The 288,358-nt window shown below is 37.7% G+C and overlaps 2 protein-coding genes, 1 long non-coding RNA gene and 1 pseudogene across 3 annotated transcripts in view; 2 read left to right on the plus strand and 2 right to left on the minus strand.

The window, feature by feature from the left end:
- Window positions 1–26,755: 26,755 nt before the first annotated feature.
- Window positions 26,756–149,101, minus strand: LOC149153876 (beta-fructofuranosidase, insoluble isoenzyme CWINV1-like). Its single transcript, XM_089443955.1, has 7 exons — window positions 149,095–149,101; window positions 32,839–33,704; window positions 32,680–32,755; window positions 27,609–27,679; window positions 27,234–27,472; window positions 27,056–27,146; window positions 26,756–26,947 (listed from the first exon to the last, which is right to left on the minus strand). The coding sequence occupies exons 1-7, from the start codon at window positions 149,099–149,101 to the stop codon at window positions 26,756–26,758; spliced, it is 1,542 nt and encodes a 513-aa protein (XP_089300081.1).
- Window positions 149,102–149,205: 104 nt separating this feature from the next.
- Window positions 149,206–157,920, plus strand: LOC149153877 (beta-fructofuranosidase, cell wall isozyme-like; annotated as a pseudogene).
- Window positions 157,921–212,476: 54,556 nt separating this feature from the next.
- On the plus strand, window positions 212,477–215,076 carry LOC149153878 (beta-fructofuranosidase, cell wall isozyme-like). The gene is made up of 7 exons (XM_089443956.1): window positions 212,477–212,705; window positions 212,841–212,849; window positions 213,070–213,935; window positions 214,019–214,186; window positions 214,329–214,567; window positions 214,695–214,785; window positions 214,885–215,076. The coding sequence occupies exons 1-7, from the start codon at window positions 212,477–212,479 to the stop codon at window positions 215,074–215,076; spliced, it is 1,794 nt and encodes a 597-aa protein (XP_089300082.1).
- Window positions 215,077–280,297: 65,221 nt separating this feature from the next.
- The window catches only part of LOC149153879 (uncharacterized), a 9,331-nt gene continuing 1,270 nt past the window's right edge, over window positions 280,298–288,358 (minus strand). The window contains exon 2 of the long non-coding RNA XR_016263506.1: window positions 280,298–280,575. This is a non-coding gene — a long non-coding RNA (uncharacterized LOC149153879). The remainder of the gene's footprint in view (window positions 280,576–288,358) is intronic.

Here is a 288,358-nt window from a genome sequence, read left to right on the forward strand (position 1 = left end):
TTGTAAAATATAAGACTAGCATGGCACCACTATATCATTATTGCACAATAACATTAAAATTGTGATTCATAAGTCATAATTTCATCATTGAAACATCAAATCTAAATAAAGAAACACCCACACCCACATCCACATCAAAATCTAAATAGAGTAACAAAACAATAGTTTTCATGCAAATGTAGAATTATTTTTTCTTTGAGTGAAAAGAAAAGGGTTTGAATATGAAGACAATGCATTTTTATATATACAAATAATGCATATATGTTGTAACAAATATGTAATATGCTTGACAACAAAACTCACAACCTTGATGGTCATGAACTCCTCCTCATATAGAAATGTCACTCATAGTATATAGTCCCTAAATAAACCCTTTGAGGCTCAAGCACAATGAAGCATGCTTGGAACTAGGACACATGGACTCTCTAAAATTCTCCAACTCAAAGGTCATCAACATGATCTCAAATCACAACATGGGAAAATAAACATTGTTAAGTGGTATTCTTCAACTTGAAAACGATGAGTCAGGTCTCAAAACCTTAGATTTGTGAAAGTGATTGCAACTTGATGTTTGTATTGCCTATTAAGTTGCTAATGTGGTAGACAACAACATGCCCATCCTTTTTTGTTTTTTTATGGTGTAGCTAGTGTCAATTATCCACCACCTTAAGTAACCTTTGAACCAATTGGAAAATATTCGTAGTTGGATTTTCCTTATTGGATTCTCTCCCATTATTGACATGCACCATTGTACTCTAGTCCCAACATCTTTATGGTCCAGACCAAGTATTATGAGCTTCAACTCTTCCCTGTGTAGAGTAGTTGTCATGCATGTGTTAACACCATCATGCTCTTTGATAAGAATTTCCCAACGCTGACTAATTTTTGTCTTTGACATTAGTTAAGGGATGAAATTAAGGCCCTAAGGCCTTAAAAAATGATCCTTCGATTGTAGGTCCATAGATGAGGCATCAAACTACAACACATGGATATTGTAGGGAATCTTTAGCCTCCCATTAGGAGGTAGTGTGCACCACATACATTTATCAAGGCCATGACAATGGTAGAGGGATGAAATCAATGGCCTTAGGCCTTGATTGAGGCTTCACGACGTTGACATCAAGGGAAACAACGTAGAACCACCACACATGACCAACATATGGCGTCTTTGGGCTTCGACCAGAAGTAAGTAAGAACGAGTGGGAGGTATTGCATAGCATAGATAGGTAATAAGACCTTCATAATAATGGGGGATGAAATAAATGGACATGGGACTTAAAATATACCTTTGAATGATGAAGGATGCAATCAAGGGCATTAAGACTTGAATGATGATTCATGGTCTTGATGTTCATGGAAAATGCCTCAAACCATTAGGGGATTTATAAGGTCTAAAATGGGCCTCCTAAGGAAATTATAAAATAATAGTAGAAATAATAAAATAAGATTAGATTACATCATCAAATTTTAGAGGGAAAATAGACAACTATTTTTTCAACTCGCATTTTCAACTTATCCCCGTGTGGGTTTACTCAAATTTTGAGCAAAAACACTCATTGGAGTTATTTACCATTTTTCGTGTAATGGGGTCCATCGAAAGTATTCAACATGGGTACTCCTTGGACGAGGAATTAAATTTTGCATCCAACAAGTACTCTCGCTCGAAATTTGAGTAAAAAATTACGGAGATAAGTTGAAAATACGAGTTGAAAAAGTAGTTTTATTATTTTTTAATCTTTGTACTTTTTTACTCCAAAAATGGTGAATCATCCCCATGGTTGAAATCATCATCTTGAATCCTATTGGTCCTTATAAAGTTTATTTTTGTTGTACATTTTTCTTAGGAGGCCCATTTGAGACCTAAAAAATCCCCTAATGCCACCACCCATGACCAATGTATGAGATCTTTAGGCATCGACTAAAAATAAATAAGAAATAATGGGGGGTATTTCACACCATAAATAGTAACAAGGCCTTCATACTAGTGCAGGGATGAAATAAAGGGTCTTGGATCGTAAAATATACCTCTCAATATTAAAACCACCAGACATGAAATATTTAGGGAAAATTCAATCTCTAACTACGAATGTGATCATTGTTAGGAGCAACTCCCACCATAAACTAATCTTAGGGACATGAAATTTATGAGGGAATGACATCAAGGAAATAAGGACTTGACTAATGCTTTTTGGGCTTAAGGGCTAGTTCCCAAATTGCAACACATAGCCCTTATGTACCACCTAGTTTATATAGGTAATCTACCTAGATACAAGTTTAAAAGGAATTTCGCTCGATTGACAATTTTGTATAGATGGGTTAAAGTTTCTTTGTAATTATCGATAACGTATATGCATTACAAAATGCATATTTATGCCAATGTGCCTAATTTTGATAATATTTTTTTTGTATGCATAACAAAATAATTTTTTTACTAAAAATAAAACATAAAATTGGTAAAATAAATCCTACTTATTCTAAACACACACAATTATAATTTTGCACCTAATTTCATACTTACACATTACAATTTGGAAATTCAATGATGCATTGTAAGTTATAAAATTAACCATTTCCAACAAAAAATTATATTCCAAATATTCCACACACACAATTTTGCACCTAATTTCCTATGTACACATTACAATTTGGAAATTCAATGATGCACGCACACACACAATTTTACACCTAATTTCCTACTTACACATTACAATTTGGAAATTCAATGATACATTGTAAGTTATGGGATTAGCCATTTCCAACGAAAAAAAATTATATTCCAAAGTGACCTTAATAAAATAAAAATTTTGTGAATTGTCTCTTAATTATTGTTTATGCACACTATCAGTGTAAAATAACAACATTCAATAGGGTATAACCTTTAAGTATAATATGCACACATAATTTTATCAAATTTGTAAAGCATAATTACTTGTGAGGCACTATTTTATTTCTCCAAAGTTTTATGTTTTTCCACATTAAAATGTTATTAACATGTTATAAAATGTATTAATGATTGTATATCAATCTAATTTATAAACAAAATTAAAAAATATTCATATTATTAAACATATTCATATTATTAGTCATTAATATTAGTAAATTTGTATGGAAAAAAACTTATTTATTATATTTCAAAGTTCTATCTTTATCTACAAATTTTAAAAACAAAAAAATATATTTGGAGGCATCTGATTTGCTGGACAAGTTACTCAAGAGTACCCATCATTATAAATAAATTAATGCACTTGCATATATCACATATATTTTTTTTTTTATAGATAATACAACATAGTAATATCTATAAGTATGTATATTGACTTAATAAATAAAAATAAATGTGTATATGAAAAACCACTTTATATTGTTGGTAGATATAAGTTATGGTATTGATATTTTTATTTTTATTAAAGTAGTTTTCAAATATATTAATAATTTTTAATTTTAATAAAATTGATAAATATTTTGATTTTATTATTATATAATATATAAAAGAAGAAGAAGATTAAGGGTTTTAGGGAAAAAAATGTGTCACATAGTCTAAATGAGGAGAATGACGTTATTACTGCAAATTATAAGAGTAGCATGACCACACTATATCATTATTTCAGAGTCACATTAAAATTGTGATTCATAAGCTATAATTTCAACATGGAAACACCAAATATAAATAAAGAAACATCGACATCCCTATCCAAATATAAATAGAGTAACAAAATGACATTTTTGCATGCAAATGTAGAGTTATTTTGTCTTGGAGTGAAAATAAAGGGGTTTGAATGGGTCAAGTCAACGCATTTTTATATACAAATAATGCGTATATGCTTTGAAAAATATGCATTATGCTTGACAACAAAACTCACAACCTTGATGGTCATGAAATCCTCCTCATACACAAATGACACTCATCGTATACAATCCCTAAGTCGACCATTTGAGGCTTAAGCACAATGAAACATGCTTGGAACTAAGATACATGAACTCTCTAGGATTATCCAACTCAAAGGCCATCAACAAAATCTCAAATCACCACATCAGAAAATGAACATTGTCAAGTGGTATTACACACCATGAATTATAAAAATGGTCGAGGGACACTAAAATTGAGGAATGCGTGCCTTGAAAGGTTCTACTCAAGTTTGAGGGTCATAAATGAGGCTTCAAACCACGAAACATGAACATTTTTTGGGATATTACACCTCTCACTACGAGTAATATTATTGTTAGGAGGTATTGCATACCATATACATGCTTGATTGGGTTGATGACAAAATATAAGACGAGCACAACCACTATGTCATTATTGTAAAATATAAGACTAGCATGACACCACTATATCATTATTGCACAATAACATTAAAATTGTGATTCATATGTCATAATTTCAACATTGAAACATCAAATCTAAATAGAGAAACACCCACACCCACATCCACATCCACATCAAAATCTAAATAGAGTAACAAAACAATATTTTTCATGCAAATGTAGAATTGTTTATTCTTTGAGTGAAAAGAAAAGGGTTTGCATGTGAAGACAATGCATTTTTTTATATACAAATAATGCATATACGTTGCAACAAATATGTAATATGATTGACAAAAAAACTCACAACCTTGATGGTCATGAACTCCTCCTCATATAGAAATGTCACTGATAGTATATAGTCCCTAAATAAACCCTTTGATGCTCAAGCACAATGAAGCATGCTTGGAACTAGGACACATGGACTCTTTGAAATTCTCCAACTCAAAGGCCATAAACATGATCTCAAATCACAACATGGGAAAATGAACATTGTTAAGTGGTATTCTTCAACTTGAAAATGATGAGTCAGGCCTCAAAACCATGGAAAAGTTTAGGGGCTAATATTCGCAAGTGGGCTAATTTTCCATGGTTTAAAAAAAAAGATCCTTCGGTTGTAGGTCCATAGGTGGGGCATCAAACTACAACACGTGGCTATTGTAGGGAATCTTTAGCCCCCCATTAGGAATAACATGCCATTAGGAGGTAGTGAGAACCACATACATTTATCAAGGCCATGACAATGGTAGAGGGATGAAATCAATGGCCTTGGGCCTTGATTGAGGTTTCATGGTGTTGACATCCAGGGAAATGACGTAGAACCACCACACATGGCCAACGTATGGCGTCTTTGGGCTTCGACTAGAAGTAAGTAATAACGAGTGAGAGGTATTTCACAGCATAGATAGGTAAGAAGACCTTCATAATAGTGGGCTGGAAATGAAATAAATGGACATGAGACCTAAAAGATACCTCTCAATATTAATGGCCATGGAAGAGTTATGAAACCACCACACATGAGAATGTTGGGAAGGAGAAATATGGATGAAACTAGTCCCCTACCACAAACTAATCTGAGGGCCATGACATTTATGAGGGGATGAAATCAAGGGAATAACGATTAGACTAATGCTTTTTAGACTTGAAGGCCATAGATGATCTGAAATGGGGCACTAAAGGCTTCTTGTCAGCTTACAAGAACCTCTCCCACTCCAAAGCTTATATATTCCCAAGATCTAGCTTATGATTGATAATTTGCGGAATTAAAAGTGCTTGAAATAGGTGTATGCTTGTGTTTGTATTTAACTTCTAAGTGCTTATGTTCATTTCCTTAAACTGATATGAAATGCATATAACAGTAAATAAAGCAGCAAATAAGCAAATCACAGGAGACAACAATATAATATGGAGTTCACCCTGATATCTTGGGCTACGTCTCCTTGAGCTCTAATCAACTCGACTAGGCTCTTTGGGATTATGGCTTAAATTCTTTTACAAGTTCCACACTCAAATCCATAGGTTTACAACTGAACCCATGGGCTTAGAATGCCATCTTATCCCGCTGGCTGTCCATACTCTGTAGACAGATCTAGGCTTCTCTGGACTAGATTCCTTCAATTAGCGCTACAAGCTATCTTGAGCTCCTAGCTTGCACCAACTCCCTCATAATTATTTTACTGTCTTTGGAATTCCTTCTTCTGTCTTCAACACACATCATACACTAGCAACAACTTAATCATTTGATCTCCTTGTTGTTCTAAACTTCATTACAGATTCATGGCTTGTAGAAGTCGATTGAGCCCTCTAGCTCTACAGCTCTGCCTCCAACCTCTGGTGGCTATGCCTCTGTCAACGCTCTGGCTCTGCCTTCCAACCTCTGGTGGCTATGTCAAGCTTCTCCAAGCCTCTTCTTCACTCGGCAGTCTGACCGCTCTGGCATACACTGAGCTTTCCCTTTGGATTCCTCAACGTTCCAACAGCTCTGGGCTTCTCCGAGTTGTCTCTGCACACACACTCAGCAACCGAGCCTTCTTTGTGCCCTCTAAGCTTCTTCGAGCTCTCTCTCTCTCGGCACCTGCACATTCACTATGCCTTGGAAATGGATTTCCTAGCATCGCACGAGTGTCCACTATGCATTACTCTGCCTGGGCTTTCTCTCTCTGTGTCTTCATGGCAATACTCTCGACCTCTGTGCGAATCCCTGTTGATTGCGTTCTCCGTGCCTTTGTAACACTTCAGTTATCGTCGCCTAACACATGGAAGCCCGACTGTTTCCTTACAAGAAGTAGTTTACAATTGGAAAGGAACCGATGGGCACGGGAACCCGATCGTTTGCCCTTCCTCCTGCCATAATCCCAAAAATAGCAATATAACAGAATACACAGGCAAAACGCATCATGAGCCAGTTAACCAGAACTCAAAATGCATTCAATCGCATTGATAAACCTATCAGGTTTGTCCTGTCATCACAAATCACAATCACACAGGTGGAATGCTTAAAACCCAAGAAATGGCCAAAAACATCAATACATGTGAATACACTGAAAATCTGAAAATTCGGACTTCAAATAATATGCAATCGCGTTCATAAAACTCATCGGGTCTGTGCCTTGATCGCTAATCGCAATTGCACATCGCATGGGTCTGGTGCTTCCCAGTCCTTTGCATTCTCCGATTGCTCCAATCACCGATATCGCACATCGCATATCACATCGGCCCAATGGACTGTGTCTCTGCTTCTCCGATCACCCGATCAGCACTTATCGCATATCACTCATCGGCATATTGCATTTGTAACGACCCTTTGTATTGGTTGTGAAATCGATCGCTGATCCATCGCAATTGCAAGTCGCTCTGTCCGGGGCTCCGATATCGCGTGAAGGCCTACCTCCGATGCGATATGTCGAAGGTTGCAATCGGGGAGTCCTTCCATCTCTGCTTAAGTCCTCCCTTTAACCTCTTCCGATGCGATTTCCCTCAAAGAGCCTTTAAGTCCATTTTTATAAGGATTTGCCTCCTTTTCTAAGGATAATGGGCAATCTTCTTTTTGCAATAATTTCTTCATCTGAAGTTCGTTTTAGCCCATTCAAATTGCGTTAGATTCAGAATGAATAGATCTATGCAATGAGACTATTTTCAGAAACATCCTTTGACTTTCATTTTCCTCTGTGAGGAATATTTTTAGACTTAAAAGTCTATGTCAAATCCATTTTGGATCAATAGATGAGTTCTCAAACTAACAAATTTAACCCTTATACATTACTAATTTATATAAGACTAAATGTGGAAAAATATATCATTGTTGCAAAATGAAACAACCACTATATCATTATTATCGCTAGATCATCATTATGACCCATAAGCCATAAATCATAATTATAATCCACATGAAAACACTAAATCCAAATCATAATTATAATCCACATAAAAACACCAAATCCACATCATAAATCATGATTATAATCCACATGAAAACACCATAATCATAATTATAGTCCACATGAACACACCATATCGAGCTGGAAACATCCACATCACGATTCAGTATGCTATGCCATGCAGACGATGATACCATTAATTGCCCTAAAACATTATTTATTTTCCTATTCTGATCATGTAACATAGGTCGGTAATAGAAGAAAATTGTGATCACACAAACACAAGCCAAGGCCAGGCGGTTGCACTAAGGTGAATTTGGCCCAACTCTTGACAGAGAAACAACCACATTACAATTCACTTCACTTGGATTGGTATACTTGGGTGGCAGTTTTCATATGCCAGGCAGAGAGTTGATGGAGGAGGAGGGGGGATTTGTTATAATTAAAGACGAAGAGATGAGCTTTCTCATTAACCGCCACTATGGGATAACTCCTCGACGTAATGCATGTTCTCCCTCCCTCTGCAAAGCTCTCCACGATTGAGTGATCAACCTGCATACACATATGTACATGAATTTGGAGGCATCTGATTTGTTGGACAAGTTACTCAAGAGTACCCATCATTATAAATAAATTAACACACTTGCATATATCACATATATAATTTTTTTACAAATAATACAACATAGTAATATCTATAAGTATGTATATTGACTTAATAAATAAAAATAAATGTGTATATGAAAAACCACTTTATATTGTTGTTAGATATAACTTATGGTATTGATATCTATATTTTTATTAAATTAGTTTTCAAATATGTCAATAATTTTAATTTTAATAAAATTTATAAATATTTTGATTTCATTATTATATAATATTATAAAAGAAGAAGAAGATTAAGGGTTTTAGGGAAAAAAATGTGTCATATAGTCTAAATGAGGAGAATGACGTCATTACTGCAAAATATAAGAGTAGCATGACCACACTATATCATTATTTAAGAGTCACATTAAAATTGTGATTCATAAGCCATAATTTCAACATGGAAACACCAAATATAAATAAAGAAACATTGACATCCCTATCCAAATATAAATAGAGTAACAAAATGATATTTTGCATGCAAATGTAGAGTTATTTTGTCTTGGAGTGAAAATAAAGGGGTTTGAATGGGTCAAGTCAACGAATTTTGTTAGGATATTCCGACACATAGGAAATAGTTAAGTTCAGCTTGGTCTAGTATAGAGTTAGGTATAGAGTTAGGTAAAGTGTGTTTCTTTACCGTTGTACATTTTGTAACTTACAATCCGACGATCACGATATGTAGTGATCCGACGGTTCACTCTCTCCTTGGTATTACCGACACTTGATCCGTGGCTTGACACCCGATTGGTCCATGAGTTCTATTTAAAGCGCATGGAGGGTCATTGTTCGGGGAATCCGCCTATGAGAGAAAGCTTATGTAAATTTTCATTCTTTGATTAATAAATTGCCTGAAGTGGCCACGTTGGCTCAGGCCGTGGACTATTTCCCTCTTTGAGGGTTTTAACCATGTCAAAAATACTGGTGTATTGATTTGAGATATGGTTGTGAGCGGTGTCCTTTTGGTGTTCTTTCTGAGGAACTTACCCTGTAAATTCCTACATGGTATCAGAGCAAGGTTTAAGAGTTTTTCTTGTTCTCTTATTAAAGAATCACAAAAAGAGTCAAAGGAAGGGGCCTTGTAGTCTTTTCCTTGACAAATGAAAGCTTCCCTTGTAGAATGGAAGGTGGAAACAAATACAGAGTAGGCTGGTCCCAACTTAGTAAGGATGGAATAAATAAGGTTACTATCTTCTTTCTTAACCTTAACACCTTCCAAGAGATATCTAAGGGTCTTGAATTTGGACAAGAAATCTTCAATGCAAGAAAAAATATTAGGATCCAATGTAAGCAACTCATTTTCAAGTTGATGGGCTCTACTTTCATTTTTAATCCCAAAAACTTTAGTGATTTGTTCCAATGCTTCATGAGGAGTATCAAGTTCTGCAATATGGAATCTAAGATAAGGAGAAATAGACATCCCTATCAAACCACGTGCTTGATCTTGTCTATTTTCCCATTTTGCAGCCTTGTCTTCATATTTTGGTTTCTTCTCTTGGCCTGTGGCTATTCTGTAGAGACCTTTACTTCTAAGTAAATCTTCCATGTAGGTTATCCATTGGAAGTAGTTAGTGCTGTCAAGAATGACTTGGCATGAACTTTCCATTTTTAAAAAAAACTGAAGCTGAATATGTTGAAAGTAAGTGTTCCAATGGATAGATCTCGAAAAATTAGGCTGTTTTAAAAAAAACAGCTCTAAAAAAGGCTTCCGGATGAAGAAGTTATGGCTTTTTGAAAAAAATTGTTGAAGTTGCCGGCAAAGTGTGCGAATGTGCGGGAATGAAAAAAACGCCCCCACAAAATGGAGATTTGAATCCAAGACCTCTACTCTCTTAAAATAGCTTTGAACCAATTTAGCTATACAAAAAAATTGAGAGAGAGAGAGAGAGAGAGAGAGGGGGGGGGGCCTTGGGTTGCGTGCTTGCCTTGAGAAAGCTCTTTTTTCCTACAAAACAAAAACAAAAAACCCAACACGAATATGCAAAGAAAAACGAACCTTACGGCTCAAAGTTAGCTTTAGCCGGAAACTAAATATTTTTCTCAATGTTTCTGATTTTCCAAGATCACACTAAGGTGCAGGGAAAAGAGCATACGCATGAGAAAAAAAACTTCCTTTCTCTTTCTGATTTGCCCAGATCGCACAGTGTCGCAGGGCAAAGAGCATACGCAGAAATGAAAGGTATAGATCCGGTAATAAAAAAAGCTAAATAAACAGAAACTGAAATAACCAGAGAGAAAATAACAGTAAACTGCAGATAAACACTGTATACCTCCAGATCTTAAAAATGACGCAGATAGGGCTACTGGAAACCTTTTCGCGTGAAACGAAAGGGGTTCCTCACTGGAACAGATGCTCCGAACACAATAGATCAGTCCTCTCAGCCCGAAAGCAGTCAGAAATAGTAGATCTAGGAAACGACAGCCGCATGCAGTTCTACCGGCTTCAGATTTGGATCACCAACGGACGCGGCCCTCAAATAGCTCTGATACCATGTAGGAATTTACAGGGTAAGTTCCTCAGAAAGAACACCAAAAGGACACCGCTCACAATTAGATCTCAAATCAATACACCAGTATTTTTGACGTGGTTAAAACCCTCAAAGAGGGAAACAGTCCACGGCTTGAGCCAACGTGGCCACTTTAGGCAATTTATTAATCAAAGAATGAAAATTTACATAAGCTTTCTCTCATAGACGGATTACCCGAACAATGACCCTCCATGCGCTTTAAATAGAACTCTTGGACCAATCGGGTGTCAAGTCACGGATCAAGTGTCGGTAATACCGAGGAGAGAGTGAACCGTCGGATCGCTACATATCGTGACCGTCGGATTGTAAGTTACAAAATGTACAACGGTAAAGAAACACACTTTACCTAACTCTATACTAGACCAAGTTGAACTTAACTATTTCCTATGTGTTGGAATATCCTAACATCCCCCCTTAAGAAAAACTTGGGATAGGATTGAAGGATTTACAAATATGACAAATACTTCGTTATGTTCGAGGTACAGTACAGTTTGGGATTCATTACAGTGCCAAAGCAGCTCCTCTATTAGTTGGTTTCACTAATTCTGATTGGGCTGGTGACCCTGATGATCGGAAGTCTGCTGCCGGTTATGTCTTCACTCTTGGTTCAGGACCTATTACATGGGCTTGTAAGAAACAGGCTGCCATTTCTCTTTCGTCAGCAGAAGCAGAATATCGTGGTGCCGTGGAAGCTAGTAAGGAAGCCTTGTGGCTTCGTCAGATCCTATTAGAGTTTGGCTTTGAGCAGCAGCATCCAACCACACTTTGGTGTGATAATCAAAGTGCCATTCAGCTATGCAAAGATCCAGTCCAGCATCAGCGCAACAAACACATTGAACTACACATGCACTTCATCAGAAAGCTCATTCATGACCATGTTCTTGAAGTGCAATATTGTTCAACATATTATCAGGTTGCAGACATCTTCACAAAGGCTCTCACAGAGGCGAAGTTCACTAAACTTCGATATATGCTTGGAGTTCAGGAAGTTGTCACTAGGGGGGTAGGCTCTAGTGCCTCCTTCCTTTTCCTATTGTGTCATATTTGTAAATCCTTCAATCCTATCCCAAGTTGTTCTTAAGGGGGGATGTTAGGATATTCCGACACATAGGAAATAGTTAAGTTCAACTTGGTCTAGTATAGAGTTAGGTAAAGTGTGTTTCTTTACCGTTGTACATTTTGTAACTTACAATCCGACGGTCACGATATGTAGTGATCCGACGGTTCACTCTCTCCTCAGTATTACCGACACTTGATCCGTGGCTTGACACCCGATTGGTCCATGAGTTCTATTTAAAGCGCATGGAGGGTCATTGTTCGGGTAATCCGTCTATGAGAGAAAGCTTATGTAAATTTTCATTCTTTGATTAATAAATTGCCTGAAGTGGCCACGTTGGCTCAGGCCGTGGACTGTTTCCCTCTTTGAGGGTTTTAACCACGTCAAAAATACTGGTGTATTGATTTGAGATCTGGTTGTGAGCGGTGTCCTTTTGGTGTTCTTTCTGAGGAACTTACCCTGTAAATTCCTACAAATTTTTATATACAAATAATGGGTATATGCTTTGAAAATTATGCATTATGCTTGAAAACAAAACTCACAACCTTGATGGTCATGAAATCCTCCTCATACACAAATGACACTCATAGTATATAGTGCCTAAGTCGACTCTTTGAGGCTCAAGCACAATGAAACATGCTTGGAACTAAGATACATGAACTCTCTAGGATTATCCAGCTCAAAGGCCATCAACAAAATCTCAAATCACCACATCAGAAAATGAACATTGTTAAGCGGTATTACACACCATGGATTATAAAAATGGTCGAGGGACACGAAAATTGAGGACCTCGTGCCTTGAAAGGTTTTGCTGAAGTTTGAGGGTCATAAATGAGGCTTCAAACAACGAAACATGAACATTTTTGGGGATCTTACACCTCTCACTACGAGTAATATTATCATTAGGAGGTATTGAACACCATATAGATGCTTGATTGGGTTGATGAAAAAATATAAGATGATCACAACCACTATGTCATTATTGTAAAATATAAGACTAGCATGAGACCACTATATCATTATCGCACAATCACATTAAAATTGTGATTCATAAGTCATAATTTCAACATTGAAACATCAAATCTAAATATAGAAACACCCACATCCACATCCACATCAAAATCTAAATAGAGTAACAAAACAATACTTTTCATGCAAATGTAGAATTTTTTTTTCTTTGAGTAAAAAGAAAAGGGTTTGAATTTGAAGACAATGCATTTTTTTATATACAAATAATGCATATACGTTGTAACAAATATGTAATATGCTTGACAACAAAACTCACAACCTTGATGGTCATGAACTCCTCCTCATATAGAAATGTCACTCATAGTATATAGTCCCTAAATAAACCCTTTGATGTTCAAGCACAATGAAGCATGCTTGGAACTAGGACACATGGACTCTCTGAAATTCTCCAACTCAAAGGCCATCAACATGATCTCAAATCACAACATGTGAAATGAACATTGTTAAGTGGTATTCTTCAACTTGAAAATGATGAGTGAGGCCTCAAAACCATGGAAAATTTTAGGGGCTAATATTCGCAAGTGGGCTAATTTTCCATGGTTTAAAAAAAAAAGATCCTTCGGTTGTAGGTCCATAAATGAGGCATCAAACTACAACATGTGGCTATTGTAGGGAATATTTAGCCCCCCATTATGAATATCATGCCATTAGGAGGTAGTGTGCACCACATACATTTATCAAGGCCATGACAATGGTAGGGGGATGAAATCAATGGCCTTAGGCCTTGATTGAGGCTTCATGGCGTTGACATCAAGGGAAATGGAGTAGAACCACCACACATGGCCAATGTATGGCGGGAAATGGCGTAGAACCACCACACATGGCCAATGTATGGCGTCTTTGGGCTTCGACCAGAAGTAAGTAAGAACGAGTGGGAGGTATTTCACAACATAGATAGGTAAGAAGACCTTAATAATAGGGGGGGGATGAAATGAATGGACATGGGCCCTAAAAGATACCTCTCAATATTAATGGCCATGGAAGAGTTATCAAACCACCACACGAGAATGTTGGGAAGAAGAAATGTGGATGAAACTAATCTCCTACCACAAGCTAATCTTAGGGCCATGACATTTATGAGGGGATGAAATCAAGGGCATAAGACTAATGCTTTTTGGGCTTGAGGGTCATGGATGAGTTCACAAATTAGGGCACTTAACCTTTATGCATCACCTAATTTATAAGACTAAATGTGGAAAAAGATGTCATTATTGCAAAATATAAAAGTGAAAAAACCACTAAATCATTATGCAATCACATTAAAATTGTGACCCATAAGCCATAATACATAATTGTGATCTATAAATCATAATTATAATCCACATGAAAACACCAAATCTATATAAAACCATCCACATCATACATCATAATTACGCCGTAAGGCGTTCCCTCTGGGAAGAACTCCCCTCCCATGTGACTTGGCAAAATATGCACCATAGGATCAATGGTTAGACAATTCAAACATTTTCCGCCGTTGGATCCACTGATTAGATTTCAAATTGATTCCTTGGTTTAAGCAGGTTAACCGTGTGTTCAACCGTTCATCCGTAACGGTTTTTGTTAATCTATAACGACCTGCATCTCATGCTATCAATTTTTCATCTGAACGAATTGCCTCGTATTTACTCGTCCATCATACCTGCAGCGCTTGCTCTGGACTCTCTCTGCCTGCGCTCGACACACTCCAGTGGAAAGATGTAATTTTTTACGGGGAAGCTCATTACTGGTTTCTGCTGCAAAATAGATCTGCATGAGTTTGACTTAACCTGTCTTTTCACCCCATGATCTTCTGCGCTTGTAAATTTATGCCAGTCTTTGATATCCGATGAAACTGAATCCGAATGGTTCAGTGACGTCGAATTTATGCTCTTTCTTACATCCGAACATCCATGGAGACCAGGGTAGGGTTGGCTGAGAAAGAAATATTTAGAATGTTGTGGCCAGTCTCCACTTCTGGCTCAAATTCTTGAGCAAGTACAGGTAATTCGCAAAGGTGTGACACTTCATCGAAGTTATCATTATTCAAACATTTATTGTTTTCTTCTTCTATGAGAGTAATAAATTTGGATGCCTAAATCGAATACTTGTTAGAGGAAAAGACAAACTACCTTATTATTATTTTTCAAGAATTAAAATCTTGATCAGCACGAGAATACAGAGTGTTTTTTTCTTTCTGAAATTTAAGGTGCTGTGTAGATCTTCTGTGGATCCCCATCCTCTTGTGTCAATGGTTGTGTCAAGGCTTCTATCTAAATGATATTTACTTGTCGCTCATTTTGTCGATGTTATTAAAGGTTTCATTTAGATTTTCAAAGTTTATCTGATATTTTTGTTTTAAAACTTGTGGTTTATTATCAAAACTGCCTTCATTTAATTCGATTATGAATTTTCTAAAATAATGTTGAAAATACAGTTTAAGTTGAAAAACGAGATAACATGGTTTGGATTCTTGAAAAGTGATGGCATATTTTGGTTCTAGAACCTATGTATAAAACTTGAAAGCCTGTAGGTTTTCGTCCTTGTATTTTAAATCCTTTGAAATTTTTATTTATGCAAGGACTTTTCAAGTGAAAAAAAAATACGTTGTAGGTTTTCCTTCCCTTTAATTTGAATTCTAAGTCTATGTTGAGTTTTAACCAGCTTTACCAAACATTAATCATTTAAAACTTACATTTGGGCTCAAACAACTCTATTAACGAACTCTATTGGATCTGTTATATAACATATACAAAGTAAAATTATAGATATAACGTTATAGAAATAATCATTGCCCAACTTAGAAGATACAACTTTACGGAAATAATGAATGCCCAATTTCGAAGAATATGATGTTTAATTTCCAAATGTAGTATTAAAATAAGAATGTTTACGGTCATTTTTCATGTAAATATGTTTCCAATTTGTTCTGTAACTTGCTATTTTCTATGTTGAAATAAAACCTTTCTATTATATAAATTTTAAATACCAACTTTAGTTCATAAATTCTCAAAATATAGGTTGTGCTCCCCTTGTAAATATAAAAAGTAAACTGCATTCTAATACTTGCACGTCGTTAAGGTTGTCTTGAGTAAGAAAAGAAAGAAGCATAGTGCATTCTAATACTTAATTTGCATGTCCTTAAGGTCGTCTAGGATAAGAAAATCGGTTTTGAGGCCTATATTGGACAAACTCCTCATTAGAGTTTCCATGAATCCTTAATCATCGAGTTTCAATGCAATTTGACTTTAAGTGTTGAAAAGCTACACAAGCAAATTTCCTCGTATTCGCAATTTAAATTCTCAAATCCAATAAGTAAAGAGCAGCATTAATCGAATTTGTCACTGGATCTATTTTAACGTAATTGGTTACACCTGTGAAATGTAGGAAAAGGCTTAAGTTTGGCATGTTGATTAATTTTTTTTAGTATCTATGAATCATTTCACATGTCATATAATTTATTTTTTTATCTCATAAAAATATTCTTATATGGAAATTTTAGATGTGAATTTCAAAGACATAAATATTGAATCTAACGATAGTGAATTTAAGTTGTCCCATAACATTTAAAAGAATCTGAAGTATTTTAATAAAATTAAATAAAATCATAGATACATACATTAAGAACAATTACATTGAAGAATAATTATATTGAATAATGTTTTATTTTGGGAAAATAATTAATGATTTAGGAAAAATATTGAAGAGAAATAATTGATCTCAAATTTTAATGTTGTGATCATTTGGACTGGAAAAATATTTTTCAAGTAATAAAACAAATTTGAACCTACTTTTATTTTTAAGTAAAGATATGGGAGGATTTTAATATTTCAAGCAATAATAATATAAAAGATACATGAATTGAATAAATTCATGATTGTTGAATAATATATTTAGATTCAATTAAGAATTTACGGAATTCATGAGAGCCATGGTAATTGTCCATTTCAGATTTTCATTTCCTACCACTATATAGATCCTTTTTTAGAAAAATTGGGATCTATCACCAAGTACAAGAAAGCTCTCAAAATTAAACAAAAAGAAGTTATGTCACTTTTATTATTTTTATTAAAAAAACTAAAAAGCTCTTTAATCTAATTACTCTCTCTCTCCATAGATTTTTTATATAGCATATAAATGACCTATGGGTGAGTATGTGAGTTTCATCCTTTTGGTTCATGGTGCATTGTTTGGGATTGAATGGTGTGAATTAGGATAGACATAAGTTTTTTTGTAGCATGTCAAATGATCCCATATTTGAAGTAGTAAGTGCCCAACTTATCTTTATCTTAGAGTATAAACACCATGCAATATGTGCTTATATTGTAAATATATGTGTAATAGATATACACAAGAAATTATATAAGCACACATTATCATTGATCAAACAACGTTACATACGTGAAATGTTGTTCCAATATAGACTATGTTGGACACACAATCACTTGGTTGAGAAAATTCCTCAAACACATGCTAATCTAGGAAGCATCTATATTTAAACAACTCTTATTATTTACTTAAAAAGATAAGTAAGAAGACAAGTAGGAATTATATTTTCAAAGTGACATATTTCATTATATACACGTATATATGACTTTATTTCACATAGACATTAATGACAACATACATATTTTAAAATCACCTATTAATTTTATTACTAAAAAGATAAAATAAAAATAAATACCCATTAAGCCACTTTTATTGTCTTGATTTTTTATTTTCAAAAGCAAAACAACATATTTGTTTTCAACAATTTTGTGGGCCACCATCTTTGCTTGAGCTGGGAATCCTTATTTAGATTGAGAATGTTCCATTTGATATTGGGAATCCTTATTTAGATTGAGAATTTTCCATTTGATATGGGTGATCAGTTGGGTTAGTGGTGTTTTCGCAAACTTTCCCCAATAGTCCTTGTTTTTGCAAACTTTCCCCAATAGTCCTTATCTTCACTCACAATTTTGCATTCCATTCTAGGGATATGCTACCTTGCAGGTGATTTCGCAAGTTTCATCACTTTCAGTTTCATCACCTTTAGCCGCATGTCGAAGATTTTAGCGCTTAAATTTATGCCCTTTTCACCAAACATTTCAATGGTTACCAGGTTGTTAGGTATGAGTATTTTTGAGATAATAAACTTTAAGATATTTTTAAAACTGGAAAGATAACTATAATAGGTTAATGATATTGTAAAAAAAACTAAACTAAAATGAAATATTTATATTGATTTTATAAAAGCATACCATTTTATTTAAAAAAATTAATTATTTTGAAATTTTATAAGTTTATTACAAGTTTTTGAAATTTTGTAAATTTATTATCTAAAGTAAAATTAAAAAGGATAAGAGAGATAAAAAAGGGTTTAATTTCTTAAGTTTAAGATGGAATGATTTAGAGCATCGCGAAGAACCTTTCGGTCTCTATAGCTATTTATCTTACAACTTGGTTTTCATGCTAAGAGTACATAGGTAAATGTGATATTAAGCCATGCACAAGGGAGAATAAGATATTAAGTTTGATTAAAAAACCCCATGCAAAAAGTACAGAGGTAAATGTGATATTAAGCCATGCATAAGGGAGAATAAGATACTATGTTTGATTAAAAATAATCTTCACTCACAATTTTGCATTCCATGCCAGGGATATGCTACCTTGCAGGTGATTTTTCAAGTTTCATCACTTTCAGTTCCATCACCTTCAGCCGTATGCCGAGGACTTAACTTTCTGCCATTTTCACCAAGCATTTCAATGGTTACAAGGTTGTTAGGTATGAATATTTTTGAGGTAATAAATTTTAAGATATTTTTAAATCTAGAAAGATAACTATAATATGTTATTGATAGTGTAAAAAAAAATAAACTAAACTAAAATATTTATATTAATTTTATAAAAACATACAATTTATATAAAAAGTTTGACTATTTTGAAATTTTATGAGTTTATTATAAGTTTTTGAAATTTTGTAAATTTATTATTTAAAATAAAATTAAAAAGGATAAGAGAGATAAAAGAGGGTTTAATTTCTTAGATTTAAGATGGAATGACTCAGAGCATCGCGAATAACCTTTCGGTCTCTACAGTTATTTATCTTACAACTTGGTTTTCATGCCAAGAGTACATAGGTAAATGTGATATTAAGCGATGCACAAGGGAGAATAAGATATTAAGTTTCATTAAAAACCCGATGCAAAGAGTACATAGGTAAATGTGATATTAATCCATGCACAAGGGAGAATAAGATACTAATTTTGATTGAAAACCCCAAAATTAGAAATTTTCAGGAATATTTTACATTGTTGTTATTCTCAAATCAATATATACGTTGTCAATATATTGTTAGAAATACCAGCCATAAATTATTTTGAAACTTGTAAGGCTATAAAATGTTTATAAACCTATATAATGCCACACAATCTATAGAAATCTAGATAATTATTTTGTTGAGTAAGCCACAACTTCTTTAGTCTTTATAGAGTATCATGTTCAACAAGGTTCAAAATGAATGGCCACAAAAAACCACCAAACTAATCATATAACCATGTTGAATTTAGGCATCCTCAACCCTATAGGGTTGGTTGGAACAAAAAAAGTCGGTGAGAATCATAATAGTTGGAACAAAACAATATTCTCGCATACAAAAAGGCACAAACATCCACATCTATATATAGATAGTAAGTAGGCATAAGCATCCATTTGTCAACTCAATTTTTTCAAATTTAAGACAACAAACAATCGAATCAAAGTTCGCCTAAGACTTATAAATGTGGGATGAACCAAGAACCGAGATGTAGAAATGAAGTAGCATATAAAACATAACAATGTATCATTCAAACCAGAGGTCACTAACTCAACCGAAAGTTACCATAATGATGTTGCAACTTATTTAAATGCATTCCAATTACAATGGAGAAGTGTTCTATTCAATCAGGTAGGTGTTTGTTATATACATGAGGGAGAGATTGTTCAGTTCATCTCCCGATGACTGTTCATATTTCTAATTTATTTATTTACATAATTTCACCCAATCATAAGGATTAGGTGTCAACATTCCTCCCCTTAATCTAAAGGGATGTTGGTGAGTCCAAGCATCATTCTGAATCGTTCAAGCTTTTCTCTTCTAAGCACTTTGGTGAATATGTCTGCAATTTGTTCATTTTTGGAACAATGACGGAGATGGATTGTTTTGGCCTCAACATGATGTCGAATTAGATGATATTTAGTATTGATGTGTTTCGTTCGATCATGAAATTTTGGGTTCTTGGCCAACTTTATTGCAGAGGTATTGTCAATCATGAGTGGAGTTGATTGTACTTGTTTTACCTGCAAATCTTCAGGAATTTTCCTGAGCCACAGATTTTCTTTGGTTGCTTCAGCTGCTGCCACGTATTCTGCTTCTGTTGTGGAATCTGCTGGAACTAATTGTTTGCGTGATCTCCAGGAGATAGCTCCTGATACAAGACTCATAGCATATCTTGAAGTTGATACCCCTGTTTCTTTGTCTCCATCAAAGTCTGAATCAGAGTATCCAATCAAGCTGAAGTCGTCCACCTGTGTATATTTGATTCCAAAGTCTTGAGTTCCCTTCAAGTACCTTAGAACTCTTTTTGCAGTAGACCAATGTCCCTCACAAGGCTTTTGCATAAACCTAGAGAGGATTCCAACAACAAACGAAATGTCTGGTTTGGTAGTAGTTATGTAGTTGAGACTTCTACAAGCTGTCTATACTTTGTTGCATCCTCAAATTCTTTTCCTTCAATAGATGTGAGCTTTAAGTTTTGTTCCATTGGAGTAGTAAGAGGATTGCACTTTGTCATGTCAAACCTGTTCAACATATCTCCAATGTATTTCTTTTGAGAAAGAAATGTGGACTTTGGATGTTGGGTTACTTCAATGCCAAGATAGTAATGAACATAGCCCAAATCAGTCATTCCAAAACTTTTCCCCAATTCCTTCTTTATGGATGCAATGTAGCTTTCATTGTTCCTTGTCATCAAAAGATCATCTACATATACCACAAGATATACAATTGTTTTTCCAACTTTCTTGACAAATAAAGTTGCATCATCAAGATCATAATGTTTGAAATTGAGTTTCAGAAGATGCTTAGTTAGTTTTTCATACCAGGCTCGCGGTGCTTGTTTGAGGTCATACAAGGACTTCACAAGTTTGCATACTTTATGTTCATGTCCTTTCATAGCAAATCCTTCAGGCTGAGACATAAAAACATTCACTTTTAAATCTCCATTTAAGAAAGCAGTTTTTACGTCCATTTGGCGGACTTTCCAACCGTTCTGAGCTGCTAATGCAAAAAGTGTCTGGATGGTAGCCCATTTTGCTATGGGGGCAAAAGTCTCCTCATAATCGACCCCTTCCTTCTGTGCAAAACCTTTTTCCACAAGCCTATCTTTGTGCTTGTCAAGTGAGCCATCAACTTTATACTTGTTCTTGTAAACCCACTTGCAGCCAATTGGTTTGGTTCCTAATAGATGATCAACCAGCTTCCAAGTACCGTTCTTTATGAGGGCATCATACTCCTTTTGCATCGATTCTTTCCATTCATCATGAGAAGCAACTTCTTTGAAGGAAGTTGGTTCAAAATCTGTAGACAAGTTCAATTGACAATCATAAGAAACTTCCATATCAGTAGGTGAATTAGAGTCATTTACATCACCTCCATTTTGTCAGTTTGAATTTCTGGTTCCTGTCTTTCGAGCTTCATAAGGATGAACACTTTCAAGTGTCTTTGTCAGCCACTTTGGGGGACCTTTCTCAGATGGTCCAGGATGCTTCGTTGATTGAGTTGGGACTGAATCAAGATTGAGTCTCCCAATTCTATCAATTACATCACTTAAAACATCATCTGTTGTTGGAGTTTCATGGGGGGGAGAGTGTTCTTTAGAAGAAGATTCCACATGTTGATCTAGTATAGGAATCCCCCCTTCAAGATGTGGAATCTGATTATCAAATTATTGAAATGATTTTTCTTTTGCGAAGCTATCCAAGTGATCAAGTTGTCACTCAACAACATTGTCAGTTTTGGATGATTCATGGAAAATTACATCTCTAGATACAACAAATTTCTTATTTACTTCATCATAGAGACAATATGCTTTGGAGGTGTTTGAATATCCCAGGAAGATACTCTTACGACTTCTAGCACCAAGTTTGTTTCTATGTACCTTTGGTATCAAAGCATAACAGGTGGAACCAAAGACCCTAAGATGCTTTACCGAAGGAACATGTCCATACCACATTTCATATGGAGTCTTGTTTCTTATAGCATTAGATGGACATCTATTCTTTATATATGCAACACATAGAACAACATCAACCCAAAACATTATCTTTACATTTTTGAAGAAGAGCATGGATCGTACCATATTTAAGATTGTCCTATTCATTCTTTCAGCTACACCATTCTGTTGGGGATTATAAGGCACAATTGTTTGATGTTTGATCCCATGTTGGTGAAGATAGTTTTCAAATTCATTTGATGTGTATTCTTTTCCATTATCAGTGTGAATAGACCCAATATGAGATTGTGCATCATTTTCAATCCATTTATGAAAATTCTTGAATGTTTGAAAGTAATCAGATTTTTTCTTCAATAAATAAACCCAACACATTCTGGTGTAGTCATCAATAAATGTCATGATATATTTATTTCCATTTGTAGAAGGAACAAGCATTGGACCACATAAATATGAATGAATGAGTTCAATTTTTCTATGCGCTCTTGAATGTGAATCATGAAAGGACTGTTTGCTATGCTTTCCTAGAATGCAAGCATCACATTGCTTAAGTTTCCTAGGAATTGTAGGCAAACTTGATGGAAGTGTAACTTCTTCATAATGAGAATTGTATGAGAAATGTTGTGCATGAGTAGAGGTTCCTTGCAATTTGAGAAGCCTTTCTTCTTCTATTCCCCTCATGACAAGTGAGTGGTCAAATGGTTTTCTTACCTCAAGCTTGCCATCAAACATATGAATGGAGTGACCTTTGTCTGTATCATCAGTTTTACCTTTCTGTTGGTTTCTTTTTTGCTCAATTTTGTCCCATGGTAGCTTGCATGTAGAGGCATCATGTGATCCATTTCTTTTGTAGCGAATGCAATGCAAATCTACGTTTTCTCCTTGAGAATGTCTGCCCCCCCGCCTATGAAATATCTTCCTCTTCCTCTTTGACCACCTCTTCCTCTTGTAGAATCTTGAGCAGGATGCTTTTCTTTATGAGCAAGGAACACATCCTCTTCAGAAGATTCAAGGGCTGTCTTCTTTACAAAAGCTTTTTCTCTTTCAGCAAACTTTTTCACAAGAGAGTCAAAGGTTATATCTTTGAGATTTCCATTTGCTTGCAGTGACTCAAGATAATTGGAGTAAGTAGGATAAAGTCCCTTGAGAAAAGCGATAAGAGGAATATCCAATTCAACCTTAGTGGATTTGATATCATGCATTATAGACTTTACTTCAGATGCAAGAGCAAGAGGATCATTATTTTGCAGTTCAAGAGTGAAGAGTTTAATCATGAGTTGAACAACTTCAAGTGCAGAATGTGAGTCATAGAGTTATTTCAGCTTTTGTAAGGCTTCAAAGTCAGTTGAATATGATGAAATATGGCAACTCACCTCTTCATTTACATATGCTGCGATTAATGCATAAGATTTGATGTTCTTGTTTTCCCAAGTGACGAGCTCTTTGTTTGAGGTAGGCTGTACTGGCTCATTGTCTTCGTCTCTGACACACACTCCTTTCAACAACTCATTGAAAATGAGGGTGTGTTTTATCATCCGGGACCATTCGGGATAGTTCTCCTTGCCAGTGAGAACTATTCCCACCATGGATATGATTGAATGCATTCTGTAAAAAAATTACTTTTGCTGATAGAAAAATACTTCTGCCAATATACAGTAAAATTGTACTCAAAAGTTCATTCTCAAAAGATTTCAAATCCACCATGTGACCCATATAAATCCATAATTATATAAATCCACCTCATATAAACCTCATGTAAATCTCATATAAATTTCATATAAATCCACCATATAAATCTCATATAAATCCCATATAAACCTCATATAAATCCACCATTATATATGTATATGGCATACGTCCCCTTTATATAAAAAAAACTAAATTACCATGTGACAGCGTTCAAATGTATCTACGTCCAGCGTTCAACTATATGTGACTGCGTCCAGCGTTCAACTATATGTGACAACATTCAAATATATCGGTGTTGCAGAACTGAGACTCGGCAAACCAGTGTTGGTGTGGCATCGGCAACCGGCAACGGAACCAACAACGAATACCACAGTGTAAATGTATGTAATGTATGGGCAGCGTTAAACAATAATAACTGTCAGAGCAGTGTAAATCCGAGAGCTCTTATCATTGCCCACAAGCAATAATCAATGTAATACACCAAGATTGTGTATTAAACATAAAACATAACAGTAGCTGGAGTGTGGTTCTGCTGCGCAATGGGAGACCTGGGACCTGTGAAACCTCATCTCCATGAAACCACTAGAATCAACGTTCGCTTGCTTCTGCCTGCCTCCCATGCCTACAACTGTCAAATCCCCCAATGCCTCTGACAACGTCCAGAAGGTATTTCAGAAGGTGAGCAGCGCAGCATATGGTGAATATGAATAAAAATGGTCAGAGAATAGGGCGCAGAAAAAATGGTTATGACAGAGAGAAGGTGCACAGGCACTCAGTCATTGAATTATATGGAGAGCAGAGGAGCAGACTAGGGAGTTACAAAAACATAAAGGCTAAAAAAAGGAGCTGGCTCTGATACCATGTCAGGCCAGGCAGTGAATCCATAAGGCAAAAATGATTCGACTGTTCTATTCCATTAGGTAGGTGTTTGTTATATACATGAGGGAGAGACTGTTCAGTTCATCTCCCGATTACTGTTCATATTTCTAATTTATTTATTTACATAATTTCACCCAATCACAAGGATTAGGTGTCAACAAGAAGCAAAGAAAGAAAAGGTTCAAACCATTATAAAATAGATTATATTTCTGTCAAACACTATGGTAATCGTTATAAAAATGAACATTTGTGTGTCAAGCACCATGATAATCATTATAAATTATTGCACCACATTCCAACTATTTTCCCTTACTATGATCATTCAACACCTTAGATTGTTACACGGTAAGGCATTCCTCTTTGAAAATGGCTCCTCCAACTGCCACTGTCCACTATTCTATACCATTGGATGGAATGTTAGATGATTGAATATTTTTAGGCTGTCAGATTAATAGTTAATAGTTAAGAAAAAATTAATAGTTAGAGTTTCTTGTTGCTAAACAATTTCTTGATGGCTTAAGGGTTTCTCAATGGTTTCTCCAAAAGAGCATTTATCTTATAGGGATTTTGAGTGTTGAACGTGAAATATCATTTCTGGTAGATGGACCCTTCAAGGAAACCAACAATATTTACTACAGGGCAAGTTCTTGCGTGTTCTTTCAGAAGACTCATGTTCATTTCTATGCGGGAGAGACCACTAGTGGATTTTGACATTCTGGCTGCCCTCAGCTGTGAATTTTTTATATGGTAGGATTCTTTTGGAATTTATGCCTTATGGCGTTTCCTTTGCAACATTTGGTGCAATTGCTAGTTATAACCCACATGAAAACACCAAATCTATATAGAAGCATCCACATCATAAATCATAATTATAATCCACATGAAAACACCAAATCCAATGGAAACATTCACATCATAAATCATAACTATAATCCACATAAAAACACCAAATCTAGATAGAAACATCCCCATCATGATTCAGTGGGACTAAGATGGAAATTTTGATATGCAATGCAAACGATGTTATCATTGACTACCCTAAAACATTATTTTTTTCCTATTCTCATGTAACATAGCTCAGTAATATAAGAAAATTGTGGTAGCAAGCTAAGTGGGCTTGATTGTGGGGAAAAACTCCACAGTTAAGCGCGCTTGAGCCAGAGGAGTTCTGGGATGGGTGACCTCCTGGGAAGTCCTGGTTACCGGGTGCAAGCCCCGGAAGTGATGATTGATGATGCTATGTGATTCGTTCTCCACATTTCACTAGTTTCAATCCCACTTCTTCACCCCTGTGAGCATCACCCGATGCAATGAGTGCTAAGTGAACTATTCAAAAATCATGAGAAATTAGTCACTTTACGACCACCTCTCATGAAAATGGTCATACTTTGAATGACTTACTTAACGCAGTTGAATCCCAAAAATGATATCTAATATAATGCACTGCGAAAATCCCCCATACTTAAATTCAAAAAGAATCAAGGGATCTCTACTTGAATGGTTCATGAGGCAAAATACTTGCTAAGGTTTTGCAAATGGGGTAGCAAGCTAAGTGGGCTTGATTGTGGGGAAAAACTCCACAGTTAAGCGCGCTTGAGCCAGAGGAGTTCTGGGATGGGTGACCTCCTGGGAAGTCCTGGTTACCGGGTGCAAGCCCCGGAAGTGATGATTGATGCTATGTGATTCGTTCTCCACATTTCACTAGTTTCAATCCCACTTCTTCACCCCTGTGAGCATCACCCGATGCAATGAATGCTAAGTGAACTATTCAAAAATCATGAGAAATTAGTCACTTTACGGCTACCTCTCATGAAAATGGGAACTATTCAAAAATCATGAGAAATTAGTCACTTTACGGCTACCTCTCATGAAAATGGTCATACTTTGAATGACTTACTTAACGCAGTTGAATCCCCAAAATGATATCTAAGAAAATTGTGATCACGCAATCACAAGCCAAGGCCAAGCGATTGCACTAAGGTGAATTTGGCCCAACTCTTGATAGAGAAACAACCACATCACAATTCACATGGATTGGTATACTTGGGTGGCAGTTTTCATATCCCAGGTGGAGAGTCGACGGAGGAGGAGGGGCGATTTGTTATAATTAAAGACAAAGAGATGAGCTTTCTCATTAATCGCCAGCGTGGGATAACTCCTCGATGTAATGCATGTTCTCCCTCCCTCTGCAAAGCTCTCCACGATTGAGTGATCAACCTGCGCACGCATACATACAACATGAATATTAATAGCTTCAATCCGTCGAGTCCAATTCCATTCATGTTAACATTAACTTTGATTAATGATTGGCTACACAATTCTTACCAATACTCTAAGCGACAACGACCGTTGGTGGGGCGTCGTGCTCACAAATCCTCCATAGCTCGTCTTATCCACATCTAGTTGCAGTGTGGACCTGACCTCACACATATTTTCATTCAAATTACAATTAAGTGAAATTTCTGGATTGATATTTGTAAATTAGTATTAAGGATAGCTCTACCTGCTCTGATCCATGCACAAGGCCACCTTTCTGTGGACATTGCCATTAAGTCTGCCCTTGAAAATCTTGAAGAATATAGAGCTCCTCTCTTTGAGATCCTCAGATGCCAACACCATCAACACGAATCCCCTCGTATTGTTGTTCCCGCGACTGCACAAGCTTTGAGATGTCGCTTTCATTCCCTCCAACTCCTCCGTTTCATAATCGCCTCCCAACTCAAACTCTACCTCCACGTCCACCTGCAATGCAATGCAATCAATCATATATATATATATATATATATATATATATATATATATATATATATATGCTTATATTCCTCTCATTCTTATAATCTTAATTAATAATATCTAATTTTCCTTATATCTTTATTACCTGCGTAGCTCCTAAGCTGAATCCCTCCACCTTCCTTACCGATTCTCTTTCCAAAACCATGTTGGGAATTTCTGATAATTCCAGAACAAAAATGACTGAACAGAACAGAAGATAATGCTCTGTTTTTAACACAGGAAACAGAGTTTTTTTACACCCCCCAAAAAAAAACTTTGCATTCATTAATATGACTGCCTAATACAAAAAAAAAGGTCTTCCTCTTCCAGAGGGATTACAACAGGAACGCTTCAGTTCCACACAAAAAAATTACTGTGTCTCTGTTTTGAAATTTTACACTGCCGTGTGTAAAAATTTCTTACATTTATGTTGCTGCATATTCCATTACAAAAAAAAACTTACATTCGCCCTTCTACGCTGCTGCGTATTCTTTGCATTCAACTCGCTGAAAAAAATTCCTCTTACATTCGTTGCTGTGAGTTTTTCCCATTCCAATACATTCACAAAAACTGGACATTCACGCTCTGCTGCATTTTGCCTTTTTTTCTCATTCACGCTCAGCTGCGCTTCACTTACATTTCTCAACGGACAACAACAAACATTATATTCACGCTGTTGTGTGCTCCCTTTCGTTTTCTTCAACAAACAGAAACATTACATTTCAATCTCTGGACTGTTGTGCATAAAAGCTTCATTCATATGAGCTCGCGCTGCTACGCATAACATTTCAACAACACAACAGAAAACTACATACAAATACAACAACATAAAACAGGGCATATATGTTTTTACATCCCATACTCCCGTGAAAAATAAAAATGAAATAAATTCTTCATCTATTTTCAACAACCGGAGTAAAAATTTCATTAATTACTGTACTGATAAACTGGCGGTCAACGAGAATTTCACTTCACGTCACGCAATATGCTGCAGGCCTGTATGCGACCGTTGATCTAATCTGACGGTTGTCTACAATTCCTCGGAGGTCAAAATCGCACGAAAATTATGCGCCGGGGAAGGATGTTTTGGAACAGTTGCCGTGGCCACGTGTCAGACGGTGTACCTGCTCGCTGCCTCCCCGGGAAATACCAGCATTCAGCAAAGGTGGTGCGGGGAACTCCCATGGCGGTTTTCTGCTGCACGGCAGTTGAAATTAATATTTCAACACTCCCCTTTAATTTCCAATGCTGGGTTATCAGTCATACCCAGACATTTCCTAAAAAATTCAAAACTTTTCTGCCCCAATGGTTTGGTCAGAATGCCTGCAACTTGCTCCTGAGTTCTGCAGTGTTGTAAAATAATTTTTCCATTGTTTACTAATTCCCTGATGTAATGAAACTTTGTGTCAATGTGTTTCGTTCTCTTATGAAATATAGAATTCTTGGATAATGCAATAGCTGAGCTATTGTCACAAAAAATTACAGTTCCTTTTGCTTGCCCTTGGCATAAACTCCTTAACATCCTTCTCATCCAAATTGCTTGACATGCTGCTGCTGTAGCTGCCACATATTCTGCCTCTGCTGTAGACAATGCTACAATAGGTTGTTTTTAGAAGCCCATGAAATGGCTCCTGAAACACGATCTTCATCAAAGAATGACTGTTAATATAGTTCAGCAAGGATTTCATAAGGACCCATTCGCTAATAGCTTCAGCGATAATGATTAAGAATTACAGGCTCCCCCTAATTGTATGCATCGTCTCCTTTTGGCAGAGTCTTCTCAAAAAAGGCTTAGATTGGCTGGAAAGCTCAAGGAACTTTCAGACTATATTTCCTTCCTTCTCCATACTTATGTAACTTTCTTCTTTTGCATGGTTCTAGCTTGAGCCCATGTTAAGTTACAATCACATGCCATATGACCAATGTTATGACACTTGAAGCATTCTACATTGTTCATGAATAATATTTCATGATTTCTTCCTGTAAAATTGTTTCTTGGAGGTTGTCGGAGACTATAACATCTATCTCTATGATATGCTTTACAACCTTTTGCCATATGACCAAAGTTTGAACAAGAATAACAATAACCAAAAAATGAACTTTGGTACCTGGGAGATGGAGGTTTCCTTGATGTACTTCTGAAGCCTTTCTGCCTTGAGATCCTTTGATGATAACCATTACCTCTTGCCTCTTTGACATCATCTACATTTCTTTTTGGATCTGGTTTTCTACTTGGAGCAAGATTTCTTCTTGGAATAGGATTTCTTCTATTGTAGCCTTGATTTTTCTCCTTGCCTTTGCTGGAACCAGGAGCATCACAATTTCTTTCTGGCTTATTCACATCTCTTTTGCTTAATGCATTTTCATTCTTGTTTGAGGGTTCACCTGCATACCCGAGTCCTGATTTATCAGATGGACATCTGTGATAGCTGAGCATGTCATCCAAGGCTTGAGAGCTCTTCATGATTTTGTTCATCCCTTCAACCTTTTTTCTGAAGAGGACAATCTCTTCTTCCAATCTTTCACACTCATTATTCTTCTTTGCAAGTTGTTCCTTAGTTTCTTCCTTGCTACGAGTAGCTTCAGCTGCTAATATTTTAAGGGAGATGATATCTGACTTCATTTTGAAGATTTCTTCATTCTTTGCTTGACTACTCTCCATTTTCTTCTCAGCTCCTTGTGTCTGTTTCCTCGCTTCTTGTAATTGAGACTTAAGGGAGGAGACCTCTACCTTGTACTGACCAATCTCTTCTTCAAGTTTGTTCACGCTCTTGTGCCTTTGTTCAAGTTGACTTGACAAGGTATTTTCCTGCTTCTTTGTTTTATTCAATTGATTTGTCATGGATATGACTTCTTCATGATGCTTCCTTTTGCTTTGATGAAATTCCTTCTTAAGCTTGGCAAGCTCTTCATCCCTTTCTTGTACTTGAAGCTTGATGAGGTCAAATTTCTTCCTTGTTTGATTTTGGTTACCAACTGGAGCTATCTTCTTAAGTGCCTCATTTTCCTTTTTCAAATTGTTAATCTCTTCCATGGCAGTCATAAGTTGAGCGAGGAGTTCTTCTACAAAGTCCTTTTCATTCTTTTAATCTTCTAGGTCTGCTTCAGCCTTGATGTCATCATTCTCATTTTCAGCTTCTATGATGGGTTCAGGATCTCCTTTTTGATTGATGGTCATGGTCAGTGCTCCTTTTGAGTGAAGGTCATGAAGTTTGTCCCATATATCCTTTGCTGATGAATGTTTTCCTAGATTATTCTTTACAGAATCAGGTAGCCCATTCAAGATTATCTTTGCTGCTTTTGCATTGTACTCCTTGGATTCTCTATCCATCCTGCTATCATAAATCACTGATTCCCAAATTTCAATCCCTTGAGACTGTAAGAAAGTCCTCATTCTTGCTTCCCATATATTAAAGTTCCCATTGAACCTTGGAGCCTCATCCAATTGATTGTCTTTTATTTTAGTAGTAGAGGGAGACACATCCGTAGGAGGACTAGAGAATTTCTTCCTTGACCTCGCCATTTGTGTTCTAAATGTCGACCTTCAAGCTGTTAAGCTTTGAATGAAGGAACTGGGCTCCAACCATTCTTGCACTCTTAACTGTGCTTCAAAATACTTGACTGTGTATCAAGGAAAATTTTAAGGATGGAAAATTTTCTTGAAGTTTAAAACATTGGCGAATCTCACTAATCCCTAATATGCAAATTATAAATGTTTATTGATATATTTGTAAAATTAATCAAATTTATAATTATTTTATATATAGTCTCTATATAATGTTGGCGATTTTTAAGGTAAAATAATTTTATATTCTAAAATTTGGGCGAATCGTCTTTTATAAAATTGGAAATTGGCGAATCTTTTTTGTGGACAAATCATGGAAAATTAGCCCACTGGGCGAACATTAGCCCCTAAAATTTTCCATGCTGTGTATCTAAAATAACTTATTGTCTTCAATAGTAACACAAAAACTAACTTGAGAAATACCTTGGATTCTTTCTTGACTGAGTCTTGACTCTGCTGGAGAAGCTGCTGCAACAAGAAATCCTTCCTTCAGCGTCTTTGACACCTTCAAAGAGCCTGGACAAGCTCTGATACCATGTTTGGAATTTCTGATAATTCCAGAACAAAAATGACTGAACAGAACAGAGGATAATGCTCTGTTTTTAACACAGGAAACATATTTTTTTACACAAAAAAAAAACTTTGCATTCATTAATATGACTTCCTGTTACAAAAAAAAGGTCTTCCAGAGGGATTACAACAAGAACGCTTCAGTTCCACACAAAAAAAATTACTGTGTCTCTGTTTTGAAATTCTACACTGCTGTGTGTAAACATTTCTTACATTTATGCTGCTGCATATTCCATTACAAAAAAAAACTTACATTCGCCCTTCTACGCTGTTGCGTATTCTTTGCATTCAACCTGCTGAAAAAAATTTCCTCTTACATTCACTGCTGTGAGTTTTTCCCATTCCAATACATTCACAAAAACTGGACGTTCACGCTCTGCTGCATTTTTCCCTTTTTTTCATTCGCGCTCAGCTGCGCTTCACTTACATTTCTCAACTGAGAACAACAAACATTATATTCACGCTGTCGCATGCTCCCTTTCGTTTTCTTCAACAAACAGAAACATTACATTTCAATCTCTGCACTGCTGTGCATAAACACTTCATTCATATGAGCTCGCGTTGCTGCGCATTACATTGCAACAACACAACAAAAAACTACATACAAATACAACAACATAAAACAGGGCATATATGTTTTTACATCCCATACTCCCGTGAATAGGGAATATATATTTTTACATCCCATACTCCCATGAAAAATAAAAATGAAATAAATTCTTCATCTACTTTCAACAACCGGAGTAAAAATTTCATTAATTACTGTACTGATAAACTGGCGGTCGACGAGAATTTCACTTCACGTCACGCAATATGCTGCAAGCCTGTACGTGACCGTTGATCTAATCCGACGGCTGTTTGCAATTCCCCGGAGGTCAAAATCGCACGAACATTATGTGCCAGGGAAAGGCTGTTTTGGAAAAGTTGCTGTGGCCACATGTCGGACGATGTACCTGCTCGCTGGCCCCCCGGAAATACCAGCATTCGGCAAAGGTGGTGCAGGGAACTCCCATGGCGGTTTTCTGCTACATTTTCAACAAACCACGTGGTCCCTCCTCTGGCCACTGAACGAGGCTTCTCCTTGTAAGAGGATCAAGCCGCACAACCCTAGGAATTGCCTGCACATCAAACAACAACTGGTATTATGATGCACCATGCAAAAACAGAGCAGAGTAGGTAAGAATTAGGATAATATAGATACCCGAAGGGAAGCCCATCCTTTGTTGAGATCATCCGCCACACTGTCCGATTCATTGATCCAACCCCACAGAATCCTATGGGACTTGTTATCGTCAAAAAAGGTCTTGGACGCATAAAATTTACCGTAGTCATACCTAAGACCATTGGGGCCCTCGACAGATCCATTTTCGGGGACATATCTGTCCAACTGAGGCAAGTAATGGCCCACTGTATAGTAGTCCACTTTGGTATCGTCTAAACTGTTCTTGAGAACGTGCTTCACAGAGGGACCCGTGGTTGAGGTGTCAAGGCCATGGCTGCCATAGAGGGACACCGGGTAGAAGTCCAGGCACTCCCACATTCCAGTATGCCTAGCCGAGTGCAGCGGATGTTTGGCTTTCACCCATTTAACGAAATCTTTGCTTCTGTACAGCATTGCCATTCCCACTTTATTCTTATCCCTTTTGCCGCCAACCAGGACTCGCCATCTTTGGTCTGATCCCAACCATGCCTTCGTTGGATCTCTAAAGGAACTGGCGTTGATGTCAATAGGCAGCATGATGGGATTCTGGGGGATCTTCTTCCACTCCCGCAACAAAGGATCCGATGGGTCCTTGGGAACAGACATGGCTTGAACTTGTTCCGAGGCATTGTTGCATCCTGTGTATAAGATTACCGGAGGGCCCCCTTTGTGTAGGAAAGTGGCAGATCCAGACCAGGCTCCATTGGCATCATACCATTCATCGGGGTATATAGTTGCACCAGCCAAGTGTACCCAATTTACCAGATCTCTTGAAACTGCATGCCTCCACATGATGAGTCCCCACACAACCGACTTTGGATTATATTGGTAGAAAAGATGATAGTAGCCCTTGTAGAACAATGGCGCTGTGATTCAAAATCACTACAGTGCAAGTTATTTAATTATCTTTCACATAAAATCCTCTTCCTGGCATCTACAGCAGATCATGCATATTAAGCCTGATATAATCCACACTTTGTTGGTGTACATGCACCTAGATTAGCTCCAGTTGTTGGTGTACATGCACTTAGACTAGCTGTGTTGGTGTACATGCACCTAGATTAGCTCCAGTTAACTTATTGCTTGCATGTGGCACATGTACACATTAACATAAGATAAAGCACACTTAGCTTTAGTTAGCTTTAGTTATTGCATGTACAACTAAGCTTAACTTAGTTGCTTTTATGTATTTATTCTAAAACTAATATTGTAGAATCAATTTCATTCTTTTCTCAATTCTTGCTCACTTCCTTCCTTCTCTTGCAAGCTTGTTTATTGTTTTGCAGATCTAGATCTGTGTATCTCAAAAATCTTACATGGTATCAGAGCACAGGGATTTGTAATAAGTGCACAAGCAATTTTATTTGCAGGTTCAGAAGATTGAAGCAACAACAAAGAATGGAGTCTAAATTGGAGTTTCCACAATCGGCAATTCTCACTCCATATAATTATTTCGAATGGAAGCCAAAGATTCAACTTCATCTCAGAAGTAGAGGCTTATTTTGAATAACCATGGAAACAGAAGTTGAACCAACATCGGCAATGGAGAAAACAAGATATTTCAATCGCATGGACGAGGCCTTCGGCATCCCATGTTTATCTATTTCTCCAGAACTGTTATTTCATGTTGAATCATGTTCAACTCCAAATGAAGTATGGAAAATTTTGGAAGAATTGTTTGGAAAACAGGATGAAATGCAAGGTCACATTCTCGAAAATGAGTTAAACTCATTAGATCCGAGAAAGTTTGAGAACATTCAAGATTTTTTCACAAGGTATAAAGCCTTGTTGGTTCAGCTGAAAGGATGCGAGATCGACAAATCCAAGCAAGAAAATTAGTTGATTCTTTCCATTTTATCAAAACTTGGTCCAGAGTATGCAGTATTCATCTCTACATTCCACACAGTCAGATCTGCAACTGGTGCAGATTGGAAGATGCCCTCACTGGATTCTTTTATTCAGTCTTTGATGCATGAGCAAGATAAGCTCATCAAAATGGGCACACTTAAAAATTCCAAAGCGCATGCACTTACTGTGCATACAAAAGGAAAGGCAAATTCCAAAGACCATCAGAAAGGAAAAGGGAAGAAGGATCCTGATCCAAGAAAGGGAGGACATCCCAAACCCCCTGATGGATCATCTGGCTCAAAGGAAAGGAAAGGAACGAAAGGGCAATCAATGTGCAATTATTGCCACCGTGGTTTTCATCCTGAATCTGCATGCATGAAGAAGACTATAGATCTTATGGCGCAGACACTCCAGCAACACAACCTTGGAGACCACATTCCTGAGAATGCTAAGAAGAAGTCTGGAGAAAAAGCACCAGATCCAAGAGGTAACGGGCATGCTTTGATTGCTCTTCATTCTGCACCACAAGAATGGATCATCGATTCAGGAGCTTCACATCATATGGATTCTTCAAAGGAATCCTTTTCTTCTCTACATGCATACTCAGGTCCTCCCATTCTCATGGGGGATAATTCTGTAGTTGCAGCAACTGGACAAAGAAGAGTGCAATTTGAAGATGGAAGTTTTGAAAATGTCTTGCATATTCCAAGGCTTTCTGTGAATCTTCTCTCAGTGTATCAGATGACACACACATGTAGCAGAAGGAAAGTGGAATTTACCCCAGATTCTGTGAGCATTTATGACATGCAAACCAATTTGAAGATTACATCTGGCAAGGTAAATGATCAATCTCGTCTGTATACATTTTATGATTTTGTTCCTCAATCAGATTCTATTTTGCTACTTACGCATGCAAATGAAGAAAGTAGGATTTGACACGAGAGATTTGGGCACTTGAATTTCAGATATATGCAACAGCTTAGTAAGCAAGGGATGGTCAAAGGATTGCCAACCATTGAATTTTCAGATGGTTTTTGTAATGGATGTGCTCTTGGAAAGCATCCACAAGAAAAATTCGACAAGGGGCATGCATGGAGAGCCTCTTCACCTTTGGAACTTGTACACAGTGATCTCATGGGTCCATTTCCGGTGCTTTCAATGAGCAAAGCAAGATATGTCTTGTCATTTATAGATGATTACATGAGATTCACTTGGGTTTACTTCTTGAAACTCAAGTCTGAAGTTTTTCAACATCTAAAGATTTTCAAAGTGCATGCGGAAAATCAGTCTGGAAAACGCATCAAAATACTCTGCACAGATAATGGGACGGAATATGTCAACAAAGATATCAAGAATCTTTGTGATGAAGCAGGCATACAATTGCAGCATACAGTTCCTTACACTCCACAGCAAAATGGCGTGGCTGAAAGGAAAAATCGATCTTTGAAAGAGATGGCTAATTACATGTTGCATGCAAGATCTCTTCCGTCGAATTTTGGGCCAAAGCTACTAATTATGCCTCATACATCCAGAACAGATCTCCTCATAAATCTGTTACTGGAAAAACACCTTTTGAGGCTTGGACTGGCATGCAACCTGAAGTTAGTCATTTCTGCATTTTTGGATCTCGAGCATGGGCCCGCATTCCTCCAGAGAAGAGAAAGGCTTTGGAGCCTCAAAGCAAAGCATGCATGTTTGTTGGATATTCTGATGAAGTCAAAGGGTACAGATTGCTTGATATCCACACTGAAGAGCTCTTTATTGAAAGGAGTGTAAAGTTTGACGAAGATATTTCGCATGCACCAGTAGATGAACTTGTTACCAAATTTTCATCACCACTCATTGATGAGTATGCAAATGAAACTTCAGACCAACATTCTGATGAAGATGAGTCTTTTCCTGTGACCCCTGTTAGACCACCAATTGTTGAACATCGAGATCATACTTCTGCATGTAGTTTGGAAGATTCTCGACCACCTTCAACACAAAAATGGCGTAGCATGAGTGATATCCTTGATGATCCTGCCTCTATCCCTCTGTTTGAGGAAGATCCGCAAGCACTCTTAGCTATGGAGCCATCCATGCCCATGCATGCTTATATGATGCATGGATCTGATCCACAAACTTATGCAGAAGCAAATGGGCATCCTAAATGGGAAGCCGCTATGGATGAGGAATATAACTCTCTCATTGAGAACCAAACTTGGGATTTGGTTCCGCTACCTTCAAATCACAAACTTGTGAGATGCAAGTGGGTTTATCGGACCAAGAAAGCATCAAATGGGCAAGTTAGTCGATATAAGGCACGATTGGTAGCAAAAGGTTTTCAGCAAGTACATGGTGTTGACTATGATGAGACTTTTGCTCCAGTGGCAAAAATGGATTCCATTCGGCTAGCTCTCTCCATTGCAGCAGCAAGAGGATGGGAGGTGCATCATATGGATGTGAAGAATGCCTTTCTTCATGGTGATCTCGAGGAGGAAATCTACATGGAGCAGACACCGGGATACATGTAGAATTCATCTCTGGTATGCAAACTAAAGAAGTCTCTCTATGGCCTCAAGCAGGCACCTAGAGCATGGTATGCAAAGATGGATTCTTATTTGTTATCTCAAAATTTTGTACGCTGCAAATCTGATTCCAATGTTTATTTTCTGAAGAAAATTGACTCCTTGTTGATCATAGTACTCTAAGTAGATGATCTTTTGATAACGGGTAGTTCAGCTTTTGTCATTACTAACATCAAAACTGCATTGCATAAGCGGTTTTCTATGACAGACATGGGCTTGCTAAATTTCTTCCTTGGACTAGAGATCCATCAACGTGATTCTGGCATTACCATTTCTCAACCAAAATATGCCAGAGATCTTTTGGCACGATTTCACATGAGTGACTGCAAGCCAACAGCCACACCTTTCTTATCAGGGATAAAGATTGAGAATGGCAGAGACACACCATTGGTTGATTGCACATTGTATCGCCAGCTTGTGGGAAGTCTTCTTTATCTCACTCACTCCCATCCTGATCTCTCCTATGCTGTCGGAGCAGTTTCCAGATACATGCAGGAGCCACATGAGTTACACTGGAATGCTGCAAAGCGCATCCTTCGATATGTCTAGGGGACAATCACCTATGGGATTCATTATGCAGCCAATTTTTCTTTGAATCTCATCGAGTTCACAGATTCAGACTGGGCTGGCAACACCATTGATCACAAGTCTACTTCCGGTTATGTACTTAGTTTGGGATCCGGCCCAATTTGTTGGTCAAGTAAGAAGCAGGCTGCCATTGCTTTATCATCAGTAGAGGCCGAGTATAGAGGAGCAGTCAATGCCACTATTCAGGCAATTTGGCTACAACATTTCCTATCTGAGCTTGGGATTAGTGCCCATCATCCAACTGTCATCTGGTGCGATAATCAAAGTACGCTAAAGTTTTTCAGATATCCAGTGCAGCGGTAGCGTACCAAACACATCGAGATCCACATGCACTTCATTAGAGAACTCATTCATGATGGGATCATTGATCTTCAGTACTGTCCTAGTTCCGAGCAGATTGCTTTCTTGAAGCGTGGAGTGGCTAAATTGAGTGGCTGGCATGGAAGTCAGGGAGCCAAAATCCATTTTCTCATTCACACTCTAAACATGAGTAATCTGGACAAAACCACGAGTTACAAGGAAAATAACCCAACCCATCATGTGATGAGGAAACTAACCCATCATTATTTTATGATCGAAATCAATAACAATATTAAATATCATAAGTTACAGGGAAACAAATTTATTGAGTTGTAAACATCACAATAATTATAAGTTTCAAGGAAAAAAGTTCAATTTATCTAACTAATGGATTGTGATTTCTTGTTTTTAACAATGAGTTTTTGAATGCATAAATGGATTTAGGGCAATTTTTGGGGCACTCTGGTAACTTAAACCTATGATTCTTAAAAGTCTTTGTCCTATTTCACATAAAATCAACCCCAAAAAAGTCATCTCTTGCCCTATTTCACAGAAAATCAACCCCAAAAAGGTCATCTCCTATATTAGCTAGATTATCCATTCTTTTTCTAATTTTCATCATAAGTTATGAGGGAAATGCTATATTTTTTATTAATTTCATTTGCGCACATATTAAACATTTGACATCCTAATCAAAACACATTTAATAATTTTGGTTGGGTCTAAAATGTTCTTTTAGCATGTAGAGTTCTTTTCAAATTTTAACACTGTGACATTTGATACTATTGTGACTTAGTTGATCTTAGTTGGAGTGAGCATTGATGGGGAGGATCCTTGTGAGATTCATGAGACAACCTGGTAATGGCCATTCCAAGCACAATGAAGACATTGATGCTTAATGATGTCGTGGTTGCTTTGCTTACAGGACTTGAGGTGGAATGCTTCTGAATTGTTGTTCATGGAAGATTTAACAACAAAGACAATAAGAGAGAAAAAGGTAGATCCAAATCCTCTCGGATACAAAAAGTCTCTTGGAAAATCTAAAGCAAAATGTTGGAACTATAGCAAGGCAGGGCATTATAAAATGGATTTTAAGGAAGGGAAGTAGAATAATAATAATACAAAAAATAATGATTATGATGATGAATCTGAAAAACATTCTCAAGAGGATGGTGGAGATGCATTTGTTATAGCTTTGATAACTCATGGGATGTAGAGAGCATGGTTGGTACACTCTAAAGTCGCCTTCCATATCACTTCCCATCGACATTGGCTTTTATATGTGTATGAGAAATTTGATGGTGGGATGGTATACCTTGATGATTATAGCTCTCCTCTTAGCATAGTAGGCCATGATAGAGTCTTGATAAGATTCCACTATCCTAGAGTAAAGGAGATAGTGGAGTTTTGCAAGTTGGGCCTAACATGATACCTACTATGAATGATGTGGTTCCTAACTTCTTTTCTCTCACGTAAGGTGTAAGATGGCTCAACGAGCGATGACATTCTCGAAGGGTGTTTTTGGAGGAACTTTGATCCAATCTCATGCTTGCATTATTTGATGTAATAAAACTTTTATTTATGTAGTGAGGAGAGCCATATGACCTATAACTTCAAAATTAGAACCTCCTAATAATCCCACACTTCACTATCTTCACATTTTTAGTTGTGAGCCATATGCTCATGTGCTTATCGAAAGTCGATCTAAGTTGGATAACAAGGTAGTGAAATGTATCTTCATCGTCTAGGTATTGATGTGAAAGGGTATAGGCTTTGGGATCATGTGGCTCAGTATTTTTTAATAGATATGTTATTTCAAAGAAGTTACTGCCCCATGCCATGGTGGTTTATCTAGAAAGGGATCAGAAGAACTTAGTGGTTTAGTTAGAACCCAAGAACAAGAAAGATGAAATAGGAAGTAAACAAGATGATCATCATGAACAAGATGAGTAGGAGGATTTAGAGGGTTTGGAAGCGGAGGATGAAACTCCATCTCAAACCTTAAGGAGGAAACATAGAGGTATATTTATAGTCCTTTTAATTTAACATGTATCTGTGGTTTAGTTTCTACCACTAATGAGCCCATAACTTTGAAAGAGAGGAACCAAAGATAGATGTGGAAATGGTTGCACTTAAAAATAATGATACAATGGGCCTAGTCCCATTTCTTCATGCACATAATCCTATTGGACGTAAATGGGTGGTTAAAAAAAAGTTTAACTTATATGGTAGTGTTGGAAAGTACAAGGCACAATTGGTTGCAAAATGGAATTCCACTGACGGTTGGTTGGTCTAATTTATGAGACCCAAATTAGATCATTATGTGTATTACATATAAGATGGTGATAATTTCCTTGCAATCACAATACATGTAAATGATCTGTTAGGACCCGAGCTTGAGGGTGGATAATTCCTTTATCAACCTCCGATTGATTTTTTCAGGCAATATATCAGTGGCTTAGAAAATTTTGTATTGCTACCAAATCATAATTTCTAAGTGATACATCACTGGTTTAAACTCATTTCTTGATCAAAATCAAAATCTTATAGTGATGATTCTAGCTCTATATCATTTCATGCTCAAGTCAAAATCTTCCAATGATACGTGTTGGCTCTATCCCATTTCATGACTAGGTTGAAATCTTTGATTGATACATGTTGGATCTATCTAGTTTTATAGTCAGATCAAAATCTTATAGAGATACATGCTAACTCCATCTCATTTCAAGACCAGATTGAAATATTTTAGTGATACATGCCAGGTCTATCTCATTTCGTGCTTATATCAACTTATTTTAGTCATATTTGCTAGCTCTATCTCATTTTTCATTCAAATTGAAATCTTCTAGCAACACATGTTGGCTTTATCTCATTTCATTCTAAGATTGAAATGTTTTAATGATGTATCACTATCAATAAGAAATTATTCATTCTGTGAGACATCCCTATATTTCTCCTATGATCTAGCATTTTGCAGGTCCATAATCTTTTTAAAGACCTTATACAACATTGCTTGACTTGAGTGTCATTCTTTAATCCTTAGGCTTACCATTTTGTACCATTTTATGTAAGTCGCATGTCACTGAGGAAGAATAATCTTCTTCTCATTACATATCCCTCATTTTCCATGATTTTCACGAGGTTTGGATACCTATATCTTCCCATAATAATATACACTTCCATTCTAAGAGGAAATAGGTTAGTCATAAACCTTGTTCAAAAGGAAATAAAAAGGGACATAATTAAGTTGGGTCAACATTAAGTAATAGAGCCTAAGTGCTCCCCATTTTCCACACTTAGCACTTATTTCTTAGGGCATATGAGAGCTATATTAGATGGTTTCCAAATCCTAACTATACCAAGTTGAAGGAATGTGCATAGCCTCTCTCCACTGGTTAAACACCATTGAGAAGTAATAATTTGAAAGCAAAAACTAAACTCATCCTCAATTAGAAAACTAAACTCATCATCAATTAGAGATAAAGCCTCAAAATATATATTTCAGATGAATATACCATTGATGAAGAGTTATTAAACTAAGCGGAGTCGACCTGGAGAAGAAATTCTTAACAGAAGCAATAATGGATGGTGGTAAGTGAGGGCAGGCTAGGATATATATATATATATATATATATATATATTTTGATTGTTGCGTTGGTCACCAAATCGAAGGTGAGAGTAACGTAAGGAGCATAGACGCTGCTTTTTTTCATGCTGAGAAAAAGGAGCATAGACGCCACTCACACGAAAAAAATACCTTCTCCATAGGTACTGACTAAAAGAATTTGGATTTTGGAACACCGAAACATTATCCATAGAGAGCATGAACATGAAAAACCAATAACGATGAGCACACATCCATGGTTTGGTTCGCCAAAAGTGCTTTTCGAACAGAACCAACACGGTTTTCAAGTGGGTGACAACATGTTTTTATGATTATTTCAGAGGAAATCTGTGTTATAAATCGTACGACCCTCAATCATAAAAGGAATACTTTTCGTCTTTTAATGATTGGCTCGATGATCATGCCAATGTCAGCCGCTGCCAATGACCACATTGCTCTCTTGAAGCCTGAAGTGGCTAAATTGGCATTGCTCTCTTGAAGCCTGAAGTGGCTAAATTGAGTGGCTGGCATGGCAATCATCTTATATATGAATAACCTCTATTGAGTAGGTGGCATGGCAGTTAGGGAGCCAAATTCCATTTTCTCATTCACGCTCTAAAGGTGAGTAACCTGGACAAAACCACAAATTACAAGGAAAATAACCCATCATGTGATGAGGAAAGTAACCAATCATCATTTTATGATTGAAACGAATAACCATATTAAATATTAAATATCACAAGTTACAAGGAAAAACATTTATTGCTTTTTAGAGTAAGTGGTAAACATCACAAAAATTATAAGTTTCAAGGAAAAAGGTTCAATTTATCTAACTAATAGATTGTGATTTCTTGTTTTTAGTAACGAGTTTTTGAATGCATAAATGGATTTAGGGCAATTCTTGGGGCACTCCGGTTACTTAAACTTATGATCCTTAAAATTAGTTGTCCTATTTCACAGAAAAACAACCCCAAAGGGCCATCTCCTATATTAACTAGACTATCCATTATTTTCTAATTCCCATCATAAGTTATGAGGGAAATGCTATATTTTTTATTAATTTTATTTGGGCACATCTTAAACATTTGACATCCTAATCAAAACACATTTAATAGTTTTGGTTGGGTCTAAAATGTTCTTTTAGCATGTAGAGTTCTTTTCAAAATTTAACACTATGGCATTCAATACTATTGTGACCTGGTTGATCTTAGTTGGAGTGAACATTGATGGGGAGGATCCTTGTATGACCCTTTCGTGTTCTTTGCAAGATTCATGAGACAACATGATAATTGCCATTCCAAGCACAGTAAAGACATTGTTGCTCAATGATGTCGTGGTTGCTTTACTCATAGGAGTTGAGGTGGAAAAATTCTCAATCCTTGTTCATGGAAGATTGAAAGACAAAGACAAGAAGAGAGAAAAGGGTAGATCCAAATCCTCTCAAAGACAAAAAGTCTCTTGGAAAATCCAAGGCAAAATATTGGAATTGTATCAAGGCAGGGAATTACAAAATGGATTGTAAGGAAGGGAAAAAGAAGAATAATAATGAAAATCATGATTATGATGACGAATCTAAAAATAATTCTCAAGAGGATGGTGGAGATGCATTTTTTGTAGCTTTGACAACTTATTGGATGTAGAGAGCATAGTTGGTAGACTCTAAAGTTGCCTTCCATATCGCTTCCCATTGGTATTGGCTTTTATATGTGTATGAGAAATTTGATGGTGGGATGGTATACCTTGATGATGATGGCTCTCCTCTTAGCATAGTAGGCCATGGTAGAGTCTTGATAAGATTCCACTAGTCTAAAGTAAAGGAGATTAATGGAGTTTTGCAAGCTTTTGGCCTAACATGATAACTACTATCAATGATGTGGTCTCTCACATAAAGTGTAAGATGGATGAAGGAGCGATGGCACTCTTGAATAATGTTTGTGGAGGAACTTTGATCCAATCTCATGCTTGCATTATTCGGGATGGCACTCTTGAAGAATGTTTGTGGAGGAACTTTGATCCAATCTCATGTTTGCATTATTCGGTGTAATACAACTTTTATTTTTGTAGTGAGGAGAGTTATATGGTCTATAGCTTCAAAATTAAAACCTCCTAAATAATCTCTTACTTGATAAAGCATTTCACCTATATATAATTTAATGATATGGCACCGAGACTGGGCCATATGGGTGAGAAGGGCCTATTTTCCTTGAAAAACAAAAATGTTGTCAATGCATTGAATGATTGTACTCTTGAATTTGATTTCTCTCAGCAGTGTATGGAAAATTAAACCATGTTTACTTTTATTCTAGTTCTCACGATTTTTCTGGGTCGTTGGACTTAATCCATTAGCATGTATTCAGTCTAGTTATAGTTCCTTTGATTTCTAAGTTTGTATTATGTGCAATTCATTGATGATTATTCTATAAGGACATGGATACATTTTCTTCGAACTAAACCTAATGTTTTTAGACCAAAAGCAATTGGAACACCAAACCCTGTAATAATTATAGAGGCAATGTGTCTTTGAAATAATTGTGGGACAATGCAACATTCACATTATCGGTAGAGAGCATGAATACAAAAAACCAATAATGATGAGCGCAAATCAATGGTTTGGTTCGCCAAAAGTGCTTTTGGAACAGAGCCAACATGATTTTCATGTGGTGCAACAACATGTCTTTATGATTATTTGAGAGGGAATCCGTGCGATAAATCGTATGACCCTCAACCATAAAAGGGATACGCTTCCTCTGTTCATGATTGGCTCGATGATCATGCCAATATCAGCTGGCGCCAATGACCACGTTTCTCTCTTGAATCTTGGAGTGGATAAATTGAGTGGCTGGCATGGCAGTGATCTTATATATGAATGACCTCTATTGAGTAGCTGGCATGGCAGTCATGGAGCCAAAATCCATTTTCTCATTCACATTCTAAAGGTGAGTACTATGGAAAAAACTACAAGTTACAAGGAAAATAACCCATCATGTGATTAGGAAAGTAATCCATCATAATTTTATGATTGAAACGAATAACAATATTAAATATCACAAGTTACTAGGAAACAAATTTATTTATTTTTATCATAAGTGGTAAACATCACAAAAATTATAAGTTTCAAGGAAAAAGGTTCAATTTACCTAACTAATAGATTGTTATTTCCTTTTTTTAACAATGAGTTTTTGAATGCATAAATGGATTTAGGGAAATTCTTGGGGCGCTTCAGTAACTTAAACTTGTGATTCTTAAAAGCCTCTATCCTATTTCACAAGAGAACAACCCCAAAAAGGCCATATCCTATATTAGCTACACTATCCATTCTTTTCTAATTCCCATCATCAATTTTGAGGGAAATGCTATATTTTTTATTAATTTCATTTGGGGACGTCTTAAACATTTGACATCCTAATCAAAACACATTTCATAAATTCATTTAGGTCTAAAATTTTCTTTTAGCATGTACAGTTATTCTCGAAATTTAACACTATGGCATTCAATACTATTGTGACCTAGTTAATCTTAGTTGGAGTGAACATTGATGGGGAGGATCCTTGTGTGACCCTTTTGTGTTCTTTGCGAGATTCATGAGACAACTCGATAATGGCCATTCCAACCACAGTAAAGACATTGATGCTCAATGATGTCGTGGTTGCTTTACTCATAGGAGTTGAGATGGAAAGCTTCACAATCATTGTTCATGGAAGATTGAATGACAAAGACAAGAAGAAAGAAAAAGGTAGATCCAATCCTCCCAGAGACAAAAAGTCTCTTGGAAAATCCAAGGAAAAATATTGGAACTGTAGCAAGGCAGGGCATAAAAAAAGTCGATCTAAGTCGATCTAAGTTGGATAACAAGGTAGTGAAATGTATCTTCATCGTCTAGGTATTGATGTGAAAGGGTATAGGCTTTGGGATCATGTGGTTCATTTTTTTTTAATAGATATGTTATTTCAAAGAAGTTACTGCCCCATGCCACACACACACACATATATTGCTGGGCTGATCGCCAAATCGGAGGTAAGAGTAACGTAAAGAGCATAGACGCGACTCACACGAAAAAAAACCCTTCTCCATCGGTACTGACCAAAAGCAATTGGAAGACCAAAACTCGTAATAATTATAGAATAAATTGAGAGGCATGCTAGAATGTATTTGGAAATAAGGGTGGGGGGACACGACAACATTAACATTATCGGTAGAGAGCATGAATATGAAGAACCAATAACAATGTGCGCACATCCATGGTTTAGTTTACGAAAATTTCTTTTGGAACAGAGCCAGCATGGTTTTCAAGTGGGCGACAACATATCTTTATGATGATTTTAGAGTGAATCCGGGCGATAAATTGTATGACCCTCAACTGTAAAAGGAATTAGAAGGGTGGACCCTGATAATTTTCCTCTTCAATGAGTGGTCTAATGATCATGCCACTGCCAATGCCAATTTCAGTCACTGCCAATGACCACGTTGCTCTCTTGAAATATTGCAGTGGCTAAATTGAGTGGTTGGCATGACATGACATGGTAGTCAACTCATATTTGAAAGAACCTCCATTTGTGTGAAGCCAAAATATATTTTCTCAGCCAAACTCTAAAACTTTATTTTAGTTGGTGGACCTTAAACAATTTTATTTCTTTTCTTTTCTTTAAAGGTGAGTAATCCTGACAAAGCCACAAGTTACAAGGAAAATAACCCATTATGTGATGAGGAAAGTAACTCATCATTTTATGATTGAAATGGTGAGTAATCTTGACAAAGCCACAAGTTATAAGGAAAATAACCTATTATGTGATGAGGAAAGTAACCCATCATTTTATGATTGAAACAAATAACAAGTTATGAGGAACCAAATTTATTTCTTTTCTTTTTATCATAAGTAGTAAACATAAAATAACTATAAGTTTCAAGGAAAAAGGTTCAAATTACCTAACTAATAGATTGTGATTTCTTGTTTTTTAACAATAAGTTTTTGAATGCATAAATGGATTCACGACAATTCTTGGGGCACTCTAGTGACTTAAACTTGTGATTCTTAAAAGTATTTGTCCCGTTTCAGGGAAAATTAACCCTAGAAAGGCCATCTCCTTTATTAGCTAGACTATCCATTCTTTTCTAATTCCCATCAAAATTTAGGTGGAAAATGATATAATTTTTATTAATTTCATTTGAGCACATCCTAAACATTTGACATCCCAATCAAAACAAATTTAATAATTTTGGTTGGGCCTAAAATTTTATTTAAGCATGTAGAGTTCTTTCCAAACTTTAACACTGCGGAATTTGATACTATTGTGACTCAGTTGATCTTAGTTGGAGTGAGCATTGATGGGGAGGATCCTTGTATGACCCTTTTGCACTCTTTGCGAGATTCATGAGATAGCCTGGTAATGGCCATTCCACGCACAACGAAAACATTGATGCTCAATGATGTCGTGGTTGCTTTTCTTACAGGAATTTAGGTGGAATTCTTCTAAATTGTTGTTCATGGAAGATTTAATGGCAAAGACAAGAAGAGGGAAAAGGGTAGATCCACATCCTCCCGGAGACAAAAAGTCTCTTGGAAAATCTAAAGCAAAATGTTGGAACTGTACGAAGGTAGGGCGTTATAAAAAGGATTGTAAGGAAGGGAAGAAGAATAATAATACAAAAAATAATGATTATGATGATGAATTTGAAAAACATTCTCAAGAGGATGGTGCAGATGCATTTGTTGTAGCTTTGATAACTCATGGGATGTAGAGAGAATGGTTGGTACACTCTAAATCTTCCTTCCATATCACTTCCCATCTGCATTGACTTTTATATGTGTATGAGCAATTTGATGGTGGGATGGTATAACTTGTGTTGTAGCGGCTACAACCACCCTCCAAAATTTTGGCCTACGCGAATTTCGGAGCCTCCCTTGAGTGTTTCACTTGATGGCTGCACACACTCGGTTCACTCCGTGAGCTCGTGTGAGTCGTTACATCTGCCTTGCTTCTTCATTTCATTCAAGTTTCTACATGTTGATGGCTAAGTCATGTTTTCGACCATGTTCTGGTTATGCTCAAAGTCTTCGCTTTGTATGTGCTTGTTGTGTTCACTATGAAAACATCTGTCTCACTCAGACACGGAGTCACATTCACTATCATGCAAGCGTCGTCTCGATCAATGAATGCCCATTCACGAGTGTCACGCTTGACACTTACACCGTCGGTCAGTCATGTTGAACATGTGTGTCTGGATGGTTTGGGTCATTTCGTTGTTGAGTCATGTGAGTGTTTGTTCATATGATAACCTATGTATCTTTCGATCGTTCACACACTCAGTCATTTTTTCTGAAGTTCTGACGACCAGACTCCCCTCTAACAGTTAGACCATCACCCCACTTTCGAGTTGATCGACTTTCAACCAGAACAATGCAGAAGCACCAAGCTAGTCTTTTCAAGCTGCGCTTCCCGCAAGCAATCAAATCAACTTCCATGCTAACCACCCAAATAGTCGGACTCGACAGTCACCTCGAGACTGACTCCCTTCAAAAATTGTGTAGAGGCCACTGACCTCACTCACTCAATTGACTGAGGAAATTGTGCAGATAGGTCAGACAGACACCAAGTACCCTTCCCTGTATCCTTTAGAAAATTGCACAGTTTTCCTAGTCAGTCATCCGAACAGTCAACCTGCTGCTCATCCAAGAAATTGTGCAGTTTTCATGAGCAGACATTCTGCTGTCCAGCAGTTCACTCAGCTCAAAAATTGCGCAGAGATGATTAGCAGGTCGGCTTCCTAGCTTTAGTGCAATTTTCCCGCCAGTAGCTCCTAACAGCAGACTGCCAGTTCCCTCCAGGAATTTCACAGTTTCTGCTGCTAGTGATTGAGCAGCCAACTGCGAATTCCCTCTGGGAATTGTGTAGTGTTGGCTACCAGTCTCTTGGGCAATTCCCCCCAAAAACTGCACAATTTCTGCCTATTGGCCCTTCATGCAGCCCCGCCCGTTCCTCTGGAAAATTGTGCAAATATAACTGTCCAGCCCCTACTGCCCGTTCTTTCTGAAAAATGTGCAGAGCATGCCTAGCTTGCCTTCCTGCAGCCTAGACTATTCCTCCCAAAATTTGCGCAATTTTTCCTCCTAGCCAAGCCAGACCTCGCAGACAATCACTGTCGACTCAAATTGCCCATCTCCATCACTCAGTGACTATTGCACATTTTTCATTAGCAGTGCATGGAGCCACCATCCCGCTTCACAACCTTGCCGCCTCTCCCAGTCACCTGCATCCGAAATGATCATGTGTCATCGTAGACTAGGAGGTTTTGGATTTGATGTCGTTTGGTCATGAGTAACTGCAGGTATAGGTACACCAACAAACATGGCAAGATGACGAATGGGATGAACGAAGGGAGCACATGTAGAAGGACAGGTTCACCAATGGACGAATGAACGATGCACCCAAAACGGACGAATGCGATGAACATGCACCTTCGCTAATAGATTAGCCTGTCAAGCCTTCCAACATGCAAGCAAGGAACAACATGCTAAAGCTTCATCAAGTGAACCAAGGACCATCTAAGACTATGCACACTTCATCATGCAGAGGTGAGGCGGTGATACACCATGACGACACCCATCACCGAGCAACACTAAAGCTCGACATGCACTTCAGCAACAACACAAATGTACCAGCACTATCATGTCACCCACATCTCTACTATGGGTTTGTTGTCAATCAATGTGATGTAACATGGAAGTCCAAGAGACCCACTTGTTGAACAAAGAGTCATGTAAGTTGAAAAGTCATGGAAGTCAAACGGTCATGAGGGTAGTCGAACAACCATAAGGGTCAATTTCACCCTTGGCTATAAATACCCCCTCATTTGTACATGAAAAATACTTCTCACCTCAGCTCCTCCCACATAGACAAGAGAGTCTGTAATCTTTTCTTTGACGAGTAAGCAGTGGCTCCAACGCCCTGCACTCGGGGTTAGTGATGTATGGTGTAACGATGTGTCTTGGAAATTTCGCTTAATTCAGAAGCCTATTAACAGGCCAGCACGTTTTCACACATGTATTGTATATATTGTAAGACTGATATTGAACACTCGTAACGAATGTTGCTTTAACCTATGTTCTACATCTGAACTATTTCATTTGTTGAAATGCATAATCTATTAATGGAAATGTATTTTATATGTTGTTAGCGTTGTCTCGCCCATGTAGAATACTCTCCCGGACATCAGACAGACCTTTCACATGAAGCTCTTTGTAACAACTATTGCACTTGTTTGGACTGATTCGTTGAGTGTTGTATACGTTATCTTACCTTGTATGTTGTGACTGCCGCATCTGTGTGGACTGCTCCTTCGGAAGCTGTGCATGTCCTATTGTGTTGTGTGTTCCTAGCCGAGTTGGGACTGCATCCCATCCAACCTGGGACTCACTTTTACCCTCTCCCTTTACAGTGAAAGAACCATTAACACGAGTACAATTACACTCACTAGGCACACGAAACTCGCTTCCCGAAGAAAAAGTAGACCACTCTCCTGTGTTGATAAGCAAGAGTTGAGGCAAATCCTTAAGATAATGGAAACTGAGCCATCATACCAGATGGGACTTCCACACCAAACGGTGTGAGGTCTATTTGGTACTTCATACCGGGGTGATCCACTGAATGTTGGCGGGTCTAGCACCCTTAACATTTCTGGCTCTAGAAGGAGGGCAGCTAGTAGTATATGGTAGAAAATCCCCTCACACTCATTCATCAACCATCTGGTCAAGGAAGTAACTTGCACTCCCTATCACCTACACGCGACACTATGGTTTGTTACTCCTCACCTCCTATTGTTGAACATGATACTCCATATCAACACCTTCGCTTCGTCTGTCCCATCACTCGCAATTTCGCGAAAGTAGTCGGACTGATCCTAGACAGACTACATCTTCAACGCGCATCGAGGAAGCCAAAAGCCACTCCGACGAGAGTTGTTGTATCATCGGTGGAAGAAGCAACCCTTGCCACACTTGAAGGTCTAGGAGAAGTTATCGAAGATGGAAAGGAACCTCCAATCGTCCAGCAAGGCGAACATGACACTCTTGTGATCTTGGGATCAGACTTCGGTGTAGGAGGTGGAGGGGAAGGCTGCGAAGGAGGCGGAGGTGGAGACGAACCAATAGACTCAGAGTCGAAACCATCAGACTCTGAAGGAGAGGAAGAGGGCGAGTAGAGAGATGAACGTCAAGTTCGACCCTGAGAGCATGGTAAAAGCGGAGGACCACTTAGACAGCTTCTACTTACAGCTACAAACCCTTGAGGTACATTATGATGATGTAGCATGTAGATTGTTCCGATGTACCTTGGTTGGTCACGCAACTTCTTGGTATCACAACCTTCCACCGAACTCTATACACAACTGGGTTGCATTCAAATGCATGTTCCTTGAGAAGTTTGTTGATGACAAGACCCCATCCATGATACTCAAAGAGTTTGGAAGCCTCAAGATGGAGGGAAAATAGAAAGTGAAAGATTTCAATCAGAGGTTTACATGTATATTGAACAAGTTCGCAGCAGACACTAAGCCTCATGACTCCATCACCACTGATTACTACATGTCCGCACTGCCAACCAGCATCGCGCAATTCATCAAGCGAGTTGCGAAACCAACACTATTGGAAAACTGTGAAGATACTATTTCTGTTGAGAAAGACCTGCATGCAGTTGAATTCATCAAGGATGATGAATCGGCGAAGGACTCCAAGGATGCGAACAGGAAGTCCCAAGCAATGGCGAGCAAGGGTAGAGACAAGGAAGAAATCGACATTGAGATCCTCATGTCCCATCAAGAGCTTGTCCACTGAAATGTCCGAACTCAAACAATGTAGAACAAACACATTTGCAAGCAGTCATCCACCTAGGAAGAGACAAGAAATTAGCGCATCAAGCAACAACCAGTTCATTTCAAAAATTGCGCAGAAGCCTGTGTTCCAGCTCGAACAATGTGCAGATCCGAAATTCTGTTCTTTCCACAAAGAAAATCATCTCGAGAACTCTTGTTCGTGCTGGAAGCAAGTCACAAATGATTTTTATAGTCATACAATCGATGCGGGAATCAATATATAGGAGCAACTAGAAGACATGGACAACGATGAAGAGGTTGCTCCTGATGAGACGTCAAGCTTTGAGCATCTGGTGAATGCGTATCAGTGCTTGCAAACGATGTCAAAGACAAACACCGAGAAACAACCCCAAAAGCAAACTGACCATTACAATCTTAGGAGTAAAGGGGCTCCCCCCACACTTGGGGAGATGCAAGAAAAGGTTAGACTACTGATAAGGAAGACCGATCCACTGATCGTTGCAAAGTAGAAAACACAAAGCAAGTCCGGGAAGACAGTGGCAAACAAAAGCACATCCATGAGCAGCAAGTTGCATAACACTCCGTCAGATAACACGAACACTCATTTTATCCTGGACACCTCGGTGAGTCTTCCACCTCTGCATTACAACATTGTTGATGATATGAAGAAAACTCGGGAAAACATCAGTTTGTTCGAGTTGGCTAAGATCCAGAGCCAGCGAGATATCCTGTTGTGCGCATTGGAACAGAAAATGACAGACAACGCAACCTCTACTAGAAAGGGAGCAAGCACACTTCCTGAATCACTTTCAACTATGCTCAATACACTCCGAATGGAAGAAGAAAAATCAGGTTTCCCTCCATTCCTGCTATCTTTTGAAATTTTCAACTGTAATGTTCACAACTATTTGGTTGATTCTGGTGTGGCAACCAATGTCATGCCACTCTCCATCGCTAAAAGGATCAATTCATAATGGAGCGAGACATCCGCATGAATCATCCAACTTGATATACCATCAGTACCATCCATTGGTGAATTATGAGATGAGATCCTTCGACTATCTCATGACGGTCGAGTGCACCAATGCATCAACATAGTGGTTGTGGACATCCCGGAAGAAATGGTCTATTACTCAGTAGAGACTGGTCCAACAAGTTAGATGGATATTTTGCTACAGAGTGGCATCACATGTCGTTTCCGTATAAGGGCAAGCGAAACCAAATTTGGGTAGAATCCAAGAGGTACATGAAGCATAATGTCACTCCCATCAATGGCAAGAATGAACCATTGGCCTTCGCAGAACTCATGTTCGGCAACTGCCTCCTTGAGACAACATTGGGGTGTTATCCTACACGGTCAACTCCATCCCCACTAGATGCACAATTGGGACTCCTTCCTTACCCAACTGATGGTAATGAAACTTGTACAACACGTTGTACCAATAGTAACAATAGTACTAACACATCAAGTGGTTCGTGTACAGAAGAGTTGTGGACTATGTACTTTGACGAATCAAAGACACAGGACGGCTCAAGTGCCAGGTGTGTTCTGATCGACCCTTGCAACAGGAAGCATCTGGTGTCAAGTCGCTTGGAGTTCGAGTGCACGAATAATGTAGCAGAATATGAAGCACTCGTGTTGGGCTTGCAGAAAGCCATCAACCTCAATGTGGTCATGCTCAAAGTGGTAGGTGATTCAGAGATAGTGGTACGGTAGGTATGTAACACCATTCACTGTTTATCACCACATCTCAAAAGTTACCAAGAAGAGGTATGGCGACTAATCTCAAACTTCCAAGCATTTAACATCATTGTTGTACCACGTACGTGTAATGAAGCTGCCAATGCACTAGAAAATGCAGCCTTGAGAATGTCACCGATTAAGGATAGATTTACTATTGAAATTTTGTACAAACCATCTATCCCGGACAACATAAATAACTTACGTGTGTTTAATGATGATCAACATATATTACATTTTATGGCCAACGCTGACGTATTCAAAGATGCAGCGATAGACGATGACGAGCACGAGTTCTCTCTATAAGCTGGAGATGGTAACATGAAATGCCACATTATCACAAAATGTGTGGCATCATTGGAAAAGATATATGACATACAAGAACGGTTCTAGGGGCCAAGGAACAAAAAGTCCCACAGTTCCACCATGAGGCATGAACTGATAAACCTGGGAACAAAACAGGATCCGAAGTTTATCAATCTTGGTACATCTTGTACACAACAAGAGTGGCAAGCCTTTATTTGCTTGTTCAAACAGTACGAGATGTGTTCGCGTGGACGTATGATGACCTAAAAACTTATGACACGTGTATCATCCAACATATCATCCTAATTAAAGAAGGGGTCAAGTCGTATCGACAGAAGTTGAGGAAACTACATCCGTGCTTGAACCCATCATACAAAAAGAGCTTACTAAGTTGTTGGATAAACGGATCATATACAAAGTTCGACATTCCACATGGGTATCCAACCTTGTTCCTATACAAAAGAAGTCTTGGGAAATCCACTTGTGTGTCGATTTCTAGAATGTAAACCGCGCCTCAAACAAAGACAACTACCCCGTGTCATCCATGGAACATATTTTGCAAACAATATCTGGGGCATAGATGTTCTCTCTGCTTGATGATTTCTCGGGATAAAATCAGGTTCTGGTAGCAGAACTTGACAAACTCAAAACTACTTTCCGTACCAAGTGGAGTACGTTTTCTTATAGACAAATGTCATTTTGGCTTGTAAATGTAGGGGCAACATTTCAGCGTGCTATGGACATCGTCTTTTGTGGACTCATTGGACAAAGCGTAGTGGTATACCTCGATGATGTGACTGTGTTCTCAAGAAGACAAGAACACCACATACGCCATCTTAAGAAAATTTTTGAGCGATGCCAGAGATACGGGATTTCCTTGAATCCCAAGAAGAGAGTATTCACTGTGTCGGAGGGGAACCTCCTTGGACACATTGTTTCCAAGAGCGGGATCAAGGTGGATTCGGACTGGGTCTAAGCCATCACACAAATTCCTCACCTAGTCCACAAGAAAGCCATGCAGTCCTTCTTGGGTGAGATAAACTTCCTTCGGAAGTTCATCTCAGATTATGCGTAGATAGTTAAGCCCATGCAGGACATGATCAAGAAATATGTAGTGTACAGTTGGGGTAAGAAAGAAAATTTTACATTTGCCCGGATCAAGCAGGCCATTACAGAAGCGCTTGCACTCTAAAGCCTAGATTTCAAGAAAGATTTCTTTCTATACACCTTTGCTTCCGATAACTCACTAGCTACAATACTCACTCAGAAAGACGAAGCTAATGATGAACGCCCCATCTCTTTCATGAGTGCAAGCATGCAGGGACTAGAGATCAGCTACCCCTCCATTGGCAAGCAAGCTTATGCATTTTACAAGGTGGTGAAACACTTCAGGCCCTACTTGCTAAAAAACCACTACATAGTCTTCATTTCCCACCCAGTAGTCCACACATTGCTAGTACAACAAGAGCTGGGAGAATGACGTGCGAACTGGATGACAGGCTTGCAAGAATATTATCTTGAAATCAAGCCAGTGCACACGATCAAAGGACATGGGCTTTGCCGACTTGCAGCTGAAGCAGTGCATGCTCCAGAGAATGAAGAAGAGCTTGCCGGTTGGGAGCAGGAGATTGAGATTTATGACATAAGGTGAGAAACACCCACGGAATACGAAACCTCTTGGTACACAGATGTATGCCAGTACCTTGAGCACGAAACCATACCCTCTCACTTTTCTATCAGACAAAAGAGGGCATTGCGCTTGAAATCCTTAGCCTATTAGTCGGTGCACAGAGTGCTTTACAGAAAGCACAGTAATGGAGTTTTGCTCAAGTTCCTGGAGGCACATGAATCATAGAGGGTACTTCAAGATCTGCATGACGGACCTGCCAGGGGTCACTTTGCGGGAAATATCACTACACACAAGGTTATGCGAGACAGTTTTTACTGGCCCACATTATTCAAGGATGCACATGCCTATGCCCGCAAGTGCCCGATTTGTTAGTGATGCACCGACAGAACACAAAGATCAGCAGCCCCATTGCACCCTGTTGTAGTGACCGAGCCATTCCAGCAGTGGGGCCTGGACATTGTTGGGGAATTTTTCCCTCATTCGCCAAAACAACACTGCTATATCCTAACAGCAACTAACTACTTTACGCGGTGGATAGAAGCAGCTTTGCTCAAACAAGTGAACGATCAGGAGGTCATCTGCATCCTCCAACAGAATATCATCTCACACTTCGACGTTCCGGTATCACCTGTTTTTGATAATGCAACTTATTTTTTTATCTTTGAAACTCTATGACTGTTGAAAATGGCAACAAGAAATGCTAAAAATAGCAGTTTGGGTACCAATGCTGGATTGGGCAATAGGGAATGAAAAATGGAAGTGCTAAAAATAGAAGTTCTATTTTTAGCAGTTCAGTGTGGATTCCTATTTTAGTCAGTCCCTGGACTAGAAATAGGAAGTAAAATTCGAATTTGATATTAACAGCAGTTTGTAAATTAATTAATTAATTCAGTTTGAGTTAATTAGTTAAGCAATTATGAACTTGAAGTCTATGTGAGGACATGCAATAGTTTCTCCTTTGATTGAGGAATTTATCCCTTGATTAAAGGAGATAAGGATGAGTTCTATATTGAGTATTATCAGTTGACTTAGTTTAACTTAGTCAAGTCTAGTTATATTAATTTAACAAGCTGTTAAATTAATGAGATTCAGTTTGTTAATGCTTGCATGCATGTAACAACTGATATTTTTAGATAACTGAAGATTCACTCATGGATAACTCATGCATGTCAGATAGAGACCCAGTTGAGATCAGATGGAGGGACAGTGTACTATCAGTTGCTAGGATATTCCTTGTGAATATTCCTTGCATGCAGAAGGAATATTATTCCTTATAGATTGCGTAGTTTGACTTGAGGTTACAGCAGGTATGATGTGGCCAATTCACACATGTTATGACAATGGACCCCAATCAAAACTACGCAAGGAAATAGGAGCTTGGAGGACTTGTGTAGCCTATATATTCAGGCCTAGGTAGTCCATGAGCTAGATCATCAGAGTACAGAGGGAGTAGGATAGCTTTTGAGCTGATTCTTTTTGTATGTTGTTGAGGATTTCCACTTGATTGATAATACAGAGATGGGGTTTTAGGCTGGTGCTTTCCCTAGGTTATATCTTCTATGTTATGGTTGTTTACTTCTCATTCTCAGTTATATTTGTTCATGCTTGATGTTGCTCATGTTCAATTAAATTTCCGCAAAGTTTATGTTAGATGTAGACCTAGCATTATGCTTTAGTACATTGCATATATCAGTTTGATCTGCAGGTGAAATTTCTACATGATATCAATGAGCTAGCTGATTTGTAGAGAAAATTCTAAATGGTATTAGAGCACAGGTGATCAAGGAAGAATAATATACAAGAAGGGAGAAGTTGAAGTTTGTGGTTTCTGAATATTGAATTGAGTTCTTATCACACCTATTTCACCGATGGAATTATATTGTTTGAGAGTCGAATATGCCCTTGATGGCAGTTTGAATTATATAGCCTGGAAGGATCGCATGGATGCAGTATTAGAAGATAATGGCCTTAAGGAATTCATTGATAAAGAAGTTCTGAAGCCAACTGATGCTACTCAACTGGCGGAATGGAAGAAGTGTGTGGCTAGAGCAAGGAGAATCCTTCTAGAGGGAGTTCGAGATCACATTGTCTCGAACCTCCATGGGAAGGAGCTTCTGTTTTCAATGTGGAAAACATTGAAAGATCTTTATTAGAATAGCAGTGACCAGAGGAAGCTGGCACTGAAGGACGAACTTCGAAAGATCAAGTGTGAAAAGGATGACACGATCTCTACGTATCTGAACAAGCTCACCTTATGCAGGGATGAGCTTGGAAGTGTAGGGATCATGACAGCTGATGATGACATGGTGAGTCTTGCACTCCTCGGTCTTCCTAAGAGCTGGCATAGCTACCAGGACTCAGTTAATGGAAGAGAGAAACTGCCAGATTGGGAGCGACTTTGGTCGGATTTGATGCAAGAGGAGATAAGAAGAAGCACCAAAGATGGTTCTTCATCCATGGACAATGAAGAAAAATGTGCCTTAGCGAGAAAGGTGAAGAAGGGGAAGGAGAAGGTTTCTCTTTCCGAGTCTAGTTATTCCCATGGTGGGAAGAAGTTTGACAAATCGAAAGTGCGATGCTTTTGTTGTCATGAGGTAGGCCATTTTGTTACAAATTGTCCACTTAGGAAATATAAGAAGGGATCCGGGGAAGGATCTGAAGGTGAGGCACTTGCTTCATAGTTCGAGTTGGATTTCACACTCTTCACATGCATGGTTTCATCCATGGTGGGAAGTGGTTGGTTTCTTGATAGTGGAGCTTCTTTCCACATGACTGACGACAAGAGTTTGTTCAGTACTTTGGAGGAGAAAGATCTCTAGATACTCATAGCGATGGGTAATGATGAAAAGTATAGTGTCTCAGGTGAAGGCACAATTATTTTTTAGAGGGAGCATGGAGCTTGCCTTACCTTGACCGGTGTCAAGTATGTACCAGGACTGAAGAGAAACTTGGTGTCGATCGTGATGCTGGAAGACAGAGGTTATGATGTAGTCTTTAGTAAGGGAAAGGTTTTCCTTAGACACATCATCACTAGACAAGTGAAACAAATTGGTTCACAGGTCAAGAACTTGCATGCTCTTGAGGTTCAAGATGCATGCAAAGCCTTGAGCAGCAAGGAAACTGATGGAGACTTGATGGTTGAGAGGGAGAGTATATTACCTCTCAACATGCAGTGCCAGAAGAAGTCTCAGATGATTGTGGAGGAGCCACGATTGGTGCAGCAGCTTCATGAGGTTGTGGAGTAGCCACAATAGGGGAAGCTGAGAGGAGATCGAGTAAAGACATCTACTCATGCAGAGACCTCCATTAGGGGGAAACTTCAAGCTAGGTGGGCAGAGGGATTGCATGCAACCATACCTCCAGGTAGGAGGTGGGGCGATGTGGAGTGATTGTCCCAAGGAGGAGGGGCAGGATGCTTGAGGTACCCAACCTCTTCAATTCGACTTTGCTACAGGAGCCCCGACGAGGAGTAGTAGGACTGGCTGATTGGGTAGAGACAGATATAGATGGAGCGGCAGAGAGAGCTACAGTGTAGGAGTCCCAGGACTGTGTAGAGCTAGCAGGCTGCAGGAATGCGAGAAGCACATGAGTTTTGTGCCAGTGTAGGATGACACAGAGAGGTGTGCAATGGTGCAATATGCATAGAGTGTTGCAGAAACTTAGAGGTCAGAGAGGGAGAACTTGTCAGCAGCAGGTAGAGCTTCAGCATCAGAGTATGTTTCTAGCCCAACAGAGAGGTCAGTTGGGAGTTTTTTTTGTTCTGAGAGTTGCTGGAGCAACCACACTTGGTAGGAGTGTTGCATGCAGAACATTCCGAAGGTACAGGATCGTGTTTGAGAGGAACCCTTTCTTGTTGAGAGGGAGTGTTGAAAATGGCAACAAGAAATGCTAAAAATAGCAGTTTGGGTACCAGTGCTGGATTGGGCAACAAGGAATGAAAAATGGAAGTGCTGAAAATAGAAGTTCTATTTTTAGCAGTTCAATGTGGATTCCTATTTTAGTCAGTCCCTGGACTAGAAATAGGAAGTAAAATTTGAATTTGATATTAACAGTAGTTTGTAAATTAATTAATTAATTCAGTTTGAGTTAATTAGTTAAGGAATTATGAACTTGAAGTCTATGTGAGGACATGCAATAGTTTCTCCTTTGATTGAGGAATTTATCCCTTGATTAAAGGAGATAAGGATGAGTTCTATATTGAGTATGATCAGTTGACTTAGTTTAACTTAGTCAAGTCCAGTTAGATTAATTTAACAAGTTGTTAAATTAATGAGATTCAGTTTGTTAATGCTTGCATGCATGTAACAACTCGTATTTTCAGATAACTGAAGATTCACTCATGGATAACTCATGCATGTCAGTTCAGACGAGACCCAGTTGAGATTAGATGGAGGGACAGTGTACTATCAGTTTCTAGGATATTCTTTGTGAATATTCCTTGCATGCAGAAGGAATATTATTCCTTATGGATTGCGTAGTTGGACCTGTGGTTACAACAGGTATGATGTGGCCAATTCACACATGTTATGACATTGGACCCCAATCAAAACTGCGCAAGGAAATAGGAGCTTGGAGGACTTGTGTAGCCTATATATTCAGGCCTAGGTAGTCCATGAGCTAGATCATCAGAGTACAGAGAGAGCAGGATAGCTTTTGAGCTGATTATTTTTGTATTTTGTTGAGGATTTCCACTTGATTGATAATACAGAGATGGGGTTTTAGGCTGGTGCTTTCCCCACGTTATATCTTCTGTGTTATGGTTTTTTATTTCTCATTCTCAATTATATCTGTTCATGCTTGATGTTGCTCATGTTCAATTAAGTTTCCGCAAAGTTTATGGTAGATGTATATCTAGTATTATGCTTTAGTACATTGCATATATCAGTTTGTTTTGCAGGTGAAATTTCTACATGATATCAATGAGCTAGCTGATTTGTAGAGAAAATTCTACAATGACTTTGCATTACGGAGTGGTATTGTGCTAAATCATTCATCGAATTACTACCCGTAAGGAAACGGTCTTACAGAGTCCACGAATAAAAACCTCATCCGTATAATCAAGAAGACCGTTTTCTCTGAGCAGCATAACTGACATATCGCCCTGACAAATGCACTATGGGCTAACCGTGTAACACCTAAGCCCTCTCTGAATACCTCACCGTACTTCCTAGTTTATGGTAAAGAAGCCATCCTCCCGCCAAATATCAACTTATCTGCACTTCATCTTTCCCAAGAATCCCAAGACAAGCCTTGCCAGCTAGTTCAGCATAGGATGGATGCTCTCTGTTTGGTCAATTTAGTGTGTTCTAAATTGCTTATTAAAATGTCAATCCGGGATTCGTAAACTGACAAAGTGAAGTGTACTATATGTACAAGATAACCATTTTCTTAGTCTTTTGTCGTTTTTGAGTTTGTTTTTGGATTTATCTTTTATGGATTCCCTAGTGTGTGATGGCGAAAATGAAAGTTAAGTATGGATGGTAATGGTGATTTCTACAGTGATTTTTGTTGTTGGGAAAAGTATCCAATACGGAATGACCCTATCCCACTCTAAGGGTGATAGTACCTCAGCAACAACCGAATGCAAAACTTATTCAAGATTACTTCTTTATGAGATGTAAGAGAGAGGAGAAAGGGATCCACTAACCGTTGTCTTCCGCTAATGGTTGATCCAATCTTCCCTCTTTGATGCTTGCTCCCAGCTCCTTGCTCTTTCACTGGCCCAGCTACACAAAGATCCTGCAAAAGCACAAGAAAGGGAAACTACAAGAAGCATACATCCATAATTGATTCAAGGATTAGAATAAATCAAATATGCAAGCATCAATACGCCACAGAGACACATGCATATAGAAGAACCTCAAATACTTTATTAATGGAAGAAGTAAAGTTCTGAGAGTGTTACAACCATAAGAGGCCCAATCCAGCAACACCTCCCAGCAGAAAGAAATCTCCTCTTCACCTCCTTCAAGCAAATCGCCCAATAGTTCTATGCACAAACCAACAGCACTTCCTTACATTCACAAGATTCCAGCCTCCCTAGACCTCATGAGAGAGCTCTATATATAGGAGTTTTGGAGAAAGGATGAGTCAGCTTGAGCTTGGCATGGAGCTGACTAGTGTCCTCTCCCACTTCAGTTATTCTTCAGTTCTTGAGTCCACTTGGAGTTTCTTGCTTCCACTTGGAGATCTAGATCCTCTTACTCATCACAAGGCGAATTCCCTTTGGAAGACAGAGGAATGACTGTGCCACTTGGCCAATCTCGCCCAGCGCAGGTAGCCTTCATTAAAGTTGACATTCAGCGCAGGTACAGAGTGGAGCAGTTGACATTCAGTGCAGATGCTCAGTGGAGCAGTTGACATGATCCAGAATTAGCTTGTTTTGGAGTGTTTTCAGGTGGAGAACTGATATTTAGTGCTGTGGTTTGCTGACCTTGTTCCTCTAGGGGTAGGAACAACATGTTTAGGGAATTTGGATCCCTTAGATTATTGACATTTCATGCTTCATGCTATAAGGCACAAAAATGTCTATAACAGTTGCCCCCTAAAGTATGAGGTCGTTTATCGGGTGAAATGCTTTATCAAGAGGATCCGAAGTTCATTCAATCGCTGAGAGGCGCCCTGTAATAAAATACAATACAATACATTATTTTTCATTCTGCTTTCATGATCTAGCTAAGACGAGCATTCCCATGTTCAGCTTTATAAATTCATTTTGGTACATAGAATAGGCGATCGTCTGATGGTAGACTGATAATTCTTTGCTGAAATTATCATCCTTTGAGTAGGATGATCATCTGCTGCAATGATGTACATATCAAATGTCTTTATATTTACTGAATATATATCGCAGCCCGGATGGATGAAACTAGATCCGGGGTCTTCAAAACTCGTTCGATCTTCACTCTAAGTACAAGTCGATCCATGTGAGAATTGCGCTGAAGTCGAACATGGAAAGACATCGCTTGATTACCGGTCAATAATGTAAACCATTAACAAGCGCGAGAGGAATCACCAATAATGACAATGACCCTCAAGGTACTGCAGTACAATTCACGTGGTGTGAATAAAGGACTTGGCGTCGAACACCACGCAAAATCTTCTGGTCGAAGGTCATTAATGTATACCTGTCGCCGGAAGTGAGAAACTTGCCATTGAGGCATGCAAGCTTCAAAGTACTGAGGGGGGTGTTCCTAGATCAACTTCTTGGATAATGAGCTGAAGTCGACAAGAAGCGATTCGTCAAAGGAGGGCCTTAATGAATCCCACATCAGTGACACGGAATGGAGCTAATGATTTTAGTGGAGGTGAAAACAATCTGTGAAATATGATTCAGGGTGGCGATCATGGGTGGATGAAGGGTAATGTATGGCAGTGGATGGGACACGGTTGACTCTTTCTGAACAACATCTCTTGAACATATAACGACACTGATGTGATGGATCGGTAGCATTACCCCAAATGTGGATGGGTTGGCGAGGACCATGGTGATGAGACCGGTGAATGAAACAACCCAACCCGATGTGATACGGAGGACAAAGTGTCATGTTCAAGAGCGACTTGCTACCATTAAAGCTTTGAGGTTCTCCCAATTTTTCCCCAGTCATTTCTGACCAGTACCTCTTTATTTTTGTCAAGCTTGAGGAGGATAACATATGCTTTTTCTATAACCTGCCCTTCGGGCAAGCCCATCGCTATGTTTTAACGAGCCTAGCGATAGGGAAACTCGTTCTCGTCTAAAGACAAGTTTGTTGCTATTTAATCATTTTAATGAGTCTAACGACAAGGAAAACTCGGTCCTTTTCAATTTTAGAGAGTCTGAAAAGGTACAGAAAGTTAACTCCAAAATTCTTTTTCGTCATCTAATCCCTTAAGTCCGAAAAAGTATAAAAAAATACAGAAGGGATGAGTTTTCGATAATTTTAACGAGCCGAATAAAACAAGCGCTCGACCTTTTTGTGTAATAATCCCTCAGGTCCAAAAAGATTAAAATCTAGAGGAGGGATAGCTCTTCCGGTCCTTTTAACGAGCTGGAAGGCCAAAACTCGGCAAACTTTTCATTTTTTTTTACGAGTCAGATGAAAAGAGCTCAAAGAAGACGCGTCTTTTGAGGAACAAGTGATAAACAGGGATAGCAGCAGATTCCACGTACAGGTTGGAATTTTCCAATCACAACAGTGTCACAAGGATGGCTAAGTGAAATCACTCTTCGCAGCTGTTCCTCAAAATGGGTAAACAATCATATGGAGGTGAACGATTGGCCAAATGAAATGGAGGTGGCGGGTGTAAACACGACCAAGGCTTTTTATGGCTAATAAATTTACGATCACAGTGGTTATTTACCGAGATGGGTTCATTTTTTAATGAGCTTGAATGCACCAAAACACTGCTCAATGCTTATGTTTATTTTTTAACGAGCATGAATTCTGCGTTAAAACTGCTCGGTCTTATGTTTATTTTTTAATGAGCATGAACTATGTGCTAAAACTGCTCGGATCTCGCTTTTCTATTTTTTAACGAGCATAAATTCCGCGGTAAAACTGCTCGATAATACCAGTCATAAGATAAGAATGTCTCCTGTGAGATCTCTATTTTTTATAGAGCTTCATCTTCACTAAGCTTTGCTCCCTCTCACCCTTTCTTTATGCAAGTTCGGAAACGGCTAATCCCAAAAATAGATAAATAACCGCTCCTAGCTTGCACTCAAAAAGGGTTTGCATGCCCCCAGGTATAAAGTACAATTTCAAGGCTGCCCCTACTTATCCGATAAAACATTTGTTTTAAAGGGTGAGGCTTGCCTCTTTCTGGTTACCCAAAGATTGTTTTGTTAACACCATCAAAAGAAAACATTTCCTCGGCACTGTCTACCGAAGTAGACAATGGTGAATGACTGTTGTCAAACAAGTAACCTTATCAAAAGAATCTTGTTCTAGAACAACCCCTCTTCCATCCACGGACGGGGTACGGACTAGTCATATTCTTTCGTGGAAATTCTACCTTATACCCAAGGTTTCCTCTGCTCGAAGCAGACTAGGATGCATGCCCCCTGCATTCCAGTCCCATCTTTCTGAATCACTCGCACTCATTGGGAAGGAGGACTGGGGGTGGAGACATTTCTTGGGTGAATAGACCATTGAGGGTTGGTATGTGACTATTTGCGATGCGTGATCCCGGAAATGAAAGTTGGTCTACGAGCTTGACCATTCTTCCTTCGTGTGGAAAACACATTACTCTAAAGAGTGAGGAGACTATAGCTCCCATGCAATATATATAGTCTCGTCCAAGGAGTAGGTTATAATCCAAGGGTCCTTGAACGACCATCACGTTCATCTGAACGGTCTTCCCTTTCAATGTAACAGGCACATTGGGGAGGATCCCTAATGGTCGATTGGTTCCTTTATCAAAACCTGAGAGATTTCTTATCTCAGGCAAAAGCTCCGGGGAACCCAGTGCTTTCCAAGCAATAGAGGAAAGGATACTCACAGATGCCCCTTCATCAATGATAGTTCCAGCCATTACCATCCTGTAAATTTGGACAATGATTCTGAATGGTATACTGGCTGGTAACCGGGGTCTGCCTAGTTGGTTCCAATCAAAGGACACAACCAGGTTGCTTGGTGGTGGGACCGAATACACGGCCGGATATGACCCTGACGATGTTCCTTCCTGCGATAAAGGAATGGGCGCATTGCCCTAATGCTCATCAGAGTCGGTGTTGATGAAAAGAATCTGGATGGTGTCATCCTTATTCTCTTCAGTGAGGGTGTCATTTGAAGATGAATCTTCAGTGACGGTGTCATTTGAAGATGAAACCTCTGAAGGCGGAACCGGGTCAACTGCCGTATCGACCTTTAGACTTTCGTCTGGTCTGGATTTAGTAGGTTCATTTTCAATGACTGACACTTCAACTGACCACTTGAGCGGGGCAGCTGTATTTTCAACCAACGAAGGACTTGGCACGAGTTTTTTGTATCTAGGGGGAAGCATTACCGGTGAAACCGGACGATCTTCCAAAACTCTCTTCGCTTCATCTAAGAAGGGACAACGGTGGATGGCGTGATCGCCTTCACACAGTCTGCAGGGGGATCTTGCTCCCCCTCTTTGTCTTGAACCTTCACTTTCGCTGGTTGACGGTAAGAATTCAACATGGCTATCAGAGGTTGATGTTCCCAAATTGTGCAAACGAGGTGACCAGTCCCTTAGTATCCGGGGAATACAGGGACAATCTCTATGGAAGTGGTCTCCTCTACATATGACACATGGCGATTTAGGCCCGGTCTGTGCTGTGTGTGGATTTTTGTCAGATGTCTTTTGCTTGCCCCCAGTCGCCTTAGGCTCCTTCTTCTTCTTCTCCTTCTTCTTCTTCTCCTTCTTCTCCATGGGAGCTTGGCTTTTGCCGACTCTACCTTGCGAAGATGAAGGATTGGAGGAAGAGTTATAGGAAGTTGAAGGCTGGTGGGCAGCTTTAGACTCATCTAACTATTGACTCGACTGTTCAGGAACCATGGTGTTCTGAACTAAATTGGTTGAGAATAGCCAAATAGGGAGGCCAATTGTCAGTCCTGGAAGCGATAATGTGGCCATGTGGGGTGCACCAACTTCTCCCCAAGAGGAGAAAGGACTAGGATTTCCATCATGTGGAATTCCTTGGTTGGGGCGCTCCATGTTCTCAACCTAAGACCAATGTGGGAATAAGAGGTGATTATGTTCCGTTTACAATAAATTTTATAACGACGCTTAGACACAACTTGCTTTTTCACTTTTTAAGAGTCGAGGAAAAGCTAAAGATGACTCTAGTCTCCTTCGATTTTTTAACGAGCCCGAAGTGAAAAATGCTCGGATGGACTTTTTCAGTTATAGAGTTTGAAAAAGGCCAAAAGAAACTGCTCTGGAGTTCTAGGCAGAGGGTGTGCCAAACTTTTCGCAAAACCACAGAATACGTTTTACGGTACGAGTGGTCGATCTTCGTGAATGCTGTGTTCACTGCATTGCGATCAGTAGGGCGGCCGACACGGTTTCCTAAGGATAAAAGATATATGCCTATAGGGGTCTCCCAATATATACGCGACGGTACGTGGGAGCACAAGTCCGTATTAGTGCCACCGACTCTCAGGAGGAATCACCCACCTTCGTCGAGATCGACAGTCACTACGTTTAACGACGCCGGAACACGTCTCTAGCTTAGACCTCTAGATGTTTGCGTTATGTTTCAAAGCGTTGTTAGGTTCATTCAATATATTTTAAGTTGATCTTTTTAAAGTTTGCCTTTCAAGGTTCACCACGAGATGTATTGATACAAATTCCTAAATGCAGTCTAAGATGAGAAGCAAGCTTTTTCAATCTTTTCGACTTATGAAAATCTTAACTACTGAGGGAAAAGAGAGACAAAACCTTTTCACATAGATCAAAGAGCACTCAGTAATGCACTTTTTCCCTAAATCAACAAGCAAACTTTTATGCAAAATGAAAAATGCAGGTATTTCTTTTCTCTTTCTTAATGTTTGTGCGACACAAAAAGAAAGCTGTTGTATAATTTCAAATTCAATTTCAAGCGAAAGCAAACAAGCTTGTCCAAAATCCAAAGACACCTTAAGATTTACTTGTTTCGACACCAGAAATATATGAATTCAAACCATATGACGAAAGCAAAATCTCAATCAGCTATGAACAGCAAACAAACTAACTCTTAAGATCAAAACGACACTTTATCATAGGTCTAGATCTAAGAGGCCACAGCAAGACTAGTTCACTTTCATTATGGGAAACTGTAAATGCCACAAGAAATACACAAAGAACAAACACAGTTTCTTTATACAACCGAGGCAGAATAGTGACAAGGAAAGTTGGTTTCAGATAGGCACATTGACTGGTAACAGGCAGCAAAAACAAGAGTGAAAACAGGGCAAGAAACAGCAGGAAACCCCAGTAGCACAAGGCAAGACTGGTCCAGCGCAGGTGGGACACTATCTGATTCATTACTAATAGAGTCACTTGACTATAGAAAGAAACCATAAACAAATGAGTAGTATGATGTCTAAGTAGCAGAAAAATAAATAAGCAAAACACAATTTGAAAAATGACAGTGCTGGAATTAAACTTCAGAAAATGAAAATCAGCAGGAAGGACAAGATGATCTCATGTCAGTAGTTATAAAAAAAAAATATGTAAATCTGCCTGGGCTACCTACAACAAAACCTGTAAAAGAAGCACTGATTAGCTAACAGTTAGAAAAGAAACATAAAGGAAATATAAATAGCAATGATCATCAGAACAACACACTATATATACAAGCAATGATTGAAAGAAAACAGTAAATGAAAGCAAGTAGAAACTATACAAGGCTCTGGTGTACAGGGGCCCTCTGCAACCTCGGCCAGTCAATCACTTAATCACAAATCCGATTCAGAAAAATTGTCTTCTCATGTATTTAAAGTGAAATGCAGTACAGTGGGTGACAACAGTCAAAATTACAATACAAAAGCTAATCCCTTCAGCGTATATCAACGCGTTATTTATAAGAAAAAGATGCTGCAACTAATTCCTAGATTTATGCTGCTAATAGACACGTAAATCCCTTGAGCCGAGATCTAGTGTGGTGGTCATGAATTCACGGAGTGGTGGTTGCTTGGTTTAGTTCACGGGCTGCTCTCCAGGTGTGCCAATACCTCCGAAAACTAAGGATCGTGCCCCGCAAGCCTTCACGTGGGCAAAATAGAGCCGTGCCACCGTGAAATTCTTCATTTGGTCCTTCCTTTGACCATCGTTGACCGCAATTGTTTATGAATGATTTGGATGATCTGAGGGGACACACCCCATGTACACGTCACGTGTAGCTTACCCATGTGGCTGGTTTCTCCATTGGACACCTGTAGCATAGCCTTTAACAAAATGGCTGTGGAAACTTGGGCTAGTTGCGGAAAGTGACAAGTTTCCACAGTTGCTTGAACAAAAATTCAAATAAAACAACAGTCATAAGCATAGTTAGGAAACCATTCCATAAGTTCTTTTTAAACTATTATGCAATGATTTAACAGCTTGGTGGAAAAAGTAAATGGAAAAAGAAGGCTAAAAGGGTATATAGGGAAGTGCAGATTTGGGACTCAACACTCTCCATAAGCTTCAAGAGGAAAGGATGAAAGCAAAAGAAAAATTTGCACTCCACTAGAATGTTGTCAAGAGATGGTTCGATAAGAAGTCCGTAGGGAATGCTAGCTTCGATGTGGGTTTCTTAGTTCTGAAATGGGATAAGCCCCATGAAGACAAAGGCAAACATACGAAGTTCTAGTCCCTCTGGATTGGCCTGTACACAGTCCACGAGAATCTTGGCCCACACACGTATCGTTTGTGATCACTTGACGGGAAGATTGACAACCTTCCTGCAAACAACCAAGATCTCAAGCATTATTTTCAGTAGGATGGGCCACGCCCATGCCGTGTACATAGCCTACTTGCTGCTTTTTGTTCTCATTTGGTTTGCTTTTCTTATTGTCTTTGTTTTTTCTTTGTTTGATTCTACTTACTATTTTTGTCCACATTCGTTTGTTTGTTTGACATATTACTATTTTTGTTTTCGGAAATAAGTGTTTCCAACTACTACGTCCTTGCTTCTGAATAGTGTATGTGGCAGAAATTTGAGGAAACTCATGACACTGCAGCACTTGGCCAATCTTGTGCCCGCCTTCTCTATGCTTGGTTGTAACCTTCAGCTGATGAAGTCTTGACAGAAAATACGAACTGTCTGCAAGGGGAGTTTTGGTCCAACCGTGAACCCATGTCCACACTGGGAAGCTCCATGCTTGTACTCAGCCCTCTGCTCTGTGTGTTCAAGCTCATCCAACTAGTAGAAAACAAGAAGGAGAAAATATAAATGAGCAAACCTATGTCAGAGGTCTTACATGCTTCTCTGAAGGAACAACCTCTTCTACTCTCAATAAGTTGGGATCCCTCTTCCGCCCCAAAAATTAATAAGTGTCTATGCATAGTCCTCTTAAAAAATACAAAGGCGAAAGAAGAGAAAGGATTCCTGCACAGAGAGGTGAAGCATGCAACCTCACCAGGGTACTGACCAGGCTCGCTGGCAGTGGAGCAATGTGGGTGTTCCTGTGAGACTCCGTCGGGGTACTGTCCAGTCCTACTGGCAGCAGAGAAACACCAGATATGAAAACTTATACTATGAAAATATTCAACTTGCGAGCTAAACTACTCTTCCCAGATTCGAAACACTGAGATCTAAGCTGAACTTTTGATTGTGTTTGATTGAGTTGGCAAAGGTTGAACCATGAATGCCCATGGGGTAAGTGGGGAAACTGAAGTAACCCACAGGTTGATTCAATACTACCTGAAAGACCAAGGCCCTATGCTAGAAATGAATCGAAACAGAGAAGTTGGAGTTCTACGAGTGTGTCACCAAGTGTTGTAGCGACTATAACCACCCTCCAAAATTTTGGCCTGCACCAATTTCGGAGCCTCCCTTGAGAGTTTCACTTGATGAATGCACACACTCGAGTTCACTCTGTGAACTCGTGTGAGTCGTTACATCCACCTTGCTTCTTCATTTCATTCAAGTTTCTACGTCTAAGTCGTGTTTGTGACCATGTTCTGGTTATGCTCAAATTCTTCGCATGTATAAGCTTGTTGTGTTCGCTTGAAAACATCTGTCGCACTCACACACAGAGTCATATTCACTTCCATGCAAGCGTCATCTCGATCAATGAATGGTCATTTATAAGTGTCGCACTTGTCACTTGCACTGTCGATCATTCATGTTGAACATGTGTGTCTGGATGGTTTGGGTCGTTTCATCTTCGAGTCATGTGAGTGTGTATTCGTATGATCTCTATGCATCTTTCGATCATTCACACACTTACTCATTTTTGCTTAAGTTCTGACGACTAGACTCCCCTCTAATAGCCGGACCATCACCCCACTTTCGACTTGATCGATTGTCAACCAGAACAGCGCAGAAGCACCAAGCTAGTGTTTTCAAGCTATGTTGCCCGCAAGTAATCAAATCAACTTCCATGCTGACCACCCCGACAGTCGGACCTGACAGTCACCCCGGGACTGACTCCCTTCAAATATTGTGTAGAGGCCATTGACCTCACTCGCTCAACTGACTGAGGAAATTACATAGATAGGTCAGACAGACACCAAGTGCCCATCCCTGTCTCCTTCAGAAAAATGCGCAGTTTTTCCAGTGAGTCATCCAGACAGTCGACTGGCTGCTCATCCAAGAAATTGTGCAGTTTTCATGAGTAGGCCTTCTATTGTCTAGTAGTCCACTCAGCTCTAAAATTGTGCAGAGATGATCAATAGGCCGAATTCCCAACTTCATTGCAATTTTCCCACCAGTAGCTCCTAGCAGCAGACTGCTAGTTCCCTCCATGAATTGCGTAGTTTCTGCTACCAGTGACTGAGCATCAAACTGCTAGTTCCCTCTAGGAATTGCACAATTTTGGCTGCCAGTGACCCCAACACCCAACTGCCAGTTCCCTTTGGGAATTGCATCGTTTTGGTTACCAGTCTCCCGAGAAGTTCCCCCCAAAAACTGTGCAATTTATGCTTACTGACCCTTCATGCAGCCCAGCTTGTTCCTCTGGAAAATTGCGCAGATTTAGCTGTCTAGCCCGTGCTACCCATTCATTTCAGAAAATGCATAGAGCATGTCTGCCTTGACCTCCTACAACCCGAACTATCCCTCCCAAAATTTTCTCAATTTTTCCTCCTAGCCGAGCCAGACCTCGCAGACAGTCACTGTCGACTCAGATTGCCCATCTCCATCGCTCAGTGACCCTTGCACATTTTTCATCAGCAGTGCCCAGAGCCACTATCCCGCTTCACAACCTTTCCGCCTCTCCTGGTCACCTGCATCTGAAATGATCATGTGTCATGGTAGACTAGGGGTTTTTGGATTTGATTTTGTCTCGTCATGAGTGACTGCAGGTACAGGTACACCAACAAACATGGAAAGATCACGAATGGGATGAACGAAGGGAGCACATGCAGAAGGATAGGTTCACCAATGGATGAACTAATGATGCATGCGAAACGGATGAACGCGACAAACATGCACCTTCGCGAGCAGATGAGCCTGTCAAGCCTTCCAACATGCAAGCGAGGAACAACATGCTAAAGCTTCATCAACCGAACCAAGGACCATCGAAGACTCTGTGCACTTCGCCATGCGGAGGTGAGGCGGTGATACACCATGAAGACACCCATCACCCAACAGCACTACTCGACATGCACTTCAGCAACAACATTAATATACCAGCATTGTCATGTCGAGTCATGTCGCCCACATCTCTACTATGGGCTTATTGTCAATCAATGTGATGTAACGTGGAAGTCCAAGAGACCCACTTGTTTAACAAATAGTCATGTAAGTCGAAACGTCATGGAAGTCAAACGGTCATGAGGGTAGTTGAACAACCATAAGGGTCAGTTTCACCCTTGGCTATAAATACCCCCTCATTTGTACATGCAAAATACTTCTCACCTCAGCTCCTCCCACATAGCCAAGAGAGTCTGTAATCTTTTCTTTGAGGATTAAGCAGTGGCTCCAACACCCCGCACTAGGGGTTAATTATGTATGGTGTAATTATGTGTCTTGGAACTTTCGCTTAATTTAGAAGCCTTTTAACAGGCCATCACATTTTCACACATGTATTGTATGTATTGTAAGACTGATATTTAACACTTGTAATGCATGTTGCTTTAACCTTTGTTCTACATCTGAACTGTTTCATTTGTTGAAATGCATAATCTATTAATGGAAATGTGTTGTATATGTTGTTAACGTTGTCTCACCCATGTAGAATACTCTCCCGGACATCAGAAAAACCTTTCACATGAAGCTCTTTGTAACAATCGTTGCACTCATTTGGACTAATCCGTTGAGTGTTGTACGTGTTATCTTACCTTGTATGTTGTGACTATCGCATCCGTGTGGACTGATCCTCCAGAATTTGTGCATGTTTTGTTTTGTTGTGTGTTCCTAGCTGAGTTGGTAATGCATCCCATCCAACCTGGGACTCACTTTCACCCTCTCCACTTACACTGAAAGAACCATTGAAACGAGTACATTTACACTCACCAGGCACGCGAAACTTGCTTCGTGAAGACAAAGCAGACCACTCTCCTGTGCTGACAAGTAAGAGTTGAGGCAAATCCTTAAGATAATGGCAAATGGTCCATCATACCGAATGGGACTACCACACTAAATGGTGTGAGGTCTAGTTGGGGCTTCATACTAGGGTGATCCCCTGAATGTTGGCGGGTTTAACATCGTCAACACCTTGATGATTATGGCTCTCCTCTTAGCATAGTAGGCCATGGTAGAGTCTTGATAAGATTCCACTATCCTAGAGTAAAGGAGATTAGTGGAGTTTTGCAAGCTGGGCCTAACATGATACCTACTATGAATGATGTGGTTCGTAGATTCTTTTCTCTCACGTAAGGTGTAAGATGGATGAAGGAGCGATGGTGTTCTCGAAGGGTGTTTGTGGAGGAAATTTGATCCAATCTCATACTTGCATTATTACGTGTAATAAAACATTTATTTATGTAGTGAGGAGAGCCATATGACCTATAGATTCATAATTAGAACCTCCTAAACAATCTCTTACTTCAGAAAGAAGTTCACCTACATAGAATATAATGATATGGCACCGAGACTGGTCCATATGGGTGAGAAGGGTCTATTTCCCTTGAAAAACAAAAATGTTGTTAATGCATTGAATGGTTGTGTTAGTGTCAGCCTTGCTAGCCTGTCACCTAGATCAAATGTGCTTTTACTATGCTTGTCGAGACTATAAAATCTAATTTTTTTATGTCACTAGGTTTACACAGCGAAATTTGGTCACTATTTGGTCAGTCTAGAGATGAGGTCAATCTTTTGGAAATTCACTCATGCTGGTCACCTATCACACTTTTATGGAGGTGTCATAATAAAAACATGTCAGTCATCATCAACATTCCATTTAGTCTAAGGTCATTCATTAGGTCACTAGGGTTTCCTAGGTCCATCATTTTCATGAATAAATCCAACAATCAATAGAGCATGACAAGTAGCCCTTGGGTATTAATTTGTGAATTTTCACACATTCATCATGTTCTCCTGTTTAAAAAGGTTCCATAAGAAGGAGTTCCAGCACTCAGGAAAGTAAAAGGCAGCTCAGGTTTTCAGTGGTAAAGGTAACTCTATTTTCATAAGTGAAAAATCAATTTTTAAAGGATGGTGGGTCCCATTTCTTTTTTAAAAAGAGAAATAATTTTCCCTATATAAACTCAAAAGCCCCCAAACTTGGTTCATTTACCTCCTATTCACTCTTGAGTATCGAGCTATCCCGTCCAAGAGAGTAAAAAAGTTAGTTTCCTAGGAAACTTTGGCAAAAATATTGAGGCGCTGTGCTTAGGGACAAAGCGTTGCGCTCAGAGCAGAGGCACTGTGCTAAGAAGAACTGCGCTGCACACAGGCATTGCGCTCAGGACAAAGTGCCTAGAATTCACCCAAAACTCTCCCAAATTTCATTTTTTGGCTTGCAAGATTAATTTCATTGACTTCTAAGTCAAGAGACAATTAAGTACACCATCATTATCTCTCATTTGCTTTTCAAAATCATCTCATGTCAATGATTCTTCAAATTAGGGTTTGTAGTGAAATTTTGCATTGGAAATGATAGGGTGTTAATGGCCATTTCTATTTTTTGGTTTTTAAACATGTAAAATCTTTCCCTACACCTGTACACATGTTTAATAAACCATTTTAATCACTTAATCAACCTTGAAGCATAATTTTACCTCTCCAAAAGCAAAACCCTAGTTCATTCCTAGATGTTTTTTGGGCATTTTCATTAATAAACTCTGTTTTTCCTCCTTGAAAGCATATCAATTTTCCACTGTTTCTTCACTCATTTTCATCAGCTTCCAAATTTCATATCCACCTTTTTCAAACCTCCTCTATCATTTTGTCAAAATCCATCTTCACATCACTTCATTTCCATTCATACCTCACACTTTATTTTTCATTGCCTGCTGCTAGGGTTTTTTGTCATCATGGAGGTAGAATCTTCACCCGAGAGGAAAAGACATCATAAGGGAGGGAAGATCCTCAGATATGAGCCATCAAATTGTAATGAAATCAACTCCTATCCTTTCATCAAACAATGATTCAAGGATGTACATTGCATGGGCAGGCAAGAGACAACCTGGTGAACTGAAACATCTTAGTAGCCAGAGGAATAGAAAGCAAAAGCGATTCCCGTAGTAGCGGCGAGCGAAATGGGAGCAGCCTAAACCGTGAAAACGGGGCTGTGGGAGAGCACAATATAAGCTCTGTGCTGCTAGGCGAAGCGGTTGAGTCTTGATGTGGGGTAAGGGGGTTTACCCGCTCGTCCGAGGCACGAGGGCGAGGAACGAACCGCTCGCACAAGCGACACTATACACTGCACAGCCATTCATTCTAATGCGGTCCTTCCCCCAGCCCAGGGCGACGTGGTGGCATTCGTATTTACAAACCGTTCCTTACCGTTTGGTATGGGTGGAGCAGCTGGTCAATGCCTATCCCGGGAAGAAAGCTGGTCAATTCCATGCCTTTACTATGGAACAACCATAGTGCTCGTCCTTGTCCTGAATAGCATAATGATTAGTTCGTTCCGTTCTTTACTTGGAGTTTTGCAAAAGAGTGAGTGAGGTGGGGTTTCATGAACGATTAAGAGATTGGGTGACAACTCAGTTGAAGGGTGAAAGTGCTGTCATCGTTGGTGTTGAGTTCATTTTTCAGTGGCCTCCATCTCACTTTCAATAGGGTTACCGGACAATGGTGAATATTGGTTCAAGGGAATGAACCTAGATCTTGAGTATTATAAGCCTTTCGTAAAAACACCATACAAGGAAAAACATGCTCACATTATGCCTTTAAGATACTTATTGGAGAAATATGCCCCTTTGATGAATATTTTCATGAAGTTCTTTACATGTGAAGGCATATTCTCCAAGTTGTATGCTTATCATATTCTCCTCCTGATGCATTTCACCTCTCAAAAGCCACTCAACATGTGTAACTACCTATCCAGAAGAATTTCCAAAATGTCGGAAAAAATACAAGTGAAGAACAAAGGGAACTCCCCAAGCTTGTTTCATCACAGTCGAATCAAAACTATTGTCCTTCACCGGCTTGCAGAGAAAGGTATGGATCGAGAAGCCTTTTTAGAAACAACCCTGAAATGGCATGAAGCCAATGTAGCAGCTCAATCTTCTAGTGCGCCAAAACAACAAATGGAGGTGGGGTCCTATAGAAAATCAGTGGAGAAAACTCAAGTACCTAAGCTTGTGGTGACTAAAGTTTACAAGAGAGGACAAAGGCTTGTGTTTTCTTCTCATGGAGAGAAAGGGGCCAAGCCTTCTTCATTGACAAAGCAGGGGCCGACAACGAAAGATAAAGACACAGTTAAGCATGAGTTTGAGCTAGTTGATTCAGAGACCAAGTATCAGACTTCAAGCATGCAACAGACAATCAGAGATCAAGACTATCAAATCAAGGAGCTTACAATCATTATGGATAGAGAAAAATATGCCATCTCATTCCTTGAACAGGAGAATAGTCAGCTCAAAGCAAAGGAATTGATCATGGAAAGAGAACAAGCCAAGTTATTGCAGCAGGTTTGCAAAGGCAAAGAAATCATAGAATCAAGTGAGCCTGAAGGATCAAAATGGAAAGGAAAGAGGAAAAGGCCAAGAACAAAGGGCCTGAAGAAATCTTTGCAAGAAGAGGAAAAACACATCCTATTGAATGAAGACATGGACCTAGAAGATAGAATTGCTCTTGAGGTCAATCAAGACAAGGAGTATTGGCTCAATAGGGTGAATGAACACTTGGAGAAGCTCCTTGAGAAGGCAAACATAGATAATCAGTTGCTCAGACATATGGCGCACCACTACCAGGCTCAAAACATGATCGCCAATGTCAAGGTAAAGCAGCTTGAAAACAAGCTCAAGGAAGACAAAAAAGACCAAAAGGATGAGGGAAACTTGGAAATGCTTGTTGAAGCATCTATAAAGGTTTAAAAAACATATTTTTACAGCTTCCATACAAATTTGAGAAAATTCTGAGCACTTTTTGTTTTTTGAGAATTTTTGGGCTAAATTCAGAAAATGCTGCTCTAGAAGCGCAACTCCTTGGCGCTGCACTTTTTCCTCAGGAATCCATTTGAGTAAAAGTTTATATTTTTGGAAAGATCTTTCCATCCTCTAAAAACACATTTTCTTAGATTTCACAGAGGTGGCTTAGTTTTGGAGAAAAATGCAAAAAAGTGGCAAAAAACTAGCATTCCGGACCCTTTTTTGATAGACGCTGCGCACATGGAGTGACCTTGGGATAATGGATTTTTGAAGGCCTTCCCATTGCCCAAATTGAAAAAATCAAACTTTTATAAAAACTAGACTTGAAGGGCTAGTTGACCGTTCTCTCCATTTTTCATTTTGACCCCTGGAAGACACCTAACAATCAGCTCAAAGTAGGCGCTAGGATTCTGCACTTTTCTGTGTTTTAATTTGTAAATTGCAGTTTGTAAATTTTCTAGTTTCTAGTTTGACTCAGTCAAAGTCAAGATTCTCTATGTAATGGCACTAGTTTCGAGGCTAGGTGATGTAGGCATGAATAAATGTACATCATAGGTTGTTTTTTATGTTTATTAGGCCTCATAAAAGAAGCAAACTCCTAAACAAACTCTCCATGAAGTGTTTGAGTTTCACCTTCTCACTCTCACCTGTTGGTTGAGAGAATCTTGGAGTTAGTTCCTCCACCAAGGAATTCGACTCCTGAAGGTGGGCAAGTGGTCTAAGAGAGTCTATATGTATCATTTCTCTTGAGGAGAAGAGGGTTGAACTTTTTGTGAAGGAAGCTTGCATGTAATCATCTTTTCAGCTAATACAGAGATAGGTTGCAACTATTTTCAAGGAACTCTAGCCCAGTGAGTTCATGGTGCTTGTACTTCATTCTATTTGTTTTCTAATGGTTTAAACATATTTATCTACATGATATATCTTCTTTCTATGGATGCCTTACAGTGAAATATACAGAATTCTTGTTTTTCAAGCTCTGTTATCTGGTTTTCATAGTTATGTTTATGTCTTCCTAAGCTAATGAAATCATGTTTACTTATGCTCATTAGTTTCTTCTACACTTTCTCCTCTATACTACACTGACAATATTCAAAATACACCATGGCTTCTGATATCTAGCTCCTTCTCATATTTTCTCTTGCACTCCTACAACCTTGACCTATTTGTGGCTCCAAACCCTAAGTTCAACAAACCCTAAAAACCCAAATTTTCATAAACAAACAAACAAATACATATATCTAGCCTAAAATTCATTTTCTTTAAAGTCATATCACTGATAAGAGACTTAGAGAGATCCCTCTCATGCTTAGTAAGGCTAGCTACTGAGCTGAAGTGGTTTGAGGTTACCCTTCTCGATTTCCTTTTCAGCCTAGGAGATTGTAAGGACTAACAGGTTGTACTCTTGAATTTGATTTCTCTCAGCATTGTATGGAAAATTAAACCATGTTCACTTTTATTCTAATTTCCACAAATTTTCTCGGTCATTGGACTTAATCCATTAGGATGTATTTAGTCTAGTTATAATTCCTTTGATTTCTAAGTCTTTGTATTATGTGAAATTCATTGATGATTTTTCTAGGACTCTTCGAGCTAAACCTAAGGTTTTTAGCCATTTTAAAGAGCTTCAATCTCTCTTGAAAAATCGGGCTAGCAAGAAGAGTAAGGTCTGGAGGGTTCATAATTGTGACGTGTTTTTTCTATAGAGTTTGATAATTTTTTTAAGGAGAGTGGCATTGAAAGACAAAATAAAAATCTATATACCTCTCAATATAATGGATTTGTGAAATAGATCAATAGAAATTTAGCGATGAGTGCTAGAAGAACTATACTTAGTGGAGTCAACGTAGAGAAGAAATACCGAGTAGAAGCAATTGCTACCACTTTTACTTGATTGGCATGTATTCAACATCAACGCCCATGCATAACGCACCCGTGGAGGTTGGGGACTCGAAATAATCCCACACTTCACTATCTTCATGCTTTTAGTTGTGAGCCATATGCTCATGTACTTATCGAAATTCGATCTAAGTTGGATAACAAGGTAGCGAAATGTATCTTCATCGTTTAGGTATTGTTGTGAAAGGGTATAGGCTTTGGGATCATGTAGCTCAATTTTTTTTAATAGATATGATATTTCAAAGAAGTTATTGTTGGAAAATCAAAGATATTATATTAGGGTTTGATTCTCCTTTCTTGATAATTACTTGTGAGTGTGTTGGCTTCTTTACTTTTTTATTATCTTATTTTTAATCAAGAAATTACCATAATATGTGTATATAAATATCACAAAACAATAGACACAAGATATAGGCACATGCCAGGGAAAAACCCCCCTCGAGGGGAAAACCCTGTCAAGATAATTCTTCCTTTCAATAGTATTCTTTGAGACTCTTTACGCTAAACCAAGATTATAATTTCCCTGCACACCGTGTCAACCTCCCAGATCTTCGACCCCTTCCAACAAGTTTGACTAGGAAATAACTTCTAGTAACATGCAACTTCTGGCAACAACGAGATCATAAGAGACTTCAATCTCCAAATCTAGACCACGAAATAGAGAGAGAGAGGCACCAAAAGTTTGATTTTATTCCTCTCTATAGACTTCCCCAAACTCACACTTCTTTTGACCTCCCGACAAAAGACCGCACTTCTCCAACTTTTCTTGAGATATCGAACTTGCTTGAGAGTGAATTCTCCAATTACTTTGACCTCCTTGTATATATAGGCTTCTTGTGGGTCGAATGAGGGTCCTTAGGCCGACTTTATCTCTCTTCGATTTACATGATGTGGAGGGTACATAATTCATATTTGACTCGATACAAAACCTTTTTACATCATTCAAAAGCCCAAGAAGGGTCTCTTTGAATGTACAATGACTCTATAAACTCAATATTAATCCTAGGAGTCCACAATGGGGACTTTGACTAATATAATGATGACCCAAGCATGAAACCCATGCTTTAATAAGTCATTGTTACAATAATAAAAAATATTTTCTTTATTCTTTTGACAAGTACATTATTGAAGACCGAACATAGTTACATTTTCTAACACTCCCTCTTAAATAGGGAAGTATTCATAATGTACATATACAATGGAAGATCTCAAACTATATGAAAACATGAATAAATTTTAGGCACCACAATTCCATGGACTAGATTCCTTACCAGGGCAATCTATCCAACCAATCACTCAACAAATTAGGCATCACAATGTAATGGACTAGATTCCTGACCAGGGAAATCTATCCAAGTGGGACTAAGGTGGACTCAAAATTTTAGCCCCTCTAGGTACCATCAGGCTTACTTTCTAACCACCAACCCAAACATACAGGCATGTATCCAAAATAGAGCTTAATAAGCAACATCACCTTTTGAACTTCGGTATCCAGACATCAACACAGAGTGTTGCCATGATGTCTCCCTAGGAAATGCTTCACTTGAAAAGCCTCAACAAATCTCTTCCATTTCCTTATCATCAATACAATCACCAATATCTACCAAACCTAATAGGTTACTTATATATTCAAACTTCTTATTAGGAAGAGCCTTTTTCAGTATGTCTACTACCTGTTCATTTGTGGGGACATACTCTAACTTCACGATCCCATCCTACACCAAGTTCTTAATAAAGTAGAACTTATTGTTAATATTTTTCGTCTTTGAATGAAACACGAGATCTCCATACATCTTGATACAACTTTGATTATCCTAGTTAATCATAGTAGGACCTAAAGACTTTTCGAACAAATCTGTTAGAAGCTTCCTTAACCAAACATCCTCTTTTCCTACTTCACATGCAACCACATATTCTACTTCGGCACTACTCAATGCAATGAGATATTTCTTCCTACTCATCCATGAGATCATAACAGCTCCCAGACTAAAGCATCCTCCAGTTGTGCTCTTTCCATCGGTCTCACTGCCACCCCAATTAGAGTCTGTGAAGCCAATTAGCTTGACTTCCTTACTATCATACATTAGGAAATGATGTATAGTGCCCTGAAGATACCTCAACATATATTTAGAAGCTATCTAGTGATCACGATGAGGCTCCAACTGAAATTGACTAAGAATGTTTACTGCAAAACATATATCTAGCCTAGTATTTACTATATACATCAAGGAACCCACCAACTATCGATATGAGGTAGGATCCACAATACTAGAGTCAGAGCTCCTAAACTTCTTGAGGTTTTTGATCATAGGAGTAGTCATAAGCTTGGAATCCATCATCCCAAATTTCTGCAATAACTTGATGTTATACTTTCCTTGCCCTAAATATATCTCTCCAGGTCTCTACCATACTTCAATACCTAGATAATAGTGCATCAGTCCTAGATCATCTTCTTGCATTCTTGAATTCTTCATTTTACACATGTGATTAATAGATCATCCACATATAGTAGAATAATGATGGGCTCATTATTCACGACCTTGATGTAGAGATTCAGATAAAAACAAATATTCACAAACCCAATTCTAAGTAGATATGCATCCATCTTTGCATACCATGCCCTCAGTGCTTGCTTCAAACCATATAGGTCCTTAAGTCTGCAAACATCAAAGTCCCTGCAATTCACTTCAAATCCCTCAGGTTGTTCGACGTACACTTCCTCATCAATGGTCCCATTCAGAAGTATGGTCTTAACATCCATTTGATGGATATTCCACCCCATTGTAGTAGCCAATGAAACCAACGATCTAATGGTAGTGTACCTAGTTGTAGGTGCAAAGGTTTCTTCATAGTCAATGCCTTCCTTTTGAGAAAACCCTTATGACAAACCTTGCTTTGTACTCGTCTGTACTTCCATCGACATCATGTTTGATCTTATAGATCCACGTTGATATGACAACCGATTTGTCACTAGGTCTAGGAACAATCTCACAAACCCCATTCTTCATGATGGATTGATATTATTCATACATATCTTTCTTCCAAACCTCTTCATGCTCAGCTTCCTTGAACGTAGATGGTTTGACTTCAATTAACTTTGTCATATATGCAACATAGCTAGAATATCTCTTTGGTTTCTTACTTTCCCTAGAGGATCCTTTTGCAACTTCATGTCCTTCAACATCTTCTAATTTAGCTTTCAACCAACTTGGCCTCTTCCTTGTGGTTGGGACAACCATCGATTCAATAGGCTCACTTGGTCCTTCTTCTTCAAAATTTGTCGTAGAGTTATCATGATGAACTTCTTCTTCTTCAAATAAGGGAACTTCTTCGTCATCAGAATAAATAGGAGTATCCTTTTATTACTTGTAAGCTTGATTTTCATTGAATATGACTTCCCTGCTTACTTCAATGTGTCCTCCTTCCTTTATGTAAATTCTATATGCTTTTGAGGAAAGACTATAACCAACAAATATTCCCTTTACACTTGTTGAGTCCAACTTCTTTCGCTTGTCTTTTGGAACATGGATATATGTTGGACTTCCAAAGATACAGAGATGATCCACACTCAGCTTCTTCCCTATGAATACTTCTTCAGGTGTAGTATTATCAAGACTCCTATGAGGACTTCTATTTTTAATGTACACGATATTCATCGCTGCTTCACCGTATAAGAATTTTGGTATATCTTGATCAAGGAGCATAGTTCGAATGCCTTCTTCAATTGACCTACTATTCCTTTCGGCCAATCCATTTTGTTTAGGATATTAGGGAACAATGAGCTCCCTCTTAATACCTACATCCTTACAATATTCAATAAACTATTTAGAAGGGTATTCCCCACCATTATCAGACCTCATAGTCTTTATCTTTCTTTCGGTTAGGGTTTCCACTTCATCCGTGAACTCCTTGAACTTATCAAATAATTCATCTTTAGTTTTGAGTAGGTAGATCCATGTCTTCCTTGAATCATCATCAACGAATGTTACATAGTAAAGATGAGCTCCAAGTGATTTTTCAGACGTGGGCCCACACACATCAGAATGGATGAGGTCTAATATTTCTTTAGACCTAGTTTCACTATTATGAAATGGATTTCTAGTATGTTTCTCCAAAGAGTATCCTTTGTGCACACCTTCATGATCTAACTTGATATTAGGAATACCATGAACCAGTTGACTAAGAGTAGGGATGGTCCTGTAATGAAGATGATCATACCTCTAATTCCATAGATCAATGGGACTTATTTCCATATGAGCCAAAGCTTGAAGAGATGGTGTAATGACTCGGTAAAGACTTCCTTCACGAACTTCAATAATCCTAGCTTTATCAATGCTAGAGTATTTTCCCAAAACCAATACTTTTCCATCAATAAAAGCAATTATTTACCCTTTATCTTCTAAACAAGAAATAGAAAGTAAATTCTTTTTCAAACCTGGAACATAGAGAATTTTGTTGAGATGCAACTTCGATCCATTATCTAGCTTCAATGATGTTGATCCCAGGCCTCTAACAAAATAACTTTTTTTGTCACCCAATTCCACTGCATAAGAGGATGGATCCTTTGATAGTGTGTGAATTTTTTTGCTTTCACTTGCCATGTGTCTCACTTCTCCACTATCAATGATCCATGCATTTTCATCAGTAAGAGAACCTGTAAGGGAAACCAAGAATCCTTAACTCTTAACCTTGTTGAACAAATAGTACATGAACGTCTTGATCCAGCTTCCAGCAGTATTGTAACCGAATCTTATGTAGTTCACCATAGAGGGAGAATCCATTCCAACAAAGTGATCGACTTCTATTGACCTTAGTTCTGAAACCACGTTGGAAAATAAAAGATAGTATATTAGGGTTTGATTTTAATTTCTTGATAATTACTTGTGAGTGTGCTGGCTTATTTTACTTCTTTATTATCTTATATTTCATCAAGAAATTACCATAATATGTGTATATAAATATCACAAAACAAGAGACACAGATATAGGCACATGCCAGGGAAAAGCCCCCATCGATGGGGAAACCTAGTCAAGATAATTCTTCCTTTCAATAGTATTCTTTGAGACTCTTTACCCTAGACCAAGATCAGACTTTCCCTCCACAACATGTCAGCCTCCCAGATCTTTGACCCCATCCAAAAACTTCGACTAGGAAGCTGATTCCTGCAGCATGCAACTTTTGGTAATAGCGAGATCTTAGGAGACTTCGATCTCCCAACCCAGACCACGAAACAGAGAGAGAGAGAGAGGCACCAAAAGTTTGATTTTCTTCCTCTCTATAGACTTCCCCAAAATCGCACTTCTTTCGAGCTCCCGACAACATAATTTGCACTTCTCCATCTCTTCTTGATATATCAGACTTACTTGAGAGTGAATGCTCCAAATGAATTTGACTGCCTTGTATATATAGGCTTCTTGTGGGTCGAATGAGGGTCCTTAGGCTAAATTGATCTCTATTAAGCCTACATGATGTGGAGGCTACATAATTCATATTTGACTTGATACAAAACCTTTTTACATGATTCAAAATCCCAAGAAGGGTCTCTTTGAATGTACAATGATTCTATAAACTCAATATTAATCCTAGGAGTTCACAATGGGGACTTTGAATAATATAATTATGACCCAAGCACGAAACCCATGCTTTAATAAGTCATTGTTACATTAACAAAAATTCTTTTCTTTATTCTTTTAACAAGTACATTTCATAGTGACTCAAGTACATTATTGCAGACCGAACATAGTTACATTTTCTAGCAGTTGCTGCCCCATGCCATGGTGGTTTATCTAGAAAAGGATCAGAAGAAATCAGTGGTTTAGCTAGAACCCAAGAACAAGAAATATGAAATAGGAAGTGAACAAGATGATCATGATGAACAAGATGAGGAATAGGGTTCAGGGGGTTTGGAAGAGGAGGAGGAAAATCCATCTCAAACCATAAGGAGGAAACATAGATGTATATTTATAGTCCTTGTAATTTCAAATTTATCTTTGGTTTAGTTTTGGTTTAGTTTCTACCACTAATGAGCCCATAACTATGAAAGAGAGGAACCAAAGATAGATGAGGAAATTGTTGCAGTTAAAAATAATGATACAATGGGCCTAGTCCCATTACTTCACGCACATAAAACTATTGGACGTAAATGGGTGGTTAAAAAAATATGAATTTAGATGGTAGTGCTAAAAAGTACAAGGCACAATTGGTTGCAAAATGACATTCCATAAACGGTTGGTTGGTATGATTTATGAGACCCAAATTAGATCATTAAGTGTATTACATATAAGATGGTGATAATTTCCTTTCTATCACAATACATGTAAATGATTTGTTAGGACCTGACCTTGAGGGTGGATAATTTCTTTATCAACCTCTGAATGATTTTTTCAAGCAATATATCACTCGCTTAGAAAAGAAAAGTATTGATACAAAATCATTATTTCTAAGTGATACATCACTGGCTCAAACTCATTTCTTTATCAAAATCAAAATCTTATAGTGATGATTCTAACTCTATATCATTTCGTGCTCAAGTCAAAATCTTCCAATGATGTGTTGGCTCTATCCCATTTCAGGACTAGGTTGAAATATTTGATTGATACATGTTATATCTATCTAGTTTTATGGTCAGATCAAAATATTATAGGGATACATGCTAACTCCATCGCATTCAAAGACTAGATTGAAATATTTTAGTAATACATGCTAGCTCTATCTCATTCTGTGATTATAATTTTAGTCATATTTGCTAGCTCTATCTCATTTTGCATTCAAATTGAAATATTCTAGCAACACATGTTGGCTTGATCTCATTTCATGCTAAGATTTAAATTTTCTATTGATGTATCACTATCAATAAGAAACTATTCATTAGGTGAGACATCCCTAGATTTCTCCTCCTATCTAATGTTTTGTAGGTCCGTGATCTTTTTAAAGACCTTATACAACATTTCTTGACTTGAGTGTCATTCTTGAATCCTTAGGCTTATAAATTTGTACCATTTTATGTAAGTGGCATGTCACCAAGGAATAATAATATTCTTCTCATTACATGTCCCTCATTTTCCATGATTTTCACTAGGTTTGGATACCTATATCTTCCCATAATAATATACACTTCCATTCTAAGAGGAAATAGGTTAGTCATAAACCTTGTTCGAAGGAAACAAAAATGGGCATGATTAAGTTGGCTCAACACTAAGTAATAGAGCCCGAGTGCTCCCTATTTTACACACTTAGCACTTAGCTCTTAGGGCATATGAGAGATTTACCGGATGGCTTCCAAATCCTAACTATACCAAGTTGAAGGAATGTACATAGCCTCTCATAACCGACTAAATACCATTGAGAAGTAAATACTTGAAAGCGAGAACTAAACTAACCATCAATTAGAGATGAATTCCGAGAATATAAATTTCAGATGAATATAACATTGATGAAGAGTTGTAGAACTAAGCAGAGTCGACCTAAAGAAGAAGTTCTTAGTAGAAGTAATTGCTACCACATTTTACCTTATTAACATATCTCCAAAATTATCACCCATGGATAAGAAACTCATGGAGGTTTGGATAGGAAAGTGTCATGCACTTCATTATCTTCATGTTTTTAGTTCTAAAGCATATGCTCATGTGCTTTTCTAAAAGTTTTTTAAGTTGGATAACAAGGTAGTGAAATCCATCTTCATCATCTATGGTGTTGGTGTGAAAGAGTATAAGCTTTGGGATCATTTAGATCAAAATATTTTAATACAAATTTTATTTCAGAGAAATTCATAATTCTCCCATGGTGGTTTATCTAGAATATGATGAAAAGAAGTGAGTGGTTTAGCTACAACCCAAGAATGATAAATATGAACTAGAAATTAAACAAGATATTCATGATTGAATTGATGATGAGGATGATTCAAAGGGCTTGGAAGATGTGAAGGAAATTCCACGTCAAAGTTTAAGGAGGAACTAGAGATGTATAAATATAGTTATTCTAATTTAAAATGTATATTTGGTTTATTTTGTAACACTATAATGAGCCTATAAGTATGAAAGAGGAAACAAAGTTGGAAGATAAGGAATCTTGGAGACTAGCCATGGATGAGGGAATTGTTGCACTTAAATAAAATGATAAAATGATCATGGTCCCATTTCTTAATGAAAAGAACCCCATTGGATGTAAATGGTTAGATAAATAGAATATAGATTTATATGATGGTTTTGAAAAGCATAAGGCACAATTGGGTACAAAAATATATTCCTAGATTGAGTGAATAGACTTTGGTGACATCTTTTCACTAGTTGTTAAGTCATCATATATTAGGTTCCTATTATGTGAAATAACAAACTTTGATTTAGAGTTTGAATAAATGGGTGTGAAAATTGCATTCCTACATGGTGACTTGAAGGAGGAGATATGTATAACATAGCTAAAGCCGTATATTGAAAAAGGTAAAGAGTGATTGGTTTGTAAGTTAAAAATGTTTTTAATTGGTCTTGAATACCCTTCTTCAATATTGTACCAAAACTCCAATTCCTTTGTGTTGGGAATACGATTTATAAGACCCAAATCAAACCATTATGTTTATTGCAAATAAGATGGTGATAATTTCCTTATTTTCGTAATATACCCAAATGGTATGCTATTCTTTATTAATAATACATATATGATTTTCAATTTGAAGTCTCATCTCTTAGAACAGGTTGACATGAAGGATTTAGAGGATGTAAAACATATCTTACGAATGGAGATTAGGAGAGATAGAGAAAATAAAAGACTTTTGTTGAGCTAGAGAAATTATACAAATTTGTGCTACAACATTTTTAATTGGTAGATTGTAGGTTAGTCTATGTTTTGAATTTTATGGGAACTATGATTTCAATTGAGCGGTGCCATACAACATCTTCATAGGTGGAGTATATGTTTTTTCTTTTTCTTTTGTATGCTAGTGTAGTTGGTAATTTGATGCATGTTATGGCTTGTATTAGAATATATATTATCCAAGCAACAAGAGCCTTTAGTTGATTGATGGTTAGTGTCAGACATGAACACTAGGCTATAGCGAATCTAGGGTCTTCAGGTATTTGTGAGGTAATAATTAATATTCCATGTTATATCATAGTGATTCTTTAGGGGACCTACAAATCATGGATATATAAGTTTTTTAGGATAATTATTGGGAAAGGGATGTAGATGTAAGGATATTTATGAATGGATACATAGTTTGGTTGTTTGGAGGAACAAACTTGGATGAACAAGCAACAAGTTGTGGTATCTTTTTCCACTGCGCAGTAAAAGTAAATGGAAACTACTCATGCTTACAAGGAGGCCATTTAACTTGTGTAAATTTTTTGAATAGTTGAGCTAAGTCAAAAAGTTATTACAATTCAATGTGATAGTAATAGTATCATTTTCCTAGCCAGAAACATGACCGTTCATCCAATGGAAATGCATATACATATCCAATGCCATTTAATCAGGGACATGGTATGTAACAAATATGAAATCCTAGCTACCCTAAAGGAGGCAGGGTTAACAAAAAATCATATTTTGCTTACTAAGAGGTATACACTATGTCCATGATCACCTATTACTTGTAAAATAACTCTCCCATTCATGTCATCAATAATTGGGCACAACGATAAATAATGTCTCATCACATTTCTACTATTCTATTCGGGCTTAATTTTTCTATTGTATTAGGATCCAATTTTAGGTTACAAAGAATGAAGAGAATCTATGAACCCTAAATAATAAACATTTTTTTTACTACGAAACCTCTTCAAGGGTTATAGAATTTGGGTTCTTGATATCAAGATGGTGTATGATGGATATTCTATTTAGTGTAAGATATTTTGTCAACAATTTGTATTAGATTGTGCAAGGAGGTTATTTTTTTCGTTCCCACTCCTAATTCATCATATACACCATCCCACACTACATCCATGGAGGAAGAGAAGTTATATAATAGCTTTCCCATTGATCCCTAGCTTGGCATCACTAAATATCGACTTCTAAACCAAATACCCCCCTAGGTCAGGTCCTCATCTTGAGGTTGGACCATATCTTTATCATCCTTTGAATGATTATTTCAAGCAGCATATCATTGGCTTAAAGAAACTTTTATTGCTATCATATAATAATTTCTAAGTGAAACATCACCAATTCTATCTTAGTTCTTGCTTAATTCAAAATATTATAGCGATACATTATATCTATCTAATTTCACGCTCAAGTCAAAATCTTTCATTGATATATGGTGGCTCTATCTCATTTCATAACTACACTGCAATATTGTAGCAATAAATATTGGCTATACCTACTTTCATTCTTAGATCAAAATATTATAGGGATACATAGTAGCTTTATCTCATTTCATGACTACGTTGAAATTGTCTAGTGATATATGCTAGCTATATCTCATTTTGTGCTTATATCAAAATATTTTAGTGATATGTTTTAACTCTATCACATTTTTCATTCAAATTGAAATCTTCCACAATACATGTTGGATCTATATCATTTTGTTCTATGATTGAAATCTTTCAATGAGGAATCATTATTGAGAGGAAATTATTCATCTGGTGAGACATCCCTATATTTCTCCTCTAATGTGATTTTTTGTAGGTCCATCATCTTTTTGAAAATAATTTATATAAGGTCTTATTGAATTGATTGTCATTAATAAAGTATCAGGGCTTTTAATATGGTACCATTTTATGTAAGTGGTATGCCACTAGGGAAGAATAATATTCCTCTCATGACATGTCCCTCCTTTTACATGATTTTCACTTAGTGTGGATAGCTATAACCTCCCACAATAATATATGGTTACATTCTAAGAGGAAAAATGTTATTCATAAACCTTGTTCCAATGAAATAAAATGGGACATGATTAAGTTGGATCACCTCTAAGTAATAGAGCTGAAGGGATCCCCATTTTTCACACTCAACACTTAGTTCTCAAGGATTATAAGAGCTACATTGGATGGCTTCCAAATCCTAACTATACCAATTTGAAGGAATATCCATAGCCTCTCTCAACTAGTCAAATAACAAAAAGAAGTTAAGACTTGAAAACAAGAACTAATCTCACCATCAATCAGAGATGAAGCCTAATAGTGTATTTCTTTCAATTAAACAAAAGGGCCCATTAAGACTCTCTCTCTCTCTCTCTCTCTCTCTCTCTCTCTCTCTATATATATATATATATATATATATATATATATATCTATATCTATCTATCTATCTATATATATATATATACATATACATATACATATACATATACATATATATACATGCATACACACACACACTGTGTGTGTGTGTGTTATATTCTTTCAATTATTAGTTGTATTTGGACATTGGTTCCTAAAGGGAGGTCTTGCTCGCCATATAAATATCGCCATGTGGGGTCCAAGGTGGGGCGAAGACACTTTTATGGAGCCCCCTTTGGTGGGGGATTTCGGGGGTAGTTACCCTAAAGAATTGTTTTTGGAAAACTTTCCTTTTAAAATATTGTAATTTCATAGTCAATATAGACCATTCATCATTAGGTCAAAAATTTGACTGTGGAAGTTCTGTTACGCCATTTTTTCCATTGAAGGAAACCCTCATTTCGCAGGGAATTCTATAATGACTATGTAAGTATTGAGAGATATAGAAAAAATAGTTTGGTTTTTCTAGTTTTTCGTTTCCACGGTAAAATATCTATGCAAATTGTGTGCACGTGTTATCAAATATTTTCTATTTTAAATTAAAAATATGTTTATAGGAATTATCTATGTAGGGTTGAAACCTACATTTGTTATCAGAGAAATTTTGAATTCAATGTGATGCCTTTGTCCTAAGGGTTTTTTTACAGACCTCTGGCAGGTCCTGTTATAATGGGAGATTTGTGGAATTTATTCTTATGGTGAAAGGAAATGGTGAACAATGTAAAGATAGGGATTGAGAAATTCGTTGGGAAAAATTTCGAGATGTTAAAGCTCAAGATGGAATAACTATTGGTAGAAAAATATCAATGGATCATAGTGGATATAGGTACTAAAACAACGACAATGTCAATAGAATATTGGACTAATCTAGATGAAAAGGTAGAGAGAACAATATGATTATGTCTCTCAGATTCAATATTGCTAGATATAATGAAGGAATTATGGTACAAGTTAGGGACTTTGTATTAATCTATGCCCCTTATGAACAAATTGTTCTTGTGGAAGAAGTTGTATAATCTAAGGATGAAGGATGACACTCGGTGGCAGAGCATCGGAACACCCTCAATACAATGGTAAGTCAACTATTATCTATTGATATTAAGATTTTAGATGAAGATAAGTGAATTTATTTGTTGTGTTCTCTACCATATTCTTGGGATAGTTTGGTTGTCTCCATATGTAGTAATGCAACTACAATATTTTTTGATGATATAGTATCATCATTTTTGTCGGAGGAGATTAGATGGAAGCACATGGAAAGTAAACATGGACATGCCTTGTTCCACTATGATGGGTGTAATAGTTCCAATGTTCTTGAGAGTGGAATAGAAGAAGGAAAAACACATATAGTCTCTGGGGAAAAGACTATGTTATTGCATCAAAGACTAGAATATATAAAAGAGAAGGGTCTTAGAGTATACATGGAAATGCTATGGTAAAAGTTATGTCAAATGTATCTCTATATTTTGATTTCTGTGAACATTGTTTATATGGGAAGCATAATCAGGTGATATTCTCCTTTGGTGCTAAAAGGGAAGAGGGAATACTACAACTAGTGCATACTAATGTGTTTATACCTGTGTCTATTCCACCATTGGGTAAATTTATGTATTATGTCACATTTATATATGAATCCTTGAGGAATACATGGATATATTTACTTAGAAATAAATATGAAGTCTTAGACAGATTCAAATATTTTAAGGTTCTAGTGGAAAATCATGCAAAGAATAAAATAAAGGTGTTGAGGAAAGATAATGGTGGAGAATTCTCCAGGAAGGAATTTAAGAATTCTATAAGAAGCGTGGTGTAACATAGAAAAATACTACTACATACACACCTTAGTAGAATGTTAAACTGCAACTAAGTGTGCCCTATTGCAATTCAATCTATGCAATAGCACCACATATCACGAAAATGTAACTATGTTGACTCTCTCACATTTCCTTACCAACCTTCACAAATTTCCTTATGGTAGTGCATTCAATGCACTGATATTATTGCACATGTGGTAAAAAGTATATAAAGAGGTCACCCCCCAATTCATGTTGATACGGCCCTTTGCTATGAGTATGTGAATCCATACCTTAAGGAGCTCACAATCATTGTGGTTTGACTTTGAAACTTGCAAATGTGACAACACTTGTAATACTCCTCTGTTTCTATGTAAATATTTTTTTTCTTAGACTGAACTATTTTTAGATTTGATGGCTATAAATCCATGATGGTTTTGAATTAAGGTAAACAATAAAGTATGATGATGTAATAAATGAATTTTATAAATGTAAAGGAAATCTGGAAATTACTTGGGAAAGGAACACTAGAGTTAAGAGGTTCTTGCCAAGATATGGAAACAAGTGTTGGTGGATGAGATCAAAATAACATTCCCTTAAATAACTCCTAAAAATTCCTAGGAGTTGATCAATAATATTTAATATGATGGGAGATAAAATCTATTAAATCACTCAGTCGTAGAAAATCACTGAGTAAGGGTGGAATAAAGCATAGTGGGAGAGAAAGAAAGACTTTAAAGAAAAAACAAAAAACAGAAAAACAAACACCTTTTTTGGAAAAGTCAAGGAAATAAATCCTAGAGAGTTGGGTTGGCAGGACCAATAAGGCAGGACAATACCAAAATAAATTTGCTGGGAAGGAAAATTATAAAAAGAGACCAAGAAGGAATCAAAGGGGGTTGATTTTGGTGGAAAGCTTATTCTCTTTGGCTCGGGGGAGAACTGGAGGATACATTGCATGATTGGGAGGAAAGTGTTTCTCGCTCAAGTAATTTCCAGGCAGCAAATCTGGTTAGAAGATTCAGGTGTCTTGTTTGAATCTTTTTATTATGTAGCCAAATTAATTCGAAATCTTTTGTTCTTTTTCCTAGAGGATTAAGATGTTTTTAATTTCTATAAGTAACAATGAAGTGATTCAAATTTTGGAAGGATTTTTAGAGCTTATAAACTTTTGTTATTAGTTGTTTATGATTGCTTTACGGATTTCCTTAATGTTACTTTGTTCACAATTGGAATTTGAGTTAATTGTCTTTGGGGTAACAAATTTATGATATATAGTTAGAAAGGAATATGTGAATAGAATTGTGCATCATGTAATGTAAATTGAAGAGTATGAAAGTAATTAAACTGGCAAATCGCTGCAAATATGTCATTACTCGTGGCCATTTGAACGATATTCAGGTTCTCTATTGATTCGTTAGTATTTTTTTTGTAACACTCATTTTATTTAATAATACAATCATGGGTAGCAACCTGTTAGTAGGAGAGAAATGCACATTGATCTGGTGTTGGCGACGTTGTATTGATAGAAGGAAAATAATTCTAAGTAAAAGAAAATGTGAAGACACACCTACCAGGAAACATATATGCACGTGTTGAAAGGAGGATAAATCCGGATGACCCGAGGTTCAGAATAGAACCGAGGTCAGCCCATGGTTCAGAATAATCCATAATTTAGTTAGAACAAATGGAAAGTTTGAGTATGTAAACAATGCTACCAGAAATGTTTCACAACCATAAGGATTGAATTTGAATTCAATAGGAGAACATTACGCAAGTCTGAGAGTTGAATGGGGTGACCTACAACCTAGATATATACAACTATATTCGTGTACAAGCAAAGGTGCCATACATTTTAATTTGAATTTAACTAGTAAATAAATACTCTCAGACGCAGTTAAAAAATATATCAGAGTACGCTGGAAACAATCATAGTAAACTATTAAGTGCGACCAGGGAATGATTAAAGAAGCATAAAACAAAAATTACATACTATTAAAGAATAAAATTAAATTAAACCTCTTTTATTAAATAAATTGAGAGTGAAATTTCTCTCAAGAACCACTACATACATACACATAGTCCATCTATACACATCATGTATGATTGAGATAATTTCTTGTATATTTTGGATATAGAAACCCTACTCATGCATTGACAAAACTAATACTAAATTACGCAAGCATGTATCTTAAATCAGAAGAAACAAAATAAATTTCTTCACATTAAGATATTACAAATCTTAGTTTCTACATACATGTCAAGAAGGTAGAAATACAAACCCCGAGGTAGGGCCTTTCCCTAGTTAGTTATGACTTACATCTGAGAAGGAAATACAAAATATACAAATAAAAACCATGACTAATCCAAAATGAAATTTCCAGGCATAATAAGCTCTGGAAAAATATAATAGACTTCTATGTATACAAAAGGATGTTATACATATGTTCCAACACCACAGTAATGTAGTCTTCAGATAAACCAACCCTTATGGGAGGAAATTTTGGCTGAGGAACTGTCATACACATAAATTTTCAATTATGAAGAGACCTTAACCTAAGGTACTAGGAATGCATAGCATAGAAGAAACATCATGGTACTGACCTGTGAGAGCGAGACCCAGTGTCCAAACCCCAACGCTTTAACCCAATATAAAAGACATCGCAAACTACTATAAATAAATCACAGAGAGGTAGCATAAAAACAAAGAGAACACCCCATAACCATGAGATTACCAACCGGGCGGTGAGGGTGGTTTGATGAAGAATAGAGACTATGGCATGGCCACTAAATATGACAGAGAAGTTCACTTGACAAACCTCTCTTATTTCTCTTGACTACATGCTGAGAGTCGAACACCAAACAAATGGAAGGGGAAAGACACCAAAAGAATGGCTATGGTTCGGTAAGGCGAGCAACACCGTCAGATTTTCTTGAATCATCTCCACCATTCATTGTAGTAGGTTTGAATCTCCATGGTGCCTGGTGTGGTGGCAAGAACAAATTTGTTACATGGTGGCCCAAGTATATTTCATCCCATCATCTTCAATACTACACATACTGGCGATAAAACTATAGTCATATGACATATTAAATGAGTTTACTGCCGACCAAATTTAGGTTCAAGCTTGGGTAACCCTCCTCTTTAGAGCGAACACGACTATGGGATTAAGGTGGCTTGATACAATTGTTTCACGTGTCACTTACCATACTTCATTTCATGATAATTAAGAGATTTGAGATGTATAGTGAAAAACCAAGGTCGTGAATCAAGGAAATATACACGAGGATCTCTTTTAATACGAGGGGGTGCGTGGACCCTTCAAATGAAAATTGGCACCAATTTAGAACAAGGTTTGGAGCCTTAAATACAATACCTTGATCATCATCTCAATACTAAAAAAAGGGGGTAATATAAAACATGAACACCCTTGATGCCTTGAGATTTGGCAAGTAAATCTAAAATACACCATAGCGGGGTGCATATGCTAATTAAGATGCCAAAGGTAATACAAGGCCACAAAGGAGTATGTGGTTATCCATTTACAAATTCAAACGACATAATAAAATTATGAGTTAAATTAATAAGGGAGTCACATCCTACAACCATACTCTTCTAAAGGCTGGGGATGTATTCCCCGACATCAAAGGAAAGTGTAAGGTGTGGTTTTGGAATTAGACTATGGGGATAATAATCAACTTGTAACATTGGAGCTAGGTAAATAGAACCAGAACAATAATTAAAAAAAAAATTACAACATCAATGAGGGATGTGACAAGAGCGTTGGGATTCAGGTATGTTTCACATCCTTTCTTGTGAATTTGTGATTTTGGCATTTTTTATTTTGTCACTTTAGTTACCCTAGCTATTTTGCTTGCCCAATTCTTTGTCTTACTAACCCTAACTTAATATTTACCCCTAGAGTCTTCTATTTTACCCATGCTCTTTTCTCGCAACTTATTATTTCCTTGCCCATACTTAGAAAGAAATTGGATACTACCAAGTGTCCGTACTTAGCAATGCATTCTCAAAAACACTTTCTCCCTTCATAGAGGCGACATTTTCATCATCTCTCCATTTACGCTCATATCCCTGGGATAATTGTGTGTCCACAACATTTATTTTTGTGACTTAGCCTCTCTCTCGCCGATGGCATTAAGTATTTTGATTGTCACATCTAACCTCTTAAAACTGTGATTATGCCTTTATTGCGACCATGCTAACCTTTAATCACAAAGTATCTTCGCATACCATGACTAAGTCTTTTCCTCAGTCGTAAACTACCTTCGCAGATTGTGACTAAGCGTTTTTTCCATGTTCTTTTCATTGCAAACTTTCTCTACAGTTTACTACTAAGTTTTTCCCTTATCACAACTTTCTCTAGTAGTTCACAACTGAGCCTTGCCATCACACAGTATTTTCATTATCGCGTTTTATCTCTAAAGTCTGAAACTAAGGCTTATCACACTGTAATTTCATAGTCTACGACACATAATAAACAATGAATGATGTTTTTTTTATTTTTTCCTAACATTTTGTGTTACCATGAATATATTTGAAATGCCAGGTACGACTGATCTTGATTGTTTGAGCATCTCCTCATCAACAAGAGATATGGCGCCACCAACCAATAAAAGTTGTGGAAATGAGACATTAAAAAATAGTATTGAAGGAGTCGTTGAAAGTCCCTTTGTGAAAGTGCCCATCCATGCAGACATTGCCTGTTATATAGACAAATTAGTACCCAGACTTGGGAAAAAAATATATCAAGCATTTTCCATGAAAGAGGTGCCCGAGGAGGAAGAGGACCATGAAGTATATATTAATATCAAGAAGTCATGGTTTTACAAGATAACATCACATCTGGCCCATTCTTCCATGAGCTGAAACCATTGAGTGGATCATTCAATGAACTTATGAGAAATATATGACGATAAAGAATGTCCATGGTGTCACAATTCCAACATTCATATAGAATTTGAAGAGTCATAAGGGAAGTTGAAAGATCATGGGAGGTGAAGATTCACCCCAAGTATAAATTTTCCCTCATGGCTAGTTAGACGAGACTTTAGTGTTTTTACTCTTTGAGCAATTTGTAAAGAAAATCTAGTATATTATTTTGAGAGATCAAGTGATAGTCTGTATTTCCACTACTAGATCTCATGCATGCTTAGTAAAATTGTGTGATGAATCTTTCATCTAATTAACAATGCTTCTTTTGGAGCCTTCTCATACAAGGTGCACAATTTTTTTTATTTAACATGCTTCATCCCCTCTACACATGGGTGTTGAATTCCCTTTGGGGCTCAATGTTTTCCACAGTCATCTCCCCCATTAGGGTTGTAGTGTATTGAATTTATTCTTAATAGTTTAATTGAGTTTCCTTTCATGTATTTATTTGTGTCATGTTTTAATTATGAGAGTGAAAGGAGATAATTTCGTAGTAGTGCTATGAAATCCAACAATTGCGAAATCAAAAATGGTTGCTACGAAATTGTAACCTTAGTAGGAACAATGACACTAGGTTAAGTATTGAGATGAGATATCAATATGTGAGGTGCCACGTAGCTGAACCAAAGTATAAAATTAAGTCGTGACATGAATTAGGTTCCGTATCACCAATAGTTTTTTCCTTGAGTCTATTTTTTCACACATAGAAGTAGTAGGGACTTTGATGTTTTTGTATACAAGACCGAGAGCCTCACAAGTTAGTAGACCCTAGGTTAACAAGTTAAATGTTCAGAGAATATTGATATTTCCTTATATGGGAATCAAATATTCACAATGTGAGCGTTGACATTAGTTAAGCGATGAAATAGAAGTCCTAAGGCCTCATAAAATGATCCTTTAGTTAAAGGCCCATAGATGAGGCCTCAAACTATAATACATGATTACTGCAAGGAATCTTTAAACTCCCATTAGGAATATGAATGTCATTAGGAGGCATTGTGCACCACATACATTTATCAATGCCATGAAAATGGTAGAGGAATGAAATCAAGATCCTTAAGCCTTGAATGAGGCTTCATGGTCTTGATGTTCATGGAAAATTCCTCAAAACACCACACATGACCAATGCATGAAATCTTTAATCTTCAACCAAAAGTACCTAAGAACTAGTGGGAGGTATTTCACACCATAGATAGTAATAAGGCCTTCATACTAGTGGGCACAAGGGATTCACTAAGGGAGAAATAGCATACCACTTGCATTCATATTGGGGGATATATATTGAGGAAAACATGACATAATATATTGAGCATATAATAGGGGGTAAAGGGTTTTTATATTGGTGGGTATAAAAAATGGAGCTCAAAGTTAATGAAAAAATATAAAGGGGCATAAAAAATGGATACCTACAATATCAAGTGAAAGTAGGGGTTTTTTAAATTGGGAAGGTGTATTGGGTTCATATTGGTATGGGGTTAAATAATGTGATTTTTAGAGGTATTTTCCAATATGTAGTCAAATTAAGGGTATTGTTTTGTATGCATGAACACGCGTGCTATGTCAGAGGTTCATTGAATGAAACCCCTGTGCTAGTGGGGGGATGAAATAAAGGGACTTGGGTCCTAAAATATACATCTAAATATTAGCTAAAACCACCACACATGAAATATGTAGGGAAGATTCAATCTCTAATTACAAATGTCATCATTGTTAGGAGAAACTCCTACCATAAACTAATCTCAAGGACACACCATTTATGGGGGGATGACATCAAGGACACAAGGACTTGAATAATGTTTTTGGGCTTCAGGGCCATGTATGAGTTTCCAAAATACAATACATAGTCATTATACACTACCTAGTTTATATAGGTAATATACCTAGATATAAGCTGGAAAGGAATTTCCCTTGATGGATGGTTTTGTATAGATGGCTTAAGGTTTTTTTTGTAATTATCCATAATGTGTATGCATTACAAAATGCATATGTATGCCGATGTGCCTAATTTTAATAATATTTGTTTTCTATGCATAACATAATAATTCTTTTATGAAACTAAAAAAATATTGTAAAATTGATCCTTCGTATTCTAAATATAACCATTCTTTTAGATATATTATTTTTTTAAATTTTACTTCTAATTTTGTACTATTACATATTGCGATTTCAAAAGTCAATGATGTATTGTAATCCTTGAGATTAACCATTTCCAAAAAAAGTAAATATCAAATTGATCTTAATAAAATAATAATAAAAAATAAAATAAAAATGTAGTAAACTATATCTTTCAATTATTTTTTATTCACAGACCATAATAATAAAATAAAAACATTCAATATGGTATAACCTTCCGGTGCTTTATGCACCCACAATTTTATCAATTTGAAAACCAAAATTAGTTGTAAGGCAATATTTTTTATTTCTCCAAAGTTTCATGCTTTTCAACATTAAAAAGTCTTTAACATATCATAAATATACTAATGATGGTATATTAATCTCATTTATAAAAAAAAAATAAAAATATTCTTATTGTTACCCAATAATATTAGTAAATAATATTAGTAAATATCTATGGAAAACCAAACTTATTATATTTCAAAGTTTTATCTTCATCTAAACATTAAAAAAATCAAATTAGAAGCATCTTATTTTTGGACAGGAGTACCATCATCATAAATAAAATAACACACTTAGATATATCATCTATATAACTTTTTTATAAATAAGAAAACATAATAATATTTATAATTATATATACCTGTCCATCATCATAAATAAAATAACACACTTAGATATATCATCTATATAACTTTTTTATAAATAAGAAAACATAATAATATTTATAATTATATATATCAACTTAATAAATAAAAAGAAATGTTTATATGAAAAATCACTTTACATAGGTTTATATTGTTATTAGATATCACTTGTAGTATTTACTTTTATATTTTTATAAAAGTACTTTTTAAAATTAAATCAATATTTTTAATATAAAATTGATAAATATATTGATTTTATTTTTATATAATATTATAAAAGAAGAAGAAGATTAAAGTTTTTAGAAGAGAAAAAATATGTTATATAATTTAAATGTGGATAATAATGTCATTATTGCAAAATATAAGAGTGGAATGATTATATTATATTATTATTTTACAATTACATTAAATTGTTATTTATAGGACATAATTTCTACATGGAAACACCAAATATAAACAGAGAAACGTCAACATCCCCATCCAAATATTAATAGAACAACAAAATGATATTTTTCATGCAAATGTAGAGCTATTTTGTCTTGGAGTGAAAATAAAGGGGTTTGAATCCCAAGTCAGTGAATTTTATATAAATATAATGCATATATGCTCTAAAAAATATGCATTATACTTGACAACAAAACTCACAACCTTGATGGTCATGAAATTCTCCTCATATAGAAATGATACTCACAGTATATAGTCCCTAAATCAACCCTGTGAGGCTCAAGCACAATGAAACATGCTAGGAACTAAGATACAAGAACTGTATATGATTCTCTAACTCAAAGGCCATCAAAAAAATCTCAAATCACCACATCAGAAAATGAACATTGTTAAGCAGTATTACACACCATGAATGGTAAAAATGGTTGAGGGATACAAAAATTGAGGATCCTATGATTTGAAAGATTCTACTCAAGTTTGAGGGTCATAAATGAGGCTTTAAACCATGAAACATGAACATTTATGGGGATCTTAGGCCTCTCACTATGAATAATATCATTGTTAGGAGATATTGCACACCATATACATGTTTGATTGGGTTAGTGACAAAATATAAGACGAGCACAACCACTATGTCATTATTGTAAAATATAAGACTACCATGAAACCGATATATCATTATTGCACAATCACATTAAAATTGTGATTCATAAGTAATAATTTCAACATCGAAACACCAAATCTAAATAGATAAACATCCACATCCACATCCAAATCTAGAAATAGAGTAACAAAACAATATTTTTCATCCAACTGTAGAATTATTTGGTCTTCAAGTGAAAATAAATGGGTTTGAATCCCAAGAAAATGAATTTTTATATACAAATAATGCATATATGTTATAAAAAATATGCAATATGCTTGACAAGAAATCTCACAACATTGATGGTCATGAAATCCTCCTCATACACTGATGTCACTCATAGTATATAGTCCCTAAAACAACCATTTGAGGCTCAAGAACAATGAAGCATGCTTGGAACTAGGACACATGAACTCTCTAGGATTCACCAATTCAAAGGCCATCAATAGGATCTCAAATCACGACATGGGAAAATGAACATTGTCGAGTGGTATTATTCAACTTGAAAACCATTAGTAAGGCATCAAAGCACTGCACATGATTTCTATAGTATATATTTGACCTACAAATGAAAATACCCTAAGAATCATTAGGAGGTATTGTGCAACATGTTGGATATGTATCGACGCCTTCATAATGTCGGGGGATGAAAGTAGGGAGGTTGGAACTTAAATAATGATTCGTAATCTCAATGGCCTTGAAGATATCTTACAACACTAAATATGACCTATGTAAACCTTTATGATAGAAAATATTAAGAAGATTTTTTATAATATATATGTTGATATGTGATGCACCCTTTGAGGTGACATTAGAATCTTCTTTGTACAAACCATTTTTTCGTAATGTTGGTTTATGGGAGTTAATTAGAAGAAATATGTCCAAAGTAGCCATTACTTTTAAAGCATTTGGTACTCCTCCTAGCCAATATGTCTTCCTCGTGTTATGGTTTCAACAAAGGGTATAAGAACAACTCAAATTCTTAGTTAATACACTAATATCTAAGAGAAATTAAAATTTGCAACTCTCAAAACATAAAATTTGAAAATACCCATGGATTTCATTAATTATCTTACAACTAGTATAAAAATTAATTTTAAATGAAGTAGAAAATGATGCAAAATTGGTGAAAAACACATGTAAGATTGTGAAAAAGATTGGATATGTGAAAGAAAAGAGGAAAATAGGGAGGTGGTTTATCTATAATGTGATGAAAATAAGTGAGTGGTTTAGTTACGACCCAAGAATGAGAAATATGAACTTGAAATTAAATAATATTTTCATGATTGAATTGATGAGGAGAAGGGTTCAAAGGGTTTGGAAGATGTGGAGGAAATTCCACATCAAAGTTTATGGAGGAAATAGAGAGGTATATATATAGGTCTAATTTAAAATGTATATTCGGCATTAGGGGAATTTTGAGGTCTAAAATGGGCCTCCTAAGAAAATTATAAAATAATAGTGGAAATAATAAAATAAGATTATATTACATAACCAAATTTTAGAGGCAAAAAAGAAAAAACTATTTTTCAACTCGTATTTTCAACTTATCTCCCTATGGGTTTACTCAAGTTTCAAGAGGGAACACTTGTTGGATGCATAATTTTATTTCTCATCCAAGGAGTACCCATGTTGCATACTTTTGATGGACCCTACTACACGAAAAATGAGAAATACATGAAAAACGTGATTGCAATAACATTTTTTCATGTATTTATCATTTTTCTTGTAGCGGGTTCCATCGAAAGTATGCAACATGGGTACTCCTTGGATGAAGAATTAAATTTTTCATACAACAAGTACTCTCGCTCAAAATTTGAGTAAAACCTTAAAAGGATAAGTTGAAAATACAAGTTGAGTGCAATAAAGTGACCAGGCAATTGAGCTTCACCAGGCCCTGACTGAGTTGTGCACTGCCCGGTCTTAACCGTCATTGATGTGACCTTTCTACCTGGAACTGTGCAATTCATAGTCATTGTCCCCCAGGGTTGTGGTTCTGCGCAATTCTAGAATCTAGTAGCCTCTCTTAACCTCCATAATTGCATAGTTGTGTCTCCTAGTCTTCCTTGAACTACACACTTTTCATCTTCAACTCTCAAGATTTTCCCATGTCTATTGGAACCACGCAATGTGCAGAGAGCCTAGCCTCCCTTGGCCTCCAAAACTTTACAGATGCTTCCTCCAATTCTCTTCCCTACGCCAAAGCTCGTTGCCCCTAGAAAATGTGTAGATTTTCCCTTCAGGCCTCTTTATCACCCAGTCCCACCTTGCCTCCTTGTACTGTACAGTTTCTCCTCCCAGGGTCCCATCCCACAACAGTCACTTGCTGATTGAACTACGCAATTATGACCCTCAGTGAGCACTGCGCAATTTTCCTCCTTAGTGAGGACTGTGCAGAAAAGTTCCTCAATCAAGTCTAAGTTGCGCTCTGAATAGTCTTAGTGATTAAGCTCTCTCCATGTCAATTGGAACTACGAAATTCACAATCACTAAGCCCTTCCTTCCAGTCTACGAGTTGTCTCGGGCTCAGTTCATGGATAATCATGCATCATCTTAGACTAGAGAGTTTTCGTATTGATGTCATCCCGTCATGAGTGAATTGTAGGAACACGTACACTATCAAGTCAAGGGGATATGATGAAGAAGCAGAAGAAGGAGGGAAGCATGCTTAAAGACCCACTTGTAGTTGAACTTACAAGTAGGCATATCAAGAGCAACCAAAAGGACACAAGTTTGTAACCACCTTCCAAGACCAAAGATCATTGAAGACCCCGCATCACCAAGCTATGCGAAGGAGAAGAGAAAGCATATGCATGAACACATAGCACTCAACAATAATAGTGACTTTAAATTGCCACATCATCAAGCCAGTTCATGTCAGCGGTGTCATTTCAAGTCGTGTCATGAGTTGCCATATGCCACATCACTATTATGGACCATGTACTTTATAATCAAATGTATTGTAAATTGGAAGTCCAAAGGACACACATGAATATGAAGAGTCATGTAAGTTGAAAATTCATAAGAAGTTGAATAGCCATGAGGGTAGTCAAAGACTCACAAGGGAAAATCATCGCCCCTTTTTGTTATATATACCCCCTCAATGTATGAGAAAAGATATTTTCACCTTGGCTCCTCCCACAAGGCATTAGAGAGATCAGCTAGTTCTTTGAGGAGCAATGAGTGGCTCCAATGTCCCACTACTGGGGCTAGTGATGTACAATATAAATATGTGTCTTGGAACTTTTTCTTCATAACATAAGCCTTTTAAGGATAGCACATTCTTCATGCATGAGATATGAATGTTTCTAAGACTATTCTATGGACATTTTTATTTCATGTTTGCTTTCACATGTACTAAGATAGTTGAACTATTTCAGTTATTTTAGTGCTTATCTTGTTGAGAATGAGTTGTAATGGTTTTTTATCATTTTCCTATCCCTATGGACTATTCTGTGGGATACTAGACATATCTTTCCTTGTTTATTGGTTATAACAATCGTCGCATCTATTGTGCACTACTCCATTGGATGTTAGACGGATCATCCCTTGTTTGTTGTTTGTAATGGTTGTCGCATTCGTTGTGGACTATTCCATTAGATGTTGGACAGGTCCTTCTCATTCATGTGCGTCTCTTTCTGGGTGATACTATCACCTCTCACTTAGAGGCTCACTTTTCTCTCGCCCTTTGCAATAGAAGAACCTCAACATAGTTGCACGACACACTCCCCTTTATTTTCGAAGATACCATTGCATCCCTCTCTTGTGTTGACAGTTAGAGCCAAGGCAAATCTTTAAGGATTTAGCAACTAGGCCTTTATATCAGATGGGAATCCTACACCAAAAGGAATGAGGTCTGATTGGGACTTCATATAAAGAGATCCCCTGAATGTTGGTAGGTCCAAAACCATAAATGCCTTCTTTAAGCATGAAACATGGAAAACTGGGTGTACTCGGGAAGATGCAGGTAGCTACAATTTGTATGCCATAGTACCAAAATTTTGCAACACCTTTTAAGGACCATAGTACTTGGTTGATAATTTATTATCCTTCTTAGCTTGCTTGAGGGACATTTATTTGTATTGTTGTAGCTGTAAAAATACCCAGTCGCCTACATCAAGCTTTCTTTCACTGTGATGCTAATATGCATGTTGTTTCATTCGATCTGCACCAGAGTGAGGTTATCCTTTAAGATTTGGAGAAATTTTTGTTGATGCTCGATGTGATCTTCCATTTCTTGAACCTTAGAATTTTCTCTTAAAGATGATGTGATGGATGGTGGATGATATCCATAAAGTGGCATAAATGGGGTAATTTTTGTTGCATTATGGAAGGAAGTGCTATACCACCATTCATCTAGAGGTAACCACTTGACCCATTGTGTCTAATTATTAGATACAAAGAACTAAAGATATCCTTCCAAACATTTGTTCATTATCTCAGTTTGTCTGTCAGATTGAGGATGATAACATGAGCTATGAGATAATTGAGTACCAAGACAAGAAAATAATTCCATCCAAAAAAAGCCAATGAAAATGGGATCTCTGTCACTTACAATAATCTTTGGGTTTCCATGTAGCTTTTGAATTGTTTCCATTAATGCAATAGAAATTGTACTGGCTTTAAAAGGATGAGATATTGCACAAAAGTGAGCATACTTGGTAAGACTATCAACTACCACCATGATGATACTCTTTCCTTCAGACTTGGGTAAACCTGTGATAAAATCCATTGAAACCTCCTCCCAATGCTGACTTGGAATGGCTAAAGGTTCTAACAGACCTGGGGTCTTAATTTTCTCAACTTTATTTTGTTGGAAAACCAAACATTATGCCACAATCTTCTGAATATCAGAAGTAAGGCCATCCCAAAAAGAAATCCTTCTTGACCCTGTGGTAAGTTTTTAAAAATCCTGAATTTCCTCCTAAAGGGGAAGTGTGCAATTCCAAAAGAATCTTTTGCTTGAACTGGGAAATGTTACAAATATATATGCGATCTTTGTACGATAATGAATCATTTTTCCAACAAAATGTATAAGACGTATTAGGATCTTGCAGCAATTTTTGAATGAGTGTCCACGCCTCTTCATCATTCTTCCATTCATCCCTTGGTTTGGTTATCCAATCAGGTTGGATAATAGAAATGGCACAAAGAAATGCTTCCACATCCTCATCCTTTCTTGAGAGTGCATCTGCAACAACATTTTACTTCCCTTTTTTTTAGATGATTTCAAATTCATAACCCAACATATTTGTGACCCATTTTCGTTGCTCTTCTGAAGATAATCCTTGTTCCAAAAAGTAATTAAGACTATCTTGATCTGTTTTTACATTGAAGTGTCTTGCCATTAGGTAAGGTCGTCATTTCTTTAGTGCATGTAGTATTTCCAACATTTCCTTCTCATAAATAGGTTTGTGGAAATACTTTCCTTTGATTGGACGAATTTCAAAAATAATTGGTCTTCCTTCTTGCATTAAAATAGCACCAATTCCATTTCTTGAGGCATCGCATTCAACAATAAATATTTTTGTGAAGTCTAGCATAGCTAAGACCGGTGCTTGGCGCATTGCCTCTTTAATATCTTCAAAGGCCTTAGTTGCTTCTAGAGTCCAAGAAAATGCATCTTCCTTCAGTTATGTTGTTAGAGGTGTTGTTATTCTCCCATAATTCTTAACAAACTTGCAATAATACCCTGTCAACCCGAGAAATCATCGAATATGCTTTACTGTTGTGGGGATTTTCCATTCCTTAATGGCTTTAATTTTTTTAGGGTCTACCTCAACACCCTTATGAGATACAATATGACCCAAATATTCCACCTCCTGTACTCCAAAGAAACATTTGGAGTTTTTTCATATAATTGTTTCTCCTCCAATAGTTTGAGCACCCTATCAACATGTTGAACATGATCCTTTCAATACTTGTTGTAGATTAGTATATCATCAAAAAATACTAACACAAATTTTCTAAGGAAGGGTTTTGTTATGCAACCAGCTCACAAAATAGAAGAAAGAGATAGATCAACGACTTAAAACGTAGCCTCTTCAAAGGGGCAACCTCCTTTACATTACACAAATGAATAATTCTTGGATGATACAAATGACAAGACCTTCTTTCTATATATAGGGGTCTAAGGGTCACAATATAATCAAAGCCGACACAACAATAACAATTTAAGGGCACAACACTAACAATAGTGGGCTTCTATGGGGCACAATAATAACAATATGGGGACAACATGGGCACAACAATAACAATAAGGGGTACAATGAAAATAATAATAAGGGAATACACTAGTAATATAGGGACCTAACAGGCTTCAAAATGGAATTCATCAAACCTTGACATGTGGAAGGTGCATTAGTAAGGCCAAAAGGCATGACCAAAAATTAATGATGACCCTCATGAGTTGTTAATGTTGTTTTAAGAATGTCTTTAGTCTTCATTCTAATTTGATGATATCTTGAACAAAGATCCAACTTGGTAAAGTAAATTTCTCCATGTAATTCATCCAACAATTCATCAATGACAAGAATGGGAAATTTATCTTTACTAGTGAGCTTGTTGAGCTCCCTATAATCTGACACATATGCCATGATCCATCCTTCTTGTGAACCAATACTACTATAGGAGAGAAAGAACTTTGACTAGGTTGAATTATACCATCCTCTAGCATTTCTGCAACCATATGTTCAATTTCACTCTTTTGGGCATAGGGATATCTGTAAGGTCTGATGTTTGGAAGAACACTTATGGAATAAAATGAATAACATGCTCATGATCACGAATAGGTGGGAGGCCTTTGGGAGTCTAAAATACCTTGGAATGATTGTCCAATACTTTTTAGAGATCTTGAGAAATAACTTATTTCAATGTTTGAACCTGTAGTGAGCATAATTGTGAAATTACGCCTCAGTGTTCTTTCTTCAAAATATTTGTCATGCCATTAGACATGATTATCTTTCCTGGTTTCCGTGTGATACCCCTTAATTCAACTTCATTTCCTTCCCAAAAAAAATGCAAGAAAAGTTCTTGAAAATTAAAAGTTGTCATCCCAAAAGATTGTAACCATTGGAATCTTGGTACAACATCAACACCACCCATTGGAATGGAAAGAATTGAACTATTCAATACATATTCCCCCATGATTAGCTTAATATTATGGAAATTAACAAAGAAATTTGTATTTCCTCCATTTGTAACCATCACTTGACACTTTGGTGCTAGATATAGAGAGCAATTCAATTCCTTGGCTATCTTACAATGAGTAAAATTATGGGTACTACCTCAATCAATTAGCACTATTACCTTTTTCTTCTTGATATATCCTTCTACCTTAAGAGTTTGAGGAGTGGTTATTATTTCCAATGCATTACAAGATATGGTCGTAGTTATGTCTTCTTTCTCTAGGGTTTGTTCCTAGTGTATATCCTCCTCTTTTTATAATTCTTATTCCTTTGCTTCATCCTCTTCATAATCTATGTAGAATAATTTATTCTCAACACACTTATGACCTTTAGTGTATTTTCTATCACAAATGTAAAAAATCCTTTTGCTCTTTTTCCTCCAATTGTTGTGGCATTAACCTTGTAGGTTACGAAGGCTAGGAGCAACAACATGCCACTCTTTATAGTTGTGAGTGGTAGACTTGTTTCCATAATTTTTCTTTGAACTTTTCTTGCCACCCTGAATGCCTTCTCCAATGGATCAGGTTCCCAAAGGTGAAACTCATGTTGGATGCTATCCTTCAAAGTCCCTAGCAAGACATCAATCCTATGCTCCTCTAGAATATCAGTTACCCTAATATTCAATTTATGGAATTTTTCAATGTACTCTAACATTGAACCCTTTTGTTTGAAATTTATTAATTGGCTAAAGGTGCTTCTCTTTGTATCATCATAATGTGCTATCATTTCCTTCATAAAAATGGACCAAGTGAAAAGTGGTTTACGAGAAAAAATCCATCGATACCATATAAACTAATTGGGTTCAAATATAAAGATGCGATGCGTACCTTTTGTGTGTGTTGCATATCATGGAGATCAAAATATTTATCCATCTGTAATATCCATGTTACCGGATCCTTGCCATCAAACTTCCTCATATTAATTTTTGGAATGTGGTGGGTCTTAAACCCAGCATTGGACTCTATAAAATCATAATTCATTTTCATTTTGTTCTCTTCATGAGTTTCATGGAATATCTTTTTGCCATTAGGAGGCATTTCTTATAGCAACTTTGTCAAACTTTCGTTCAAACCTTCCATGTCTTCTTTTATTTCTACTTTTAAACCATTCATGTCGTATTTTATTTCCACTTTTAAACCATCCATGTCACTTTTTAATTCATCCATGTCCCCTTTTAACCCATCTATGTCATCTTTGGTTTCTCTTTGTGAGAGCGAAATTTGTTGCTCCTGGTCCCGTAATTTTGATATATCATGTTGCAATTCTTCCTCTTCATGAATCATATTAGAGATTTATGAGGGCTTAAAGGGTGTAGAATTATTTTGTTTGGGAGGAAATTTATATCCAAATACTAATATATATGCTTCAATATGCCCTTTGAATCACTTTAAACTTATTTTTCAAAAACAATTATGCAAAATTTTAAAACAATACACACATTTTTCTTGCATTTTAGGAGCTCTATATTGAAGTTGTTGTATCTCTGTAACTTCAGATCTCCAAGGTATAAATTGTCCTATGGTATCTGTTAGCCTCCTATTGCAATATGTTTCATATTTCATGATTGACTCTTTTACATGCCAAATATGTCATCTTTTCATGCTGCAAGGTTCCATATTTCCAAGAAGCTCCATTTTTGAAGAATCATACCATTTTTGAAGAGTTTTACAGATAAGGGAAAGCCAAACAGCTTAATCTTGGCTTCCCTAGGTTTAAATTGCTTGTTTTAGAAGATAGAGAATGAATATCTGTCCAAACCGCTTAAGATTGGCAGATGAGTAGATAGGCAGAGAAACAAGGGCGCTCAACTGTTTAATCTGAGCCCCGGAGAGATAAGGGTACATTTAGATAGGAGGGCACTCAAAAGAAAAGAAGATAATCAGGGTCTACAAGTCTAAGTGCACCCAAACCAAAAAGAAGAAAAAATGTTAGGTAAGTAGGCTGGGTAAGTAGTTTTGAGGTTGCATAATGAATAAGTGTGATCAATTTTGTATTTCAAAGTGTTATTTTACTTCATATGACAAGTGCAAGGCAGTTTTCCCTTGGAGAAGCTCAAGCGAGGCATGATTAAACTTCCCTTTCTTCCTTTCCCCCAAATCATTCACTAACTTCCCCTAAAGATGTTAAGGTCTGCTTAAAATCTTTAAAAATTCATCATATTCCATAGCATTTGCCCAAGCAAAGATCTGCTTTGCTTAAGGATGCTTATATTTCTTATATAGGTCCTGTTTCCCCTTTAAAGCCTAAGATTTCTATCCTTATCGCTTTCTTCGCAATATTCATATTAACTCCTAACTCTATTATGTAAATCCCTCCTTATTTCCCCTTCCCATACTAAAAAATAGTAGAAATTCCCACTATTTACATATCCCCTCCTCTGGTTGAAATATAACCATAAATATTGCTTGGGAATTACTAAGTTTACTTGAAACTTAGTAAGAACCTTCACTTTGCTCAAAAAACCATTTTCCTAAGATGTTTGGACTCCTTCCAAAACACAAACCTCCTTTCAAATGCTATCAGACCCCTTCCGATGCATTAAGGACCCTTCCTAAAGCTTAAAAATCTTCATCCGATGCACTAAAACCCATCTCCATTGCATTAAGCCTTCTTCCGATCACATTAGGCCTTCGCCGATTAAAAAAAAATTCCTCTGATCCATATCCCCCTCCCTCCGACGCGATATCGCTGTCGGAGATGGAAATGACTTTGTTGGCCCATATAAATTCACGCTCCAATGGCAAACCGTCGATCGCGATATCGCGATTGGCAGTCACAAGGTTTCTATACCTATATACATATGCCCCCCCCCTCATTCGCCGATGCGATATTGCTATCGCACTCGAAAGCATATCGCATCGTGATCCACTCATTATCGCAATCGCATCATTTATCCATATATACTTCCGCTTCCCCGTAAAAATTGGTTATATTGCAAAACTTAAGTTTTTTCGCTAAACTCATTTTACCTCAATATATGGCATTTCCGCAAATATTTCCCATTTTCGCACAGCCACATGCCTTATCGCTTTTCTAATATCGACGATCGCTCCCATCGCATCGCATATATAAAAGCCATCGCCCCCTGTCCCCACCGATTGTCGATCGCCGATTTAATCCCTGCCGTACTGCCACGTCACTGCCGTACCGAGACCCACCGCTAACGTCATGTTGACGTCATCACTGAAAGAAGGCACGAAGGGCGAAAATCGCAACAAAGGATACCCGAAATGAAAAACTGAGGCAGTTTTCGTTGCACGATTAGCGCTTAGCGCTAATCACGCATCGCTAAGAAAAAATGACCAAAATGGAAGGCTTCATATTGCTCGGCTACCAGTAGGCCCGAAAATTCGCAGTTTGACAGGATTTCTTCATTTATGTTCATATTCAAATCGGCCAGCGCCGATAGCATTCCAGAGGCCACAAAAAGCATTTGCAACAACCATTTTTGCCTTGAAAGGGTAGAAAAGGGGCGATTTGACAATTTCTAGCATATCAGACGAGAGAAAGTGGCCCAATTCAAGTGTTGAAGAGTATCAGAGGAAAGATAAAGCCCAGATTATATTAAAGAGTATCAGTGAAGCAGCGAAGAGTATCAGATCGGCAGTATCAAAGCAGGTGAACATTAAAGGCCCCCAAGAAAAGTCAAAGAAAGCGGTGAATCCATTTAAAGGCTCTCAGATCACAGTTAATGCACATCAAAGCCACTCAAGAGCAGGGGATCAAAGCCCAAAGCATAGTTATGGCTAAATGAACAGCACAGAGCCATAACGACACCATATTAACTCATTTTGATACAACTGCCTCCAGCGCAGCTCAAAGATATTTTCTTGTATTAATTCCACGACAAGATTATATTAAATAACTCATTTCCCTCAGACCTATTTAAGGTTTGCTGTAATAGATATTTCCCCTATATAAACCACCCTAATTCATTTTTTAAAGGGTTGGTTGGTTGATAATCCTGATTTTGGACTCACACTGTATGTTTGAGAATTTCTATAATCAAAGATTGTGGAAAAGCTTGGAGGATGGACTGTCTGTTGTGTTATTAATGGCTGAAGAGTGAAATATAGAATTCTTGCGCTGCTACATGGCCCAATAAGTGTTTCTTACCTCTATTTTTAATTCATATATGTTTATATCATACATATATCACCATCTAAGTTACAGAAAGAAAGACTGGCTTGGAATTTGTTTGGATGCACTCTATGCTCAGTTTCTGTGACTTCTATATGTTTTCTTCTGATTTAGGCATAAATATGAATTCCTCATGGCTCATATTTGCTCTATTTCATTCATGTATGACTGTTATTTAGGAATTCTTGACTGCTCCTAGATATAGTTCACTCACCTTCCCTCTGTTAAGCTGAATGATAGATTCTTAGTTGCCTTTCATTCCTTAGACTTCATTTCATCCTTTTTAGCTTGAACGATTGTTTCATGTGTAGCTATCCTGCTCTATATTCCTCTTGTGACCAAGAAAACGCACCAGCAGCCCTACTCCATGACTCCATGCCCAATGGTTTGAATCTCTCACACTATGCATGCCTCCCTATTTGAAAACATCAATCATCTCACCAAAATCAAAACAAAACCCATGTACACCATAACTAGCCTAAAATCAACCTAAAACAAAGTTAAATCATAAAGAGAGAGCCCTCTCTAACTGCAGGTAGGCTAGGACCTGCAGCCCAAAGATTGGTTTGTGGTTACCTCGGCCGTATCCCTTAAGGAGCCAAGGGACAACCTGAGTGTTAACATCATTGGCGACTCCATTGGGGACCTTATTTAGAAATCTAAAAAAAAAAACAAGTTAGAAGCTGGCTCCGAAGAAGAAAACACATAATACCAGGTCAAACCCAGACCCAAATCCACCAACTGTTTTTGAAAATCCCAATTTAATCTCTAGAAACCTTAGCAAACAAAAACAAGAAGAGGTTGCTAATTCTAGTCCTGAAACAGTTCAGCCAAGCTGTTTTCCAACCCCTGTTAAAGTTTTGTTCTGTTCAAACCCCACTTCCCCTTGTTCATCATCCACTTCTCCAAGCACCTCTTCCACACCTCCATTCACTGCACATACTACCACTACCACCACTGTTATTACAGCTCTTCCAGTTGTTCCAGTCATTCCACTTATCCCTGTAAATATGGCTAACAGATATGCACCCTTACAGTTACCTGCAAATCTAGGGGCTATGCCTCAAGACTATCAAACAAAAATCACATACTTTGATGCTACTGGTTCTGGCACAACCCTGCAACATACCAAGAAAACGCAGGACTATTTTGAGAGTTATGAAATAGATGATGATAGTGTAAGAATGAATATTTTTGTCCAAAGTTTAACAGGAGATGTAAGTCCTTGGTTTAGAGCACTTGCTGCAAATTCCATAGCTGACCCAGAGGCCCTTTACCAAACATTTCTTAATAGATGGGAGAAGAAGAAGGACCCTCTACACATATTATCCAAGTATGACACTATCAAAAGAGGCCCTCAAGAAGTTGTCTTAGACTATTGTGCCAGGTTTAACGATGTTTACAATGCTATTCCACAAAACCTGAGACCTCCACCTGATCTCGCTTTATACAAATTCCCTGATGGATTTGATTCAGACATGGCTTATCAGTTAAGGGAAAGAGCCCCTCAAACCTTAGCAAACATGCAGAATGTAGCTGTTAGTGTGGAGGAAAATCTGATTGCCAAGCGAAATAGAGCAAGAGCTGAGAGAAGAACCACTTTCAAAGATGAACCTTCAGCCTTTGAGCAAAAATTGGACACAATTATCAAAGGTATGGACACCTTTGAAAATATAATGGAAACTATTGAAAGAAAAACCTCATGGGAAGGACAGCAAAACAATCCTATCAAAAATCCAAACTTTAGAAAAAATTAGAACCCAAACGTTGGAAGGGCAAGTCCTGACCATGATATAAGACCTCCTTTTCATGAAAACTATGCTGAAGCATCCACATCTAGTGAGCAGGTAGAGTACACTCACATAAACTTGATGGGTTTGAAAAGTGAACAACAAGTATTTCTGACTCAATAAGACCAAGATGACCATGATATAAAGCAATTTCAGACCAAGTCTGGAGAATCCTTTGACTTCAAACAAGGCTATGATTTAGCTGTCTACGAAGTCCATAAACAATACAAATTGAGAACAAGAACCATTGATGTGTCTGATCCCACCAAGCTAATGGACGCCAAGCTAGCTAAGAAAGTAAAAGACAAGGCCGCTATCACAGAACCTGCTGATAAAACAGACCCAAAATTAAAAGAAGTGACCATAGAGGATGTATCTGACATACAACCCTCTAATAACCAGTCTTTTGTATCCTTTCCCTCAAAAGACAATGTAAATAGCACTCCTCAAAGCTTTCCCAAAACAGAGCAATCTCAAGAAATCACTGATAACCAAGAAAAGATCACTAAAGATACAATTGAAAAGGGTAAATCTGCTAGTCACCATACTAAAACACAGTCAGAAAAACAGTTCGATTTAGAAGCAGAAATTGGTAAATTAAAGATATCAATTCCTCTCTCTGAGCTTGCCAAACATGATGTGTACAGACAGAAAATAAAAAGATCACTGCAAATACCAGAGAACAGGGATGATGTTAATGTCTTAGATAATCAACCTGAATTACTTTTTGGTCCTGAAGTCAATGGTAAATCAGGACATGGAGTTGTTCTACCCTTTTATGTCAATTTTCACATTCATGATAAAGTGTTGCACAATGCTATGTTTGATTCAGGTGCTTCACACAATCTGATGCCCAAAGCTGTAATGGAGAAGCTAAACCTTGATGTCACTAGACCCTACAAAGACTTGTTCTCATTTGATACTAGTCAGGTCAAGTGTTTAGGCTTAATCAAAGACCTTTGTGTGTCTTTAGTCCAATTTCCTAACAAAACGATCCTAATGGACGTGGTGGTTGCTGACATTCCACCAAAGTATGGTATGCTCTTATCAAGATCTTGGGGATCAAAACTCCAAGGATCTCTCCAACTAGACCTCTCCTATGCCACCATTTCAGTCTTTGGGCAACCAAAGAGACTGTATAGAGAAACACTGATGAAGTATGTGGTAAGTAGTGAGGAAAAACCCCAAAACTTTCTCATTTACTCAATCCATTCTGATATGGATTCCTTTATATTATTCAATAATGAAAGCTGCCCTCTCACTGATGAGAAGCCTTTGCCTTTAGAACAAGAAACATGTATCAATCAAGAGTCGGTTACCCATACCTGTCAAACTATTAAAACAATTAGTGCAACCAGTATACAAGAAGAACCACATGAAGCACAAAACCTAGGTCCGCCCAATCCTAAAATGACTGAAACTCTTAATACTAACCACAAGCAAGAAATCACATGGTATTTAGAGTTTGATGGTTCTGTTAATAATCTAGGAGAAGGGGCAGGAATATGGATTCACAATACACATAATAGCCATGTAGAGGGTCATGCTTACAGACTAAGCTTTAAATGTACCAACAACATGGCAGAGTATGAAGCTCTCTTTTTAGGCCTTAAAATGCTCAAAGCTCTAGGAGCTGCAAAAGTGTCCATTCTAGGTGACTCCGATTTGATCATTCAATAGATGAAGGGTAAATTTGTTACTAATGATAATAGGCTAAGAACTTATAGGTCTGTTGCCACAGAAATACTCAATTCCTTCAGCGAATCCAAGCTTGCTAAGATTTCTAGAAACCATAACATGCATGCTCATAGTCTAGCTACTTTTGCAGCACTTGCAAGCTGCCCTTTGAACCCAATTACCACTTTACTGCTGAGATAAAGCATAGGCCTACTGTCCCTAACAATATCAAAGATTGGCAAGTGTTTGAGGATGATGCTCAAATCAACAATTTTCTTACCTTACAGCAAGAATTCTCAAACTCAAACATTGATGAAGATGCCATGGATGACTCACAACAGCAAATGAGCCAAAATGTGCAAACTATAACAGCTGAAGCAGCAAATCAAATTCTGCACCCAACCATTTTTTATGAGAAAAACATGCAAGAGCTAAAGCAAATACATTTAAAAGAAATGGCTGAAGCAGAGGCCGAAGTGATTGATTTAAAAGACAATTTTCTACCTGCTGGCCTCACTCCATTAGAAGACATATTTGATTCAAACGATGTCCCCAAAAAGCCAAAGATGTAGCCCTTAAACGCTGATGTGGAAGACTGTAATATTGGGACAACAGAGAAGCCCAAAATGATTAAACTATCCAAGTCTTTGCCTCCCGATCAAAAACCAAAATATGTTGATTTATTTAAAGAGTTTCAAGATGTATTTGCCTGGAGTTATGAGGACCTTAAGTCCTATGACACCTCTGTTATTCAACATACCATTCCCTTAAAGCCAAATCAAAAGCCCTTCAAACAGAAACTAAGGAGAATCAATCCTGTGCTTCTCCCTTTGATTGAGAAAGAAGTGAAAAGAATGTTTGAGGCTGGTATCATAGCACCCATTAGATTTTCAGAATGGGTATCTAATCTTGTTCCCACAAGGAAGAAAACAGGGGAGATTAGACTATGCGTGGACTTGAGAAATCTGAACCAAGTCTCCCTTAAAGATCACTACCCACTGCCAAAAATGGACCACATTCTACAGAGAGTAGTGGGGTCCTCAAGAATTTCTTTGCTAGATGGATTTTCAGGTTTTAATCAAATACTTGTTCACCCGGATGACCAAGACAAGACAACCTTTACAACATCGTGGGGAACATTTAAGTATGTGAAGATGCCTTTCGGACTAAAGAATGCAAGTGCTACCTTTCAAAGGGCCATGGAAATTGCATTTGCCAAGGAAATCCATGATTTCCTAGTGGTTTACCTTGATGACCTTACTCCTTTCTCAAAATATGATCAAGAGCACCTAAAACATTTGAGACATGTGTTCCTAACATGTAGGAAATATGGCATTTCCTTAAATCCTAAAAAATCTCTCTTCGGCCTAGAAGAAGGCAAATTGCTAGGTCATATCATTTCAAAAGATGGGATTAGAAAGATCCTGAAAGAATTCAAGCCATCCTGCAAATCCCTTATCCGAGAAACATCAAAGAGTTGCAAGCATTCCTAGGAAAGATCAATTTCCTAAGGAGATTTATTCCAAACTTGGCCGAGATGATATGAATGCTAAATAAAATGTTAAAGAAGGATTCCAAGGTAAAATGGACTTTAGAGGCCAAGCAAGCCTTTGAGGGCATAAAATCTGCCTTAACCCAAGCCCCATTCCTCACAAGTCCTCAATTTGATAAATATTTCATCATTTTTTCATTTTCATCTGAACACACCATTGCTGCTGTCCTTTTACAGAAAGATGATCAGGGAAATGAAAAGCCAATTGCATTTTTCAGCTGAGCCCTTAGAGATGCACCCTTAAAGTACCAAATCATGGAGAAGCAAGCATATGCCCTTGTTAAAGCAATCAAAGATTTCAGAATTTACATTTTATATTCACATGTGATTGCTTATGTACCAAATGCTGTTATAAAAGACATATTAACTCAAGAGGGAATAGAAGGCAAAAGAGGCAAATGGATTGCCAATATCCATGAGTATGACATTGAGATAAAACCCACCAAGCTGATAAAGGGACAAGGTTTAGCCAAACTGATGTTCGAAACCAATTTCTGAGCCTTAGACATTAATCAACTGGACAATGAACAGGAGCTGGCGACTCCACAGATCAGTCAAGATCTTTTGCAATCCCCATGGTATGCTGATATATGTTTTATATTGTTAAATCTGTGTGCTCTTCCAGGGTTGTCCAGAACCAAAAAGATATTTTTAAAGATGAAAGCATCAAAGTTTTGTGTCTTAGATGGTGTCCTGTTTTGGAAAAATCATGAAGGAATATTGCTGAATTGTCTAACTATGAATGAAACTGACAGTGTCATGAAAGAATTCCATGCAAGGGACTGTGGAGGGCACTTATATTGGAAGTCCACTGCTGATAAGATACTCAGGGCTGGTTTTTATTGGCCCTCTTTGTTTGCTGATGTGAGAAAGTTTGTTGTTTCATGCAACAAATGCCAAATCTTTGGAGGCAAAAGAAAGCTTCTGCCCTTGCCCCTTAAGCCCATTTCAACCGAGAAGCCTTTTCAACAATGGGGTCTTGACTTCATTGGAGAAATCCATCCATCCTCTTTTGGCCAACATAAGTGGATTCTAATAGCCACAGATTACTTTACCAAGTGGATTGAAGCCATCCCATGTAGGCAAGCCAATGACTCCACCATTATCCAATTCCTTGAAACCAACATTTTGTCCAGATTTGGCTGTCCTGAGAAGATCATTACAGATAACGCTGCTGCATTCAAATCCAAGAAAATGATCAGTTTTTTCCACAAATTCCACATTACCTTGGGTCACTCCATGGCCTATTAACCTCAAGGTAATGGCTTGGCCGAATCATCCAAAAAGAGTCTGATTAACATCATTAAGAAAGTCTTGGAGGAGAACAAGAAGAACTGGCACAAAAAGCTTGTAAATGCCCTATGGGCAGACAGATTGTCAACCAAGAGATCCATCGGGATGAGCCCATATGAGTTAGTCTATGGCATGGAGGCCAAGTTCCCCTCTTCTTTGGGAATCCCTGTTATCAAATTGCTACAAGAGATGCAGGCAGAGCCAAATGATACCCAAAGAAGAATAAACCAAACCATCCATTTACAGCAAACAAGAGAGCAAGTGTATGATAGAGCTCAAATTTTACAAGAGGAGCTCGAGAAAATGTTTGACAAAAGAACCAAGGCTGAATATTTCTACATAGGCAACAAAGTCTTAAGATGGGATTCAAGAAGAGAGGACAAAGGAAAGCATGGCAAGTTTGATTTCCTGTGGAAAGGCCCCTTTATTATTTATGTTGTTCAAGGTAACAACACATATTTTCTGAAGATTTTGGATGGCATCACAACTGAAGAAGGTCCTATCAATGGCCGAATGATAAAGCACTATCATGATCCCATTTGTTGAAGGCAGCACAGTTCTGTATACTATCTGTACATTAATATTAATATTTTTAGCACCTTTTCTTATAAAAGGCCAATAAGAGGGAACAATGTAGAAAATTTTGGAGGAAATTTAAAAGAAAATTCTATTTCAGATCTCTGTTTTTGAAATAATTACAAAGAAGTGCTCAAGCAGATTTCAATATGATTACAAGCACCCAAAAGGCAAGAAGCAGAGCTGTAATGTTTTGACAATTCAGCTCAAAAGGATACTGCATATCAGCTTATAAGAATTCAGTCAAAGGCATTAAGAAGATGGAGAATTTCAGGTTACAGCAACAATTGAAGATCAAGGCATTCTGACCTATTGTTCTTGGCTTTTTATCCTAAAAAACCATCCCCAAGTGGAGTCACTGTTAGCCTCCTATGGCAATAGGTTTCATATTTCATGATTGACACTTTTACATGCCAAATATGTCATCTTTTCATGCTGCAAGGTTCCATATTTCCAAGAAGTTCCATTTTTGAAGAATCATACCAATTTTGAAGAGTTTTACAGATAAGGGAAAGCCAAATAGCTTAATCTTGGCTTCCCTAGGTTTAAATTGCTTGTTTTAGAAGATATAGAATGAATAGCTGTCCAAACCGCTTAAGCTTGGCAGATGAGTAGATAGGCAAAGAAACAAGGGTGCTCAACTGTTTAATCTGAGCCCCAGAAGAGATAGGGGTACATTTAGATAGGAGGGTAGTCAAAATAAAAGAAGATAATCAGGGTCTGCAAGTCTAAGTGCACCCAAACCAAAAAGAAGAAAAAATGTTAGGTTAGTAGGCTAGGTAAGTAGTTTTGAGGTTGCAAAATGAATAAGTGTGATCAATTTTGTATTTCAAAGTGTTATTTTACTTCAGATCACAAGTGCAAGGCAGTTTTCCCTTGGAGCAGCTCAAGCGAGGCATGATTAAACTTCCCTTTCTTCCTTTCCCCCCAATTATTCACTAACTTCCCTTAAAGATGTTAAGGTCTGCTTAAAATGTTTAAAAATTCATCATATTCCATAGCATTTGCCTAAGCAAAGATCTGCTTTGCTTAAGGATGCTTATATTTCTTATACAGGTCCTGTTTCCCCTTTAAAGCCTAAGATTTCTATCCTTAGCGCTTTCTTCACAATATTCATATTAACTCCTAACTATATTATGTAAATCCCTCCTTATTTCCCATTCCCATACTAAAAATAGTAGAAATTCCCATTATTTACATATCCCCTCCTCTGGTTGAAATATAACCATAAATATTGCTTGGGAATTACTAAGTTTACTTGAAACTTAGTAAGAACCTTCATTTTGCTCAAAAAACCATTTTCCTAAGATGTTTGGACTCCTTCCAAAACACAAAACGCCCTTTCAAATGCTATTGGACCCCTTCCAATGCATTAAGGACCCTTCCTAAAGCTTAAAAATCTTCATTCGATGCACTAAAACCCATCTCCATTGCATTAAGCCTTCTTCCGATCACATTAGGCCTTCATCGATTAACAAAACATTCCTCCGATCCATATCCCCCTCCCTCCGACGCGATATCGCTGTCAGAGATGGCAATGACTTTGTTGGCCCATATAAATTCACGCTCCGATGGCAAACCGCCGATCGCGATATCGCGATCAGCAGTCGCAAGGTTTCTGTACCTATATACATATACCCCCCTCTCATCTGTCGATGCGATATTGCTATTGCACCCGAAAGCATATCGCATCGTGATCCACTCATTATCGCAATCGCATCATTTATCCATATATAATTCCGCTTCCCCGTAAAAATTGGTTATATTGCAAAACTTAAGTTTTGCCACTAAACTCATTTTACCTCAATATATGGCATTTCTGCAAATATTTCCCATTTTCGCACAACCGCATGCCTTATCGCCTTTTTGATATCGGCGATCGCTCCCATCACATCGCATATATAAAAGCCATCGCCCCCTGTCCCCGCCGATTGCTGATCGCCAATTTTCACCATCTTATATGTAATACACATAATGATTTGATTTGAGTCTCATAAATCCTATTACCCAACGCAAAGGAATTGGATGTCATATAAAAACTTTTTTAACCTACAAACTAGTTACTCTTTATCTTTTTCAATCTAGTTCTCTAGCTATGTTATATATATCTCCTCATTCAAGTGACCATGTAGGAATGTGATTTTTGCATCCATCTATTCAACCTTTATATCCAATGTTGCTACTACATTATAATAGGAACCTAATAGTTGTTAACTTAGAAAATAAGGAAAATACCTCACCAAAGTCTATCCACTTGACTTGGGAATGCCATTTTGCAACCAATCGTGCCTTGTACTTTTCAGCAGTGCCATCTAAATTAATATTCTTTTTAACAACCAATTTACATCCAATAGGTTTATGTGCATGAAGAAATGGTACTATGCCCATTATATCATTATTTTTAAGTGCAATCATTTCCTCATATATATTTGGTTCCTCTCTTTCATAGTTATGGGCTCATTAGTGGTAGAAACTAAACCAAAGATACATTTGAAATTAGAAGGACTATAAATATACCTCTATGTTTCTTTTTTAAGGTTTGAGATGGATTTTCCTCCTATTTTAAGCCCTCTGAACCCTCCTCCTCATCTTATTCATCATGATCATCTTGTTCACTTTCTAGTCATCTTTCTTGTTCTTGGATTCTAGCTAAACCACTGAGTTCTTCCGATCCTTTTCTAGATAAACCACCATGGCATGGGGTAGGCTTAACTTCTCTGAAATATTATTTCTATTAAAAAAATTGAGCCACGTGATCCCAAAGCTTGTATCCTTTCACACGAATACCTAGATGACGAAGATACATTTCACTACCTTGTTATCCAACTTAGATCGACTTTCGATAAGCACATGAGCATATGGCTCACAACTAAAAACATGAATATAATGAAGTGTGGGATTATTTCAAGTCCCCAACCTCCATAGGTGTCTTATGCATGGGTGTTGATGTTGGAGACATGTTAATGAAGTAAAAAGTGGTAGAGCAAACACATCACCATTATGAACCCTCCACATCTTAATCCCCCTGCTAGTCTGATTTTTCAAGAGAGATTAAAGCTCTTTAAAATGACTAAAAACTTTAGGTTTAGTTTGAAGAAAATATATCCATGTCATTCTAGAATAATCATCAATGAATTGCACATAAAACAAAGACATAAAAATCAAAGGAACTAAAACTAGACTAAATACATCATAATGGATTAAGTCCAACCACCCAGAAAATTGTGAGAACTAGAACAAAAGTGAACATGGTTTAATTTTTCATTCAATGGTGAGAGAAAAAAAAATGAAGATTAGAATGATTCAATCCATTGAATATATTTTTTTTCAAGGAAAATAGGCCCTTCTCACCCATATGGTCCAATTTAGGTGCCTTATCATTATATTCTATGTAGTTCTGAAGAAAGAGATTATTTAGGAGGTTCTAATTTTCAAGCTATAGATCATATATCTCTCCTCACTACATAAATAAATATTGTATTACACTAAATAATGCAACGATGAGATTGGATCAAAGTTCCTCCATGAACACCCTTCAAGAGTGTCATCGCTTGTCGAGCCATCTTACACCCTATGTGAGAGAAAACAAGCTAGGGACCACATCATTCATAGTAGGTATCATGTTGGGCCTAAAAATTGAAAAACTCCACTAATCGCCTTTACTCTAGCATAGTGGAGTCTTATCAAGGCTCTACCATGGCCTAGTATGTTGGCATTATAACACAGGCTTGGCACTATGGCACAGGTATTGTCCTTGATGGCAAATCACTTGGCAAATCATTCAAATGACAGTTTAGGCTCACATGCTCTCAGAATAAAGGAAAAGAAAGTATACGCAGGTTCCTGTTGACCAAGCCGCATATACACGCGGGATCGCCGATCAAAAGGCGCGTATGCATATGCACGCACTTTCATGCAAGGAAAAGCGCGTACATGTGGGAAACCTTGTTTTTTAGTCCATGGTATTTAGTCCTTGGTTTTTTGACCTATGGTTTTGGACCATGGTATCTTGTTCAAAGTGTTAAACCCAGGTATTGTGTCCCAAGTATTGGTTCTAAGTGGTTTTGGACCATGGTATTGAGTAAGGCCTAAGACTATAAAAGGGGAAGGAGAACATTAGGCAAAGGCACTCAAGCAATTGAATATCTTATGAAGAGAAAGATATAGAATACTGGTCATTGGGTTATGGTGCATAGCTGGATCTGAATCAAGGAGGAACCTGAGCACTAGAAGAAGGATAAGTTCTATTGATGGGTCAAGATCTTATGGCTTGAAGAGAAGTATCTTTGTGTGATTTTGATCTGTTATATTTGGTGCATGACTTGATCTGTAAATTTGATAATCTAGGTATGATTGATCTCTGAATACTTGAAAAGGGTAAATTATCTTTTATAGATCTGTATGCAAGTTTAGCATAGCAAAGGCGCGTATAAACGCTGGTTTGGTAATTCAAAATAGCGTATATGTAGTTTTGCCTTAATATAGCAGCGTATGCACGTAGTTTCTACATATTGAAGTAGCGTACATTTCATAAAATATGTTTTAGCTACTTTTGTCTACTGTTGCAGTGTTCTGGGTTCTGGTACTGTTACTGTATTCCGGTTACAGCATTCAGAGAAGTGATTGTGTGATTCAGTTTTTGGTTGGTGAAAAGGAGTTTGGTTGATGCAGCTATATTTTATATTTGATTGATGTTATTAATGGATCCATTTCGAAAATTTATGAAACGTGGTCCCTGGAAGAAAAGAGAAGGTTGTAGCCTTCTGTAGGTCAGCACCTACGTACTAGGACATCAGCTAGTACAAGAGCTAAGGGGGTTGTAGCTCCCTTCCAGGAGAAGCTGGAGAACGAGAGAAGGTTGTAGCCTTCTACAGGTAGTAGCCTGCGTACTGGTATAAGACTACACCAATACAGAAATATTGTAAAAATAAGTTTCTTATTAAAAGAAGATAGAGACGAATTGCAATAGGTGGTTTTCACCCACATTGGGTTTCCACCTTATATCTTGTTTCCATGTGTGTGATTTCCTGTACTGTTTACTGCACTTGATTACTGTTTTATGGTTCTGATACACAGATTAAGATCAACTAACTAAATTAGAAGTCTACAAGATATACGCGGTTTTCTCTAAACACAGTTGCGTATATACGTAGGTTTAATTAACAAAAGTAGCGTATATCAATTTGTTTATGGAAATGAAAAATTGTTAAATTGCTAATACTAATTCACACCCCCTCCCCTCTCAGTATTATTTCCAACAATTGGTATTAGAGCAGGTCCTTCAAAAGAAGCTTTATCGCTTGAAGGAAGATCTATCATCATGAGAAACTATGAAAGGGAGGCATCCATTAGGCCACCAATCTTTGATGGGAGCAACTTCGTCTATTGGAAGGTAAGAACCACAATCTATCTTCAATCTCTTGGTGAAGAAGTTTGGGATATCGTGGAAGGAGGATACACATTCCCATCAACAACTCCTACAGATACAGCTGGTAAAAAGCAGAATGAAACAAATGCAAAGGTTGTCAATACTCTATTGGGAAGTCTATCTCAATCCGAATTCATCAAGGTTATGCAGCTCAAAACCGCCAAAGAAATATGGGACAAGATCATTCTAAGCTATGAAGGAGACGATTAGGTAAAACGTGCAAAACTACAATCTCTCAGAATTCAATATGAAACTCTCAGAATGCACAATGACAAAAGTGGAGCTAATTATTTCTTACGTATAGATGAGATTGTTAATCGCATGAAAAACTTGGGTGAAGAGATAAAAGAAGTTACTTTAGTTGAAAAGGTTTTAAGATCTTTGTCGTCTAAGTTTGAATCAAAAGTTTCTACCATAGAAGAAAAGCAGAATCTTCAGAGTATTACCATGTCACAGCTGCACGGAATCCTAACTGATTTCGAAATGAGAAAAGGGGGTCCATCAGACATTAGAGAAGCCGCATTCAAAACTTCAAAAGGAGAATACAATGAGTCAAGACATACGATAGAAGGAGAGGAAGAATCAAACTTTGTCAAGAACCATCAACGGGGCTCTGGAAGATTCAGAGGTAAGCTACCTTTCAAATGCTTTGCTTGTGGGAGAGTCAGTCACTATGCAGCCAAATGTCGTCATAAAGATAAGCTTGATAAAGGTAAGGAACTAGTTAAATGGAACATAAAACAGAATGTAAGTAGGAAGAGCTATTATACACATGAAGACAGTGATGGACTTTCAAATAGTGATGAAGATGAACATGGTAATGATTATAGACTTTTGATGGCTTTTGAAGATGATGATTTCTTGGATGCTATAGATGAAGATGATCTCTATGAAGAAATTTCTAAACTTAAAATTTATTTAGAAGAAAAGAGTATGATCATAGATACTCTGACATTCCAACTTGCTGAAAGGGAAAAACACAATGAAAAGTTAGAATGTGAAATTGTGGGACTTAGAAAAGATATTGAGAAAACAAAATCTCTTAATCTTAGATTTGCTAAAGGATCTGAAACTTTAGATGAGATTATCAAAGTGCAGCGTTCTCCTCTAATCAAGACAGGTCTTGGATATACTGAAGAAGCATCTCAAGCACAGAAGCCATCCACCTCCAAAAGTTATCTTGATGCAACAAGGAGAAGTGAACAGGTCGACAATTGTCAGCAAAGGCTTAAAGCGGATCACCAGGTAAATCAGGGTCAATATACTTCAAGGATGAACAGAAGCTACAACCAACCACAGGAAAATAATTCTCAATTTTTCTCAAGAATGAATGTCAATGGAAACTACAATCACCTGGTCCGTAGATTTGATAATCGCAGGAATTTCTTTAATGGCCAATGTTTCTCTTGTCATAACTTTGGACAGAAAGCTGCTCAATGTGTTGCCTACAAGACCATCATGACTATAGAAGCACGAAATCAAAGGAGTGTGACTGGGATCATGAAAAGGACCTACAATAAATTTTCTGCTCTTGAAAATGAAATAGAATGCTCTATTTGTAACAACTTTGGTCATGAAGATTCTGAATGCAGGAGTAAGTTTCGGCAAACATCTCAGAAGGAGAAAGCTTCATTAGGTCCCAAAACATGGAGAAAGAAAGAACCGCAACCAGAAAGATGTGGTATAGCCTTATATGTGGAAGGACAGGAAAATCAGTGGTACATCGACAGTGGATGCTCGAAACATATGACAGGTGATAAAGAAAAACTTCAGTCATATAGTGCCTTAGAAAAGGAAAGGAAGGTCTCATTTGGAAATGACACCCCTGCACTCATAAAAGGTAAAGGCTCTGTTCTTTTGAAAGAAAAGGTCAAAGCTGGAAATGTTATGTATGTTGATGGCTTAAAGCATAATCTATTGAGTGTTAGTCAAATGTGTGATCAAGGAAATGAGGTAGTATTTCGATCAAATGGATGTATTGTTCGTGAGCTTGATACAGGAGAAACAGTGATCAAAGGCATAAGAACTCCAAATAATTTATACATACTCAAGGGAGGACAACAATAATGCTATCTAAGCAAAAATGATGAACACTGACTATGGCACAGAAGATTGGGGCATCTAAGCTTCCCTTAGATAAGGAGAGCATGCAAATATCAGGCTGTTCGTGATCTTCCTGAGATAAAAATTCCAAACAATACAATATGCAAATCATGTCAGTTTGGTAAACAAACCAGAACACACTTCCCTGAGAAGGAAGGATCAGCTAGTAAGCCACTTGAGTTTGTCCATACTGATTTATGTGGTCCATCAAGGAAAAAGTCACCTCGAGGAGAAGAGTACTTTATATTGTTCATTGATGACTTTTCCAGGATGTGTTGGTTAGGACTTCTGAAGCATAAAGACTAAGCTTTCGAAAATTTCCAAGCGTTCAAAGCCTTGGTTGAAAATGAATCAGATCGCAAAATCAAATGCCTCAGGTCTGATCGAGGAGGGGAATTCACCTCGTATGTTTTTTTTACTTTTGTGAAGAACATGGAATAAGAAGGGAATTCTCTACTGCAAGGACTCCTCAGCAAAATGGAGTGGTGGAAAGGATGAACAGAACAGTTCAACAAATGGCTCATGCTATGCTTTATGAGTTTGGAACTCCTGCAACCTTCTGGGGTGAAGCTGCATTTGCTGTGGTCACTATTCTCAACAAAACAAATGTTCAGGTAAACAACACTCAAACTCCTCATGAACTTTGGTATGGTAAGTCTCCTACTGTAAAATACTTCAAAGTCTTTGGAAGTAAATTTTACATCAAAAGGACTGATGAAAACCTTGGCAAGTTTGAACCTAGAGCAGATGAAGGCATTCTCCTTGGTTACTCTTCCCGAAGTAAAGGATACAAGTGTTATAATAAAAGACTAGGGAAAATTGTTGAAAGTATTGATGTTGTGGTTGATGAAGCAGGCAAAAATTCAAAGCAGGTAAAAATTGAAGAGTGGGAAGAAGATGAGGATTATCCTTCCACATCAGATCAGACTAATGCTAAAGAAGAAACTTATGAGGCACAAGAAGAACAGATAAGAGTAGAAGAAAAGATTCCATCCAGGTATGTTCAGAAGAACCATCTAGAGACTCAAATTTTGGGACAGAAAGAGGTAGGTGTACATACAAGAAGAACTATTACAGAAGCTTCAAGCTATCTAGCATTGCTTTCCTCCATCGAACCGCAAAATATTCATGAAGCACACAAAGATGAATTTTGGGTCAACACCAAGAATGAAGAACTTGAGCAGATTGAAAAAAATAACACTTGGGAATTGGTTCCTAGACCTAATGATAAGAATGTCATAGGAACCAAATGGATATTCAAAAACAAGTTGAATGAAAATGGAGATGTTATTAGAAACAAGGCCAGACTTGTTTGTAAAGGGTATGCTCAACAAGAAGGTATAGACTTTGAAGAAATTTTTGCATCGGTTGCCAGACTTGAAGCCATAAGAATGTTCCTTGCTCTTTCTAGCTTTCAGAAGTTCAAAGTATATCAAATGGATGTGAAATCTGCTTTTCTAAATGGAGACTTAGAAGAAGAAGTGTATATTGAGAAACCAGATGGATTTATCCTTGGAAATGATCCAAAACTTGTATGCAAACTCAGAAAAGCTCCCTATGGTCTTAAACAGGCTCCAAGGGCTTGGTATTATTGTCTGGAAAAATACCTCCATCAACAAGGTTTTTCAAAAGGATCAGCAGATAGCAATCCATATATAAAAATTGACAACGATAAATTGCTAATACTGGTAGTGTATGATGATGATATCATCTTTGGTAGCAATGAAGAAGCCATGAGTCAAACTTTGCCTTGGTGATGCAGAAAGAATTTGAAATGTCCTTGCTTGGTGAGCTCACATATTTCCTTGGATTACAAGTTCAATAAAACAAAGACGGTATCTTTCTATCACAAACCAAGTACCTCAAGTAGATCTTGAAGAAATATGGCATGGAAGATTCGAAACCATTATGTACCCCTATGGTAACAGGATGTAGCCTCAGTGCAAATGATGAATCAACAATAGTACATCAACCAACGTATAGATCCATGATTGGAAGTCTACTCTATCTGACAGGTACCCGACCAGATATCATGCATGCAGTGGGAATAGTTGGAAGATTTCAGGAAAATCCAAAGGAAACACACCTTCAGGCAGTTAAAAGGATTTTCAAATATCTTCAAGGAGCACAAAACTATGGCCTATGGTATCCTAGATACATAGATCTCACACTTCATGCATATACAGATGCAAATTGGATAGGAAGCGTGGATGACAGAAAAAGCACTAGTGGTGGTGCATTCTTTATGGGTTCCAGATTATTATCTTGGTTTAGGAAGAAACAAAGTTCAATTGCATTATCTACAACTGAAGCAGAATATGTGGCTGCTGCATCTTGCTGCACACAACTCCTTTGGATGATGCAAACATTGCAAGACATTCAGATCACCTGTACTCCACCCATCTCCATTTTATGTGATAATACAAGTGCAATCAGTATTTCAAATAATCTAGTCATGCATTCAAAGACCAAGCACATACTATCAAATATCATTTTCTCTGGGAACAAGTGCTTGAAAAAAAGGTCAAATTGGAGTATGTTCCCTCCAAGGAACAGGTTGCTGATATATTCACCAAACCACTGCCCAGGGAGACATTTGAATACCTCAGACAAAAGCTGGGAGTAGTTGATGCATCATCTTGTTGTTGACACTTATCTGTTTCAGAGAAAAGTGGGTGTACGCGAGTTTCATGAAGAGCATCTGCATACATACGCATGTTTCGGTGGATAAAGTTGCGTATATGTTGGTTTGAAGGAAATCAGTGGGCCTGACTCAGGATGAAAAGAGTCTGATATGGGTCTATCAGTGATCATCTGGCACAGGTTCAGGGGGAGCATATAATGCATTATCATTGATGGCATTACCCTAGAAGATCTTCGTACAATTTCACAGTTGTTTTGATTCAGATGGAACAGGTGCAGAGGGAGATCATGGTTGCTGATGGTGATTAATAGATGTTGCTGATGATAGTTCATAGTCTTGTCTTAGATATTTCGTCTCTATGTCATATATATCTTTTATCATTAAGGTCATGTAACGACCTATTTTGTTTCCCCACTATGCCTGGGATGGATGATGTAAGGTTCTTGTGTTATCATGTATAAACTTTTTGATGTATCCCCACTTTGTTGGGTAGATGAGTCAATTTTGATATATCCCCACTTGGTTGGGAGATGGATGTATGTATGAGTCTTTTGTGATAGGAAGGTCACTTATGATGTATAGAGTCATGTTCTTCTTGTAGAACATATTTTTGCAGACCTTGCCTATAGTTAGGGGGAGCATGGACAACTCAGTAGAGTAGAGATTTCAGCATGTACCCAGGGGGAGCATAACCCTTTTCCCTTGATGACAAAGGGGGAGAGTGACTTGGGGTTGCCATCAAGTCCAAAGGGGGAGATTGTTGGCATTATAGCACAGGCTTGGCACTATGGCACAGGTATTGTCCTTGATGGCAACTCATTCAACAAATCATTCAAATGACAGTTCAGGCTCACAAGCTCTCAGAATGAAGGAAAAGAAGGTATACGCAGGTTCCCCATAGACCAAGCCGCGTATACACGCGGGATCACCGATCAAAAGGCGCGTATGCGTATGCACACACTTTCATGCAAGGAAAAGCGCGTACATGTGGGAAACCTTGTTTTTTAGTCCATGGTATTTAGTCCTTGGTATTTGGACCATGGTATCTCGTCCGAAGTTTTGAACCCAGGTATTGGGTCCCAAGTATTGGTTCTAAGTGGTTTTGGACCATGGTATTGAGTAAGGCCTAAGACTATAAAAGGGGAAGGAGATCACTAGGCAAAGGCACTCAAACATTGAATATCTTATGAATAACAAGATCTAGAATACTGGTCATTGGGTTATGGTGCATAGCTGGATTTGAATCAAGGAGGAACCTGAGCGTTAGAAGAAGGATAAGTCCTATTGATGGGTCAAGATCTTAAGGCTTGAAGAGAAGTATCTTTGTGTGATTTTTATTTGTTATATTTGGCGCATGACTTGATCTGTAAATTTGATAATCTGGGTATGGATGATGTCTGAATACTTGAAAAGGGTAAATTATCTTTTATAGATCTGTATGCAGGTTCATCATAGCAAAGGTGCGTATACACGCTGGTTCGGTAATTCAAAATAGCATATACACAGGTTTTCCTTCATATAGCAGCATATGCACGTAGTTTCTACATATTGAAGTAGCGTACATTTCATAAAATATGTTTTAGCTACTTCTGCTTATTGTTGCAGTGTTCTGGGTTCTCGTATTGTTACTATATTCTGGTTACAGCATTCAGAGAAGTGATTGTGTGATTCAGTTTTTGGTTGGTGCAAAGGAGTTTGGTTGATGCAGATATATTTGATATTGGATTGATGCTATTGATGGATCCAGTCTAAAAATTTATGAAACGTGGTCCCTGGAAGAAAAGAGAAGGTTGTAGCCTTCTGTAGGTCAGCACCTATGTACTAGGAAATCAGCTAGTACAAGAGCTAAGGGGGTTGTAGTTCCCTTCCAAGAGAAGCTGGAGAACGAGAGAAGATTGTAGCCTTCTGTAGGTAGTAGCCTGCGTACTTGTATAAGATTGCACCAGTACAAAAATATTGTAAAAAGAAGTTTCTTATTAAAAGAAGATAAAGACGAATTGCAGCAGGTGGTTTTCACCCACATTGGGTTTCCACCTTATATCTTGTGTTCATGTGTGTGATTTCCTGTACTGTTACTGCACTTGATTACTGTTTTATGGTTCTAATACACAGATTAAGATCAGCTAACTAAATTAGAAGTCTACAAGATATACATGGTTTTCTCTAAACACAATTGCATATATACGCAGGTTTAATTAACAGAAGTAGCGTATATCAATTTGTTTATGGAAATGAAAAATTTTTAAATTGCTAATACTGATTCACCCCCCCCTCTTAGTATTATTTCCAACATAGTATGCTAAGAAGAGAGCAATGATCATCAAGGTATACATCCCACCATCAAATTGGTCATACACTTATAAAAACCAAAACTGATGGAAAGTGATATGGAAGGGAGCTTTGGAGTCTACCAAATATGCTCTCTACATCGCATGAGTTTTTAACACTATAACAAATGCATCTCCACCATCCTCTTGAGAATTATTTTCAGATTCATCATCGTAATCATGATTTTCATTATTATTATTCTTCTTCCCTTCCTTACAATCCATTTTGTAATGCCCTGCCTTACTACAATTCCAATACTTTTCGTTGGATTTTCCAAGAGACTTTTTGTCTCTGAGAGGATTTGGATATACCATTTTCTCTCTTCTTGTCTTTGTCATTCAATCTTCCATGAAAAAATAATGAGAAGCTTTCCACCTCAACTCCTATGAGTAAAGAAACCACGACATCATTGAGCATCAATGTCTTTACTATGCTTGGAATGGCCATTATTGGGTTGTCTTATGAATCTCACAAAGAACACAAAAGGGTCATACAAGGATCCCCCCCATCAATGTTCACTCCAACTAACATAAACTAGGTCACAATAGTATTGAATGCCATAATGTTAAAATTTGAAACGAAATCTACATGCTAAAGAAAATTTTAGACCTAACCAAAATTATTAAATGTGTTTTGATTAGGATGTCAAATGTTTAAGATGTGCCCAAATGAAATTAATAAAAAAATATAGCATTTCCCTCATAACTTATGATGGGAATTATAAAAGAATGGATAGTCTATCTAATATAGGAGATGCTCGTTTTGGGGTTGATTTTCTATGAAATATGACAAAGACTATTAAGAATCATAAGTTCAAGTTACCAAAGTGCCCCAAGAATTTCCCTAAATCCATTTATGCATTCAAAAACTCATTGTTAAAAATAAGAAATCACAATCTATTAGTTAGGTAAACTGAACCTTTTTCCTTGAAACTTATAATTTTTGTGATGTTTACCACTTATGATAAAAAGAAATAAATTTGTTTCCGAGTAACTTGTGATATTTAATATTGTTATTTGTTTCAATCATAAAATGATTATGGCTTAATTTGCTCATCACATGATGATGGATTCCAAGCTGATGACTACTCCTATGATCACCAACCTCAAGAAATTGAGGAGCTTCGACTCTAGTCTCATGGATCCTACCTCATATCGACATTTGGTGGGTTCCTTGATGTATCTCATAAATACTAGGCTATATATATGTTTTACAGTGAACATTATTAGTTAGTTTCAGTTGGAGCCTTGTTATGATCAGTATATAGATGCCAAACATATATTGAGATATCTTCATGGCACTATACATCACTACCTAACGTATGATAGTAAGGAAGTCAAGCTAATTGCATTCACAGACTCTGATTGGGGTGGCAATGATACCGATGGAAAGAGCACTACTGGACGATGCTTTAGTCAGGGAGTTGTTATGATCTCATGGATGAGTAGGAAGAAATATCTCATTGCATTGAGTAGTTCTGAGGCAGAATATGTGGTTTTATGTGAAGTAGGAAAAGAGGATGTTTGGTTAAAGAAGCTTCTGATATATTTGTTCGAAAAGTCTCTGGGTCCTACTGTGATTAACTATCAAGATGTCTGGAGATCTCGTGTTCCATTCGAAGACGAAAAATATTAATAATAAGTTCCACTTTATTAAGAACTTGGTGTAGGATGGGATCGTGAAGTTAGAGTATGTCCCCACAGATGAATAGGTAGAAGACATACTGACAAAGGCTCTTCCTAATAAGAAGTTTGAATATCTAAGTAGCTTATTGGGTATGGTAGATATTGGTGATTGTATTGATGATAAGGAAACGAAAGAGATTTGTTGAGGCTTTTCAAGTGAAGCATTGTCTGGGGAGACATCATGGCGACACTCTGTGTTGATGTCTAGATCCCGAAGTTGAAAAGGCGATGTTAGTTATTGAGCTCTTTTTTGGATACACAAATGTATGTTTGGGTTGGTGGTTAGCCAGTAACCCTAATGGTACCTAGAGGGGATGAAAGCTTGAGTCCACCTTAGTCCCACTTGGATAGATTTCCATGGTCGGGAATCTATTCCATGGCATTGCAGTGCTTAAATTGCTGAGTGACTGGTTGGATAGATTTCCCTGGTCAGGAATCTAGTCCATGGAATCGAAGTGCCTAAAATTTGTTCATGTTTTCATATAGTTTGATATCTTCCATTGTATATGTACATTATGACTACCTCCCTAGTTAAGAGGGAGTGTTAGAAAATGTAACTATGTTTGGTCTTCAATAATGTATTTGAGTCGTTATGAAATGTACTTTTCAAAAGAATAAAGAAAGTAATTTTTTATTTTTGTAACAATGACTTATTAAAGCATGGGTTTCATGCTTGGGTCATCATTATATTAGTCAAATTCCCCATGGTGGACTCCTAGGATTAATATTGAGTTTATAGAATCATTGTACATTCAAAGAGACCCTTCTTGAGCTTTTGAATCATGTAAAAAGGTTTTGCATCAAGTCAAATATGAATTATGTACCCTCAACATCATGTCGGCCTAAGAGAGATAAAGTTGGCCTAAGGAGCCTCATTCGACCCACAAGAAGCCTATATATACAAGGATGTCGAACTCATTTGGAGCATTCACTCTCAAGCAAGTTTGATACCTCAAGAAGAGCTAGAGAAGTGCGAAGTCTATTGTTGGGAGATCAAAACAAGTGCGAGTTTGGGGAAGTCTATAGAGAAGAAGAAAACTGAATTTTTGGTGCCTCTCTCTCTCTGCTTCATGGTATGGGTTGGGAGATCAAAGTCTCCTAAGATCTTGTTATTGCTGGAAGTTGTTGTCTAGTCAAATTTGCTAGAAGGGGTCGAAGATCTGGGAGGATGACATGATGTGCAGGGAAATTTTGATCTTGGTTTAGGGTAACGAGTCTCAAAGAATATTATTGAAAGGAAGAATTATCTTGATTGGGTTTTCCCCTCGAGGGGGGTTTTATCCTGTCATGTGCCTATATCTTGTGTCTCTTGTTTTTTGATATTTATATACACATATTATGGTAATTTCTTGATGAAAAATAAGATAATAAATAAGTAAAAGAAGCCAACACACTCACACGTAATTATCAAGAAAGGAGAATCAAGCTCTAAAATAATATCTTTGATTTTCCAACAGTAAATTCTTTGAAATAACATATCTATTAAAAAAAATTGAGCCACATGATCCCAATGCTTGTACCCTTTCACACCAATACCTAGACGATGAAGATACATTTCACTACCTTGTTATCCAACTTAGATCAAGTTTCGATAAGCACATGAGCATATGGGTCACAACTAAAAACGTGAAGATAATGAAGTGTGGGATTATTTCAAGTCCCCAACCTCCACGGGTGTCTTATGCATGGGTGTTGATGTTGGAGACTAGTAACTTCTCTGAAATAGCATATCTATTTAAAAAAATTGAGTCACGTGATCCCAATGCCTATACCCTTTCACAACAATACGTAGACGATGAACATACATTTTGCTACCTTGTTATCCGACTTAGATTGACTTTCGATATGCACATGAGAATATGGCTCACAACTAAAAATGTGAAGATAGTGAAGTGTGGGATTATTTCGAGTCCCCAACCTTGACATATGTCATATGCATGGGTGCTGATGTTGGAGACATGTCAATTAAGTAAAAGTGGTAGCAATTGCTTCTACTCAAGACTTTTTCTCTAGGTTGACTCCACTAAGTATAGTTCTTCTAGCACTCATCACCAATGTTCTATTCATATATTCCACAAATCCATTATATTGAGAGTTATATAGATTTTTATTTTGTCTTTCAATTCTATTCTCCTTAAAAAACTTATCAAACTCCAAAGAACAAACACATCACCGTTATGAAACCTCCACCTTAATATTCTTGCTATCCTGATTTTTCAAGAGAGATTGAAGCTCTTTAAAATGACTAAAAAGACTTAGAAATCAAAGGAATTATAACTAGACTGAATACATCATAATGGATTAAGCCCAACTACCGATAAAAATTGTGGGAATTAGAATAAAGGTGAACATGGTTTAATTTTCCATACAATGTTGAAAGAAATCAAATTCAAGAGTACAACCATTCAATGCATTGACAACATTTTTGTTTTTCAAGGAAAATAGGCCCTTCTCACCCATATGGCCCAGTCTCAGTGCAATATCATTATATTCTATGTAGGTGAACTTCTTTATGAAGTAAGAGATTCTTTAGGAGGTTCTAATTCTGAAGCTATAGGTCATATGGCTCTCCTCACTACATAAATAAATGTTTTATTACACGGAATAATGCAAGCATGAGATTGGAACAAAGTTCCTCCACAAACACCCTTCGAGAATGTCATCGCTCCTTGAGCCATCTTACACCTTATGTGAGAGAAAAGAAGCTAGGAACCACATCATTCATAATAGGTATCATGTTAGGCCCAGCTTGCAAAACTCCACTAATCTCCTTTACTCTAGGATAGTGGAATCTTATCAAGACTCTACCATGGCCTACTATGCTAAGAGGAGAGCCATCATCATTAAGGTATACCATCCCACCATCAAAATGCTCATACACATATAAAAGCCCATGCCGATCGGAAGTGATATGGAAGGCAACTTTAGAGTGTACCAACCACGCTCTCTACATCCCATGAGTTATCAAAGCTACAACAAATGCATCTCCACCATCCTCTTGAGAATGTTTTTCATATTCATCATCATAATCATTATTTTCTATATTATTATTCTTCTTCCCTTCCTTACAATCCATTTTATAATTTCCTACCTTGCTACAGTTCCAACATTTTGCCTTAGATTTTCCAAGAGACTTTTTGTCTCTGGGAGGATTTGGATCTACCCTTTTCTCTCTTCTTGTCTTTGTCATTAAATATTCCATTAACAATGATTTAGAAGAATTCCACCTAATATCCTGTAAGAAAAGCAACCATGACATAATTGAGCATCAATGTCTTAGTTGTGCTTGGAATGGCCATTACCAGGTTGTCTCATCAATCTCGCAAAGAGTGCAAAAGGGTCATACAAGGATCCTCCCCATCAATGCTCACTCCAACTAAGATCAACTAAGTCACAGTAGTATTGAATGTCACACTGTTAAAATTTGAAAAGAACTCTACATGCTTAAATAAAATTTTAGGCCCAACCAAAATTATTAAATGTGTTTTGATTGGGATGTCAAATGTTTAAGATGTGCCCAAATGAAATTAATAAAAAATATAGCATTTCCCTCCTAACTTATGATGGGAATTAGAAAGGAATGGATAGTTTAGCTGATAAAGGAGATGGCTTTTCTGGGGTTAATTTTCCCTAAAACGAGACAAAGACTTTTAAGAATCACAAGTCTAAGTCTCTAGAGTGCCCCAAGAATTGTCGTGAATCCATTTATGCATTCAAAAACTCATTGTTAAAAAAAAAGAATCACAATCTATTAATTAGTTAGGTAGCTTGAACCTTTTTCCTTGAAACTTATAATTTTTGTGATGTTAACCACTTATGATAAAAAGCAAAGTAATAAATTTGTTTCCTCATAACTTGTTATTAGTTTCAATCACAAAATGATGGGTTACTTTCCTCATCAAATAATCGGTTATTTTCCTTGTAACTTGTGACTTTATTGGGATTACTCACATTTAAAGAAAAGAAAAAACAAGACATTCTAGCATGCCTCTCAATTTAAATTTCAAGTTTTATTACGGGTTTTCGTGTTCCAATTTCTTTTGGTCAGTTTCGATGGAGAAGGGTTATTGCTCCTTACGTTACTCTCACCTCCGATTTGGTGATCAACCCAACAATATATATATATATATATATATATATATATATATATATATATATATAGATATATATATATATATATATATATCCTATCCTACGCCCACTTACCGTGCATTACTGTAAGATTTGTACATATTAATCTTAGCATGCGCTCACCGACTACCATCAATTATTGTAAGATTTTTGCTTGAGCCAGTAAGCGTTTCATGGAAATGGGGAAGGGTTATTCATTGCTTTTCCCATTCTTTTTTGTTTCACTCATTCACATTTTGCAAGCTGGTCATCATGAGTGGGATGAATCTACTTTCTTGGTTCTCAAAGCATCAAAATGCAGTTCCTGGGCATCCAGAGAAGCTTATAGAACAACATATCATTTTCAGCTCGTGAAGCATTGGCTGAATGGTATATTTATACCTATATGTTTCTCTGGATATATTAGAAGGACTATAAATATACCTATATGTTTCTCTGTTAAGGTTTAAGATGGAGTTTCCTCCTCCTCTTCCAAACCCTCTGATCCCTCCTCCTCATCTTGTTCATCATGATCATCTTGTTCACTTTTTAATTCATTTTTCTTGTTTTTGGGTTCTAGCTAAACCACTGAGTTATTTCAATCCTTTTCTAGATAAACCACCATGGCATGGGGCGGATTAACTTCTCTAAAATAGCATTTCTGTTATAAAAAATTGAGCCAAGGTCATACAAGGATCCTCCCCATCAATGTTCACTCCAACTAAGATCAACTAGGGCACAATAGTATTGAATGCCATAGTGTTAAATTTTGAAAAGAACTCTACATGCTAAAAGAACATTTTAGACCCAACCAAAATTATTAAATGTGTTTTGATTAGGATGTCAAATTTTTAAGATGTGCCCAAATGAAATTAATAAAAAATATAGCATTTCCCTCATAACTTATGATGGGAATTAGAAAAGAATGGATAATCTAGCTAATATAGGAGATGAATTTTTTGGGGTTGATTTTATGTGAAATAGGACAAAGACTTTTAAAAATCATAGGTTTAAGTTACGAGTGCCCCAAGAATGTCCCTAAATCCATTTATGCATTCAAAAACTCATTGTTAAAAACAAGAAATCACAATCTATTAGTTAGATAAATTGAACTTTTTTGCTTGAAACTTATAATTGTTGTGATGTTTACGACTCAATAAATTTGTTTCCAAGTAACTTGTGATATTTAATATTGTTATTGATTTCAATCATAAAATAATGATGGGTTACTTTCCTCATCACATGATGGGTTGGGTTATTTTCCTTGTAACTCGTGGTTTTGTCCAGATTACTCACGTTTAGAGTGTGAATGAGAAAATGGATTTTGGCTCCCTGACTGCCATGCCAGCCACTCAATTTAGCCACTCCATGGTTCAAGAGAGCAACATGGTCATTGTCCACGACGGACATTGGCATGATCATTAAGCCAATCATTAAAAGAGGCAATGTATTCCTTTTACCGTTGAGTATCGTACGATTTATCATTCCCTCTGGAATAATCATAAAGGCATAAGACATGTTGTCGCCCACTTGAAAACCGTGTTGGCTCTGTTCCGAAAGCACTTTTGGTGAACCAAACCATCGTTATTGGTTTTTCATATTCATGCTCTCCACCGATAATGTGAAAGTTTCATTGTCCCCAATTATTTCAAAGACACGTTGCCTCTATAATTATTACGGGTTTCGGTGTTACAAATTCAAATTGCTTTTGGTCAGTACAAAGGGGGCCCTCCCGTAATCTTATACACAGGATGCAACAATGCCTCGGAACAAGTTCAAGACATGGCTGTTCCCAAGAACCCATCAGATCCTTTGCTGTAGGAGTGGAAGAAGATCCCGCAGAATCCCATCATGCTGCCTATTGGCATCAACCCAGTTCCTTTAGAGATCCAACGACGACATGGTTGGGATCAGACCAAAGATGGCAATTCTTGATGGGCGGCAAAAGGGATAAGAATAAAATGGGAATGTCATTGCTGTATAGAAGAAAAGATTTCATTAAATGGGTTAAAACCAAACATCCGCTACACTCGGCCAGGCATACTGGAATGTGGGAGTGCCCAAACTTCTACCTGATGTCCGTCTATGGCAACCATGGCCTTGACACCTCAACCACGGGTCCCTTTGTCAAGCACATTCTCAAGAACAATTTAGACGATACCAAAGTGGACTACTATACAGTGGGTCATTACTTGCCTTAGTTGGACAAATATGTCCCCGACAATGGATCTGTCGAGGGCCCCAATGGTCTTAGGTATGACTACGGTAAATTTTATGCGTCCCTGGTATGAAGTCCCAACTAGACCTCACACTATTTGGTGTGGGAGTCCCATCTGGTATGATGGCTCAGTTTCCATTATCTTAAGGATTTGCCTCAGCTCTTGCTTATCAGCACAAGAGAGTGGTATGTTTTTTCTTCGGGAAGCGAGTTTCGTGTTCCTGGTGAGTTTAAGTGTACTCATGCTAATGGTTCTTTCATTGTAAAGGGAGAGGGTAAAAGTGAGTCCCGGGTTGGATGGGATTCAGTCCCAACTCGGCTAGAAACACACAACACAATAGGACATGCACAGCTTCCGGAGGAGCAGTCCACACAGATGCGGCAGTCACAACATACAAGGTAAGATAACGCATACAACACTCAATGGATCAATCTAAACGAGTGCAACGGTTGTTACAACGAGCTTCATGTGAAAGGTCTGTCTGACGTCTGAGAGATTAGTCTACATGGGCAAGACAACGCTAACAACATATAAAACACATTTCCATTAATAGATTATGCATTACAAGAAATGAAATAGTTCATATGTAAAACAGAGGTTAAAGCAACATTCATTACAAGTCTTAAAGATCAGTCTTACAACAGATACAATACATGTGTGAAAATGTGTTGGCCTGTTAACAAGATTTTGAATTAATCGAAAGTTCCAAGACACATCGTTACACCATACATCACTAACCCCGATTTCGGGGCGTTGGAGCCATTACTTACTCCTCAAAGAAAAGATTACAGACTCTCTTGTTTATGTGAGAGGAGCTGAAGTGAGAAGTATTTTTCATGTACAAATGAGGGGGTATTTATAGCCAAGGGTGAAACTGACCCTTATGGTTGTTCGACTACCTTCATGACTGTTTGACTTCGATGACTTTTCGACTTACATGACTCTTTGTTCAAAAAGTGGGTCTCTTGGACTTCCATGTTACATCACATTGATTGACAATAAGACCATAGTAGAGATGTGGGCGACATGACAGTGCTGGTACATTCGTGTTGTTGTTGAAGTGAATGTTGAGCTTCAATGTTGTTGGGTGATGGGTGTCGTTGTGGTGTATCACCACCTCACCTCCACGTGACGAAGTGCGCGGAGTCTTCGATGGTCCTTGGTTCGCTTGATGAAGCTTTAGAATGTTGTTCCTTGCTTGCATGTTGGAAGTCTTGACAGGCTCATCTGTTATCGAAAGTGCATGTTCATCGCATTCGTCCATTTTGCATGCATCATTCATTCATCCATTGTTGAATGTGTCTTTCTACATGTGCTCCCTTTGTTCATCCCATTCTTCGTCTTGCCATGTTTGTTGGTGTACCTATACCTACAGTCACTCATGACCAGACAACATCATATCCAAAACCACCTAGTCTACGATGACACATGATCATTTCGGATGTAGGTGACTAGGAGAGGCGGTAAGGTTGTAAAGCGGGATGGTGGCTCCGCGCACTGCTAATGAAAATTGCACAAGAGTCACTGAGTGATCGAGATGGGAAATTTGAGTCGATAGTGGTTGTCTGTGAGGTCTGGATCGGCTAGGAGGCAAAATTCCGCAAATTTTGGGAGGAACAGTCCAAGCCGCAGGAAGGCAAGGAAGCCATGCTCTGCGCATTTTTCGAAACGAATGGGCAGTAGGGGATGGACAATTGTATTTGCACAATTTTCTAGAGGAACGGGCGGGGCTGCATGAAGGGCCAGCAGGCAGAAATTGTGCAATTTTTGGGGGGAACTTCCCAAGAGACTAGTAGCCAAAACTGCACAATTCCTAGAGGGAACTCACAGTTGGCTACTCAATCACTGGAAACAGAAACTGTGAAATTCATGGAGGGAACTGGCAGTCTGCTGTTAGGACTTGTTGGCGGGAAAATTGCACTGAAGCTAGGAAGTCGACCTACTAATCATCTCTGTGCAATTTCTGAGCTGAGCGGACTGCTGGACAACAAAATGTCTACTCAAGAAAACTGCGCAATTTCTTAGATGAGCAGAAGGTTGACTATTCGGATGACTGACTGGGAAAACTGCGCAATTTTTTGAAGGATACAAGGATGGGAACTTGGTTTCTGTCCAACATATCTATGCAATTTCCTCAGTCAATTGAGCGAGTGAGGTCAGTGGCCTCTACACAATTTTTGAAGCGAGTCAGTCTCGAGGTGACTGTCAGGTCCGACTATCCATGTGGTCAGCATGGAAGTTGATTTGATTGCTTGCGGGCATTGAAGCTTGAAAAGACTAACTTGGTGCTTCTGTGATGTTCTGGTTGACAGTCGATTGAGTCGAAAGTGGGGTGATGGTCTGGTTATCAGAGGGGAGTCTGGTCGTCAGAACTTCAAAAAAAATGACTGAGTGTGTGAACGATCGAGAGATGCATAGGTGATCATATGAACACACACTCACATGACTCGACGACAAAATGACCCAAACCATCCAGACACACATGTTCAACATGACTGACCAACGGTGCAAGTGACAAGCGCAACACTCGTGAATGGCCATTCATTGATCGAGACGACGCTTGCACGACAATGAATGTGACTCTGTGTGTGAGTGTGACAAATGTTTTCATAGCGAACATAACAAGCACATGCGAAGCAAAGACTTTGAGCATAACCAGAACATGGTCGAAAACATGACTTAAACATCAACATGGAGAAACTTGAGTGAAATGAAGAAGCAAGGCAGATGTAACGACTCACACAAGCTCACGGAGTGAACCGAGTGTGTGCAGCCATCAAGTGAAACACTCAAGGGAGGCTGCGAAATTAGCGCAGGCCAAAATTTTGGAGGGTGGTTGTAGCCGTTACAACACAAGGTATACCATCCCACCATCAAATTGCTCATACACATATAAAAGCCAATGCAGATGGGAAGTGGTATGGAAGGCAGATTTAGAGTGTACCAACCATTCTCTCTACATCCCATGAGTTATCAAAGCTACAACAAATGGATCTTCACCATCCTCTTGAGAATGTTTTTCAAATTCATCATCATAATCATTATTTTTTGTATTATTATTCTTCTTCGCTTCCTTACAATCCATTTTATAACACCCTACCTTGCTAAAGTTCCAACATTTCGCCTTAGATTTTCCAAGATACGTTTTGTCTCCGGGGGATTTGGATCTACCCTTTTCTCTCTTCTTTTCTTTGCCATTAAATCTTCCATGAACAACAATTTAGAAGAATTCCACCTAAAGTCCTGTAAGCAAAGCAACCATGACATCATTGAGCATCAATTTCTTCGTTGTGCTTGGAATGGCCATTACCAGGTTGTCTCATGAATCTCGCAAAGAGTGCAAAAGGGTCATACAAGGATCCTGCCCATCAATGCTCACTCCAACTAAGATCAACTAAGTCACAATAGTATTGAATGTCGCACTGTTAAAATTTGAAAAGAACTCTACATGCTTAAATAAAATTTTTGGCCCAACCAAAATTATTAAATGTGTTTTGATTGGGATGTCAAATGTTTAATATATGCCCAAATGAAATTAATAAAAAATATAGCATTTCCCTCCTAACTTATGATGGGAATTAGAAAAGAATGGATAGTCTAGCTAATAAAGGAGATGGCCTTTCTGGGGTTAATTTTCCCTGAAACGGGACAAAGAATTTTAAGAATCACAAGTTTAAGTCACTAGAGTGCCCCAAGAATTGTCGTGAATCCATTTATGCATTCAAAAACTCATTGTTAAAAAACAAGAAATCACAATCTATTCATTAATTATTCTTCTTTTTCCCTTCCTTACAATCCATTTTGTAATGCCCTGCCTTGATACAGTTCCAATATTCTGCCTTGGATTTTCCAAGAGACTTTTTGTCTCTGAGAGGATTTGGATCTACCCTTTTCTCTATTCTTGTCTTTGTCTTTCAATCTTCCATGAACAAGGATTGAGAATCTTTCCACCTCAACTCCTATGAGTAAAGCAACCACGACATCATTGAGCAACAATGTCTTTACTATGCTTGGAATGACAATTATCATGTTGTCTCATGAATCTCCCAAAGAACACAAAAAGGTCATACAAGGATCCTCCCCATCAATGTTCACTCCAACTAAGATCAACTAGGTCACAATAGTATTGAATGTCATAGTGCTAAATTTTGAAAATAACTATACATGCTAAAAGAACATTTTAGACCCAACCAAAATTATTAAATGTGTTTTGATCAGAATGTCAAATGTTTAAGATGTGCCCAAATGAAATTAATAAAAAATATAGCATTTCCCTCATAACTTATGATGGGAATTAGAAAATAATGGATAGTCTAGTTAATATAGGAGATGGCCTTTTGGGGTTGTTTCTCTATGAAATAGGACAAATAATTAGGATCATAAGTTTAAGTAACCATAGTGCCCCAAGAATTGCCCTAAATCCATTCAAAAACTCATTGCTAAAAACAAAAAATCACAATCAATTAGTTAGATAAATTGAACCTTTTTCCTTTGAAACTTATAATTTTTGTGATGTTTACCACTTACGATAAAAAGCAATAAATGTTTTTCCTTGTAACTTGTGATATTTAATATTGTTATTCGTTTCAATCAAAATGATGATTGGTTACTTTCCTCATCACATGACGGGTTATTTTCCTTGTAATTTATGGTTTTGTCCAGGTTACTCACCTTTAGAACGTGAATGAGAAAATGGATTTTGGCTCCCTGGCTGCCATGCCAGCTACTCAATAGAGGTCATTCATATATAATATGATTGCCATGCTAGCCACTCAATTTAGCCACTTCAGGCTTCAAGAGAGCAACGTGGTCATTGGCAACGGCTGACATTGGCATGATCATCGAGCCAATCATTAAAAGAGGAAAATTATTGCTTTTATGATTGAGGGTCGTACGATTTATAACACAGATTCCCTCTGAAATAATCATAAAAACATGTTGTCACCCACTTGAAAACCGTGTTGGCTCTGTTCCAAAAGCACTTTTGGCGAACCAAACCATGGATGTGTGCTCATCGTTATTGGTTTTTCATATTCATGCTCTCTACGGATAATGTAAATGTTGCATTGTCCCACAGTTATTTCAAAACACGTTCCCTCTGTAATTATTACGGGTTTCGGTGTTCCAAAGTTCAATTTCTTTTAGTCAGTGCCGATGGAGAAGGTATTTTTTTTGTGTGAGTGGTGTCTATGCTCCTTATATATATATATATATATATATCCTGGCCTGCGCTCACTTACCACCATCCATTATTGCTTCTGCTAAGAATTTCTTCTCTAGGTCGTCTCTCCTTAGTTTAATAACTCTTCATCAATGGTATATTCATCTGAAATATATATTTGGAGGTTTCATCTCTAATTGATGATGAGTTTAGTTCTCGCTTTCAAATTATTACTTCTCAATGGTATTTAACCAGTGGAGAGAGGCTATGCACATTCCTTCAACTTGGTATAGTTAGGATTTGGAAACCATCTAATATAGCTCTCATATGCCCTAAGAGATAAGTGCTAAGTGTGGAAAATGGGGAGCACTTAGGCTCTATTACTTAGTGTTGACCTAACTTAATCATGTCCCTTTTTATTTCCTTTGAACAAGGTTTATGACTAGCCTATTTCCTCTTAGAATGGAAGTGTATATTATTATGGGAAGATATAGGTATCCAAACCTAGTGAAAATCATGGAAAATGAGGGACATGTAATGAGAAGAAGATTATTCTTCCTCGTTGACATGTGGCTTACATAAAATAGTACAAAATGGTAAGCCTAAGGATTAAAGAATGACACTCAAGTCAAGCAATGTTGTATAAGGTCTTTAAAAAGATCATGGACCTGCAAAATGCTAGATCATAAGAGAAATATAGGGATGTCTCACAAAATGAATAATTTCTTATTGATAGTGATACATCAATAAAACATTTCAATCTTAGCATGAAATGAGATAAAGCCAACATGTGTTGCTAGAAGATTTCAATTTGAATGAAAAATGAGATAGAGCTAGCAAATATGACTAAAATAAGTTGATATAAGCACGAAATGAGATAGATCTGGCATGTATCACTAAAATATTTCAATCTGGTCTTGAAATGAGATGGAGTTAGCATGTATCCCTATAAGATTTTAATCTAACTATAAAACTAGATAGATCAAACATGTATCAATCAAAGATTTCAACCTAGTCATGAAATGGGATAGAGCCAACACATATCATTGGAAGATTTTGACTTGAGCATGAAATGATATAGAGCTAGAATCATCACTATAAGATTTTGATTTTGATCAAGAAATGAGTTTGAACCAGTGATGTATCACTTAGAAATTATGATTTGGTAGCAATACAAAATTTTCTAAGCCAATGATATATTGCTTGAAAAAATCAATCGGAGGTTGATAAAGGAATTATCCACCCTCAAGCTCAGGTCCTAACAGAACATTTACATGTATTGTGATTGCAAGGAAATTATCACCATCTTATATGTAATACACATAATGATCTGATTTGGGTCTCATAAATTAGACCAACCAAATGTTAGTGGAATTCCATTTTGCAACCAATTGTGCCTTGTACTTTCCAACACTACCATATAAGTTAAACTTTTTTTTAACCACCCATTTACGTCCAATAGGATTATGTGCATGAAGAAATGGGACTAGGCCCATTGTATCATTATTTTTAAGTGCAACCATTTCCGCATCTATCTTTGGTTCCTCTCTTCCAAAGTTATGGGCTCATTAGTGGTAGAAACTGAACCACAGATACATGTTAAATTAGAAGGACTATAAATATACCTCTATGTTTCCTCCTTAAGGTTTGAGATGGAGTTTCATCCTCCTCTTCCAAACCCTCCAAACGCTCCTACTCATCTTGTTTACTTCCTATTTCATCTTCTTGTTCTTGGGTTCTAGCTAAACCACTAAGTTCTTCTGATCCCTTTCTAGATAAACCACCATGGCATGGGGCAGTAAAATAACATATCTATTAAAAAATATTGAGCCACATGATCCCAAAGCCTGTACCCTTTCACATCAATACCTAGACGATGAAGATACATTTCACTACCTTGTTATCCAACTTAGATCGACTTTCGATAAGCACATGAGCATATGGCTCACAACTGAAAATGTGAAGATAGTGAAGTGTGGGATTATTAGGACGTTCTAATTTTGAAGTTATAGGTCATATGGCTCTCCTCACGACATAAATAAAAGTTTTATTACACCGAATAATGGAAGCATGAGATTGGATCAAAGTTCCTCCAAAAACACCCTTCGAGAATGTCATCACTCCTTGAGCCATCTTACACCTTACATGAGAGAAAAGAAGCTAGGAACCAAATCATTCATAGTAGGTATCATGTTAGGCCCAACTTGCAAAACTCCACTAATCTCCTTTCCTCTATGATAGTGGAATATTATCAAGACTCTATCATGGCCTACTATGCTAAGAGTAGAGCCATAATCATCAAGGTATACCATCCCACCATCAAATTTCTCATACACATATAAAAGCTAATGCCGATGGGAAGTGATATGGAAGGCGGCTTTAGAGTGTACCAACCATGGTCTCTACATCCCATGAGTTATCAAAGCTACAACAAATGCATCTCCACCATCCTCTTGAGAATGTTTTTCAGATTCATCATCATAATCATTATTTTTTGTATTATTATTATTCTCCTTCCCTTCCTTCCAAGCCATTTTATAACGCCCTACCTTGCTACAGTTCCAACATTTTGCCTTAGATTTTCCAAGAGACCTTTTGTCTCCGGGAGAATTTGGATCTACATTTTTCTCTCTTCTTGTCTTTGTTGTTAAATCTTCCATCAACAACAATTTAGAAGCATTCCACCTCAAGTCTTGTAAGCAAAGCAACCACGACATCATTGAGCATCAATGTCTTTGTTGTGCTTGGAATGGCCATTACCAGGTTGTCTCATGAATCTCGCAAGGATCCTCCCCATTAATGCTCACTCCAACTAAGATCAACTAAGTCACAATCGTATCAAATGTCGTAGTGTTAAACTTTGAAAAGAACTCTACATGCTAAAGAACATTTTAGACCCAACCAAAATTATTAAATGTGTTTTGATTAGGATGTCAAATGTTTAAGATGTGCCCAAATGAAATTAATAAAAAGTATAGCATTTCCCTCATAATTTATGATGGGAAATAGAAAAAGAATGGATAATCTAGCTAATATAGGAGATGACCTTTTTGGGGTTGAATTTCTGTGAAATAGAACAAGAGATGACTTTTTTGGGGTTGATTTTATGTGAAATAGGACAAAGACTTTTAAGAATCACAGATTTAAGTTACCAAAGTGCCCCAAGAATTACCCTAAATCCATTTAAGCATTCAAAAACTCATTGTTAAAAACAAGAAATCACAATCTATTAGTTAGATAAATTGAACTTTTTTCCTTAAAATTTATGGAGTTGTCTATAATGCGACTTTTTGGAGATTCCGGTGACGGAATCCGGCGGAAAAAATTGAGGTTAAATCTTGATTTATTGCAGCTAAAATGGTTTTTTAACTGTAGATTTGGATTCAGCACCCTGAAAAACCCCTGGGACGCTTTGATTGTGCAGAAACTAGCTATCACACTTGCGATTCCAATAAATTGCTGCCGGATTTTGACCAAAAAACCCACTGGAAAAGCTTCCAAAAAGTCTCATTATAGACAACTGCAAAATTTATAATTGTTGTGATGTTTACAACTCAATAAATTTGTTTCCCACTAACTTGTGATATTTAATATTGTTATTGATTTCAATCAATAAATAATGATGGGTTACTTTCCTCATCGCATGATGGGTTGGGTTATTTTCCTTGTAACTCGTGGTTTTGTCCTGATTACTCACGTTTAGAGTGTGAATGAGAAAATGGATTTTGGCTCCCTGATTGCCATGCCAGCCACTCAATTTAGCCACTCCACGCTTCAAGAGAGTAACGTGGTCATTGTCCGCGGCGGATATTGGCATGATCATCGAGCTAATCATTAAAAGAGGCAACATATTCCTTTTACGGAAACTCCTATTTCCACCACTATAGCCTCATTAATGCGCGGCTACATGCGCCGAAGATAAGAGTTTATAACACGCGCGGAGGTAACACTATCTAGTCATCTCTGGCTAGGAGATAAGAGTTTATAACACGCGCGGAGGTAACACTATCTAGTCATCTATGGCTATCTCCGGCGCATGTAACCGCCCATTAATGAGGCTATAGTGGTGGAAATAGGAGTTTCCTTCCTTTTACGGTTGAGGATCGTACGATTTATCGTTCCCTCTGGAATAATCGTAAAAACAAAAGACATGTTGTAGCCCACTTGAAAACCCTGCTGGCTCTCTTCCCAAAGCACTTTTTGGCGAACCAAACCATCGTTAAGGAGTCGTCTATCGAGGCTAAGGAATTGCTCGATAGTAAAAAGTGGTCGGAATTTGGGTAAAAAATTTCAGAAAATGTTGTAGAGGCAGTGTTTGAATCGTGTTTTTGATGGTGGAAATGGATTCAGCACCATCAAAAAAGTCTACTACAACTAAAATTTTGAAGTTTAACAACTATAACTTGGATTTACAAAAATCCTTGCCGGATTTTCTCTAAATATGACCAGAATTTCCATAACTTTCCAAATAATTCCTCCGGCTAATTAGACTACGGCCATCGTTATTGGTTTTTCATATTCATGCTCTCCACCCATAATGTGAAAGTTGCATTGTCCCGGTTATTTCAAAGACACGCCGCCTCTGTAATTATTACGGGTTTCGGTGTTCCAAATTCCAATTGCTTTTGGTCAGTACCGATGGAAAAGATATTTTTTTACTGGGTCATGTAATGAGGTGAAGGAGTTGTTGGGAAAATCATAGAAATTAGGATCATATTTAGAGAAAATTTGGTAAAGATTTTGTAAATCCAAATTATTCTTGTTAAACTTCAACATTTTGAAATTTCCAATCAGCTATTTTTTTACTGAATCATATCATGACGTGAAAAAGTTGTTCCCAAAATCATAGAAATTCGAATCCTATTTAAAGAAATTTGGTAAAGATTTTGTAAATCCAAATTATTCTTGTTAAACTTCTAAATTTTAAAATTTTTTTACCCCGATTGCGATCACTCTTACCCATCCTGCGCATTCCTCATTCCTCCTCCACCTCGTTGCCCATTCCTCCTCCGCCTCGTTAGACGCCTCCTTTTTTCCGCGTCAGTCGCGTATATGCTCCTTACGTTACTCTCACCCACGGTTTGGCAATCAACCCAGCTATATATATATATATATCCTAGCCTGCGCCCACTTACCATCCATTACTATAAGATTTATACATATTAATCTTAGCCTGCGCTCACTTACCACCATCCATTACCACCGTCCATTGTTGTAAGATTTTTGCTTGACCCAGTAATCGGTTCATGGCAATGGGGAAGGGTTATTCACTACTTTGCCCATTCCTTTTGGTTTTACTCATTCGTGTTTTGCAAGATTCTCATCATGAGTGGGATGAAGCTACTTTGTCGACTCTCAGAGTATCAAAATCCAGTTCCCTGGCGGCTCACAAAGCATCAAAATCCAGTTCCTTGGCGCCCAGAGAAACTTATAGAACAGCGTATCATTTTCAGCCCGTTAAACATTGGATGAATGGTATATAATTTTATTTGTTTTGTATGTTTTTATTTTTTCCATCTGCAGAAATTTTAATCATGAACTTGGGATTTCCTGTCACTAATGTGTCTGATTGTGCGTGCGTGATGGGCGTTGCGGCAAATTACTCTGAAGATCCAAATGGTGAGTATAAGAAAGGAATTTCAAAATGACGTGAAAGCTGCGTTTTCCCTGAACAAGCTACTATTTTACCTAGGATGTAATGAAAATGGGTGTCCTTTGCCTTGGGAAGAAGTGTGGATTAGAGCAGGCTTAATATGCATGATCTGCTGTAGATGCCAGGAAGAGGATTTTATGTGACAGATAATTAAATAACTTGCACTGTAATGATTTTGAATCGCAGCGCCATTGTTCTACAAGGGCTACTATCATCTGTTCTACCAATATAATCCCAAGTCGGTTGTGTGGGGACTCATCATGTGGGGGCATGCAGTTTCAAGAGATCTGGTAAATTGGGTACACTTGGCTGGTGCAACTATATACCCTGATGAATGGTATGATGCCAATGGAGCCTGGTCTGGATTTGCCACTTTCCTACACAAAGGGGGCCCTCCCGTAATCTTATACACAGGATGCAACAATGTCTCGGAACAAGTTCAAGCCATGGTTGTTCCCAAGAACCCATCGGATCCTTTGCTGCGGGAGTGGAAGAAGATCCCGCAGAATCCCATCATGCTGCCTATTGGCATCAACGCCAGTTCCTTTAGAGATCCAACGACGGCATGGTTGGGATCAGACCAAAGATGGCGAGTCCTGGTGGGCGGCAAAAGGGATAAGAATAAAGTGGGAACGACATTGCTTGTTGGGTATTTTTAAATGGGGAAAATACCAAAAACCATTCAAGCAAATACCACAGAGGCAATGCTCTGTTTTTACTGTTCCAGGATCATTTGCAGAGAACCTCTTTCAAAAAAAAACTCAGAACAGAGTATTACACAACCATAAAATCATTTCAATTCATTAAAACAAAAACACTGATACACATTCATCCTCTTTCACTCAGAGGGATCTACCAAAAACTTGCATTCAGCAAAAACAAAAACTCTGTCTTTTCTCTCCACCTGAGAGTTCACTGTGCTGGGTTTACTGCTGTAAAACCCATTTTTACATTACTGCTGTAAAACTATTTTTACACATACTGCTGTAAAAATATTTTACACATATGCAGTAAATTACATTCACAATTTCAAGAATGCTTGAGCACTCTTTTCTTTTGCATTTCTATGAAAATCCAATACATAAAAGATCTATGCACTGCTGTGCAATATCTTCCCCTGCTTCACATGCTGGTCTTCATTCTGAGCTCTCCCTGCTCTTTCGCTGCTGCACCTTTCATCTTTGCGGATAGCACTGCTGTGCATTCATCTCCTCTTTGCTTTACTACGCACTGCTGTGCACTATGCTGCCTCCATCATTTTTACAATGGCCAACACTTAAAACAATCCACGCTCATCTCTTTCACGATGGCCAACATATATGTATAAAACATATAAACCACGCTCATCTCTGGTTTTTTTAATGGGCATTACATATATAAAAAACGCACTCACATTGTGCACAGCCACCATGCCCAAAATAACTTGCTCGCAGGCACCACTCAATAAAAACTACATCATACACTTCAGCGCTCGCGCGCTCACATTTCACAATGACCAACACATATAAAAACACGCACGTTCTTTTTTTTCATTCCATGTGTATTTATGAAAATAATGGTCAACGCATATATATAAAACATATATATAAAAACTATTTTAAAACTAAGCGCCCATGCCCATATTAATGGGACTCCACCAAACAATACGAAAACCATTAAAAACCATTAATTCTTCCATCGCAGATAGGACGACAGTCAACCAAGCATTGTCCACACTCCACGCAAAAATTCTGACTTGACGCGGACAGGCTGCAACTTCGGAGATTGACGGTGGAGAACACACAACCAGATCAGACGGCGGAGGTTGATATCAGAAGGCACTTAACTGCTGAGCTTTACCACCCGAGAAAGTGACGTTGGCTGATGTCAGGGCTGAACCACGTGTCAGCTCCATATTTTCTCGGGTTCAATTGCCGGTTTATTCCTTCGTCGGAAAGCTGGCCCGAGAGAATCCGGTGCCGAATTCCGGTCAATCCACCGCGCTGCTGAGGTTTTGGGTGCGTAGTCCTGATGCCGCCATAGTCCATGCCGCGTCCACGAGCTTGGCTGCAGTTGGAATTAACATTCCAACACTCCCCTTTAATTTCAACTGCTGGGCATTCAAACATACCCAAGCACTTCCTCAGATCGAGGGATTCACCAACACTGCTGTTACAAAGATATCATCCTCACATAGAGGGATTCACCAACTGCTTCTGATGCAGTTCACAAACAAACAAAGTTGTCTTCCTCTTAATAGAGGGATTAACTTGAAACTGTGCTTAAGAGCACCTTCCAAATGACAGAGGGATTTACCAAATAGACACTGCTTTACATGCAGTTTCAAAAACAAACAATCATTGCACTGCTGTGTGTGCAAACTCATTACAATGTTCTTTTATGCTGCTGCATATTCTTTGCTGCACTGTTGTGCCATCTTCTTTACTGCGTCTATCCCACACTGCTGTGTCTACACTTGCACTGCTTCTGCACTTTTCAAAGACAAAATACTCTGTCTTTCTTGGAACAATTACGCTGTCCCAATTTACAAATTTACACTGCTGTGTGTAAGCATTCACTGCTGTTGCATATATTGCATTTCAACTCAATGAACAACAAATTCATTACATTTACCTTTACTGCTGTAAGGAAAATTTCTTTTGCATGTGCTGCTGTTCAAAACTTCTTGCTGCTGCATTTTTCACATTTGCATTGCTGTGTGCTTCTCCTTCTTGCCATCATGCTGCTGTCCATAACTTCTTGCTGCTGCATTTTTCATAAAAAAATAACACAGGCTGCTGCCTTTTCTTATGCACCCTTGCTTCACACAATCTTAGTCTTCATTTTTTTTACACAATGCACTACTGTGCAATTCCTTTGGCTTTCTGCTGCCACACACATTTTTATACATCCAGTGTGCATTAAAAATCTGCTGTCCTTGTTTTTCTTTATGCATTTCTTTGCATGCTGCATTGCAAAAAAAACATTACATTTTTTACTGCTGTATAACAAAAATTTCATTGCATTCTCAGCCACTAGGCATTTACGCTCTGCTGCGTTTTGCCTTTTTCTCATTTTCTTCTCACTGCTTTGCATTTTCATTCTCAATACAAAACATTTCCATCTGTTGTGTATTATACTCATTCTGCTGTGAGTATATTCTCTCACATTACATAGAAGGAAACTACCTTCCATTGCTATGCATTTCAATGCATGTGCTCCATAACAAAAAAATTTCAAATTGTTGTTCATTCTAATCCATGTGCTTCAAAAAAAAATTTCCAAACTGCTGTCTTATGTTCTATCTTCCCACTGCTGTGAGGGTCTCCATGCTTTGCATTTTTCTCTTATCTCGCTGCTGCTCTTTACATTTCAGCGCTGCCATATTTTCTTCTTTATGCATTTCTGTGCATATTGCATAAACACAAAGCAAAAACATTGCTGATTTCATCACTGCTGCATATTACCTTTTAGAGGGATTAACAAAGATTTCATTTGCAACTGCTGCGCTGCAATACATCCTCCATCAACAAATGACTGTTAATACAGTTCAGCAAACAAAAAATTTACAAGCTCCCCTTTAATGTATGCTTGTCTTCTTTTGGCAAATTTTCTCAAAACAAACTTAGATCAGCTGCGTTACTTAAGGGGCTTTCACACTGTATTTCTTTTCTTCTCCATATTTGTGTAACTTTCTTCTTTTGCATGGGTCTAGCTTGTGTAAGAGCCCATGTCAAGTTACAGTCACGTGCCATATGCCCAATGTTATGACGCTTGAAGCATTCAACATTGTTCATGAATAACATTTCATGATTTCTTCTTGTGAAATTATTTCTTGGAGATTGTTGGGAACCACAACATCTATTTCCATGAAATGCTCTACAGTCTTTTGCCATATGACCAAAGTTTGAACAAGAGTAACAATAACCATAAAATGAACTTTGGTACTTGTGAGATGGAGGTTTCCTTGATGTACTTCTGAAGCCTTGTTGCCTCAAGATCCTTTGATGATAATCATTGCATCTTTCCTCTTTAACATCAGCTACATTGCTTCTTTGAGCTGGTTTTCTGTTTGGAATAGGATCTCTTCTATTGCAGCCTTCATTTTTCTCCTTGTCTTTGCTGGAACTAGGAGCATCACCATCTCTTTCTGGCTTCTTCACATCTCCTTTGCTTAAAGCATCTTCATCTTTGTTTGAGGGTTCACCTACATACCCAAGTCCTGATTTATCAAATGGAGATCTGTGATAGCTAAGCATGTCATCCAGAGCTTGAGAGCTCTTCATGATCTTGTTCATCCCTTCAACCTTCTTCCTGAGGAGAACAATCTCTTCTTCCAACTTTTCACATTCATTACTTTTCTTTGCTAGTTGTCCCTCAGTTTCTTCCTTGCTATGAGTAGCTTCAGCTGCTACTATTTTGAAGGAGATAATATCTGACTTCATTTTGGAGATTTCTTCATCTTTTTCTTGACTGCTCTCCATTTTCTTTTCAGCTCCTTGTGCCTGCTTCCTGGCTTCTTGTAGTTCGGACTTAAGGGAGGAGACCTCTACCTTGTACTGTCCAATCTCTTCTACAAGTTTGTTCACTCTCTTGTGTCTTTGTTCAAGTTGACTTGTCAAGGCATCTGCCTGCTTCTTTGCTTCATTCAGCTGATTTGTCATAGATATGACTTCTTGATGATGTTTCTTCTTGCATTGATCAAGCTCCTTCTTAAGCTTGGTAAGCTCTTCATCCCTTTCTTTTACTTGAAGCTTGATGAGGTCAAGCTTTTCATTCTCAGCTTCTATGATGGATTCTTCTTGACTCATTGTCATGGTCAGTGCTCCCTTTGCATAAAGGTCATGCAGTCTGTCCCATATATCTTTTGTTGATGTATATGTTCCTAGATTCTTCTTCACAGAATCAGGCAGTCCATCCAAGATTAGTTTTGCTGCTTGTGCATCATACTCCATGGATTCTTCATCCATCTTGCTGTCATCAATCACTGACTCCCAGACTTCAATCCCCTCAGACATTAGGAAAGCCCTCATCTTTATTTCCCATACATCAAAGTTTCCATCAAACTTTGGAACCTCAAATACAATGCTTTCAAATAGATTGCCTTCTAGTTTAGTAGAGGGGGGAGACACATTTTTAACAGGCTTGGAGGCTTTCTTCTTTGACCTTGCCATTCTTATCTAGGCTTCAAATACTTGACTGTGTTTTTTTTAAATCACTGACTGTTTCTTCAATAATAACTCAAAAACTTGAGAAATACCTGAATCCCTTTGGCTGAAACTTCACACTGCTGGAGAGGTTTGACTGCTGCAACAACACCTTCCTTCAGCTTCAAAGAGCCTGGACTAGCTCTGATACCACTGTTGGGTATTTTTAAATGGGGAAAATACCAAAAACCATTCAAGCAAATACCACAGAGGCAATGCTCTGTTTTTACTGTTCCAGGATCATTTGCAGAGAACCTCTTTAAAAAAAAAACTCAGAACAGAGTATTACACAGCCATAAAATCATTTCAATTCATTAAAACAAAAACACTGATACACATTCATCCTCTTTCACTCAGAGGGATCTACCAAAAACTTGCATTCAGCAAAAACAAAAACTCTGTCTTTTCTCTCCACCTGAGAGTTCACTGTGCTGGGTTTACTGCTGTAAAACCCATTTTTACATTACTGCTGTAAAACTATTTTTACACATACTGCTGTAAAAATATTTTACACATATGCAGTAAATTACATTCACAATTTCAAGAATGCTTGAGCACTCTTTTCTTTTGCATTTCCATGCAAATCCAATACATAAAAAGATCTATGCACTGCTGTGCAATATCTTACCCTGCTTCACATGCTGGTCTTCATTCTGAGCTCTCCCTGCTCTTTCGCTGCTGCACCTTTCATCTTTGCGGATAGCACTGCTGTGCATTCATCTCCTCTTTGCTTTACTACGCACTGATGTGCACTATGCTGCCTCCATCATTTTTACAATGGCCAACACTTAAAACAATCCACGCTCATCTCTTTCACGATGGCCAACATATATGTATAAAACATATAAACCACGCTCACCTCTGGTTTTAATGGGCATTACATATATAAAAAACGCACTCACATTGTGCACAGCCACCATGCCCAAAATAACTTGCTCGCAGGCACCACTCAATAAAAACTACAACATACACTTCAGCTCTCGCGCGCTCACATTTCACAATGACTAACACATATAAAAACACGCACTCTTTTTTTTCGTTCCATGTGTATTTATGAAAATAATGGTCAACGCATATATATAAAACATATATATAAAAACTATGTTAAAACTAAGCGCCCATGCCCATATTAATGGGACTCCACCAAACAATACGAAAACCATTAAAAACCATTAATTCTTCCATCGCAGATAGGACGACAGTCAACCAAGCATTGTCCACACTCCACGCAAAAATTCTGACTTGACGCGGACGGGCTGCAACTTCGGAGATCGACGGTGGAGAACACACAACCAGATCGGACGGCGGAGGTTGATATCGGAAGGCACTTAACTGCTGAGCTTTACCACCCGAGAAAGTGACGTTGGCTGATGTCAGGGCTGAACCACGTGTCAGCTCCATATTTTCTCGGGTTCAATTGCGGGTTTATTCCTTCGTCGGAAAGCTGGCCCGAGAGAATCCGGTGCCGAATTCCGGTCAATCCACGGCGGTGCTGAGGTTTTGGATGCGTAGTCCTGATGCCGCCATAGTCCATGCCGCGTCCACGAGCTTGGCTGCAGTTGGAATTAACATTCCAACATTGCTGTACAGAAGCAAAGATTTCGTTAAATGGGTGAAAGCCAAACATCCGCTGCACTCGGCCAGGCATACTGGAATGTGGGAGTGCCCGGATTTCTATCCGGTGTCCCTCTATGGCAGCCATGGCCTTGACACCTCAAGCACGTTCTCAAGAACAGTTTAGACAATACCAAAGTGGACTACTATACAGTGGGCCATTACTTGCCTCAGTTGGACAGATATCTCCCCGACAATGGATCTGTCGAGGGCCCCAATGGTCTTAGGTATGACTACGGTAAATTTTATGCGTCCAAGACCTTTTTCGACGATAACAAGTCCCGTAGGATTCTGTGGGGTTGGATCAACGAATCCGACAGCTTGGCGGATGATCTCAACAAAGGATGGGCTTCCCTTCAGGTATCTATATTATCCTAATTCTTACCTGATCTGCTCTGTTTCTGGCATCTGCTTGGTGCATCATAATACTAGGTGCTGTTTGATGTGCAGGCGATTCCTAGGGTTGTGCGGCTTGATCCTCTTACCAGGAGAAGCCTCGTTCAGTGGCCAGTGTCAAAGCTTGAATCTTTGCGCGAGCATAATATAAGGAAGGACCACGTTGTTTTGGAAAGAGAATCGGTAATGAAGGTGGAGGGATTCAACTCAGGAGCGGCGCAGGTAATAGACATTACGAAAATTAATATCTAATTAGATATTGTTAAGATTATAAGAATGGATATATGTGTGTGTGTCGGATTGCATTGAAGAATGCGATGAATATAAGCACACTATATGCATACGTGATTGCATTGCATTGCAGGTGGACGTGGAGGTAGAGTTTGAGTTGGGAGGCGACTATGAAACAGTGGAGGAGTTGGAGGGAATGACAGCTCAAAGCTTGTGCAGTCGTGGGGGAAACAACAATACGAGGGGATTCGGGTTGATGGTGTTGGCATCTGATGATCTCAAAGAGAGGTGCGCTGTCTTCTTCAAGATTTTCAAGGGCAGACTTCATGGCAATGTCCACAGAAAGGTGGTCTTGTGCGTGGATCAGAGCAGGTGCAGCGGGCCTATATTTAATATCAAAATTATATATTTAATATTAACTGATCAGGCGTATATTTAATAACAAATTTCACTTAATTGTAATTGTAATTTGAATGAAAATATAATGTGCTGAGGTCAGGTCCACGCTGCAACTGGATGTGGATAAGACGAGCTATGGAGGATTTGTGAGCGTGACGCCCCACCAACGGTCGCTATCGCTTAGAGTATTGGTAAGAACTGTGTAGCCAATTTTCAATCAAAGCTGAGGTTAACATTAATGGAATTGGAGTGGAGGGATTGAAGGTTGATTACTATTCATGTGTGGGCAGGTTGATCACTCAATCGTGGAGAGTTTTGCAGAGGGAGGGAGAACATGCATTACGTCGAGGAGTTATCCGATGATGGCGGTTAATGAGAAAGCTCATCTCTTCGTCTTTAATTATAACAAATCGCCCCTCCTCCTCCGTCGACTCTCCGCCTGGCATATGAAAACTGCCACCCAAGTATACCAATCCAAGTGATGTGGTTGTTTCGCTGTCAAGAGTTGGGCCAAATTCACCTTAGTGCAACCGCCTGGCCTTGGCTTGTGATTGTGTGATCACAGTTTTCTTATATTACCGACCTATGTTACATGATCAGAATAGGAAAATAAATAATGTTTTAGGGCAGTCAATGATATCATCGTCTGCATGGCATGGCATACTGAATCGTGATGTGGATGTTTCCAGCTCGATATGGTGTGTTCATGTGGATTATAATTATGGTGTGTTCATGTGGATTATAATTATGATTTATGGTGTTTTCATGTGGATTATAATATGATTTATGATGTGGATTTGGTGTTTTTATGTGGATTATAATTATGATTTGGATTTGGTGTTTTCATGTGGATTATAATTACGATTTATGGTTTATGGGTCACAATGATGATCTAGCGATAATAATGATATAGTGGTTGTTTCATTGTGGAATCATGATATATTTTTCCACATTTATCCACATTTAGTCTTATATAAATTAGGTAATATATAAGGGTTAAATGTGTTAGTTTGAGAACTTATTTATGGTTTCCAAGTCTAAAAAGCATTAGTGTAATCGTTATGCCCTTGATTTCATTCTCTCAGAAATGTTTCATCCCTATTTCTCCTTCTCAACATTCTCATGTGTGGTGGTTTCATAACTCTTCGATGGTCATTAATATTGAGAGGTATCTTTTAGGTCTTATGTCCATTTATTTCATCTCTGGTCCACTATTATGAAGGTCTTCTTACCTATCTATGCTCTGAAATACCTCCCACTCGTTCTTAATTACTTCTGATCGAAGCCCAAAGACGCCATACGTTGGCCATGTGTGGTGGTTTTACGCCGTTTCCTTGGATGTCAACGCCATGAAGCCTCAATCAAGGCCTAAGGCCATTGATTTCATCCCTCTACCATTGTCATGGCCTTGATAAATGTATGTGGTGCACACTACCTCCTAGTGGCATGCTATTCGTAATGGGGGGCTAAAGATTCCCTACAATAGCTACCTGTTGTAGTTTGATGCCTCATTTATGGACCTACAACCGAAGGATCTTTTTTTTTTAAACCATGGAAAATTAGCCCACTTGCGAATATCAGCCCCTAAAATTTTCCATGGTTTTGAGGCCTCACTCATCATTTTCAAGTTGAAGAATTCCACTTAACAATGTTCATTTTCCCATTTTGTGATTTGAGATCATGTTGATGGCCTTTGAGTTGGAGAATTTCAGAGAGTCCATGTGTCCTAGTTCCAAGCATGCTTCATTGTGCTTGAGCATCAAAGGGTATATTTAGGGACTATATACTATGAGTGGCATTTCTATATGAGGAGGAGTTCATGACCATCAAGGTTGTGAGTTTTGTTGTCAAGCATATTACATATTTGTTACAACGTATATGCATTATTTGTATATAAAAAAATGCATTGTGTTCAGATTCAAACCCTTTTCTTTTCACTCAAAGAAAAAACAATTCTACATTTGCATGAAAAATATTGTTTTGTTACTCTATTTAGATTTTGATGTGGATGTGGATGTGGGTGTTTCTCTATTTAGATTTGATGTTTTAATGTTGAAATTATGACTTATTAATCACAATTTTAATGTAATTGTGCCATAATGATATAGTGGTCTCATGCTAGTCTTATATTTTACAATAATGACATAGTCTTATATTTTACAATAATGACATAGTGATTGTGATCATCTTATATTTTGTCATCAACCCAATCAAGCATCTATATGGTGTGCAATACCTCCTAACTATAATATTATCGTAGTGAGAGGTGTAAGATCCCCCAAAATGTTCATGTTTTGTGGTTTGAAGCCTCATTTATGACCCTCAAACTTCAATAAAACCTTTCAAGGCATGGGGTCCTCAATTTTAGTGTCTCAACCATTTTTATAATCCATGGTGTGTAATACCGCTTAACAATGTTCATTTTCTGATGTGGTGATTTGAGATTTTGTTGATGGCCTTTGAGTTGGATAATCCTAGAGAGTTCATGTATCTTAGTTCCAAGCATGTTTCATTGTGCTTGAGCCTCAAAAAGTCGATTTAAGCACTATATACTATGAGTGTCATATACACTATGAGTGTCATTTGTATATGAGGAGGATTTCATGACTATCAAAATTGTGAATGTGATTTCCCCAACCATTCACCGATTGGACCCAAATAATATTAATAATAATAGTAAGAAACAAATAAGCAGCAATTGCCCATAGTTTTTGTTTTTACTCAAGTATTGCCCATAGTTTCTTCTAAGCATCTCAGCTATAAAAGGAGGATGAAGATCGAAAGCAAGCGATGGAATTTTTGGGGTTTTTTCTTCATCAATAGTTTGAGAGCTCACACGAGTTTGCAAGTAAGGATTTTCAGGTGAGATCCTCAGCTTCTCTTCGGTGGGATTTGATCTCTCACCCTAGGAGGCCACCCAACTTCGGTGGTCCCTCCGATCACCCTAGCTGGTCTGACGTATTTTATTTTATTTTAATCTAGAGAGGGTTTTTGGGCATCATCTGTTTACCCGGTCACGAGTGTCAGTTTAAATTGCCTCTGCAGGATTATCTATCATCAAAGGGAAGCGCATCAACAGATAGATTCAGTTTCTGCCAGACGTCAGAAGGGAGAATAACCCAACATTCTGATCGAACCAAGAGGGACGAGCCTTAGCCAGCTGATTAAATTAGCGATACATCTCCACGGCTAGTGAACGACCTCTTCTGTTCATGTGGCGCAGAAAGGAAATCGGCATCACGAAGGGAGACGAGCTGCCTATGTCCGCAACTGGAGAACATGATGCTCCGCTGAAAGTCCGCAGTTGGAAATTGTGGGGTCTGTTGGAGCCGTAGTCTAATATTGGAGTTGAACTGGACGAGGGTGCTAAATAACGTGTTTCAAGAAAGCGCAGATCCGGATGGGAGCGTGGCACACAAGGGAAAGAGGGGGCCACGAACCTTGATGGGGGGAGCAACCGATTTAGTCTTGGAGAAGCAACACGCCAATAAAGAAATTCCCCACTGCGTCACCCGTGGTAAAAATGGCCCAGTGAATCGTCTATTCTGTGTTATCCAGGCAGCTTATATCTATAGTTGCTCTAGTTTAATTTGTAATGCACCCAAAATATGGCTGGAGCTATTTTCAATAATGAAATGGATTCCCTTTGACTCAATTTGTGCGTATAAGTGTTGGGTACATTGTTTACTAGAATTTTCAATTCTCTAAATGTTAGCTAAAGGTTTAATTACAGTGGTATGAGAGCCACTATCTTGGCCCGCTGTGGGATGCCAAGAAGGGTGAAACAAAAAAGGGATTACTATCAATGGGAAGGGAAAAAAGGCTAGAAGTCAAGGCAAAAACGAAGACCAAGGAGAGTCAGAAGAAGAAAAACCAATGGGTGATTAGGAAAGTTCTAAACTTGTAGATGCATTACAAAAGATTTTCGCCACTCAAGATACCATTATGGAACTTCTTAAAGTATAGATGGGGTAAACTAATGTGCAAAGCAATAATAGGGAAGGCGGTTTTCATTCCGGAGGGGATGGTCCGTCACATGAACTCGTCAACATACGGGGCAGTGGTCCGTCTGAAGAGCATGCCAATGCTCAGAGCAGCGCTTTCAACCGACCAACCATACCGTTATTCTTGGATGATTTCTCCAGAGAGCAAGACTCTCTTTCACCAATTGCAAAAACAATTACAACTTAGATGAAGGAGTATGCTATGTTTGTTGGGTATTTTTAAATGGGGAAATACCAAAACCAAACATACAGACACCACAGAGCCAATGCTCTGTTTCCACTGTTCCAGGATCTTTATGCATAGGGAAGCTTTTAATTACTCAGAACAGAGTATTACACAGCCATAAAAAACATTTCTATTGATTAAAATATAAAACCTCAAACAACATTCATCCTCTTTGCTGAGAGGGATTTACCAAAACTTACATTCACCCATCAAAACTCTGTTTTCACCTGAGAAATTACTGTGCTGGGTTTACTGCAGTAAAACCCATTTTTACATTTGCTGATGTAAAACTATTTTTACACATACTGCTGTAAAAATACATTCTCAAAAAATACCTGAGCGCTCTTTTCATTTGCATTTCAATGCAAATCCAACCTATAAAAAAAAACTTACTCAAAACACATGCGCTCCACTTCGTTTCTTTTCTCCATGCACTACTGTGCATTTTCTTCTTTCACACTACACGCTCTTCATTACAATGAGCAACTGGCAACTGGTTTTTATGCCATGGTGTGCATTTACAAAAATCGCACACTGTGCGGAGCCACCACATAACACCATTACATAAGAAGATTGTGCGCAGACACATTACCCATCACCAAAAACGCGCACATCACTATATGCTCCCACACCCACAATACACCACAAAAAAACAACTCCTTACCACACACTCGCTTACATAGCATATATAAAAACATATAAAAAAATATATAATGTATGTGCCCATAACCATTTAAGAGGGCCACCAAAAATTACGTAATGCATTAAAAACATTAACTCCTCCATTCTCGACGGTCAACCAAAACTTGACTTTTACTTTACGCAAAAAATTCGATTTGATGCAGGCGGGGAGCAGCTTCATTGATGAACGGCGGAGGACAGTCAGGCTGATCGGACGGCGATGGTTGATATCGGAAGACCAACTTATGCTGAACATTAACTCCCGAGATTCTTACGTTGCGTTACGTAAGGGCTGAACCACGTGTCGGCTCCAAATTTTCTCGGGCCCTTGTGTACGAAAACCATTCTCTGCAGGAAGGCGGTCCGAGAAGTCTTTAACCTGGTTTGTGGTTTTGCTGGCGGTTTTGGTTGATAGCGTACGGCAGCGTTGAAATTAGATTTCAACACTCCCCTTTAATTTCAACAGCTGGGCATTCAATCTTACCCTAACACTTCCTCACATGGAGGGATTCCCCAACACCGCTGTTACAATAACATATTCCTCACATAGAGGGATTCACCAACTGCTTCTGATGCAGTTCACAAACAAACAAAGTTGTCTTCCTCTTAATAGAGGGATTAACCTGAAACTGTGCTTAAGAGCACCTTCCTCATGACAGAGGAATTCACCATAACAATGTGCTGAAGAGCACCTTCCTCTTGACAGAGGGATTCACCTGTGACTATGCTGAAAAGCATCATCCTCTTTGTTAGGCCCCTATACTACTAGTGTAACCCCTTATTGTTATTAGTATAACCCACTTATTATATTGATGTACCCATGTAATGCCCATATTGTTACTATTATGCCACATAGAAGCCCACCATTGTTACTGTTGTGCCCTACAATATTATAGTTATGTAGGCTTTGATTGTATTGGGACCACTTAGACTCCTATATATAGAAAGGAGGTATTTTCATTTGTATCATCCAAGAATTGTTCATTTATGTAATGTAAAGGAGGTTGCCCCCTCGAAGAGGCTGAATTCTAAGGCGTGGATCTCTCTTTTCTATCTTTTTGTGAGCTGGTTTCATAACATTTGGTATCAGAGCTTTGGATTCTAGGGTTTCGCTGCTCCAAACAGGTCATCGTGGAATTTTCGCTATAACTGTTTTTCTGTGACGTTTCAGAAGTCGCAAACAAAACCCATTTGAGAAAAATTGGCGCTGAACCTTGGGTCCGGATTTCAGATCTTTTCGTACGATATTTTCGGAGATATGATCTGCGGAAGTTGGTCTTTTTGCAGACTCCTGAATTACACTCAAAACAGGTGACCTGGGGAAAATCGTCATAACTTTCTTTCTGAGCATCGGATTGAAATTTCGTAAGAATTTACAGAAAGAGGACGAACTTTAGTTTCTGTTTATATATTTTTCAGAGTCAAAGGTGGAAACAGTGACACGTGGCACTTTATACAAGTTCGCTCTACTGAACTAGTCTATAATCAGGTCACTGCGGGAGATTGTGCGTAACTTTTTCTTGGAGAATCCAATTTGGATCAGACTTGTGGCATTGGAAAGAGGACACAGAGGGCTACTATAGATCGCAAGTTCAGAACTTAAAGATCCAAAAGTATAGAGTTACAGTCGTTTCAAGGTAGAGCTCCTAAAATCAAGAAAAAGCAAGATGAGGAAGTTTGATGGCAAGGATCCGGTAAATTGGATACTTCAGATGGAGCAATATTTTGATATACATGGTGTACAACTGTTACAAAAGGTATGTATTGCATCTTCATATTTAGAACCAGATCAATTTTTATGGTACAAAGGGCTTTGTTCTCGTAAAAAACTTGTTACGTGGTCAATTTTCACAGAGGAAATGATAGCACATTATGAGGATATAAAGAGCAACACCTTCTTTAGAGCAACACCACAACAATTGGAAAGAGTAAAAGGGATTTGTGACATAATGGAAAGCAAAATTATGGAAAACAGGAAGCATACCCCTCACAACTATAAAGATGGAAGTGTTGTTTCTCCCAGCCTTCCACAACCTACAAGGGTTACACCACAACAATTGGAAGAAAAAAGAGAAAAAGGGCTTTGTTATAATTGTGATAGCAAATGCACTAAAGGTCATAGGTGTGCTGAGAAGAAATTATTTTACATAGAAATTGAAGAGGAAGGAAAAATCATATTGGAACCTGGAGCAGTCACAGAAACAAAAACCCGACAGCTACGAAATCGATCAATTTCAGAGTATCTCATCAAGTGGAAGAACTTACCCGCTGAATATTCCACATGGGAGGACAAGAATTTTATATAGAAGCATCAAGAACTACTCAAGCGTTGAGGACAACGCTTTTTGAAGGAGAGGGGCATGTTAGGCCCCTATACTACTAGTGTAACCCCTTATTGTTATTAGTATAACCCACTTATTATATTGATGTACCCATGTAGTGCCCATATTGTTACTATTATGCCACATAGAAGCCCACCATTGTTACTGTTGTGCCCTACAATATTATTGTTATGTAGGCTTTGATTGTATTGGGACCACTTAGACTCCTATATATAGAAAGGAGGTATTTTCATTTGTATCATCCAAGAATTTTTCATTTATGTAATGTAAAGGAGGTTGCCCCCTCGAAGAGGCTGAATTCTAAGGCGTGGATCTCTCTTTTCTATCTTTTTGTGAGCTGGTTTCATAACACTCTTGATAGAGGGATTTACCACACTATGCTGAAAAGCATCTTCCTCTCAACAGAGGGATTCACTAATGACAATGTGCTGAAAAGCACCTTCCTCTTTAACAGAGGGTTTCACCAAATGACTGCTTCAAATACAGTTCCAAAACAAACAATCATTGCACTGCTGTGTGTGCAAACTCATTACAATGTTCTCCTATGTTGATGCATATTCTCTGCTGCACTGTTGTGCCATCTTCTTTACTGTGTCTACCTCACACTGCTGTGTCTACACTTGTTGTTGTGTTGCTGCACTTCACTTACATTTCTCACATTCACACTACTGTGTGAGAATTCTTCACTTGTGCACTTATGCGTGCTTCCCTTCTTCACAATGGGAAAACTTTTCTTCACACTGCTGCGTGCTCCCCTTCATTGATTACAATTGTACTAATGCTGTGTCTCACTTGCATTTCAGATGCAAACAACACACTCACTGCACTTACATTTGCTGCTGTAAAGAAAAATTTCTTTTACGTGTGCTGCTATTCAAAACTTCTTGCTGCTGCATTTTTTTTATTTGCATTGTTGTGTGCTTCTCCTTCTTACCATCATGCTGCTGTCCATAACTTCTTGCTGGTACATTTTTCATATTCACTGCTGTCCATACCCATAACCATAGACTGTCATCCCTGGGTTTTTATTTGTTGCTGCGTTGCCTCTACAATTTGCACTGTCGCTGCCTTTTGTTTCATCATACTGCTGTGTGCCCATACTCTTGGCACTTCATTCTCTACAAAAAAAATAACACAGGCTGCTGCCTTTTCTTATGCACCCTTGCTTCACACAATCTTATTCTTCATTTTTTTTACACAATGCACTACTGTGCAATTCCTTTGGCTTTCTGCTGCCACACACATTCTTATACATCCAGTGTGCATTAAAAATCTGTTGTCCCTGTTTTCTTTATGCATTTCTTTGCATGTTGCATTGCATACAAAAAAAACATTACATTTTTCACTGCTGTGTGAAAAATTTCATTTCATTCTCAGCCACTGGGTATTTATGCTCTGCTGCGTTTTGCCTTCTTCTCATTTTCTTCTCATTGCTTTGCATTTTCATTCCCAATACAAAACATTTCCATCTGCTGTGTATTATACTCTCTCTGCTGTGAGTATGTCCTCTCACATTACATAGAAGGAAACTACCTTCCATTGCTATGCATTTCAATGCATGTGCTCCATAAAAAAATTCAAAACTGCTGTTTTATGTTTTGTCTTCCCACTGCTGTGAGGGTTTCCATGCTTTGCATTTTTCTCTTATCTCGCTGCTGCTCTTTACATTTCAGCGCTGCCATCTTTTCTTCTTTATGCATTTCTGTGCATATTGCATAAACACAAAGCAAAAACATTGTTGATTTCATCACTGCTGCATATTACCTTTTAGAGGGAGTAACAAAGATTTCATTTGCAACTGCTGCGCTGCAATACATCCTCCATCAACAAATGACTGTTAATACAGTTCAGCAAATAAAAAATTACAAGCTCCCCTTTAATGTGTGCTTGTCTTCTTTTGGCAGACTCTTCTCAGAACAAATTTAGATCCACTGGGGAGTTCAAGGGGTTTTCAGGTTGCCTTTCCTTCCTTCTCCATACTTGTGTAACTCTCTTCTTTTGCATGGGTCTAGCTTGTGTAAGAGCCCATGTTAAGATACAGTCACGTGCCATATGCCCAATGTTATGACACTTGAAACATTCAACATTATTCATGAATAAGAATTCATGATTTCTTCTTGTGAAATTATTTCTTGGAGATCGTCGGGGACCACAACATCTATCTCCATGAAATGCTCTACAGTCTTTTGCCATATGACCGAAGTTTGAACAAGCATAACAATAACCAAAAAATGAACTTTGGTACCTGAGAGATGGAGGTTTCCTTGATGTACTTCTGAAGCCTTGCTGCCTTGAGATCCTTTGATGATCACCATTGCCTCTTGCCTCTTTGACATCAGCTACATTTCTTCTTGAAGCTGGTTTTCTACTTGGAGCAGGAGTTCTTCTATTGCTGCCTTCATTTTTCTCCTTGCCTTTGCTGGAACTAGGAGCATCACCATCTCTTTCTGGCTTCTTCACATCTCCTTTGCTTAAAGAATCTTCATCCTTGTTTGAGGGTTCACCTACATACCCAAGTCCTGATTTATCAAATGGAGATCTGTGATAGCTGAGCATGTCATCCAAAGCTTGAGAGCTCTTCATTATTTTGTTCATCCCTTCAACCTTCTTCCTGAGGAGTACAATCTCTTCTTCTAACTTTTCACTTTCATTATTTTTCTTTGCTAGTTGTCCCTCAGTTTCTTCTTTGCTACGAGTAGCTTCAGCTGCTACTATTTTGAAGGAGATAATATCTGTCTTCATTTTGGAAATTTCTTCATCTTTTGCTTGACTGCTCTTCATTTTCTTTTCAGCTCCTTGTGCCTGCTTCTTGGCTTCTTGTAGTTCGGACTTAAGGGAGGAGACCTCTACCTTGTATTGTCCAATCTCTTCTACAAGCTTATTCACTCTCATGTGCCTTTGTTCAATTTGACTTGTCAAGACATCTGCCTGCTTCTTTTCTTCATTCAGCTGATTTGTCATAGATATGACTTCTTCATGATGTTTCTTCTTGCATTGGTCAAGCTCCTTCTTGAGCTTAGCTAGCTCTTCATCCCTTTCCTTTACTTGAAGCTTGATGAGGTCAAGCTTTTCATTCTCAGCTTCTATTATGGGTTCTTCTTGACTCATTGTCATGGTCAGTGCTCCCTTTGCATGAAGGTCATGCAGTCTGTCCCATATATCCTTTGCTGATGAATATTTTCCTAGATTCTTCTTCACAGAATCAGGGAGTCCATCCAAGATAGTCTTTGTTGCTTGTGCATCATACTCCATGGATTCTTTATCCATCTTGCTGTCATCAATCACTGACTCCCAGACTTCAATCCCCTCAAACATTAGGAAAGCCCTCATCTTTATTTCCCATACATCAAAGTTTCCATCAAACTTTGGGGTTTCAAACAAAATGTATTCAAATAAATTGTCTTCTATTTTAATAGAGGAGCGAGACACATTTTTAGCAGGCTTGGAGGCTTTCTTCTTTGACCTTGCCATTCTTATCTAGGTTTCAAATACTTGACTGTGTTTTCTTTAAAATCACTGACTGTTCCTTCAACAGTAACACAAAGAAAAGCTTTGATAAATACCTTAACCCTTTTGGCTGTGGCTTCACACTGCTGGAGAGGTTTGACTGCTGCAACCACACCTTCCTTCAGCTTCTTTGAGTCTTCAAAGAGCCTAGACTAGCTCTGATACCACTGTTGGGTATTTTTAAATGGGGAAATACCAAAACCAAACATACAGACACCACAGAGCCAATGCTCTGTTTCCACTGTTCCAGGATCTTTATGCACAGGGAAGCTTTTAAATAAAATTACTCAGAACAGAGTATTACACAGCCATAAAAAACATTTCTATTGATTAAAATATAAAGCCTCAAACAACATTCATCCTCTTTGCTGAGAGGGATTTACCAAAACTTACATTCACCCATCAAAACTCTGTTTTCACCTGAGAAATTACTGTGCTGGGTTTACTGCAGTAAAACCCATTTTTACATTTGCTGATGTAAAACTATTTTTACACATACTGCTATAAAAATATTTTACACATACAGTAATCTTTACATTACATTTACATTCTCAAAAAATACCTGAGCGCTCTTTTCATTTGCATTTCAATGCAAATCCAACCTATAAAAAAAAACTTACTCAAAACACATGCGCTCCACTTCGTTTCTTTTCTCCATGCACTACTGTGCATTTTCTTCTTTCACACTACACGCTCTTCATTACAATGAGCAACTGGCAACTGGTTTTTATGCAATGGTGTGCATTTACAAAAATCGCACACTGTGCGGAGCCACCACATAACACCATTACATAAAAGGATTGTGCGCAGGCACATTACTCATCACCAAAAACGCGCACATCACTATATGCTCCCACAGCCACAATACACCACAAAAAAACAACTCCTTACCACACACTCGCTTACATAGCATATATAAAAAACATATAAAAAAATATATAACGTATGTGCCCATAACCATTTAAGAGGGCCACCAAAAATTACGTAAAGCATTAAAAACATTAACTCCTCCATTCTCGGCGGTCAACCAAAACTTGACTTTTACTTTACGCAAAAAATTCGATTTGATGCAGGCGGGGAGCAGCTTCATTGATGAACGGCGGAGGACAGTCAGGCTGATCGGACGACGATGGTTGATATCGGAAGACCAACTTATGCTGAACATTAACTCCCGAGATTCTTACGTTGCGTTACGTAAGGGCTGAACCACGTGTCGGCTCCAAATTTTCTCGGGCCCTTGTGTACGAAAACCATTCTCTGCAGGAAGGCGGTCCGAGAAGTCTTTAACCTGGTTTGTGGTTTTGCTGGCGGTTTTGGTTGATAGCGTACGACAGCGTTGAAATTAGATTTCAACACTCCCCTTTAATTTCAACAGCTGGGAATTCAATCTTACCCAAACACTTCCTCACATGGAGGGATTCCCCAACACTGCAGTTACAATAACATCTTCCTCACATAGAGGGATTCACCAACTGCTTCTGATGCAGTTCACAAACAAACAAAGTGGTCTTCCTCTTAATAGAGGGATTAACCTGAAACTGTGCTTAAGAGCACCTTCCTCATGACAGAGGGATTCACCATAACAATGTGCTGAAGAGCACCTTCCTCTTGACAGAGGGATTCACCTGTGACTATGCTGAAAAGCATCATCCTCTTTGTTAGGCCCCTATACTACTAGTGTAACCCCTTATTGTTATTAGTATAACCCACTTATTATATTGATGTACCCATGTAGTGCCCATATTGTTACTATTATGCCACATAGAAGCCCACCATTGTTACTGTTGTGCCCTACAATATTATAGTTATGTAGGCTTTGATTGTATTGGGACCACTTAGACTCCTATATATAGAAAGGAGGTATTTTCATTTGTATCATCCAAGAATTGTTCATTTATGTAATGTAAAGGAGGTTGCCCCCTCGAAGAGGCTGAATTCTAAGGTGTGGATCTCTCTTTTCTATCTTTTTGTGAGCTGGTTTCATAACATTTGGTATCAGAGCTTTGGATTCTAGGGTTTCGCTGCTCCAAACAGGTCATCGTGGCATTTTCGCTATAACTGTTTTTCTGTGACGTTTCAGAAGTCGCAAACAAAACCCATTTGAGAAAAATTGGCACTGAACCTTGGGTCCGAATTTCAGATCTTTTCGCACGACATTTTCGGAGATATGATCTGCGGAAGTTGGTCTTTTTGCAGACTCCTGAATTACACTCAAAACAGGTGACCTGGGGAAAATCGTCATAACTTTCTTTCTGAGCATCGGATTGAAATTTCGTAAGAATTTACAGAAAGAGGACGAACTGTAGTTTCTGTTTATATATTTTTCAGAGTCAAAGGTAGAAACAGTGACACGTGGCACATTATACAAGTTCGCTCTACTGAACTAGTCTATAATCAGGTCACTGCGGGAGATTGTGCGTAACTTTTTCTTGGAGAATCCAATTTGGATCAGACTTGTGGCATTGGAAAGAGGACACAGAGGGCTACTATATATCACAAGTTCAGGACTTAAAGATCCAAAAGTATAGAGTTACAGTCGTTTCAAGGTAGAGCTCCTAAAATCAAGAAAAAGCAAGATGAGGAAGTTTGATGGCAAGGATCCGGTAAATTGGATACTTCAGATGGAGCAATATTTTGATATACATGGTGTACAACTGTTACAAAAGGTATGTATTGCATCTTCATATTTAGAACCAGATCAATTTTTATGGTACAAAGGGCTTTGTTCTCGTAAAAAACTTGTTACGTGGTCAATTTTCACAGAGGAAATGATAGCACATTATGAGGATATAAAGAGCAACACCTTCTTTAGAGCAACACCACAACAATTGGAAAGAGTAAAAGGGATTTGTGACATAATGGAAAACAAAATTATGGAAAACAGGAAGCATACCTCTCACAACTATAAAGATGGAAGTGTTGTTTCTCCCAGCCTTCCACAACCTACAAGGGTTACACCACAACAATTGGAAGAAAAAAGAGAAAAAGGGCTTTGTTACAATTGTGCTAGCAAATGCACTAAAGGTCATAGGTGTGCTGAGAAGAAATTATTTTACATAGAAATTGAAGAGGAAGGAAAAATCATATTGGAACCTGGAGCAGTCACAGAAACAAGAACCCGACAGCTATGAAATCGATCAATTTTAGAGTATCTCATCAAGTGGAAGAACTTACCCGCTGAATATTCCACATGGGAGGACAAGAATTTTATATAGAAGCATCAAGAACTACTCAAGCGTTGAGGACAACGCTTTTTGAAGGAGAGGGGCATGTTAGGCCCCTATACTACTAGTGTAACCCCTTATTGTTATTAGTATAACCCACTTATTATATTGATGTACCCATGTAGTGCCCATATTGTTACTATTATGCCACATAGAAGCCCACCATTGTTACTGTTGTGCCCTACAATATTATTGTTATGTAGGCTTTGATTGTATTGGGACCACTTAGACTCCTATATATAGAAAGGAGGTATTTTCATTTGTATCATCCAAGAATTTTTCATTTATGTAATGTAAAGGAGGTTGCCCCCTCGAAGAGGCTGAATTCTAAGGCGTGGATCTCTCTTTTCTATCTTTTTGTGAGCTGGTTTCATAACACTCTTGATAGAGGGATTTACCACACTATGCTGAAAAGCATCTTCCTCTCAACAGAGGGATTCACTAATGACAATGTGCTGAAAAGCACCTTCCTCTTTAACAGAGGGTTTCACCAAATGACTGCTTCAAATACAGTTCCAAAACAAACAATCATTGCACTGCTGTGTGTGCAAACTCATTACAATGTTCTCCTATGTTGATGCATATTCTCTGCTGCACTGTTGTGCCATCTTCTTTACTGTGTCTACCTCACACTGCTGTGTCTACACTTGTTGTTGTGTTGCTGCACTTCACTTACATTTCTCACATTCACACTACTGTGTGAGAATTCTTCACTTGTGCACTTATGCGTGCTTCCCTTCTTCACAATGGGAAAACTTTTCTTCACACTGCTGCGTGCTCCCCTTCATTGATTACAATTGTACTAATGCTGTGTCTCACTTGCATTTCAGATGCAAACAACACACTCACTGCACTTACATTTGCTGCTGTAAAGAAAAATTTCTTTTACGTGTGCTGCTGTTCAAAACTTCTTGCTGCTGCATTTTTTTTATTTGCATTGTTGTGTGCTTCTCCTTCTTACCATCATGCTGCTGTCCATAACTTCTTGCTGGTGCATTTTTCATATTCACTGCTGTCCATACCCATAACCATAGACTGTCATCCCTGGGTTTTTATTTGTTGCTGCGTTGCCTCTACAATTTGCACTGTCGCTGCCTTTTGTTTCATCATACTGCTGTGTGCCCATACTCTTGGCACTTCATTCTCTACAAAAAAAATAACACAGGCTGCTGCCTTTTCTTATGCACCCTTGCTTCACACAATCTTATTCTTCATTTTTTTTACACAATGCACTACTGTGCAATTCCTTTGGCTTTCTGCTGCCACACACATTCTTATACATCCAGTGTGCATTAAAAATCTGTTGTCCCTGTTTTCTTTATGCATTTCTTTACATGTTGCATTGCATACAAAAAAAACATTACATTTTTCACTGCTGTGTGAAAAATTTCATTTCATTCTCAGCCACTGGGTATTTATGCTCTGCTGCGTTTTGCCTTCTTCTCATTTTCTTCTCACTGCTTTGCATTTTCATTCCCAATACAAAACATTTCCATCTGCTGTGTATTATACTCTCTCTGCTGTGAGTATGTCCTCTCACATTACATAGAAGGAAACTACCTTCCATTGCTATGCATTTCAATGCATGTGCTCCATAAAAAAATTCAAAACTGCTGTTTTATGTTTTGTCTTCCCACTGCTGTGAGGGTTTCCATGCTTTGCATTTTTCTCTTATCTCGCTGCTGCTCTTTACATTTCAGCGCTGCCATCTTTTCTTCTTTATGCATTTCTGTGCATATTGCATAAACACAAAGCAAAAACATTGCTGATTTCATCACTGCTGCATATTACCTTTCAGAGGGAGTAACAAAGATTTCATTTGCAACTACTGCGCTGCAATACATCCTCCATCAACAAATGACTGTTAATACAGTTCAGCAAATAAAAAATTACAAGCTCCCCTTTAATGTGTGCTTGTCTTCTTTTGGCAGACTCTTCTCAGAACAAATTTAGATCCACTGGGGAGTTCAAGGGGTTTTCAGGTTGCCTTTCCTTCCTTATCCATACTTGTGTAACTCTCTTCTTTTGCATGGGTCTAGCTTGTGTAAGAGCCCATGTTAAGATACAGTCACGTGCCATATGCCCAATGTTATGACACTTGAAACATTCAACATTATTCATGAATAAGAATTCATGATTTCTTCTTGTGAAATTATTTCTTGGAGATCGTCGGGGACCACAACATCTATCTCCATGAAATGCTCTACAGTCTTTTGCCATATGACCGAAGTTTGAACAAGCATAACAATAACCAAAAAATGAACTTTGGTACCTGAGAGATGGAGGTTTCCTTGATGTACTTCTGAAGCCTTGCTGCCTTGAGATCCTTTGATGATCACCATTGCCTCTTGCCTCTTTGACATCAGCTACATTTCTTCTTGAAGCTGGTTTTCTACTTGGAGCAGGAGTTCTTCTATTGCTGCCTTCATTTTTCTCCTTGCCTTTGCTGGAACTAGGAGCATCACCATCTCTTTCTGGCTTCTTCACATCTCCTTTGCTTAAAGAATCTTCATCCTTGTTTGAGGGTTCACCTACATACCCAAGTCCTGATTTATCAAATGGAGATCTGTGATAGCTGAGCATGTCATCCAAAGCTTGAGAGCTCTTCATTATTTTGTTCATCCCTTCAACCTTCTTCCTGAGGAGTACAATCTCTTCTTCTAACTTTTCACTTTCATTATTTTTCTTTGCTAGTTGTCCCTCAGTTTCTTCTTTGCTACGAGTAGCTTCAGCTGCTACTATTTTGAAGGAGATAATATCTGTCTTCATTTTGGAAATTTCTTCATCTTTTGCTTGACTGCTCTTCATTTTCTTTTCAGCTCCTTGTGCCTGCTTCTTGGCTTCTTGTAGTTCGGACTTAAGGGAGGAGACCTCTACCTTGTATTGTCCAATCTCTTCTACAATCTTATTCACTCTCATGTGCCTTTGTTCAATTTGACTTGTCAAGGCATCTGCCTACTTCTTTTCTTCATTCAGCTGATTTGTCATAGATATGACTTCTTCATGATGTTTCTTCTTGCATTGGTCAAGCTCCTTCTTGAGCTTGGCTAGCTCTTCATCCCTTTCCTTTACTTGAAGCTTGATGAGGTCAAGCTTTTCATTCTCAGCTTCTATGATGGGTTCTTCTTGACTCATTGTCATGGTCAGTGCTCCCTTTGCATGAAGGTCATGCAGTCTGTCCCATATATCCTTTGCTGATGAATATTTTCCTAGATTCTTCTTCACAGAATCAGGGAGTCCATCCAAGATAGTCTTTGTTGCTTGTGCATCATACTCCATGGATTCTTTATCCATCTTGCTGTCATCAATCACTGACTCCCAGACTTCAATCCCCTCAAACATTAGGAAAGCCCTCATCTTTATTTCCCATACATCAAAGTTTCCATCAAACTTTGGGGTTTCAAACAAAATGTATTCAAATAAATTGTCTTCTATTTTAATAGAGGAGGGAGACACATTTTTAGCAGGCTTGGAGGCTTTCTTCTTTGACCTTGCCATTCTTATCTAGGTTTCAAATACTTGACTATGTTTTCTTTAAAATCACTGACTGTTCCTTCAACAGTAACAAAAAGAAAAGCTTTGATAAATACCTTAACCCTTTTGGCTGTGGCTTCACACTGCTGGAGAGGTTTGACTGCTGCAACCACACCTTCCTTCAGCTTCTTTGAGTCTTCAAAGAGCCTAGACTAGCTCTGATACCACTGTTGGGTATTTTTAAATGGGGAAATACCAAAACCAAACATACAGACACCACAGAGCCAATGCTCTGTTTCCACTGTTCCAGGATCTTTATGCACAGGGAAGCTTTTAAATAAAATTACTCAGAACAGAGTATTACACAGCCATAAAAAACATTTCTATTGATTAAAATATAAAGCCTCAAACAACATTCATCCTCTTTTCTGAGAGGGATTTACCAAAACTTACATTCACCCATCAAAACTCTGTTTTCACCTGAGAAATTACTGTGCTGGGTTTACTGCAGTAAAACCCATTTTTACATTTGCTGATGTAAAACTATTTTTACACATACTGCTGTAAAAATATTTTACACATACAGTAGTCTTTACATTACATTTACATTCTCAAAAAATACCTGAGCGCTCTTTTCATTTGCATTTCAATGCAAATCCAACCTATAAAAAAAAACTTACTCAAAACACATGCGCTCCACTTCGTTTCTTTTCTCCATGCACTACTGTGCATTTTCTTCTTTCACACTACACGCTCTTCATTACAATGAGCAACTGGCAACTGGTTTTTATGCCATGGTGTGCATTTACAAAAATCGCACACTGTGCGGAGCCACCACATAACACCATTACATAAGAAGATTGTGCGCAGACACATTACCCATCACCAAAAACGCGCACATCACTATATGCTCCCACACCCACAATACACCACAAAAAAACAACTCCTTACCACACACTCGCTTACATAGCATATATAAAAACATATAAAAAAATATATAACGTATGTGCCCATAACCATTTAAGAGGGCCACCAAAAATTACGTAATGCATTAAAAACATTAACTCCTCCATTCTCGGCGGTCAACCAAAACTTGACTTTTACTTTACGCAAAAAATTCGATTTGATGCAGGCGGGGAGCAGCTTCATTGATGAACGGCGGAGGACAGTCAGGCTGATCGGACGGCGATGGTTGATATCGGAAGACCAACTTATGCTGAACATTAACTCCCGAGATTCTTACGTTGCGTTACGTAAGGGCTGAACCACGTGTCGGCTCCAAATTTTCTCGGGCCCTTGTGTACGAAAACCATTCTCTGCAGGAAGGCGGTCCGAGAAGTCTTTAACCTAGTTTATGGTTTTGCTGGCGGTTTTGGTTGATAGCGTACGGCAGCATTGAAATTAGATTTCAACAATGTTGCCTCCCAATGTTAAAGCTACCTTAACTGTCAATGAATATTACTACGAGGAGTAAACATCATAGGAAGACAGCCACATATGGGGGCCCTTCGTCAAACAAGGATATGCAAAAGGTAGTGGGAAAGGTAACTCTTCCTTATTTTGAGGGATCAACAAAATGTTCAGCGCGGTCGTGGGTGCAAAAGCTAGATACATATTTCCAACTCAATCCCATGCGTGAGAAGGATGCCATTAAATATGCCACACTTCATCTTGATGGCGAAGCACACGAATGGTGGAAAAATGACATGGTCACTCTAGGGCATACATGCATCATCTCTTATACATAATTCACACAGAGATTGATAGAAAGATTTGATAGGAAGGACCTTAAATTGTACTTTTGGGAGCTTACCCAGCTCCAACAGACAGGAAGCTTGGAATCATATATCACAGAATTCCAGATACTAGCAGTAATCGTCACCGCCCTCTCAATGGCTCGGATCGTTATGTTATTTATAGAAGGGTTGTCAGAACCTTTGCGTTGTTGGGTCAAATCCTACCAACCCGTGACCTTGCAGGATGCAATCAGCGAAGCAAGAGACATGCAAGATGGAGTACCCAAGGCCAGGTTCCTACCTAAACCAACTGTCCCTCAAAAGGGGAAAGAAATCAAGGAGCAACATAGGGAGCCATCTGGGAAGAGCCAGTTGGATGATGAAACCAGGAAATACCTCAGAAGGAGATGGCTATGTTTCTCTTGTCAGGAACCTTGGGCACCAAGGCACGGTGTACAAAAGGGAAGGCCCACTATATTGAAGTATTTTCTGAAAGCGAAGATGAAGATGAGCAACCAGAACCTAGTCAAGGAGAATCACAAGGCATGGGGGCAATATAGGACGAGACCCAGGAGGGGATTATTTCCTCTCTCACAGGGGTGCCACAGTATCACACTCTTCGGATTAGGGGCACTATACAGGGATAGAAAGTAACTATGTTGATTGATGGAGGGGCCTCCCACAACTTCATTGATGCAGAATTTGTAGCTAGAAGGGGATTGTCGACATAAGAGTTTGGGGGATTTACAATTCCGATCCCTGGAAAGAAGGAGCATAACCGCTTGCCATGCACTAAAATAGACACTAATATGAATCTATCAATGGGGAACTACACAGTTACCGATAACTTTTTTGTAGTGGATTGCCCATACTCTCATGTAGTATTAGGGGTTCAATGGCTATATTCAATCGGGACCCACACAGTAAACTATCAAGTCTTCGAATTTTCATTCACAGGGCCAGATGATAAGAAGGTAATGTTGACAGGAATGCATACATATCCACCCAAGATTGTGACATCCAATAGGATGGAGGCAGATCTTCAGCATGGGGATATTATATGGGCGGTGGAGTGTAGAATCATGGAGAAGAAATAAAAAAAACAACATGAGTATCCCCCTAACATCATGGCATTGTTGCAAAAACACCAGAAGGTTTTCGGAGATATACCCCCAGGATGACCACCAGATAGGGGATTCGAGCACATCATTGAACTAGAGGAAGGGGTCCAAGATGTCATCACTACCCCTTACCGACACTCTAAATTATATAAGGATGAGATAAAGAAAGAAATCTAGGAGTTGTTGGCATTAGGACACATTTGACCAAGCTCGAGCCCTTTTGCTTCATCAGTAGTATTGGTTAAGAAGAAAGATGGATCATTAAGAATGTGCATAGATTATCGGTCTCTAAACAAGAAGACCATAAAGAATCGTTATCCTATCCCCGAGATCTATGAGCTAATGGATGAACTGAAAGGGGCCAAGTAATTCTCAAATATTTACCTTCACTCAGGTTATCACCAAATCAGAGTTGGGGATTAGGAAATTCCAAAAATAACTTTCAGATGCCACTATGGACATTATGAATTCCTAGTGAGTATCATTTGTGTTTGAGGAGGATTTCATGACCATCAAGATTGTGAGTTTTGTTGTCAAGCATAATGCATATTTTTCAAAGCATATACACATTATTCATATATAAAAATTCGTCGACTTGGCCCATTCAAACCCTTTATTTTCACTCCAAGACAAAATAACTCTACATTTGCATGCAAAATATCATTTTGTTCCTCTATTTATATTTGAATGGGGATATCGATGCTTCTCTATTTATATTTGGTGTTTCCATGTTGAAATAATGGCTTATGAATCACAATTTTAATGCGACTTTGAAATAATGATATAGTGTGGTCATGCCACTCTTATATTTTGCAGTGATGACATCATTCTCCACATTTAAGCTATATGACAATTTTTTCCCTAAAACCCTTAATCTTCTTTTATAATATTATATATAATGAAATAAAAATATTTATCAATTTTATTAAAATTAAAATTATTAATATATTTGAAAACTACTTTAATAAAAATATAAATATCAATACCATAGATTATATCTAACAACAATATAAAGTGGTTTTTCATATATATATTTCTTTTTATTTATTAAGTCAATATACATGATTATAAATATGACTATGTTTTATTATTTATAAAAATATTATATATATGATATATGAAAGTGTGTTAATTCATTTATAATGATGGGTAATCTTGTGTAATGTGTCGAGAAAATCACATGTCTCCAAATATATATTTTTTTTGTTTTAAAAAAATTCAGAGAGAGATGGAACATTGAAATATAATAACTAAGTTTTTTTTCAATAAAAAATTAATAATATTAATGGCTAACATTATGAATATTTTTTAATTTTGATTATAAATGATATTAATATACAATCATTAGTACATTTTTAAAATGTTAATTACTTTTTAGTATACAATCAAGTTGTTTCTTAGGTAACAACAACTACAAAGTAGAAAAATAGTATTGAAGGATCTTTGGACGATCCTTGTTACATCTTTCCACGGTTCCGACAATGAATTGGGGTTATACCCCTTTCCTTTTCTGATCAATTCTTCACCAGTATTTAGAAACAGGGGGCTCGCGTTCTCGAGAGAAATGTGTATCTCGTACCACTTTTCTCCTTCTGTCGGAAGACTTGTTACTTTCACTATTGCACCTTCACTTACGTGTATCTGTATATTTCTCACTATTGTTGTGTTATTGTCCAAATTCTTCGTGAATTCTAATGTTATCTCATTATCGAAACCCTATAAACACTCAAAATACTCCATCCATCCAGCTTGAATCAAGATGTTGCACACCTGTTCAGAACCCTGTAATTGAATAGGTTCATATCGGACCGAATGGACACCCATTGTTATGGTTCAACATGACACAATTTTGTAGTTGGAAACAACAAAGTTCAAAATATATAATAGTAGTAATTCCGCACAGAGTATAGAGGCTTAGTGATCGTGGCATGCAAAGGTATTTAAAAATTCAAATAATAAGTCATTTGTCAGTGCCAACTTGCCCCCCCAATAAAGATAAAGGACGTCTGCGATCGTTAATCAGGTTTTAATGGATGATAGGTTTTTCACAATTGGAGGGTAAGCTTGTATTAATGTAGTGCAACAGAGTAACCATCAAAAGGAAAGAATAGAAAGTGGAGTGTATCTATGACACGTGAGGAGATCATTGAGATTTTTATGACTCGTGCGATGTAATGATAACTCAAATTATTATGATCCACGGAGGGTGCAGACAAAATAAAGATGTGTGGAGATTTCTACAAAGAATAGATGGATGGAAACAATAGGTGCATCAAGTACATCATTAGAGAGAATAAAGGAGATTAATTTATAATGTTGGATTTCCGAAATAAAAAAAATTATTCCTAGTATTTAGAATTATAATGAAAAACTCATGGAAAACCAAACATCACCACTTTCTAGGAGGATTTTATAGATATCCATAATAAATTTAACTATATTTCCTTATTAATTTTGAAGGAACAAAATAGCCAAGCTATATTGTAATTTTTTATTTTACTTCAATACCACAGACATGGTCTCTGTTGGCAGCAGGCGTCCATAGCCTCGACAAGGTTGTCTTTATAACCCTTTGAGATGTCATTGTCCCATTTACTAAGGAAGTTTCAATTATATATATATATATATATATATATATATATATATATATATATATATATATATATATATATATATATATATATATATATATATATATATATTTACAGAAGGTCATTATTATGGCACGATAACCAATTAATAACAATGACATTCACTAGAGCTAATGAGGTGAACAAGCCGACTCGTGATGAGACCTCTTGTCCTTTGACCAAAAGGCCAAAGGCCATTACCCTAGCTTGGTAACTAGAAGTGGTAATGTCACTCCACTAGATCTTATGATCATGGTAGGTTGACTCGTAATGAGGCCTCCTATCCTCTGTTCAATTGTGATTTTTAGTAGATTACTTAGTAAATGGGATGGCATGTCAACTCTTTAAGAGCTAGGGATGGTGTAAAAAGTATTATAATAATTACTTTTTTAGCTTGCTAATTTTATCCTTAAAACTTATGATCGTTTATTCTTTAGAGATTGGAGTGAAAGAATGCTCCTTAAGTTGTGATGGGAGGAATGTATCATAAGTATTTTTATGGATTTTCTACAATATCAAAAGGGATTAAAAGTCATGGAAATTTGATGCATGGTTACCCCCACTTACACCCACAGTATGCATGTAAAATGCATAAACAAATTTGTCCCAGGAATTTTAACTCTCTAAGGAGTCAAATCTTCACTTAGAATATGGTTAAGGCCCCTTTCTTAATCTTTGCAGAATAATTTATAGACTAACCAAGTCTAACCTTTAATCCATCCTTTCCTTTCTATCGGGACTCATTAACCCTTATAAACTTCATTCACTTTAATATCAGGACTCATTCAACCCTTATAAACCTTCATTAATTCCTATTCCCGCGTATAATCAAACCCCCACTTTAATCTTTCGTAATCTTGGACTTACTACATAATCCTCCATATCGATGCTTTTATTATTATAAACCATTTATAATGGAAATACCCATAAAGCATGCATAATCATACCTTTTCCGCTTAAAATATGGTCTTTGCACGTTTAACGAGGATTACCTTTATCGCTATCGCGATTTTCCATCTCCACAGTCACATTAACACACGACTCCATCTCCTCCAATATGCGATTAACATAACAAACTTCAATTCATATAAGCCATGCTCAATAAACTTATCAGGTTCACCATATCACTTGTTGCATTTGTTTTCCGATCCAACTCCATATAACATTTGCGATGCGAATTGATATCCGCCATTGATCTTCCACCATCAGATCAACGGCTGATGTCTTCTCCGAACAAACACAACTTGCTCGATAGTCTTTCGCCGTTGATCTGCAATTAGTGGAACCGACGGTCCACAACGACTTTGGGTAGACAACAAGCACGAGGATTAACTGCTTGAAAAGCAGTTTCCTCTCTCCTCCTCAGTGTTACATGTCGCTTGATGAGTGGAATCGGGTGCTCACCCTTCAATACCACTTACCATTCTTCCTCCGCTCGATAAACCGCTTATAATTTTAAATCCGCCTTCCTTCTTGACTAAAGCCCAAGCTTTTTAACACCTAATGACTATTGATCTCCAAGATCCAACGGTTTCCATCCACCGACGACTTGCTTCTTTGTTCAACCCTTTTTCTTTAACTTTACTTCGTTTCTTTAGTTTCTACTCTGTGGTTTTGGGTTTCTTCAATGGTTTCATTCTTTTCGCTCTTCCACTGCTCAACTTCCTCTGAGCTTAACTCTGCGAATTCTCACTTCGCTACCTCTCCAGAGCTTCACTCTGATCCTTCAATTGGATGAAATGATCTATTATGGTTCCTCCGAATCATTCTTCTCCTCTATGTATTCTATAGAACTCTACCTGCACACATATATCATATAGAATTCTGATTCACTCATAAAACATCAATCAATACTTGAAACACACTCCTTTATATAGTTTCAGGACAAACCTCTCTATTATATAAATACAAACAATTGATTACATATCGAGACTCTCTGCCTCTCAGGCCCGATCTTCAATATCAGTGGCCTCCTCCCTTTACACTCTACCCGTAGGCTTACATTTATACCAGAAAGGTTCTGTTGAACTAATTCTGGTTCAGATCCTTCATCTACTGAACTGACTCCTAAATGTCCTATCTAGTTCCTTGAATCATGAAACTACCTTAAGAGTTATAATTGACTTCTAACTCTCTCGTCATTATTAACCAGTCATGTTCTCATTCATTTGAGAGCATTTACAAAATATCTCACATTATCTAATTAATTCCTATCCTACTCACTCAAAAGCCTAAATATTACATTAATTCAACACTTAGGAATCCAACTTCCTTAAAACACATGACCCCCTATGTCTACTAAAATACAATGATTTTCTCTTGGGTTGAATGCTCCTGCATCAGACTCCCAAAGTAGAAAATATTCATGATCTGCTGATCATGTGTCTTCATAAGTTGATAGAAAACCTCTAGGGCCCCAAACTTTAGTTTGTAGCTGCCCAAATGCCTTGCACCTTTGTTGTTGTTGTATGTCTGATGTATTTTGTTTCATCTTCCTCTCCTTGTCAATCATGTTCAAGTTTTGATTCATCATCCTTCCTGTTGCTATCAATTTCCTCCACATGGACTGGTTCATCATCAACTGCCATAATTCTTCAATCTCTGTCTCCAGTTCATCCTTGGACTGGTCCATATTCTGCCTCTTACTTCTTCCTCTTTCTCTTTGTTTCAGGTTGTTGCTGCTGTCCACTAACTCTTCAAACTGTTGTTGGTTACTTTCACTTTGTATTTTCTGGTTTACTTTTTCTTCTACTTTTTCTCTTGCTACCATTGTATACATTGCTCTTACTCTTGCTCCAACTTTTGCTTTGACTCTTACACTTATTGCCTCCCTTTCATCCTTACCCTCTTCCATGATTATTTCTATCTTAACTGAATCATGACTTTCCAACATTCTCTCCAGCAATTGAGCATCTCTGTTCCATGGATTAAATTCTTCCACAGAATCTTCTTCTTTCATTTTTATTTGGTTTCTCATTTGTGCCAAATTTCCTCTAGCATCTGCAACTAAACCTGCACTCACAAAACACTTGTTAAAATAAAAAACATAAGGCTTCTATGCCTTATCTTCCTTTGGAAACAATTCAGTTTGCTAATTTGTTCCTTTCTCCTCTATCAGCACATCAGTATGCTGTTTTCAATTCTCAAAAGAATTCATGAGATTGTCAACTGGTCTCTCCTCCACACCATTTGCTCTAGTGGTGTATTTCTGTCCTCGTTCACTGTAGTGAACTTCTTCCTCTGCAATCACATTTTCATACTCTGAATTTCCCAACAAATACTCCAGCAATGCAATTTCTCTATGACACTTCGCAAGTACTTCATCGTCACTTATAATCCATGCATTTATAAACAAATTGTCAGTTTGAAAATTACAAGGCTTAACAATTTCAATTGTTGTTTCACATATCAGTTCTTCAAACTAAACTTTATCTCTTTTTCCCACAAGAAATCGTCCCTGTGTTGTAGCAATTTCATTACTAAGTTATTTCTGCTGCAATAAGTCACTGCCTTCCTCATTCAAGAGATATTCTCCCTTATCCTTTACTCCAGAGTATTCATCTTTCGAAAGATACTTTTCCATACTTTTGACAGCTTCAAAAGATTGTTTATCCTCTACAAAACCCTTCTTTGTTAGTGACCAATCATAAGATGTTCCTTCTCCCAAGGTTAAATCCTTTGCATAGGTTTCTTCCTTCTTAACATCTTTCAGTAGATGTCCTTCTTTTTTACTGACTGTCTCAATAGCTTCCATGGTCAATTCCACTGTGCCTATCATCATGGTGAACTGATGATCCTTTACTATGTTTTCAGCTAACATAGTCTCTTCTTCAAGTTTGCCTTTAATCTCTTGTTGTTTACCTTCTCCAAGAGCTATCCTTGTCTCACCATTTGCATTGATATTCCCCTGCATTTGTTCTACATCCACAAACAAACTATCAATTTTAAAAACATAAGACCCTGTGGTCCCACTTGATGTTTTAGCCATCATATCTCCTTGTTGTTCCAAGTTCTCTTTATGATGATTTCTTGGATGCTATAGATGAAGATGATTTCTATGAAGACATTTCTAAACTTAAAATTTATTTAGAAGAAAAGAGTATGAACATAAATACTCTGACATTCCAACTTGCTGAAAGGGAAAAACACAATGAAAAGTTAGAATGTGAAATTGTGGGACTTAGAAAAGATATTGAGAAAACAAAATCTCTTAATCTTAGATTTGCTAAAGGATCTGAAACTTTAGATGAGATTATCAAAGTGCAGCGTTCTCCTCTAATCAAGACAGGTCTTGGATATACTGAAGAAGCATCTCAAGCACAGAAGCCATCCACCTCCAAAAGTTATCTTGATGCAACAAGGAGAAGTGAACAGGTCGACAATCGTCAGCAAAGGCTTAAAGCGGATCACCAGGTAAATCAAGGTCAATATACTTCAAGGATGAACAAAAGCTACAACCAACCGCAGGAAAATAATTCTAAATTTTTCTCAAGAATGAATGTCAATGGAAACTACAATCAACTGGTCCGTAGATTTGATAATCGCAGGAATTTGTTTAATGACCAATGTTTCTCTTGTCATAACTTTGGACAGAAAGCTGCTCAATGTGTTGCCTACAAGACCATCATGACTATAGAAGCACGAAATCAAAGGAGTGTGACTGGGATCATGAAAAGGACCTACAATAAATTTTCTGCTCTTGAAAATGAAATAGAATGCTCTATTTGTAGCAACTTCGGTCATGAAGATTCTGAATGCAGGAGTAAGTTTCGGCAAACATCTCAGAAGGAGAAAGCTTCATTGGGTCCCAAAACATGGAGAAAGAAAGTACCGCAACCAGAAAGATGTGGTATAGCCTTATATGTGGAAGGACAGGAAAATCATTGGTACATCGACAGTGGATGCTCGAAACATATGACATGTGATAAAGAAAAACTTCAGTCATATAGTGCCTTAGAAAAAGAAAGGAAGGCCTCATTTGGAAATGACACCCCTGCACTCATAAAAGGTAAAGGCTCTGTTCTTTTGAAAGAAAAGGTCAAAGCTGGAAATGTTATGTATGTTGATGGCTTAAAGCATAATCTATTGAGTGTTAGTCAAATGTGTGATCAAGGAAATGAGGTAGTATTTCGATCAAATGGATGTATTGTTTGTGAGCTTGATACAGGAGAAACAGTGATCAAAGGCATAAGAACTCCAAATAATTTATACATACTCAAGGGAGGACAACAACAATGCTATCTAAGCAAAAATGATGAACACTGACTATGGCACAAAAGATTGGGGCATCTAAGCTTCCCTTAGATAAGGAGACCATGCAAATATCAGGCTGTTTGTGATCTTCCTGACATAAAAATTCCAAACAATACAATATGAAAATCATGTCAGTTTGGTAAACAAACCAGAACACACTTCCCTGAGAATGAAGGATCAGCTAGTAAGCCACTTGAGCTTGTCCATACTAATTTATGTGGTCCATCAAGGAAAAAGTCACCTCGAGGAGAAGAGTACTTTATATTGTTCATTGATGACTTTTCCAGGATGTGTTGGATAGGACTTCTGAAGCATAAAGACTAAGCTTTTGAAAAGTTCAAAGCATTCAAAGCCTTGGTTGAAAATGAATCAGATCGCAAAATCAAATGCCTCAGGTCTGATCGAGGAGGGGAATTCACCTCAGATGAATTTTTTGAATTTTGTGAGGAACATGGAATAAGAAGGGAATTCTCTACTGCAAGGACTCGTCAGCAAAATGGAGTGGTGGAAAGGATGAACAGAACAATTCAACAAATGGCTCATGCTATGCTTTATGAGTTTGGAACTCCTGCAACCTTCTCGGGTGAAGCTGTATTTATTGTCGTCACTATTCTCAACAAATCAAATGTTAAGGTAAACAACACTCAAACTCCTCATGAACTTTGGTATGGTAAGACTCCTACTGTAAAATACTTCAAAGTCTTTGGAAGTAAATGTTACATCAAAAGGACTGATGAAAACCTTGGCAAGTTTGAACCTAGAGTAGATGAAGGCATTCTCCTTGGTTACTCTTCCCAAAGTAAAGGATACAAGTGTTATAATAAAAGACTAGGGAAATTTTTTGAAAGTATTGATGTTGTGGTTGATGAAGCAGGTAAAAACTGAAGAGTGGGAAGAAGATGAGGATTATCCTTCCACATCAGATCAGACTAATGCTAAAGAAGAAACTTATGAGGCACGAGAAGAACATATAAGAGTAGAAGAAAAGACTCCATCCAGGTATGTTCAGAAGAACCATCCAGAGACTCAAATTTTGGGACAGAAAGAGGTAAGTGTACAGACAAGAAGAACTATTACAGAAGCTTCAAGCTATCTAGCATGGCTTTCCTCCATCGAACCGCAAAATATTCATGAAGCACGCAAAGATGAATTTTGGGTCAAGGCCATGAATGAAGAACTTGAGCAGATTGAAAAAAATAACACTTGGGAATTGGTTCCTAGACCTAATGATAAGAATGTCATAGGAACCAAATGGATATTCAAAAACAAGTTGAATGAAAATGGAGATGTTATTAGAAACAAGGCCAGACTTGTTTGTAAAGGGTATGCTCAACAAGAAGGTATAGACTTTGAAGAAACTTTTGCACCGGTTGCCAGACTTGAAGCGATAAGAATGTTCCTTGCTCTTTCTAGCTTTCAGAAGTTCAAAGTATATCAAATGGATGTGAAATTTGCCTTTCTAAATGGAGACTTAGAAGAAGAAGTGTATATTGAGAAACCAGATGGATTTATCCTTGGAAATGATCCAAAACTTGTATGCAAACTTAGAAAAGGTCTCTATGGTCTTAAACAGGCTGCAAGGGCTTGGTATTATTGTCTGGACAAATACCTCCATCAACAAGGTTTTTCAAAAGGATTAGCATATAACAATCCATATATAAAAATTGACAATAATAAATTGCTAATATTGGTAGTGTATGTTGATGATATCATCTTTGGTAGCAATGAAGAAGCCATGAGTCAAACTTTGCCTTGGTGATGCAGAAAGAATTTGAAATGTCCTTGCTTGGTGAGCTCACATATTTCCTTGGCTTACAAGTCCAACAAAACAAAGACGGTATCTTTCTATCACAAACCAAGTACCTCAAGCATATCTTGAAGAAATATGGCATGGAAGATTCGAAACCAGTATGTACCCCTATGGTAACAGGATGTAGCCTCAGCGCAAATGATGAATCAGCAGTAGTACATCAACCAACGTATAGATCCATGATTGGAAGTCTGCTCTATCTGACAAGTACCCGACCAGATATCATGCATGCAGTAGGAATAGTTGGAAGATTTCAGGAAAATCCAAAGGAAGCACACCTTCAGGTAGTTAAAAGGATTTTCAAATATCTTCAAGGAACACAAAACTATGGCTTATGGTATCCTAGATACACAGATATCACACTTCATGCATATACAGATGCAGATTGGATAGGAAGCGTGGATGACAGAAAAAACACTAGTGGTGGTGCATTCTTTATGGGTTCCAGATTAGTATCTTGGTTTAGGAAGAAACAAAGTTCAATTGCATTATCTACAGCTGAAGCAGAATATGTGGCTGCTGCATCTTGTTGCACACAACTCCTTTGGATGATGCAAACATTGCAAGACATTCAAATCACCTATACTCCACCCATCTCCATTTTATGTGATAATACAAGTGCAATAAGTATTTCAAAGAATCCAGTCATGCATTCAAAGACCAAACACATACTATCAAATATCATTTTCTCTGGGAACAAGTGCTTGAAAAAAAGGTCAAATTGGAGTATGTTCCCTCCAAGGAACAGGTTGCTGATATATTCACCAAACCACTGCCCAGGGAGACATTTGAATACCTCAAACAAAAGCTGGGAGTAGTTGATGCATCATCTTGTTGTTGACACTTATCTGTTTCAGAGAAAAGTGGGTGTACGCGAGTTTCATGAAGAGCATCTGCGTACATACGCATGTTTCGGTGGATACAGTTGCGTATATGATGGTTTGAAGGAAATCAGTGGGCCTGACTCAGGATGAAAAGAGTCTGATATGGGTCTATCAGTGATCATCTGGCACAGGTTCAGGGGGAGCATATAATGCATTATCATTGTTGGAATTACCCTAGAAGATCTTCGTACAATTTCACAGTTGTTTTGATTCAGATGGAACAGGTGCAGAGGGAGATCATGGTTGCTGATGGTGATTAACAAATGTTGCTGATGATAGTTCATAGTCTTGTCTTAGATATTTCGTCTCTATGTCATATATATCTTTTATCATCAAGGTCATGTAACGACCTATTTTGTTTCACCACTATGCCTGGGATGGATGATGTAAGGTTCTTGTGTTATCATGTATAGACGTTTTGATATATCCCCCCTTGGTTGGGTAGATGAGTCAATTTTGGTATATCCGCACTTGGTTGGGAGATGGATGTATGTATGAGTCTTTTGTGATAGGAAGGTCACTTATGATGTATAGAGTCATGTTCTTCTTGTAGAACATATTTTTGCAGAACTTGCCTACAGTTAGGGGGAGCATGGACAACTCAGCAAAGCAGAGATTTCAGCATGTACTCAGGGGGAGCATAACCCTTTTCCCTTGATGACAAAGGGGGAGAGTGACTTGGGGTTGCCATCAAGTCCAAAGGGGGAGATTGTTGGCATTATAACACAGGCTTGGCACTATGGCACAGGTATTGTCCTTGATGGCAACTCATTGGCAAATCATTCAAATGACAGTTCAAGCTCACAAGCTCTCAGAATAAAGGAAAGGAAGGTATACGCAGGTTCCCATTGACCAAGCCGTGTATACACGCAGGATCGCCGATCAAAAGGCGCATATGTGTATGCATGCACTTTCATGCAAGGAAAAGCGCGTACATGTGGGAAACCTTGTTTTTTAGTCCATGGTATTTAGTCCTTGGTGTTTGGACCTATGGTTTTGGACCATGGTATCTCGTCTGAAGTTTTGAACCCAGGTATTGGGTCCCAAGTATTGGTTCTATGTGGTTTTGGACCATGGTATTGAGTAAGGCCTAAGACTATAAAAGGGGAAGGAGATCATTAGGCAAAAGCACTCAAACATTGAATATCTTATGAAGAGCAAGATCTAGAATACTAGTCATTGGGTTATGGTGCATAGCTGGATTTGAATCAAGGAGGAACCTGAGCGCTAGAAGAAGGATAAGTTCTATTGATGGGTCAAGATCTTAAGGCTTGAAGAGAAGTATCTTTGTGTGATTTTGATCTGTTATATTTGGCGCATGACTTGATCTGAAATTTGATAATCTGGGTATGACTGATGTCTGAATACTTGAAAAGGGTAAATTATCTTTTATAGATCTGTATGTAGGTTCATCATAGCAAAGGCGCATATACACGCTGGTTCGGTAATTCAAAATAGCATATACGCAGGTTTGACTTCATATAGTAGCATATGCATGTAGCTTCTACATATTGAAGTAGCGTACATTTCATAAAATATGTTTTAGCTACTTCTGTCTATTGTTGCAGTGTTCTAGGTTCTGGTTGGGTTCTGGTATTGTTACTGTATTCTGGTTACAAGATTCAGAGAAGTGATTGTGTGATTCAGTTTTTGGTTGGTGCAAAGGAGTTTGGTTGATGCTGTTGATGGATCCAGTCTAAAAATTTATGAAACGTGGTCCCTGGAAGAAAAGAGAAGGTTGTAGCCTTCTGTAGGTCAGCACCTATGTACTAGGACACCAGCTAGTACAAGAGCTAAGGGGGTTGTAGCTCCCTTCCAAGAGAAGCTGGAGAATGAGAGAAGGTTGTAGCCTTCTGCAGGTAGTAGCCTGCGTACTTGTATAAGACTGCACCAGTACATAAGTATTGTTAAAAGAAGTTTCTTATTAAAAGAAGATAGAGACGAATTGCAGCAGGTGGTTTTCACCCACATTGGGTTTCCACCTTATATATTGTGTTCATGTGTGTGATTTCCTGTACTGTTTACTGCACTTGATTACTGTTTTATGGTTCTGATACACAGATTAAGATCAACTAACTAAATTAGAAGTCTACAAGATATACATGGTTTTCTCTAAACACAGTTTCATATATACACAGGTTTAATTAACAGAAGTAGCGTATATCAATTTGTTTATGGAAATGAAAAATTGTTAAATTGTTAATACTGATTCACCCCCCCCCCCTCTTAGTATTATTTCCAACATAGTATGCTAAGAAGAGAGCAATGATCATCAAGGTATACATCCCACCATCAAATTGGTCATACACTTATAAAAACCAAAACCGATGGAAAGTGATATGGAAGGGAGCTTTGGAGTCTACCAAATATGCTCTCTACATCCCATGAGTTTTTAACGCTATAAAAAATGCATCTCCACCATCCTCTTGAGAATTATTTTCAGATTCATCATCGTAATCATGATTTTCATTATTATTATTCTTCTTCCCTTCCTTACAGTCCATTTTGTAATGCCCTGCCTTACTACAATTCCAATATTTTTCGTTGGATTTTCCAAGAGACTTTTTGTCTCTGAGAGGATTTGGATATACCCTTTTCTCTCTTCTTGTCTTTTTCATTCAATCTTCCATGAAAAAATAATGAGAAGCTTTCCACCTCAACTCCTATGCGTAAAGAAACCATGACATCATTGAGCATCAATGTCTTTACTGTGCTTGGAATGGCCATTATTGGGTTGTCTTATGAATCTCACAAAGAACACAAAAGGGTCATACAAGGATCCTCCCCATCAATGTTCACTCCAACTAAGATAAACTAGGTCACAATAGTATTGAATGCCATAGTGTTAAAATTTGAAACGAAATGTACATGCTAAAAGAAAATTTTAGACCTAACCAAAATTATTAAATGTGTTTTGATTAGGATGTCAAATGTTTAAGATGTGCCCAAATGAAATTAATAAAAAAATATAGCATTTCCCTCATAACTTTTGATGGGAATTATAAAAGAATGGATAGTCTATCTAATATAGGAGATGCTCGTTTTGGGGTTGATTTTCTATGAAATATGACAGAGACTATTAAGAATCATAAGTTTAAGTTACCAGAGTGCCCCAAGAATTTCCCTAAATCCATTTATGCATTCAAAAACTCATTGTTAAAAATAAGAAATCACAATCTATTAGTTAGGTAAATTGAACCTTTTTCCTTGAAACTTATAATTTTTGTGATGTTTACCACTTATGATAAAAAGAAATAAATTTGTTTCTGAGTAACTTGTGATATTTAATATTGTTATTTGTTTCAATCATAAAATGATTATGGGTTAATTTCCTCATCACATGATGAGGGATTCCAAGCTAATGACTACTGCTACGATCACCAACCTCAAGAAATTGAGGAGCTTCGACTCTAGTCTCATGGATCCTACCTCATATCGACAATTGGTGGGTTCCTTGATGTATCTCATAAATACTAGGCTATATATATGTTTTGCAGTGAACATTATTAGTCAGTTTCAGTTGGAGCCTCGTTATGATCACTAGATAGATGCCAAACATATATTGAGATATCTTCATGGCACTATACATCATTGCCTAACGTATGATAGTAAGGAAGTCAAGCTAATTGCATTCACAGACTCTGATTGGGGTGGCAATGATACCGATGGAAAGAGCACTACTGGACGATGCTTTAGTCAGGGAGTTGTTATGATCTCATGGATGAGTAGGAAGAAATATCTCGTTTCATCGAGTAGTTCCGAGGAAGAATATGTGGTTGTATGTGAAGTAGGAAAAGAGGATGTTTGGTTAAAGAATCTTCTGATATTTTTGTTCGAAAAGTCTCTGGGTCCTACTGTGATTAACTATGATAATCAAAGTTGTATCAAGATGTCTGGAGATCTCGTGTTTCATTCGAAGACGAAAAATATTAATAATAAGTTCCACTTTATTAAGAAATTGGTGTAGGATGGGATCGTGAAGTTAGAGTATGTCCCCACAGATGAACACGTAGAAGACATACTGACAAAGGCTCTTCCTAATAAGAAGTTTGAATATCTAAGTAGCTTATTGGGTATGGTAGATATTGGTGATTGTATTGATGATAAGGAAACAAAAGAGATTTGTTGAGGCTTTTCAAGTGAAGCATTGTCTGGGGAGACATCATGGCGACACTCTGTGTTGATGTCTAGATCACGAAGTTGAAAAGGCGGTGTTAGTTATTGAGCTCTTTTTTGGATACACACATGTATGTTTGGGTTGGTGGTTAGCCAGTAAGCCTAATGGTACCTAGAGGGGCTGAAAGCTTAAGTCCACCTTAGTCCCACTTGGATAGATTTCCATGGTCGGGAATCTATTCCATGGCATTGCGGTGCTTAAACTGTTGAGTGACTGGTTGGATAGATTTCCCTGGGCAGGAATCTAGTCCATGGAATAGAAGTGCCTAAAATTTGTTCATGTTTTCATATAGTTTGAGATCTTCCATTGTATATGTACATTATGACTACCTCCCTAGTTAAGAAGGAGTGTTAGAAAATGTAACTATGTTCGGTCTTCAATAATGTATTTGAGTCGTTGTGAAATGTACTTTTCAAAAGAATAAAGAAAGTAATTTTTATTTTTGTAACAATGACTTATTAAAGCATGGGTTTCATGCTTGGGTCATCATTATATTAGTCAAATTCCCCATGGTGGACTCCTAGGATTAATATTGAGTTTATAGAATCATTGTACATTCAAAGAGACCCTTCTTGAGCTTTTGAATCATGTAAAAAGGTTTTGCATCAAGTCAAATATGAATTATGTACCCTCAACATCATGTTGGCCTAAGAGAGATAAAGTTGGCCTAAGGAGCCTCATTCGACCCACAAGAAGCCTATATATACAAGGATGTCGAACTCATTTGGAGCATTCACTCTCAAGCAAGTTTGATACCTCAAGAAGAGCTGGAGAAGTGCGAAGTCTATTTTCGGGAGATCAAATCAAGTGCGAGTTTGGGGAAGTCTATAGAGAAGAAGAAAACTGAATTTTTGGTGCCTCTCTCTCTCTAATTCGTGGTATGGGTTGGGAGATCAAAGTCTCCTAAGATCTCGTTGTTGCTGGAAGTTGTTGTCTAGTCAAATTTGCTAGAAGGGGTCAAACATCTTGGAGGATGACATGCTGTGCAGGGAAATTTTGATCTTGGTTTAGGGTAAAGAGTCTCAAAGAATACTATTGAAAGGAAGAATTATCTTGATTGGGTTTTCCCCTCGAGCGGGGTTTTATCCTGTCATGTGCCTATATCTTGTGTCTCTTGTTTTTTGATATTTATACACACATATTATGGTAACTTCTTGATGAAAAATAAGATAATAAATAAGTAAAAGAAGCCAACACACTCACACGTAATTATCAATAAAGGAGAATCAAACTCTAAAATAATATCTTTGATTTTCCAACAGTAACTTCTTTGAAATAACATATCTATTAAAAAAAATTGAGCCACATGATCCCAATGCTTGTACCCTTTCACACCAATACCTAGACGATGAAGATACATTTCACTACCTTGTTATCCAACTTAGATCAAGTTTCGATAAGCACATGAGCATATGGCTCACAACTAAAAATGTGAAGATAATGAAGTGCGGGATTATTTCGAGTCCCCAACCTCCACGGGTGTCTTATGCATGGGTGTTGATGTTGGAGACTAGTAACTTCTCTGAAATAGCATATCTATTTAAAAAAATTGAGTCACATCATCCCAATGCCTATACCCTTTCACAACAATACGTAGACGATGAACATACATTTTGCTACCTTGTTATCCGACTTAGATTGACTTTCGATATGCACATGAGAATATGGCTCACAACTAAAAATGTGAAGATAGTGAAGTGTGGGATTATTTCGAGTCCCCAACCTTGACAGATGTCATATGCATGGGTGCTGATGTTGGAGACATGTCAATTAAGTAAAAGTCATAGCAATTGCTTCTACTCAAGACTTTCTCTCTAGGTTGACTCCACTAAGTATAGTTCTTCTAGCACTCATCACCAATGTTCTATTCATATATTCCACAAATCCATTATATTGAGAGTTATATAGATTTTTATTTTGTATTTCAATGCTATTCTCCTTAAAAAACTTATCAAACTCCAAATAACAAACACATCACCTTTATGAACCCTCCACCTTAATATTCTTGCTAGCCTGATTTTTCAAGAGAGATTGAAGCTCTTTAAAATGACTAAAAAGACTTAGAAATCAAAGGAATTATAACTAGACTGTATACATCATAATGGATTAAGCCCAACTACAGAGAATTTTTTTGGGAATTAGAATAAAGGTGAACATGGTTTAATTTTCCATACAATGTTGAAAGAAATCAAATTCAAGAGTACAACCATTCAATGCATTGACAACATTTTTGTTTTTCAAGGAAAATAGGCCCTTCTCACCCATATGGCCCAGTCTCAGTGCGATATCATTATATTCTATGTAGGTGAAATTCTTTCTGAAGTAAGAGATTCTTTAGGAGGTTTTAATTCTGAAGCTATAGGTCATATGGCTCTCCTCACTACATAAATAAATGTTTTATTACACGGAATAATGCAAGCATGAGATTGGAACAAAGTTCCTCCACAAACACCCTTCGAGAATGTCATTGCTCCTTGAGCCATCTTACACCTTATGTGAGAGAAAAGAAGCTAGGAACCACATCATTCATAATAGGTATCATGTTAGGCCCAGCTTGCAAAACTCCACTAATCTCCTTTACTCTAGGATAGTGGAATCTTATCAAGACTCTACCATGGCCTACTATGCTAAGAGGAGATCCATCATCATTAAGGTATACCATCCCACCATCAAATTGCTCATACACATATAAAAGCCCATGCTGATGGGAAGTGATATGGAAGGCAACTTTAGAGTGTACCAACCATGCTCTCTACATCCCATGAGTTATCAAATCTACAACAAATGCATCTCCACCATCCTCTTGAGAATGTTTTTCATATTCATCATCATAATCATTATTTTCTATATTATTATTCTTCTTCCCTTCCTTACAATCCATTTTATAATTTCCTACCTTGCTACAGTTCCAACATTTTGCCTTAGATTTTCCAAGAGACTTTTTGTCTCTGGGAGGATTTGGATCTACCCTTTTCTCTCTTCTTGTCTTTGTCATTAAATCTTCCATTAACAATGATTCAGAAGCATTCTACCTAATATCCTGTAAGAAAAGCAACCATGACATCATTGAGCATCAATGTCTTAGTTGTGCTTGGAATGGGCATTACCAAGTTGTCTCATCAATCTCGCAAAGAGTGCAAAAGGGTCATACAAGAATCCTCCCCACCAATTCTCACTCCAACTAAGATCAACTAAGTCACAATAGTATTGAATGTCACACTGTTAAAATTTGAAAAGAACTCTACATGCTTAAATAAAATTTTAGGCCCAACCAAAATTATTAAATGTGTTTTGATTGGGATGTCAAATGTTTAAGATGTGCCCAAATGAAATTAATAAAAAATATAGCATTTCCCTCCTAACTTATGATGGGAATTAGAAAGGAATGGATAGTCTAGCTGATAAAGGAGATGGCTTTTCTGGGGTTAATTTTCCCTAAAACGGGACAAAGACTTTTAAGAATAACAAGTTTAAGTCTCTAGAGTGCCCAAGAATTGTCGTGAATCCATTTATGCATTCAAAAACTCATTGTTAAAAAACAAGAAATCACAATCTATTAATTAGTTAGGTAGCTTGAACCTTTTTCCTTGAAACTTATAATTTTTGTGATGTTAACCACTTATGATAAAAAGCAAAGTAATAAATTTGTTTCCTCATAACTTGTTATTAGTTTCAATCACAAAATGATGGGTTACTTTCCTCATCAAATAATGGTTATTTTCCTTATAACTTGTGACTTTATTGGGATTACTCAAATTTAAAGAAAAGAAAAAAAAAGACATTCTAGCATGCCTCTCAATTTATATTTCAAGTTTTATTACGGGTTTTCGTGTTCCAATTGCTTTTGGTCAGTTTCGATGGAGAAGGGTTATTGCTCCTTACGTTACTCTCACCTCCGATTTGGCGATCAACCCAGTAATACATATATATATCCTATCCTATGCCCACTTACCGTCCATTACTGTAAGATTTATACATATTAATCTGAGCATGCGCTCACTTACTACCATCAATTATTGTAAGATTTTTGCTTGAGCGAGTAAGCGGTTCATGGCAATGGGGAAGGGTTATTCACTTCTTTTCCCATTCTTTTTTGTTTTACTCATTCACATTTTGCAAGTTGGTCATCATGAGTGGGATGAATCTACTTTGTTGGTCCTCAAAGCATCAAAATGCAGTTCCTGGGCATCCAGAGAAGCTTATAGAACAACGTATCATTTTCAGCTCGTGAAGCATTGGATGAATGGTATATTTATACCTATATGTTTCTCTGGATGAATTAGAAGGACTATAAATATACCTATATGTTTCTTTGTTAAGGTTTGAGATGGAGTTTCCTCCTCCTCTTCCAAACCCTCTGATCCCTCCTCCTCATCTTGTTCATCATGATCATCTTGTTCACCTTTTAATTCAGTTTTCTTGTTTTTGGGTTCTAACTAAACCACTGAGTTCTTTTAATCCTTTTCTAGATAAACCACCATGGCATGGGGTGGGATTAACTTCTCTAAAATAGCATTTCTGTTATAAAAAATTGAGCCAAGGTCATACAAGGATCCTCCCCATCAATGTTCACTCCAACTAAGATCAACTAGGTCACAATAGTATTGAATGCCATAGTGTTAAATTTTGAAAAGAACTCTACATTCTAAAAGAGCATTTTAGACCCAACCAAAATTATTAAATGTGTTTTGATTAGGATGTCAAATGTTTAAGATGTGCCCAAATGAAATTAATAAAAAAAAAGCATTTCCTTCATAACTTATGATGGGAATTAGAAAAGAATGGATAATCTAGCTAATATAGGAGATGAATTTTTTGGGGTTGATTTTATGTGAAATAGGACAAGAGATGACCTTTTTGGGGTTGATTTTATGTGAAATAGGACAAAGACTTAAAAATCATAGGTTTAAGTTACGAGTGCCCCAAGAATGTCCCTAAATCCATTTATGCATTCAAAAACTCATTGTTAAAAACAAGAAATCACAATCTATTAGTTAGATAAATTGAACTTTTTTGCTTGAAACTTATAATTGTTGTGATGTTTACGACTCAATAAATTTGTTTCCAAGTAACTTGTGATATTTAATATTGTTATTGATTTCAATCATAAAATAATGATGGGTTACTTTCCTCATCACATGATGGGTTGGGTTATTTTCCTTGTAACTCGTGGTTTTGTCCGGATTACTCACGTTTAGAGTGTGAATGAGAAAATGTATTTTGGCTCCCTGACTGCCATGCCAGCCACTCAATTTAGCCACTCCACACTTCAAGAGAGCAACATGGTCATTGTCCATGATGGACATTGGCATGATCATCGAGCCAATCGTTAAAAGAGGCAATGTATTCCTTTTATGGAAAGAGCTAACCAGCCATCCCTCTGGAATAATCATAAAGGCATAAGACATGTTGTCGCCCACTTGAAAATCGTGCTGGCTCTGTTCCAAAAGAACTTTTGGTGAACCAAACCATTGTTATTGGTTTTTCATATTCATGCTCTCCACCGATAATGTGAAAGTTGCATTGTCCCCAATTATTTCAAAGACACGTTGCCTCTGTAATATTACGAGTTTCGGTGTTCCAAATTCAAATTGCTTTTGGTCAGTACAAAAGGGGCCCTCACGTAATATTGTACACAGGATGCAACATTGCTTCGGAACAAGTTCAAGACATGGCTGTTCCCAAGAACCCATCGGATCCTTTGCTGCAGGAGTGGAAGAAGATCCCGCAGAATCCCATCATGCTGCCTATTGGCATCAACCCAGTTCCTTTAGAGATCCAACGACGACATGGTTGGGATCAGACCAAAGATGGCGAGTCCTGGTGGGCGGAAAAAGGGATAAGAATAAAATGGGAATGTCATTGCTGTATAGAAGAAAAGGTTTCATTAAATGGGTGAAAACCAAACATCCGCTGCACTCGGCCAGGCATACTGGAATGTGGGAGTGCCCAAAATTCTACTCGATGTCCGTCTATGGCAGCCATGGCCTTGACACCTCAACCACGGGTCCCTCTGTGAAGCATGTCCTCAAGAACAATTTAGACGATACCAAAGTGGACTACTATACAGTGGGCCATTACTTGCCTTAGTTGGATAGATATGTCCCCGACAATGGATCTGTCGAGGGCCCCAATGGTCTTAGGTATGACTACGGTAAATTTTATGCGTCCCTGGTATGAAGTCCCAACTAGACCTCACACCATTTAGTGTGGGAGTCCGATCTGGTATGATGGCTCAGTTTCCATTATCTTAAGGATTTGCCTCAGCTCTTGCTTATCAACACAAGAGAGTGGTATGTTTTTTTCTTCGGGAAGCGAGTTTCATGTGCCTGGTGAGTGTAAGTGTACTCATGCTAATGGTTCTTTGATTGTAAAGGGAGAGGGTAAAAGTGAGTCCCAGGTTGGATGGGATGCAGTCCCAACTCGGCTAGAAACACACAGCACAATAGGACATGCACAGCTTCCGGAGGAGCAATCCACACAGATGCGGCAGTCACAACATACAAGGTAAGATAACGCATACAACACTCAATGGATCAATCTGAATGAGTGCAACGGTTGTTACAACGAGCTTCATGTGAAAGGTCTATCTGATGTCTGAGAGAGTAGTCTACATGGGCGAGACAATGCTAACAACATATAAAACACATTTCCATTAATAGATTATGCATTACAAGAAATGAAATAGTTCATATGTAAAACAGAGGTTAAAGCAACATTCATTACAAGTCTTAAAGATCAGTCTTACAACAGATACAATACATGTGTGAAAACGTGTTGGCCTGTTAACAGGCTTTTGAATTAATCGAAAGTTCCAAGACACATCGTTACACCATACATCACTAACCCCGATTTCGGGGCATTGGAGCCATTACTTACTCCTTAAAGAAAAGATTACAGACTCTCTTGTTTATGTGGGAGGAGCTGAAGTGAGAAGTATTTTTCATGTACAAATGAGGGGGTATTTATAGCCAAGGGTGAAACTGACCCTTATGGTTGTTCAACTACCCTCATGACTGTTTGACTTCCATGATGTTTCGACTTACATGAATCCTTGTTCAACAAGTGGGTCTCTTGGACTTCCACGTTACATCACATTGATTGACAACAAGCCCATAGTATAGATGTGGGCGACATGACAGTGCTGGTACATTCGTGTTGTTTTTGAAGTGCATGTTGAGCTTCAATGTTTTTGGGTGATGGGTGTCTTCGTGGTGTATCACCACCTCACCTCCGCATGACGAAGTGCCCGGAGTCTTCGATGGTCCTTGGTTCACTTGATGAAGCTTTAGAATGTTGTTCCCTGCTTGCATGTTGGAAGTCTTGACAGGCTCATCTGTTAGCGAAAGTGCATGTTCATCGTATTCGTCCATTTTGCATGCATCGTTCATTCATCCATTGTTGAATGTGTCTTTCTACATGTGCTCCCTTCGTTCATCCCATTCTTCGTCTTGCCATGTTTGTTGGTGTACCTGTACCAGCAGTCACTCATGACCAGACAACATCATATCCAAAACCTCCTAGTCTACGATGACACATGATAATTTCGGATGTAGGTGACTAGGAGAGGCGACAAGGTTGTGAAGCGGGATGGTGGCTCCGCGAACTACTAATGAAAATTGCGCAAGATTCACTGAGTGATCGAGACGGGAAATCTAAGTCGATAGTGGTTGTCTGTGAGGTCTGGATCGACTAGGAGGCAAAATTCCGCAAATTTTGGGAGGAACAGTCCAGGCCGCAGGAAGGTAAGGCATGCATGCTCTGTGCATTTTTCGGAACGAATGGGCAGTAGGATATGGACAATTATATTTGCACAATTTTCCAGAGGAACGGGCGGGGCTACATGAAGGGCTAGCAGGCAGAAATTATGCAGTTTTTGGGGGGAAGTTCCCAAGAGACTAGTAGCCAAAACTGCACAATTCATAGAGGGAACTCATAGTTGGCTGCTCAATCACTGCCAGCAGAAACTGTGAAATTCCTAGAGGGAACTGGTAGTCTGCTGTTAGTACTTGTTGGCAGGAAAATTGCACTGAAGCTAGGAAGCCGACCTACTAATCATCTCTGTGCAATTTCTGAGCTGAGTGGACTGCTGGACAACAAAATGTCTACTCAAGAAAACTGCACAATTTCTTAGATGAGCAGAAGGTTGACTATTCGGATGACTAACTGGGAAAACTGCGCAATTTTTTGAAGGATACAAGGATGGGAACTTGGTGTCTGTCCAACCTATCTACGCAATTTCCTCAGTCAATTGAGCGAGTGAGGTCAGTGGCCTCTACACAATTTTTGAAGGGAGTCAGTCTCGAGGTGACTTTCAGGTCCGACTATCCAGGTGGTCAGCATGGAAGTTGATTTGATTGCTTGCGGGCAGCGGAGCTTGAAAAGACTAACTTGGTGTTTCTGTGATGTTCTGGTTGACAGTCGATTGAGTCGAAAGTGGGGTGATGATTTGGCTATTAGAGGAGAGTCTGGTCGTCAGAACTTCAAAAAAATGACTAAGTGTGTGAACAATCGAAAGATGCATAGGTGATCATATGAACACAAACTCACATGACTCGACGACGAAATGACCCACACCATCCAGACACACATGTTCAACATGACTGACCGACGGTGCAAGTGACAAGCACAACACTCGTGAATGGCCATTCATTGATCGAGACGACGCTTGCACGACAATGAATGTGACTCTATGTGTGAGTGCGACAGATGTTTTCATAGCGAACACAACAAGCACATGTGAAGAAAAGACTTTGAGCATAACCAGAACATGGTCAAAAACATGACTTAAACATCAACATGCAGAAACTTGAATGAAATGAAGAAGAAAGGTAGATGTAACGACTCACACGAGCTCACGGAGTGAACCGAGTGTGTGCAGCCATAAAGTGAAACACTCAAGGGAGGCTACGAAATTGGCGCAGGCCAAAATTTTGGAGGGTGGTTGTAGCCACTACAACACAAGGTATACCATCCCACCATCAAATTGCTCATACACATATAAAATCCAATGCAGATGGGAAGTGGTATGGAAGGCAGATTTAGAGTGTACCAACCATTCTCTCTACATCCCATGAGTTATCAAAGTTACAACAAATGGATCTTCACCATCCTCTTGAGAATGTTTTTCAAATTCATCATCATAATCATTATTTTTTGTATTATTATTCTTCTTACCTTCCTTACAATCCATTTTATAACGCCCTACCTTGCTACAGTTCCAACATTTCACCTTAGATTTTCCAAGAGACGTTTTGTCTCCGGGGGATTTGGATCTACCCTTTTCTCTCTTCTTTTCTTTGCCATTAAATCTTCCATGAACAACAATTTAGAAGAATTCCACCTAAAGTCCTGTAAGCAACACAACCATGACATCATTGAGCATCAATGTCTTCGTTGTGCTTGGAATGGCCATTACCAGGTTGTCTCATGAATCTCGCAAAGAGTGCAAAAGGATCATACAAGGATCCTGCCCATCAATGCTCACTCCAACTAAGATCAACTAAGTCACAATAGTATTGAATGTCGCATTGTTAAAATTTGAAAAGAACTCTACATGCTTAAATAAAATTTTAGGCCCAACCAAAATCATTAAATGTGTTTTGATTGGGATGTCAAATGTTTAAGATATGCCCAAATGAAATTAATAAAAAATATAACATTTCCCTCCTAACTTATGATGGGAATTAGAAAAGAATGGATAGTCTAGCTAATAAAGGAGATGGCCTTCCTAGGGTTAATTTTCCCTGAAACGGGACAAAGAATTTTAAGAATCACAAGTTTAAGTCACTAGAGTGCCCCAAGAATTGTCGTGAATCCATTTATGCATTCAAAAACTCATTGTTAAAAAACAAGAAATCACAATCTATTCATTAGTTAGGTAGCTTGAACCTTTTCCTTGAAACTTATAATTTTTGTGATGTTAACCACTTATGATAAAAAGCAAAGCAATAAATTTGTTTCCTCATAACTTGTTATTAGTTTCAATCATAAAATGATGGGTTACTTTCCTCATCAAATAATGGGTTATTTTCCTTGTAACTTGTGGCTTTGTCGAGATTACTCACCATTTCAATCATAAAATGATGAGTTACTTTCCTCATCACATAATGGGTTATTTTCCTTGTAACTTGTGGCTTTGTCAGGATTACTCACCTTTAAAGAAAAGAAAAGAAAAGAAATAAAATTGTTTAAGGTCCACGAGACTAAAACAAAGTTATAGAGTTTGGATGAGAAAATAGATTTTGGCTTCACACAAATGGTGGTCCTTTCAAATATGAGTTCACTACCATGACATGCCATGCCAGCCACTCAATTTAGCCACTGCAAGACTTCAAGAGAGCAACGTGGTCATTGGCAGCAGCTGACATAATTTGGCATTAGCAGTAGCATGATCATCAGAGCACTCATTGAAGAGCCAAAGTATCAGGGTCTGCCCTTCTAATTCCTTTTACAGTTGAGGGTTGTACAATTTATCGCTCGGATTCCCTCTAAAATCATCATAAAGATATACTGTCGCCCACTTGAAAACTGTGTTGGCTCTGTTCCACAACACTTTTCGTGAACTAAACCATGGATGTGCGCTCATCGTTATTGGTTCTTCATATTCATGCTCTCTACCGATAATGTTAATGTTGTCGTGTCCCCCCACCCTTATTTCCAAATACATTCTAGCATGCCTCTCAATTTATTCTATAATTATTACGAGTTTCGGTCTTCCAATTGCTTTTGGTCAGTACCGATGGAGAAGGGTTTTTTTCGTGTGAGTTGCGTCTATGCTCCTTATGTTACTCTCACCTCTGATTTGGCAATCAACCTAGTAATATATCTATATATATATATATATATATATATATATATATATATATATATAGACACACACACACACACACACACACATATACATATACATCTATATGTGTGTGTGTGTGTGTGTGTGTGTGGCATGGGGCAGTAACTTCTTTGAAATAACATATCTATTAAAAAAAATTGAGCCACGTGATCCCAAAGCCTGTACCCTTTCACATCAATACCTAGATGATGAAGATACATTTCACTACCTTGTTATCCAACTTAGATTGACTTAGATCGACTTTTGTTATGCCCTGCCTTGCTATAGTTCCAATTTTTTCCTTGGATTTTCCAAGAGACTTTTTGTCTTTGAGAGGATTTGGATCTACCCTTTTCTCTCTTCTTGTCTTTGTCATTCAATCTTCCATGAACAATGATTGTGAAGCTTTCCACCTCAACTCCTATGAGTAAAGCAACCACGACATCATTGAGCATCAATGTCTTTACTGTGGTTGGAATGGCCATTATCGGGTTGTCTCATGAATCTTGCAAAGAACACAAAAGGGTCACACAAGGATCCTCCCCATCAATGTTCACTCCAACTAAGATTAACTAGGTCACAATAGTATTGAATGTCATAGTGTTAAATTTTGAAAATAACTCTACATGCTAAAAGAACATTTTAGACCTAACCAAAATTATTAAATGTGCTTTGATTAGGATGTCAAATGTTTAAGACGTCCCCAAATGAAATTAATAAAAAATATAGCATTTCCCTCAGAACTGATAATGGGAATTATAAAAGAATGGATAGTGTAGCTAATATAGGATATGGCCTTTTTGGGGTTGTTCTTTTGTGAAATAAGAAAAAGGCTTTTAAGAATCACAAGTTTAAGTTACCAGAGTGCCCCAAGAATTTCCCTAAATCCATTTATGCATTCAAAAACGCATTGTTAAAAAAAATGAAATAGCAATCTATTAGTTAGGTAAATTGAACCTTTTTCCTTGAAACTTATAATTTTTGTGATGTTTACCACTTATGATAAAAATCAATAAATTTGTTTCCAAGTAACTTGTGATATTTAATATTGTTATTCATTTCAATCATAAAATGATGATGGGTTACTTTCCTCATCACATGATGGGTTATTTTCCTTGTAACTTGTAGTTTTTTCCAGATTACTCACGTTTAGAGTTTGAATGAGAAAATGGATTTTGGCTCACTAACTGCCATGCCAGCTACTCAATAGAGGTCATTCATATATAAGATGACTGCCATGCCAGCCACTCAATTTATCCACTTCAAGGTTCAAGAGAGCAATGTGGTCATTGGTACTAGCTGATATTGGCATGATCATCGAACCAATCATTAACAGAGGAAACATTTCCCTTTTATGGTTGAGGGTCATACAATTTATCGCACGGATTCCTTCTCAAATAATCATAAAGACATGTTGTTGCACCACTTGAAAACCATGTTGGCTCTATTCCAAAAGCACTTTTGGCAAACCAAACCGTTGATTTGCACTCATCGTTATTGGTTTTTCATATTCATGCTCTCTACCGATAATGTGAATGTTGCATTGTCCCACAATTATTTCAAATACACATTGCCTCTATAATTATTACAGGGTTTAGTGTTCCAATTGCTTTTGGTCAAAAAACATTAGGTTTAGTTCGAAGAAAATGTATCCATGTCCTTATAGAATAATCATAAATGAATTGCACATAATACAAAGACTTAGAAATCAAAGGAACTATAACTAGACTGAATACATGCTAATGGATTAAGTCCAATGACCCAGAAAAATTGTGAGAACTAGAATAAAAGTAAACATGGTTTAATTTTCCATACACTGCTGAGAGAAATCAAATTCAAGAGTACAATCATTCAGTGCATTGACAACATTTTTGTTTTTTAAGGAAAATAGGCCCTTCTCATCCATATGGCCTAGTCTCGGTGCCATATCATTAAATTATATATAGGTGAAATGCTTTATCAAGTAAGAGATTCTTTAGGAGGTTTTAGTTTTGAAGCTATAGACCATATAGCTCTCCTCACTACAAAAATAAAAGTTGTATTACACCGAATAATGCAAGCATGATATTGGATCAATGTTCCTCCAACATTCTTCAAGAGTGCCATCGCTCCTTCATCCATCTTACACTTTATGTGAGAGACCACATCATTGATAGTAGTTATCATGTTAGGCCCAAAGCTTGAAAAACTCCATTAATCCCCTTTACTTTAGACTAGTGGAATCTTATCAAGACTCTACCATGGCCTACTATGCTAAGAGGAGAGCCATCATCATCAAGGTATACCATCTCACCATCAAATTTCTCATACAAATATAAAAGCCAATACCGATGGGAAGTGATATGGAAGGCAACTTTAGAGTCTACCAACTATGCTCTCTACATCCGATAAGTTGTCAAAGCTACAAAAAATGCATCTCCACCATCCTCTTGAGAATTATTTTCAGATTCATCATCATAATCATGATTTTCATTATTATTCTTCTTTTTCCCTTCCTTACAATCCATTTTGTAATGCCCTGCCTTGATACAATTCCAATATTTTGCCTTGGATTTTCCAAGAGACTTTTTGTCTCTGAGAGGATTTGGATCTACCCTTTTCTCTATTCTTGTCTTTGTCTTTCAATCTTCCATGAACAAGGATTGAGAATCTTTCCACCTCAACTCCTATGAGTAAAGAAACCACGACATCATTGAGCAGCAATGTCTTTACTATGCTTGGAATGGCAATTATCATGTTGTCTCATGAATCTCGCAAAGAACACAAAAGGGTCATACAAGGATCCTCCCCATCAATGTTCACTCCAACTAAGATCAACTAGGTCACAATAGTATTGAATGTCATAGTGTTAAATTTTGAAAATAACTCTACATGCTAAAAGAACATTTTAGACCCAACCAAAATTATTAAATGTGTTTTGATCAGAATGTCAAATGTTTAAGATATGCCCAAATGAAATTAATAAAAAATATAGCATTCCCCTCATAACTTATGATGGGAATTAGAAAATAATGGATAGTCTAGTTAATATAGGAGATGGCCTTTTGGGGTTGTTTTTCTGTGAAATAGGACAAATAATTTTAAGGATCATAAGTTTAAGTAACCATAGTGCCCCAAGAATTGCCCTAAATCTATTTATGCATTCAAAAACTCATTGCTAAAAACAAGAAATCACAATCAATTAGTTAGATAAATTGAAAACTTATAATTGTTGTGATGTTTACCACTTACGATAAAAAGCAATAAATGTTTTTCCTTGTAACTTGTGATATTTAATATTGTTATTCGTTTCAATCATAAAATGATGATTGGTTACTTTCCTCATCACATGACGGGTTATTTTCCTTGTAATTTATGGTTTTGTCCAGGTTACTCACCTTTAGAACGTGAATGAGAAAATGGATTTTGGCTCCCTGGCTGCCATGCCAGCTACTCAATAGAGGTCATTCATATATAATATGATTGCCATGCCAGCCACTCAATTTAGCCACTTCAGGCTTAAAAGAGAGCAACGTGGTCATTGGCAGCGGCTGACATTGGCATGATCATCGAGCCAATCATTAAAAGAGGAAAATTATTGCTTTTATGATTGAGGGTCGTATGATTTATAACACAGATTCCCTCTAAAATAATCATAAAAACATGTTGTCACCCACTTGAAAACCGTGTTGGCTCTGTTCCAAAAGCACTTTTGGCGAACCAAACCATGGATGTGTGCTCATCGTTATTGGTTTTTCATATTCATGCTCTCTACGGATAATGTAAATGTTGCATTGTCCCACAGTTATTTCAAAACACGTTCCCTCTGTAATTATTACGGGTTTTGGTGTTCCAAAGTTCAATTTCTTTTAGTCAGTACCGATGGAGAAGGTATTTTTTTGTGTGAGTGGCGTCTATGCTCCTTATATATATATATATATATATATATATATATATATATATATATATATATATATATATATATATATATATCCTGGCCTGCGCTCACTTACCACCATCCATTATTGCTTCTGCTAAGAATTTTTTCTCTAGGTCGACTCTCCTTAGTTTAATAACTCTTCATTAATGGTATATTCATCTCAAATATATATTTTGAGGCTTCATCTCTAATTGATGATGAGTTTAGTTCTCGCTTTCAAATTATTACTTCTCAATGGTATTTAATGAGTGGAGAGAGGCTATGCACATTCCTTCAACTTGGTATAGTTAGGATTTGGAAACTATCTAATATAGCTCTCATATGCCCTAAGAGATAAGTGCTAAGTGCGGAAAATGGGGAGCACTTAGGCTCTATTACTTAGTGTTGACCTAACTTAATCATGTCCCTTTTTATTTCCTTTGAACAAGGTTTATGACTAGCCTATTTCATCTTAGAATGGAAGTGTATATTATTATGGGAAGATATAGGTATCCAAACCTGGTGAAAATCATGGAAAATGAGGGACATGTAATGCGAAGAAGACTATTCTTCCTCGTTGACATGCGGCTTACATAAAATAGTACAAAACGGTAAGCCTAAGGATTAAAGAATGACACTCAAGTCAAGCAATGTTGTATAAGGTCTTTAAAAAGATCATGGACCCGCAAAATGCTAGATCATAGGAGAAATATAGGGATGTCTCACAGAATGAATAATTTCTTATTGATAGTGATACATCAATAAAACATTTCAATCTTAGCATGAAATGAGATAAAGCCAACATGTGTTGCTAGAAGATTTCAATTTGAATGAAAAATGAGATAGAGCTAGCAAATATGACTAAAATAAGTTGATATAAGCACGAAATGAGATAGATCTGGCATGTATCACTAAAATATTTCAATCTGGTCTTGAAATGAGATGGAGTTAGCATGTATCCCTATAAGATTTTAATCTAACTATAAAACTAGATAGATCCAACATGTATCAATCAAAGATTTCAACCTAGTCATGAAATGGGATAGAGCCAACACATATCATTGGAAGATTTTGACTTGAGCATGAAATGATATAGAGCTAGAATCATCACTATAAGATTTTGATTTTGATCAAGAAATGAGTTTGAACCAGTGATGTATCACTTAGAAATTATGATTTGGTAGCAATACAAAATTTTCTAAGCCAATGATATATTGCTTGAAAAAATCAATCGGAGGTTGATAAAGGAATTATCCAACCTCAAGCTCAGGTCCTAACAGAACATTTACATGTATTGTGATTGCAAGGAAATTATCACCATCTTATATGTAATACACATAATGATCTGATTTGGGTCTCATAAATTAGACCAACCAAATGTCAGTGGAATTCCATTTTGCAACCAATTTTGCCTTGTACTTTCCAACACTACCATATAAGTTAAACTTTTTTTTAACCACCCATTTACGTCCAATAGGATTATGTGCATGAAGAAATGGGACTAGGCCCATTGTATCATTATTTTTAAGTGCAACCATTTCCGCATCTATCTTTGGTTCCTCTCTTTCAAAGTTATGGGCTCATTAGTGGTAGAAACTGAACCACTGATACATGTTAAATTAGAAGGACTATAAATATACCTCTATGTTTCCTCCTTAAGGTTTGAGATGGAGTTTAATCCTCCTCTTCCAAACCCTCTAAACGCTCCTACTCATCTTGTTTACTTCCTATTTCATCTTTCTTGTTCTTGGGTTCTAGCTAAACCACTAAGTTCTTCTGATCCCTTTCTAGATAAACCACCATGGCATGGGGCAGTAAAATAACATATCTATTAAAAAATATTGAGCCACATGATCCCAAAGCCTGTACCCTTTCACATCAATACCTAGACGATGAAGATACATTTCACTATCTTGTTATCCAACTTAGATCGACTTTCGATAAGCACATGAGCATATGGCTCACAACTGAAAATGTGAAGATAGTGAAGTGTGGAATTATTAGGACGTTCTAATTTTGAAGTTATAGGTCATATGGCTCTCCTCACGACATAAATAAAAGTTTTATTACACCGAATAATGCAAGCATGAGATTGGATCAAAGTTCCTCCAAAAACACCCTTCGAGAATGTCATCACTCCTTGAGCCATCTTACACCTTACATGAGAGAAAAGAAGCTAGGAACCACATCATTCATAGTAGGTATCATGTTAGGCCCAACTTGCAAAACTCCACTAATCTCCTTTCCTCTAGGATAGTGGAATCTTATCAAGACTCTATCATGGCCTACTATGCTAAGAGTAGAGCCATAATCATCAAGGTATACCATCCCACCATCAAATTTCTCATACACATATAAAAGCTAATGCAAATGGGAAGTGATATGGAAGGCGACTTTAGAGTGTACCAACCATGCTCTCTACATCCCATGAGTTATCAAAGCTACAACAAATGCATCTCCACCATCCTCTTGAGAATGTTTTTTAGATTCATCATCATAATCATTATTTTTTGAATTATTATTATTCTCCTTCCCTTCCTTCCAAGCCATTTTATAACGCCCTACCTTGCTACAGTTCCAACATTTTGCCTTAGATTTTCCAAGAGACCTTTTGTCTCCGGGAGGATTTGGATCTACCTTTTTCTCTCTTCTTGTCTTTGTTGTTAAATCTTCCATGAACAACAATTTAGAAGCATTCCACCTCAAGTCTTGTAAGCAAAGCAACCACGACATCATTGAGCATCAATGTCTTCGTTGTGCTTGGAATGGCCATTACCAGGTTGTCTCATGAATCTCGCAAGGATCCTCCCCATCAATGCTCACTCCAACTAAGATCAACTAAGTCACAATAGTATCAAATGTCGTAGTGTTAAAATTTGAAAAGAACTCTACATGCTAAAGAACATTTTAGACCCAACCAAAATTATTAAATGTGTTTTGATTAGGATGTCAAATGTTTAAGATGTGCCCAAATGAAATTAATAAAAAGTATAGCATTTCCCTCATAATTTATGATGGGAAATAGAAAAAGAATGGATAATCTAGCTAATATAGGAGATGACCTTTTTGGGGTTGAATTTCTGTGAAATAGAACAAGAGATGACTTTTTTGGGGTTGATTTTATGTGAAATAGGACAAAGACTTTTAAGAATCACAGATTTAAGTTACCAAAGTGCCCCAAGAATTACCCTAAATCCATTTAAGCATTCAAAAACTCATTGTTAAAAACAAGAAATCACAATCTATTAGTTAGATAAATATAACTTTTTTCCTTAAAATTTATGGAGTTGTCTATAATGCGACTTTTTGGAGATTCCGGTGACGGAATCCGGCTGAAAAAAATGAGGTTAAATCTTGATTTATTGCAGCTAAAATGGTTTTTTAACTGCAGATTTGGATTCAGCACCCTGAAAAACCCCTGGGACGCTTTGATTGTGTAGAAACTAGCTATCACACTTGCGATTCCAATAAATTGCTGCCGGATTTTGACCAAAAAACCCACTGGAAAAGCTTCCAAAAAGTCTCATTATAGACAACTGCAAAATTTATAATTGTTGTGATGTTTACAACTCAATAAATTTGTTTCCCACTAACTTGTGATATTTAATATTGTTATTGATTTCAATCAATAAATAATGATGGGTTACTTTCCTCATCGCATGATGGGTTGGGTTATTTTCCTTGTAACTCGTGGTTTTGTCCTGATTACTCACGTTTAGAGTGTGAATGAGAAAGTGAATGAGAAAATGGATTTTGGCTCCCTGACTACCATGCCAGCCACTCAATTTAGCCACTCCACGCTTCAAGAGAGTAACATGGTCATTGTCCGCGGCGAACATTGGCATGATCATCGAGCTAATCATTAAAAGAGGCAACGTATTCCTTTTACAGAAACTCCTATTTCCACCACTATAGCCTCATTAATGCGCGGCTACATGTGCCGTAGATAAGAGTTTATAACACGCGCTGACGTAACACTATCTAGTCATCTCTGGCTAGGAGATAAGAGTTTATAACAAGCGCGGAGGTAACACTATATAACCGCGCATTAATGAGGCTATAGTGGTGGAAATAGGAGTTTCCTTCCTTTTACGGTTGAGGATTGTACGATTTATCGTTCCCTCTGGAATAATCGTAAAAACAAAAGACATGTTGTAGCCCACTTGAAAACGTGTTGGCTCTCTTCCCAAAGCACTTTTTGGCGAACCAAACCATCGTTAAGGAGTCGTCTATCGAGGCTAAGGAATTGCTCGATAGTAAAAAGTGGTCGGAATTTGGGTAAAAAATTTCAGAAAATGTTATAGAGGCAGTGTTTGAATCGTGTTTTTGATGGTGGAAATGGATTCAGCACCATCAAAAAAGTCTACTACAACTAAAATTTTGAAGTTTAACAACTATAACTTGGATTTACAAAAATCCTTGCCGGATTTTCTCTAAATATGACCAGAATTTCCATAACTTTCCAGATAATTCCTCCGGCTAATTAGACTACGACCATTGTTATTGGTTTTTCATATTCATGCTCTCCACCCATAATGTGAAAGTTGCATTGTCCCGATTATTTCAAAGACACGCTGCCTCTGTAATTATTACGGGTTTAGGTGTTCCAAATTCCAATTGTTTTTGGTCAGTACCGATGGAGAAGATATTTTTTTACTGGGTCATGTAATGAGGTGAAGGAGTTGTTGGGAAAATCATAGAAATTAGGATCATATTTAGAGAAAATTTGGTAAAGATTTTGTAAATCCAAATTATTCTTGTTAAACTTCAAAATTTTGAAATTTCCCATCAGCTATTTTTTTACTGAATCATATCATGACGTGAAAAAGTTGTTCCCAAAATCATAGAAATTCGAATCCTATTTAAAAAAATTTGGTAAAGATTTTGTAAATCCAAATTGTTCTTGTTAAACTTCTAAATTTTAAATTTTTTTTACCCCGATTGCGATCACTCTTACCCATCCTGCCCATTCCTCATTCCTCCTCCACCTCGTTGCCCATTCCTCCTCCGCCTCGTTAGACGCTTCCTTTTTTCCGCGTCAGTCGCGTATATGCTCCTTACGTTACTCTCACCCACGATTTGGCAATCAACCCAGCTATATATATATATCCTAGCCTGCGCCCACTTACCATCCATTACTATAAGATTTATACATATTAATCTTAGCCTGCGCTCACTTACCACCATCCATTACCACCGTCCATTATTGTAAGATTTTTGCTTGACCCAGTAATCGGTTCATGGCAATGGGGAACGGTTATTCACTACTTTGCCCATTCCTTTTGGTTTTACTCATTCGTGTTTTGCAAGCTTCTCATCATGAGTGGGATGAAGCTACTTTGTCGACTCTCAGAGTATCAAAATCCAGTTCCCTGGCGGCTCACAAAGCATCAAAATCCAGTTCCTTGGCGCCCAGAGAAACTTATAGAACAGCGTATCATTTTCAGCCCGTTAAACATTGGATGAATGGTATATAATTTTATTTGTTTTGTATGTTTTTATTTTTTCCATCTGCAGAAATTTTAATCATGAACTTGGGATTTCCTGTCACTAATGTGTCTGATTGTGCGTGCGTGATGGGCGTTGCGGCAAATTACTCTGAAGATCCAAATGGTGAGTATAAGAAATGAATTTCAAAATGACGTGAAAGCTGCGTTTTCCCTGAACAAGCTACTATTTTACCTAGGATGTAATGAAAATGTGTGTCCTTTGCCTTGGGAAGAAGTGTGGATTAGAGCAGGCTTAATATGCATGATCTGCTGTAGATGCCAGGAAGAGGATTTTATGTGACAGATAATTAAATAACTTGCACTGTAATGATTTTGAATCGCAGCGCCATTGTTCTACAAGGGCTACTATCATCTGTTCTACCAATATAATCCCAAGTCGGTTGTGTGGGGACTCATCATGTGGGGGCATGCAGTTTCAAGAGATCTGGTAAATTGGGTACACTTGGCTGGTGCAACTATATACCCTGATGAATGGTATGATGCCAATGGAGCCTGGTCTGGATCTGCCACTTTCCTACACAAAGGGGGCCCTCCCGTAATCTTATACACAGGATGCAACAATGCCTCGGAACAAGTTCAAGCCATGGCTGTTCCCAAGAACCCATCGGATCCTTTGCTGCGGGAGTGGAAGAAGATCCCGCAGAATCCCATCATGCTGCCTATTGGCATCAACGCCAGTTCCTTTAGAGATCCAACGACGGCATGGTTGGGATCAGACCAAAGATGGCGAGTCCTGGTGGGCGGCAAAAGGGATAAGAATAAAGTGGGAACGGCATTGCTGTACAGAAGCAAAGATTTCGTTAAATGGGTGAAAGCCAAACATCCGCTGCACTCGGCCAGGCATACTGGAATGTGGGAGTGCCCGGATTTCTATCCGGTGTCCCTCTATGGCAGCCATGGCCTTGACACCTCAAGCACGGGTCCCTCTGTGAAGCACGTTCTCAAGAACAGTTTAGACAATACCAAAGTGGACTACTATACAGTGGGCCATTACTTGCCTCAGTTGGACAGATATCTCCCCGACAATGGATCTGTCGAGGGCCCCAATGGTCTTAGGTATGACTACGGTAAATTTTATGCGTCCAAGACCTTTTTCGACGATAACAAGTCCCGTAGGATTCTGTGGGGTTGGATCAACGAATCCGACAGCTTGGCGGATGATCTCAACAAAGGATGGGCTTCCCTTCAGGTATCTATATTATCCTAATTCTTACCTGATCTGCTCTGTTTCTGCTTGGTGCATCATAATACTAGGTGCTGTTTGATGTGCAGGCGATTCCTAGGGTTGTGCGGCTTGATCCTCTTACCAGGAGAAGCCTCGTTCAGTGGCCAGTGTCAGAGCTTGAATCTTTGCGCGAGCATAATATAAGGAAGGACCACGTTGTTTTGGAAAGAGAATCGGTAATGAAGGTGGAGGGATTCAACTCAGGAGCGGCGCAGGTAATAGACATTACGAAAATTAATATCTAATTAGATATTGTTAAGATTATAAGAATGGATATATGTGTGTGTCTCGGATTGCATTGAAGAATGCGATGAATATAAGCACACTATATGCATACGTGATTGCATTGCATTGCAGGTGGACGTGGAGGTAGAGTTTGAGTTGGAAGGCGACTATGAAACAGTGGAGGAGTTGGAGGGAATGGCAGCTCAAAGCTTGTGCAGTCGCGGGGGAAACAACAATACGAGGGGATTCGGGTTGATGGTGTTGGCATCTGATGATCTCAAAGAGAGGAGCGCTGTCTTCTTCAAGATTTTCAAGGGCAGACTTCATGGCGATGTCCACAGAAAGGTGGTCTTGTGCGTGGATCAGAGCAGGTGCAGCGGGCCTATATTTAATATCAAAATTATTGATCATATATTAACTGATCAGGCGTATATTTAATAACAAATTTCACTTAATTGTAATTGTAATTTGAATGAAAATATAATGTGCTGAGGTCAGGTCCACGCTGCAACTGGATGTGGATAAGACGAGCTATGGAGGATTTGTGAGCGTGACGCCCCACCAACGGTCGCTATCGCTTAGAGTATTGGTAAGAACTGTGTAGCCAATTTTCAATCAAAGCTGAGGTTAACATTAATGGAATTGGAGTGGAGGGATTGAAGGTTGATTACTATTCATGTGTGCGCAGGTTGATCACTCAATCGTGGAGAGTTTTGCAGAGGGAGGGAGAACATGCATTACGTCGAGGAGTTATCCGATGATGGCGGTTAATGAGAAAGCTCATCTCTTCGTCTTTAATTATAACAAATCGCCCCTCCTCCTCCGTCGACTCTCCGCCTGGCATATGAAAACTGCCACCCAAGTATACCAATCCAAGTGATGTGGTTGTTTCGCTGTCAAGAGTTGGGCCAAATTCACCTTAGTGCAACCGCCTGGCCTTGGCTTGTGATTGTGTGATCACAGTTTTCTTATATTACCGACCTATGTTACATGATCAGAATAGGAAAATAAATAATGTTTTAGGGCAGTCAATGATATCATCGTCTGCATGGCATGGCATACTGAATCGTGATGTGGATGTTTCCAGGTCGATATGGTGTGTTCATGTGGATTATAATTATGATTTATGGTGTTTTCATGTGGATTATAATATGATTTATGATGTGGATTTGGTGTTTTTATGTGGATTATAATTATGATTTGGATTTGGTGTTTTCATGTGGATTATAATTACGATTTATGGTTTATGGGTCACAATGATGATCTAGCGATAATAATGATATAGTGGTTGTTTCATTGTGCAATCATGATATATTTTTCCACATTTATCCACATTTAGTCTTATATAAATTAGGTAATATATAAGGGTTAAATGTGTTAGTTTGAGAACTTATTTATGGTTTCCAAGTCTAAAAAGCATTAGTGTAATCGTTATGCCCTTGATTTCATCCTCTCAGAAATGTTTCATCCCTATTTCTCCTTCTCAACATTCTCATGTGTGGTGGTTTCATAACTCTTCCATGGCCATTAATATTGAGAGGTATCTTTTAGGTCTTATGTCCATTTATTTCATCTCCGGTCCACTATTATGAAGGTCTTCTTACCTATCTATGCTCTGAAATACCTCCCACTCGTTCTTAATTACTTCTGATGGAAGCCCAAAGACGCCATACGTTGGCCATGTGTGGTGGTTTTACGCCGTTTCCCTGGATGTCAACGCCATGAAGCCTCAATCAAGGCCTAAGGCCATTGATTTCATCCCTCTACCATTGTCATGGCCTTGATAAATGTATGTGGTGCACACTACCTCCTAGTGGCATGCTATTCATAATGGGGGGCTAAAGATTCCCTACAATAGCTACCTGTTGTAGTTTGATGCCTCATTTATGGACCTACAACCGAAGGATCTTTTTTTTTTAAACCATGGAAAATTAGCCCACTTGCGAATATCAGCCCCTAAAATTTTCCATGGTTTTGAGGCCTCACTCATCATTTTCAAGTTGAAGAATTCCACTTAACAATGTTCATTTTCCCATTTTGTGATTTGAGATCATGTTGATGGCCTTTGAGTTGGAGAATTTCAGAGAGTCCATGTGTCCTAGTTCCAAGCATGCTTCATTGTGCTTGAGCATCAAAGGGTATATTTAGGGACTATATACTATGAGTGGCATTTCTATATGAGGAGGAGTTCATGACCATCAAGGTTGTGAGTTTTGTTGTCAAGCATATTACATATTTGTTACAACGTATATGCATTATTTGTATATAAAAAAATGCATTGTGTTTAGATTCAAACCCTTTTCTTTTCACTCAAAGAAAAAACAATTCTATATTTGCATGAAAAATATTGTTTTGTTACTCTATTTAGATTTTGATGTGGATGTGGATGTGGGTGTTTCTCTATTTAGATTTGATGTTTCAATGTTGAAATTATGACTTATGAATCACAATTTTAATGTAATTTTGCCATAATGATATAGTGGTCTCATGCTAGTCTTATATTTTACAATAATGACATAGTCTTATATTTTACAATAATGACATAGTGATTGTGATCATCTTATATTTTGTCATCAACCCAATCAAGCATCTATATGGTGTGCAATACCTCCTAATGATAATATTACTCGTAGTGAGAGGTGTAAGATCCCCCAAAATGTTCATGTTTTGTGGTTTGAAGCCTCATTTATGACCCTCAAACTTCAATAGAACCTTTCAAGGCATGGGGTCCTCAATTTTAGTGTCCCTCGACCATTTTTATAATCCATGGTGTGTAATACCGCTTAACAATGTTCATTTTCTGATGTGGTGATTTGAGATTTTGTTGATGGCCTTTGAGTTGGATAATCCTAAAGAGTTCATGTATCTTAGTTCCAAGCATGTTTCATTGTGCTTGAGCCTTAAAAGGTCGATTTAGGCACTATATACTATGAGTGTCTTTTGTGTATGAGGAGGATTTCATGACCATCAAAATTGTGAATGTGACATCCCCAACCATTGACAAATTGGACCCAAATAATATTAATTATTTTGATGTGACATCCCCAACCATTGACAGATTGGAACCCAATAATATTCATAATAATAATAGTAAGAAACAAATAAGCAGCAATTGCCCATAGTTTTTGTATTTGACTCAAGTATTGCCCATAGTTTCTTCTAATCATCTCAGCTATAAAAGGAGGATGAAGATCGAAAGCAAGCGATGGAATTTTTGGGGTTTTCTCTTCATCAATAGTTTGAGAGCTCACAGGAGTTTGCAAGTAAGGATTTTCAGGTGAGATCCTCAGCTTCTCTTCGGTGGGATTTGATCTCTCACCCTAGGAGGCCACGCAACTTCGGTGGTCCCTCCGGTCACCCTAGCTGGTCTGACGTATTTTATTTTATTTTATTTTAATCTAGAGAGGGTTTTTGGGCATCATCTGTTTACCCGGTCACGAGTGTCAGTTTAAATTGCCTCTGCAGGATTATCTATCATCAAAGGGAAGCGCAGCAACAGATAGATTCAGTTTCTGCCAGACGTCAGAAGGGAGAATAACCCAGCATTCTGATCGAACCAAGAGGGACGAGCCTTAGCCAGCTGATTAAATTAGCGATCCATCTCCACGGCTAGTGAACGACCTCTTCTGTTCATGTGGCGCAGAAAGGAAATCGGCATCACGAAGGGAGACGAGCTGCCTATGTCCGCAACTAGAGAACATGATGCTCCGCTGAAAGTCCGCAGTTGGAAATCGTGGGGTCTGTTGGAGCCGGAGTCGAATATTGGAGTTGAACTGGACGAGGGTGCCAAATAACGTGTTTCAAGAAAGCGCAGATCCGGATGGGAGCGTGGCACACAAGGGAAAGAGGGGGCCACGAACCTTGATGGGGGAGCAACCGATTTAGTCTTGGGGAAGCAACACGCCAATAAAGAAATTCCCCACTGCGTCACCCGTGGTAAAAATGGCCCAGTGAATCATCTATTCTGTGTTATCCAGGCAGCTTATATCTATAGTTGCTCCAGTTTAATTTGTAATGCACCCAAAATATGGCTGGAGTTATTTTCAATAATGAAATGGATTCCCTTTGACTCAATTTGTGCGTATAAGTGTTGGGTACATTGTTTACTAGAATTTTCAATTCTCTAAATGTTAGCTAAAGGTTTAATTACAGTGGTATGAGAGCCACTATCTTGGCCCGCTGTACAGTGTTATGAGAGCCACTATCTTGCCCCGCTGTGGGATGCCAAGAAGGGTGAAACAAAAAAGGGATTACTATCAATGGGAAGGGAAAAAAGGCTAGAAGTCAAGGCAAAAACGAAGACCAAGGAGAGTTAGAAGAAGAAAAACCAATGGGTGATTAGGAAAGTTTTAAACTTGTAGATGCATTACAAAAGATTGTAGCCACTCAAGATACCATTATGGAACTTCTTAAAGTACAGATGGGGCAAACTAATGTGCAAAGCAATAATAGGGAAGGCGGTTCTCATTCCGGAGGGGATGGTCCGTCACATGAACTGGTCAACATACGGGGCAGCGGTCCGTCTGAAGAGCATGCCAACGCTTGGAGCAGCGCTTTCAACCGACCAACCATACCGTTATTCTTGGATGATTTCTCCAGAGAGCAAGACTCTCTTTCACCAATTGCAAAAACAATTACAACTTAGATGAAGGAGTATGTTACGCTGCCTCCCAATGTTAAAGCTACCTTAACTGTCAATGAATATTACTACATGAGGAGTAAACATCATAGGTAGACAGCCACATATGGGGGCCCTTCGTCAAACAACGATCTGCAAAAGGCAGTGGGAAAGGTAACTCTTCCTTATTTTGAGGGATCAACAAAATGTTTAGCGCGGTCGTGGGTGCAGAAGCTAGATACATATTTCCAACTCAATCCCATGCGTGAGAAGGATGCCATTAAATACGCCACACTTCATCTTGATGGTGAAGCACACGAATAGTGGAAAAACGCCATGGTCACTCTAGGGCATACATGCATCATCTCTTATACAGAATTCACACAAAGATTGATAGAAAGATTTGATAGGAAGGACCTTAAATTGTACTTTCGGGAGCTTACCCAGCTCCAACAGACAGGAAGCTTGGAATCATATATCACAGAATTCCAGATACTAACAGTAATGGTCACCGACGTCTCAATGGCTCGGATCGTTATGTTATTTATAGAAGGGTTGTCAGAACCTTTCCGTTGTTGGGTCAAATCCTACCAACCCGCGACCTTGCAGGATGTAATCAGCGAAGCAAGAGACATGCATGATGGAGTACCCAAGGCCAGGTTCCTACCTAAACCAACTGTCCCTCAAAAGGGGAAAGAAATCAAGGAGCAACATAGGGAGCCATCTGGGAAGAGCCAGTTGGATGATGAAACCAGGAAAGACCTCAGAAGGAGATGGCTATGTTTCTCTTGTCAGGAACCTTGGGCACCAGGGCATCGGTGTACAAAAGGGAAGGCCCACTATATTGAAGTATTTTCTGAAAGCGAAAATGAAGATAAGCAACCAGAACCGAGTCAAGGAGAATCATAGGGCATGGGGGCAATACAGGACGAGACCCAGGAAGGGATTATTTCCTCTCTCACAGGGGTGCCACGATATCACACTCTTCGGATCAGGGGCACTATACAGGGACATAAAGTAACTATGTTGATTGATGGAGGGGCCTCCAACAACTTCATTGATGCAGAATTTGTAGCTAGAAGGGGACTGTCGACATAAGAGTTTGGGGGATTTACAATTCTGATCCCTGGAAAGAAGGATCATAACCGCGTGCCATGCACTAAAATAGACCGTAATATGAATCTATCAATGGGGAACTACACAGTTACCGATAACTTTTTTGTAGTGGATTGCCCATACTCTCATGTAGTATTAGGGGTTCAATGGCTATATTCAATCGGGACCCACACAGTAAACTATCAAGTCTAGGAATTTTCATTCACAAGGCCAGATGATAAGAAGGTAATGTTGACAGGAATGAATACATATCCACCCAAGATTGTGACATCCAATAGGATGGAGGTAGATCTTCGGCATGGGGATATTATATGGGCGGTGGAGTGTAGAATCATGGAGAAGAAATCAACAAAACAACATGAGTATCCCCCTAACATCATGGCATTGTTGCAAAAACACCAGGAGGTTTTCGGAGATATACCCCCAGGATGACCACCAGACAGGGGATTCGAGCACATCATTGAACTAGAGGAAGGGGTCCAAGATGTCATCACTACCCTTACCGACACTCTAAATTATATAAGGATGAGATAAAGAAAGAAATATAGGAGTTGTTGGCATTAGGACACATTTGACCAAGCTCGAGCCCTTTTGCTTCATCAGTAGTATTGGTCAAGAATAAAGATGGATCATTAAGAATGTGCATAGATTATCGGTCTCTAAACAAGAAGACCATAAAGAATCGTTATCCTATCCCCGAGATCTATGAGCTAATGGATGAACTGAAAGGGGCCAAGTAATTCTCAAATATTTACCTTCACTGAGGTTATCACCAAATTAGAGTTGGGGATCAGGACATTCCAAAAATAACTTTCAGATGCCACTATGGACACTATGAATTCCTAGTGAGTATCATTTGTGTTTGAGGAGGATTTCATGACCATCAAGATTGTGAGTTTTGTTGTCAAGCATAATGCATATTTTTCAAAGCATATACACATTATTCATATATAAAAATTCGTTGACTTGGCCCATTCAAACCCTTTATTTTCACTCCAAGACAAAATAACTCTACATTTGCATGCAAAATATCATTTTGTTCCTCTATTTATATTTGAATGGGGATATCGATGCTTCTCTATCTATATTTGGTGTTTCCATGTTGAAATAATGGCTTATGAATCACAATTTTAATGCGACTCTGAAATAATGATATAGTGTAATCATGCCACTCTTATATTTTGCAGTAATGACATCATTCTCCACATTTAAACTATATGACAATTTTTTCCCTAAAACCCTTAATCTTCTTTTATAATATTATATATAATGGAAAAAATATATTTATTAATTTTATTAAAATTAAAATTATTAATATATTTGAAAACTACTTTAATAAAAATATAAATATCAATACCATAGATTATATCTAACAACAATATAAAGTGGTTTTTCATATATACATTATTAGAGTAGGATTTGGTTGAATCAATTCATTACCACTGGGAACTAGCTTTGACAATCAGTTGACTTCAATTCATTCGGACAAGGGCGCATGGTAGGCCACCATACATACCTAACCCTAGCCAGCCAGCTAACGGATCAAATGGTTACACCCGAGGGAGAGCGAGGCAGTCCAACCCCCCAATCTGGACCTGGTAGAGAGAGACTAAACAATAGCCCACTTAGGATAGGACTGATGAAACAGCCTCATCTACGCCTAAAAGATACTGCTGGTTTTCGAAATGGAATTCTAACTAGTACATATGGATCTGCTCAATCTACATCCGCTTCTGGAACTATATATGCAGCTGTTAGTGGTGCTTTCTTGGGAACTGGGGCTGGCTCATCCCTTCCAGGGCAAGAGCTTGTTAGAGAGCCAGCATCCATGCTAGTTTTAGATCGAGCAGCAATGATAGATCGAGATTGACCGGAAAAGGCAGGAGTTTCATTAGTAGCGGAGGCTTATGCAGTACCAGGGGCGAGAGGAGCAGAGCCTATTGGTTGGAGAGCCATAGCCCGCCTGTTTTCCCGTTTCATATCCTATAGTGGCATATCCAAATACAGATGCAGAGGTAACAGAAGCAAAGGTAGCATACGAGCCAGGAGCTTCACTGCCATCCATTAGATCCAATCAATAGATTTGCCAGGGTGAGGCGAACAAAACCTGTACTCCCCCGTGTATTAGTAGTTCGCGGCCGTATAGCTTTCTATTTCCGGGATATAAATGAAGAGGGCTTTGAGTCTATAGCAGCATAAGAGTCAGCAGCATCACAGCCCGTTCAAGTTCCAGTCGAAGAAGCCGGCGTAGCGTGATAAAGCCTGTCAAAGCCCGCCTGCCCCCAGCGCTAGCATCATCTGGCTCAGTCCCAAATCCGTCGGCTCAGTTGTTTTTCCAGTCTCTATCATAGTAGTAGTCGATCCACCACGAGCAACAGAGGCAGCTTAAGCTATTGATCTTGTTGATCCGTTCTTGGCAACGAACGGGGGATCCATTTACAGTCCCATATACAAATCCATTTGACCTTGAACCAGTTGACTCAGTAGATTCTGTCGTTTCAGCAGTAGTTTAAGCAGTGTCAGATGCAGATCCACCAGATCGAGTTTAAGCAGCTAGCATTCCTGTTTTGACATCCAATGATGTTCCTATCAATGTAGTTATGATATCAGCTATTGTTCAAGTTAGTGCATCTATGCGTGTTTTTATAGAAGCAACGTTCCGACATCTGTCTTTGTCCCTATATATATATGTAATTACGTAATTGCCCGTTGTTCCAGCATTCGTACGCGTTCCTACTTTATAGTGTGCATTACCTTATGTTCCTATAAGCTTAGTTTCGGCATCCCATGAAGTCCTTAGAAGTAAAGTTCCAGCTGCAAGTGTTCCTAAACAGTTGACCGGGTTTCATTAGTATAACCTAAACCAATAGCAAAGGCAAGAGCAGTGGTTCCAGCACCAAGAGTTTAAGCAGCAGCACCAAAATAGAGACGGAACTTTGAAATATAATAACTAAGTTTTTTTTTCAATAAAAAATTATTAATATTAATGGCTAACAATATGAATATTTTTTAATTTTGATTATAAATGATATTAATATACAATTATTAGTACATTTTATAAAACATTAATTACTTTTTAGTATACAATCAAGTTGTTTCTTAGGTAACAACAACTACAAAGTAGAAAAATAGTATTGAAGGATCTTTGGACGATCCCTGTTACATCTTTCCACGGTTCTGACAATGAATTGGGGTTATACCCCTTCCCTTTTTTGATCAATTCTTCACCAGTATTTAGAAATAGGGGGCTCGCGTTCTTGAGAGAAATGTGTATCTCGTACCACTTTTCTCCTTCTGTCGGAAGACTTGTTACTTTCACTATTGCACCTTCACTTGTATCTGTATATTTCTCACTATTGTTGTGTTATTGTCCAAATTCTTCATGAATTCTAATGTTATCTCATTATCGAAACCCTATAAACACTCAAAATACTCCATCCATCTAGCTTGAATCAAGATGTTGCACACATGTTCTGAACCCTGTAATTGAATAGGTTCATATCGGATCGAATGGACACCCATTGTTATGGTTCAACATGACATAATTTTGTAGTTGGAAACAACAAAGTTCAAAATATATAATAGTAGTAATTCCGCATAGAGTATAGAGGCTCAATGATCGTGGCATGCAAAGGTATTTAAAAATTCAAATAATAAGTCATTTGTCAGTGCCAACTTGCCCCCCCAATAAAGATAAAGGACGTCTGCGATCGTTAATCAGGTTTTAATGGATGATAGGTTTTTCACGATTGGAGGATAAGCTTGTATTAATGTAGTTCAACAGAGTAACCATCAAAAGGAAAGAATAGAAAGTGGAGTGTATCTATGACATGTGAGGAGATCATTGAGATTTTTATGACTCTTGCGATGTAATGATAACTCAAATTATTATGATCCACGGAGGGTGCAGACAAAATAAAGACGTGTGGAGATTTCTACAAAGAATAGATGGATGGAAACAATAGTTGCATCAAGTACATCATTAGAGAGAATAAAGGAGATTAATTTATAATGTTGGATTTCCGAAATAAAAAAAATTATTCCTAGTATTTAGAATTATAATGAAAAACTCATGGACAACCAAACATCACCACTTTCTAGGAGGATTTTATAGATATCCATAATAAATTTAACTATATTTTCTTATTAATTTTGAAGGAACAAAATAGCCAACCTATATTGTAATTTTTTTATTTTACTTCAATACCACAGACATGGTCTCCGTTGGCAGCAGGCGTCCATAGCCTCGACAAGGTTGTCTTTATAACCCTTTGAGATGTCATTGTCCCATTTACTAAGGAAGTTTCAATTATATATATATATATATATATATATATATACAGAAGGCCATTATTCTGGCACGATAACCAATTCATAATAATGCCTTTCACTAGAGCTAATGAGGTGAACAAGCCGACTCGTTATAAGACCTCTTGTCCTTTGACCAGAAGGCCAAAGGCCATTACCCTAGCTTGGTAACTAGAAGTGGTAATGTCACTCCACTAGATCTTATGATCATGGTAGGTTGACTCGAGATGAGGCCTCCTATCCTCTGTTCAATTGTGATTTTTAGTAGATTACTTAGTAAATGAGATGGCATGTCAACTCCTTAAGAGCTAGGGATGGTGTAAAAAGTATTATAATAATTACTTTTTTAGCTTGCTAATTTTATCCTCAAAACTTATGATCGTTTATTCTTTAGAGATTGGAGTGAAAGAATGCTCCTTAAGTTGTGATGGCAGGAATGTATCATAAGTATTTTTATGGATTTTCTATAATATCAAAAGGGCTTAAAAATCATGGAAATTTGACGCATGGTTACCCCCGCTTACACCCACAGTATGCATGTAAAATGCATAAACACATTTGTCCCAAGAATTTTAACACTCTAAGGAGTCAAATCTTCACTCAGCATATGGTTAAGGCCCCTTTCTTAATCTTTGCAGAATAATTTATAGACTAACCAAGTCTGACCTTTAATCCATCCTTTCCTTTCTATCGGGACTAATTAACCCTTATAAACTTCATTCACTTTAATATCGGGACTCATTCAACCCTTATAAACCTTCATTAATTCTTATTCCCGCGTATAATCAAACCCCCACCTTAATCTTTCGTAATCTTGGACTTACTACATAATCCTCCATATCGATGCTTTTATTATTATAAACCATTTATAATGGAAATACCCATAAAGCATGCATAATCATACCTTTTCCGCTTAAAACACGGTCTTTGCACATTTAATGCGGATTACCTTTATCGCTATCGCGATTTTCCATCTCCACAGTCACATTAACACACGACTCCATCTCCTCCAATATGCGATTAACATAACAGACTTCAATTCATATAAGCGCTCAATAACCTTATCAGGTTCGCCATATCGCTTGTAGCATTTGTTTTCCGATCCACCTCCATATAACATTTGCGATGCGAATTGATCTCCGCCGTTGATCTTCCACCATCAGATCAACGACTGATGTCTTCTTTGAACAAACACAACTTGCTCGATAGTCTTTCACCATTGATCTGCAATTAATGGATCCGATGGTCCACAACGACTTTGGGTAGACAACAAGCATGAGGATTAACTGATTCAAAAGCAGTTTCATCTCTCCTCCTCGCTGCTACATGTCGCTTGATGAGTGGAATCGGGTGCTCACCCTTCAATACCACTTACCATTCTTCCTCCGCCAGATAAACCGCTTATAATTTTAAATCCGCCTTCCTTCTTGACTAAAGCCCGCGCTTTTTAACACCTGATGACTATTGATCTCCAAGATCCAACGGTTTCCATCCACCGATGACTTGCTTCTTCATTCAACCCTTTTTCTTTGACTTTACTTCATTTCTTTAGTGTCTACTCTGTGGTTTCGGGTTTCTTCAATGGTTTCATTCTTTTCGCTCTTCCGTTGCTCAACTTCCTCTGAGCTTAACTCCGCGAATTCTCACTTCGCTACCTCTCCAGAGCTTCACTCTGATCCTTCAATTGGATTAGATGATCTATTATGGTTCCTCTGAATCATTCTTCTCCTCTGTGTATTCTACAGAAGTCTACCTGCACACATATATCATATAGAATTCCGATTCACTCATAAAACATCAATCAATACTTGAAACACACTCCTTTATATAGTTTCAGGACAAACCTCTCTATTATATAAATACAAACAATTGATTACATATCGAGACTCTCTGTCTCTCAGGCCTGATCTTCAATATCAGTGGCCTCCTCCCTTTACACTCTGCCCGTAGGCTTACATTTATACCAGAAAGGTTCTGTTGAACTAATTCTGGTTCAGATCCTTAATCTACTGAACTGACTCCTAAATGTCCTATCTAGTTCCTCAAATCATGAAACTACCTTAAGAGTTATAATTTACTTCTAACTCTCTCATCATTATTAACCACTCATGTTCTCCTTCATTTGAGAGCATTTACAAAATATCTCACATTATCTAATTAATTCCTATCCTACTCACTCAAAAGCCTAAATATTACATTAATTCAACACTGAGGAATCCAACTTCCTTAAAACACATGACCCCCTATGTCTACTAAAATACAATGATTTTCTCTTGGGTTCAATGCTCCTGCATCAGACTCCCAAAGTAGAAAATATTCATGATCTACTGATCATGTGTCTTCATAAGTTGATAGAAAACCTCTAGGGTCCCAAACTTTAGTTTGTAGCTGCCCAAATGCCTTGCACCTTTGTTGCTGTTGTATGTCTGATGTATTCTGTTTCATCTTCCTCTCCTTGTCAATCAGGTTCAAGTTTTGATTCATCATCCTTCCTGTTGCTATCAATTTCCTCCACATGGACTGGTTCATCATCAACTGCCATAATTCTTCAATCTCTGTCTCCATTTCATCCTTGGACTGGTCCATATTCTGCCTCTTACTTCTTCCTCTTTCCTTTTGTTTCAGGTTGTTGCTGTTGTCCACTAACTCTTCAAACTATTGTTGGTTACTTTCACTTTGTATTTTCCGGTTTACTTTTTCTTCTACTTTTGCTCTTGCTACCATTGTAGACATTGCTCTTACTCTTGCTCCAAATTTTGCTTTGACTCTTACACTTATTGCCTCCCTTTCATCCTTACCCTCTTCCATGATTATTTCTATCTGCACTGAATCATGACTTTCCAGCATTCTCTCCAGCAATTGAGCATCTCTGTTCCATGGATTAAATTCTTCCACATAATCTTCTTCTTTCATTTTTATTTTGTTGCTCATTTGTGCCAAATTTCCTCCAGCATCTGCAACTAAACTTGCACTCACAAAACACTTGTTAAAATAAAAACCATAAGGCTTCTATGCCTTATCTTCCTTTGGAAACAATTCAGTTTGCTAATTTGTTCCTTTCTCCTCTATCAGCACATCAGTATGATGTTTTGAATTCTCAAAAGAATTCATGAGACTGTCAACTAGTCTCTCCTCCACACCATTTGCTCTAGTGGTGTATTTCTGTCCTCGTTCACTGTAGTGAACTTCTTCCTCTGCAATCACATTGTCATACTCTGAATTTCCCAACAAATACTCCAGCAATGCAATTTCTCTATGACACTTCGCAAGTACTTCATCATCACTTATAATCCCTGCATTTATAAACGAATTGTCAGTTTGAAAATTACAAGGCTTAACACTTTCAATTGTTGTTTCACATATCAGTTCTTCAAACTGAACTTTATCTCTTTTTCCCACAAGAAATCGTCCCTGTGTTGTAACAATTTCATTACTAAGTTATTTCTGCTACAATAAGTCACTGCCTTCCTCATTCAAGAGATATTCTCCCTTATCCTTTACTCCAGAGTATTCATCTTCTAAAAGATACTTTTTCATACTTTTGACAACTTCAAAAGATTTTTTATCCTTTACAAAACCCTTCTTTGTTAGTGACCAATCATAAGATGTTCCTTCTCCCAAGGTTAAATCCTTTGCATAGGTTTCTTCCTTCTTAACATCTTTCAGTATATGTCCTTCTTTGAGGAGCAATGAGTGGCTCCAATATCCCACTACTGGGGCTAGTGATGTACAATGTAAATATGTGTCTTGGAACTTTTTCTTCATAACATAAGCCTTTTAAGGATAGCACATTCTTCATGCATGAGATATGAATGTTTCTAAGACTATTCTGTGGACATTTTTATTTCATGTTTGCTTTCACATGTATTAAGATAGTTGAACTATTTCGGTTATTTTAGTGCTTATCTTGTTGAGAATGAGTTGTAATGGTTTTTATCATTATCCTATCCTTGTGGACTATTCTGCGGGATACTAGACATATCTCTCCTTGTTTATTGGTTATAACGATCGTCGCATCTATTGTGCACTACTCCATTGGATGTTAGACGAATCATCCCTTGTTTGTTGTTTGTAATGATTTTCGCATTCATTGTGGACTATTCCATTAGATGTTGGACAAGTCCTTCTCGTTCATGTGTGTCTCTTTCTGGGTGATACTATCACCTCTCACTTAGAGGCTCACTTTTCTCTCACCCTATGCAATAGAAGAACCTCGACATAGTTGCACGACACACTCCCCTTTCTTTTCGAAGATACCATTGCATCCCTCTCTTGTGTTGACAGTTAGAGCCAAGGCAAATCTTTAAGGATTTGGCAACTATGCCTTTATACTGGATGGGAATCCTACACCAAAAGGAATGAGGTCTGATTGGGACTTCATATAAAGAGATCCCCTGAATGTTGGTAGGTACAAAACCATAAATGCCTTCTTTAAGCATGAAACATGGAAAACTAGGTGTACTCGGGAAGATGCAGGTAGCTACAATTTGTATGCCATAGTACCAAAATTTTGCAACACCTTTTAAGGACCATAGTACTTGGTTGATAATTTATTATCCTTCTTAGCTTGCTTGAGGGACATTTATTTGTATTGTTGTAGCTGTAAAAATACCCAGTCGCCTACATCAAACTTTCTTTCACTGTGATGCTAATATGCCTGTTGTTTCATTCGATCTGCCCCAGAGTGAGGTTATCCTTTAAGATTTGGAGAAATTTTTGTTGATGCTCGATGTGATCTTCCATTTCTTGAACCTTAGAATTTTCTCTTAAAGATGATGTGATGGATGGTGGATGATATCCATAAAGTGGCATAAATGGGGTAATTTTTGTTGCATTATGGAAGGAAGTGCTATACCACCATACATCTAGAGGTAACCACTTGACCTATTGTGTCTAATTATTAGATACAAAGAACTAAAGATATCCTTCCAAACATTTGTTCACTATCTCAGTTTGTTCGTCAGATTGAGGATGATAACATGAGCTATGAGATAATTGAGTACCAAGACAAGAAAATAATTTCATCCAAAAAAAGCCAATGAAAATGGGATCTCTGTCACTTACAATAATCTTTGGGTTTCCATGTAGCTTTTGAATTGTTTCCATTAATGCAATAGAAATTGTAATGGCTTTAAAAGGATGAGATATTGCACAAAAGTGTGCATACTTGGTAAGACTATCAACTACCACTGTGATGATACTCTTTCCTTCAGACTTGGGTAAACCTGTGATAAAATCCATTGAAACCTCCTCCCAATGCTGACTTGGAATGGCTAAAGGTTGTAACAGACCCCGGGTCTTAATTTTCTCAGCTTTATTTTGTTGGAAAACCAAACATTATGCCACAATCTTCTGAATATCAGAAGTAAGGCCATCCCAAAAAAAAATCCTTCTAGACCCTGTGGTAAGTTTTTAAAAATCTTGAATTTCCTCCTAAAGGGGAAGTGTGCAATTCTAAAAGAATTTTTTGCTTGAACTGGGAAATGTTACAAATATATATGCGATCTTTGTACGATAATGAATCATTTTTCCAACAAAATGTATAAGACGTATTGGGATCTTGCAGCAACTTTTGAATGAGTGTCCATGCCTCTTCATCATTCTTCCATTCATCCCTTGGTTTGGTTATCCAATCAGGTTGGATAATAGAAATGCTTCCACATCCTCATCCTTTCTTGAGAGTGCATCTGCAACAACATTTTACTTCCCTTTTTTGTATATGAATTCAAATTCATAACCCAACATATTTGTGACCCATTTTCATTGCTCTTCTGAAGATAATCCTTGTTCCAAAAAGTAATTAAGACTATCTTGATCTGTTTTTACATTGAAGTGTCTTTCCATTAGGTAAGGTCGTCATTTCTATAGTGCATGTAGTATTTCCAACATTTCCTTCTCATAAATAGGTTTGTGTAAATACTTTCCTTTGATTGGACGAATTTCAAAAATAATTGGTCTTCCTTCTTGCATTAAAATAGCACCAATTCCATTTCTCGAGGCATCGCATTCAACAATAAATATTTTTGTGAAGTCTAGCATAGCTAAGACCGGTGCTTGGCGCGTTTCCTCTTTAATATCTTAAAAGGCCTTAGTTGCTTCTAGAGTCCAAGAAAATGCATCTTCCTTCAGTTATGTTGTTAGAGGTGTTGTTATTCTCCCATAATTCTTAACAAACTTGCAATAATACCCTGTCAACCCGAGAAATCCTTGAAGATGCTTTATTGTTGTGGGGATTTTCCATTCCTTAATGGCTTTAATTTTTCTAGGGTCTACCTCAACACCCTTATGAGATACAATATGACCCAAATATTCCACCTCCTGTACTCCAAAGAAACATTTGGAGTTTTTTCATATAATTGTTTCTCCTCCAATAGTTTGAGCACCCTATCAACATGTTGAACATGATCCTTTCAATACTTGTTGTAGATTAGTATATCATCAAAAAATACTAACACAAATTTTCTAAGGAAGGTTTTTGTTATGCAACCAGCTCACAAAATAGAAGAAAGAGATAGATCAATGACTTAAAACGTAGCCTCTTCAAAGGGGCAACCTCCTTTACATTACACAAATGAATAATTCTTGGATGATATAGATGACAAGACCTTCTTTCTATATATAGGGGTCTAAGGGTCACAATATAATCAAAGCCGACATAACAATAATAATTTAAGGGCACAAAACTAACAATAGTGGGCTTCTATGGGGCAAAATAATAACAATATGGGGATAACATGGGCACAACAATAACAATAAGGGGTACAATGAAAATAATAATAAGGGAATACACTAGTATTATAGGGACCTAACAGGCTTCAAAATGGAATTCATCAAACCTTGACATGTGGAAGGTGCATTAGTAAGGCCAAAAGGCATGACCAAAAATTAATGATGACCCTCATGAGTTGTTAATGTTGTTTTAAGAATGTCTTTAGTCTTCATTCTAATTTGATGATATCTTGAACAAAGATCCAACTTGGTAAAGTAAATTTCTCCATTTAATTCATCCAACAATTCTTATCTTTACTAGTGAGCTTGTTGAGCTCCCTATAATATGGAAACATATGCCATGATCCATCCTTCTTGTGAACCAATACTACTATAGGAGAGAAAGAACTTTGACTAGGTTGAATTATACCATCCTTTAGCATTTCTGCAACCATATGTTCAATTTCGCTCTTTTGGGCATAGGGATATCTGTAAGGTCTGATGTTTGGAGGAACACTTATGGAATAAAATGAATAACATGCTCATGATCACGAATAGGTGGGAGGCCTTTGGGAGTCTAAAATACCTTGGAATTATTGTCCAATACTTTTTGGAGATCTTGAGAAATAACTTATTTCGATGTTTGAACCTGTAGTGAGCATCATTGTGAAATTACACCTCGGTGTTCTTTCTTCAAAATATTTTTCATGCCATTAGACATGATTATCTTTCCTGGTTTCCGTGTGATACCCCTTAATTCAACTTCATTTCCTTCCCAAAAAAAATGCAAGAAAAGTTCTTGAAAATTAAAAGTTGTCGTCCCAAAAGATTGTAACCATTGGAATCTTGGTACAACATCAACACCATCCATTGGAATGGAAATAATTGAACTATTCAATACATATTCCCCCATGATTAGCTTAATATTATGGCAATTAACAAAGAAATTTGTATTTCCTCCATTTGTAACCATCACTTGACACTCTGGTGCTAGATATAGAAAGCAATTCAATTCCTTGGCTATCTTACAATGAGTAAAATTATGGGTACTACCTCAATCGATTAGCACTATTACCTTTTTCTTCTTGATATATCCTTCTACCTTAAGAGTTTGAGGAGTGGTTATTATTTCCAATGCATTACAAGATATGGTCGTAGTTATGTATTCTGTTAGGCCCCTATACTACTAGTGTAACCCCTTATTGTTATTAGTATAACCCACTAATTATATTGATGTACCCATGTAGTGCCCATATTGTTACTATTGTGCCCCATAGAAGCCCACTATTCTTATTATTGTGCCCTTACATTATTATTGTTATGTCAGCTCTGATTATGTTATGACCCCTTAGACTCCTATATATAGAAAGGAGGTCTTTTCATTTGTATCATCCAAGAATTGTTCATTTATGTAATGTAAAGGAGGTTTTCCCCTCGAAGAGGCTGAATTCTAAGGTGTTGATCTATCTTTTCTATCTTTTCTTGAGCTGGTTTCATAACATTTGGTATCAGAGCTTTGGATTCTATGGTTTCGCTACTCCAAACAGGTCATCATGGCATTTTCGCTATAACTTTTTTTCTGTGACATTTCAGAAGTCGCAAAAAAAAACCCATTTGAGAAGAATTGTTCATTTGTGTAATGTAAAGAAGGTTGCCCCCTCGAAGAGGCTGAATTCTAAGGCATTGATCTATCTTTTCTATCTTTTCTTGAGCTGGTTTCATAGCATTTGGTATCAGAGCTTTCAGGTTCCTTACTAGTTGTTTGCATTTTCTTTCCTCGGGGCATCAGTGACCGATAATAATGCTTTACTATGCCCTTTGAATTCTGTTAAACCAAGCTTACACAAAAATAAAAATAAAAACTACACACCTTTTTTCACTTTATAGAAGCCTGATATTTAATCTGATGTATCTCTGTAACCCCTTATTGCTATTAGTATAACCCACTAATTATATTGATGTACCCATGTAGTGCCCATATTGTTACTATTGTGCCCCATAGAAGCCCACTATTCTTATTATTGTGCCCTTACATTATTATTGTTATGTCGGCTCTGATTATGTTATGACCCCTTAGACTCCTATATATAAAAAGGAGGTCTTTTCATTTGTATCATCCAAGAATTGTTCATTTATGTAATGTAGAGGAGGTTGCCCCCTCGAAGAGGCTGAATTCTAAGGCGTTGATCTATCTTTTCTATCTTTTCTTGAGCTGGTTTCATAACATTTGGTATCAGAGCTTTGGATTCTAGGGTTTCGCTGCTCCAAACAGGTCATCATGGCATTTTCGCTATAACTTGTTTTATGTGACGTTTCAGAAGTTGCAAAAAAAAATTATTTGAGAAGAAATCGTGCTGAACCTTGGGTCCAAATTTCAGAGCTTTTCACACGATATTTTCAGAGATATGATCTGAGGAAGTTGGTCTTTTTCCAGACTCCTGAATTACATTCAAAACAGGTGACCTGGGGAAAATCGTCATAACTTTCTCTCTGGGGATTGGATTGAAATTTCGTAAGAAGGTAGAGAAAGAGGATGGATTGTAGTTTCTTGTATGCATTTTCAGATCCAAAGGTTGAAACAGTGACTCATGTCATGTCGTACAATTTCACTCTACTAAACTAGTCTATAATTAGGTCATCTTGGGAGATTGTGCATAACTCTTTCTTAGAGAATCCAATTTGGATAAGACTGGTGGCATTAGAAAGAGGACACAGAGGGCTACTACAGGACACACTTTTAGAACTTAAAGATCCAAAAGTACAGAGTTACAGTCGTTTCAAGGTAGAGCTCCTAAAATCAAGAAAAAGCAAGATGAGGAAGTTTGATGGCAAGGATCCGGTAAATTGGATACTTCAGATGGAGAAATATTTTGATATACATGGTGTACAACTGTTACAAAAGGTATGTATTTCATCTTCATATTTAGAACCAGATCAATTTTTATGGTACAAAGGGCTTTATTCTCGTAAAGAACTTGTTACGTGGTCAATTTTCACAGAGGAAATGATAGCACATTATGAGGATACAAAGAGCAACACCTTATTTAGAGCAACACCACAACAATTGGAAAGAGTAAAAGGGCTTTGTGACATAGTGGAAAGCAAAATTATGGAAACCAGGAAGTGTACCCCTCACAACTATAAAGATGGAAGTGTTGTTTCTCCTAGACTTCCACAACCTACAAGGGTTACACCACAACAATTGGAAGAAAAAAGAGAAAAATGGCTTTGTTACAATTGTGATAGCAAATGCACTAAAGGTCATAAGTGTGCTGAGAAGAAATTATTTTACATAGAATATGAAGAGGAGGAAGAAAAGGATCAAGAAACAAGAAAAGAAAAAGATATATGCCAGGACCCCACCCCAGAGAAAGAAGAAATGAATCAGACCATATCTTGTAAAGCATTGGCAAGAATTACCACTCCTCAAACTCTCAAGATAGAAGGACATATCAAGAAGAAAAAGGTGCAAGAAGTGAAAGATCACATCGAGAAAGAAGAAATGAATCCAACCATATCTTGTAATTCATTGTTCGAAATTACCACTCCTCAAACTATCAAGATAGAAGGAAATATAAAGAAGAAAATTGTTCAAGAAGTGAAAGATCACATCGAGCATCAAGAAATAAATTCGACCATATCTTGTAAAGGATTGGAAGAAATTACCACTCCTCAAACTCTAGAGATAGAAGGACATATCAAGAAGAAAAAGGTTCAAGCAGTGAAAGATCACATCGAGCATCAACAACAAGTTCTCCAACTTTTAAAGGATAATGCCACTTCGGTGCAAAATCAAACGAAACAACAAGCACTTAAAAAATGGCGACCTTACCGAATGGGAAGACTCTTCAAGGATGAGGATGTGGAAGCATTGTTTTGTGCTATTTATATTATCTAACCAGATTGGATAAACGAAGCAAGGGACGAATGGAAGAAGGACGAAGAAGTATGGCCACTTATTCAAAAGTTGCAAAAGATCCCAATTCAAACAATATTGCCAGAAATTAAAGAGGAAGGAAAAATCATATTGGAACCTGGAGCAGTCACAGAAAAAAGAACCCGACAGCTACGAAATTGATCAATTTTAGAATATCTCGTCAAGTGGAAGAACTTACCCGCTGAATATTCCACATGGGAGGACAAGAATTTTATACAGAAGCATCAGGAACTACTCAAGCGTTGAGGACAACGCTTTTTGAAGGAGAGGGGCATGTTAGGCCCCTATACTACTAGTGTAACCCCTTATTGTTATTAGTATAACCCACTAATTATATTGATGTACCCATGTAGTGCCCATATTGTTACTATTGTGCCCCATAGAAGCCCACTACTCTTATTATTGTGCCCTTACATTATTATTTTTATGTCGGCTCTGATTATGTTATGACCCCTTAGACTCCTATATATAGAAAGGAGGTCTTTTCATTTGTATCATCCAAGAATTGTTCATTTATGTAATGTAAAGGAGGTTGCCCCCTCGAAGAAGTTGAATTCTAAGGCGTTGATCTATCTTTTCTATCTTTTCTTGAGTTGGTTTCATAACATATTCTTTCTCTGGGGTTTGTTCCTAGTGTATATCCTCCTCTTTTTATAATTCTTATTCCTTTGCTTCATCCTCTTCATAATCTATGTAGAATAATTTATTCTCAACACACTTATGACCTTTAGTGTATTTTCTATCACAAATGTAAAAAATCCCTTTTTCTCTTTTTCCTCCAATTGTTGTGGCATTAACCTTGTAGGTTGCGAAGGCTAGGAGCAACAACATGCCACTCTTTATAGTTGTGAGTGGTAGACTTCCTTGTTTCCATAATTTTTCTTTGAACTTTTCTTGCCACCCTGAATGCCTTCTCCAATGGATCAGGTTCCCAAAGGTGAACCTCATGTTGGATGTTATCCTTCAAAGTCCCTAGCAAGACATCAATCCTATGCTCCTCTAGAATATCAGTTACCCTAATATTCAATTTTTGGAATTCCTCAATGTACTCTAACATTGAACCCTTTTGTTTGAAATTTATTAATTGGCTAAAGGTGTTTCTCTTTGTATCATCATAATGTGCTATCATTTCCTTCATAAAAATGGACCAAGTGAAAAGTGGCTTACGAGAAAAAATCCATCGATACCATATAAACTAATTGGGTTCAAATATAAATATGTGATGAGTACCTTTTGTGTGTGGTGCATATCATGGAGATCAAAATATTTATCCATCTATAGTAACCATGTTACCGGATCCTTGCCATCAAACTTCCTCATATTAATTTTTGGAATGTGGTGGGTCTAAAACCCAACATTGGACTCTATAAAATCATAATTCATTTTCCTTTTGTTCTCTTCATGAGTTTCATGGAATACCGTTTTGCCATTAGGAGGCATTTCTTGTAGCAACTTTGTCAAACTTTCCTTCAAACCTTCCATGTCTTCTTTTATTTCTACTTTTAAACCATTCATGTCATATTTTATTTCCACTTTTTGTTAAACACACATGGACAACAAACAATAGGAAAGATAAATCAATGAGTTCGTTTTTTATTAACAGAAGATGTACATTTATAATACAATGTTGTGACTCTTGGCTTTCAGATCCCAAGGTCTCTTGGAATGCTTAGTCTTTTCGTCTTCCACACTAACCCTTTAGGATTAGGTGTCCAACATTCCCCCCCTTAATCCGAAGGGTTATGTATGAGTCCAAGAAGAGAGCTGTAATACAAAATGTGCAAAAATGCATGGCAGCACTAGGCTGAATGTGCTCTCTGAAATGTTGGTATAAAGGGCGGTGGTTTAAGGATGACCACCAACACTGGAACGCTTAGTGCAGTTCCCGGAACTCTTCCAAAACTGGCAAGAAGCTGGAGTCTTCTGCTAGAGGAAGTGTTCTCAATCTGTGATGGTTTAAGGATGACCAACAACTCTGGAATGCTTAATGCAATTCCTGGAACTCTTCCAAAACTGGCAAGAAGCTGGAGTCTTCTGCTAGGGGAAGTGTCCCAGATCGCCAACTGAAGGCATGTTCAGGCATCTTTGTCTCTGGCTACAACTCTGAAGCTGGTGTGGCAGGTTGTGGCTCAGGCTCGCTTGATGTGGCTTTGAAGCTTGTAGATGACCATCATTTCCCCCCCTATCAGGTACAAGGTGAGAAGATGGAGAAAACTCAACTGCAAGACTGTTCAATACTCTGGAACAAGTTCTGACATGTGTTTGGAATATCTTCTTGGCTGTTGATGCCCATTGCCAAGAAGCGATCCATCCAAGATGAATCTTTGTTCTTGTAGGACGTTTGTTTTTGAAGCATCTGTGCGAAGAATGGCTGGTTTTATGACAGTGCTTACATGGATGAAGATCAAAATAGTGATCTTTCAAATGGCCAACTCGATCACAGTGTTGGCATTTCACAATCTGTTGTTGTTGTTGTTGCTGTGGAAGAGGAGTAGAATCTAGAACAGATGAAGCTGAACTATCATGAGGAGCAGGTGAACTGTCATGAATGAATCTAGCACTCTGACACTGAATGGGCTTTGAGTAGTCTAGAATATGAAAGGACAAGTCCTTGTCATATCCAAGACCAGTTCTGTGCTTGTTGTGGACAAGCTGGTCCCAAGGTCTGATGATGGGCTTGGGAAGTGCAGTCTGAGTTTCTGCATCTGCATATACAACTGCTGCTTTATTTGAATGAACTGTACCATTATTGACTTGCTGTTCATGGGAGTCTGTTTCATTGTTCTGAATAGAAACAGGTTCAGAATGATGACTCCACTGCTGTAATTCTTCCTGCTGCAGTTGTGATTCAAGCTGCAAAAACTCTATCTTTTCTTGTGCATATTGCAGACATGTTTGAATGTCTGAAAGAGAGGCTTTGTTAATTTTGACTGTGCTGTTAGCAGTGGACATGATTAGAGTTCTCAATAATTCTAATATTATTTCAAGCTTAGCCATTTTTCTACACCTTAAAAATCTCCAAATCCCACAGAAAAATGTAAGCTGCTAAATATCTTCAAGTTACACAAGAAAGCCCTATAGCTTAAAGGGAAAAATCAACGAGAGATATCTTGAAACTATCAAAATTATACAAATATCACCGAGTCCTTCTATATTTAGCCAACAATTACCCAAATCCTCTAATATTTTGAAGAAACCCTTCGACTGCTGCAAAAACTATCAGCTGCTAAATACCTTCAATCCACGATCAATGTGCATCATCACTGTTAAATACCTTCTAGATGCAAGCGGCAGGCATAAAAAATTTGTTATGGCCAACCAGATTCAACTAAGTGGCATAGAAAAAATCATTAGTGATTTTGCACTCTGCACGACTCCATGGTTGCATATAGAAGCAATGCCTTCGTACAAAATTATCAATAAAATATCACACTGTTAACCCTCATAACAAAGATCTTCTTGATCCCTTCCTCTTAATGGCGCTGGCCGTGGACTTTACTGATCTTTACCATTAAAATACACGACCCTGCTTTTTAATGGCAATAGACAACATGGATGCATTGGGACTGGAATAGCCCTTACAGTTCAGAGAGTTTCACTTCGCTTGGCAACTCTGTTGCACTTGTCTTCGAGCCAACACTTTCAACTTCTCTTCCGGTTACCAGATTTTCAGGTTTTCGCGTTACAGCAGGCGCAGTGGATTATTTGTAGCATTGATTATGGATTCAACAGGTTGGAGGATCGATTCCTTCAAGAAGTATAAGAATTATAGTCGTTGATCATTATAGTCCTTCGGGAAAGCCATTGGATCAGGGCATGAATGTTGTAAATCGTTGATAGCTTTTGAACCTATCATGACTCGATGCAGTGGAAACATTCATCAACGAACTCCAAACAACCGAAGCAAAATCCTTCAAATATTTTGAAATTCTTCCTCGTTCTTTTCCCTATAAATTTTGATATTGTCGCAAATGGAGGTCTAAGCTGGTCTACGGTACCCTCCTTGTTTCACTCGGCATCTTCAAGAATAGGGTACGGAGTGGTCAAATATGTGTGGAACTCCATCCACTCCTTCATATGATTCTCAAAGAACTCTGGGAGCTCCTGAATGTTCAAAGAATAGAAGACCCTACAGCAAAGTCATTGGCATTCAAACAGAGGCCTAAGAACGGTCGCATTCTGCATATTGGCCACAATACGTTGCCCAGTCTGAAGGAAAACCTCAAGAAAATAGCAGAGCTAACCCATCTAGGAAATACTTAAGCTCAATATAAAGATCATTGTTTTTATACTGGCAACGAAACTTCTTAAATATTGAATTTGCGGTATTGGGAATCCCTATATCAAATCATTTATATTTTGTTGATTCGATACCGGAGTAATACACGAGGCTTATAGAAGCTTGCGCCAACACTAATATCATTCAAATTAATCAGAATCTGAGACCGAGTGGTTCCAATTTGATGTGCAGTCCGATATTTGGAATAGAGTCTGCACAGAGAGCCGAGAACACTCTGCCACTGAGCTCTTCCTCTCACAGTTTTCTCAAATGAATCCCTTAGATCATCACTGCGGATGTCGAGGAGATTAGTCGACTTGAGGAGAAGTCTCGTTGAGGAGTACAAAAACTGAGCGCAACCATGGAAAGACTCAATTTAATTAAAAAAATAAAGATTATGAAGACACAAAAGCCGTCGAGGAATTTTATAGCAGATAGTCAATTCGGTGCAGAGATTCTGAAATCTGATATGAAAAGAGGCTCTGAAATCTCGTTCCTCCGGTTTGTTAGCATTCAAATCCAGTTTCCACTCAATTTCAATGAACGACAGCAGGAGAGAAAATCGACCCTGCGCTGATACTATGTCGAGGCATTAGGGACGTTGCACTTCTTTGATGTGATTTGAACTGCAGTCGCAAAACGAGCACGACACGGCGATGACAGAGAGGAGGATACCATTGCTAATAGTAACGCCTAGTATCAATGATATTAATCAATGGTGACCTTCTCGGAGGCTCCTCCAGGCGACGGTAAGGCCGAAGAAAATCATCTTCAAAACTAAATGTGCGCAATGCCACACGGTTGACATGGGTGCAGTTATCAATATCATGTCAAATTGAATGCATTATTCTGGGTAAAGAACACGGTAACGCATGAAAGTGGAGGAGCGTGGGAGGCTATACCAGGAAAATTGACAGAGGGACAGAGTCAGACTTCTGAAGAAATGGCAGAGGGATAATTTTCTGAAACCGCTGGGTGCATGTAAGAAGTAGACCTGATAGACAGGGGTGGCAGCGAATAGCAGACAACCGTTATGGCAGAAAGCGCACAAAGCTTATCTTGGACAGCGCTGGTCAGGCAGACAAAACACAGAGAAAGGAATATGGAGGAGCAGCGCAGGTATATGCAAGAGGTGGCAGCTAAATTCTAGCTGAGAAAATATTCATAAGTGATGGCAGAAACCATAAAACAAATGGTTCAAAGAAATTAGGCAGGGCAGGAATACGCCTCCTCTGATACCATGTTAAACACACATGGACAACAAACAATAGGAAAGATAAATCAATGAGTTCGTTTTTTATTAACAGAAGATGTACATTTATAATACAATGTTGTGACTCTTGGGTTTCAGATCCCAAGGTCTCTTGGACTGCTTAGTCTTTTCGGCTTCCACACTAACCCTTTAGGATTAGGTGTCCAACACTTTTAAACCATCCATGTCACTTTTTAATTCATCCATGTCCCCTTTTAACCCATCTATGTCATCTTTGGTTTCTCTTTGTGAGAGAGAAATTTGTTGCTCCTGGTCCCGTAATTTTGATATATCATGTTGCAATTCTTCCTCTTCATGAATCATATTAGAGATTTATGAGGGCTTAAAGGGTGTAGAATTATTTTGTTTGGGAGGAAATTTATATCCAAATACTAATATATATGCTTCAATATGCCCTTTGAATCACTTTAAACTTATTTTTCAAAAAACAATTATGCAAAATTTTAAAACAATACACACATTTTTCTTGCGTTTTAGGATCTCTATATTGAAGTTTTTGTATCTCTATAATTTCAGATCTCCAAGGTATACATTGTCCTATGGTATCCCTATGAGTCTTCTTTCCAACCCCACAAGTCATACCTATATTGGATTTTTCAATAAAGAGTTATTCCCAATCTCCCACAATGACTTGATTATTGACTGGTTCAGTAGAACAAACTTGTACGGAGTTCCATGTGTCATTGTTTTGACCTTTGGCCCTGAAAATATTACTTTTTATCTGAGCATGAAACTAGTAGTAGAGCCAAAATTTCTTGCTATAATATTCAAAAGTAGTCAAGAAATGAGATAGAGCCACCACATATCAATGGGAGATTTTGACTTGGGCATGAAATTAGATAGGGATAATGTATCACTATAATACTTTAAATTAAGCAAGAAATAGGATAGAATTAGTGATGTATCACTTAGAAATGATGATATCATAGAAATAAGAATTTCTTTAAGCCAATGATACGTTGCTTAAAATAATCATTCAAAGGTTGATAAAAATATGGTCCAACCTCAAGATGAGGACCTGTCCTAGGGAGGTCTTTGGTTTAGAAGTCGATATCCAATGATGCCATGTTAGGGATCAATGGGGAAGCTATTGTATAAGTTCTCTTCCTCCATGGATGTAATGTGGGCTGGTGTATATGATTAATTAGGAGTGGGAACGAAAGAATTAACCTCCTTGTACAATATAATACACATTGTTGACAAATTATCTTACACTAAATAGAAGATGCATCATACACCATCTCAATATCAAGATTCCAAATTCCATAACCCTTGAAGAGGTTTCATAGTAAAAAAATGTTTACTATTTAGGCTTCATATATTCTCTTCATTATTTGTAACCTAAAATTGGATCCTAATACAATAAAACAATTAATCCCAAATAGAAAAGTATAAATGTGATGAGGCATTTATTGATGAATGTGCCCAACGATTGATCACACGAATAGGAGAGTTATTTGACAAGAAATAGATGATCACATACATAGTGTAGGCCTATTAGAAAGTGTTGACACCTAATCCGAAACGGATGGGTGAACTGGACAGTCATCTAGAAGATGAACTGATCCGTTTTATGTATGTATAAATAATAGTTGGCTAATGAATAAAATTATCAGTTCTTTCTTGCGCTCATTAATTCCTGGAGTTACCCTGGCCTGACATGGTATCAGAGCTCCAATGATGCTTAGAACCCGTCTCCACTGAATATTATTCGAAGGCTCAGCTGAAACGCGTTGCTGCCATCATTTGAAATTTGTTGCAATTTTTGTTGCTGTTGTTTTTTTATCACGGTCATTTTTTTTCTAAATGGGTGCTTTATTATGGAGCAACAGAATGTTCTCTCTGATTTGTATGCGTTGAAGGGAGCAGCGTATGGTTCATTCTATGTGTGGAATGTCACTGCATTGAATGGGTCATTGCTATGTTATCAAAGGCTCGTCATTGAAACATGCTTTGAACCACTGTTGAATGGAATCTCTGCAAATCATGACTGGTGATGCATAACTTCTGCAGCTCATTCAAGACGTGTTTTGAAGACTGTGTATATTTTTTTTTGAAGGCCGTATATATTGTGAATACTGTGAAGGCTTTGTGCATTGAATAATTTTGAATGCCGTATGTTGGTCGAACCTGCATTATATACATATCTTTGAATCTGTTGGAACCTGCATTATATACATATCTTTGAATGGTGCATTGAAGTCCATGTATGATGGCCATGTTCAAATGTTGCTGGCCGTAAATGGGTAATGTGTTGTTGGTGGCTTATGTGGTGCGTTGAGCTCCTTTTTTGGAGATCATGTAATGCTTTTGGAACCTTCAATTGGAGCACTGGCCTGAAGTTCGTTGAATTCAACAATTACAGTGGAAAACAGTGAATGTGGGCGTTTTGAATTGTGTTGTGTTATGAATTATGCATTGAATGTCTTTTTAAGGTCGCGACCTGGTGCATTTAAACTGCTTGTGTTTGAATGGTATGGTGACTGCGTTTTATTGTAAGAATGCGATAAAGAATGATAGCGAATGGTGTATAGCTTTTTTTTTATAAGGTGCAGATGCGTTTTTCTGTATAATGGTTGAGCAGTTTTGTTGAACTCAAAGCAGTTTGTTGAATTCAAAGCAGTTTGAGATGCGTTTTTTTTTTAGTGGCTGAGCAGTTCGTTGAAATCAAAGCAGTTTGTTGAATTGATATACGCAGTTTATATTATTCAAAGCATTGTTGTGTTTCCAGAAGAAAATAAAGTGCATAAGGCTGTGGCATACGAATTTGTTTTCCAGCAGAAGTCTTTTATCAACAAAAGTTTTTTTTTAGCAGAGATATTTTTTTACAGAATGCATTCAATCATTTCTATGGTAGGAATAGTTCTCACTGGCAAGGAGAACTATTCAGAATGGTCTCGGATGGTAAAACACACCCTCATCTACAATGAGCTGTGGAAAGGAGTGTGTGTTGGAGAAGAAGACAAAGACCCTGTGCAGCCCACATCAGACAAAGAACTCACCATTTGGGAAAACAAGAACAGCAAAGCCTATGCATTGATCACAACATCTGTAAATGAAGAAGTAAGTCGGCATATTTCATCCTATTCCACTGCCTTTGAAGCTTTACAAAAGCTGAAAGAACTCTATGATTCACATTCTGCACTTGAAGTTGTTCAACTCATGATTAAACTCTTCACTCTTGAACTGAAAAATAATGACCCCCTTGCTCTTGCATCTGAAATAAAGTCTATAATGCATGATATTAAATCCACTAAGGTTGAGCTGGATATCTCTCTTATTGCCTTTCTCAAAGCACTCTATCCTACCTACTCTAATTATCTTGAGTCTTTACAAGCAAATGGAAATCTTAAAGACATAACCTTTGAGTCTCTCGTGAAAAAGTTTGCTGAAAGAGAGAAAGCCTTTGGAAAGAAAACAGTCCCTGAATCTTTTGAAGAGACTGTTTGCCTTGCCCATAAAGAAAATCATCCTGCTCAAGATTCTACAAGAGGAAGAGGTGGACGAAGAGGAAGAGGAAGATACTTCAGAGGCAGGGGGGTAGACATTCTCAAGCAGAAAAGGCAGATTTGCATTGCATTCGCTGCAAACGAAATGGATCACATGATGCTTCTACATGCAAGCTACCATGGGACAAAGTTGAGCAGAGAAGAAACCAGCAGAAAGGTAAAACTGATGACACAGACAAAGGTAAAGCACCTGAATCCGCTCACTATATTGAGGCACAATGTAACATTGGAGTAAATGAAGATTTGTTTAATGCTTCACTTGCTTCTTCGAAAAATGACTAGTTGCTTGATTCAGGAGCAACCTGTCATATGACTCATAGGAAAGATTTGTTTCAAGATTTCACTGACAATGTTGATGGAGTAGTATACTTTGCAGATCAGTCAAAAATCAAGCCATCATGGCTTGGCACAATCAGGCTTAAACTGCCTGGTCTTCCAGACTTTCTTCTGGATCATGTTCTATATCTCCCACATCTCAAGAGAAACTTGCTGTCCCTGGTCCACATCCGCCAGCAAGGTCACTCCATTCATATGTTTGATGGAAATCTTGAGGTAAGAAAGGCATCTGACCATTCACTTGTCATGAGGGGTATAGAAGAAGAAATACTTCTTAAACTGCAAGGAACTCTGCTCATGCACAACATTTTTCATATATTTCTCATCATGAAGAAGGTACACTTCCATCAAGTTTATTATGGCATGCTAGATTTGGACATTTAAACTATGATAGTCTCCGCTTGTTGAAGAAAAATGGTGTTGCTAGTTTGCCTACAATTCCTAGAAAACATAAACAATGTGATGCTTGCATTCTAGAAAAGCATAGCAAACAGTCTTTTCATGATTCACATTCAAGAGCACATAGGAAGCTTGAACTTATTCATTCAGATTTATGTGGTCCAATGCCTGTTCCTTTTGCAAATGGAAATAAATATATCATGACATTTATTGATGATTACACTAGAATGTGTTGGGTTTACTTATTGAAGAACAAATCTGATGCTTTTCAAACATTCAAGAATTTTCATAAGTGGATTGAAAATGATGCACAATCTCATATTGGGTCTATTCGCACTGATAATGGAAAAGAATATACATCAAATGAATTTGAACACTATCTTCGCCAACATGGGATTAAACATCAAACAACTGTGCCTTATAATCCTCAACAGAATGGTGTAGCTGAAAGAATGAACAGAACAATTTTGAATATGGTACGATCGATGCTTTTCTTCAAAAATGTAAAGACAATGTTTTGGGCTGATGCTGTTCTATGTGCTGCATATATAAAGAATAGATGTCCATCTAGTGCTATAAGAAACAAGACTCCTTATGAATTGTGGTATGGACATGTTCCTTCGGTAAAACATCTCAGGATTTTTGGTTCCACCTGTTATGCTTTAATACCAAAGGTACATAGAAACAAACTTGGTGCTAGAAGTCGTAAGTGTATCTTCCTGGGGTATTCAAACACATCTAAAGCATACCGCCTCTATGATGAAGTAAATAAAAAGTTTGTTTTATCTAGAGATGTCATTTTTCTTGAATCATCCAAATCTGACAGTGTTGTTGAGCGGCAACTTGATTGCTTGGATAAATTCACAAAACCGAAATCATTTCAAGAGTTTGATAATCAGATTCCACATCTTGAAGGGGGGATTCCTATACTAGATCAACATGTGGAATCTTCTTCTCAAGAACAATCTCCCCTGCATGACACTCCAACAACGGATGATGCTTTAAGTGATGTAATTGATAGAATTGGGAGACTCAATCTTGATTCAGACCCAACTCAATCAACAGAGCAGCCTGGACCATCTCAGAAAGGTCCCCCAAAGTGGCTGACAAAGACACTTGAAAGTGTTCATCCTGATGAAATTGGAAAAACAGGAACCAGAAATACAAACCGACAAGATGGAGGTGATGTAGATAACTCTAATTCACCTGTTGATATGGATGTTACTTATGATTGTGAATTGAATTTGTCTACAGATTTTGAACCAACTTCCTTCAAAGAAGCTGCTTCTCATGATGAATGGAAAGAAGTGATGCAGAAGGAGTATGATGCCCTCATAAAGAATGGCACTTAGAAGCTAGTTGATCCTCCATTTGGAACCAAACCAATTGGCTGCAAGTGGGTCTACAAGAACAAGTACAAAGCTGATGGCTCACTTGACAAGCACAAAGCTAGGCTTGTGGCAAAAGGTTTTGCACAGAAGAAAGGGGTCGATTATGAGGAAACTTTTTCCCCCACAGCAAAATGGGCCACCATCCGGACACTCTTTGCACTAGCTGCTCAGAACGGTTGGAAAGTCCATCAAATGGATGTAAAAACTGTATTCTTGAATGGAGATCTAAAAGAGAATGTTTTTATGTCCCAGCCTGAAGGATTTGCTGTGAAAGGACATGAACACAAAGTATGCAAACTTGTGAAGTCCTTGTATGGCCTCAAACAAGCACCACGAGCCTGGTATGAAAAACTAACTGAGCATCTTCTGAAACTCAACTTCCATCATTTTGATCTTGATGATGCAACTTTATTTGTCAAGAAAGTTGGAAAAACAGTTGTATATCTTGTGGTATATGTAGATGATCTTTTAATGACAGGGAACAATGAAAGCTATATTGCATCCATAAAGAAAGAATTAGGAAATTTTTTTGAAATGACTGATTTGGGCTATGTTCATTACTATCTTGGCATTGAAGTAACCCAACATCCAAAGTCCATATTTCTTTCTCAAAAGAAATGCATTGGAGATTTGTTAAACAGATTTGGCATGACAGAGTGCAATCCCCTTTCTACTCCAATGGAACAAAACTTGAAGCTCACATCTATTGAAGGAAAGGAATTCGAGGATGCAACAAAGTATAGACAGCTTGTAGGAAGTCTCATCTACCTCACTACTACCAGACCAGACATTTCATTTGCTGTTGAAATCCTCTCCAGGTTTATGCAAAAGCCTTGTGAGGGACATTGGTTTGCTGCAAAAAGAGTTCTAAGGTACTTGAAGGGAACTCAAGACCTTGGAATCAAGTATACACAGGTGGACGACTTCAACTTGATTGGATACTCTGATTCAGACTTCGATGGAGACAAAGAAACTGGGGTATCTACTTCAGGATATGCTATGAGTCTTGGATCGGGAGCTGTCTCCTGGAGATCACGCAAACAATTAGTACCAGCAGATTCCACAACTGAAGCAGAATATGTGGCAGCAGCTGAAGCAACAAAAGAAATTGTGTGGCTCAGGAAAATTCTTGAAGATTTGCAGGTAAAACAAATACAATCAACTCCACTCATGATTGATAACACATCTGCAATAAAGTTGGCCAAGAACCCAAAGTTCCATGATCGTACTAAGCACATCAATACTAAATATCATCTGATTCAACATCATGTTGAGGCCAAAACAATCCATCTCCGTCATTTTTCCACAAACGAGAAAATTGCAGACATCTTCACCAAAGCGCTTGGAAGAGAAAAGCTTGAAAGATTCAGAACGATGCTTGGACTCACCAACATCCCTTCAGATTAAGGAGGGTAATGTTGACACCTAATCCGAAACGGATGGGTGAACTGGATAGTTATCTAGAAGATGAACTGATCCGTTTTATGTATGTATAAATAATAGTTGGCTAATGAATAAAATTATCAGTTCTTTCTTGCGCTCATTAATTCCTGGAGTTACCCTGGCCTGACAGAAAGTAATATATGATGACTACTGCTATCACATTGAACTATAATATTTTTATGACTTAGCTAAATTATTAAAGAAAAAATCATAAGTTAAATGGCCTACTTAAAAAAATGAGTAGTTTCCATATGACCACAACTTATTTTTTTCTCCTCCAACTTGTTGCTCCTCCAAATAACCAAAATATTTATCCATTCATAGATATTGTTCCATTTACATCCCTTTCCCAATAAAAATCCTCAAAACCCTATATATCTATTATGTGTGGGTCAAATAAAACATCATTATGATAGCAAATGGAATATTCATTGATATCTCACAAATACCTTAAGACCCTAGATCCATTGTAGTCCATTGTTCATGTCTAGGATTAACCGTGAACCAAATCAAGACTCCCACTGCTTGGGTAATATCTAGTGTAATACAATCCATAACATACATAAAAATTACACACTACATTAGAATAGGGAATAAAAACCATATCCTAAATCTACGTAGGTATTGCATATCATTGCTCAATCGAAATATTACATCCCACAAGATTCAAAACACACAATAACCTATAATTTTCCATGTGAAAATGTTGTAGCACATAGTTTATATACTTAATTGAGCTCAACCAAAGTATTTTATTTTCTCTGTCTCTCCTGATATCTATTCTTAAAATATATTTTACATCCTCCAAGTCCTTCATGTCAACCTATGCTTAAATATGACATTTCAAATTGAAAACCATGTTCTTACTATTACAAAAGAATGAAGTATCATTTACATGTATTATTATAGCAAGGAAATTATCACCATCTTATATGTAATACACATAATGATTTGATTTGGGTCTCATAAATCCTATTACCAACGCAAAGGAATTGGATGTCATATAAAAACCTTTTTAACCTACAAACTAGTTACTCTTTATCTTTTTCGATCTAGTTCTCTAGCTATGTTATATGTATCTCCTCATTCAAGTGACCATGTAGGAATGGTATTTTTGCATCCATCTATTCAACCTTTATATCCAATGTTGCTACTACATTATAATAGGAACCTAATAGTTGTTAACTTACAAAATAAGGAAAATACCTCACCAAAGTCTATCCACTTGACTTGGGAATGCCATTTTGCAACCAATCGTGCCTTGTACTTTTCAGCAGTGCCATCTAAATTAATCTTCTTTTTAACAACCAATTTACGTCCAATAGGTTTATGTGCATGAATAAATGGTACTACGCCCATTATATCATTATTTTTAAGTGCAACCATTTCCTCATATATATTTGGTTCCTCTCTTTCATAGTTATGGGCTCATTAGTGGTAGAAACTAAACCAAAGATACATTTGAAATTAGAAGGACTATAAATATACCTCTATGTTTCTTTTTTAAGGTTTGAGATGGACTTTCCTCCTATTTCAAGCCCTTTGAACCCTCCTCCTCATCTTATTCATCATGATCATCTTGTTCACTTTCTAGTCATCTTTCTTGTTCTTGGATTCTAGCTAAATCACTGAGTTCTTCCGATCCTTTTCTAGATAAACCACCATGGCATGGGGTAGGCTTAACTTCTCTGAAATATTATTTCTATTAAAAAAATTGAGCTGCGTGATCCCAAAGCTTTTACCCTTTCACACGAATACCTAGATGACGAAGATACATTTCACTACCTTGTTATCCAACTTAGATCGACTTTTGATAAGCACATGAGCATATGGATCACAACTAAAAACATGAATATAATGAAGTGTGGGATTATTTCAGGTCCCCAACCTCCATAGGTGTCTTATGCATGGGTGTTGATGTTGGAGACATGTTAATGAAGTAAAAAGTGGTAGGAATTGCTTCTATTTGGGACTTCTTCTCTAGGTCAACTCCACTAAGTATAGTTCTTCTAACACTCTTCACCAAAATTCTATACATCTATTCCAAAAATACATTATATTGAGAGGTACACTGATTTTTGTTTTTTATTTCAATTCCATTCTCCTTACAAAACTATCAAACTCCATAGAGCAAACACATCACCATTATGAACCATCCACATCTTAATCCTCCTGCTAGTCTGATTTTTCAAGAGAGATTAAAGCTCTTTAAAATGACTAAAAACTTTAGGTTTAGTTTGAAGAAAATATATCCATGTCATTCTAGAATAATCATCAATGAATTGCACATAAAACAAAGACATAGAAATCAAAGGAACTAAAACTAGACTAAATACATCATAATGGATTAAGTCCAACCACCCAGAAAATTTGTGAGAACTAGAACAAAAGTGAACATGGTTTAATTTTTCATACAATGGTGAGATAAAACAAAATGAAGATTAGAATGATTCAATCCATTGAATATATTTTTTTTCAAGGAAAATAGGCCCTTCTCGCCCATATGGCCCAATTTAGGTGCCTTATCATTATATTCTATGTAGTTGTGAAGAAAGAGATTATTTAGGAGGTTATAATTTTCAAGCTATAGATCATATATCTCTCCTCACTACATAAATAAATATTGTATTACACTAAATAATGCAAGGATGAGATTGGATCAAAGTTCCTCCATGAACACCCTTCAAGAGTGTCATCGCTCGTCGAGCCATCTTACACCTTATGTGAGAGAAAACAAGCTAGGGACCACATCATTCATAGTAGGTATCATGTTGGGCCTAAAAATTGAAAAAATCCACTAATCGCCTTTACTCTAGCATAGTGGAGTCTTATCAAGGCTCTACCATGGCCTAGTATGTTGGCATTATAACATAGGCTTGGCACTATGGCACAGGTATTGTCCTTGATGGCAACTCACTTGGCAAATCATTCAAATGACAGTTTAGGCTCACACATTCTCAGAATAAAGGAAAAGAAAGTATACGCAGGTTCCTATTGACCAAGCCACGTATACGCGCGGGATCTCCGATCAAAAGGTGCGTATGTGTATGCACGCACTTTCATGCAAGGAAAAGCGCGTACATGTGGGAAACCTTGTTTTTTAGTCAATGGTATTTAGTCCTTGGTTTTTTGACCTATGGTTTTGGACCATGGTATCTTGTTCAAAGTGTTGAACCCAGGTATTGTGTCCCAAGTATTGGTTCTAAGTGGTTTTGGACCATGGTATTGAGTAAGGCCTAAGACTATAAAAGGGGAAGGAGATCATTAGGAAAAGGCACTCAAGCAATTGAATATCTTATGAAGAGCAAGATCTAGAATACTGGTCATTGGGTTATGGTGCATAGCTGGATCTGAATCAAGGAGGAACCTGAGCACTAGAAGAAGGATAAGTTCTATTGATGGGTCAAGATCTTAAGGCTTTAAGAGAAGTATCTTTGTGTGATTTTGATCTGTTATATTTGGCGCATGACTTGATCTGTAAATTTGATAATCTAGGTATGATTGATGTCTGAATACTTGAAAAGGGTAAATTATCTTTTATAGATCTGTACGCAGGTTCAACATAGCAAAGGCGCGTATAAACATTGGTTTGGTAATTCAAAATAGTGTATATGTAGGTTTGCCTTAATATAGCAGCGTATGCACGTAGTTTCTACATATTGAAGTAGCGTACATTTCATAAAATATGTTTTAGCTACTTCTGTCTACTGTTGCAGTATTCTGGGTTCTGGTACTGTTACTGTATTCTGGTTACAGCATTCAGAGAAGTGATTGTGTGATTCAGTTTTTGGTTGGTGCAAAGGAGTTTGGTTGATGCAGCTATATTTGATATTTGATTCATGCTATTGATGGATCCAGTTTGAAAATTTATGAAACGTGGTCCCTGGAAGAAAAGAGAAGGTTGTAGCCTTCTGTAGGTCAGCACCTACGTACTAGGACATCAACTAGTACAAGAGCTAAGGGGGTTGTAGCTCCCTTCCAGGAGAAGCTGGATAATGAGAGAAGGTTGTAGCCTTCTACAGGTAGTAACCTGCGTACTGGTATAAGACTGCACCAATACAGAAATATTGTAAAAATAAGTTTCTTATTAAAAGAAGATAGAGACGAATTGCAGTAGGTGGTTTTCACCCACATTGGGTTTCAACCTTATATGTTGTGTTCATGTGTGTGATTTCTTGTACTGTTTACTGCACTTGATTACTGTTTTATGGTTCTGATACACAGATTAAGATCAACTAACTAAATTAGAAGTCTACAAGATATACACGGTTTTCTCTAAACACAGTTGCGTATATACGCAGGTTTAATTAACAAAAGTAGCGTATATCAATTTGTTTATGGAAATGAAAAATTGTTAAATTGCTAATACTGATTCACCCCCCCCCCCCTCCCCTCTCAGTATTATTTCCAACAATTGGTATTAGAGCAGGTCCTTCAGAAGAAGCTTGATCGCTTGAAGGAAGATCTATCATCATGAGCAACTACGAAAGGGAGGCATCCATCAGGCCACCAATCTTTGATGGGAGCAACTTCATCTATTGGAAGGTAAGAACCACAACCTATCTTCAATCTCTTGGTGCAGAAGTTTGGGATATCGTGGAAGGAGGATACACATTCCCATCAGCAACTCCTACAGATACAGCTGGTAAAAAGCAGTATGAAACAAATGCAAAGGTTGTCAATACTCTATTGGGGAGTCTATCTCAATCAGAACTCGTCAAGGTTATGCAGCTCAAAACCGCCAAAGGAATATGGGACGAGATCATTCTAAGCTATGAAGGAGACGATCAGGTAAAACGTGCAAAACTACAATCTCTCAGAATTCAATATGAAACTCTCAGAATGCAAAATGATGAAAGTGTGGCTAATTATTTCTTACGTATAGATGAGATTGTTAATCGCATGAAAAACTTGGGTGAAGAGATCAAAGAAGTTACTTTATTTGAAAAGGTGTTAATATCTTTGTCTTCTAAGTTTGAATCAAAAGTTTATGCCATAGAAGAAAAGCAGAATCTTCAGAGTATTACCATGTCACAGCTGCACAGAATCCTAACTGCTTTCGAAATGAGAAAAGGGGGTCCATCAGACATTAGAGAAGCCGCATTCAAAACTTCAAAAGGAGAATACAATGAGTCAGGACATACGTCAGAAGGAGAGGAAGAATCAAACTTTGTCAAGAACCTTCAACGGGGCTCTGGAAGATTCAGAGGTAAGCTACCTTTCAAATGCTTTGCTTGTGGGAGAGTCGGTCACTATGCAGCCAAATGTCCTCATAAAGATAAGCTTGATAAAGGTAAGGAACCAGTTAAATGGAACAGAAAACAGAATGTAAGTAGGAAGAGCTATTATACACATGAAGACAGCAATGGACTTTCAAATAGTGATGAAGATGAACATGGTAATGATTATAGACTTTTGATGGCTTTTGAAGATGATGATTTCTTGGATGCTATAGATGAAGATGATCTCTATGAAGAAATTTCTAAACTTAAAATTTATTTAGAAGAAAAGAGTATGATCATAGATACTCTGACATTCCAACTTGCTGAAAGGGAAAAACACAATGAAAAGTTAGAATGTGAAATTGTGGGACTTAGAAAAGATATTGAGAAAACAAAATCTCTTAATCTTAGATTTGCTAAAGGATCTGAAACTTTAGATGAGATTATCAAAGTGCAGCGTTCTCCTCTAATCAAGACAGGTCTTGGATATACTGAAGAAGCATCTCAAGCACAGAAGCCATCCACCTCCAAAAGTTATCTTGATGCAGCAAGGAGAAGTGAACAGGTCGACAATCGTCAGCAAAGGCTTAAAGCGGATCACCAGGTAAATCAGGTTCAATCTACTTCAAGGATGAACAGAAGCTACAACCAACCGCAGGTAAATAATTCTCAATTTTCCTCAAGAATGAATGTCAATGGAAACTACAATCACCTGGTCGGTAGATTTGATAATCGTGGGAATTTCTTTAATGGCCAATGTTTCTCTTGTCATAACTTTGGACACAAAACTGCTCAATGTGTTGCCTACAAGACCATCATGACTAGAGAAGCACGAAATCAAAGGAGTGTGACCGGGATCATGAAAAGGACCTACAATAAATTTTCTGCTCTTGAAAATGAAATAGAATGCTCTATTTGTAACAACTTTGGTCATGAAGATTCTGAATGCAGGAGTAAGTTTCGGAAAACATCTCAGAAGGAGAAAGCTTCATTGGGTCCCAAAACACGGAAAAAGAAAGAACCGCAACCAGAAAGATGTGGTATAGTTTTATATGTGGAAGGATAGGAAAATCAGTGGTACATCGACAGTGGATGCTCGAAACATATGACAGGTGATAAAGAAAAACTTCAGTCATATAGTGCCTTAGAAAAGGAAAGGAAGGTCTCAGTTGGAAATGACACCCCTGCACTCATAAAAGGTAAAGGCTCTGTTCTTTTGAAAGAAAAGGTCAAAGATGGAAATGTTATGTATGTTGATGGCTTAAAGCATAATCTATTGAGTGTTATTCAAATGTGTGATCAAGGAAATGAGGTAGTATTTCGATCAAATGGATGTATTGTTCATGAGCTTGATACAGGAGAAACAGTGATCAAAGGCATAAGAACTCCAAATAATTTATACATACTCAAGGGAGGACAACAACAATGCTATCTAAGAAAAAATGATGAACACTGACTATGGCACAGAAGATTGGGGCATCTAAGCTTCCCTTAGATAAGGAGAGCATGCAAATATCAGGATGTTTGTGATCTTCCTGACATAAAAATTCCAAACAATACAATATGAAAATCATGTCAGTTTGGTAAACAAACCAGAACACACTTCCCTGAGAAGGAAGGATCAGCTAGTAAGCCACTTGAGCTTTTCCATACTGATTTATGTGGTCACTCAAGGAAAAAGTCACCTCGAGGAGAAGAGTACTTTATATTGTTCATTGATGACTTTTCCAGGATGTGTTGGATAGGACTTCTGAAGCATAAAGACTAAGCTTTCGAAAAGTTCAAAGTGTTCAAAGCCTTGGTTGAAAATGAATCAGATCGCAAAATCAAATGCCTCAGGTCTGATCGAGGAGGGGAATTCACCTCCAATGAATTTTTTGACTTTTTTGAAAAACATGGAATAAGAAGGGAATTCTCTACTGCAAGGAATCCTCAACACAATGGAGTGGTGGAAAGGATGAACAGAACAATTCAAAAAATGGCTCATGCTATGCTTGATGAGTTTGGAACTCCTGCAACCTTCTGGGGTGAAGCTGCATTTACTGCCGTCACTATTCTCAACAAAACAAATGTTAAGGTAAACAACACTCAAACTCCTCATGAAGTTTGGTATGGTAAGACTCCTACTGTAAAATAATTCAAAGTCTTTGGAAGTAAATGTTACATCAAAAGGACTGATGAAAACCTTGGCAAGTTTGAACCTAGAGCAGATGAAGGCATTCTCCTTGTTTACTCTTCCCGAAGTAAAGGATACAAGTGTTATAATAAAAGACTAGGGAAAATTTTTGAAAGTATTGATGTTGTGGTTGATGAAGTAGGAAAAAATTGAAAGCAGGTAAAAACTGAAGAGTGGGAAGAAGATGAGGATTATCCTTCCACATCAGATCAGACTAATGCTAAAGAAGAAACTTATGAGGCATGAGAAGAACATATAAGAGTAGAAGAAAAGACTCCATCCAGGTATGTTCAGAAGAACCATCCAGAGACTCAAATTTTGGGACAGAAAAAGGTAGGTGTAGAGACAAGAAGAACTATTACAGAAGCTTCAAGCTATCTAGCATTTCTTTCCTCCATCGAACCACAAAATATTCATGAAGCATGCAAAGATGAATTTTGGGTCAAGGCCATGAATGAAGAACTTGAGCAGATTGAAAAAAATAACACTTGGGAATTGGTTCCTAGACCTAATGATAAGAATGTCATAGGAACCAAATGGATATTAAAAAACAAGCTGAATGAAAATGGAGATGTTATTAGAAACAAGGCCAGACTTGTTTGTAAAGGGTATGCTCAACAAGAAGGTATAGACTTTGAAGAAACTTTTGCACCAGTTGCCAAACTTGAAGCCATAAGAATGTTCCTTTCTCTTTCTAGCTTTCAGAAGTTCAAAGTATATCAAATGGATGTGAAATCTGCCTTTCTAAATGGAGACTTAGAAGAAGAAGTGTATATTGAGAAACCAGATGGATTTATCCTTGGAAATGATCCAAAACTTGTATGCAAACTCAGAAAATCTCTCTATGGTCTTAAACAGGCTCCAAGGGCTTGGTATTATCGTCTGGACAAATACTTCCATCAACAAGGTTTTTCAAAAGGATCAACAGATAGCAATCCATATATAAAAATTGACAATGATAAATTGCTAATACTGGAAGTGTATGTTGATGATATCATCTTTGGTAGCAATGAAGAAGCCATGAGTCAAAACTGTGCCTTGGTGATGCAAAAAGAATTTGAAATGTCCTTGCTTGGTGAGCTCACATATTTCCTTGGCTTACAAGTCCAGCAAAACAAAGACAATATCTTTCTATCACAAACCAAGTACCTCAAGTAGATCTTGAAGAAATATGGCATGGAAGATTCAAAACCAGTATGCACCCCTATGGTAACAGGATGTAGCCTCAGCGCAAATGATGAATCAACAGTAGTACATCAACCAACGTATATATCCATGATTGGAAGTCTGCTCTATCTGACAGGTACCTGACCAGATATCATGCATGCAGTAGGAATAGTTGGAATATTTCAGGAAAATCCAAAGGAAGCACACCTTCATGCAGTTAAAAGGATTTTCAAATATCTTCAAGGAACACAAAACTATGACTTATGGTATCCTAGATACGCAGATCTCACACTTCATGCATATACAGATGCAGATTGGATAGGAAGCGTGGATGACAGAAAAAGCACTAGTGGTGGTGCATTCTTTATGGGTTCCAGATTAGTATCTTGGTTTAGGAAGAAACAAAGTTCAATTGCATTATCTACAGCTGAAGCAGAATATGTGGCTTTTGCATCTTGCTGCACACAACTCCTTTGGATGATGCAAACATTGCAAGACATTCAAATCACCTGTACTCCACCCATCTCCATTTTATGTGATGATACAAGTGTAATCAGTATTTCAAAGAATCCAGTCATGCATTCAAAGACCAAGCACATACTATCAAATATCATTTTCTCTGGGAACAAGTGCTTGAAAAAAAGGTCAAATTGGAGTATGTTCCCTCCAAGGAATAGGTTGCTGATATATTCACCAAACCACTGCCCAGGGAGACATTTGAATACCTCAGACAAAAGCTGGGAGTAGTTGATGCATCATCTTGTTGTTGACACTTATCTGTTTCAGAGAAAAGTGGGTGTACACGAGTTTCATGAAGAGCATCTGCGTACATACGCATGTTTCGGTGGATACAGTTGCGTATATGTTGGTTTGAAGGAAATCAGTGGGTCTGACTCAGGATGAAAAGAGTCTGATATGGGTCTATCAGTGATCATCTGGCACAGGTTTAGGGGGAGCATATAATGCATTATCATTGTTGGCATTACCCTAGAAGATCTTGGTACAATTTCACATTTGTTTTGATTCATATGGAACAGGTGCAGAGGGAGATCATGGTTGCTGATGGTGATTAACAGATGTTGCTAATGATAGTTCATAGTCTTGTCTTAGATATTTCGTCTCTATGTCATATATATCTTTTATCATCAAGGTCATGTAACGACCTATTTTGTTTCCCCACTATGCCTGGGATGGATGATGTAAGGTTCTTGTGTTATCATGTATAGACTTTTTGATGTATCCCCACTTGGTTGGGTAGATGAGTCAATTTTGGTATATCCCCACTTGGTTGGGAGATGGATGTATGTATGAGTCTTTTGTGATAGGAAGGTCACTTATGATGTATAGAGTCATGTTCTTCTTGTAGAACATCTTTTTGCAGACCTTGCCTACAGTCAAGGGGAGCATAGACAGCTCAGCAGAGCAGAGATTTCAACATGTACTCAGGGGGAGCATAACCCTTTTCCCTTGATGACAAAGGGGGAGAGTGACTTGGGGTTGCCATCAAGTCCAAAGAGGGAGATTGTTGGCATTATAACACAGGCTTGGCACTATGGCATAGGTATTGTCCTTGATGGCAACTCATTCGGCAAATCATTCAAATGACAGTTCAGGCTCACAAGCTCTCAGAATAAAGGAAAAGAAGGTATACACAGGTTCCCATTGACCAAGCCACGTATACATGCGGGATCGCCCATCAAAAGGCGCGTATGCGTATGCACGCACTTTCATGCAAGGAAAAGCGCGTACATGTGGGAAACCTTGTTTTTTAGTCCTTGGTATTTGGACCTATGGTTTTGGACCATGGTATCTTGTCCGAAGTTTTGAACCTAGTTATTGGGTCCCAAGTATTGGTTCTAAGTGGTTTTGGACCATGGTTTTGAGTAAGGCCTAAGACTATAAAAGAGGAAGGAGATCATTAGGCAAAGGCACTCAAACATTGAATATCTTATGAAGAGCAAGATCTAGAATACTGGTCATTGGGTTATGGTGCATAGCTGGATTTGAATCAAGGAGGAACTTGAGCACTAGAAGAAGGATAAGTTCTATTGATGGGTCAAGATCTTAAGGCTTGAAGAGAAGTATCTTTGTGTGATTTTGATCTGTTATATTTGGCGCATGACTTGATCTGTAAATTTGATAATCTGGGTATGACTGATGTCTGAATACTTGAAAAGGGTAAATTATCTTTTATAGATCTGTATGCAAGTTCATCATAGCAAAGGCGTGTATACACGTTGGTTCAGTAATTCAAAATAGCATATACGCAGGTTTGCCTTCATATAGCAGCATATGCACGTAGTTTCTACATATTGAAGTAGCGTACATTTCATAAAATATGTTTTAGCTACTTCTGTCTATCGTTGCAGTGTTCTGGGTTCTGGTTGGGTTCTGGTATTGTTACTATATTCTGGTTACAACATTCAGAGAAGTGATTGTGTGATTCAGTTTTTGGTTGGTGCAAAGGAGTTTTGTTGATGCAGATATATTTGATATTTGATTGATGCTATTGATGGATCCAGTCTAAAAATTTATGAAACGTGGTCCCTGGAAGAAAAGAGAAGGTTGTAGCCTTCTGTAGGTCAGCACCTATGTACTAGGACATCAGCTAGTACAAGAGCTAAGGGGGTTGTAGCTCCCTTCCAAGAGATGCTGGAGAACGAGAGAAGGTTGTAGCCTTCTGCAGGTAGTAGCCTGCGTACTTGTATAAGACTGCACCAGTACAAAAATATTGTAAAAAGAAGTTTCTTATTAAAAGAAGATAGAGACGAATTGTAGCAAGTGGTTTTCACCCACATTGGGTTTCCACCTTATATATTGTGTTCATGTGTGTGATTTCCTATACTGTTTACTGCACTTGATTACTGTTTTATGGTTCTAATACACAAATTAAGATCAGCTAACTAAATTAGAAGTCTACAAGATATACATGGTTTTCTCTAAACACAGTTGCGTATATACGCAGGTTTAATTAACAGAAGTAGTGTATATCAATTTGTTTATGGAAATGAAAAATTGTTAAATTGCTAATACTGATTCATATCCCCCCTCTTTGTATTATTTCCAACATAGTATGCTAATAAGAGAGCAATGATCATCAAGTTATACATCCCACCATCAAATTGGTCATACACTTATAAAAACCAAAACCGATGGAAAGTGATATGGAAGGGAGCTTTGGAGTCTACCAAATATGCTCTCTACATCCCATGAGTTTTTAACGCTATAACAAATGCATCTCCCCCATCCTCTTGAGAATTATTTTCAGATTCATCATCGTAATCATGATTTTCATTATTATTATTCTTCTTCCCTTCCTTACAATCCATTTTGTAATGCCCTGCCTTACTACAATTCCAATATTTTTCGTTGGATTTTCCAAGAGACTTTTTGTCTCTGAGATGATTTGGATATACCCTTTTCTCTCTTCTTGTCTTTGTCATTCAATCTTCCATGAAAGAATAATGAGAAGCTTTCCACCTCAACTCCTATGAGTAAAGAAACCACGACATCATTGAGCATCAATGTCTTTACTGTGCTTGGAATGGCCATTATTAGGTTGTCTTATGAATCTCACAAAGAACACAAAAGGGTCATACAAGGATCCTCCCCATCAATGTTCACTCCAACTAAGATAAACTAGGTCACAATATTATTGAATGCCATAGTGTTAAAATTTGAAACAAAATATACATGCTAAAAGAAAATTTTAGACCTAACCAGAATTATTAAATGTGTTTTGATTAAGTGTCAAATGTTTAAGATGTGCCCAAATGAAATTAATAAAAAAATATAGCATTTCCCTCATAACTTATGATGGGAATTATAAAAGAATGGATAGTCTATCTAATATAGGAGATGCCCGTTTTGGGGTTGATTTTCTATGAAATGTGACAGAGACTATTAAGAATCATAAGTTTAAGTTACCAGAGTGCCCCAAGAATTTCCCTAAATCCATTTATGCATTCAAAAACTCATTGTTAAAAATAAGAAATCACAATCTATTAGTTAGGTAAATTGAACCTTTTTCCTTGAAACTTATAATTTTTGTGATGTTTACCACTTATGATAAAAAGAAATAAATTTGTTTCGGAGTAACTTGTGATATTTAATATTGTTATTTGTTTCAATCATAAAATGATTATGGGTTAATTTCCTCATCACATGATGATGGATTCCAAGCTGATGACTACTCCTACGATCACCAACCTCAAGAAATTGAGGAGCTTCGACTCTAGTCTCATGGATCCTACCTCATATTGACAGTTGGTGGGTTCCTTGATGTATCTCATAAATACTAGGCTATATATATGTTTTGCAGTGAACATTATTAGTCAGTTTCAGTTGGAGCCTCGTTATGATCACTAGATAGATGCCAAACATATATTGAGATATCTTCATGGCACTATACATCACTGCCTAACGTATGATAGTAAGGAAGTCAAGCTAATTGCATTCACAAACTCTGATTGGGGTGGCAATGATACCGATGGAAAGAGAACTACTGGATGATGCTTTAGTCAGGGAGTTGTTATGATCTCATGGATGAGTAGGAAGAAATATCTCGTTGCATTGAGTAGTTCCAAGGCAGAATATGTGGTTGTATGTGAAGTAGGAAAAGAGGATGTTTGGTTAAAGAAGCTTCTGATATATTTGTTCGAAAAGTCTCTGGGTCCTACAGTGATTAACTATGATAATCAAAGTTGTATCAAGATGTCTGGAGATCTCGTGTTTCATTCGAAGACGAAAAATATTAATAATAAGTTCCACTTTATTAAGAACTTGGTGTAGGATGGGATTGTGAAGTTAGAGTATGTCCCCACAGATGAACAGGTAGAAGACATACTGACAAAGGCTCTTCCTAATAAGAAGTTTGAATATCTAAGTAGCTTATTGGGTATGGTTGATCCGAATGGAAAATGGCATCAACCCATTGTACTCATCCACCCATATTATTCATCGACCCATGGAATTTACCCATGGTATTGTAAATGGCATCTGCCCGTGGTATTGTAAAATCCACCCATGGTATTCCTTCACCCATGGAATTGACCCATGGTATTGTAACTGAAAAATATTATAAGTAACAAGTCACATTTTGTAAAAGGACAGGTTTTCCGCCACAATGTAGCCTTTACAGTTTAGAGGCATGTAGCCGCACATCTCTTCTCAGAGATAAGCTACCATCTCCCTAGCTGGTCTATTTTCATTACTATTTTAAATAAAAGTTTCTTTGTGGTTTTGTTTATTGGGCATTCTCCTATTTTTCTTCTGGCAATTCAAGTTTTTAGATCTTGGGGATCAATTCCATGGGTCGATGAATAATATGGGTGGATGAGTACCATGGGTTGATGCCATTTTCCATTCGGATCAATGGTAGATATTGGTGATTGTATTGATGATAAGGAAATGAAAGAGATTTGTTGAGGCTTTTCAAGTGAAGCATTGTCTGGGGAGACATCATGGCAACACTCTGTGTTGATGTCTAGATCCCAAAGTTGAAAAGGCGGTGTTAGTTATTGAGCTCTTTTTTGGATACACACATGTATGTTTGGGTTGGTGGTTAGCTAGTAAGCCTAATGGTACCTAGAGGGGCTGAAAGCTTGAGTCCACCTTAGTCCCACTTGGATATATTTCCATGGTCAGGAATTTATTCCATGGCATTGTGGTGCTTAAATTGTTGAGTGACTGGTTGGATAGATTTCCCTGGTCAGAAATATAGTCCATGGAATAGAAGTGCCTAAAATTTGTTCATGTTTTCATATAGTTTGAGATCTTCCATTGTATATGTACATTATGACTACCTCCCTAGTTAAGAGGGAGTGTTAGAAAATGTAACTATGTTCGGTCTTCAACAATGTATTTGAGTCGTTATGAAATGTACTTTTCAAAAGAATAAAGAAAGTAATTTTATTTTTGTAACAATGACTTATTAAAGCATGGGTTTCATGCTTGGGTCACCATTATATTAGTCAAATTCCCCATGGTGGACTCCTAGGATTAATATTGAGTTTATAGAATCATTGTACATTCAAAGAGACCCTTCTTGAGCTTTTGAATCATGTAAAAAGGTTTTGCATCAAGTCAAATATGAATTATGTACCCTCAACATCATGTCGGCCTAAGAGAGATAAAGTTGGCCCAAGGACCCTCATTCGACCCACAAGAATCCTATATATACAAGGATGTCGAACTCATTTGGAGCATTCACTCTCAAGCAAGTTCGATACCTCAAGAAGAGCTGGAGAAGTGCAAAGTCTATTGTCGGGAGATCAAAACAAGTGCGAGTTTGGGGAAGTCTATAGAGAAGAATAAAATTGAAGTTTTGGTGCCTCTCTCTCTCTGCTTCGTGGTATGGGTTGGGAGATCAAAGTCTCCTAAGATCTCATTGTTGCTGGAAGTTGTTGTCTAGTCAAATTTGCTAGAAGGGGTCGAAGATCTGGGAGGATGACATGGTGTGCAGGGAAATTTTGATCTTGGTTTAGGGTAAAGAGTCTCAAAGAATACTATTGAAAGGAAGAATTATCTTGATTGGGTTTTCCCCTCGAGGGGGGTTTTATCCTGTCATGTGCCTATATCTTGTGTCTCTTGTTTTTTGATATTTATATACACATATTATGGTAATTTCTTGATGAAAAATAAGATAATAAATAAGTAAAAGAAGCCAACACACTCACACGTAATTATCAAGAAGGAGAATCAAAATCTAAAATAATATCTTTGATTTTCCAACAGTAACTTCTTTGAAATAACATATCTATTAAAAAAAATTGAGCCACATGATCCCAATTCTTGTACCTTTTCACACCAATACCTAGACAATGAAGATACATTTCACTACCTTGTTATCCAACTTAGATCAAGTTTCGATAAGCACATGAGCATATGGCTCACAACTAAAAACGTGAAGATAATGAAGTGTGAGATTATTTCGAGTCCCCAACCTCCACGGGTGTCTTATGCATGGGTGTTGACGTTGGAGACTAGTAACTTCTCTGAAATAGCATATCTATTTAAAAAAATTGAGTCACGTGATCCCAATGCCTATACCCTTTCACAACAATATGTAGACGATGAACATACATTTTGCTACCTTGTTATCCGACTTAGATTGACTTTCGATATGCACATGAGAATATGGCTCACAAATAAAAATGTGAAGATAGTGAAGTGTGGGATTATTTCGAGTCCCCAAACTTGACAGATGTCTTATACATGGGTGCTGATGTTGGAGACCTGTCAATTAAGTAAAAGTGGTAGAAATTGCTTCTACTCAAGACTTTTTCTCTAGGTTGACTCCACTAAGTATAGTTCTTCGAGCACTCATCACCAATGTTCTATTCATATATTCCACAAATCCATTATATTGAGAGTTATATAGATTTTTCTTTTGTCTTTCAATGCTATTCTCCTTAAAAAACTTATCAAACTCCAAAGAACAAACACATCACCTTTATGAACCCTCCACCTTAATATTCTTGCTAGCCTGATTTTTCAAGAGAGATTGAAGCTCTTTAAAATGACTAAAAAGACTTAGAAATCAAATGAATTATAACTAGACTGAATACATCATAATGGATTAAGCCCAACTACCGAGAAAATTTGTGGGAAATAGAATAAAGGTGAACATGGTTTAATTTTCCATACAATGTTGAAAGAAATCAAATTCAAGAATACAACCATTCAATGCATTGACAACATTTTTGTTTTTCAAGGAAAATATGCCCTTCTCACCCATATGGCCCAGTCTCAGTGCGATATCATTATATTCTATGTAGGTGAACTTCTTTCTGAAGTAAGAGATTCTTTAGGAGGTTCTAATTCTGAAGCTATAGGTCATATGGCTCTCCTCACTACATAAATAAATGTTTTATTGCACGGAATAATGCAAGCATGAGATTGGAACAAAGTTCCTCCACAAACACCCTTCGAGAATGTCATCGCTCCTTGAGCCATCTTACACCTTATGTGAGAGAAAAGAAGCTAGGAACCACATCATCCATAGTAGGTATCATGTTAGGCCCAGCTTGCAAAACTCCACTAATCTCCTTTACTCTAGGATAGTGGAATCTTATCAAGACTCTACCATGGCCTACTATGCTAAGAGGAGAGCCATCATCATTAAGGTAAACTATCCCACCATCAAATTTCTCATACACATATAAAAGCCCATGCCGATGGGAAGTGATATGGAAGGCAACTTTAGAGTGTACCAACCATGCTCTCTACATCCCATGAGTTATCAAAGCTACAACAAATGCATCTCCACCATATTCATCATCATAATCATTATTTTCTATATTATTATTCTTCTTCCCTTCCTTACAATCCATTTTATAATTTCCTACCTTGCTACAGTTCCAAAATTTTGCCTTAGATTTTCCAAGAGAGTTTTTGTCTCTGGGAGGATTTGGATCTACCCTTTTCTATCTTATTTTCTTTGTCATTAAATCTTCCATTAACAATGATTCAGAAGCATTCCACCTAATATCCTATAAGAAAAGAAACCATGACATCATTGAGCATCAATGTCTTAGTTGTGCTTGGAATGGCCATTACCAGGTTGTCTCATCAATCTCGCAAAGAGTGCAAAAGGGTTATACAAGGATCCTCCCCATCAATGCTCACTCCAACTAAGATCAACTAAGTCACAGTAGTATTGAATGTCACACTGTTAAAATTTGAAAAGAACTCTACATGCTTAAATAAAATTTTAGGCCCAACCAAAATTATTATATGTGTTTTGATTGGGATGTCAAATGTTTAAGATGTGCCCAAATGAAATCAATAAAAAATATAGCATTTCCCTCCTAACTTATGATGGGAATTAGAAAGGAATGGATAGTCTAGCTGATAAAGGAGATGGCTTTTCTGGGGTTAATTTTCCCTAAAACGGGACAAAGACTTTTAAGAATCACAAGTTTAAGTCTCTAGAGTGACCCAAGAATTGTCGTGAATCCATTTATGCATTCAAAAACTCATTGTTAAAAAAGAAGAAATCACAATCCATTAATTAGTTAGGTAGCTTGAACCTTTTTCCTTGAAACTTATAATTTTTGTGATGTTAACCACTTATGATAAAAAGCAAGGTAATAAATTTGTTTCCTCATAACTTGTTATTAGCTTCAATCATGAAATGATGGGTTACTTTCCTCATCAAATAATGGGTTATTTTCCTTGTAACTTTTGACTTTATTGGGATTATTCACATGTAAAGAAAAGAAAAAACAAGACATTCTAGCATGCCTCTCAATTTATATTACAAGTTTTATTACGGGTTTTCGTGTTCCAATTGCTTTTGGTCAGTTTCGATGGAGAAGGGTTATTGCTCCTTACGTTACTCTCACCTCCGATTTGGCCATCAACCCAGCAATACATATATATATCCTATCCTACGCCCACTTACCGTCCATTAATGTAATATTTATACATATTAATCTTAGCATGCGCTCACTTACTACCATCAATTATTGTAAGATTTTTGCTTGAGCCAATAAGCGGTTCATGGCAATGGGGAAGGGTTATTCACTGCTTTTCCCATTCTTTTTTGTTTTACTCATTCGTATTTTGCAAGGTGGTCATCATGAGTGGGATGAATCTACTTTGTTGGTTCTCAAAGCATCAAAATGCAGTTCCTGGGCATCCAGAGAAGCTTATAGAACAACGTATCATTTTGAGCTCGTGAAGCATTGGATGAATGGTATATTTATACCTATATGTTTCTCTGGATGAATTAGAAGAACTATAAATATACCTATATGTTTCTCTGTTAAGGTTTGAGATGGAGTTTCCTCCTCCTCTTCCAAACCCTCTGATCCCTCCTCCTCATCTTGTTCATCATGATCATCTTGTTCACCTTTTAATTCATTTTTCTTGTTTTTGGGTTCTAGCTAAACCACTGAGTTCTTTCAATCCTTTTCTAGATAAACCACCATGGCATGGGGTCGGATTAACTTCTCTAAAATAGCATTTCTGTTATAAAAAATTGAGCCAAGGTCATGCAAGTGGGAATGTCATTGCTGTATAGAAGAAAAGATTTCATTAAATGGGTGAAAACCAAACATCCGCTGCACTCGGCCAGGCATACTGGAATGTGGGAGTGCCAAAACTTCTACCCGATGTCTGTTTATGGCAGCCATGGCCTTGACACCTCAACCACGGGTCCCTCTGTGAAGCACGATATCAAGAACAATTTAGACGATACCAAAGTGGACTACTATACAGTGGGACACTACTTGCCTTAGTTGGACAGATATGTCCCCGACAATGGATTTGTTGAGGGCCCCAATGGTCTTAGGTATGACTACGATAAATTTTATGCGTCCCTGGTATGAAGTCCCAACTAGACCTCACACCATTTGGTGTGGGAGTCCCATCTGGTATGATGGCTTAGTTTCCATTATCTTAAGGATTTGCCTCAGCTCTTGCTTATCAGCACAAGAGAGTGGTATGCTTTTTCTTCGGGAAGCGAGTTTCGTGTGCCTGGTGAGTGTAAGTGTACTCATGCTAATGGTTCTTTCATTGTAAAGGGAGAGGGTAAAAGTGAGTCCCGGGTTGGATGGGATGCAGTCCCAACTCGGCTAGAAACACACAACACAATAGGACATGCACAGCTTCTGGAGGAGCAGTTCACACAGATGCGGCAGTCACAACATACAAGGTAAGATAACGCATACAACACTCAATGGATCAGTCTGAACGAGTGCAATGGTTGTTACAACGAGCTTCATGTGAAAGGTATGTCTGATGTCTGAGAGAGTAGTCTACATGGGCGAGACAACGCTAACAACATATAAAACACATTTGTGTTAATAGATTATGCATTACAAGAAATGAAATAGTTCATATGTAAAACAGAGGTTAAAGCAACATTCATTACAAGTCTTAAATATCAGCCTTACAACAGATACAATATATGTGTGAAATTGTGTTGGCCTGTTAACAGGCTTTTGAATTAATCGAAAGTTCCAAGACACATCGTTACACCATACATCATTAACCCCGATTTCGGGGCATTGGAGCCATTACTTACTCCTCAAAGAAAAGATTACAGACTCTCTTGTTTATGTGGGAGGAGCTGAGGTGAGAAGTATTTTTCATGTACAAATGAGGGGTATTTATAGCCAAGGGTGAAACTGACCCTTATGGCTATTCGACTACCTTCATGACCGTTTGACTTCCATGATTTTTCGACTTGCATGACTCTTTGTTCAGCAAGTGGGTCTCTTGGACTTCCATGTTACATCACATTGATTGACAACAAGCCCATAGTAGAGATGTGGGCGACATGACAGTGCTGGTACATTCATGTTGTTGTTCAAGTGCATGCTGATCTTCAATGTTGTTGGGTGATGGGTGTCGTCGTGGTGTATCACCACCTCACCTCCACATGACAAAGTGCGCGGAGTCTTCGATGGTCCTTGGTTCATTTGATGAAGCTTTAGAATGTTGTTCCTTGCTTGCATGTTGGAAGTCTTGACAGGCTCATCTTTTAGCGAAAGTGCATGTTCATTGCATTCGTCTGTTTTGCATGCATCGTTCATTCATCCATTGTTGAACGTGTCTTTCTACATGTGCTCCCTTCGTTCATCCCATTCTTCGTCTTGCCATGTTTGTTGGTGTACCTGTACCTGCAGTCACTCATGACCAGACAACATCATATCCAAAACCTCCTAGTCTACGATGACACATGATCATTTCGGATGTAGGTGACTAGGAGAGGCGGCAAGGTTGTGAAGCGGGATGGTGGCTCTGCGCACTACTAATGAAAATTGCGCAAGAGTCATTGAGTGATCGAGACGGGAAATCTGAGTCGATAGTGGTTGTCTGTGAGGTTTGGATCGGCTAGGAGGCAAATCTCTACAAATTTTGGGAGGAACAGTCCAGGCCGCAGGAAGGAAAGGCAGGCATGCTCTGCGCATCTTTAGGAACGAATGTGCAGTAGGGGATGGACAATTATATTTGAAAATTTTTCCAGAGGAACGGGCAGGGTTGCATGAAGGGCCAACAGGCAGAAATTGTGCAGTTTTTGGGGGGAACTTCCCAAGAGACTAGTAGCCAAAAATGCACAATTCCTAGAGGGAACTCACAGTTGGCTGCTCAATCACTGGTAGCAGAAACTGTGAAATTCCTAGAGGGAACTGGCAGTCTGCTGTTAGGACTTGTTGGCGGGAAAATTGCACTGAAGCTAGGAAGCCGACCTACTAATCATCTCTGTGCAATTTTTGAGCTGAGCGGACTGCTGGACAGCAAAATGTCTACTCAAGAAAACTGCGCAATTTCTTAGATGAGCAAAAGGTTGACTATTCGGATGACGGACTAGGAAAACTGCGCAATTTTTTGAAGGATACAAGGATGGGAACTTGGTGTCTTTCCAACCTATCTGCACAATTTCCTCAGTCAATTGAGTGAGTGAGGTCAGTGGCCTCTACACAATTTTTGAAGGGAGTCAGTCTCGAGGTGACTGTTAGGTCCGACTATCCAGGTGGTCAGCATGGAAGTTGATTTGATTGCTTGCGGGCAGCAGAGCTTGAAAAGACTAACTTGGTGCTTCTGTGATGTTCTAGTTGACAGTCGATTGAGTTGAAAGTGGGGTGATGGTCTGGCTATCAGAGGGGAGTTTGGTCGTCAGAACTTCAGAAAAAATGACTGAGTGTGTGAACGATCGAAAGATGCATAGGTGATCATATGAACACACACTCACATGACTTGACGACGAAATGACCCAAACCATCCAGACACACATGTTCAAAATGACTGACCGACGGTGTAAGTGACAAGCGCAACACTCGTGAATGGCCATTCATTGATCGAGGCGACGCTTGCACGACAATGAATGTGACTCCGTGTGTGAGTGCGACAGATGTTTTCATAGCGAACACAACAAGCACATGCGAAGCAAAGACTTTGAGCATAACCAGAACATGGTCGAAAACATGACTTAAACATCAACATGCATAAACTTGAATGAAATGAAGAAGCAAGGCAGATGTAACGACTCACACGAGCTCACGGAGTGAACCGAGTGTGTGCAGCCATCAAGTGAAACACTCAAGGGAGGCTACGAAATTGGTGCAGGCCAAAATTTTGGAGGGTGGTTGTAGCCGCTACAACACAAGGTATACCATCCCACCATCAAATTGCTCATACACATATAAAAGCCAATGCAGATGGGAAGTGATATGGAAGGCAGATTTAGAGTGTACCAACCATTCTCTCTACATCCCATGAGTTATCAAAGCTACAACAAATGGATCTTCACCATCCTCTTGAGAATGTTTTTCAAATTCATCATCATAATCATTATTTTTTGTATTATTATTCTTCTTCCCTTCCTTACAATCCATTTTATAACGCCCTACTTTGCTACAGTTCCAACATTTCGCCTTAGATTTTCCAAGAGACGTTTTGTCTCCGGGGGGATTTGGATCTACCCTTTTCTCTCTTATTTTCTTTGCCATTAAATCTTCCATGAACAACAATTTAGAAGAATTCCACCTAAAGTCCTGTAAGCAAAGCAACCATGACATCATTGAGCATCAATGTCTTCGTTGTGCTTGGAATGGCCATTACCAGGTTGTCTCATGGATCTCGCAAAGAGTGCAAAAGGGTCATACAAGGATCCTGCCCATCAATGCTCACTCCAACTAAGATCAACTAAGTCACAATAGTATTTAATGTCGCACTGTTAAAATTTGAAAAGAACTCTACATGCTTAAATAAAATTTTAGGCCCAACCAAAATTATTAAATGTGTTTTGATTGGGATGTCAAATGTTTAAGATGTGCCCAAATGAAATTAATAAAAAATATAGCATTTCCCTCCTAACTTATGATGGGAATTAGAAAAGAATGGATAGTCTAGCTAATAAAGGAGATGGCCTTTCTGGGGTTAATTTTCCCTGAAACAGGACAAAGAATTTTAAGAATCACAAGTTTAAGTCACTAGAGTGCCCCAAGAATTGTCGTGAATCCATTTATGCATTCAAAAACTCATTGTTAAAAAACAAGAAATCACAATCTATTCATTAGTTAGGTAGCTTGAACCTTTTCCTTGAAACTTATAATTTTTGTGATGTTAACCACTTATGATAAAAAGTGAAGCAATAAATTTGTTTCCTCATAACTTGTTATTAGTTTCAATCATAAAATGATGGGTTACTTTCCTCATCAAGTAATGGGTTATTTTCCTTGTAACTTGTGGCTTTATCGAGATTACTCACCATTTCAATCATAAAATGATGAGTTACTTTCCTCATCACATAATGGGTTATTTTCCTTGTAACTTGTGGCTTTGTCGGGATTACTCACCTTTAAAGAAAAGTAAAGAAAAGAAATAAAATTGTTTAAGGTCCACGAGACTAAAACAAAGTTTTAGAGTTTGGATGAGAAAATAGATTTTGGCTTCACACAAATGGAGGTCCTTTCAAATATGAGTTCACTACCATGCCATGCCATGCCAGCCACTCAATTTAGCCACTAAAAGACTTCAAGAGAGCAACATGGTCATTGGCAGCAGCTGACATAATTTGGCATTAGCAGTAGCATGATCATCAGAGCACTCATTGAAGAGCCAAAGTATCAGGGTCTGCCCTTCTAATTCCTTTTACAGTTGAGGGTCGTACAATTTATCGCTCGGATTCCCTCTAAAATCATCATAAAGATATGTTGTCTCCCACTTGAAAACCGTGTTGGCTCTGTTCCAAAGCACTTTTCGTGAACTAAACCATGGATGTGCGCTCATCGTTATTGGTTCTTCATATACATGCTCTCTATCGATAATGTTAAAGTTGTTGTGTCCCCCCACCCTTATTTCCAAATACATTCTAGCATGCCTCTCAATTTATTCTATAATTATTACGAGTTTCGGTCTTCCAATTGCTTTTGGTCAGTACCGATGGAGAAGGGTTTTTTTCGTGTGAGTCACGTCTATGCTCCTTATGTTACTCTCACCTCCGATTTGGCAATCAACCCAGCAATATATATATATATATATATATATATATATATATATATATATATATATATATATATATATATATTTATATATACATATATATATATATATATACACACACACACACATATACATATACATATATGTGTGTGTGTGTGTGTGGCATGGGGCAGTAACTTCTTTGAAATAACATATCTATTAAAAAAAATTGAGCCACGTGATCCCAAAGCCTGTACCCTTTCACATCAATACCTAGATGATGAAGATACATTTCACTACCTTGTTATCCAACTTAGATCGACTTAGATCGACTTTTGTTATGCCTTGCCTTGCTACAGTTCCAATATTTTTCCTTGGATTTTCCAAGAGACTTTTTGTCTTTGAGAGGATTTGGATCTACCCTTTTCTCTCTTCTTCTCTTTGTCATTCAATCTTCCATGAACAATGATTGTAAAGCTTTCCACCTCAACTCCTATGAGTAAATCAACCACGACATCATTGAGCATCAATGTCTTTACTGTGGTTGGAATGGCCATTATTGGGTTGTCTCATGAATCTTGCAAAGAACACAAAAGGGTCACACAAGGATCCTCCCCATCAATGTTCACTCCAACTAAGATTAACTAGGTCACAATAGTATTGAATGTCATAGTGTTAAATTTCGAAAATAACTCTACATGCTAAAAGAACATTTTAGACCTAACCAAAATTATTAAATGTGTTTTGATTAGGATGTCAAATGTTTAAGACGTCCCCAAATGAAATTAATAAAACATATAGCATTTCCCTCAGAACTGATGATGGGAATTAGAAAAGAATGGATAGTGTAGCTAATATAGGAGATGGCCTTTTTGGGGTTGTTCTTTTGTGAAATAAGACAAAGGCTTTTAAGAATCACAAGTTTAAGTTACCAGAGTGCCCCAAGAATTTCCCTAAATCCATTTATGCATTCAAAAACTCATTGTTAAAAAAAAAGAAATAGCAATCTATTAGTTAGGTAAATTGAACCTTTTTCCTTGAAACTTATAATTTTTGTGATGTTTACCACTTATGATAAAAATCAATAAATTTGTTTCCAAGTAACTTGTGATATTTAATATTGTTATTCATTTCAATCATAAAATGATGATGGGTTACTTTCCTCATCACATGATGGGTTATTTTCCTTGTAACTTGTAGTTTTTTCCAGAATACTCACGTTTAGAGTTTGAATGAGAAAATGGATTTTGGCTCACTGACTGCCATGCCAGCTACTCAATAGAGGTCATTCATATATAAGATGACTGCCATGCCAGCCACTCAATTTATCCACTTCAAGATTCAAGAGAGAAACATGGTCATTGGTGCTAGCTGATATTGGCATGATCATCGAACCGATCATTAATAGAGGAAACATATCCCTTTTATGGTTGAGGGTCATACAATTTATCGCACGGATTCCTTCTCAAATAATCATAAAGACATGTTGTTGCGCCACTTGAAAATCATGTTGGCTCTATTCCAAAAGTACTTTTGGCGAACCAAACCATTGATTTGCACTCATCGTTATTGGTTTTTCATATTCATGCTCTCTACCAATAATGTGAATGTTGCATTGTCCCACAATTATTTCAAATACACGTTGCCTCTGTAATTATTACGAGGTTCGATGTTCCAATTGCTTTTGGTCAAAAAACGTTAGGTTTGGTTTGAAGAAAATGTATCCATGTCCTTATAGAATAATCATAAATGAATTGCACATAATACAAAGACTTAGAAATCAAAGGAACTATAACTAGACTGAATACATGCTAATGGATTAAGTCCAATGACCCATAAAAATTGTGAGAACTAGAATAAAAGTAAACATGGTTTAATTTTCCATACACTGCTGAGAGAAATCAAATTCAAGAGTACAATCATTCAGTGCATTGACAACATTTTTGTTTTTCAAGGAAAATAGGCCCTTCTCACCCATATGGCCCAGTCTCGGTGCCATATCATTAAATTATATATAGGTGAAATGCTTATCAAGTAAGAGATTCTTTAGGAGGTTTTAATTTTGAAGCTATAGACCATATAGCTCTCCTCACTACAAAAATAAAAGTTTTATTACACCGAATAATGCAAGCATGATATTGGATCAAAGTTCCTCCACAAACATTCTTCAAGAGTGCCATCGCTCCTTCATCCATCTTACACTTTATGTGAGAGACCACATCATTGATAGTAGTTATCATGTTAGGCCCAAAGCTTGCAAAACTCCATTAATCCCCTTTACTTTAGACTAGTGGAATCTTATCAAGACTCTACCATGGCCTACTATGCTAAGAGGAGAGCCATCATCATCAAGGTATACCATCTCACCATCAAATTTCTCATACACATGTAAAAGCCAATACCGATGGGAAGTGATATGGAAGGCAACTTTAGAGTCTACCAACTATGCTCTCTACATCCGATAAGTTGTCAAAGCTACAAAAAATGCATCTCCACCATCCTCTTGAGAATTATTTTCAGATTCATCATCATAATCATGATTTTCATTATTATTCTTCTTTTTCCCTTCCTTACAATCCATTTTGTAATGCCCTGCCTTGATACAGTTCCAATATTCTGCCTTGGATTTTCCAAGAGACTTTTTGTCTCTGAGAGGATTTGGATCTACCCTTTTCTCTATTCTTGTCTTTGTCTTTCAATCTTCCATGAACAAGGATTGAGAATCTTTCCACCTCAACTCCTATGAGTAAAGCAACCACGACATCATTAAGCAACAATGTCTTTACTGTGTTTGGAATGGCAATTATCATGTTGTCTCATGAATCTCGCAAAGAACACAGAAGGGTCATACAAAGATCCTCCCCATCAATGTTCACTCCAACTAAGATCAACTAGGTCACAATAGTATTGAATGTCATAGTGCTAAATTTTGAAAATAACTCTACATGCTAAAAGAACATTTTAGACCCAACCAAAATTATTAAATGTGTTTTGATCAGAATGTCAAATGTTTAAGATGTGCCCAAATGAAATTAATAAAAAATATAGAATTTCCCTCATAACTTATGATGGGAATTAGAAAATAATGGATAGTCTAGTTAATATAGGAGATGGCCTTTTGGGGTTGTTTTTCTGTGAAATAGGACAAATAATTTTAAGGATCATAAGTTTAAGTAACCATAGTGCCCCAAGAATTGCCCTAAATCCATTTATGCATTCAAAAACTCATTGCTGAAAACAAAAAATCACAATCAATTAGTTAGATAAATTGAACCTTTTTCCTTGAAACTTATAATTTTTGTGATGTTTACCACTTACGATAAAAAGCAATATCAATAAATGTTTTTCCTTGTAACTTGTGATATTTAATATTGTTATTCGTTTCAATCATAAAATGATGATTGGTTACTTTCCTCATCACATGACGGGTTATTTTCCCTGTAATTTATGGTTTTGTCCAGGTTACTCACCTTTAGAACGTGAATGAGAAAATGGATTTTGGCTCCCTGGCTGCCATGCCAGCTACTCAATAGAGGTCATTCATATATAATATGATTGCCATGACAGCCACTCAATTTAGCCACTTCAGGCTTCAAGAGAGCAACCTGGTCATTGGCAGCGGCTGACATTGGCATGATCATTGAGCCAATCATTAAAAGAGGAAAATTATTGCTTTTATGATTGAGGGTCGTACGATTTATAACACAGATTCCCTCTGAAATAATCATAAAAACATGTTGTCACCCACTTGAAAACCGTGTTGGCTCTATTCCAAAAGCACTTTTGGCGAACCAAACCATGGATGTGTGCTCATCGTTATTGGTTTTTCATATTCATGCTCTCTACGGATAATGTAAATGTTGCATTTTCCCACAGTTATTTCAAAACGGAGTAGTCTACCTAGGCGGAGGAATGGGCCGGTTTCCGTCACCGCCCGGAAAAACCTCCGGCTCCGGCCGCCAGAAATTCCTCCGCCCACCTCGGCCACCCGCCGCGAGCTCCGCCCAGTTCAATTTCGTAAACTTCCAGCTATTAACAAATGTGGTTGCGTGGCGCAATGGTAGCGCGCCTGACTGCAGAGTACAATGTTACGTGTTCGATTCACAAGGTTAGATATTTTTCCAACTCTCGCTAAACATTTGTTTTACGTCCCTGATTCATGGTCGCTCTGCTGTTCTGCCTCCTGAGTTTTTGGAGAAGGTGAAGGACAGAAGTTTCTTGGTGAGCTGGGCTCCTCAGATTAAAGTGCTCTCACATCCTTCAGTCGGAGGCTTTCTGACTCACAGTGGCTGGAACTCCACGCTGGAGAGCATATATGCAGGTGTGCCCATGATATCGTGGCCCTTCTTTGCAGAGCAGCAGACTAACAGGAGATTCGTTAGTGAAGTCTGGAAGATTGGGATGGAGATGAAAGAAGTTGTGAGGAGAGAAGATGTTGAGAAAATGGTGAGGATGTTGATGAGAGGGGAAGAAGGGCGGCAAATGAAGATGAGAATTGAGAGGTTGAGAGATGCGACGTTCAGAGCAGTGGGAAAAGGAGGATCTTCTTACACTAACATGGAAGAATTTGTTCAGAAATTGCAGAAAGGTCTCCCAATTATTTGATTCGATTTCTCCAGCTCGTGATCGCGTTGAATAATTCTTCTTGGGGTAGGCGGGTAGTTTATTTCAATGAAGGATTTGTTCGCGCGTAAAACGAATGTTTAGCGAGAGTTGGAAAAATATCTAACCTTGTGAATCGAACACGTAACATTGTACTCTGCAGTCAGGCGCGCTACCATTGCGCCACGCAACCACGTTTGTTAATAGCTGGAAGTTTACGAAATTGAACTGGGCGGAGCTCGCGGCGGCGCTGGGCGGAGCTCGCGGCGGGTGGCGGAGGTGGGCGGAGGAATTTCTGGCGGCCGGAGCCGGAGGTTTTTCCGGGCGGTGACGGAAACCGGCCCATTCCTCCGCCTAGGTAGACTACTCCTTTCAAAACACGTTCCCTCTGTAATTATTACGGGTTTCGGTGTTCCAAAGTCCAATTTCTTTTAGTCAGTACCGATGGAGAAGGTATTTTTTTTTTGTGTGAGTGGCGTCTATGCTCCTTTTATATATATATATATATATATATATATATATATATATATATATATATATATATATATCATGGCCTGCGCTCACTTACCACCATCCATTATTGCTTCTGCTAAGAATTTCTTCTCTAGGTCGACTCTCCTTAGTTTAATAACTCTTCATCAATGGTATATTCATCTGAAATATATATTTTGAGGCTTCATTTCTAATTTATGATGAGTTTAGTTCTCGCTTTCAAATTATTACTTCTCAATGGTATTTAACCAATGGAGAGAGGCTATGCACATTCCTTCAACTTGGTATAGTTAGGATTTGGAAACTATCTAATATAGCTCTCATATGCCCTAAGAGATAAGTGCTAAGTGTGGAAAATGGGGAGCACTTAGGCTCTATTACTTAGTGTTGACCTAACTTAATCATGTCCCTTTTTATTTCCTTTGAACAAGGTTTATGACTAGCTTATTTCCTCTTAGAATGGAAGTGTATATTATTATGGGAAGATATAGGTATCCAAACCTAGTGAAAATCATGGAAAATGAGGGACATGTAATGAGAAGAAGATTATTCTTCCTCGGTGACATGCGGCTTACATAAAATAGTAGAAAACGGTAAGCCTAAGGATTAAAGAAAGACACTCAAGCCAAACAATGTTGTATAAGGTCTTTAAAAAGATCATGGACCTGCAAAATGCTAGATCATAGGAGAAATATAGGGATGTCTCACAGAATGAATAATTTCTTATTGATAGTGATACATCAATAAAACATTTCAATCTTAGCATGAAATGATATAAAACCAACATGTGTTGCTAGAAGATTTCAATTTGAATGAAAAATGAGATAGAGCTAGCAAATATGACTAAAATAAGTTGATATAAGCACGAAATGAGATAGATCTGGCATGTATCACTAAAATATTTCAATCTGGTCTTGAAATGAGATGGGGTTAGCATGTATCCCTATAAGATTTTAATCTAACTATAAAACTAGATAGATCCAACATGTATCAATCAAAGATTTCAACCTAGTCATGAAATGGGATAGAGCCAACACATATCATTGGAAGATTTTGACTTGAGCATGAAATGATATAGAGCTAGAATCATCACTATAAGATTTTGATTTTGATCAAGAAATGAGTTTGAACCAGTGATGTATCACTTAGAAATTATGATTTGGTAGCAATACAAAATTTTCTAAGCCAATGATATATTGCTTGAAAAAATCAATCGAAGGTTGATAAAGGAATTATCCACCCTCAAGCTCACGTCCTAACAGAACATTTACATGTATTGTGATTGCAAGGAAATTATCACCATCGTATATTTAATACACATAATGATCTGATTTGGGTCTCATAAATTAGACCAACCAAATGTCAGTGGAATTCCATTTTGCAACCAATTGTGCCTTGTACTTTCCAACACTACCATATAAGTTAAATTTTTTTTTAACCACCCATCTACGTCCAATAGGATTATGTGCATGAAGAAATGGGACTAGGCCCATTGCATCATTATTTTTAAGTGCAACCATTTCCGCATCTATCTTTGGTTCCTCTCTTTCAAAGTTATGGGCTCATTAGTGGTAGAAACTGAACCACAGATACATGTTAAATTAGAAGGACTATAAATATACCTCTATGTTTCCTCCTTAAGGTTTGAGATGGAGTTTCATCCTCCTCTTCCAAACCCTTTAAACGCTCCTACTCATCTTGTTTACTTCCTATTTCATCTTTCTTGTTCTTGGGTTCTAGCTAAACCACTAAGTTCTTCTGATCCCTTTCTAGATAAACCACCATGGCATGGGGCAGTAAAATAACATATCTATTAAAAAATATTCAGCCACATGATCCCAAAGCCTGTACCCGTTCACATCAATACCTAGATGATGAAGATACATTTCACTACCTTGTTGTCCAACTTAGATCGACTTTCGATAAGCACATGAGCATATGGCTCACAACTGAAAATGTGAAGATAGTGAAGTGTGGGATTATTAGGACGTTCTAATTTTGAAGTTATAGGTCATATGCCTCTCCTCACGACATAAATAAAAGTTTTATTACACCGAATAATGCAAGCATGAGATTGGATCAAAGTTCCTCCAAAAACACCCTTCGAGAATGTCATCACTCCTTGAGCCATCTTACACCTTACATGAGAGAAAAGAAGCTAGGAACCACATCATTCATAGTAGGTATCATGTTAGGCCCAACTTGCAAAACTCCACTAATCTCCTTTCCTCTAGGATAGTGGAATCTTATCAAGACTCTATCATGGCCTACTATGCTAAGAGTAGAGCCATAATCATCAAGGTATACCATCCCACCATCAAATTTCTCATACACATATAAAAGCTAATGCCGATGGGAAGTGATATGGAAGGCGGCTTTAGAGTGTACCAACCATGCTCTCTACATCCCATGAGTTATCAAAGCTACAACAAATGCATCTCCACCATCCTCTTGAGAATGTTTTTCAGATTCATCATCATAATCATTATTTTTTGTATTATTATTATTCTCCTTCCCTTCCTTCCAAGCCATTTTATAACGCCCTACCTTGCTACAGTTCCAACATTTTGCCTTAGATTTTCCAAGAGACCTTTTGTCTCCGGGAGGATTTGGATCTACCTTTTTTTCTGTTCTTGTCTTTGTTGTTAAATCTTCCATGAACAACAATTTAGAAGCATTCCACCTCAAGTCTTGTAAGCAAAGCAACCACGACATCATTGAGCATCAATGTCTTCGTTGTGCTTGGAATGGCCATTACCAGGTTGTCTCATGAATCTCGCAAGGATCCTCCCCATCAATGCTCACTCCAACTAAGATCAACTAAGTCACAATAGTATCAAATGTCGTAGTGTTAAAATTTGAAAAGAACTCTACATGCTAAAGAACATTTTAGACCCAACCAAAATTATTAAATGTGTTTTGATTAGGATGTCAAATGTTTAAGATGTGCCCAAATGAAATTAATAAATAGTATAGCATTTCCCTCATAACTTATGATGGGAAATAGAAAAAGAATGGATAATCTAGCTAATATAGGAGATGACCTTTTTGGGGTTGAATTTCTGTGAAATAGAACAAGAGATGACTTTTTTGGGGTTGATTTTATGTGAAATAGGACAAAGACTTTTAAGAATCACAAGTTTAAGTTACCAAAGTACCCCAAGAATTACCCTAAATCCATTTACGCATTCAAAAACTCATTGTTAAAAACAAAAAATCACAATTTATTAGTTAGATAGTTGTGATGTTTACAACTCAATAAATTTGTTTCCCACTAACTTGTGATATTTAATATTGTTATTGATTTCAATTAATAAATAATGATGGGTTACTTTTCTCATCGCATGATGGGTTGGGTTATTTTCCTTGTAACTCGTGGTTTTGTCCTGATTACTCACGTTTAGAGTGTGAATGAGAAAATGGATTTTGGCTCCCTGACTGCCATGCCAGCCACTCAATTTAGCCACTCCACGCTTCAAGAGAGTAACGTGGTCATTGTCCGCGGCGGACATTGGCATGATCATCAAGCCAATCATTAAAAGAGGCAACGTATTCCTTTTACGGTTGAGGATCGTACGATTTATCATTCCCTCTGGAATAATCGTAAAAACAAAAGACAGGTTGTCGCCCACTCGAAAACCGTGCTGGCTCTGTTCCCAAAGCACTTTTGGCGAACCAAACCATCGTTATGGAGTCGTCTATCGAGGCAGAGGCCAAGGAATTGACGGATAGCGAAAAGGGTTCGGAATTTAGGTAAAAAATTTTAGAAAATATTGTAGAGGCAGTGTTTGAATCGTATTTTTATGGTGTAAATGGATTCAGCACCATCAAAAACGTCTACTACAACTAAAATTTTGAAGTCTAACAACTATAACTTGGATTTACAAAAATACTTGCCGGATTTTCTCTAAATATGACCAGAATTTCCATAGTTTTCCAGATAATTCCTCCGGTTAATTAGACTACTGCCATCTTTATTGGTTTTTCATATTCATGCTCTCCACCCATAATGTGAAAGTTGCATTGTCCCCTCTGTAATTATTACGGGTTTCGGTGTTCCAAATTCCAATTGTTTTTGGTCAGTACCGATGGAGAAGATATTTTTTTACTGGGTCATGTAGGGGAGAGATTCCTAATGTTGTGCAGGGACCAGTAGTTGATATAATACTGGTCCCACCAAACCACCAATGATTAAGACTTTTGAAACCAAAATTTAGACAGAAATAAATAACATTATGTATAAATAAGTATTAAATTATGTCCAAAAATCACCCATACATTGACTGGGCCCACAACTGTCCATAAATAGTATTTTACTACTTAATATTGCAAAACATATTGACCCAAGTAGAAAACAGCTAGAGCCATAAAGGCTTCCAAACTGGTCTATTCCAGAAGTACAAAACAGCAGTCACTTCAACCCCCACTCATCAGAACTGCAACTTTGCATCCCAAATAAATATGCCTACCTGCACATAACAAAAGGAATGTATGTCAGCATAACTGCTGTGTTGTTCAACAGCTAAACACCCTATGTTCAATAAATGACACCCAACCCAATAACAATTAAATCCACTTTGTTCAATAAATGACACCCAACCCAATAACAATTAAATCCACTTTGTTCAATAAATGATACCCAGACCCAATAACTGCAATAAATGACACCCATCTCACTCTATTTCTCATTAAAACAGATCAAAGCACATGGATCAACAAATAAACAATTCCCAACCATTAGATCACATCAAATTAAATCCATACCACACATTCAAAATGAAGCCATTGCAATCCATGTGCATCCATGTCCACCAATTAAAATCAAGTCCCCAAAACTATAAAAGAAGTCCACCCACTGTTGAAGTTCATCTTATGCTTTCAAACTATTCAGCAAACTTGAAGACAACATCACAAAACAGTGGCCAATATATTCAAGTTAGTTATATGAATTACAACTCATTCTTCTTACAGTTCTGTTTTCATTGTTTTCATTTATCAGATTTCTTACATTACAGTTCTGTCCATAGGGTGACAGTTAACCTATACAGTTACAGTTAACCTTTTTTATACAGAGTTTATGTATGTGTTCTAGCTTATTATATCATCAGCTTCATAGTGATTACAGCTTACATATCACAGAGGTTACGTATGTCGTGTTAGTACTGTAGTCATAGCTTGTTTACTTTACAGGAATTGAACCTTAGCTTACACCTTAGCTTACAGGAATTGAGCGAGCGATTATTATGGCTTGGGTTCTATGCAGAATGAGTTAAAACATAGAGCAAATAAGTGAATTTCTACTACTGGTGAATGGACCATAGAACTGTAAGATTTTAGATAATGAGAAAACACAATTATAAGTAACATAGCAGATGACCGTCTTATTGGCCTTCATATCTTTTCACCTCGTTGAGCTCGAGACCTTAGGGTATGGAGAGCCCGAGCCATACGAAGTTGTAAAAGTTGGACCAAAGGAATGGGGATTTACATAACTCAGCTCTGTAAATTAAGTCACAGATAATGGAGAGAAATCTTGGAGCAGAGATTGTTCTTCACAATATTCAAAATAACTAAATAAATTATATGAAAAATATAAAAAATAAATGACTGCAATGAAACTCGATTAAACTGAAGTAAAACCGATTGTCTATGACACCTAGGAGACCATAGAATCAAATGTAATAGTGATTACAGCTTACATATCACAGAGGTTACGTATGTCGTGTTAGTACTGTAGTCATAGCCAATAGCTAATCACTGGAAGAAGAAACATGACTCGCTATCCTTCCAAGCAAGCAATCCCCACATCCCTTCCTGTTCCTTATATAGTTTCATCTCCCTAGCCATATCCAATCGGAGACCGAGTCTAACCTTGAATAGCATCAGAATCAAAGCCAGCATTCGAACCATTTCCAGCCCAAGATTGATGCAATGCAAAAAAAGGTAGGTAGTAAAAAGGCAGTTAGTACTGTAGTCATAGCTTGTTTAGCTTACAGGAATTGAAGCTTAGCTTACAGGAATTGAGCGATTATTATGGCTTGGGTTCTATGCAGAATGAGTTAAAACATAGAACAAAAACGAATTGTAACTTTAATGACTCTGATAAACTTAGTAATTTTTCACATATTTTCAGACCTTGACAATCATCATTGAAACATCACATTGAAACATAATCGAAAGACATTGAAACATAATCGAAAGACATGTATTTTCAGAAGCATGAAGCTATTGAGAAAGCAAAAATTTTGATATTGAGTCGAAAGAATGCAAATAAGTGAATTTCTACTACTGATGAATGGACCATAGAACTGAGGAATGGTTTCTTAGAATGGAAGCCCGAGCGGATGACCATTTCTCTTTATTGGATTAGATGACTGTAAGATTTGAGATAATGAGAAAACACAATTAGGTAAACAAGCATGGTTAGAAAGAGTCATATGTAACTACTGTGTTCTAATTGCATAACTACTGTGTTCTAATACATAATCAATACATATGGATACACTGTAATCACTGTATATGTATATCCTAATGTAATACATATGGATAGACTGTAATCACTGTATACGCATATCCTAATGTAACAAGCTCTGTTTCCTCATTACTTTGATTTCCATGGTTCTACTTATGGCACTGATTCAACCATTAGTAATGATTACACTCTACTCTATAAGGTAAGTACATATTGAATAGACCTACTTATTACCTGTATTCCCTAATCTTTAACAGATATAAGGAGAATGACGTAATTCATACATGTTTACATACCTCATTGGTTTAGCTGTATAAAGCTGTTGAAAGTAAATGGAAAATGATATATGAAAACAGTGACATACATGTTGATAATTTCCTGTAATAGAGGAAAAGTATTTTTGCAGAAGTAATAAAGCATAATTTGACATATATTCTAATGTCTAAATGCACCATACATGTTGATAATTTCCTGTAATAGAGAAAAAGTAATTTTTGCAGAAGTAATAAAGCATAATTTGACATATATTCTAATGTCTAAATGCATGCAATAATTTTACAGGTTGTTGCATCTATGGCAAAAGGAAGTTACTCTGCTCGTACAAGGAGAAGTGGTAGGAGAGTGACAAGGGGTGCGCAGCTGCGATGCACATCGTCCGATGATGACAGGCCAGCTGATGTCAATGCCGACAATGCACCAGGGAACATTGTTGAAAATGACCATGTGACAGCCGCTGATGTTAACACAGCATCAGCCACAGAACCACCATCAACAACAGTCCAAGGGGCAAGCTCAACTAAAAAGATCAGTGCTATAAGAGGATGGACAAAAGAACAAATGTTAGTTGCAATTGACGACATAGAGTTTAATGGATACTCAGTTCGGGCATCTGCAAAAAAACATGGTATTCCTCCCTCATCAATACATTATTGGATAAATGGACTGACTCATACAAAACGTAGAGGGCCTCTTACAGTTATGACTGAGGAGGAGGAGGCCGAGGTGATTGAGTGGTGTAAAGAGATGGCCCAACTGGGACATGGGCTAGAGTTGATACAACTCAAATCAACAGTTGCTCAAATCTGTCAAGGGAGGCCAAACCCATTCAAAGATGGGTTTCCTGGTAAATCATGGTGGTTTGGGTTTAAAAAAAGGCATCCAGAACTTGTATTGCGTACTGCTGAGGGCCTTGACAGAGACAGAGCATTAAATTTGCGCCCTGCAGTTGTGCAAAAATTCTATGACACACTTTCTAGTGCTTACGATAAACATTCTTATGGAGCAGACCATATATGGAACTGTGATGAAACAGGTTTACAGGCAGGGAGGAATTGTGGCATGCAGGTAATTGCCAAGAGAGGGAGCCGAAATGTGCCAAAGATTTTGCCCAAGAGCAGGGAGTGGATAACTATTTTATGTTGTGTTAATGCAATTGGTACTTCAATCCCAGGATTTTATCTATTCAAAGGTAAAAATCAACTGAAAAACTATATACAGAACTGTGAACCAGGTGCATGCATGGCTGCACATCCCCATGCATGGATGACTAAAGAACTGTTTCTAAGTTGGCTTTTTCACTTTGCTGCATCGGTACCAGGTGGCGTCTCGCCTAATAACAGACACCTTTTGATATTAGATGGCCATGGGAGCCACATGGCTGTACAAACAATTGAGGAAGCAAACAATTTAGGCATCGACCTGTTGACATTGCCCGCTCATACCACTCATAGGCTGCAACCCCTTGATGTTAGTGTGTTTGGCCCTTTCAAGAACTATTTCAGGTCGGAGCGTGCTGCATGGATGGCAAAGAATCCAGGGGTTGAGGTGAAAAGGTTTGAGCTAGCAGAGCTTGCAAGTAAAGCTTTTAAAAGGGCTTTGACACCATCAAATATCAAGGCTGGCTTTAGGAGGACAGGAATCTGGCCACTGAACTATGATGCTCTTATGCATGATACTGGTTGTAGCCAAGCGTTTCATGTGGATGGTCAGGAAGAAGGGAATGTCCAAACAAGTGTTGAAGTGCAAGAAGTAGATGACCAAGATGATGTTGTTGCAGCTGGCAATATGATTTCCCTGTCTCAAGGACACTTATATGCTGAAGATGATGAAACTGTATGTGAAACACAATATAACAATGAACAAATTCCTAGTAACATGGAGATTGTTCCACCAACTCAAGAAAATGAAATTCCTGTTGCTGATATTGCTAATGATATTGTTGAACATGCAGTTGACAATGACCAATTGACATTGCCAAGCCAAGTAACCCCACCTTCATGGCTAGCAGAAGAAATGATCAATATGAATGCACATAGTGTCTCAGCAACCAATGAAGAAAGCATGAACATGCCCTCACAACCAGTAGAATTGAACAGTGAAATTGTTCATTTTTTTGTGGACAATAGATCAATGGAAGAAGATGAAGGACATAATGAGGCATCAAATGAAGATAATGATATGGTTCAATCAGTTCCAACAGATACTGAAAGGGAAGTACCAAGCAATGACATGCAGGTGGGAGGGGTGGAGAAGACACTTGGACGGTTCCTAAAGCTACCAGTAGAGAGAGTATCAATGAAAAAAAATCAAGGTGCACCAGGTAGTCTTCGTCTGGGCCGAAGCTCACAGTTACTCACCTCAGAGGACTATATAAACCTGTTAGTTGAGTCAGAAAAAAAGAAATTTGAAATGCAAGAATTAAAACAGAAAAAGAAGGATATAGTCAAGGAGAAGAAGGCAGCAAGGATTGTTGCAGCACAACGTCGAGCAGAAGAACGGATTGAAAGAGATAAAGCAAGGAAAGTTAAGGACCAACAAAAGCAAATGGCAAGACAGGAAAAGGAAAAACGAAAGGCACAACAAATGCTTGAAAAGGAACAAGGGATGATCAACGATACAAGAATAGCTGATGAAACCAGGATTATTTCAAACTCATTGGACTCCATTGCAGACAATACACCATTATTCCAAGATCTCATAAACATTCAAGTGCCCCACTATCAAACTGAGGGTTTAACCACTTGCCTTGTTCCTACCAGAGCTGGTGTCAATTCTCTGTATGCTCATTACACACCTCCACTTAATGCAGGGGTCAGTAGGGAAAATGTGAGGTATGGGTACTCAGTACCTCCATGGTTGGAAGCTGCAAATTGGAATCAATCATATGGCATCAATCAACCATTTCCTAATCAGCCCTTGACTGGTAGGCCAACCTACCTGGCTCAAGAAGGTAACTCGGGGAGTTTTGGCACTCAAGATTCTCAGGGCCATAAAGAATAGGGGTGCCATATGTTTTTGGTTCTAACCACATTATGATGTGGATTTTGGATAGATTGTATCTTTTTCTTGGCACAGAAACATTTTGGCTTACAACACTAGATTGTATCTTTTTCTTGTCACAAAAATATTTTGGCTTAGAACACTAGATTGTATCTTTTTCTTGTCCTAAGAAACATTTTGGCTAACAACCTAGTAGTGATTTCTTGTGGCAACCTAACTGTGTGTTGATAAGAAATGTTCAATGGAATATGTCTTTCTGTAAAATATTAATTATGATAAAACTATTTCTATAAGTTATTCTGTGCACCCTCCCCGCCACGTCAGAAAACCACGCGTAAAAGCACATGGAGCCGGTACAACACCTGTCCACCATGGAGCTCATGTGTTGGCCATCATATCATTGCATAAAACTTTGTGTTCGCGCCATTTCACAGGTTTGTTTGGGGTCATTGCTGCGATGTTTGGGGATTCAATAATAACATTTCAAGTTGCATATGAAAAAGGCTAAATATAGAAATCAAATGACCAGACAATCTTATTATGATTGAGAGCACTCATTATCAAGTTGAGTATGAAAAAGGCTAAATACAGAAATCAATGAGGAGGCAATCTACCTCATAATAAGTTTTATTAAATGTGAAAAAGCCACTAATAATTTTATTGATTGAGGGGACACTTGAGAAATTGAGAGCACTCATTATCAAGTTGCATATGAAAAAGGCTAAATATAGAAATCAAATGACCAGACAATCTTATTATGATTGAGAGCACTCATTATCAAGTTGAGTATGAAAAAGGCTAAATACAGAAATCAATGAGGAGGCAATGTACCTCATAATAAGTTTTATTAAATGTGAAAAAGCCACTAATAATTTTATTCATTGAGGGGACACTTGAGAAATTGAGAGCACTCATTATCAAGTTGCTCTCATTATCAAGTTGAGCATGAAAAAGGCTAAATAAGTGGACCGTTATCTAAAGGAACATCATTCAACTTGATAGCTCATGCTTCAACCATAATGCTTACAAAGCAATTTCTACCCATTGTATTCTGTAATAGCTAGTCAGTGAACCCCAAGACGGGTTGGAAACAGAGACTACGTCAGATATTCACACAATGAGTAAACTATTATATCATATACTAATTTACATTAGAACTTTGAAGTGAACATCTGAATCAGAGGGACCTAGGAATAAGTCATATTTGCTCATTTACATGATCCACATCCTTAATTAAATTAAAATGAACAGTAAGGCCACTGAATGTGCAAGACCCATTCTTGGGAGCAATTGGAGGGATGACCTTGTTCGCTGGAAGTGAAGGAGGGAGAAGTATAGCTTTGTCCACTCAACTCCCTCACAATCAGATGGAAACCCTGAGACAGATACTCTTGATCATCCCGTATTGAACATTCTTTCGATTTCTATATGTGGTTCCATATTAATATGTCTCGGTTCTTCTACTTAGTGGACAGTTCACACCTCAATGGCTCAATGGCTAGACAGTTCGCACCTCAATGGCTCAATGGCTTTTCATGTGGTCAATAAATTTTGACATCAGATGTTAGGAGAGATGGGTTTGACACTCAACCCATTAATCTTTGGATGATCTTTTCTCTAAGAGCATTTTATACATTGTATTTTTTATGCCTTCGATCTCAACATTGAAGGCATCAAATTTTCAGCACTGTACAAAGCTCTAAACTCACTTATGGCTCCAATAAGTGGACCGTTATCAAAAGGAACATCATTCAACTTGATAGCTCATGCTTCAACCATAATGCTTACAAAGCAATTTCTACCCATTGTATTCTGTAATAGCTAGTCAGTGAACCCTAAGACGGGCTGGAAACAGAGACTACTTCAGATATTCACACAATGAGTAAACTATTATATCATATACTAATTTACATTAGAACTTTGAAGTGAACAACTGAATCAGCGGGACCTAGGAATAAGTCATATTTGCTCATTTACATGATCCACGTCCTTAATTAAATTAAAATGAAAAGTCACTGATACAGTAAGGTTTTATCGTTGGAGCCCGAGAAGGGTTAGTTATTGAAATGCATTTTATGTATGAGAACATAATTCATTACTAAAAATATTTATTCTCTTATCTCTGTAACCATCAGTAACCGGTTTTGGAATCGACTGTAAAATGTGTGAACTTTTTTTTTCAGAGAAAAAAGCATCACAGATTATATTGACAATATAAAAAACATCATAAGATACAAAAGGGTGGCATATGACAGCCACTGTCCGAGACATCTCGAGGAAAGGAAAATGTCAGAGGTCCGAAAACATATACATCAGGTTCAGGAAAATAGCAAAAAGCATCAAAATTAATAACCAGGAGTAACAAATTCCAAAAACGAACAAGACTTCTCTTCCTCCATAGTTAAATAACTGCAATGGTAGACTTATACTGCCCCATACATATGGCCATTAAAGAATTTGTTATTTTCAGCGCAACCAAAAAAAACTCCAAATTTGCTTAA

Source organism: Pinus tabuliformis, chromosome 9 (genome assembly GCF_031772625.1).
Source record: "Pinus tabuliformis cultivar Carrire ecotype Pingquan chromosome 9, CPIR1, whole genome shotgun sequence".
Classification (NCBI taxonomy): Eukaryota; Viridiplantae; Streptophyta; class Pinopsida; order Pinales; family Pinaceae; genus Pinus; species Pinus tabuliformis.

Coding starts and splice junctions, on each gene's coding strand:
- LOC149153876 (XM_089443955.1), bottom strand. Junction 32,756..32,838: donor AAGGATGGGCTTCCCTTCGG/GTATCTATATTA, acceptor TTTGATGTGCAG/GCAATTCCTAGGGTTGTGCG. Junction 26,948..27,055: donor CGTTGTCGCTTAGAGTATTG/GTAAGAATTGTG, acceptor ATGCGTGCGCAG/GTTGATCACTCAATCGTGGA.
- LOC149153878 (XM_089443956.1), top strand. CDS start 212,477: ATGGCAATGGGGAACGGTTATTCACTACTTTGCCCATTCCTTTTGGTT. Junction 213,936..214,018: donor AAGGATGGGCTTCCCTTCAG/GTATCTATATTA, acceptor TTTGATGTGCAG/GCGATTCCTAGGGTTGTGCG. Junction 214,187..214,328: donor TCAACTCAGGAGCGGCGCAG/GTAATAGACATT, acceptor ATTGCATTGCAG/GTGGACGTGGAGGTAGAGTT.